Below are 288,358 nucleotides of genomic sequence, written 5' to 3'. Positions count from 1 at the left end.
CTAAAGAGATAAACTGCACCAAGAATAAATACTCTAGTAAGCCGGATGCCAAGACACCAACAAAAAATTACAGTCCACACCAAGAAACAGGAAGGTATGACCCAGTTAAAGGAACAAGATAAGCCTCCAGATGACATAAAGGAGTTGAGACAATCATACATATTCAAACAAATCTCCTTAATAAATTCAATGAGATGGCTAAAGAGATTAAGGATGTTAAGAAGACACTGGATGAGCACAAAGAAGAATTTGAAAGCATACATAGAAAAATAGCAGATCTTACGGGAATGAAAGATGTAATAAATGAAATTTAAAAAAACACTGGAATCATATAATAGCAGATTTGAGGAGGTAGAAGAAATGAAATGATTTGTGAGCTTAAAGAAATGGCCTCTGAAAGTGAACATACAAAAGAACAAGATGAAGAAAAGAATGGAAAAAATTGAACAAGGTCTCAGGGAACTAAATGGCTGCAAAAGGCATGCAAACATACGTATCATGGGTGTCCCAGAAGGAGAAGAGAAGGAAAAAGGGGCAAAAGGAATATTTGAAGAAATAGTGGTAGAAAACTTCCCAACCCTATTGAAGGACATAGATATCCATGTCCAAGAAGCACAACATACTCCCATCCCAAAAAATCTGAACAGACCGACTCTGATGTTGAAAACTGAGGCACAATGGCCTCACCAGGAGAGACGTGCAGTTTCCCTGGCTATGCTTGCACCCTAAGGAATGTGGTAATTAAGAGTTCCCGGCAAACAGGATGAAGCTGTTAAAGGCTGAAAGAAAAGATGAGCACATACCTTTTGTAGTAAATAGAACACTTAGACTTTGTACCTTGAGATAAGATTTTTTTGAGTTCCTTAGTAATGCTAATAGTTAACTTCTTGTTGCTGCTTGCTGTCAGGTAGACTGGGGTAAATAGAGAGCCCCTTGTAAACAATAAAGTTGTCTGATGAGTCTCTACTCGCAGACCCCCTGATCCCAGCTCTTTCTTTCACTTTTTTTCATTCTCTTTTTTTCTCTTTCTTTCATTCCCGATACCCTTCGGTCCAAATCTCCAACACTCTGAGACACATACTCATCAGAATGTCAAATGCCAAAGACAAAAGAGAGAATTCTGAGAACAGCAAGAGAAAAGTATTGCATAATATATAAGGGATATCCAATAAGATTAAGTGTTGATTTCTAAACAGAAACCATGGAGGCAAGAAGACAGTTGTCTGATACATTTAAGATACTACAAGAGAAAAACTTCCAGCCAAGAATCTTACATCCAGCAAGACTTGTCTTTCAAAAATGAGGGCAAGATTTAGAATATTCACAGATTAACAGAAACTGAGAGGATTTCTAAGCAAGAGACCAGATTTTCAGGAAATACTAAAGGGTGTGCTAGAGCCTGAAAAGAAAAGAAAGGAGAGAGACGCTTGGAAGAGAGTCTAGAAATGAAGATTATATCAATAAAAATAACAAAAAGTGTCAAAAAAGTTGGTGAAAATAAAATATGACAGATAAAACTCAAATAGTCAGGAATAAACTTAACCAAGGATGTAAAGCACTTGTATTCAGAAAACTGCAACTCAGTGTTAAAAGAAATCAAAAAAGGTCTAAATAACTGGAAGAATATTCCATGCTCATGGATTGGAAGACTAAATATCGTTAAGATGTCAATTCTACTCAAATTAATATACAGATTCAATGCAATCCCGATAAAAATTCCACCAGCATTAAAAAAAAAAATTGAAAACAAGACCATCAAATTTATTTGGAGGGGTAAGGGGTCCTGAATAGCCAGAAACATCATAAAAAGGAAAAGTGAAGACTAATCTCCAGACATTAAATCATATTATCTAGTTTTAGAGATAAAAACAGCATGGTACTGGGCTAAAGACAGACACATAGAACAATGGAACCAAATTTATGGTTCAGAAACAGACCCTCACATGTATGGTCAAGTGATTTTTGGCTAGCCTGTCAAACCCATACAGCTCAGGCAGAACAATCCATTCAAGAAATGGTGCTGAAAGAATTGGATATCCATAGCTGAAAGAAGGGAAGAAAACACCTATCTCATATCTTATACAAAAATTAACTCAAAATGGATCAAAAACCTAAAAATAAAAGCAAGAACTGCAAAACTTCCAGAAGAAATTGTAGGAAAATATCTTCAGGACATGGTGGTAGGTGGTGGATTCTTAAAGGAGGTAAGAGGAGGACTGAGTGGACTAGTGATGCTTAATGTATGTAGAAATTTTAATTAGCTTTACTATAATTGTGCGGAAATGTATAGAGTGAATGGTAACACATAGTGAGTAACAGCTAGTTTATAAATGGGGATATGACTGAAAATGGTAGTCTAGGGATGTAAATGCCAACTGACAGAATGCTAGAGAATAATCTAGGAACTGAATAGCGCAGTAAACCAAGAGGTAGATGAGAATTGTGGTTGATGGTACAGATGCAAGGGTGTCCTTTGTGAGCTAGAGCAAATGTACATCCCTACTGCAGGGTGTTGGAAATGTGAAGAAGCTTGGGAAAAATACAGCTGCAGTGACCTATGGACTGTGGTTAGTAGTAATAATATAATATTCTTGCATCTATGTGAACAGTGCAATGTGTTGATACAGTATGGAAAATGTAAGCCAAATGTACACTATGGACATGGTAACAATCAGATGATATTATCTTATCTGTAGTAAATGTTCCACCACAGTGTGGTGTGTTGATGGAGGGATGTTGTTCGGGAATTCTGCACATGTGCATGATTTTTTTATAAGTTTACAAATTCTGTCATAAAAAATATATTTAAAAAATAATAATAGTGTGGGTTAGGGGAAAAACACACCAAATGTAAGATAAGGACTATGATTAGTAGTAAGATCTTGACAATATTCTTTCAAATTTGTAACAAACGTCTCACAACAATGCAAGGTGTTGGTGGAGGGTTGATGTATGGAACCCCTGTATGATGTTATGCATGTTTGCTTTATAAGTTCACAACTTTAACTATACACTCAATTGTTTATGTATGTTCATATGAAAATGATATATAGATAATAATAATAGGGTTGGTTGGGGGAAAATACTTTGGTTAATTGTAATATTTTGACAATGCTCTTTAATCATTAGTTAAAACGGTTTAACAACAATGCAAGTTATTGGTGGTAGGGTGAGTTACGAGAATCCTGTATGATGTTATATATGTTTATTTATATATATACATGATGTTTGTTTATATATATATGATGTTATATATGTAAGTTCACAACTATTATTATACACTTATTGTTTATGTATGTTTCTGTATGACTGATATACTTCAATAAATTAATTTTTAAAAAATGCAACAACAACAAAGAAGCTGCAATTCAAGGTGGTAAATGAGACAAAAGTAAGTGAAAATTGCTCCGCTTGGAGCCCTGCAGTCTACTTCAAACACAACTGTGGAACTTGGAACATCAAGAACAAAGATAAGCTGCGCTTGACCAGAGATAAGGCCGGTCTCCACAGGAAGGGTGCGGGCTTTGGGGCCTGCTGGGCAATAAAGAAACCAGGTGACAACGCCTTCGAGTACAGGGGGTGTCCAAAGGCTCTCCAGAGCACAACTTACAGTAATCAAGACAGCATGCAAAGATAGAGAAATGGAAATATGCTTCGCAACTTCATTTCTTCTAATAGCTGCACAATATTCCATCGTGTGTATGCACCACAGTTTGCTTATCCATTCATCAATTGATGGACATGTGGGTTGTTTCCATCAAGTACAATTGTGAATAATGCTACAGAGTGCAGTTGTCTGTTTATGTCACTGCTCTCAGTTCTGGGTATGAACCTAGTGTATTAATCAGCCAAAGGGGTGCTGATGCAAAATACCAGGAACTGGTTGGTTTCCATAAAGGGTATTTATTTGGGGTAGGAGCTTACAGATACCAGGCCATAAAGCATAAGGTACTTCCCTCACCAAAGTATTTTCACGTGTTGGAGCAAGAAGGCTGCCAACATCTGCAAGCACTCAGGCTTCCTGGGTTCCTGCGTTCCAGGGTCTTGCTTCTTCCTGGGCTCAGGGTTCCTCTTTTCCTGGGGTTGGCTTCTCTTTCCTCTGTGAGCTTACTTCCTGGGGCTCCAGCTTAAGACTTCACCATCAAACTCCAACATCAAAAACCCTCAACTCTGTCCTCTGCCATGCCTTTTATCTGTAAGTCCCCACCCACCAAGGGGTGGGGACTCAATGCTCTAATGCCGTGGCCCAAACAAAGCCCTAATCATAACTCAATCACACCCAGGTACAGACCAGATAACAAACATAATCCAATATCTATTTTTGGAATTCATAACCATATCAAACTGCTACATCTAGTAATGGTATTGCCAGGTCACATGGAAAGTCTCTATTCAACTTCCTTAGGAACTGCCAAACAGTCCTCCTCAGTGGCTGTACCATTCTACATTCCCACCAGGAGTGGATTTTTCAGGATTTTCTAGATACAGGACCATATCATCAAAAATAGCAAAAGTTGTATTTCTTCCTTTCCTAAATGGGTGACTTTTATTTCTTTTTCTTGCCTAATTGCTCTAGTTAGAACTTCTAGCACAATATTGAATAACCATGGTGACAGCAGGCATCCTTGTCTTGTTCCTGATCTCAGTGGGAAAACTTTTAGTATTTTCCCATTGAGTACAATGCTTGCTGTAGGTTTTTCATATATGCACTTTACCATATTGCCATGCTTCCTTCTATTTCTATACTTCGGATTGTTTTTATGAAGAAAGAATGCAGTATTTTGTCAAACACCTTTTCTGCATCAATCAAGAGGATCATGTGATTTTTATTCTTTATTAATGTCTTTTATTACACTAATTGATTTTCCTGTGTTGAACCACCCTTGCATACCTGAGATAAAACCCAATTGATTGTGGTGTATAATTCTTTTAAAGTGCTTTTGGATTCAGTTTGTAAGTATTTTGTTGAGAATTCTTGCATCTGTACTCATTGGAGATATTGGTCTATAATTTTCTTTTTCTTTTTTTTTTTTGTAGTATCTTTCTCTGGTTTTGGTATGAGGGTGGTGTTAGCTTACTAGAACAAGTTTGGTAGCATTCTTTCCTGTTTAATTTTTGGAAGAGCTTGAATAAGATTGGTATTAGATCATCTTTGAATGGTTGGCAGAATTCACCTGTGAAGTCACCTGGTCCTGGACTTTTCATCTTTGGGAGGTTTTTGATGACTGTTTTAATCTCTTGTGATTGGTTTTTTGAGGTCTTTTATTTCTTCTAGGGTCAAAGTAGGTTGTTCATGTGTTTCTAGGCATTTGTCCATCTTGTCTACATTGTCTAGTTGTCATTTGTCCATCTTGTCTACATTGTCTAGTTTTTTGGCATACAGTTGTTCACTCTTATAATCTCTTTTATTTCTGCAGGATCAGTGATAATGTCCCCCCTCTCATTTCTGATTTTATTTATTTGCATCTTCTCTCTTTTGTTCTCTGTCAGTCTAGCAAAGGGTTTATCAATTTCGTTGACCTTCTCAAAGAATCAACTTTTGGTTTTGTCAACTCTATTCTTTTGTTTTGTTTTATTTTCAATTTCATTTGTTTTTGCTTGATCTTTTTTTTTTTTCTTTCTTTCTTTATCTTCTGTCCAGATTTTCTATCCAATACTGAGAATGGTGAAGTCTCCAACTATTATTGTAGAGACATCTATTTCTCCCTTCAGTTTTGCCAGTGTGTGCCTCATGTATCTTGTGACACCCAGACTAGGTGCATAAATATTTATTACTGTTATCTCTTCTTGGTAAATTTCCCTTTTTTAAAATTAAATTGTCTTTTTAAAAAAAGATATATAGATCACAAAAAATGTTACATTAAAAAAATATAAAAGGTTCCCACATACCCCACACCCCACACCCCCACTCCTCCCACATCAACAACCTCTTTCATCAGTGTGGCACATTCATTGCATTTGGTGAATACATTTTGGAGCACTGTGTACCACGTGTATTATAGTTTACATTGCAGTTTACACTCTCCCCCGGTCCATTCAGTGGGGTATGGCAGGATATATAATGTCCAGCATCTGTACCTGCAATATCATTTGGGACAGCTCCAAGTCTCAAAAATGCCCCCACATCTCATCTCTTCTTCCCTCTCCCTACCCTCAGCAACTACCGTGGTCACTTTCTCCAGATCAATGCTATAATTTCTTCCATTACTTGTCACAGTAGTTCTATAGTAGAATACCAGTAAGTTCGCACTAACCCACATTTTATTCCTTCATCCTGTGGACCCTGGGTTGGTGATGTCCACTCCACCTCTATATCAAGAGGGGGCTTAGATCCCACATGGTTTATGGATGCAATTCTTCTGCTTGGAGCTGTAGGAACTCTTGGTTCTCCATGGTGTGATGGGTGACCATCTTCACTTCCCTGTGAGCTGACCTGGGTAAGTCCAACAAACTGGAGAGTAGGAGCTGCAACTCTGCTGAGGCTCAGGGCCCAGCTGGCACATGGCCAGTCCAGAGATTCAAATCTCCTGGATATACACCAATATCAGCACCAACCCAGGTTCAGTAAAAGTGACAGAAGAGGCATGTGTAGAAAGGTCACATCTGAGTCCAACTCCGTCACTCAGGAACACAAATTTTCCCTTTTATTGATATATATGAGGAAGTGGATGTGGCTCAAGTGATTAGGCTCCTGCCTGCCACATGGGAGGTCTGTGGTTTGGTTCCCAGGGCCTCCTAAAGAAGACAGTGAACTGGCATGATGGGCAGGTGCTCATGCTGACACAACAAGATGACACCACAAGAAACACAAGGAAAAAAAACATAATGAAAGACACATCGAAGCAGGGAGCAGAGGTTCCCAATACCTACTGAAAAGGATGAGCAAGATGGCGAGCTGACACAACCGGCAGGTGTGGTGAGCTGATGCAACAAGATGATGCAACAAGAGACACAAGAGGAAAAACACACAACCTGAGACACAGTAAAGCAGGGAATGGCGGTGGCTTAAGCGTTTAGGTGCCTCCCTCCCACATTGGAGGCCCAGGTTCAGTTCCCAGTGCGTCCTAAAGAAACAAAGAAGATGAGCAGACACAGCAAGTGCAAAACAATGAGGGGGTGGGGAGAGATAAATAAATAAATAAAAACTTATATATATATATAATATGAACGTTTTTCATTCCTTATAACAGTTTTGCATTTAAAATCTATTTTATCCCATATTAGTATTACTACCTCAGTTTTTTGTTTTTTTTTTTGCATGGAATATCTTTTTCAAACCTTCCACTTTCAACCTGGTTGTGTTCTTATGTCTGAGGTGAGTTTCTTATAGACAGCATATAGATGGCTTTTATTTTTGTATCCATTCTGTCAGTCTATATCTTTTGATTGGAGAGTTCAATCATTAACATTCAATATTTTACTGTAAAATCCATTTTGTCCTTAGGTTTTCCATTGTCATATTCTACCATTGTCTGTCTTTTTACCCTTTAATTTACCCTCTCTAATAATCTTCATTTCTACATTCTTCTCCAAGTCTCTCGCCCTTGTTTTTTTTCCTTTCAGGCTGCAGCACTCCCTTTAGTATCTCTTGTAATTCTGGCCTTTTAGTAACATACTCTTTCAGTTTTTGTTTGTCTGTGAAAACTTTAATGTTATTGTGTGTTTTTTTAAGATTTATTTATTTAATTTATTTATTCCCCCCCCCTCAATTGTTTGTGGTCACATCTGCTCTCTGTCCATTTTGCTGTGTGCTCTATTTGTCTGCTCCTCTTCTCTTTAGGAGGCACTAGGAACCAAACCCAGGACCTCCCATGTGGAAGAGAGGTGCTCAATCACCTGAACCACCTTAGCTACCTGGTTTGTTGTGTCTCTCATTGTCTTTCCTCTTTGTGTCTCTTTTGTTGCATCATCTTGTTGCATCAGCTTGCTGCACCTGCTTGCTGTGCCAGCTTGCTTTGCCAGCTTACCCTCTCCAGGAGGAACTGGGAAATGAACGTGGGACCTCGTATGTGGTAAGTAGAAGCCCAATTGCTTGAGCCACATCTGCTTCCCCACCTTCATTGTTGAAGGACAGTTTTGCTGGATACAGAATTCTTGGCAGTTATTTTTTCTCTTTGAATACATTAAATCATCATACCACTTTCTTCTAGCCTCATGCTTTCTGAGGAGAGGTTGGTACTTCATCTTGTTGAAGTTCCCTTGTATGTGATGCTTTGTTTTTCTCTTGCTGCTTTCAGAATCCCCTCTTTATTTCTGATATTTATCATTCTGAATACAAGGTGTTTGGGGGTAGGCCTATTCAGATACATTCTGTTTGGGGTGTATTGTCCTTCTTCAATATATGTCTTTCATAATGGGTGGGAAGTTTTTGTCATTATTTCCTCAAATATTTCTTTTGCCCCTTTTCCACTCTCTTCTCATTCTAGGACACCCATAAAATATATGGTTGTGTGTGTCATATTGCCATTTAACTCCCTGGGATCCTATTCCATTTTTCCCATTCTTTTTCTTTCTCAGCTGTCTTTTCCAGGTCAGACATTCTGTCTTTGAAGTCACTAGTTCTGTCTTTGAGCAATTAAAATCTGCTTTTATGTGTCTCTAATGTAGTTTTAATCTCATCCATTGTGTCTTTCATTTCCATAAACTCTGTCACTTTTCTTTGCAGGCTTTCACATTTTTCTTTATGCTCACCTAGTGTCTTCTTTCTTTTAAAAAAAAAGATTTATTTATTTATTTATTTATTTAATTCCCCCCTCCCCCCCCCGTTGTCCGCTTTCTGTGTCCATTCGCTGTGTTCTTCTGTGTCTGCTTGTGTTCTCATTAGGTGGCTCCAGGAATGGATCCTGGGACCTTCCAGAGTGGGAGAGAGGTGATCATTCTCTTGCACCACTTTGGCTCCCTGATCTACTATGCTTCTTATTGTCTCTCCTTTGCATCTCGTTTTGTTGCACAGTCTTGTTGCTCCAGCTCTCTGCTTGGGCCAGCACTCCTGCATAGGGCAGCACTCTGCACAGGGCAGCACTCCACACGGCCCAGCTGCCTTCACCAGGAAGCCCTGGGCATCGAACCCTGGACCTCCTATATGGTGAACAGGAGCCCAGTTGCTTTAGCCACTTCCGCTTCCCATCCAGTGTCTTCTTAATATCTTTTATCTCGTTAGTCATATTTTCCTTCATTTGTTTGAATTTATTCAGGAGATTTGTATGATTATCATTGATTAGTCTTCTTAAATCCTGTACCCCTTAAGGATATTTGGTTTGTTATCTTTTCCTCTTTCTTAGTATGGCTTGTAATTTTTTGCAGATGTCTGTGCATCTGAATATGTTGTTGAATTTACTCCAAGGGTCAGTTTCTCTTTCTTGCCTAGTATGGTTTTTTTTTCCCCCCCCACATCTCTTCCTTGATTTTATTTAATTTAATTAATTTATTTATTTCTCTCTCCTCCCCTCCCCGTTGTCTATTCTCTGTGTCCATTCACTGTGTGTTCTTCTGTGACCGCTTCTATCCTTATCAGCAGCACCAGGAATTTGTGTTTCTTTTTGTTGTGTCATCCTGTTCTGTCAGCTCTCCATGTGTGCGGTGCCATTCTTGGGCAGGCTGCACTCTCATGCTGGGCAGCTCTCCTTACAGGGCGCTCTCCTTGTGCGTGGGGCTCCCCTACGCAGGGGAAACCCCTGTGTGGCACGGCACTCTTTGCGCACATCAGCACTGCACAAGGGCCAGCTCCACACGGGTCAGGAGGTCCGGGGTTTGAACTGCAGACCTCCCGTGTGGTAGGCGGACGCCCTATCCATTGGGCCAAGTCCGTTTCCCCTCTCTTCTTTGATTTTTGGTTCAACTTATTCTAAGTCTTTAACCTTGCCCAGCTTCAGTTATCAGAATCATGCCAGGGACTCACTAATGATTTTCATCCAGGGAGTTTAAGAGTGTCCTAAAAGCAGTTTTTCTCCATGCAGTCTCCAGACTGGCCAGCAGATGGCTCCCTTTCCAGGGAGGTCTTTCTTCAATCTCTGCTTTCTTGTGTTTCTGGTCTAGCCAGAGCTGAGATTCAAAACAGGCTCTGCTGGCTGAACTCATTGATGAGAAGCCCCTGACTCACCCTCCCACTTCCCTTGAAACAGCTGACAGGGAGGAAGATGTCCATTCCCCTCTCAGTTGGCTGCAGTCTTGAGGGTGGGGAAGGGGAGCCCTTCCTGGCTGCCACCGGGGTTAGTAACTCACCTTCCGCTGGCCCCCAAAACAGGTCCCTCTGACAGCTTTTGGCCCTTTCTCTGCTGTTTTTGTGAGAGCTGAGCCCTGCCTGCCTGCTCCAACGCCATCTTCCCAGAACTCCTGATACTATTAAAAATAATATTTCATTTGGATTGTGTTTTTTCTTAATCTCTTTATTGCTGGTATGTAGATTTGCACATGATTTCTATATCTTGCCTTTGTATCCAGCAACTTTGTTAAAGTGTCTTATTCATTCCAATAATTTGTCTGTGGGCATTTTTAAAATTTTCATTGAACACAATCATATCATCTGAAAATGAGAGGATTGCTTCTTTCTTTACAATCCTTAAGCCTTTTAGTTCTTTTCCTAGCCCACTGGCACTGGCGAATACTTCATTGCAACATTTAGTACAAGTGATGATGACGATGGGACATTTTTCAAAATGTTGCCAGTACCTATGCTATTTACCAGAGGTTTCTTGTAAGTATCTCAATCAGATTGAGCACAGTTCTTCCTATGCCTACTTCACTAACAGTCTCTTTCATCCTGATGAATGGTGAATTTTATCAGAAGTCTTTTTTACATTCACTGAGATGATCACATAGTTTTTCTTCTTACTCTATTTATATAATGCTTTCCATGGGTTTGTTTTTAAAATATGAAATTTATCTTGCATTTCTGGAATGAAATCAACTTGATCACAATGTACTATCCTTTCCAAATATCACTGAATTATTTTTGTTTAGGATTTTTACATCCATGATTGTGAGACTGGCCTGTATTTTTTCTTTAGATTTATTTCTCTCCCCTTCCCGCCCCCCCCCCCCCCCCCGTTGTCTGCTCTCTGTGTCCATTCACTGTGTGTTCTTCTGTGTCTGCTTGCATTCTTGTCAGCGGTGCCAAATTCTGCGTCTCTTTCTGTTGTGTCATCTTGCTGCGTCAGCTCTGTGTGCAGCGTCACTCCTGGGTGGGCTGTGGTTTTCACATGGGGCAGCTCTCCTTGAGAAGCACGCTCCTTCTGTGGGGGGCTCCCCTATGTGGGGGACACCCCTGCGTGGCACGGCACCCCTTGCGTGCATCAGCACTGCGCGTGGGCCAGCTCCACACGGGTCAGGAGTCCCTGGGATTGAACCGTGGACCTCCCATGTGGTAGGCGGACGCTCTATCATTTAGGCCACATCCACTTCCCTATTTTTCTTTCTCATGACCTTCTTGTCTATTTGACATCAAGTTCCCCTCCTCTCCTAAAACAAGTTCCCTATTTTTCCTAGTCTCTGGAAGAGTTTTTGCAAAATGGGTGTTATCTCGTCCTCAAATGTTTGTCAGAATTTGTCAGAGAAGTCATTAGAGCCTTTTACTTTCTTGTGGGAATTTTTTACTTATAAACAATTTATTTAACTGACATGGAATATATTTGATCTTTATTTCTATTAGTTTCAGTTTAATGAGTTGTATATTTTAGGACTTCCTTCGGGCTTTCTTTTCCTAAATTTTCAAATGTATTGCCCTAAAGTCGTTCATAATATCTTCATAATCTTTGTACGAGCAGATGTCTCTCTTTAATACCTAATATTGGTTATTTGTTCCTTTTACCCTCTTTTAAAAAAATAATCTCACCAGGAATTTATCAATCTTTTTCACCTTCTTCAAAGAACCCATCTTCAGCTTTGTTGATCCTCTGTTCTTTCTTTGTTTTCAACGACTGATGGCTTATTATTTACTTTCTTGTCCTTTCTTTGGATTTAATTTGCTTTTCTTTTTCTGACTTCTTGAGATGGATGCTTATCTCTTTGACTTGAAACTAAATTCACCCATAAATATGGCTTTAGCTGCTTCCCACGAAATTTGAGGCATGTATTTTTTTCATTATAAGTTGTTGGCAAATATTTTCTAATCTCCTTTGTGATTTCTTTTTTGACTCATGAATTATTTAGAAGTATATATCTTAATTACCAAATATATGAGGATTATCTAGTTATCTCTTATTTATTTCTAGTTCAAGTTTATTGTGGTCAGAAAACAAATTCTTTGTGATTCCCAAAATACACCAGTATATGCTCAATTTTTGCAAATGCTCATATGTGCTTGAAAAGATTGTGCCTTCTGCAGTTTGGGGTGCTGTCTTCTGTAAACAAGCATTTGGTCGATTTTGTTCATCGTATTGCCAAAGCTGTCACCTTGCCCATTTTTGTCTGCCTGCTCCATCAGTTATCGAGAGCGAGAGAGAAAAAACCCACTCCGCTGTTGAACGTGCTGTGTGGGTGGCATCTTTACGGGCAGAACCTGTTTCCACGCACGGAGGGGACCCAGGAGCTCACGGGTGCCCCTGGCCGGCCCACGCCCTGCTGGCCTCCCTCCTCGGGGGGCCGGAGACCTGGGGGGGCCGAGGCGAGGCTCAGACCGTGGCGCCGGGGGACCGTGAGCCCTCACCCTCGCCGTCCTCCCCCCAAACCAGGGCCCCCGGATGGTAGGCCTCGGCCAGCCTGGGCCTGCAGCGCTGCCCCGTTCCCCGGGGGCGGGCCCTGCTGCCCACCGTCCCCGCAGGGCCACCCCCTGACGCAGCACCCGCAGGCGCAGGCTGGGCACACAGGGTCCGCCGCCCCCACTGCCCCAGAGGGACCCCAGCCCCGACGCGGTGCCCCTTTCCCCTGCCCTGGAGAGCACTCGGGCGGCCTCAGGCCCACCGCCCCGTCCACCTGGAGGGGCTGGACCGAGGCCCCGCGGGCGGCCCGCGGGGTGCCAGGACCCAGGCCCCCCAGCCCTGGCGCCAGCCCCGCGCTGCCGGCGAGTGTCCATGGAGAGCAGCGCTGCGCTCAGGCAGGCAGGGCCGCGCCCGGCGTCGGGGCTCGGGGTCCACTGCGGCGGGACCCGGGGGGGGGGCGGCGGGGCCCTGGGGCGCCCCTGGAGGAGACCCTCAGGGCAGGGCCCCCTGCGCGGCTCCGGGAGCCCCGGGGCGGGGCCAGGCTGATGGGGGGGCTCCTCGGCCGCTCAGCTGCGGAGCCGCTCAGGACGCCCACCCCACAGGCGTCGCCTCCGGGCCCCGGACCCCAGGCTTGGGGGGGCCTGGCTTACTCCTGCCCCCAGAATAATCGCCAACCGCCCCCCCCCCCCAGAAGCCCTGGCTTGGGTAATGAACTGTACAAACTCCACTCAGCCAGGGGCAGGAAGCCCGAGTCACAGCCCCCGCCCCCCCCAGCTCTCCCACCCCCACCCCCAGGCCAGGCAGGGGCTCCCCCCCCCCCCCCCGCTGCCTCCTCCGGGGAGCCCCGGTCCCGGGGTGCGAGCGGTGGGAGGAGGGGGGGGCAGGAAGCTGAGCAACGCCCACCCCTTCACGCGCGGGGTGGGCACCCGCTGCCCGCTCGTCCTGCCGAGGCCCCCCCTCTTCCCCGACCAGTGAGAGGACCGCACGGTGGGGCGCCGGGGCCCCCGGGAAGCCGCTGCCTCTCTAAGGGGAGGGGGCGCCGAGCCGGCCTGCGGGGAGGTGGGGAAGGGGCGTGGGGGGTGACTCCATCCAGGCGCCGCGGGGCCACACAATTTAATTTGATGAGGTCAGGGGGCAGGAGGTCCCCAGGGTCCCATGAGGACGGCGGCAGGAGGGGCCCAGAGTGGGGGCAGGAGCCCCCAGACACAGAGCGGGCATGGGTGACGGGGCCCCTGGGTCTGCAGCCCCCTGGCAGCCCCCCCACCTTCCCGTGCCCGGGGGCCTGGGGTTCCCACTGCCCAGGGGCCCCCCTGGTGACCTTGAACGGGACGTGTTGTATTTCTGGCCACCAATCTGAAATGGGGGGGTGGGGGATCCCACCAGGAGGGGCCTGTCCTTGGAGGGAGCTATGGGGGGGTCTGTGGGCGAGGCCCCCAGGCAGAGGCTGCCCTTGGGAGGGGGGAGGTTGGGGAAGAGCAGGCTCCTGGGGTCCTCGGGCAGCCAGGCTGGCAGTCAGGTGCGTGGAAGGGCCACGGGCTGCTGGAGGGCAACAGGGGGCCCCTGCCCACGGCCCTGGGTTGGGGGCTGCAGGGCGGGAGGCCAGACCAGGCCACCCCCAGCCCTCCCCTGCCCTGTGCGGGACCCGTCCATCTCAGCCTCAGGTCCCTCAAGTCCAGGCAGCCAAACCTCTGAGAGTTTGCAGCCCCGGAACAGTTGGGGGGGGGGGGGCTGGCACAGAAGGGGGTGGGGCAGGAGCTCCTGTTCCTGGGTCCTGGGGAAGGGGCAGCAGGGGGCAGCACCCATGCCGGGGAGCCCCTGCCCCTCAAGACTCCTCTGGGAGCTGCTCCTGCATCCTGCGCCGTCCAGCCAGCAGCAGGGAGGGGCGGGGAGGCCCCCCGCCGAGGGCAGGAAAGGTGGGCCTGGAGGCCGGGGGCCCGGGTCTTGGCGCCCGCCCCAGCGCTTCTCCAGCCTCACCTGATCTGGAGCCCAGATCAGGGCTCTGGTGAGCCCCAGGCTGGGGTCGCCGCTGAGCGGGGAGGGGGCCCGGCCCGGGGTGGCGGTGGGGCCCCCAGCTCTGAAGGAGGGGCGCCTCGCTTTGGCCTGCAAGATGCCATTGCCTGAGGTTTTGTTTGTTTGTTTAATATGAAAAAGTTCTAAGTGACATTTATTCAAAGAAGATTTTTTAAAAGGCCAAAAGCTCATTTATTCATTCATTCATTCGTTCGTTCAATTCATTCATTCATTCATTCATTGCATTTGGTGAATACATTTTGGAGCACTGCTAGTTTACATTGTAGTTTATGCTCTCCCCCAGTCCATTCAGAGGGTTATGGCAGGATATATAATGTCCAGCATCTGTCCCTGCAGTATCATTTAGGACAATTCCAAGGCCTGAAAAAGCCCCATGTCTCTTCTTCCCTCTCCCTGCCTTCAGCAACTATCACTGATGTGGGGACAGCAGCCACAGTAGTTGCCTGAGCCACGGCAGTCAAAACTGTTCTGTATCGGTAGATTCTTTACAGCTTTCTAAGCGATACTGAGTAAAATGCTAGGACTAACTTTCAAGCTGTTTTAACTGATAGGATGATAAACGGAAACTTAGAGCTAGTGCCTACTTCTGTATTTGAACACACACCAGCAATTTATTCTGTTTACACAGGTTTTCTTCTCAAAACGGTGACTGAATGCCTTGAGCCAGAATGGGCAGAATTTGCCCTTATCTTCAAGAGCAGTTGATGATATGTTTTTTGGGTAATTGGCCTGTTCTGAGTGTTAATATCAATGATATTTGGAGCATTTAGCTGACGTTAGCTTCTCAGTCCCGGGAGGTTTGCATGTTTTAACCTCCTTTGGCCTTGAACTCTGGCAATCCCTTTTTCCTTTCTGTGTAGTTCTAAATATAGTTACAATCAACTTAGTGAAGCCTCGGAAAGGGCTGTCACGTCCCTGGTAACTTAATTTTGTACCTAAACACCCCGCTCTGGCTCACAATTTTGAACTTAATATCCAGTTGACCTCTGCACATGAAAATTGAACGGAAGTAAATTTAAACGTTCTCATTCTTATTTGTCTTTATGAATCATACTTAAAGCGGTATATGCCAAAGTTCCCAAATTGTTGTTGCCATTGCTTTATAGTTGTTTTCCAGGGAGCAGGTTTGGCATAAAGAAAACTGCAGTGAGAAGAGAAAAAGCACCGAGTTTTGGTGCCATTTTATCACTGCTTTCAAAAGCACTGTGCTGTTTGCCCAACTTCCCCGCATTTAAACAGGGACAGGATTTGGAAAACCTGTTAAGACTGGACTACCTTCTTGTTCACTTTTAACATAGTAAGCTTCCTCTAGCAAGTGTTTCAAAATGTATCAAGTTTTCTAACATTTCGGTCTGAGTGCTTCTTTTCTTTTGGTTGGGAAGCCTGAGTCACTACAGCTGATGGCTGCAGCTGGCTTGGAGCCCCAAGTCTCCCTACGGCCCAGACTTGGCATGCAGGGCAGGGGGCAGAGGGGCGCAGGTGCCATGGCCAGATCAGCGGTGAGTCAGCCTCCCTCTGCCCTGGCAGGAAAAACACCAGCTGTTCTCTGCTCAGCGTTAGGCTGTGGGGGAGCGTGGGGACAGCAAATGAAAATAAAAGGTGTCCTCTCCCCAGGCCTGACCCCTCTGGAGAGGAGGGGCTGGGGAAGGAGTCCTGGCCCATCTCCACAGAAGTCAGCACTAAATTAAGCTGACATTCCTCACAGCAAAGATGGTTATTTTTAATTAAGTGCTATGTATATAAACACTCACCAAGCAAAACCGCCCCTTCCTCCCTCCCTCTCCCCGGGGACCTCTGGTCTACTCTCTGTCTCAGTGAATTTGCAATTTCTACAGATCCTCTTGTAAGTGATGTTGTGTAATATTTGTCCAGGCAATATCTGTCCTTTTGTGTCTGGCTTACTTCATTCAGTATAATGTCCTCAAGATTATTCCATGTTATCATATGTGTCCCAATTTCATTTCTTTTTACTGCATTCCATCGTATGTATATATCACATGTTGTTTACCCATTCATCTGTTGATGGGCAGTTGTGTTGTTTCCACCTTGTGGAAATTGTGACCAATGCTACTGTGATCATTGATTAGCAGGTGTCTGTCCATGTCACAGTTTTTAAGTTCTTCGGGATATATTCTTAGTAGAGGAGTTGATGGATCAAATGGCAATTCTGTATTTAGCTTCCCCCCAGGAAGATTTCTGGGGTCCACCCAGCTAGGAATTGTTCTCTGTTCCTCTAGAAGTGCCCCAAGCACATATGGGTACAATCGTGCTGGGAATATAAAACTCCTCTGTTCATGGATAGCTCTAAGCGCTAATAAGTACATTTCTTAGCATTAAGGTTTATTCCTAGAATGCAAATTTAGTTTAAAATGAGAAAATCTAGTAATGTAATTTACCATAATAATTGATTAAAGGGGGAAAATGAGGTGATTTTATCAATAGACCAAAAGTTAATGTGATGGTGTTATCTTTTTTATACATTGTTGGATTTTTATTTGCTAAAATTTAGTTTAGGAAGTGTATTGCTATGTTCCTGAGTAAAACTGGCATGCAATTTTCCTTTATTACTCTCATCAGTTTTGGTATCATTGTAGTGCTAGACTCAGATGACTTGAGGAGAATTTCCCCTTTTTCTCTACACTGTAATGGTCTGTGTAAGATTGGAATTATTTCCTCCTTGAATATTTGGAATTAGCAAATCATTAAAATCATTGGAGTCAAGGATTTTTATTTGTGGGAAGTTTTTTAAACGTTTGTTAACATTAGAATGTATAGGACTAGTCAGGCTTTCTATTTCTCCTTGAGTTAGTTTTTGTTGATTACATTCTCCTAGAAATCTCATCTAAGTTTTTCTAGTTTACTGCCATAAAGTTATTTATAATATTCTCCTATGATGTTTAAGTTCTGCATCATCCATTGTTATCCTTTCTTTTTGTCTAATCATTTGCTTTTATTCACACTTAATAATGGAAAGTTATGTGTCATTCAACATTTTTTTTTAAATAATTTTTAATGATTGTGCTATTGTCTTGAATTTTAGGTACAATAATATGCATAACCAATTCCCTTGCTGCCGAGGGAAACCTCACCAGCTTTGGTAAGGAAGGTGCTGGGGCGCGGCTGCTGGGAGCTGTGCCCTTGCTCCCCGTGTGCGCTGCCACGAAGCTTCTCCATGGCCTTCGTGAGGGAGAGGGGCATTCCCTGCTCTTGGGAGGTGGTTTTGGGATGACCTGCTCTTGTCTCCAGACAAAGAGCCAGGCAGAATTCTGGGCCTATCTGTGTCCACATCAAATCCTGCTGTTTCTTTTTCCTTGGTTTTTGGTCTGATCCAGCAAGATAAAACAGTCCGCTTTTTCCTCTAAACTCTTCATGTTCTACAATGGCTGCTCTCAGTGTGGCAATTTGTTATCCTTCCTTTTTGATTCTGATATTCCTTATTTGTGCCAACTCACCTGATGTTGTCTTTTAAAAAACATTTCAGCTCTGTTGATCCTCTCTGTTTTTCACCTTCTTAAAGTTTTTACTGTTATCTTTATTATTTCCTTATGTTTACCAGCTTTTTTAAAAAGCATGTTTTTATTTTTAAAAGATACATAGATCACACAAAATGTTACACTAAAAATATGTAGGGGATTCCCATATACCCCACTCCCCATACCCCCCACTTTTCCCACATCAACAACTTCTTTCATTACCTGCTTTGAGATTAATACTTTAACCTCTTAAGATTTAACTTAAGATTTTAACTCATTATTAACTTTAAGACATTATGTTTGTTGTAATATAAGCAGTAAAGACTATAAATTTCTCTATACATATTGCTTTTGCTGCATTCATGTGTTTTGATATGTAGTTTTTGTGATTTTTAAGTTCTACATATTTTACCTCCATTGTAATTTCTTCTATGACCAATGACTTATATAGATGTGCGTTCCCTAATTTATAATCATATGAGTGTTTTCCTTATCATTTTATTATTTATAACTTAATACAATTATAGTCAGAGAATATGGATTATGTGATACCACTGACTGATATTTGTCAAGACTTGGTTTTTGGCAAAGTACATAGTCATTTTTTAGGATCCTGGGTGCACTTCAAAAGAATATATATTCTACAAATGTTGGGGGGCATTTATTTGATACTTAAAATAAGTATAGTTTCTTAATCATATTGCTCAAATCTTCCATATTCTCTTTTTTTCACATTTATAGTTCAATTTGCTGTATAGAAATCATCCAGGCTTTATACTTTCAATTAAATTCTGAATTGAGATTAAAATATTTTAAAAAAGATTATTATACTAATTCAGTACATTTTTAGTATACCAAATTGAAATGCATAGGTTCAAACTTCAGATATGGCACTCTTTAAATACAATACAGACATCTCCTAAAAGTTACAATAGCATTCGCACATGATGCGTGTAGCTCTGAGCCTGATCCCACGGAACAGCTTGCCTGCTGAAAGGCCGCACTGCCGGCCATGTAGCTCAAGGGTGTCCAGTCAACTGAGGACTCAAAGTTGCACCATCTTTAAAAAGGTTCGGCTCTTCTGGACCACAACAAAACACAACTTGAAAAGAAGGTAGGAAACAATTCCTCCTAATTACAGTTAAAACAAGTTGCATGGTAGTTTGGAACTTTGCATGAAACCCTACCTTACCTTGGAAAAATCCAAGGGGAATTAGATGACAGTGGGTTGGGGTCCTAAATTTTTTAAATTAGTAGAACCCACAAAATTCAAATGGGTACTAATCAAATAAAAAAATATTAAGCACCTTGTTTTAGTTTGCTAGGCTGCAGAAATGAAGATACCACGAAATGGGTAGGGTTTTAATAATGGGAATTTATTCGCTTACGGCTTACAGTTTTGAGGCTGAGAAAAAAATGTCCAAATAAAGGCATCATCAGGTGGTGCTTTTTTCCTGAAGACTGGCTGCCAGCCATCCTGGACTTCTCTGTCACATGGCAGGATACATGGCAGTGTCCACTGAGCTCTCCTCTTTGGTTGCTTCAGCTTCTTGCTTCCATGCCTTTCTTTCTCTCTCTCTCTCTCTCATCAATCCATTTACAAAGAACTTCAGTGAGAGGATTAAGATCGCCCTGGCCACACCTTAACTGAAGTAACCTAATCTAAACATCCAATTTACAATAGGTTCACACCATAGCAATGGATTGGCTTTGAGAACATGATTTTTCTGGAGTCCACACAGCTTCAAACTATCACATATCTACTGGTTCAAAAGACTGAAATGTATTTAGAGATTCATGATCAATTTCTTTCCACCTTGAAATCAAGGCATAAAAATCAACTATGAAGTGCATTCCAAACTTCTCCACTCTAGCACAGGTGGAATTTTCTGCCCATTGGCGCCAAAGCAAAGTCACATTTCCTCTTGGAAGACAACAAATTCCATATCTAAACATAGAATAAATTAAGAAAAAAATGACTCTTGTTTATTTTATTACTATTGTGATTCAGAGACCCAGGATCCCTAATATACAAGAGTGAGCTGAGCCGATTCCTGGCAACAGCTGTCAGGTTAATGATGCTGCTTCCCCTTCCACAATTTCCATAAAATTTTCGTGTCAAAAGAATTATAAGTAATCACTAATCTGAACAAATTGGAGAAAATTAACTAAGGGTATACATGGCTCCGCCAAATAAAGTTGAAATTAACGCAATTGAGAAATTGAAGACAAACAAATGCATTTCATGCCACCCCCCACAATTCTGAATTTAAATAATATTCCATGTAAAAGAGCATCCAGTTTCTGAATATAGGTGCAGCCCTTAAGTTTTAGTGCTCTGCAGAGTTTTCTGCAGTTTTATTTCCTTTCCCTCAAATTTATTGAAAGTATTTAATAGAATCTTCCATTTCAGCGAAAAGATTTGTAATTCAAAGCTTTACTAAGGTACTCTATGCTTTCTACCTAAGGAAACACCTATTAATTATTATAATTGGTTCATGCAGGATTGACATTTTTGGTGTTAAAATTGTCAAACATCATGCTTACTGCAAAACTGTCCATAATGAATCTGAACTTCACAATGATGTACCAAACAATTTGCTTAATTACTAACTAAATAATTGAAAACTGAATTGTGCCAAACTAAGCTTAAATAGGCTATAAAGAAAAATAACCTTCAAAATAGCTCCTATACACATCTATTTCAAAGCTACCTTTGCTAGCTAGCCCCTTGTACTGGTCAGCCAAAGGGGTGCTGATGCAAAATACCAGAAATCCGTTGGCTTTTATAAAGGGTATTTATTTGGGGTGGAAACCCACAGTTACCAGGCATAAAGCATAAGCTACTTCCCTCACCAAAGCCTGTTGCCACGTGTTGGGGCAGGATGGCTGCCGACGTCGGCCAGGGCTCAGGCTCCCAGGGTTCCTCTCTTCCCAGGTGTAGCAGTTTGAAATTATTGATGAATTCCAAAAAGAAATATTGGATTATGTTTGTAAACTGCTCTTTTCCTCTGGGCATGTTAGATTATATTGGATTCATACGTTTACTTGATTAAGTAATCATGTAATCCTCTTGTGCCAGTCGGGCGTTGAGTCCCCACCCTTTGATGGGTGAGGACTCACAGATAAAAGGCATGGCAAAGGACGGAGAGCTGAGGGTTTTTGATGTTGGAGTTTGATGCTGAAGCTTTAAGCTGGAGCCCCAGGAAGTAAGCTCACAGAGGAAAGAGAAGCCAGCCCCAAGAAGGGAGGAACCCAGGAAGCCTGAGCCCTCGCAGACATCAGCAGACATCTTGCTCCAACACGTGAAAATAGACTTTGGCGAGGTGAGGGAGGGAACTTGTGCTTTATGGCCTGGTATCTGTAAGCTCCTACCCCGAATAAATACCCGTTATAAAAACCAACGAGTTTCTGGTATTTTGCACCAGCGCCCCTCTGGCTGCCTCACACACTGGGGCTCAGTTCTCTCCAGGCTCAGCTGCTCTGCTTTCTCCTTGTGTTTACTTCCTGGGCTCCAGCTCTAAACTCCAACCTCGCTTCTCTGCCATGCAGTTTCTGTGAGTCCCAGCCCACCAGAGGGGTGGGGACCCAACGTCCTATTGACATGACCCAATCAAGGCCCCAGTCGTTATTCAACCAAGTAAAAGTGAAAACTGAATCCAGTATAATCTAATACACCCAGAGTTACAGACCAGTTTCCCAACAATCCCATATCTATTATTGGAATTCACAAATAATGCCAAACTGCTACATCCCTTCTTCCAAAGTTTTAGCCTGAATAAAAAACAACAGTAAAATCTAGGAAAAAAAGATTCATTGCAATCATCCAAAGTCAAATATAATGAACACTATAATGCAATTGCACATTTATTAAACTACAGTTCAGAGCACAAATTGACATATTCTAAACGTCTAAACATATCTAATAAAGCCACACGGGTCTTCCACTGACACTGATATATCTGGGTAAAAGACTTTCACTTTACAAGGCTTTTTAACAGGACTCCTTAGTTTAAAAACTGTGTACTTGTACGTAAAAATGTAATGGCTTCCATCTCCACTAAGCCGTCCATTTTGCTACATATTTTAATGTAAACACTTAGTAGTAGGGCAAACTGGTAAGTTAAATCCGGATACATTATTTAAATCTCCTTTTACCCCTCAATGAATTACAGTTGAAAGCTGATTGTATCTGATCCAAAATAGCTATTACTAATAGTTTTTGTTTCCAAGAAGATTAAGAGAGAAAGAGTGTTCAAATTGTTCCACACTGCAGTGTTGGCCGACAAGTTTGACCTGCAACAGCAGCTCTACAGAAGCTGTGGGCCTGCTGACGCTCCGGCGGGAAAGCTGTCTTCTCGGCGCAGCTGAACGCAAGAAGGCGCCGAGGAGCCCCTCACACGGCGTCTGACAGAACTCCAGCATCGTGCGTCTCCACCAAGCACTAAATGACATCGTGTAATAAATAGCTGGTCCCTGAGAATCACTGAATGCAGATGGTTCCTGGAAAGCTTCTGCTCCCATATTCTCAAAGATAAGCCAATCCCCCGCATTCAGCCCAGGAAGAAGACAGCTTTCCCCGAGGACGGACCCCAAAGGCTGCTTGTAAACAGAGGCTCATCGTCCTTGCAGTCCCTGCGACCTTCTGGAATGGTATTTAAGTCCTCAGACAGTTTACTTGCCAAAGAACGATAAACACCATCATTCAGATAATACAGAAAGGCTGGCTCCTCACTTTCATTTTCTTCTACTCCAGAGAACAGATAATTTTCAACAACTTTCTTTGCAACGCTATTAACTGCATGTGTAAATGCAGAAAGACATAGTAGCTCCCAGGTTCTGACATCATCTTAATGCCAGATCTTTCAGGAAAGTAGGTTTCCAACAAAGCATTGATGACATGACATGAATAACGTCTTCCAATTAAAGTCAGGTCCTGTGAAGCCCCCACCAAGGAATAGCATGTCCGTCTTGAAGCCAAACCCTCCAGCTGTGTTGAACACACACTGAGCCTCAGAGCATGTCCACGTGCTTGAGACACTTGAGATACGTAACATTTAATCGCAATCATTTGAGCATCAGTTTCCTTAGTACCTTCCAAGAGATGCCTCCAGTTCTTCAATGTACCATAGCGGCAGACGTTGTGTTACCCTCTTCACCTCCACCAGTAACTTCCGTTGCAAGAAGTAGGAAGACCGTGGCATTTGGATGATTGCATACTAGTTTCCTCAATTCAGTTTCATTGTCACATGCCATGATATTCACTCCAATTTTTGCAGCGCATTTTATCTAAGACACGTGCATGCATGAACTTTTATAAATAATGTTTTCTAGAGATACATCCACGTCTTGCACTAAAGCCATTTCATTTTTACCAGAGCAAGCAAATCCAAGAGCAGCCAAAATCTCAAGTACACCTGGAGTGGAGCTGCACTTCCCTGTGTCGAAGGGCTTTATCTGAGCCCCTGCCTTCTGCCACTGACTGTGTTTCTTTACAGTTTTTCCAAGATCACCCCACCACCACCAAAATGCTTATTTTCCTGGCAGGGAGTGTCATAAACATAGTTATCAATAACATTTCCAAGGTTTGTTCCTTCATCCACCAGGCCAATGGAGTAGTTTGCATTGCCATTAAATCCTTTCATCTCAACCGTATTCCACAAAGCCGAAAGTCATAAGCCAGGAAAAACAACACAGGCCACCCCGCCTGTGCCTGGGTCCTTAGAATATGCAACAAAACAGACAAGCTAGGACCCCCGTGCCCTGCGGCTCCCAAGGTGACACAGCATTGAAGTCCACCTGCTCTCTGCACAGGACTTCTCGGCCTCGGCATCACTGTGCACTTGGTCACAAAATCACAAGAAAACCGCCCAAAGAGCTGGGTAAAGTGTCTTCTCTTTCTCAGCAGAATTTTTAAAGAGGGATGTGGTTGCCGGGAGCAGGAATGCCCAGGGAGGCCAGGCGATGAACTGCAGGATTGACACGGGGGAAAGCAGGGCATGGACACCAGCTGGGCAGCAGCGACCACTGCAGAGGAGAGACTCAGAACCACGCGGCCGAAAGGAGAAAGGCCAGGGCTGGCAGGGGCGACGTCTCAGCCACAGAGCAGTAGAGCCAGAAGAGAAGAGCAAGGAGAGGCAATGCCCGGGAAAAAGAGGGGAACCCAGAGGCCCAGCCAAGAGCCAGCGAGCATCTCTTCTAGATTCTTGTTGGCATTTTGCCTCTCGGATGGATCAGTTTCCCAGAAAGGTGTGTTAAACTCTGGAGGCGGATATGTCTGTTAATCACTGTAATTTTGTCAGTATTTGCTTTTAAATATATTTTTCAATATTTTTATTGAAACATAACATCTATAGATATGAATACACAAACTATAAGTGTAAAGGGCAGTGGACACAACAAGATGATGCAACCAAAAGAAACACAGATTCCCGTGCCGCTGACAACAACGGAAGCGGCGGACAAAGAAGACGCAGCAAATAGACACAGAGGACAGAAAACCGGGGTGGGAGGGGGAGGAGAGAAATAAATAAATAAATCTTAAAAAAAAAAAAAAAAAACGTATAAAGGGCAGTGCATTATCTCAAAGTGAACATACCTATACAACCAAACTTAACACAGCTAATCAGAGAACCAGGCCCTGGCCAGCCCCTGGAAGCAGCCCTTCCACCTGCTGGCTGCCGGCCCTTCACTCCTCCCCAAAGCAGCTACTACCCTGGAATCGAATAGCACAGATTTGTTTGTATAAATGGAACCATCCTGCATGAATTCCTTTGTGTCTGGCTTATTTCACTTATGGCTTATTTCTCTATGTTTTTGAGATTCATACATGTTTTTGTATGTAATAGTATTTCATTTTTAAAAATAGCACTGAATTAAACATGTATTTTACATAGTTTTCAAAACTAATGAAGACAGTATTTTCAATTCACTGTTCTGTGTCTTAACGTTGATTGTAAGACAATATATGCACGTAGACCTGAATAAAGCATTATTTTACATAGTTTCCAAAACTAATCAACAGTGTTCACAGTTGACTAAGTGAGTTCAGTGTTTTAACATTGATTTTAAGTCAGTAAAAGTACATACGGGAAGCAGACTTTGCCCAATAGATAGGGTGTCCGCCTACCACATGGGAGGTCAAACCCCAGGCCTCCTTGACCCGTGTGGAGCTGGCCCATGCGCAGTGCTGATGCGCGCAAGGAGTGCCATGCCATGTAGGGGTGTCCCCGCATAGGGGAGCCCCACCCGCAAGGAGTGCACCCCGTAAGGAGAGCCGCCCAGCGCGAAAGAAAGTGCAGCCTGCCCAGGAATGGCGCCACACACACAGAGAGCTGACGCAACAAAAAGAAACACAGATTCCTGGTGCCGCTGATAAGGATAGAAGCGGTCACAGAAGAACACACAGCGAATGGACACAGAGAGCAGACAACTAGGGGGTGGAGTGGGGGGAGAAAAATAAATAAAAAATAAATCTTAAAAAAATATACATATATAAGTACATATCCTGAATACAGCATGTATTTTACAGTTTCATTGCACTGTAATATTCCTTTATATGAACATGCTACTGTTTAGTTATCCATTCCACAGTCGATGGATGTGTGGGTTTTTTTCTAGTTTAGGACTCTCATGAACAGGACTTCTATGAACATCCTTGGCTGTGTCTTTTATTCCATTTGGTGTATACCGAAGTGCTGTGGGAAAACAGTGAGGAACATGGTTTGAAGTTGAAACGTTTCCATAATGCAGACAAAACGTGTGGACTTGGGAACCCCGAGCCTTGACTAGGTGGAGCACCATCTGGTCAACACGAAAAAAATGTTTAGGTGAGGAGGCGTTTGAACTTCATATGACCTGTGCCTTATTTTTTTTTTTTAAGGATTTATTTATATATTTCTCTCCCCTGCCCCGGTTGTCTGTTCTCTGTGTCTATTTGCTGTGTCTTCTTCTTTGTCCGCTCTGTTGTTGTCAGCGGCACGGGAATCTGTGTTTCCCACCTTTATCTCCTCTCTTGTGTCTCACCTTTATCTCCTCTCTTGTGTCTCTTTCTGTCCTTTATTTCTTCAGTTCCACTCGCCTTCCCTTCATGCACACCCATTGCTGAGCTGGTCTCAGCACTGCAGGATGAGAAGCTGGCCTCCAGGGTATACACATGTTCAACTTCGATCGAGTCAGCCAGTTTCCCAGCATGCCTGTTGCCACTCTGCTCTCTGCAGCACTGCTCGAGCGTTCCAGGTACCATGTCCTCACCCGTGCTTGGAGGCAGCAGTCTTTCTCATTTGAATTATTCTGGTGGGTGTGTGATGGTATCACATTTTGATTTTTTTTTTTAAGGTAGAGGGGCCGGGGATTAAACGTGGGACCTTCTTTGTGGGAAGTCGGCGCTCAGCCACTGAGTCACGTTGGTCCCTGTGTTGGTTTTTCGTCTTTTTGCTTGTTTTTGTTTTTGTTTGGTTTGGTTTGTTTTTTTTTAGGAGGCACCAGGACCTCTACCCAGGACTTCCCATGTGGGAGGTGGGCACTCAAAGGCTTGAGCCACATCTGCTCCCACATTTTTATTTCAATTTTCATTTCCTTGAAGACTAATGAAGTTGAGCACATTATCATGTTTGTTGGACATTTGGAGATCCTTGGTTTTAGATGAGAGCAATCATATGCTAATTTTTCTATTGGGTTGTCTTCCTACTAATTTGTATAATATGTGTATATAAGTATCTGTATGTAGGGTATAGAAACAAACACATCTATGTGCCTATTGCTGTCAATATCTAATTCTTTGACTTGCCTGCTTTCTTTCTTTTTTAAAGCTTTTTTATTTTGAAATAATTTCAGATTTACAGGATAATGGCAAAAATACCACAAAACCCATACAGAGGGAGCGGATGTGGCTCCAGCCGTGGAGCACCCACCTCCCACACGGGAGGTCCTGAGTTTGGTTCCCTGTGCCTCCTAAAGAAAAAACAGACAATGAGCAGACAACAAGTGGACAATGACTGAAAACAAGCAGACAACAAGTGCAAAGAATAGCAAATACAACAAGCAAATGGATGGGGAGCAAGCTCGGAGATAAAAAACCCATACAGAGAGCTGAAACGTGACCCCACCCAGGTACCCAGACCTACCAGCTTTAAACATTCTGCCACATTTGTCAGATCATTCTGTCTACCCATCTATCTGTTCTTCTATCTATTGTCTATCTACCTAAATATCATCTATCTGGCTATCGATTTAAGACTGCTATAAAGCCAACAGTCTATATTTCAGTCTATTCACAAGTCCCAATAATATCCTTTCGGGTCTTTTCTCTCCATTCTTCGTTCCAGGCCAGCATCGTGGAGTGCACTGAATCATCGCTGTCTCTTAAGTCACTCTCTTCGTTTTTTCAGTTGTGGAAACATATACAACATAAACTCTTCCATCTCAGCCCCATCCAAGCACACTCTTATTTTCTCTGGCTGCTCAAACACCACGCAGTGGCTTGGCTTAAACAAGGGGGGATTTATTAGCTCACAGTCTTGAGGCTAGAAGTCTCTATCAAGGCCTCATCAAGGCGATGCTTTCTCCCCAAAGACTGGGGTTCTGGGTGGCTGCCCGGCTCCCTGCCAGGCTCCTGGGTCCCCGCTCCTCTGTCACGGGGCAGGGCACGTGGCCGCCCCTCCAGGCCCCTGCCTTCTCTCTGGAATCCCCTGACACCTCGGCAGCTCCCTCTGCCTCTCTCTTCCACCCAAATTTCCTTCTGCTTGTTCAGGGCCCTAGTGAGAGGACGGAGCCCGGTGTGGACTGAGGTCACCTCATCCAAAGGCCCCGCTTAGCCCGCCCAGGAGTGGCAGCACACACGGAGAGCTGGCGCAGCAAGATGACGCAATGAAAAGAGACACCGATTCCCGGGGCGGCTGACAAAGATACAAGTGGACACAAAAGAACACACAGCGAAGGGACACAGAGAACAGACACCTTGGGGGGGGGCGGTGGAGGGGAGAGAAATAAATTTTTTAAATCTTAAAAAAAAAAAAAAAAAGGCCCTGCTTATAACGGTGTGGCGGTTTGAAGCTGTGTGCACCCCAGAAAAGCAGGTCCCTGGATCTGAACCGTTCCTGGGTGTGACCCCACTGTAAGCAGGACCTTTGGATGAGCTGCTAAGGGGCTGACGGCAGCCGGCTCGCCACCCTCTGGGACACCAGGGTGGACAAAGGTGACCCCAGAGGTGACCAAGGGCCTGAAGGGGAGGCTATCCCGAACTGGCTGGCTGGGCCCTGGGGCCACTCCACGGTGTCCTCAGAAGAGAGAGGCAGGGACGATTGGACTAGGCCACATGACCGCAGAGGCGCCCCCCCACCCCCGCGGGGGACTGGGGGGCCAGTAGCCTGGCCGGGGAGGTGGGGCTGGAGGGGCGTGGTCTGGCCGCGGAGGCGGGGCTGGGGCGTGGACTGGCCGGGAGGTGGGCCTGGGGGGCCGTGGCCTGGCCGCGGAGGTGGGGCTGGAGGGGCGTGGTCTGGCCGCGGAGGCGGGGCTGGGGAGTGGACTGGCCGGGAGGTGGGGCTGGAGGGGCGTGGTCTGGCCGCAGAGGCGGGGCTGGGGCGTGGACTGGCCGGGAGGTGGGCCTGGGGGGCCGTGGCCTGGCCGCGGAGGTGGGGCTGGAGGGGCGTGGTCTGGCTGCAGAGGCGGGGCTGGGGCGTGGCCTGGCCGGGGAGGTGGGGCTGGAGGGGCGTGGTCTGGCTGCAGAGGAGGGGCTGGGGCGTGGCCTGACCGGGGAGGTGGGGCTGGAGGGGTGTGGCCGTGGGAATGCCCGCAGCCCCGGAAACCGGAAGAAGCCAGGATCCCGCCCTCCCCTGGGTCCCCAGGGGCCTGGCACCGAACTCCGCCTGGAGGCTGACTTTGGCCTCGGGCCTGCAGAGCTACTAGAGCCTAAATTTCTGTTGCTCTAAGCTATCCAGTGTGTCCCCGTTTATACAGCATCCATTGGAAACTGAGGCAGAGACCCCCACTCCCTGACCCCAAACCCCCCAGCACACACGCACATCCACACCTGCCCGACCCTCAAACCGTGGGCGCCCCGCCCCTCCCACGGGCATGGCAGGAGCTGGATGCCCTGCCCCCCCCCCAGAAGCCCACCTCCCTTGCAGGCCACACAGGCCCGTGGGGGGGGGGGCACGTGAAGCCGCGGCCGAGCCTCAGGGCCGCAATGCGGGCTGGGGTAACCCTGGAAGGGCCTCTGTGGGCCCAGCCCCCGCCCCGGGCCCCCCAGCTACAGGAGCCTCCTGGGGGGGGCCTCAGCAACCCCAGACCTCAAAAAGGCCCTTGGCGGTGGGGGCCTGGAGCTCCCCTGGAGCTCCCCTGGGGCTCAGGACACGGGGGTGCAGGCCCTCCCCCACCCAACACATGGGCGAAGCCCCTGCTCCGGGCTGGCCCGGGTCAGCTCTTGATTTGCGGGGAGCCCCGGCATGTTCCAGAGCCATTGATCCCTTACCACTGACAGAGTTCCCCGGTTCTCATACCTCTAATTCCTTCATCGGGTCCATCGACTACAGTCTTCCTTTTTATGTAACCGTATTTATAATTTTCTGGCCTTATGGATGATGCTTTTGAGTGTCTGTATAAGAAGCACTTCCCGGAATCACAAAGATTCCTCTCCATTTTTTTTTTAAGATTTATTTTTTATTTATTTCTCTCCCCTTCCCCCCGCAGTGGTCTGCTCTCTGCGTCCATTTGCTGTGTGTTCTTCTGTGTCCACTTGTATTCTTGTCAGCAGCACCAGGAATCTGTGTCTCGTTTTGCTGCATCATTTTGCTGCATCAGCTCTGTGTGTGCGGCGCCACTCCTGGGCAGGCTGCGCTTTTTTCACACAGGACAGCTCTCCGTGAGTGGTGCATTCCTTGCGTGTGGGCACCTCTGCCTGGCACAGCACTCCTTGCGTGCATCAGCACTGCGCGTGGGCCAGCTCACACACAGGTTTGAACCCTGGACTTCCCATGTGGTAGGCGGATGCTCTATCAGTTGAGCCAAATCCGCTTCCCTCCATTTTCTTCTAACTTCATATCTTAACCTTTTGCATTTAAGTCTTTTCTGTGTGGGGTTAAGTAAGGATGCATTTTTATTTTCCTCCATGTGGTGGGCCCGTCTCCCAGCACCACTTGTTAAACGCGTCACCATTGCCATCGTTCTCGGAACGCCCCGCCATGCCCGGTGTGCCTATCTTGTCCTGTGGTTGAACTGTTCTGGCACCAGCACGAAACAGTGACGCTGTAGTGTCGGCGCATCTGGTTTCTCCTGTTTGACTTAGTCCTTCTGTTTTCAGAGGCTGTTTACTGAGCTCCTCAAAAACTCTGAGTGGCCGTTTTGATTGAAATGATATTGGGTATGTTGATTACTTGGGTCATATTGTCATAAAATCATCATCAGACCAGTCAGGAGCAGGGCCTGGCCCTCCAGGTATGCAGATGACCTCGGTGGGGTGGGGGAGGGTGATTTACGCTCCCCAGGGGAAAGCGTGTTCTTACCGTTAACCCATTCCTGTGTGTAGGAGTCCACTGGAAACAGGACCTCTTGAAGATGTTACTTTTAGCTTATGTGTGGTTGAGCATTTTTAATTTTCTTTTTCCTTTTTTTTTTTTCCAGGTTGAGTTTTTAATCCAGATTGCCAGAGTCCTTTACCAAAGAAACGAAATTCAGACAGAGGGAGAAAGCCACAGGAGAGGTGAGAAGTCAGCGGAACCCAGAGGCGAAAGGAGATGATGTGCCACATGCAAAGTCATGGGATGGAAAAGCCCAGGACGAAGTGGCTGGCAGCTGTCCCCAGAGCATCTGTGGGGAGACAGCCTCGCCTGCTGACACCTCTGTTTTGGGCTTCTCTCAGCCTCAAAACCGTGAGCCATTAAATTCCTGTTGCTCAGCCCATTGCATGGAATTTGTTTTAGCAGATTAGAAACTAACACATGTGGGGTAAATCCCCACGAAGAAAATAAGATTTACAACATGGAGACAGATTTTTTTTCCCTCTAAAATGAACCACTTCTTCTTGACAAATGGCAGTTCCGAGCATTGAATATTTCATTCAGCCTTTTAGTGAATTAATACCCAAACATGTATGTCATCATAAATCGGTCTTTTGATTTCCCTTTATACCTCAGAGGATTACACTGATTTAAAAAAAAACAATTACATGTGTAACAAAGGATTTCATGAAGGACAGCGGAGGGGTGTTTCATTCAGGGCGGGGAGGGGGCGTTGGGTCTGAGAGGGGGTGCCCTGGGCTCTGGGTGCCATGGCGCCTCTGCCTCCGCCCCGGGCCCTCTGCAGGGTCCTGCTGCCAGCACCACAGGGGCCAGTTCCCCCTGAAGAGCCACCACTTTGGAGTGGGTCGTTTCCAAGGCACATGCACACCACAACACACGTCCACCGAGGGCCTTCTAGGTGCCCAGTGCTGGCCCCAGAGTCCCTGGAGGTGGGCAGGGCAGGTGTTGGGCACGGAAGCACGGCCCCTGAGCGCGAGCAGGGCTCACCCCCCCCCCCCGCCTGTGGGTGCCCACCCTTCCAAGACGCCCCTCTCCGCTAAGGAGCGTTTGTGAGTAGGATCTTCAGAGCTGCTATTCAGAGGACGCCACCTGGAGCCTGCCTGGCCTGAATCAGGTGCCCGGGGCCCTCCTAGGAAACTCAGGCACAGCCGGTCAGAAGCGAGGTGCCCCGGGAACCAGAGGGGCCGTGTCCACAGAGCCTTGCTGGGGAAAGCCAGCCCTGCCAGGGCCTCGGGGCAACACGTGCCCTGCGAGCAGCCTGGCGGGCACCCGGGCGCCCTGCAGGTGGGCACCGTGGCCGTCTGCGGGGGTTGGAAGCTTGTCGCACGACACACGGGCGGCGAGCCCTGATGGGTGGGGACACCTTGGGTGCTGGTGGCTGGCTGGGCGGTCCCGAACTGGCTCGTGCTGCGGGCCAGGGGAGTCCGGGCTCCAAGCCGCCCCTTCCCCACTCCCCAGATCCTCCCTTCACGGAGCAAGATGGCCAAGCGACCCCAAACAGCACCTCCTCCTGCAGCTGCATCCAACAGCAGGCAAGCCCAGGCCCTTCCTGAGACACTTTGAGTCGCCCCCAAACTTCCCCACCAGCCTGTCCCTCGTGACCTCAGACACGAACCCGGTTGGGGGGGGGCTGCTGGGCCTGACCTCCTGTCCCCATCCTGCTGTCCACTGTCCACCCAGTGTGGGCAGCAGCAGGCCCCTGCTCCATGGGGTCTCCCAGGCTAGGGCAGCAGCCCCTGAAGGCGCAGCTCCCCGGGGCTAGGGGCCTCCTGCCTCCAGGCCTGTGCTCCCCCCAGCCCGGCGGAACCCCCGGTGCAGACCAAGCGCAAGTCCAAGGCGAGGCTCTCCAGAAGCAAAGTGGCCGCGCTCCTGAGCCTTTCCAGGGCCCCGGGGAGTTTGCCAAATGTTAAGGGACAGTAAAGGGGCCCAGAGCCCCCATCACCCGCCTCAGGGGCTCACATCCTCCCTCCTTCTGCCCAGCCCCGCCCTCCCTGTTACCTGGGCCGAGGGGGCCCCCAGAGCCCCTGGAGCCTCAGGCCTGGACTGGGGCCGAGCTTGGGGGTGAGAGGGGCTGCATCTAGGAACCACGGTCAAAGGCGGGCTGCCCCTGGGGAGCCCATCAGCGCGGGAGGGGCTGCAACGGGGGCGCGCATAGACGGGGGAGGGGCTGCACCTGGAGAGCTCATAGACGGGGGAGGGGCTGCACCTGGGGGGCTCATAAACGGGGGAGGGGCTGCCCCTGGCGCGCATAGACGGGGGAGGGGCTGCACCTGGGGGGCTCATAAACGGGGGAGGGGCTGCACCGGGGGCGCTCATAGACGGGGGAGGGGCTGCCCCTGGGGAGCTCATAGACGGGGGAGGGGCTGCACCGGGGGCGCTCATAGACGGGGGAGGGGCTGCCCCTGGGGAGCTCATAGACGGGGGAGGGGCTGCCCCTGGGGCGCTCATCGAGGGGCTCCCGCTCCGCAAAGCCTGGAATTTGGCGCCCTCCGGTGGGCACTGCCGCACCCTACAGACAATTCTCAGTCCCAGCGACAAACCGCAGACCAACGCGGGGCCAGCGCGGCGCTGGTGCGGGACGTCCCGGGCGGGAGCCACAGCCTCGCTGCGGCCCTGGGTTTCCGGGGTGTGGAAAACGTGCGAGTGGCACAATGCTGGCCAGTCCCTCCTGGGGCTCCCGGATGCAGCGCGAGACCCAGGGGCTGCCGTGCCCCCCCCCCCCCAAGGGCCCTTCTCCCGCGGCCTCTACCCCCCTGCTCCAGCTGACCCTGCCGGGAAGGCCTCGTGTTCCCCACAAGCCCCTCTCCTTCCTCTGACCTGTGCTCCCCAAGCCGCGTCTCCCCACGGGACTGGGGTCCCTCTAGACCTTGGCTTCCCCAGGGGCAGGAGAAGCCTGGCAGATTCGGGGAGACAGTGTCGAGCCCATAGTCCAACCGAGGCGGCACGTCCTCAGGTGAGGGCTGCTTGGCAGCCCCTTCAGCTCCCCAGAGTACTCCTGCTTGGGGGGCAGTGTGCACCCCACTGATGGCCGAGGGCTGCTACCCGGGAGGCCAGGCCCAGGAGAGGTGCCGCGCAGAGCGGGCAGGAAAGGGCCAGCAGCCGAGGGCCACAGCTGCCCTCCCAGCCCTGTCCGTCCAGGTCCAGCTGGGCCAGGGCTTCCTGTTCCAAGCAAGCCAAGGCTCCTCTTTCCTAGAGCCGCTCCTGAGCTGCAGCTTGCAGGGCCTTCCTCCCATTGTTTCCTTTACAATGTCACTTATAGCAGAAAAACTGCTCGTTCCACACCCATCAGAATCCCAGCTGGTTTCCTGGTAGAGCCAGAAGGCCAATCCTAAAATTCCTATGGAAACTCAAGGAACCCAGAATAGCCCAAATACACCTGAAAAAGAACAAGGTAGGGGGAAGGGGATTTGGCTCAATGGATAGAACATCCGCCTACCACAGGGGAGGGCCAGGGTTCAACCCTCGGGCCTCCCGACCCGTGTGGGGCTGGCCCACACGCAGTGCTGCCGCACACAAGGAGTGCCATGCTATGCAGGGGTGTCCCCTGTGTAGGGGAGGCCCATGTGCAAGGAGTGCACCCATAAGGAGAGCCGCCCAGTGTGAAAAAAGTGCAGCCCACCCAGGGTTGGCGCCGCACACACAGAGACCTGACGCAGCAAGATGACACAACAAAAAGAGACAGATTCCTGGTGCCACTGACAAGAATACAAGTGGACACAGAACACACAGCAAATGGACACAGAGAGCAGACAACAAAGGGGGTGGGGAAGGGGAGAGAAACAAATAAAAAATAAATCTTTAAAAAAAAAAAAGAACAATGTAGAAAGGGTCACAGTTTCCAATTTCAAAACTTACCACAAGGCAATGATAAGATAACGTGGTACTGGCAAGAGCTTAGACACAAAGCTCAAAGGAATAGAATTAAGAGTCTAGAAATAAACCCTTACATTTATGGACAATTGTTTTTTTTTTAAGACTTATGTATTTATTTCTCTTCCCCCCACCCCCCGTTATCTGCTCTCTATGTCCATTCACTGTGTGTTCTTCTGTGTCCACTTGTATTCTCATCAGGCGGCACTGGGGACCTGTGTCTCTTTTTGTTGCGTCATCTTGCTTTCCATGTGTGTGGCACCACTCCTGGGTGGGCTGCGGTTTCATGCAGGCCGTCTCTCCTTTTGCAGGGGCCACTCCTTTTGCAGGGGGCACCCTTCCTCGGGGGCACCCCTGCGTGGCACGGCACTCCTTGCACGCATCAGCACTGCATGTGGGCCAGCTCACCACATGAGCCAGGAGGCCCTGGGTATTGAACCCTTGGACCTCCTATATGGTAAGAGGACACTCTATCTGTTGAGCCACACCCACTTCCCGACAATTGATTTTGACAAGGGTGGCAAGACAATTCAATGGGGAGAGAAGAGTCCCTCCAACAACTGGTGCAGACAGTCGGATGGCCATGTGCAAAAGAATGAAGTTGGTAAAAAAAAAAGGACGATGATGGACAATGCCCATGATAAAAAACAGTATCTACACTGCAAGCAAGACAGCCCCCACTCAATCAGAAACAGAGTGGGCATCACCATCCCAAAATCCTCAAGACTGGGGAATGAACAATGGACTAAAGTAGACTTACTATTCTTATAGGTTTGTTTTTATTTTAGCAAAGAACTTGTATCATTGATATAAAGGCAGTGGCCACCAGAGGTTCTAAGGGGAGGGAGAGGGAAGAATAGGTGTAACATGGGGGCATTTTGGGGATATTGGAATTGTCCTGCATGACGTTGCAATGACAGATACAGGTCATTTATACATTTTGACAAAACCTATAAAATTGTGAGGGACAAAGTGTAAACTATAATGTAAACTGTAGTCCATGGTTAGTAGCAATGCTTCAACATGTGTTCATCAACTGTAACAAATGTACCACGCTAATGAAAGACATTGTTAATGGGGGAAAGTGGGAGGGGGAGGGGGTATATGGGAATCCTCTATTTTTTTTTATGTAACATTTATGTAATCTAAGTCTTCTTTAAAAATAAAAATTAACATTTTTTTTTAAAATGAAATTGGGCCCCTAACTCACAAAATATGCAAAGTTAACTCAAAATGGATCAAGGTCATAAATTTAAGAGCTAAAACTATAAAACTCTTAGAAAAAACATAGGGGTAAATCTTTGCGACCTTGGATTTGGCAATGGTTTCTTAGTGACACCAAAAGCACAAGCAACACAATTTGTCTCCAGGTATTTACAGATTTACTGAATGTATATTCCACTGTTTAGGTGTGTAATGCTCTATGAATGTCCATTAGGTCTAGTGATAGCTGGAAAATGTGCTTACTAAAAATGTCTTCACTTAAGACAGTAACTAGACCTTCTCAGTTCTGCTGACAGAAGTAAAATAAAGTCTCAAAGCAAAACAAAACAGAACGCTGTAAATCTGTAACTTTCCTCAGGGGCAAAATAGCTAGATGCCCTGAGCTGAGGAGTCATGAGGATCTTGCTCATGGGCACCTGCACAACAATATCTAAACTGAGGTTTATTAGCTGCTGAAACCAAGAACAAGTTTGATGTGCTTAAGACAACACAGGACTGAGAAATTGCATGTACCCTCCTCAACCCATACCTCTCCTTTGCCTGTAAAATCCCTAGTTCCCCTGGCATTATATTGGGCTTCACTTTTCAGGAAGTTTTGGATCACAGAGTGGTTCAATAATGGCAGTGGAGGAATACTGGTATGGGATGTTATTGACAGGGACATATGGTTGACAGGGAGTTATACAGGGCATGTGTACAGGGTGCATGGGAATGTTTGGATATATTCATAGTGGAAAAAATTAAAAACAACAGCTGGGGGGGGTACTGGGTTCCTGGCCGGGGGGGGCTCTGTCATGATCCCTAGGGGAGCAGCAGCAGCCCCCCAGGTCCAATGGCAAGGACCAGGAAGGAATGAGGGTCCAACAGTGAGCCCCTGATACTAATGACTATGCTTGTGAGCCTATACACCTGGAATAAGAACAAGGCCTAGAGCAGCACTGTGCCTAAGAGTTCCCTCCTGACAGCCTCCGTGTTACTCAAATGTGGCCAGTCTCGAAGCCAATCTCACCATGTAAATGCATTGCCTTCCCCCAGCATGGGGCATGACACCCGGGGATGAGCCTCCCTGGCGCCGAGGGATCACTACCAAGTACCAGCTGATGACATAACTAGAAAATGACCTTGAATAAAAGGTTCAACTTGGACCAGCAGAATATCCCTGTCTACATATGATAACAGGAGTTAAAAAAGCATTTTGACCTAAATTAAGGGGGAAATGGAAAGGACAAATGAGTTTATATGCCTATGAGTCTCTAAGACTCATAGAGACTTGTTGTCAAAAGGATTGCCCTTATGCATACCTGAGCAGAGTCTCAGAGACAGATAAAGTAGATACAACCCCAGGTATTGGTTCTTTTGAGGGCTAAAGAGACCCATAGGTTTTATGGTCATGGCAGATGGAGTTCACTGCCATGTCAGTTGGCCCTTCTCTGGAGTTGGTGTTTCTGCATGGACTGGACTGAGCTGGACTCAGGTGTGATCTCTTTTCACAAGCCTTTCCTGCTACTTTACTGGAATTGTAGTTGGTGCTGGGGTTTAAGATATATCTAGGGGATCTGAATCTCTGGACTGACAATATGATAGCCAGGCCCTGAGCCTCAACAGACTTCAGCTCCTACACTCTGGTTTATTGGACTTACTCCACTCAGCTAACATGGAGTTGAAGAAGGTCAACCACCACACCATGGAGCCTAGAGTGCCTACAACTGAAAGCAGGAGGATTGCATCCAGTATCCATGTGGAATCTAAGCCCCCTCTTGACATAGATGTGGAATGGACACAACCAAGCCAAGGTCCACAGGAAGGAGAAATACAGTAAGGATTAGAGTGGACTTAATGATATTCTATTCATGAACTATTGTGGTTAGTAATCGAGAAAATGTGGCATTGGTGTGGAAAAAGTGGCCATGATGGCTGCTGGGTGTGGGGAATGGGAGGAGGAGATAAGATGTGGAGGCATTTTAGGGACTTAGAGTTATCCTGGGTGGTGCTGCAGGGACAATTACCAGACATTGTATGTCCTCCCATGGCCCACTGGATGGAACATGGGAGAGTGTGGGCTATGGTATGGACCATTGGCCATGGGGTGCAGCGATGCCCAGAGATGTACTCACCAAATGCAATGGATGTGTCATGATGATGGGGGAGAGTGTTGCTGTGGGGGGAGTGGTGGGGTGGGGGCGGTGGGGGTGAATGGGGACCTCATATTTTTTGAATGTAATATTTTTTTAAAAATGAATTTTTAAAAAGTCCCTAGTTCCCATTCTCACTTTGAGCTGGTTTGGGGATGATTTCCCCAGTTCCTTTCTTGTGCCCTCACAATAAATCACCTTCTCCCTGGGAGACGTGTTTCTCCTTTGTGGCCCTGGATCACACAGGACCTTCTATTGGAAATAGCGGTGCTTATGGTAACACATTTGGTGAGCCAGCCAGGAGCCATGCTGTTCTTGGATGCAGCCCCAGAGCAGCCCCCGTCCATACCTTGCTGACTGCTGGGCTTCCCCGGATCCCTCAGTTCCATGCCTAGCAGCTGCCTAGGAATTACCCTGGAGGAACAAGGGTGGAGGCTCTGGGTGAGGTTTCTGCTATGGACAGAAACTGTGCACTTCGTGTGAAGGCAATTCTGAAGTTGAAACTCTCCCTGTGGTAGGAAAGTGTGTGAAATTCTCTCTTTTGTTCTGATCTGTGTTTACTTTAACTTTGTCAGTCTGCTCATGCCTAGGAGCTCATAAATACAGACTGGTTTGAGTCCCATTATCCACCATCTCTAGATTTGGATTTCACCTGTTGATTTTGTAATTGCATTTTTGCTTTGAATTAGGGAACCTGTTCACTTTGAAGAGCTTCTGTTCTTGATGGTCTGTCTTTGTGACTTCTATTAGTGTTGCCTAGCCATGGGAAACCCTCAGAATATACTGGCTATGTCTCCTTTGGGTTGTATATTAGAAAATTTGTCTAAATTTGGAGGGGACCTCCTTAAGAAAAAGAAAATTATTTTCTATTGCAGCGTTGCCTGGCCACACTATAAATTGGATGATGGTGAAGAGTAACCTTGGGAGTGGATGTGGCTCAAGCAACTGGGCGCCTATCTCCCACATGGTAGGTCCCAGGTTCAGTTCCCAGTGCCTCCTAAAGAAGATGAGCAAGACAGTGAGTTGATGAGATAGGCTGTCATGGCAAGCTGACACAAAAAGATGATGCAATGAGGAGACACAACAAGAGACAACAAGCAGAGAGCAGATGTGGCTCAAGCAATTAGGTGCCTCCCTTCCACATGGAAATTCCCACATTTGGTTCCCAGTGCATCCTAAAAAAAGAGGGGGGGCAGACACAGAGAGCACACAATGAACAGACACAGAGAACAGACAGTGAGCACAAAGGGGGGGGGGTGGGAAATATATAAATAAAATCTTCAAAAAAAAGAAATCACAAATGGAATTAGTTTAGCTTCTGGAAAAGTAGAGAACCTTAGTAACATCAATGTTCTCTGTTCTGTTTCCATGTTAATTCTGATGGGATCTGGATAGCCATATTAATAAAATTTGTGCTGTTAAAATTTAGTTACTGGGAAGCAGATTTGGCTCAATGGATAGAGCATCCACCTACCACATGGGAGGTCCGAGTTTCAAATCCAGGGCCTTCTGACCCATGTGGTGAAGCTGGCCCATGCGCAGTGCTGATGCACACAAGGTGTGCCCTGCCATACAGGAGTGTCCCTGTGTAGGGGAGCCCCACGCACAAGGAGTGCGCCCCATAAGGAGAGCTGCCCCGTGCAAAAAAATTGCAACCTGCTCAAGGAGTGGAAGCATACACATGGAGAGCTGATGCAGCAAGATGATGCAACAAAAAGAGACACAGATTCCTAGTGCTGCTGACAAGTATGCAAGCAAAACACAGAGGAACACACCGTGAATGGACACAGAAAGCAGACAACTATTCAGGGGGGGTGGGGATGGGGAGAGAAATAAATAAAATAAAATAAATCTTAAAAAAAAAAAAAGTTTAGTTACTTTTGAGCTGTCTGCCCTGCCTGTAGTGTCTGGATCTCTCCAGAGCCCTCAGGAGCCCTGCTATTTGAGATAATGTTTATTTTGGCAGTTAATGAGTTACTGCTGAGACATGCATAAATGTCACCTCTGGAATGACTTCCTGACTCACTTTGAACTCTCTTAGCAGTATAAACTCATTTGTCTTTACCCTTTCCCCCATTTGGTCAAGGTCTTTTTCCAGTTGTATTGCTAGTTGGTTCTTAATAGTAGTCCCTCAGTGCCAGGGAGGCTCATCCCTGGGAGTCATGTCCCATGCTGGGGAGAAGATAATGCATTTATATGCTGAGTTTTATCTTAGAAAGAAGCCATATTTGAGCAACAAGGAAGCTCTCAGGAGGTAATACTTAGGTACCCTATAATACTAGCTAAGTTTCTATTTCAAAAGTAAAGGTTCATAAGTCACAGTCATCACAATCAAGAGCCCATCAATGGTCAATCCTCCTACTCCAGGGGATTCTTGCTGAACCTTTAGAGAATGTGGCAGAGCTCTCCAGGATGGGAATTCAATATTTCTTTGGTTATTGTGTGAATCTCTGCCCACTGTGACAATGCCCCATGAACACTTGAACACATTCATATACCTTATATGTATGTCCCAGGTGAACCTCCTACCATGAATCTCCCATCTCTGACACCCTGCACCAATGATCTTTCCCTGCCACAGTTGTAATCCTTCTGTGCTCCAAAACTTCTTCCAAATTGAAGCCAAAAAAAACACAAATATAATTAATAGGAAAATGATATAATAATGATGGTTTTAAAAACAATGAATAAAATACAAAGTTTTTTTAAAAGTTTGAACTAATATAAAAATATAAAATATTAAACTTAAAAATTTTTAACATACATCTTTCATCTCTGTAAGATCTATTGTCTTGTAAGTACAGTGAAATTTGCTTCAATTTATTCACCCAATGTCTTATTTTTTTTATCTTGTCTTCAAAGAAGCTTTAGGTTACAGGAAAGTCACATACAGAATATAGGTGATTCCCATATACCCAACATCCTCTCCCTTTACAACTCTTAAAAGAAAAATAGAAAAATGTTAGCTGCTTTTGTAAGCCTGCAATTAAATCATGACTTAGCTCTGATAGCAACCAGCCTCCTCTGCCAACTTGCCTCCAGAAAACTCTTTCAAAAATGTGTCCTTGTAAATATTTCAAATCTCTCTAAAATCTGATAAAATAGTAAATTAAAAATGCCTATGAACTATTAATGTTCTAGCAAGTGAAGAAATGTTATGCTTGCATATAACCAAACTGAATCATTATTCTGACAAGTTTGCTTAATTTTGATGGTAATTGTATATTGCAAGAGGTTTGCTTGGAGACAGTTTCTAAAATCATTTTGTTAACTTAAGTAACTAAGATATATACACTGTGTTCATTTAGTTAAGGAAAAAAGAAAGTAATTACACCTGAAGATAAAATGATTGGTTATTAAGAAAGAGGAAAATGTGGGACAAAATCTGGATGAATACAGAAAAAGCAGAAGGTTCATGGAAAAGGAATTTTTGTGGTCAAAGTTAGGTAAGATTTGATGGGTCTATCTATAAAGTTTTAAAAGCCTTAGCATCAAATAATATATTAATGCAAAACTAAAATCCCTAGCTATCAGGGAAATGCAAATCAAAACTACAATGAGATACCATCTTACTCCCATAAGATTGGCAGCCATGAAAAAAACAGTAGAATACAAATGCTGGAGAGGATGTGAAGAAAGGGGAACACTCATCCATTGCTGGTGGGAATGCAGAAGGATCCAACCATTCTGGAGGACAGTTTGGCAGTTTCTCAAAAAATTATCCATAGATTTGCCATATGACCCAGCAATACCACTGCTGGGTATATACCCATCAGATCTGAAAACAAGGACACAAACCGATATATGTACACCAATGTTCATAGCAGCATTGTTCACCATCGCCAAAAGTTGGAATCAATCCAAAAGTCCATCAACAGATGAGTGGATCAATAAAATGTGGTATATACACACAATGGAATACTACTCAGCTGTAAGAACCAATACACTACAATCGCACGTGATAACATGGATGAACCTTGAGAATCTTATGTTAAGTGAAGCAACCCAGGCATTGAAGGACCAATACTATATGACCTCAATGATATGAAATAAGTTAACTGCCTCAGAGAGCTAGAGTCTGGAAAAGTGGCTTACTGGAAATCGGGGGGTGGAGGAAGGATGTGAGTTAATGTCTGTAGGGGTGGAATCTGTGATGAGCTGGGGGTAAGTATGAGCACAAAGAAGGGACAAAATGGGGGCAAGGGGTTACCTTCGGGTGGGGTTTTCTGGGTTTGAGGGGGGCTGGGGATGGGAAGAGGGGTAATATGGTCCAAGAAATAGGTGGGAGGGAGGGGCAACATACAAACATGGGAGAGTGCCAGAAGTTCGTTGAGAACTAAATGTTGAGTAAAACGTATCAAAGTACAAATAGGAGGGTCACCTGGTTAGGATGCTCAGGGGGTATGGTCTGATGCGGGACGGACTCCGGAGGGAATAGCTGAAGGCTCATTTTGCCAAGGTGGGTTTTACCATTGGGTGGGGTGGACCCATATCCTGGGGAAGACTAATGCCGTCGAATAGAGAGAACTGTATCTCTCGTGAGAAAGGACGGCTCCCAGGGCATTAGATTGGCAGGCGTTGTGGGCCCTAAGGGGAGGGGAAAATGGACGTGCAATGGATAGAACAAAGGTAAATAAGGGGACAAAAGAGGAGTTATGTGAGAGTACACGAGGATGAATATAAAACAGCTAATATTACACCAAAAACATATAGGGGACGACAGACTAATAATGAAAACCATAAGACAAAACATAGGATAACTAAAAAATTTAGAAAACTGTACAACCTAAAGTATGGACCACATAGTAAGCACAAATGTTACCTTGTTTGAAAACTATAGTTTCGGAATCTGTACATCAGTTTCAGGAAATATGATATGAATAAGTTAAAAGATTATTGCTGTGGAAGGGAAAAGGTTTTATGGTGGATCTGGGGAAATACTGTATATTGTATATATGAATTTTGGTGATCTAAGACTCTTCTGAAGCTGACATTATGTTGGGATTCACTTTACGGGAAGTTTTGGATCACAGAGTGGTTCAACAATGGCAGCGGAGGAATACTGATATGGGATGTTATTGACAGGATATATATGGTTGACAGGGAGTTATACAGGGCATATGCCCAAGGGTATATGGTAATGTCTATATATACTCATAGTGGAAATAATTAAAAACAACAGCTGGGGGGGTACTGGGCTCCTGGCCAGGGGGTCACTGTTGTGGGCCCTGGGAGAGCAGCAGCAATCCTCCAGGTGCAACGGCAAGAACCAGGAAGGAAGGAGGGCCCAACAGTGGGCTCTTGATACTAATGGCTACACTTTTGAGCCTATGCACCTGCAATAAGAACAAGGCCTAGAGTAGCATTGTGCCTGGGGGTTTCCTCCTGACAGCCTTCATGTTACTCAAATGTGGCCACTCTCACAGCCAAACTCAGCGTGTAGATGTGATGCATTCCCCCCAGCATGGGACACGACACCCGGGGATGAGCCTCCCTGGCACCGAGGGATCACTACCACATACCAGCTGAAGAAGCAACTAGAAAATGACCTTGAATTAAAGATTCAATGCGGAACAGCAGAATATACCTGTCTACATATAATAACATGACTTCGGGAAGCGGTTTGACCTAATGTAAGGGGGAAATGGAAAGGAGAAATGAGATTATAAGGCTGTGAGTCTCTAAAAAAGAGTCTGGAGGTTGTCAGAAGGAATACCCCTATGTACAACTGAACAGAGTCTAAGAGACAGATAAGGTAGATACAACCCCAGGTATTGGTTCTTTTGAGGGATAAAGAGACCCACGGGTTCTATGGTCATGGCAGAAGGGGTTCACTGCCATGACAGATGGCCCTTCTTTGGAGCTGGTGTTTCTGCGTGATGGAAATGGACTCAGAGGGGATCTCTTTTCATAAGACTTGCATGCTACTTTATTGGAATTGTAGTTGGTGCTGAGTTTAAGATATATGTAGGGGATCTGAATCTCTGGACTGATAATATGACACCCAGGCCCAGAGCCTCAACAGACTTCAGCTCCTACACTTTGACTTATTGGACTTACTCCACTCAGCTAACATGGAGTTGAAGAAGGTCAACCACCACAACATGGAGCCTAGAGTGTCTACAACTAGAAGCGGGAAGAGTGCATCCAGTACCCATGTGGAATCTAAGCCCTCACTTGACATAGGTGTGCAATGGACACAACCAATCCAATGTCCACAGAGGAAATGTGAAATGGGTGTGGGAACGGTAGCCATGGGGGCTGCTGGGTGTGGGGAACGGGAGGAAGAGATGAGATGTGGAGGCGTTTTCGGGACGTGGAGTTGTCCTGGATAGTGCTTCACGGACAATTACGGGACACTGTAGATCCCCCCAGGGCCCACTGGATGGAACGTGAGAGAGTCTGGGCTATGATGTGGACCATTGACTATGGGGTGCAGTGATGCTCAGAGATGAACTTACCAGGTGCAATGGATGTATCACGATGATGGGAGAGAGTGTTGCTGTGGGGGGAGTGGGGGGCGGGGGCGGTGGGGTTGAATGGGACCTCATATTTTTTTTTAATGTAATTAAAAAATAATAATAATAAATAAATATTTTAAAAAAAGAATAAATGTATTCTGTCATTGTAAAAAAAAAGTGAACTACTAAAAATAGCTAAGTTCATTTGATATAAGCTGAATGAAAAGTTTTTGAAAGTGTATAAAAATTAAAAGAGATGGACTTCAGTGTTGTCAAACTCTTGTGCATTTAATCAGGGCCCCAGTGCCGTGCATGGTGTCTCTCCATTTGAGTTATTGGCCAGATCGGTCACTACGACCCCTAAAACTATAAAAGTACCTGCCACATCTCCTGTTCATGCTCCTGAAGGAGATGGAAATACATTGCTGCTTCAGACTCCTGCAGTTCTGCCAGCAGGAGATGGATGGACCCTGCCTCCAGACTAGCTCTGTTGCACAGTGCCAGAGAGTGCTATGCACCAAGCTTGTGGAACACTGGAGCCTCCTTGCCTGTTCTCTCAGGGACCAACAGTGCTGCAGCGTGCTGGCTGTGTTAAGGATATACCCGGTGGAGCAATAATCACCAGAGTAATGTGAGTAGACCTAAACAGACACAATTGGCATCATGGCCTGCTCCCATAAAGGGACATTATGGTATTGCAAACCTGGAGCTTAGATATATTACTTGTAGCTCAAAGAGGAACTTGTGCATTGATTAGTATTAAGTGTTGTACCCAATGAATATAACATATTGTCTTTACTGGATCATATGCAAAGTAATATTAAGATCTTAGTAGACTTAACTCATTTTCTAAGTAGTTCATGAACTTGTCTATGAGATTAAAAAAAAACAGCTCTCTTAAGTACTGCCTTTATTTTGCTTATCATTCGCTTGTCTTGTTATTGCCTATATGGTCTGAGTTTATGTCTAGGGCAACCCCCAAACTGATAGGAACGTTTGCTTTGCCCATGATCAGCAGGAAGTAACTACAGAAGATGAGACCTGCACCCATTTTCCCCGCATGAGGAATGCTCACGAAACGTATCTTCTCAAGAATGAGGAAAGTATAAACATAAGGGGGATTCGATAGCTGGAAAATGTGCTTATTAAAATTTCATTTAAGATATTAACTAGACCTTCTCAGTTTTGCTATAGAAGTAAGATAAAATCTCAAAGCAAAACAAAACAGAACGCTGTAAATCTGTAACTTTCCTCAGGGACAAAATAGCTAGATGCCCTTGCGCTGAGGAGTCATGAGGACCTTGCTCATGGGCACACACACAACAATATCTAAACTGAGGTTAATTAGCCACGAAGCCAAGGACAAGTCTGATGGGCTTAAGAAAACCAGGACCGAGAAACCGCATGTACCCTCCTCAACCCCGTCCCTCTCCCATGCCTATAAAATCCCTAGCTTGCATTCTCACTTTGAGCTGATTTGTGGATGATTTCCCCAATTCCTTTCTTGTGCCCTCATAATAAATCACCTTCTCCCTGAGAGACGTGTTTCTCCTTTGTGGCCCCGCATCAGGCGGGCCCTTCTATTGGAAATAGCTGTGCTTACGGTAACACTAGTTCATTTATCATATTACTCAAGCTCTCTGTTTCCTTATTTACTTCTGTCCAGATGTTCTATTCAGTGACAAGAGTGATGTGTTGAAGTATCTATTATTGTAGAGATGTCTATTTCCCCCTTCAGTTTTGCCAGTGTGTGTCTCATATATTTTGGGGCACCTAGGTTAGGTGCATAAATATTTAGTGAATTGGCCTTTTATTAATATAGAATGAGCTTCTTCAGCTCTTATAACAGTTTTGAATTTAAAATCTACTTTGTCCAATATTAGTATCACTACTCCAGATCTTTTTTGTTCACTGTCTGAGTGGAATATCTTTTTCCAACCTTCCAACCTGTTTGGGTCCTTGTATTTAATCTCTTGTAGACAGCACATAGATGACTCATTTTGTAAATGCAATATGTCAGTCTATGTCTTTCTTTTCATCAATTTTATTGATACATATTCATTAAGCATACAATCCATTCAAAGTGTCCAAGCAAAGGTATTTGGTATAATCACAGAGTTGTGCATTCATTACTTCCATCAATATCAGAGTGTTTTCATTACTCCAATAATAACAAACAAAACCAAACAAAAACCTTCATCCTTAATAATAACCTATCTTCCTCTGCTGTACATATCTGCTATTTTGTTTCCATCTAATTAATTTGTTTATATTTTGTATAGATGGAGTCAAATCATATCTAGTACCTTTCGCCTCATTCCTTTCACTTAGTATATTTCCTATTTTTAACCCTGAAGAGAAGATTGCTAATATATTACTATACACTACTGTCCATAGTCTACTTTGGTTATTTTTGCCTGATATTAACATTTTGCATCATTAATGTACAGTTGTTCTGTTTCAAAGAAAAACAGTCTTACATATGCAATATTACCCATGCTCATATTTCACATAAGGTTTCCCTATGCTATATATTCCCGTTATATTTTTTTAGTTTTTCTTCTAGTAACATACATGACCTTAGACTTTCTTTCAACCACTACCATACCCATATATTAGCACCACTAGTTACAAATACTATGATGTGCTTTTACCATTTCTATGCATTTCCAAAGACTTACAAACAACCTATTTTACCTATTCTGCACAGATTAAACCTATTTTCTGGTGACCCATATTCTAGTTGTTAACTCCATGAGTTTACACAATATATTTATTGCATAATAACACAGTCATACAGTATTTTTCCTTTTGTGCCTGGCTTACTGTACTCAGCATAATGTCCTCCAGGTTCATCCATGTTGTCATGCTTCACTACTTCATTTTTTCTTATAGCTGCATAATATTACATCATATGTATATCTCACAATTTATTTATCCATTCATCTGTTGATGGACATCTGGGTTGTTTCCATTTTTGGCAACTGTGAATAATGCTGCTATGAACATTGGTGTGCAGATGTATGTTCCTGTCACTGCTCTTAGTTCTTCTGGTATATATCCAGTAGTGGTATTCCCAGATCCCATGGCAAGTCTATGTTCAACTTCCTTAGGAACTGCCAAACAGTCCTCCACGGTGGCTGTACTGTTCTACATCCACACTTGCAGTGAATAAGTGTCCCTATCTCTCCAATACTTGTAGTTTTCTGGGTTTTCTTAAAATAATGGCCATTCTAACACATGTGAAATTATCTCATTATAGCTTTGATTTGCATTTCCCTAATCACTAGTGATGTTGAACATTTTTTCATGTGTTTTTTTTCACCTTTGTATTTCTTCTTTGGACAGATGTCTATTCAAGCCTTTTGCCCATTTTTAAAATTGAGTCCTTTGTCTTTTTATTGCTGAGTTGTAGAATCTCTTCATATATCATGGATATTAAACCCTTATTGGACCTGTGATTTCCAAATATTTTCTCCCATTGAGTTGGCTGCCTTTTCACCCTTTTTTTTTTTTTAAGATTTATTTATTTATTTAATTTCCCCCCCTCCCCTGGTTGTCTGTTCTTGGTGTCTATTTGCTGCGTCTTGTTTCTTTGTCCGCTTCTGTTGTCCTCAGTGGCACAGGAAGTGTGGGCGGCGCCATTCCTGGGCAGGCTGCTCTTTCTTTTCACGCTGGGCGGCTTTCCTCATGGGCGCACTCCTTGCGCGTGGGGCTCCCCCACGCGGGGGACACCCTTGCGTGGCACGGCACTCCTTGCGCGCATCAGTGCTGCACATGGCCAACTCCACACGGGTTTTTTGAACCCTTTTGAAAAGTCCTTTGAGGCGATAAAATGTTTAATTTTGAGAAGGTCCCATTTATCTATTTTTTCTTTTGTTGTTCAAGTTTTGGTTGTAAGATTTAAGAGCACCTCCAACCAACCACCAGATCTTGAAGGTATTTCCCTTTATTATCTTCTATCAGTCTGTGTCTTTAATTGGGGAGTTCAATCCATTAACTTCAATGTTATTACTGTAAAGGCATTACTTACTTCACCCATTTTATCTCTTGTCTTTTGATTGACATATCTTACTATTGTCTGTTTTTTAGCCATTTTAGTTACCCTTACTAGTAATGTTTATTTCTACACTCTTCTCCAAGCTTCTCGCCCTTGTCTTTTCCTTTCAAGCTGTAGCACTCTTTAGTATTACTTGTAATTCCTGTCTCTTGGTGATGAACTCAATTTTTGTTTGTCTCTGAAAACTTTGCCCTCACCCTCATTTTGGAAGGAGTTTTGCCAGATAAAGAATTTTTGGCTGGAATTTTTTTTCCCAGTACCTTAAATATGTCATAGCACTGCCTTCTCACCTCCATGGTTTCTGATGAGAGATTGGCACTTAGTCTTATTGAGGCTCCCTTGTATGTGATGCATGCTTTTCTCTTGCTGCTCTCAGAATCTTCTCTCTCTGGCATTTGACGTTCTGAATAATAGGTGTCCCAGAGTAGGTTTATTCGGATTCTTTCTTTTTGGGGTATATTGTCCTTCTTGAATATTTTTCTTCCCCTCCCTTTCCCCTGCCCTGCTGTTTTTGCTGTCTGTGTCCATTCACTGTGTGATCTTCTGTATTTGCTTCTCTTTTTGCCTTTTCTTCTTGTCTTTCTCCTCTAGGATTCACTGGGATTCAATCCTGGGGAACTCTGATGTGGAGAGTCATTCCCTGTCAATTGTGCCACCTCAGTTCCTGGTCTCTGCTGCACTTCACCTTGACTCTCCCCTTTGTCTCTCTTTTGTTGCATCATCATCTTGCTGTGTGACTCATTTGCATAGGCACTGGGTCACCACACGGGCACTCAGCTCAGCATGTGGCCACTTGGCTCACCACGCAGAAACTTGGCTCATCACGTGGGCACTTACACAAGCACTTGGTTCACTGCACAGGCACTGACTGGCTGTGAGGGCACTGGCTTGCCACACAGGCACTGGCTAACCATGGGCACGCACGTGGGCATTCGGCTTGCTATGTGGGCTCTTGTGCAGGCACTTGGCTCACCACGTGGGCACTCACACAGGCACTCGGCTCCCCACACAGGCATGCTTTCTCTTTTTCACCAGAAGGCCCCAGGGATCGAACCCGAGTCCTCCCATATGGTAGGCAGAGGCCTTATGACTTGAGCCACATCCACTTCCCTCTAATGTATTTTTTATCTCAACCCTTGTGTCTTTCCCAAAAACTATTAATTTTCTTTGCAGGCTTTCAAATTGTTCTTTATTTCCTTTATCTCTTCAGTCATATTTTCCTATTTTGCTTTTTTTAAAAAAAGAGAGTACTTCAGTAGCTGGGGTGTCATCCTACGTTAGACAAGGTCCCCTCTGGCCCATCAGACCCCAGGGCATCCCCCTCCCCACTGGCAACGGTGGGGGAGTCCAGGCGGCAGGTCTGACCAGGTCCTTCTGGTCTGAGACCCGCCTCACCCCAGGGTGCGTTTCAGAGGGAGAGGGGCCCTGGCCAAGGGAGTTACAGACACTGCTCAGCAAACCGGCTGTGGGAAGGTGGTTCTGGGCCGGAGCAGATGGAACCTGAGCCCTCCTGCTGGCCCAGGCACTGGCACCCTGCTGTGCCTTTGCCACAGCCCTCGAGATGGGCCACCCACTGCCCAGGGTTGCAGCCAGTGATGGGGGCTCCCGGGGCCCTTGGAGTTAAAGCTTCCCCAGCTGCACCATTCAGCCCCATTCACAGGGCACTTCCCCTGCCCAGGTGAAGGCAGCAGAGGAGGATGTGCAGGACCGAGGCTGGGAGTGACCAAGAACTGCCCGGAAGGCAGCTGGCCCTTGCTGGCTACAGGATGGACCAGCACAGGGAAGGCCCAGACGAGCTGAGCAGGCCACCCCTGAAGGCTGGGTGCTGGGTGGAGGGGTGGGGACAGCTCTGGGTCCTCAGCTGTGGCTGCCAGGTCAGGCACCTCCATGGTCAGGCCCGATGGCAGGACCTGACGTCCAGACTGGCAGACCCCACTGGTCAACCCTTATGCTCTCACACCCAGCTCTGGCCAGGGGCCTGGGGACCTGGCCGCTGAGTGGGGCCCAGCCTCCTTCATGAGCCAGAATCTCCCCAAGACGCCGGGCAGTTTCCAAGCCCAACGGGCTCCCGGACGGCAGGGTCCCGAGGCTCGCCGGGGACAGTCCTGGTCGGAGCAAAGTCCTGCGCCCTGGGGACTCCCTCAGGCCTGGGCCAGCCTGGGGCTGACTCAGCCTCCACTTCGGGACCAAGGTGGACTGACTCCAGGGTCCTGCCCAAGCCTGAAAGGTCAGCTTCCCAGGGCTCTCCTAACCTTCCCTCCACCGGGAGGCTGCTAGCAAGTTCTCTGCTTGAAGGGGGTGGGGGAGAGCTACACACCCAAGCAGTAGGAGGCAGAGGCCCCTCTGAAAGGCCCTCAAACCTGAGAACTGGACCCACAGTACGAAATACAGTTGACACGATTGCCCAGTGCATGCACACATGCACACACACACACCAAAGCACACGTGCACTCATGCACACACTCGCGCAGGCTCACACACTCACGCATGCACACCCACCCACGTGCGTGTGCCCTCTCTCATGCACACACTCCTATGAAAATACTGAGCATTTACAGGCGAGGACAGTAGGGTGGGGTTTGAGCCCACCAGCCCACCCCTCCACTGGCTGCCCCGCCCCGGCCTTGGCAGGGCACCCCAATGTTCTAGGGGGTTTGGGGAGCGGGGGGCACTCTGCGGGAGGAAGACCTGCGGATCTCCAAGAGCCGAGCAGACCCCTCCCCGCTCCCGGAAAGAAGCCGGAAGCAAGGCTGCAGGGGCGGGCCGCCCCCCCCCCCCCCGGGCCGCCCCCCCCCCCCCCGGAGCGGAGAGGGAAGCCCCGGGAAGAGGGAACCTGCTCCCCGGGCCCCTGGACGCCCACCGTGGGGAGGGGCTCGTCCCCCGGGGCCTCCCCTGCTGGGCGCACACCTTCGCCTCGCAGGTCCGCGTCGGCCAGCTGGTTCAGGATTTGGCGATTTTGGGAAAAACTGTTCCCTCGTCTACTAATTGCACAAGTGTTTATTAAAGCAACCTAAACCCGAGGCTGAGGCAGGCGCTGGCGAAGTCCCGGTGCCCGGCCGGGGGGTCTGAGGCGCCAGCCGGGCGCGAGCCGCCGGCGGGGGGACCCTGCCCGCGCAGAACAGCGGAGGACACCCCGGCCCTGGGCCCAGGGGCGCCCCCAGAGCCCCCGACGCCTGCTGCGCGCCCTTCCTGTGTGTCTGGGCCTCGGGCATGGGGGCGCGCGGCGGCCCGAGGGGAGCGCTGGCAGCTCGGTCACCTGTGGCCCCTGGTGGCAGGGAGGCCCCCCCGCGAGCCCGCGCTCTGCTGACCCTGCACTGGGTGGCACGTGGAGGACGAGGTGTTGGCGGTGAAAATAACAGCACAGCACAGAGCAGGAGTCCACAGTGAGAGCTCAGGGCAGAACCTCCTCCCTCTGCGCCCCTCGCGCCCCCTCCCCGGAAGCCCGGGCGTGCCTTCCTGCAGCAAACACCCTTCTTAGAAGCAGCTAGAAACAGCTGGCCCAGCTTCCCCGCTGGAAGCAGGACCGGGCAGCCGAGCCTGCGGAAGAGCAGGAGCGCTCGGGGGCCACGCCCGGCTCCCCGCCAGCCCCCAGGGCTGGAACAGGTGCCCAGGGCGCCCGGCTCCGCTCCTGCCGCAGCGGCGAAGGCCCTGGCGTCAGACTCCTGCCTGGCGCCCTGGGTGTCCACTCTCTCCGAACCCTTCCGCCCTTAACCCCCGTCACCCCGAGACAGGGGCTTGACCCCCAAAGCAAAACCCTGAGCACCAGGGGCGGGGGGAGCCCATGCAGACACCCTGGTTGGGTCCCATCACCCTTGACCTTTCCACTGTCATCGTGGGCGTGAGGGCCGCGGGGCAGCTACAAGGAGGGGCCTCCCAGGCGGCCACCTCCAGGGACCTCAGTGGCCCCGGGTCCCAGCCGCCCAGCTCTCAGACCAGGTGCGAGCCTGCCAGGGGCTGCCCCAGCCGGCCCCGAGCGTCGAGGACACCGAGGCCGGGCTCTCCGAGGCCGACTGGGCTCTGGCCCACCCTGACTCAGTTTCCTCCAGGTCCCCTCACTCATCCCCTGGGCCAGGCTGCTCCCTGCCCTGGAAAGCCCTGCCCGCCCCCAGTGCATGCAGGCAGCGAAGGCCTCCTCGCCCTCTTTCAGGCCTTCGTCTCCCCGGCTGGGGGGCCACCCTGACCACCGGGCTCCCTGGCCCTTCCCCCTGCCCTGTTCCTTTTTTCCCCATAGCAGTTGTCACCGTCTAGCGCATGGGAGGTGATGCGCCAACTCATTAGACTGCGTTCTTCATTGTCCCTCCCGCGAGAACGAGGGCAGGGATTCTTGCTGGTTCTGTTCACTGCTGTGCCCTGAGGACCCAGAAGGTGCCACATTCATGAGCTGGTCCAAAAGGGACGAAGAGATGGCACGTGTGGAGGAAAAGCTGTGACAGGCTGCATCTCCTAGGGACTTCAGGTGGAGAAAACGGAGGTGGGGGGCGCCAGGGAGAGAAATAAGAAAAATAAATTTTCCAGAACCAAAGAAAGATAAAGTCCTCACCCTAAAAGAGTACACCAAATCCTGAGAGGGATAAAGCAAAGCAAAGCTAAGCAAAATTTTACAGAGAATAAACAGAGAACTCTCAAAATTCAATAAGAAAGCAAACACCACAATTTTTTTAAATGGGCAAAAGATTTGAACAGGCATGTTACTAAAAATGTAACAATGGCAACTAAACACATAAAGAGATGTTGAGCATCATTTGGCATTAAAGAAATGCAAATTAAAATCACAATGGTATACCACTGCATGCCTTTTAGGATGGCTAAAATTAAAAAGACCGTGGATAAAAAATAAGACCATGGCAAGTACTGGCAAGGACATAGAGGAACTGTACCACTCATTCATTGCTGCCGGGAGTATAAATGGTACAGTCACTTTGGAATGGGGCTTGACCATCTAAAATTTTAAATTTAAATGTATGAGCCAGCCATTCCACTCCCAAGAGGAAAGGAAGTATATGTCCATACAAAGATTTGTACCCAAATATTCATAGTGGCTTTATTTGTAATACCCAAATCTGGAAACAATCCAAATGTCCATCAGCAGGTGAATGGATGAATAAATTGTGATCTCTTCCAAAAATGGAAGACCATTCAGCAGTAAAAAGCAAGGGATGGGAATAAGGCAGACCAGAAAGACACAGTACTCTTGCCTCTCCCAGAAAAACAGCTATAGAGGATCGGCAGAAATGGCCTGGAAAAGTAATGTTCCAAGGTTTAGGGCACCAGGGGAAGCTGGACACTGCCCAGAAGGGGGCAAAGGAAAAGAATCTCAACAGCAAAATTGTTAGTTAAAGCTGCAGCTGTTGGTGCCCCTCCCCCACCCTACAGACAATTCTGAATTCTCAGATTTGAGCAACTAACAGGAACAATCCTAAAGTCCCAGAACAGGTTAAACAAAACTCAAAGAGCAACACTAACATACAGCCTCCCACAACTAAATCCCTAAAACTGAGAGTGAAATTGAACATCAGAGTAAGCTCACCACCCTAATCAAATGCCTAGACCTCAGCAAATAAATCACAAGCCACACTGAGAAAATGGAAGAAATGGTCCAAGCAAAGGAATATATCAAAGCCCCAGGTGAGACACAGGCTTTGAGACAATTAATCAATGAGATTCATACAAATTTCCAAAATCATATTAGTGAGTTGAAAGATATGGCTAAAGAGATAAAGGACATCAAGAAGACATTGTCCCTGGTTTCTGGAGGGAAAAAAATGACACTGAGCAAGCACAAGGAAGAAATTGAAAACCTGAATAGAAAAATAATAGAGCTCATGGCAACGAAAGGCATGATAGGTGAGATTAAAAACACATTAGAGGGAAGCGGCTATGGCTCAGTCATTGGGTTCCCGTCTACCATATGGGAGGCCCTGGGTTTGCATCCCGGGGCCTCCTTGTGAAGGCAGGCTCGCCCACACATTGCCGAGAGCTGACAGCCCATGTGCCGAGGAGAGCCGACGCAGCAAGATGACACAACAAAGGGAGACAAGCAGACACAGAAAAAATGCGTAGCGAATGGACACAGAGAACAGACAGCAAAAAAAAAAGCTGTGGGGGGAGGGGAATAAATAAATAAATCTTAAAAAAAAACAGGCATATAAGAGCTGACTAGAAATAATAGAAGAAAGAATAAGTGATACAGAAGACAGAACAGCTGAAATTGAAGAGAGAGAAAAGAATGGGAAAAATTGAACAGGAGCTCAGGCAGTTGAATGATAACATGAAATGCAACAACATACATTTCATGGGAGTTCCAGAAGGAGAAAAGAAGGGAAAGGGGGCAGAAAGAGTATTTAAGAAAATACTGGTTAAAATTTTCCCAACTCTCATGAAAGAAATAATGTACCTCAATCAGAATAAATGTGAATAGACCTACTCCAAGACATATCCTACTCAGAATGTCAAACATCAAAGATAAAAGAGAAAATTCTAAAAGAAGCAAGGGAGAAGCAAACCATCACACACAAGGGATACCAAGTAAGACTTAGTCCTGATTTCTCATCAGAAACCATGGAGGCAAGAAGACAGTTATATGATACAATTAGGATACTGAAAGAAAAATTGCCAGCTGAGAATTCTTTATCCAGCGAAATTGTCATTCAAATAAGAAGATAAGTTTAAAATATTCACAAATAAACAGAAACTAAGAGAGTTTGCAAATGAGAATCCACCTTTGCAGGAAATAGTAAAGGGAACCTTATAGCTTGAAAGAAAAAGACAGGAGAGAGAGGCTTGGAGAAAAGTGTAGAAGGCAAGAATAACAGAAAGGATAACCAAAAGAGTAAAAACCCAGAAGAAAATAAGATATGATGTGTGAAAAATCAAAGAATAAAATGGTGGAAGTAAATAATGCATTTATAGTAATATCATTGAATATGAAAGGACTAAACTCCCCAATAAAAAATATAGACTGGTAGAATGGATTTAAAAACATGAGCCAGCCATGTGCTGCCTACAAGAGACTCACCTTAGACCCAGGGACACAAACTAACTGAAAGTGAAAGGTTGGAAAAAGATATTTCACACAAAAAGTAACCAAAGAAGGGCAGGGGTAGCTATATTAACATACAAAACAAAGTTCAAATGCAAAAAAAAAAAAAAGTTATGAGATACAGAAGGTCACTATATATTAATAAAAGAGACATCCATCAGTAAAAAATAAGTCATAAATATCTATGCATCTAACCTGGGTGCCCCAAAATACATGAGACAGAGTCTGGCAAAACTTGAGAAATAGACATCTCTACAATAACTGGGAACTTCAACACACCACTCATACCATTAAATAAAACAACTAGACAGAAGATCAACAAGGAAACAGAGAAATTGAACAATAAATAAACGAGCTAGACCTACAGACATATACAGAATGTTGCATCCCTGATAAATCAGTGGGTTATACATTCTTCCCAAGTGTTCAAGGATTTTTCTCCAGAAGAGACCACATGTTAGGTTACAAGGCAAGTCTCAATAAATATAAAAAGACTGAAATTATACAAAGCACCTTCTCAGATCATAATGGAATGAAACTGGAAATCAATAATAGATGGAACAGAGAAAATCGGCAAGTGCGTGCTGGTTGAACAACACACTCCTAAACAATCACTAGGCCGAAGAAAAAATTGTAAGGAAATTAGTAAATATATTGAGAATGAAAAACAAGACCATAACTTATCAAAACTTATGGGATACATTGGGAGCTGTGCTGAGAGAGAAATTTATAGCCCTACACTCCTATATTAAAAAAAGAAAGAGCTAAAGTCAAAGATCTAATTGAACAACTAAAGAAATTAGAAAAACAACAGCAAACCATCCCAAAAGCAAATAAAAGGAAAGAAATAATAAAGACTGGAGCAGAAATAAGTGTGAGAACAAAAAACAATAGAGAAAATCAACAATACAAAAACTGCTTCTTTGAGAAGACCAATAAAATTGACAAACCCTTAGCTAGACTAACAAAGAAAAAAAAAGAGACGATGCCAATAAATAAAATCAGAAATGAAAAGGGCAAGTTACAACTGACCCCACAGAAATCAAAAGGATCATAGGAGGATATTATGAGAAACTGTATGCTGACAAACTAGATAACCTAGATGAAATGGACAAATTCCTAGAAATGCACAAACAACATAAATGACACTACAAGAAATACAAGAACTTAACAAGCCAATCTCCATTAAAGAGATTGAATCCGTCATTAAAAATCAAAAAAACAAAGAAAAGCCCAGGACCAGATGGCTTCACAGGTGAATTTCTACCAAGCATTTTGAGAAGAATTAACACCAATCCTGTTTAAACACTTTTAAAAAATTGAAGAGGAGGGAAAATTACCCAACTCATTTTATGAAGCCAACTTCACCCTAATACCAAACCCAGATAAAGATACTACAAGAAAAGAAAATTACAGACCTCTCTAATGAACATAGATGCAAAAATTCTTAACAAAATACTTGCAAATAGAATCCAACAGCATATCAAAAGAATGAAACACCATGAGCAAGCAGGACTCACTCCTGGGATGCAAGGGTAATTCAGCATAAGAAAACCAATTAACATAAGACCCCACATTAACAAATTGCAGAGGGAAATCATCTCCATCAATGCAGACTAGGCATTCGACAAAATCCAGCATCCTTCCTTGATTAAAAACACTTAGAAAGATAGGAATAGAAGAAAATTCCTCAATATGATGAAGGGCATATATGAAAAAAACACAACCAACATTTTACTCAATGGGGAGAGGTTGAAAGCTTTCCCTCTAAAACAGGGAGTAAGACAAAGATGCCCACTGTCACCACTGTTATTCAACATGGTGCTAGAAGTTCTAGCTAGAGCAATTAGACAAGAAAAAATAAATAAATAAAAACCATCCAAATAAGAACAGAGGAAGTAAAACTCTCAATATTCACGGAAGACATGATACCATATTTAGAAAATTCTGAAATGTCTATGACAAAGCTACTTGAGCTAATAAATGAATTCATCAAAGTGGCAGGATACAAAATCAACATGCAAAAATCAGTAATGTTTCTGTACACACGTATTGAATGAACAGAGGAGGAAAGGAGAAAAAATTTCACTTACAATAGCGACAGACTCAAATGCCTAGGAATCCAATTTTTTTTAAGATTTATTTATTTTATTTATTTCTCTCCCCTTCCCCCCCACCCCGGTTGTCTGTTCTCTGTGTCTATTTGCTGTGTCTTCTTTGTCCGCTTCTGTTGTTGTCAGCGGCACAGGAATCTGTGTTTCTTTTTGTTGCGTCATCTGGTTGTGTCAGCTCTCCATGTGTACGGCACCATTCCTGGGCAGGCTGCACTTTCTTTTGTGCTGTGCGGCTCTCCTTAAGGGGTGCACTCCTTGCACGTGGGGCTCCCCTATGCGGGGGACACCCTGCATGGCAGGGCACTCCTTGCACACATCAGCACTGCTCATGGGCCAGCTCAACACGGATCAAGGAGGCCCGGGGTTTGAACTGTGAACCTCCCATGTGGTAGGTGGATGTCCTAACCACTGGGCCAAGTTTGCCACCTAGGAATCAATTTAACCAAAGACGTACAGGACCTGTATGCAGAAAACTACAAAACAAAGCTAAAAGAAATTTTAAAAGACCTAAACAAATGGAAAGACATTCCATGTTCATAGATTGGAAGAGTAAATATGAAGATGTCAATCCTACCTAAACTGATTTATAGATTAATGCAATACCAATCAAAATTTCAACAGCCTACTTTACAGAAATAGAAAAGGTAATTACCAAATTCATTTAGAAAGGAAAGTGCAGCCAAAAGCATTCTAAAAAAAGAAGGGCAATGTGGGAGGACTTTTGCTGCCTGACTTTGAAATACATTACAAAGATACAGTGGTCAAAACAGCATGGTATTAGCATAAAGACAGACACACCAATCAGTGGAATAGAATTGAGAGTCTAGAAATAAACTCTTACCTCTACTACCAATTGGTTTTTTGACAACTCTACCAAGTCCATGTTAATGGGACTAAACTGTCTCTTCTACAGGGCTAGGAGAACTGGATATCCATAATCACAAGAATGAAAGAGGACCCCTATCTCACTCCATATACAAGAATCAACTCAAAATGTATCAAAGACCTAAATATAAAAGCCAGGACCATAAAACTACTAGATGAAAACGTAGGGAAACATCTGAAAGATTTTGTGGTAGGTGGTGGTTTCTCAGACCTTATACCCAAAACATGAACAAAAGAAAAAATAGATAAATGGGACCTCCTCAAAATTTACCACTTTTTACACCTCACAGAACTTTGTCAAAAGCATGAAAAGGTAGTCAACTCAATGGGAGAAAATATTTGGAAATGAATATCCAATAAGGGTTTAATATCCATGATATATAAAGAGACATACAACTCAACAATAGAAAGACAACCCAATTAAAAAATGGGCAATAGACATGAACAGACATTTGTCCAAAGAAGAAATACAAATGGCAAAAATACACATGAAAAAAATGGTCAACATCACTAGCAGTTAGGGAAACGCAAATCAAAGCTACAAAGAGATATCATTTCACAACTATTAGAATGGGCACTATTAAAAAGTCGGAAAACTACAAGTGTTGGAGAGGATGTGGTAAGATAGGAACACTTATTCACTGTTGGTGGGAATGCAGACTGGTGCAGCCACTGTGGAGGACTTTTTGACAGTTCTTAAGAAGCTGAATATAGCCTTGCTATGTGATCCTGCAATACCACTACTGGGTATATACCCAGAAGAACTGACAGCAGTGACATGGACATCTGTACACTGATGTTCATAGTAGCATTATTCATGACTGCCAACAAAAGTTGGAAACAACACAGAGGTCCATTAACTGATGAATGGATGAATAACCTGTGGTGTATTCACACAATGGAATATTACACTGCTGCAAGAAGAAAGCAAGTCATAAAGCATATGACAACATGGGTGAAATCGGAGGACACTATGTTGAGTGAAGCAAGCCAAATAAAAAAAGACAAATACAGTATAATTGCACTACTATGTGCTAAATATATTGTGTAAACTCGTGGCGTTAGTAATTAGAATGTTGGTCACCAGAAAATAGAATGAGGTTAGAGAATGTAAATCTGTGCAGTATTGGTAAAAAGGATGTGTGTTAATCTTTAGAAATGAATAGAACAGATGAAAGCACATCATAATGTTTGTAACTAGTAGTGCTAATATATGGGTATAAAAGGGGTTTAAAGGGAAAATCTAAGGTCATATATATTACTAAAACCAAAGCTGAAAAATGTAACATGGGACTGAATAGCATAGTAAAACCTCATGTGAAATATGAATATGGGTAATATTGCATATATAGGACTGTTTTTCTATGAAACTGAACAAATGTATGTTAATGTTACAAGATGTTACTATCAGACCAAAAGTAAAAGCTAAGTAAAAAAAAAAAAAAGACACAAAGTACTATTTATTGTATGGCTCCATTTATATAAAATGTATTAAAAAATCAATTTATAAAGATGAAATTAGATTAGTTATGTAGGGCTGGGGGATGAGAGAGGGATTGAGAGGTTACTGCTAAGGGGTGTGGAGTTTTTCTTTTTTTAGAGTAATGAAATTGCCCTAAAATGTTTTGTGGTGAAGGATGCACAACATTGTGATTATACTAATACTAAAAGCCATTGAGTATATACTTTGGGTAGATAGTATGGTATATGAATACATCTCAATAAAACTGCTTTTAAAAAAACGCAATGGACTGTCAATACATGCAATAACATCATATTCTCAGTGAAGGAAGCCAGACAAAAAAAGAGTCCATGCTATATGGTTGATTTATGTAAAATCTAGAAAAGCTAGCAACTACAAACCAACCCATAGTGACAGTAAGCTCAAACAGCTCAGGAACACTCCTTAAAAAAAAAAAAAACTTCAAACTCTGACTCAGTAGATCCAAGGTGGTGGGGGCTGAAATTGTGGCATTCCCCAGAACTCCCAAGCCAGGCTGACACTGCTTTGGGCCACACTTTGGGGAGGGAATGCTGAACAGCAGACCAGATGCAACTGGAGCAGGATCCATGAGCCGTAGAATGTGCTGGAAGATGGAGGAGGAGAGGTCAGCCACAGTGCCTCAGGAAGCTCCCCTCCCTCTGCTCGTCTCCTGCCGGGCTGCAGGAGGAGGCTGCTGGCCACCTCCCCAAGTTCAACCCCGGAGGAGCTCTCAAGTGAAAATCTGCGGAAAAGGAGAATACCTGAGCGAGGAAAAGCCACCCAGGTGGTGGGGAGAGGCTGCTGTTTTGACCAGTTGTGGGGGGAAGGGGTCTGGCCTGCCACAGAAGGCAGCAGGGCTGTGGGAGAATAATACAGAAGGGGGCTGTGGCAATTGTGCTCCTGCTTTGCATGGCCACTGCCTCGAGACAAACAGGGCCTGCTGGCCTCCACACCTGCAGCTATTCCAGGGCCCTTGGAAGTGGGATCAGGGCTGAGCAGAAGTGGGTGGGAGGTGCTGAAAAAGACAACCGGAGACCAACAGGTTCCCAGCAAAGCCCCCGGGGCTGGGGAACCACCACCTAAGGCGTGGCTGCTCCAGGTGCTGCTTCTCCAGGGAGGGGGGTGGGCAAATGGCCACTCCCTGACCTGGACTGTAATTCCAGGTTTTCTGGTGTTGGGGTTCTTTCTGGGGTTCAGCCAAAGAGCCCCAAACCCTTTGGCCTCCCCCTTATTCACTGCCCTGAGTGGCATATACTGAAAGAACACAAGAACATGATACAAAGAGCAGACCAGATACAGCTGAAGAGCAAATCAGCAAGTGGAAGACCAGATTGAGGAAGTTTCTGAGAAGGAAGGAGGGCAGGACAGAGGGGAAAAAAGAAATGCTGAGAGAAATGGTAGGAAGGTGTAGAATTAAGAACATTAGAATAATAGGAGATCAGAAAGGAGAGAGAAATAGCTAAAAGAATAAGGGAGATCAATGTCCCAGATTTTAAAAAACCAATAAAAGACTCAAGATTGAAAGGCTCATAGTGTGCCAAAGAGAAGCCCCACACCCACAGACTAATATGAAAAGAAAATCTAGGGAAGCAGATGTGGCTCAAGCAATTGGGCTCCCGCCTACCACATAGGAGGTCCAGGGTTTGATGCCTGCGGCCTCCTGGTGAGAGCAGGCTTGCCCACACAGCAAGCTGACCATGCAGTGTGCCACCCCGCGCAGGACTGTTGGCCAATGCAGAGAGCTGACACAGCAAGATGATGCAACCAAAAGAAACACAGAGGAGAGACAATAGGAGACTTAGCAGACCAGGGAGCTGAGGTGGCACAAGAGAATGATCACCTCTCCGATTCCAGAAGGTCCTGGGATCAGTTCCTGGAGCTGCCTGATGAGAATACAAGCAGACACAGAGGAAAACACAGAGAGCAGAAAATGGAAGGGGGGAGGGGAGATAAATAAATAAGAAAACCTAAAGAGCCAGACCAAATGCAGGAAACTCTACCTGCAACAACACAGAGGTGCATGGCTAGACAACATGCACACAAGAGCAGCTGTCATGTCAAGGGAATCCAAGCATGTGAACATTTGTTAATGTCCTCATCAGTTCAGAGAATGAGACAGACACCAATTCAAAAAGCAAAAGGTGAGGATTGAAAAGAATTGAAAAAGTGGGGCAAACCAACATAACAGACTAAAATGGCAGAAACTGGTCCAAATATAGCAATAATTACAATAAAATAAAAGGGATCAAACCTACCAGTTAAGGCAGACACCAATGGACTGGATTTCTACCTGCCCCCCAAGATGGCTTCCTCGTCTATTTACTCGTTGCTGGTTTTGTTTTGTTTTTTTGCTCGTTGTCTGCTCATTGTTTTTTGCTCAATGTCTGTTTTGCTTAATCTTTAGGAAGTACTGGGAAGTGAATTGGGGACCTCCCATGTGGGCGGGGAGTGCTCAACTGTTTGAACCACATCTGCGCCCTTGGATTTTTAAAAAACCAACATATATGCTGTTTGCTAAAGATATACCTAAAGTTTAAGGACATATAAAGCTTGAAAATGAAAGATGCAAAAACATATCAGATGAATGCCAACTAAAAGGAAGGTATTAATATCAGCTGAAATAGACTTTAAGACAGAAAATTTTATTAGGGCTGGAGATGGCCACTAAATAAGGATAAAAGATTCAATTCGCCAAAAAAAATAAAGTGATTTTAAACTTGTACGCACCTAAGAGAGTACGTTCAAAATTTAAGAAGTAGGGAAGTGGACGTGGCTCAATTGATAGTGTCCATCTACCATATGGAGGGTCCAGGGTTCAAATCCAGGGCCTCCTGACCCATGTGGTGAGCTGGCCCACGTGCAGTGCTGCCGCGCGTAAGAAGTGCCAAGCTACGTAGGAGTGCCCCACCTGCAAGGAGTGTGCCCCACAAGGAGAGAAGCCCCACTTGAAAAAAATGTGCAGCCCACCCAGGAGTGGTACCACACACACAGAGAGCTGGCGCGGCAAGATGACGCAGTGACGAGGAGACGCGGTTTCCCAGTGCCGCCAGGTTAACGCAAGAGGATGCAGAGGAACACAGAGCAGATGGACACAGGGGGCGGATGGCAGGGGGAGAGAAGTAAACCTTTAAAAAAAGTTTAAGAAGTAAAAGTTGAGAGAATTACAGATAGAAAGTGATAAAGCCACCATCTTAGTGGGAGATTTCAATACAACCCTCAAATACATCATTCAAGCTGACAAAAAGCAAATTGGATTTAGAAGCTCTGAAAGCCCAGTGAGCAATGCGCATGGAGAATTCTGCAGCCAACAAATAAAGAACGCAAACAGGGCCAGTTAGGAAAATCCAGCAGCAGCAGCCACCTGTGGGGCGATGGAGAGAGGCTCAGCCTGCTTCACGGACGCCTCACTCAGACAGTGGGCTCCGACCACAGCACAAGGAGAGGAAGAGGTTCCCCAACAAAAAGCTAAGTGGAAGAGCCTTCACATGTTCGGAAGTTAGGAATGCCCCTGTGGTGGTCTGAAGCGGAACGTACCCCAGAAACTTGTTCTTAACCCTAATCCATTCCTGTGTGAGCCCACTGCAAGTGGGACCTTGTTTTAAAAGATTTATTTTACTTATTTATCTCCCCCCCTCGTTGTTTGTGCTCACTGTCTGCTTTCTGTGTCCATTCGCTGTGTGCTCGTCTTCTCTTTAGGAGGCACGGGGAACTGAACGTGGGACCTCCCAAGTGGAAGAGAGGCACTCAATCATTCGAGCCACCTCAGCTCCCTGCTTTGTTATGTCTCTCATTGTCTTTCCTCTTTGTATCGCCTTGTTGCGTCAGCTTGCTGCACCTGCCTATCACGCCAGCTCTGTTTTGCCCATCTTCCCAGGTGGCAGCGGGAACTGAAGCCTGGACCTCCCATGTGGTAGGTGGGTGCCTGATCAATTGAGCCACATCCGCCTAACTGGTACCTTTTAATGAGGTGGCTTCAGTTAAGGTGAGACCCACCTCCGTCAGGACAGCTCTTAATCCTGTTCGTGGAGCCCTTTTTAGAGGATGCAGTTCAGAGAGCGAGCCGTGGAAGAGCTGAAAGCAACAAAACCCAGAAGAGAAGGGAGAGAGCAGCAGATGCCGCCTTGTGCCTTACCGTGTGACAAGCTAAGGACCAACGATCACCAGCAGCCAGCCCCGGGACGCCACAGTCCTTGGGAAGAAAGCGTTACTGTGATACGCCTCGATATGGACTTTTTCCCAGCCTCAAACCCTGAGCAAATAAAATCTCGCAGTTTTCACTCAACCCATTTCATGGGATTTGCTTGAGCAGCCTAGGAAACAAGAACAACCCCCAAGTAACTCATGAGTTAACGTGCGAACCAGGATGGATGTACCTCCATCTCGGCTGGAGCTCCAGAGAGAGGTGGCATGGGCGGAGCTTTCCAGAATGGAGAAAAGACACCAACATCCAGATTCCGGAAGCCCAGCCCAGCCCTCCAGGGACTGTGGGACACGGGGCTCCAGATGCCCTGCCGCGCTCCCCCATAATCAGCACTGGAAACGGAACCCACCACGGGCACCCTGCACTCTCCAAGTAAGAGGATGAGGGTCGGTGGGGACCCCACAGCCAGCGGAGGGGTGGCCCCTCCTGCAGGCCCTGCTCTCTAGGCCGCTGTGCCCAGCTGCCAAGGTTTTCCCGTTTGCTGGAGAGGGTCAGTCGCCGTGTGCCAGACCCCCACCCATGGCGCAGGGCACTCCCAGCTCAAAGAGAGGTCCTCCTCCCGCCGGCCCACTTCAAAAGCCCCCCAGCAGCCCCAAGGAACCCGAGCGCACCACCTCTGAGCACAGCTCCTACTAAGCAGCAGCTGCCAGATTTTTATTTTTCATGTGCAAAACAGAACATTGCCCGGCTCCCGAGGGAAATCCCGCAGTTGCCACCAAGTCCCTTTCTGTCCTGACCCGGGGCTGGATCTGTCGGAAGGCTTCCTGGGGCCGCAAAAGGAGTCTTTGGTGCAAAGGCGGTTCACAAAGCGGCAGGATGCTGGCCAGCACCCAAGCGTTCCGCACGTGCTGGCGCGAATGGTGGCCGAGCTTTCCAGAAGCGCACCGAGGTCCAGGCCCCCGGCCTCTCCGCCCCATGAAGCAGGTCGCCACCAAGGGCTCCTTCCCTCCGCTCTCGCTGGGAGCTAATCCCACCTGGGCGGTGCAGGAGAGCTGGCCCCTGGGGGGAGGCTCTCTGCACACCGGAGCACCTCCAGGTCTCCTCCGCAAACCCTGGGCGCACGTCCTCGGCCGGCGCCGTGGAGGAAGGGGCTCTGGGCTTCCGGGGAGGGGAAGCGCGCCGAGCGCAGGCCGGGAAGGGCGTCTGTGTCACCCAGGTCCGCGTGGGGAGCTTCCGGACGCGGGCCCTGCGGAGGCCAGCCCGGGCTGGCCCGACCCCCGCCTGGGGGCTCCAGGCAGCCCCTGGGCACTGGGCGAGGCCTGGTCCCGGGATGAGCGCGCCGGGCGGAACCTGAGCGCAGCAGCGCGTCCTCCCTTCCCGAGCCTAGTCCCTGTGGCCGCCCAGCTGCCCCCTCTCCCCTCCCTGACCTGGGCCGAGGGTGGAGGGCGTGACCTTCCCGGGACCCTGCTCCAGGGCACCCTCTGCTCTAGGAGAGCTCTCTGTCACCACGGGCTCCGGAGTCCCTTGCCCGGGGCACACCGCGGTGGCCACACGGCCACGGGGCCTCCTCCCGGCCACCAGGCAGGGCAGTCCCAGCGCTTCCTGCTGCGCCACGTTCCCCCGGGCGGCCCGGCTGCTGGGTGCCACCCGCGTCCCCAGGGAGGCTTGGCTGCCCTGTCCACCTCACTGCCACGCCGCTCGCCCCTCCTCCACGGCAGTCCCCGCTGCGAAGCCACGAGCGCACGGGCCACGTGTGTCAGCTCAGCGCCGTGCCGCAGGACGCCCGTGGACCCGCCCGCCCTGCCGCCAGCGGCCCAGGGCCCCAGCCCGCCCGGCCGTGGAAACGCGTCCGGCCTGACGCCTCCACGTGCACGCGGGGCTCACGCCACCCACCGCCTCTGAAACAGACGCGGGGGCCCCTGGCGCTCGGCTGCCGGTGCTTTCTTCCCGCACCGCCAGGCCTTTGGCGCCCCGGGCTGCGGGGGCGGAGGGCACGCGGGGTGCTGCGGCTGTTCACCCGCCCACCTGGAGGGCGGCGCCAACGCGGGGCGCCCCTGCCCGCGGCCCCGCGCCCAGGCCGGCGCCAGGCTGACCCCAGTATCCGGGGCTGCGGCGCTAACGAGGGGCTGCGGGATCCGCGTCCACCGCGCAGGCCTGGAGCACCACGCGCGCGGGAAGGCTGCGGGGGGCTGGCGGGGCTGGCCTTGGGCTCCCTGGTGTGTGGGGGGGCAAAGGCGCAGAGCCCCGTGCTCACCTTGAGGACAGACGGGTGTCCCGGTCCCCAAAAGCAGCAAAGCCGCCAGGCGCTAGGGGTCCCCCAGACTAGGCCTGGCTCAGGGCAGGGGCGGGGCGCTTGGCAGGGGTACACGCTGGGCAGAGGGGGCGCTGGGCGGGAGGGGGGCGGCGCTGGGCAGGGGGGCAGAAGAGCCCGCGGCAGGGCACCGGTGCCCGAGTCCAGGGAGTCAGAGAAACGCCCGGCGAGGGCGCGGCTCCCGGGGCTTACCGGGGCCCTCCCGGGCCGGGGCGGGGGGGGGGGGGGGGGGGGGGGTTGGGGGAGGGGCCCCCCCGGGGACTGGGGCGGGGGCCCCCCGACTCCTGCATGCACCCCGGGCCTCCCAGCTGGGCTGAGCCGCAGCCTGGACTCCTGGGCCGAAAGGGCCACCTCGGGCCGTGTGTCGGGTCAGTGCAGGCGTCTCCCGGAGCCGCGGCGGGTCCCGGTCCCCTCTCAGCGTGGGTGAGCCAAGCCGCCCGGGACCACGCGGAGCCGCGGTGTCCTGACCCGGAGAAGCAAGTTGGAGCAGGGCGAACCCCACCGCCCGGTCGGCCTCCGCGGCGCCCCCCACTCCCGCAGCGTCCCCAGCTGGCTCCGGCTCCCACGGCCAGCTCTGCGTTCCTCGGTGTGTCTGCCCAGGGACGGCAGGGTCATGGGTGCCCATGCCGCCCCATGGTGCCCACGGCTGTCCTAGGTACACTCACCTGACGCTCAGACCAACCTGCTCAGGCAAGGGCCACCACTGTCCCCATTTCACCGCTGGGAAACTGAGGCACAGAGGGGTCAGGTGGTGTGTTGAGATTACATGTGTAGTAAGTGGTGGGGCAGGATCCTGACCCCACGTCTATCCTGGTGGCCTTCCGTGGCCCCACTCTGCCCACAGCTAAACCCCAGGTGTCAGCCGCCTTCCCAGAACCCCTGCCCCCTCCTGAGTTTGTTCCTAGATGTCCCAGGAATTCCACCCTCCCCCCGGGTGTCCCTCAGACCCCCCCCCACCTTCCAGGCCTACTCCAGGAAGCCCTCCCAGATTCTCTCTCACCACAACCCAGTTAAGATCTCGAGACCCTTAGGTGACAGCCGGCACACAGGAGCAACATCACTGCATCGGGTGCGTCCCAGAGCAGCACTTGCTGCCACCGCATGCAGATCACTCTGGTACAGGCTATCCAACTCATTCTTTTTTAAATGCATTTCTCTCCCCTTCCAACCCCCCCCCCCACTCCCCCGCCCAAGTTGTCTGCTCTCTATGTCCATTCACTGTGTGTTCTTTTGTGACTGCTTCTATCCTTATCAGCGACACTGGGAATCTGTGTTTCTTTTTCTTGCATCATCTTGCTGCGTCAGCTCTCCGTGTGTGTGGCGCCATTCCTGGGCAGGCTGCACTTTCTTTGGCGCTGGGCGGCGCTCCTTACGGGGCGCACTCTTGTGCGTGGGGCTCCCCTCCACGGGGGACACCCCTGGTGGCAGGGCACTCCTTGCGCGCATCAGCACTGCGCATGGGCCAGCCCCACACGGGTCAAGGAGGCCCGGGGTTTGAACCGCGGACCTCCCATGTGGTAGACGGACGCCCTATCCACTGGGCCAAGTCCACTTCCCCCAACTCATTCTTAACTCGCTCGTCCACTGAAGCCACTTTACCCCTTGGCCCCTTCTTGCAGGGTGAAAAACGTGTCCTGGGGAACTTGATCTTTATCATTCTTTCCAAGTTATTTGGGTAAAACCCTCCCCAGGGTGTCCGAGGGGCTTCCCGGGACACAGTTCTGAAACAGGGAACACCCTGGGTGCACGGGGCCGAGCTGGTCACCCCAGCTCACCCAGAGAGAAAACCGCCAGTGGCAAGATTCTGAAGTGGCAAGATTCTGACGTCTGAGAGGTGGAAAGAGCTTCAGAACCCGCTCCCTGGCGGGGGCTGAGCACGTGCAGCTCCTGTGCTGACCGCCTCAGGCCTGAGCCCACCCCCACCCCGGGCCTTGGCTGCCCGTGTTCTCCAAAACCTCTACAGGCTGCGCTGACCCACAGGCGCAGGGGCTCCCCAACCCCACTACTGGAGGGGCTCCTGCACGTGCCCAGGAGGCGGTGCATGCAGGGGGCCCACCTCTCCAGGTGGAGCAGCCAGGCAGGTCTGGACCCTGCTGGGTGAGCCGAGAACCCACACCCGCCTGGCGGGAGCAGCAGTCAGTTTACATGGAAGTTTCCAGCACCCACCCTCCACCTCTGAACACATGCCCTTGAGGGCCTCGCTTGGTGGTGGTGCACTGGGTAAGGCAGATCCACCTCAAAGGCCTTGGGTGGCTGGGAGGGGCTGCCTATGCACAACAGAGGAAGGTGTCACCTATGCGGGGCAGGACAGCAGGCAGGGCCTGAGGGGCCCGCAGCCTTACCTTCCAACAACAACAGACGTGTTTTAGCCAGACAGGACACGCCTGAAGAGGCCTTTTCCATTGCAGGTGGGCGAGTGCTAGCCCCTGGGCCGGAGCTGGACTGAAATCATCTAAACTCACACAGCAGATGGTCAGATTCTGAAAGCCAAAGAAAAATCTCTCTTTCTCAAGACAAGTTAAATCGCATAGAAGGTGAGTAGAATCAGAGATACAGTAGCGTTCACAAATAAATTCTGTTGGCATTTTAATCCAAATAACAACAAAAAAATTCATTTTAAAAAGGCTAGTATGCATGTCAGTTATATCAAAATTTCTGCTACTTTGTTTTTTTAGGGTTTTTTTAAAGATTTATTTTTTATTTTTCTCTCCCCTCCCCCCCCCCCCCAGTTGTCTGCTCTCTGTGTCCATTTGCTACATGTTCTGTGTCCACTTCTATTCTTGTCAGCGGCACCGGGAATCTGTGTCTCTTTTTGTTGCGTCATCTTGCTGCATCAGGTCTCTGTGTGTGCAGCACCACTCCTGGACAGGCTGAATTTTCTTTCATGCTGGGTGGCTCTCCTTATAGGGTGCACTCCTTGCGCATGGGGCTCCCCTATGCAGAGGACACCCCTGCTTGGCACAGCACCCCTTGCGCGCATCAGCATTGCACGTGGGCCAGCTCCACACAGGTCAAGGAGGCCTGGGGTTTGAACCGTGGACCTCCCATGTGGTAGGCAGACGCTCTAACCGTTGAGCCAAGTCTGCTTGCCTCTACTACTTTGAGTGTTGGATTTTGTTAGAAACTGGCAGCTATTATTAAAATGGAAAAGTACTAGGGCTGATTTGATCTGGGCAGTGAGAGGAAACTCACTTAACTATGTTTTTAAAAAACTTCTAATTCAAACTTGGGAGAAAGAAGAATTACAGGCATTACAATGTATGGCCAATAAGCACATGCAAAGACGTTCAACATCATTAGCCATGAGGGAAATGCAAATCAAAACCACAAAGAGATAACATTTCACACCCACTGGGAGGACTATTACTTAAAAAAAGAATAAAAAAAGTTTTGGAAAGGATGCAGATTAATCAGAACCCTGTACATAGCCATCGTGGCAAAGAGTTTGGCGGTTATTCAAAAAGTTAAACACATGACTGCGTGACCCGGCAATCCCACTTCTAGGTACATACCCCAGAGACCTGCAAACAGGGACCTCGGAGGACAGCTCTATACCCATGTCCACAGCAGCATCACTCGCAACCCCCAAGAGGTGGGAACAGCCCGAGTGGCCATCGACAGATGGATAAACAAAACGTGGCCTGTCCACCAGAGGGTGGGATTATTGGCAAGAGGAGAATTTTCTTGTTTTACTTTACACATTTGTTATTTTGCTTAGTCTTTTTTTTCATTAAGACTTTATTTCTCTCCCCTTCCCCCCATTGTCTGCTTTCTGTGTCCATTTGCTCTGTGTTCTTCTGCATCCGCTTGCATTATCCAGCGGCACTGGGAAACCGCATCTTTTTGTTGTTATTGCCTCATCTTGCTGCATCAGCTCTCCACGTGTGCGGCACCACTCCTGGGTGGGCTTTTTTCACACGGGACGGCTCTCCTTGCGGGTTGCACTCCTTGCACGTGGGGTTCCCCTTTGCAGGTGCGCCCATGTGGCACGGCACTCCTTGCACACAGCAGCACTGTGTGTGGGCCAGCTCACCATATGGGTCAGGAGGCCCTGGGTTTGGACCCTGGACTCTCCACGTGGTAGGCGGACGCTCTATCAGCTGAGCCACATCAGCTTCCCTGCTTACAGTCTTAAAGATACAGGCCTTGGCTTCAATGAATGTGAGGCAGATCGTGACTAGCTTTGAGAGTAATGACTCATTAATTTCTACGACTATTTTACCAAATAACTAAGTGAGGGGGTGGGCAACCTGCAGCCTGCAGGGTCATGAGCCTGCACTGCTCCCCTTCTTCCCACTGCCCTCCTCTCCCCGAATGCCTGGCGACTGCTGATCTTTTTACTGACTTTATGGTTTTACGTTTTCCAGAGGTCATATAGTTGGAATCATACAGTACATAGACTTTTCAGACTGGCTTCTTTCACACAGATGCATGCATTTAAGTTTCCTTACCATGGCTTCAAAGCTCTTTTAATCATTGGATAATGTTCCATTGTGTAGATGACCCACAGCTTGTGTGTCCACTCACCTGTTGAGGGACACCTTGGCTACTTCCTGGTTTGGGCAGTTATGAATAAAGCTGCTATAAACAAAACAACACAAAAAATGTGGTCCGTATAATGGAATATCACAGAGCAATAAAAAGGAATGAAGTTCTGATTCATGCTTTGACATGGATGAACCTTGAAATCATTATGCTGAGTGAAATAAGCCAGGCGCAAAGACAAATGTCATATTGCCTTGATAGGAAATATCTAGACTAAGCAAATAATAAGCAGAAAATAGACTGGAGGTTACCAGGGCTGGGGTGGGCGTGGAGAGCGGGGAGTTACCGCCTAGTGGGAAAGGGAGATGGAAAACTTTTGCTCACGGGTGGTGGTGATGGCAGCACAGCACTGTGAATGCCATTCATTTCATCGTACACTCAAATATTATTAAAGCGGGACACTTCATGTTATGTAACCACACACACAAAATTACATCTGCGGAAAAAGCGTTTTTGCCAACAGTGCAGTAGAGGGACGAGAGCCTTGACGGCGCCGGAGCCCCCGATTCCAGGCGAGCTGGGCCGAGAGCCCACATGTGGGGGCACGGTTTCCTCCTCTGAAATTAGGGGCCGGGCCCAAAAGGCCCCCCACATCCTAAGAGCCCCTCACGCTGAAGCACAGATCGCAAACGGCAGCACACCAGCGAGAGCAAACTCCTGAAAGCTGCGTGTGGCCTGCAGGGCGAGGTCTGCTCTGTGGCTGGGGGCGACGCCTTCGCGCTGGGGCGCCCGGGCTGGCCACCGTCTGCCTGTTTCTTCACTCGCTGCTGTCACGGGCCTGGCTCCCACGGGACCTGCGCAACGACTCTTGCTCTCTGGGGCCCAGGGACTTCCACCTCCAGTCTTGATTCCATTTGATCCACTGAAACCCCACTGAAGGGTGAGCTCAGCCTACTTGGGTTTCTACTCGTGCTGTTGGGCTTATTTTCGACAGGGATGTTATGGCAGCCAAGGTGTGTGTGTTGAAAATCGCCGTGACCTTTGTACACATCTAGCAGGAGAGGAGGGAACGAGAGTGTCCTGGCCTGACACGGCCTCTGCATGAGACACCCAAACACACAGGCAGCCTCTCGGACTTAACCTAAAAAAAAAGGAGCTCTGAGCACCGGGGGCCTGACACGGAACAGCTGAGCTTCCCTTCCCAAGTCTAACAGCACAAAGTGCCATGCCAGGAACACCAAAATAGCTCACACCTAATTTCAGAAAACTCGAAACGAACCCCTTCTCCTTTTGCTAACAATTCTGCGCTGCAGCAGTCCCAACTGACTGCTAGCCCCATTAGACAAGACAGTGCCACAGAAGAGGGGCTCGTTAGAGCACATCATTATGGTTTCTGTTCAGTTCTTTCATCGCCTAGAGACCACCACAGAGGTGCAGGGAACTGGCCCTGAACGTGCACTGAATCTCACCTAAATGGAAGTTTCAGAGTCAGGAAATCAGCAGACCTTTTACACACCCGGCTGAGCCCCCATGGTAGCCCTGTGACGGCGCCAGAGCGCGGGCCAGCGTCCCACCTCTCAGATGGTTCTAAACAAGTGAGCGCTTGGTTTCGTGAGGGCAGCTGAGGAAAGGCTGGTTTGAGTCTCTCCACATCACGGGAAGGAGGGTCTGAGGAGAACAGGCACGTGGCCTCCGTGAAAACACCAGCTCTGCCACTCATTTGCCCGAGACCTTGGCCAAGTGGGATGGCAGCCCTGTGCCTCAGTTTCCTCACCTGTAGAGTGGAGGAGCGGTGGTGCCAACCTCGTAGGGCTGCATGGGAATTCAGTGAATTGACACGCACGGCTCGCTTGAGTGAGCCATAAACGTGAGCTGCCCCGGACGCGGAGGTGGGTGCCTGCGGGCACTTGGGGGGTCTCGTCTTCCCAAGCAGATAGTGAGCAAGGACCATGTTGGTTTGGAGTATTTTTTAATGTCTTCAATTTCTGTAAAATATTGGCTGAATGTGGACAGTGGGGGCATGGTAGCACCTCCCGGGCACACTCATGCCCCTCCAGGCTTTCCACAGCTGACACTCGGCTAATGGGCTTATGTCCCACTGTACCAGGAACAAGAGAAATCGGAATTCTTACGTGAAATCTCCCCGTTTTGTTTTGAAAAGATTTATTTTTACTTATTCATTCCGCCCCCCGCCCCTTGTTGTTTGCACTCACTGTCTGCTCTGCATCTACTCATTTTCTCTTCTTGTCTTCTCTTTAGGAGGCACCGGGAACTGATCCTGGGAACTCCGATGTGGGAGAGAGGCGCTCAGGCACTTGCACCACCTCCACTCCCTGGTTTGTTGTGTCTCACTGTCTCTCCTCCTTGTCTCTTCTGGTACACCAGCTCGCCACACGGGCCAGCACACCTTCACCAGGAGGCCCCGGGAAACAAACCCAGGACCTCCCATTTGGCAGATGGGAGCCCAATTGCTTGAGCCACATCCGCTTCCCTCCCAGTTTTTAAATGTTGTCTCACAAACAAAAGCTTACAAGCCAGAGGCAGCCCCTCTGGCTGCCCAGAGGCCCTGCCAGGATCCAGCCCAGCCCCAGCGGGACGCACAGCGGCTGATTCATGAAATCAGAGACATGGAGGAAAACATGGCCTCAGAGGGGCTGGGACAGCACAGGCAGGGCGCCTGGATGCTCTTAGTCGCCGGGGCGAGCCCTTGGCCCTCCCACGCACCCACGGGACTCAAAACAAGCATCAGAGCCATCAAAATCCAACTTAAGGAAAAGAAGCAAACTTCTAGAAGTGGATATGCCAAGTAGCACAACTAGTCCCTTCACGGGAGGAAGAGCCCCCAAACTGGGTGTCAGGATGCCCGCCTCCCCAGCCGGAGAAAAAAGGTCTCCCTGGGCCTCAGTTTCCTCATCCAGGAAAACAAGGGGCATAGCATCCGCCCTTGCCACCTGCCCAAGGAGTGAGGATGCCCCTGGGAGGACGTCACCTGTGTCATCACCACATCCCTAAGTGAGCTCGAGCAGGGTACAGCGAGCTCTCCCAGCAGCCAGTCCCGTGACGGGAGCATTAGACCTGGTGGTGGCCCCTCGGTGGCAGGCTCTGTGTGGTTTGGACACACTTCCATGTCCAGACCGCCTGCCTGGGTCAGGGCACCTGGGGGGCCTCTAGAGAAGACTGTGGGACCCTGTTGCCGGGGCGGGCCCATGGATTGCAGAGGCGTGCGATGTGCAGCTCGAAGGCCAAGCGAGGTCCCGGGCCAGCAGCGCCGCGGCACCCGGGCCACTGTCAGAACTCCAAGGGAACCACTGCCAGTGCCCAGTGCAGCCAGCGGGACAGGCTTCCGGCCCAGGCCACTGCTGGAGACATCTGAACGCAAAACAAGGCCCAGATGACCGCGCTGCCATGGCGGCGGCAAGCGATTTGGCACTGAGAACCTAAGGCGCGGGTCCCTGGTGGCGGGTCGGTGCTGACCACCTCCCCTGGCCTCCCTGATCGACCTAACCGGGTGGCTTCTCAGCTAGAGAGGCCAGCGGATGGCAGAGGCTGGAACAAGTTAAGACTCTGGCAGAGGTTTGCAAATGGGGGCCGGAATGAGGGCAGGACTCCCGAGGTCTCCCACGGCGAGACTGGCCGCATGCCACGCCGCGACCGCTGCCAGCACCTTCTAGGGCACACCGTCTTCCCGCAGCAAGGCGCCGGGTGCGAGCAAATGCCCTTCCCGTGGGCCTGGAGTCCTGCTGGGGAGAGTTCGGCCCGGGAGCTGCAGTGCCAGCCCCTTGAAGACAGGCCCTGAGGAGAGCAAGACCGGCCGAGCGGGTGCTGGCGCGGCCGGGGGTCCCCGGTGCGGTGGCGGAGGGGAAACCGTGACTGTGCGGGACCCAGGCGAGGAGAAAGGGGCGCCGCTCTGCACTGTTTTCTCGCCTTCCAGGAAAGAACGCTACAAGGCGGCTTCTGGCCAGGAGCACAGCGCTTCAGGCTCTCCAGCCCTGCCTGGACGCCGGCTGCCTCCTCGGCAGCCCCTCTGCTTCCTGCCCCCACCCCCTTCGGAACCGGGGGGCACCCAGCCCTGGGGGCACTCATTCTTTTGCTCTCCAGGAGGAGTCCCCTGCGGTCAAGCCGCTTCACTTTAATTAGGCGGCCGGATAAGGACGAGAGAGTGAAATTGAGGTGGGGAGTAGTTTTGGGGTGTGGGAAGACATCCCGCCCCGAGGGTCAGAGATTTCCCCTGCTGGGTGCTGGCCGGGTGCTACAGGGCTTATTTACATGTGCCCGCTGCGGGCCTGTGTCCTTGCTGCCTGGCACTCGGAAATGTTTATCTCTGTGCACGCACCTGATTACCAGGGCTGAGGCCAAGAGCCCCAGGGCCAGCCGCGCCCTTGACCGTCTTGCACCCACCAGATAAGCTTCAGGTCCCTTCCAGAAGCTCTGAAGCCCTGCTCTATGCAGACCACTGGGACATGCTAGTGCAAGAAGAGGAGTGAGCCAGGTGCCCCGTAGCTCATCTGCCAGAAGGTGAGGGACCTTAACTACCAGCGTATGGCTTAGAGAACGCCCTCGGCTTAAAGCCCACGGAGACGGATGTCACAGAAGGCGGCCAGCGGGCCAACCAGACACCCCAAGGGCCCACCACTGTCTTCGGCGCGGAGGTGCAGAAACACAGGCTTCTCCATGGACACAGAATTCGTCTTGCTCAGTGGGACTGATTCACCTGAGATGAACTCCCAAGAACACTGGCAGCTCAAACACCAGGTCAATTTATGAATTTAATTTACCTCTCCAGCAGTTATTCACGACTGCCACCCAGGGCATGTGCTGAAAGACCTCGTTCCTGCACTCATTCAACAAGGATTTCCTAAGCACCAGGTGTCCATTCTTCAGCAGACTGTGAGCACCTGGCGGGGGGAGAGAGCGCAGCCGAGCGAGGCGAGCTCCCACACAGGAGCGAGATTGAGCAACGAGCTTGGCGTCAAACAAGCTGGAGTTCAAACACTGCTCCGCCAGCTATTAGACAGGTGGCTCTGGGTGAATTATTCACCCTTCCCGCGTCTCTTGCCTCACCTGTAAACAGCATAATAACACCCCCTCGCATAATTGTTAGAGAATTGAATGGGATTGCAAAGTAAAGTGTCCAGTTTTCTTTTCTTTCATTTATTTGGAGAGGTTGTGCCCACAATGGTTAAGTGAACAGGCTTTGGAATCAGGCAGATCTGGGTTGAAATCCTAGCTTGGCTACTTCCCAGGTATATGAGCTCAGATAAGTTGCAAGTTGCTTCGTTTTTTTCCACCGTGCCTTTTTGCTCATTTGTAAAATAGGAATAACAATTCCTTATAGGGTTTATGAAGTAAATAAGAATGGATTTAAAGGACTCAGCAAATTCCTAGGAAAGGATAAGCATTCAATGGCCTAAGAGTAATTTCCAAGATTATATACAAATAAGTGGTACCAATGCCAAAATTTCAAGTTAAAATTAGTACAAACTTCCCTAATTAAAAAAAAAAAAAATCAGGTCATCAGACACCTACTAAAAAAATTTATCACTCTATATTTTTAGTCACTAAAAACTTTTTCTGACGAGGCAGGCCTCTTACCTCAGAATAGTTTCATGCCGATTTTCCTACGAGTTTCTAAAATAATGTCATTTGTGTGCAGCCATGCAAAACTCAAATGTTTCTATACTGCTAAGTCATGCTCCACTGTGAAACAGAAACAGCATGCCTGAGACCCACATTTCTAGTGCCACCAACCGATGGAAAGCCTGGAAGCCATAAAGCTCGGCTGCATTTATTTGGTTTATGTAATTGTACACCCATCCATAACAAAAGCCCCGTGGTGAAGGACACAATTGCATTTCTCAATTCTGGATCATCCCTTTGATTAATTCTCCTCATTGAGGCTGTCAACCTTTAAATGATTGAAAAGCTTTTAAGTAATGGAAGAGTAATCTTGAACTTGATAAAAATCAACAAACTTTTCCAGTTCTTCTAACCCTTGTGCAAGTTCAACTTGCCTAACACCACGTGAAGCCTCTTATCTACGTCATCCTGCCCTCAACATCTAGCTTGTTCAGACCAGGAATAAAACTCACTTCGGCCCCTCAAGGATCTTTGTTAGACATCCTCTTTAGAGACTACAGCACAGCAGATCAGAACCAACTAACTACTCTTTTTCTGTGGCAGTCAAGCAGGTCTTCGCATTTCAGGGTGGGACACTGGTCCTGATTTTACATAGCAAAATCTCAGTGTAAACTTTTATGCAAAATCTGAAAAAAAAAATCTGAAAAAAAAAAGTTTCTGAAAGAATGGGAGAACTTCCACAATAACCTCTAAGTAAAATGTGAAAGGTTCCCTCTTAATAGTCACTTCCAACGGAATACACTATCTTCATTAGGAACACCTGCTTTGTGATCCGCTTTGCCCTGCAAGGAATTCATAGTTTATGACTGGAGAGGTGGCTCCAAAGAAAGGGAACCCCGTGCGATGCTTATTTTGAGCAAAGTGATAGCGTAGCACTAAGAAGCGGGTGCTTTTCAGCCTAGAGCAGAAAGGGCGTTTCGCCAGCCGTGCTTGCGGGACGCCTGAGCGCTCCCAGGCTTGACTGAGAGGGAAGGCGGAGAAGTAACGGCAGAGCCCCAGATAGAAGAGGCCGAAGCACCTCTGAGGCGCCGAGTTCCAAGCTAATTTGTTTTCTCTAGAAAGAGCGGAGCCACGAACGTGACCGTGAGAGCACGGCCGCGGAGGGCGGGGTCCCAAGTCACGGCCACGCCGCCACTGCTCCGGCCTAGGTTCCCTTCCCAAGACGAACCGGGAGGAAGAACGACGCCCGACATCGGGCGTCCACGGGGGAAGCAAAGGGCAAAAGCAAGCTGCCCCAAATTAGTGCGCGGGGAGAACCCGAGCGCCCCTCTTCCCGGGCCTCGGGACAGGCTCTGAAGGCTCTCAGCGCTACCCGCGACGGGGCCAAGCGACCAGGACCGGCGGGGGAGGGCGGCCAACCGCCATATTGTCCCTGGGCTGACCAAACCGACAAAGCGCGGCCCCGCGCCCCGCCTCGACTGCTATCGCGAGACCCGGGCCGCAAAGGTTTCTGGGAGAGGTAGGGGTCGGGTAAGGGAAGGAAGCCGGGACCCGGGACTGGAGGCGGGCTGAGGCCGCGACTGGAGCCTTGGGAAGCCGAGGGGGCGGGGCCAGGCGCGATTGACGCGGCACGCCGGCCAGTGACGGGCGAGCTCGGGCGGGCCTCGGGCCAATGGGCTGCGCGGCCTGGTGCGGGGGGCGGGCGCTGGGGCCGAGGGTAGCTTGAGCGCGGCCGCGGCGTTGTTCAGACAGAGCGAGAACATTCCAGAGGTGAGTCCGGTGGAGGGGCGGAGGCCCCGCGCCCCCTGCCCTCCCCGCCCTCCGCCGCCGCGGGCCGCTGGCTGGCGGGGAAGGCGACCCGAGAGCTCACGGCGCCGTGTCTCCCGCGTCCAGGTCGCCGGCTCCGGGCGCTGACGGGTGTGGACCGCGGACGTCGCTGGGACAGCCCCTCCCCGCTGCTCGGCGGCGGCACCTGGCCCGGCCGCTCCTCCGCGCGCCTCTGCCTGCTCCTCCGCCGCCTCCTCGGACTCGGGTTGATAACGCGCCTCACTTCATCCCAGTCCCGGGCGAGCAGCGTTGGGTTTATGTCTTTATTTGACGAAAACGGTGAGTCGCGGGGCCGGCGGCGGGGAGATGGCGGCCGCACAAGATGGCGGCGGCCGCCGCGTGACCCCGGCCCGGCGTGTGGCGCAGTTTCGGGCGGCCGGGCGGCGGGGGCGAGGCGGGGGCGGCGGCGGGGCCGGCTCGCGTCCCCTCCCCGCGTCCCCTCCCCGCCCGCGCCGCCGCCCCCGCCCCGCCCCCGCCTGCCCTCCCCCCGCCCCCGCCTGCCCTCCCCCGCGGGAGCGCGCCGCGCGGGCCCGCCGCCGGCGCTGACTCAGAGCCGGAGTGCTGCATTTGTGAGTCATCGCCGCCGGGGGTGGGGACGGGGCCCGGCGCCCCCGGCCCGGCCCCGTCCGCTTCCTTCCCGCGCCCTGGTGCCGCAGGGGCCGGCGCGAGCGGGGGCCGCCCCCCCCCCCCCCCCCCCCCGAGACCGCTGCGGGGCGGGGGAGAAGAACTCGGCGGCGGCTCGCCGGGTCGGCCTGGGACAGCGTTTCGGCCGCACGGCGGTAATTGGGGTAGCCTTGGGGGCCAGCGCGGAGGTTGCTCACCCGGACTGCTCGCCCGAGAGGAAGCAGCGGGGACGCTCGAGCCAGGCGGGGTCTGCGCGCTCCTCCACCCGCAGTGAATGCCTCCTCCAAGGAGAGAAATGGGTTATGTTGCCGAGTGGTTCTTGAAAGTAAGCAGTGGTTGCCGAAGTTAACATCTTCAAGCGTTGGTCGAGAACAATTCCACCATTTTCCGGTTTATGCAGGCTTGGTTCGGGGAAGGAAGGGACTGCTTCTTTAAGGAAGTTGTTAAAATAGTCACTCCACAGAAGGAAACCTTCACCCGCTGGTTAAGTTTTGATATAAACCCACAGCAGCTGCAACAAAGCATTTTGGTGATGAGTGGTGGTGGTTTAATCCGACCTTTTCTTACCCAGAGTCACTTTTTAACGAAAATGGAAGCTTTTTATGCTCCTACAGGTATGCTGTTGTGTGAGAATAATCGCTGTTCAGCACACAGGGTGCTTTTTTACATAGGGTTACACACAGGTAAACATGGTGCGAAGGGAGGTGTTTCTGTGCAGGAATCACGTCTAAACTTGGGAATTTTTGTGTTTTCCTTTTTTTCAGAGCTGTTGCGCAGCCATTGGTACCTGTATTGGGGAAACATAGCATACAAGCAAGACGCTTACAGCCTCAGTGGCGAAAATTTTTTCATGTCAGAGACCGAGAACTCTTGCAGTCGTTTATGTCATCCCTTCTTCTCCAGACAGAAGATACCAAAAAGTTGCAATCAAAGATCTCTTCATCTTATTGATAAAGCCACTAATAAGCCAAAATGTCTGTCAACGTCAACCGCAGCGTGTCAGACCAGTTCTATCGCTACAAGATGCCCCGTCTGATTGCCAAGGTAATTCTTGTGTCTGTATACTTTTTAAAAGAGTGCATCTCACGGGTTAGACAGTGCACAATTAAAACTCTTATTTCCTTTAGGTTGAGGGCAAAGGAAATGGAATCAAGACAGTTATAGTCAACATGGTTGACGTTGCAAAGGCACTTAATCGGCCTCCAACGTGTAAGTAGTACGTTTTGGAGAAGTCTAAAAAGGCATGTTATTAATCATAGTCTTAATGGTCTTTATTATGCAATTTTGCCTAAAAAGTATGTTTGTTAGCTTATGGATTAAGTGAAACTTTCCAAGACTGCATTTGTTGGTTTTCATTAGCATGCAAACCTACCCTGGCAGCACTTTTTTTTTTTTAACATAATAACTTAAAAACATCATGGTACTTGGGTAAATGTGGGGAGATAGCTAAAGCTTAATTTGGTTAATTGTAATGAAGTGAAACACCCCCCTCCCCCCATAGATCCCACCAAATATTTTGGTTGTGAGCTGGGCGCACAGACCCAGTTTGATGTTAAGAATGACCGTTACATTGTCAATGGATCTCATGAGGCGAATAAGCTGCAAGACATGTTGGATGGATTCATTAAAAAATTTGTTCTCTGTCCTGAGTGTGAGAATCCTGAAACAGATCTGGTGAGTATCTTTGAGAAGTTTTTGGTCAATTAATTTGAAAGGAAAAAAAAAGTCTTCTGTGATGCTTTTATAATCAGTCCTGTGATAATTCTGGAAATTGTTTTTTTGAGATGGTAGAGCAGTCTTAATTGGAAAAAAAAAACACAAAACCAAATATTGGCAATATTTCCATATTGGGTTTTTGTTCACTTTATGAGAATAACTTTTGTATAAAAGATTTTCTGAGGGTTAAATATTTTCATGCTTTGATCTTCAAAGTAGAAATTTTATAACACATTATGGATGACATACTTGTTTTTATTTTTTTGGCAGCATGTCAACCCAAAGAAGCAAACAATAGGTAATTCTTGTAAAGCCTGTGGCTATCGAGGCATGCTTGACACACATCATAAACTCTGCACGTTCATTCTCAAAAATCCACCTGGTAAGTCTTAACGATGAACTACGATAAAAACTAATTGGTGGAAACCAAATGGAAGTTTGTTTGTTGCTAGAGAATTTTTAAATTCTTGTATCTAAGACTAATGCTCTTCATTAAGTACCATTTTTAAGACCAGTTATTTTAGAATGGGTTAAATAAGGTATTGTAAAGTAGATAGTGATGGGGTCACAGCAAGCAAAGGATGCACCTCTGAATTGTGGAATACTGTCTTATATAGAGAGAGCTTAGCAACAGAGTGCAAGCAACACTCTGTGGCAGATGATGGAAACCGTCTGGCACAATTTCCGCTTGCTATAGCAAGAAAGTCTAACCTATTCTGGTGTTCTCTCTTCCGTGAGATAAACCATTATATAGACTTAAACAGCTTAAATTTGTTGGATAAAACCTAGTTGAGATTTGGCTTAAGTTCATGAGGGAGGGATGGAGGGGAGGGACAAAGGGTCAGTACTGCCTGCTCTTTGAGGCATCACCTCTTGAATTTTGCCCAGCAGTGGCATATTAGAAATACTTAGATGATTACATAATAAAGAGAAAAAACAGGAAATGCTTGAGTTTCTTATTGACAAAATATGGTAGATGAATTTGATCTATAAAGCCCCTTAGAATTTTGGGGTTTTCTGAAGGAAAGACTCCATAGCAGTCATTGGACTCTTTAAAAGCAGGGAAGGGAATATAGATAGGGTATTCCTTGTGAACAATGAGAAGGTAAGATATGGGATTAAATTTCTGTTTCTCTGTAGAGAATAGTGACAGTGGTACAGGAAAGAAAGAAAAGGAAAAGAAAAATAGGAAGGGCAAAGACAAGGAAAATGGCTCCGTATCCAGCAGTGAGACGCCACCACCACCACCACCAAATGAAATCAGTCCTCCTCCACATGCTGTGGTGAGTGCTCTGAGACTGTGTGAAATGTTATGACATTGAGTTGAGATGGGCAGAAATGATGAAACTAACCATCAGTGGAACATTAAACATAGTATTTTGGATTCCAGGTTTGTTGGTTGCATGAATTAAGGTGAACCCAATTTATTTTTTATTTTTTTTACTAGTGAATTTGTGGGTTTACCAAGCAGTCATGCATAAAATAAAGGATTCCGATACACCGCCCCACACACCTTGTATTGGTGTGGAACATTTGTTTCAATTGATAAAGTCCGTGATTTCACTCTTAGTGGTCCCTGTTTGTGTAATATCATTCCATAGATTTTTTTTAAAATTCTTGTTATCATATATACAACCTAACATTTTCCCTTTAATCATATTTAGATATATATTTCAGTGCTATTAATTACATTCACAGTGTGCTACCATTACCACTATCCATTACCAAAATATTCCCATCGTTCCAAATAAGAACACTGCATTTTAAGTTTTAAACTTCCCATTCCATATCTCTGCCCCACCCCTGGTGACCTGTTTTCTAATTGACTTTGTGTGGGTCTAAGTATTTTTGTTTTTGTAAATAGGAAGAGGAAGAAGATGATGACTGGGGGGAAGATACTACTGAGGAAGCTCAAAGGCGCAGAATGGATGAAATCAGTGACCATGCCAAAGTTTTGACGCTCAGTGATGATTTGGAAAGGACGGTTGAAGAACGGGTCAACATCCTGTTTGATTTTGTTAAGGTAAGAGTATTTAGGTATACATTTTCTTGGTCTGTAAATCATTTTAGGTCAACTTTGTTTTTTTATTAGATAGCTGTTACTCTAACTTGTTTGCTGATAAGTAACTCTTCTTTGTTCATTCAAGGAACATTTTTGAGCCAGGTGCTATGTTTGTAATTGAGAAGTTATAGAACTGTTAAGGATTTGGTAGGGAAAAAAATTCATGAAAGTAGGGCCTCCAAAGCCTAGCAAAGTGTGCCTCCATCTCACTAAATTGTTTCCTTTTATTTGCAGAAAAAGAAAGAAGAGGGTATTATTGATTCGTCTGACAAAGAAATTGTTGCTGAAGCAGAAAGACTGGATGTAAAAGCCATGGGCCCTCTGGTTTTGACTGAAGTTCTTTTTAATGAGAAAATAAGGGAGCAAATTAAGAAGTATAGGCGCCATTTCCTAAGAGTAAGCAAATTACTTATAAATGAGATTAGAGCTGTGTGGCCTTGGGTACAGGGCTCTAATCTCTTGCTCGTTCTCTCATCTTGATAATGGAGCTAATTGGTCTACCTTTCACCTTGGTCTCGAACATGTGGGAATCTGAAAAGTGCTGCCTTTGGGCCCTTAAAAAGTGATAGAGGATCTTTATGCATTTGACTTCTTGTAACTACGAATATGGGAGTAGTTAGCCTAAACATCTAGAAAAAGCTTGTTAATGCCAGGATGTTTATTTGCAGTTTTGTCATAACAACAAAAAGGCTCAGCGGTACCTTCTTCATGGTTTGGAGTGTGTGGTAGCCATGCATCAAGCTCAGCTCATCTCCAAGATTCCACACATCCTGAAGGAGATGTATGATGCAGACCTTTTAGAAGAAGAGGTCATCATCAGCTGGTCAGAAAAGGTAAGGAATACATAAATGGACTCTTCCATTTCAAGAGTATGAAGACCAAGAGCTGTTAACAGTTCTTTTGGTTATTAAAAGATGAATAGTTACTTATATCTAGTTCCTATTCTCTATATTAGTGTGCAGTTCCTGTGCTTGACTGGTATAACTTGTGAATGATTTCCACCATGTCAGCCTTCTAGACATTACCAAAAAAACTGCTTAGCTTAATATGTTTGCAGAAGTGTTCTCTGTTGAGTGTAGATTATTAGAATGTGACCCAGTCCCCTAAGAGAACTCAGTATAATAGATTATATAAATAACCTCAAGTAAAGTGTTCTGCAAATTTTTCAAACTAAGAAAATTTTACTGAACATTTTTTAGGCCTCTAAGAAGTATGTCTCAAAAGAACTTGCCAAAGAGATTCGTGTCAAAGCAGAACCATTTATAAAATGGTTGAAGGAAGCAGAGGAGGAATCTTCTGGGGGTGAAGAGGAAGATGAAGACGAGAACATTGAGGTAAATGCTGGGGAGAGTGCTAGCAATGGGTGTCCTGAAAACTAAAAGGTATGTGGTCTGTTATGTTATACAAAATGGCAGGTCTGGTAAAAGTTAGGAATGATTGTTGCAGCTGGGCAGTATTTTCTCCTTCTAGACCATTTGAAGTGTATTATTGTGTTTTGTTTTGTTTTAAGATTTATTTAATTAATTCCCCTCCCCCCCCAGTTGTCTGTTCTCTGTGTCTATTTGCTGCATCTTGTTTCTTTGTCTGCTTCTGTTGTTGTCAGCCATCAGCCGCATGGAAAGTGTGGGCGGCCCCATTCCTGGGCAGGCTGCACTTTCTTTCGCGCTGGGCAGCTCTCCTTACGGGGCGCACTTCCTTGTGCATGGGGCTCCCCTACGCGGGGGACACCCCTGCGTGGCACGGCACTCCTTGCGCGCATCAGCACCGCGCATGGGCCAGCTGCACACGGGTCAAGGAGGCCCGGGGTTTGAACCACGGACCTCCCATGTGGTAGACAGACGCCCTAACCACTGGGCCAAGTCCGTTTCCCTTGAAGTGTATTATTGTTTTATAAGCACATTTGTTGGGATAAAGGTCTACAACCAGTAAAAATTTTATTTTGTCAGGTGGTGTATTCGAAGACTGCCAGTGTACCTAAAGTTGAAACTGTGAAGTCGGACAACAAGGATGATGACATTGATATTGATGCCATTTAAAGTGATGGATGCAACCTAGCTTAACAGTGTAATACTGCAAATATTCTGCATTATCAGCTGGAAGTGCAACATGTATGTGCAAAAGCTAAAATGGTTTAACATCATGCTACACTTTATACTAAAAATGTTTTACTGTGAGTGGTCTGTAATTCAGCCCAATGAGACATCTAGGGAGTCCATACACATAGTGGGCAAATGTAGTTTGCTTATTCATAGCATGTTTCTTTTTGAAAAACTAGTCGTGGACACATGGATCACATTTATACAGTTATAAAAAAAAAATAAAGATTTGTTTTGGTCATTCTTCAGATTTTTGGCTCTGAATGACTTAGGCTGAAATAATTGGCTCCTTTTTATAATCTGTTGCACGATCACTTAACCTGATAAGATTCTTGGAGCCTATTAGATAATGATGCTGTTAGATGCTGACTGAGACTCCAAAATGGTCTTCAGCAGAATATAGACCTAAACTTATTGTAATTAATTACTTTATTCAGCCATTCACGGGTGTAGTTTGTTTTTAAGTTTTCTCTCTAGTCCCTTATATTGGCATATGGTAATGTACATTCTAATTATGCCAGGGTGGGTGGACTGATGATTAAATGGAAGTGCAAGATCTTTATCTTAACTGAGATGTAAAAATGATCTTGAGTGTCCTATTAATAATTTTAAGAGCAGGTTTTGAAACTTCAGTGTTTTTTGTTTCATTCTGATTTTCACTTTGTGTGTATTTGCCCCAAATTGTCTTGGAGGTCATGTGCATTGCACGTTGGAAGAGCCAGGGAAGTTATTACATTAACAAATGAGCATTTTCTGTGTATGTAGCTATAGTTTTGTACCAAGAGAAAACTCAGATTTGGGTGTATGATTACATAGCAAGCTCTGTGATTTTGTTTGGGGGAAGCAGGAAAAGGTGCACTTAATCCCTAGCAAAAACTGAGCATAATTTTTTCAGTTTATCCCTTTATGATTTAGATTATAATTTCAAGATGTTTAGACAGACTCCATCTTTTGTTTACTATGTTTTTTCTCTTGATATTATGGTTCTTTTAATGCCTCTTTACATTTGGACATAAAAATTTCTGCTTTTTAGATTTTGGTTGCTATCTTGCCAAAATAACTGTTACTATGTCTCAAACTTGATTTTTTTTTTTTTTAATGTCTTATTTGAAGCAAAAGAAAATTAGCTAAAAGCGTACTTCTAAGTCAGAGCCTATATTTCGGTGTAAGACTTGGGATATTTTTTACTTCACATTGAATATAGCCAGATACCCAAGAAATCTGTGTGATGGTCACTGGGTGCAGTTGACCAGAGTCTGACCTTGCTCATCCAGGGCTTTTGATTCGGACACTTTAATAACTACCTTGTAAATTCCTTGCCCCTGTTACCTAAAGTCACTTAATATGGGTTCTGACTATATCTTAATAATGATCTTTTTCAAGGTAAAAACTTCGTGCATTTGTCCCTTTCCATAAAGAGTGCATTGTGGGAATCAAGAATCCATAGAGCTCGTTTTGTTGTCTGGAGCACTGGTTTCTATCACTCACCTCTCTTGACTCTCAGTCCTTTGTGACCCATCTCACAGATTTTAATGAGACCTTAACAAATGTATGTAAACAATTTTCACATTGAAATTATACAAATGTTTGATAGAATAAAACCTTGTTAGTTTGATGTTTTAAGGAATTGAAACCTAGCAGTCTTAATGGAGAAATAGGAATTGATCTCTAGCTGCCTTTTGAGAGAATCTGGTGAGACAAGAGTGGGGGGCTGAACCCCGGAGGGAATGTGCATTGTCGCACCAAAGATAGTTTCCGCAAATTCACATCTCACCTAGGTTTCAAGTTCTTAGAAGGCAGTACCAGTTTACTTGAATTAACCGAAGTTACATAGGGGATAACCGGTAGCCTAGACTAAATTTTTCTCAAATTACCCAGGGTCAAGCTAATGAGATTCTGTTACAGAGCTTTTCTTTTAGTCTGAAGGAAAAAATGTTCAGGGCTTCTAAACGCTAAAGAAAAAATTATTGGCTTTGACCAGTGTTGGTTCAGTCTGGTGCCAAACTTCCCATGAAATTAAAATTGATAACCTGAATTTTATTCACAGAGGATTTCCTAATAGAGTAATCCTTCACTTTGCTCTATTCAGCTGTCTTAAAAATAACCTGTTTCTCAAACGAGTATGTTACTTGATTAAAACAATGTTAAAATTATATTTTGTCTTTGCTTTGATATTAAAATTTTAAAGTTTTAGATTTATAACATGAAGGTATTGGAATCTGCCCTGTTTTGTAGCTGCTGTCTTTGTTGGGTGTTTCCTTGTGTTCTACCCAAAGACCACGTTGCTTATGTCACTGGGTAACTTAACTGATTTTCCTTGAGTTTGGTGATCTTATGCTCTTGTTCTATAACTCAGCGTTGACTGCGGACTGATAATATTTACATGAATAGCTCTAGTTTGAAATCATGATCGTTGATCACTCAGAAATCCAGGCTGTAAGTGGAGAATATGTATGTAATTGCAGATATTATATATTTCTAGCTAAGAAAGAGGAAATGGGAAAAAGAGCTTTCTAAATGAGTTCATTCAGATGTTGGCTATAGTTCTAGTTTGGATCCTAAATTAGAGAGAGGCAAGGGGTGTTTTCTCTGTAATCCAGAACTTCCAGCTCTGAAGATTGAGCAGTTGGGTAGAGTTTGGGATGGCTAGAGCTCCCAAGTTGTTTATTTCAGTGTACTAAAAGTCAACATGCTATGATAGTTGAAAGGATTGAGGTGCTTTTATTCAGAAGGCAGGTAGGACCTTGACACCAAAACTTACACCTGGATAAATCTGTTTCCCAAGAGAGCAGAAGACCTAGATTAGTTGTTTAGAGTTCAGCCTGCTAGTGGAAATGTGAGTCTTTCATGTTTTGTGCCTCATTCTGTCCTCACAGTAATCAAATATGACTGGGCATCAATTTCCATTAATATAGTAATATAGTATAGTAATATAATATAGTAATATAGTAATATAGTTCTCCTTGCTATGTCACAGTATAATTCTGTCATTCTGCCATATTTCTTTTCTGAACATTTGAGAACAGGTGGTACTCTTGAACATGTGTTATACTGTGTACATTTTCTGACAACAGAGATATTCACCTTTATGTAACCACCTGAGGTGTAGTTATCAAGTTGAAATTTAACTTTGATGTAAAGCCTACATTTTTTAATTCCAATGTTTTTGTATCCCAGTGATGTTCTTTTGAGTCTCCTTTTGTTAAACCCCTTCCAATATCATGTATTGCATTTAATTATTCCAGTTTCTCTTTGTTGTGGAAACATGACAAACCTTCCCATCCCAACTCTTCCTGAGCTTGCTATTGAGTGGGATTAACCACATGCACAGTGTCGCGTGTCTTTCATTCCTAGAACTTTCCATTCACTCCAAATGCTACATGGCCGCTTTAACTTCCCATTGTCTCTAGTCTCATTCTAGTTACCATAGACCTTGAAATTAACCTTAAATTTCTAACAAGCAATGTTTCATATCACCTTAATTTCATTGTTGTAGGTTTTTTTCTCTCCCCCACCCGTTGTCTGCTCTCTGTCCATTCGCTGTGTGTCCTGTGACCGTGGCACCAGAATCTGTGTCTCCCTTTGTTGCGCCATCTTGCTGCATCGGCTCTCCATGTGTGTGGCACCATTCCTGGGCAGGCTGGACTTTATTTTGCGCTGGGTGGCTCTCCTGACAGGGCACACTCTTTGTGCGTGGGGCTCCCCTATGTGGGGGACACCCTTGCATGGCACTGCGCATGTGCCAGCTCCACTCAGGTCAAGGAGGTCCTGGGTTTGAACCTTGAACCTCCCGTGTGCTAGGCGGACGCCCTATCCACTGGGCCAAGTCTGCTTCCCTCATTGTAATTTTGATACACAATATATTCTTGCACCCTTTCCCTGCCCCCATCTTTATGTAGTTCTCACAAATTACTTGTTTATATCTTCAGTCTAGAGCTATTCATTTATCATAATTTTATGCATTTGCTTCTTATCATCCTGTAGGAAGTAAAAACTGGAATAACAACATAAAAATACAATAGCATTGTTACTTTTATCCATGGCATCTTCATCAAAGATGTTTATTTCTTTGACTTCATTTGTTTAGTGTCCAACCTGCAGAAGTCCTTTTAAGTATTTCTCTTAGGGGTGGTAAGTTTCTCCACTTTGGTTTATCTGAGAATGTCAGTCCTGCCCTCATTTTTGAGATAGTTTTGCTGCGTATAGAATTCTTGGTTGACAATTTTTTGCTTTCAGCACTTTAAGTGTCATCCACTGCCATCTTGCCTCAATGGTTTATAATGAGAAATCTTACTGAGGCTCCTTTTATGTGATGTGCTGCTTTTGAGCCTTTCAGAATTCTTGATTTTTTGCATTTGTCAGTTTGGTTACAGTGTGGCATGGTGTGGGTTTATTTGGGTTTATCTGGTTTGGAGTTTACTGAGCATCATGGAATGTGTATTAATATCTTTAAGTTTGGGAATTTTTCAGCCATTACTTATTTGAATATCCTCTTTATTGTCTCCTCTTTCTCGGACTCCCACAATGCGTACTCCTCAGACTCTTTATTCTTTCCCTTCAGACTGATTTCACTTCCCTTTTTAAGTTGACTTATTTTTTTTCTGCCAGCTCCAGTCTGCTTCCTGAACCCCTCCAGGGAATATTTACCTTCTGTTACTATGGTTTTGTGTTCTTAGGGGTTCTTTTTCATAATTTCCACCTCTGTTGATAGTCTGTCTCTTTTTTTTTTTTTTTATAATCTTTATTTCTGAAACCCCAGGATGTTTCTTATAGTCCATCTAGAACCTCATTCATGTCCCTGTTATTTTTATGGGTCTTCATATTCTGGCCTGTTGATTATTCAAAATTCCAAAGCATTCTCAGTCTCAGGAACAACACTGCATTAATATCTCTGCTCTCCCTAACTAATGTGCTGTGTGCTCTTATTTTCCCTGAAGTGCTATAGTCAGATTCTCCTCTCTCCCCACAACTTGGTATAGACCTCGACTAAGGGGACACTCCATAAATGGAGCGGTGCTGACAAATGACTTGCCAAAGAGCCGTCACTGGCTGAGTGATCCTCTAGGGATCACTCAGTGAGCTTTCGTTAATAGGGATTGGAGTCCTTACCTACCTGCAGTAGGACTCTGTGCCTTAGCCACTCGCCAGACAGGTTCTTTTCATGAGTCAGCTTTCCGTGATTTTTCACAGCCACAAGATTCCTGAGTGTTCAGACATGGGAGTTCTCATATATGTGAGGTATTGCTTCTGAGATGTTCTTTCCTCAAAACCTAGAGATGAAATGGGAAGTGGGAATGCGTATCTTGCGTTGGCCCAGTGTCTCCCATTTGTTAGGCAGTGGTTTTCAAAGGGGTGTGTTCCCAGGCCTTGGAATAAGACCTGGCTTCTGGCCAGGGCCCTCCTTTAGGATTTGGGGAGGCTATCTACAAGGGTCGATAACCCTCGTGGGCCTATGGAAATCACTAAGTAATGGTACAGTTCGATTGTCTGCATCAGGAACACTGAGAATCCTGACAAGCTTAATGCTTTGGTCAGGAGTAGTGCTTGGTTGGGCCAGTTAAGGAGAAGAGCTGTCAGGCTAGCCGTGGCCCTTCTCGATCGCAAGACAGCTGCTTGTAGCACCCGGCACCTAAGCCAGCCCAGCCTTTCCCAAGTTTGCCAAGGCCTTGGCCAGCAAGACCTGTATAACAGATTGTGCTAGCAGGGGAGTTCCCCCCACCACCGAGGGGCAGCCATGAGCCTGGTGCTGGAGACAACAGTTAGTCCCTACCTTTGCTGGGAAAATGGACCCACAATGTCAACATTGTGGTCCTGGAGATGAAAACCATGGGAGGAATGGTTCAGCCTGTCTATGTCCAGCTGAGGGGCTTCCCAGAAAGCCTCTGGCCAGGCCCAGAGGGGCAAGGGATCGCATCCCAAGCATCAGGAACTGCATAACAAGCTGAGAAGGATGGAAGTGTGGCCGGGCCATTGCTCCTAACACCTGGGGAAGGGTGGCTCTAAACTTCCCGCATGTGTTGAGTTATCTGTGCACTTGCAAGTGAGGAAACTCCCAGAGAAGGGGCGTTAGTGGCCCTCAGTGACACAAGCTCAGAGCCATTTGGAGGCTCGACCCCACAGCTGCCCACACGAGCACTTTTCCCCCATGCTGTCTTAAGGCCCCACACACAAAAAAGGATTAAAGTGGAAATGAAGAGCTTTCTGATTCTCCGGATGGGCAGACAATGAAAGGAAGAGGACTGTTGGGGTAGTAACTCAGGTCCTGGCTGAGCCTTCAGTTCACGCTGCAGCTGGCAGGGACCTGGAGCCATCTGAGGGGACCATCTGTACTCACAGTCCCAAAAGAGTGGCAGGGTCTGAGGCAGGACACCATATATTACCCCATCAGGTAGACCCTTGGAGCACCTGCTATGCACTGGGTCCTGGCAAGCCAGGTTTGACTCTGGCTTTCTCCCCATCCTACAGAGCTCCCCAGCCAAGGCAGACACTAGGCCTGTTAAGCAGAACTTAAGAAAGGAGATAACCAAGAACTTGGAGGACAGCAACGTGAAAGAGCCAATACTCGAACTGGTTTTTAGGATGCACAGGCATTTGCCCAAGAGAAAGAAGTGGGAAAGAACATTGTAGAAAGAGACTAGCTCATTGGAGGTGGTTCCTATGGTTGACTACAGCAGATAGGATGGTGGGGATGAGGCTGGAGAAAGCCACATGGCATTATTGGTAAACTGAGGCACTTGGACTACCTGCATCTTATAAACCACGGGAAAGGTGATTTGCATCTCCCTCCTGTCGGGACAAGCTGCTATCACGACCCAGGAGAAGGAGTGGAGGGGTGTCGTTTGGCTGGCACAGTGGAAAGTAGGCTGCAGGATCTGATGAACGCTTATCCTCTTAAGATCAGGATCCCCCATTTGGGGCTTGCCTAAAGTCCAGCACCCAAGAGGTGACCTCTGGGAGGCTTGAGGCCTGAGTGGCCATGGGGTTTTTCTGTTACTGTGTCAGGGGCAGCTGTCCTAGTTGAAGGATTTGAGTCTTCAGTGAAGAAGAGCTTCCACAAGTGTGACCACAGCCTCTGTGTTGTCAAGTTCTTCTGATGACAAAATGCAAAGTGACTCTTAAGTCATGCAGTAAACTTGCCTGGGGTAAGAGTGAGGAGTTGTATTAGCCAAAGGGGTGCTGATGCAAAATGCCAGAAATCAGTTGGTTTTTAAAAAGGTTATTTATTTGAAATAGAAGCTTACAGTTACCAGGTCATAAAGCATAATTTACTTCCCTCACCAAAGTCTTGCCATGTGTTGGAGCAAGATGGCTGCTGACATCTGCCAGGGTTTGGGCTTCCTGGGTTCCTCTCTTCCTGGGGCTCACTTCTCTGTGGGCTCAACTCCTCTTTTCTCCACAAGTCCAGATGTAAACTATCAGGTGAATGGCTTGTTTTGCTTCCCAGGGCCTTCTCTTTCCTCACAACCAAGTACCTCTGTATGCTTGCTTCCCAGGGCTCCAGCTTAAGACCCCAGCATAAAAACTCCAACTCTGTCCTTTGCTATGTCTCTTATCTGTGAGTCCCCACCACCACTGATGAGGCCCGATCAAAGCCCCAGTCATAATCACGCCTGGGTACAGATCAGTTGACAAACATAATCCAATATCTGTTTTTGGAATTCAGTGAACCATATCAAAGTGCTACAGGAGTGTTCAAGGATTCATTTGGTAATGGGGGTGGTCGAGGAAGACCTTGGCTGCATGTGCTGCCCTGCCAGGGCTCAAGGGGCCTGGGCAGAAAAGAGCCTCCCTTCTGGGTGCTGCCCTGGGTCCCTGCTCTCTTCACTACTCATGAACTTCCTGGTCCTTTAAAACCTCACTGCTTATCAAGGTTTTAATCTCATGACTTGCTCCTAGATCCCCCATGGCCCCTCAACTTCTGTTTCTGCTGCCTAATGTCTGGTTCTCCAAACTTCCCAATTCAAATTCCTGAGGTTTGTCTGGTAGGCTCATTTCATCCTCAATATTTCCATTAAGTTGATTTTTTTAACTTTCAGCTGCCTCAAGCACCATTGGAAGCTCCAGCTGTGGCAGAGAAAGGAGGAGTCTTAAGGGGTTCAGAACATGTTTGCCAAAAGGCTGTCCCACAATAGGGGTTTGGATTGAGGCAACAGAAGCCTCTGTAATTAGGACTGTTGTAGAACACATTGCTTTCACCGGTGCCTGTTTCCTCTGTAATTAGGCTTTGAGGTCACATGATCTGTCTGCGCATATATCCAGTCCACCAAACAGCAAGTGACAGCCTTTCTGCATGTGCCCAGAGCTGTGATCAGGTACCGTGAGGGAAGGGAGAGGAAGGGAACTTAGGCCCTGCCCTCAGGCATCTCATGGTCTTGTGTGTGGTGGAGGGGTGGGGGTGAGCTTGCCTCCAGGAAGTCATTAGAGGTTACCTGGTAGAGAGTGCACCTTGCACAGTTGCAATTAGAGTCAGTGTGAAGGGCCATCAGAGGTTTCCTGGGGGAGTTGGAGGAGTCACTGAATCAGACCTTGACCTCTGGGTCAGAGGTAGCCCCAGACAGTATTGGAGCAGGACGGAGACTTGAGCATTTTGTGTGAAGGAAAGTCTGGATTGGGTTGATCAAATTGGGTGTAACACAGGGTGTTCAAGGGAGGGATGAGTTGCATCAAGGGAGGAAGATACTTGATTAAGCTTGGAAAGAGGAGTTTGAGGTGCCTTTGGTATAAGTAGATGGAGGAGTCCAAGAAGCAGCTGGCGATGACTAGAACTGGAAGTGTAGATTTGGGAGCCATATCTGTCCAGGCAGAACAGAGAATCTATGGGCAAGTAGAGATGTATTTCTGCTTCTGTCCCATCCCCCATCCTTCCCCCCACATTGACCATCTTTTCCAAGGGCAGGGGCCAAACTGATCCTATGCATCCCAGCTACCCAGTGCTGGATGTGCACACAGAGAAAGGGACCTGGAATCGTCAAGTGGTTGGCTGGCTGGATGAACAGATGGACAAAGGAATAAATGAGTGAGTGAGTAGATGGAAGGAAAATAAGTACATACACTCAACCTTCCCCCACTGGTTTACACAATGCCGGAGCCAGAAAGCCTCTGGATAATATAAGGAACTGACATCAGGGATTCTTGAAGGAAATGTCCGAGGATCTCACCCTGCAGTGTGAAGTCTACAGTCAACAACCCCACCTATGCTAAAAAGGATTCCGAACCCTACAATGTGAACAGACAGTTGGGAGAGATGCAAATTGAATCCTCCTTGGCTGATGGTAAAGGGAGATCCTAGATGAAAAGCTATGCAACCAGTATAGAGATCAGTCAGACCTGATGGGACAGGTCGGTAAGCTCAAGTAAAGACTTCCTCAAAAGATGAAATTGATAGAGTAGCTGTTGAGTTTGGACATAGTTGGGGATGTTTTCATAACCAGAGGACTGTTGGAGTAAAAATTAGTAATAACATTAAAAATTAAAACTATCGATTCCAAGGACAACAAAGGTTTTTGGGAAAGAAAAAAACGTAGTATATTAAATTATTTAGCTGTTAACATTTACATAGATTACATTTTCACTAGATGTTAACCTAAAAAAATTACATGAGAAAAGGAAGACAAGTATGTGTGTGTAGTTATAGCAAGTGGTAAGCATGTGAAATGTACCCAAATTCTCATTTTCCATAGAAAGAGTTCCTGAAAATGAAAAATCAAGAAGTAGCCAAATGAGAGAGACATTTAGGAAAAAAGGAAGGAAGTGCCAAAAGAAGATATTAAAACAATTGAAAGTGATTGCATCTAGAATTGTGAAAACAGAAAGGGGAGGTGGAAAGGATGCTTCTTATTTTCATAGTGAGCTTTTTTTTCCCCCAATGTAATTTTTTTTGTCTTTATTTTTTTAATATTACATTCAAAAAATATGAAGTCCCCATATACCTCCCACCCTCCTCCCCCCACTCCTCCCCCCATAGTAACATTCTCCTCCATCATCATGAGACATTCATTGCATTTGGTGAATACATCTTTGAGCATCGTTGCACCTCATGATCAATGGTCCACATCATAGCCCACACACTCCCACGTTCCATCCAGTGGGCCATTGGGGGACATAACAATGTCCGGTAATTGTCCCTGCAGTGCCACCTGCAACTCCACATCTCATCTCTTCTTCCCATTCCCCACACCCAGCAGCCACCATGGCCACTTTATCCACACCAATGCCACATTTTCTTCAATTACTAATCACAATAGTCCATGAATAGAATATCAGTAAGTCCACTCTAATCCATATTCTATTCCTCCATCCTGTGGACCTTGGATTGGTTGTGTTCACTCCACATCTATATCAAGAGGGGGCTTAGATTCCACATGGATGCTGGATTCAATCCTGCTTTCAGTTATAGGCACTCTTGGCTCCATAGTGTGGTGGTTGACCTTCAACTCAATGTTAGCTGAGTGGGGTAAGTCCAATAAACCAGAGTGTAGGAGTTGTAAGTCTGTTGAGGCTCAGGGCCTGGCTATCATATGGTCAGTCCAGAGATTCAGATCCCCTGGGTATATATTAAACCCCAGCACCAACTACAATTCTGGTAAAGTAACAGGAAAGGCTTGTGAAAAAAGATCACACCTGAGTCCAGCTCCATCACACAGAAACACAAACTCCAAGGAAGGGCCAACTGACATAGCACTGAACTCCATCTGTCATGACCATAGAAACCTGTGGGTCTCTTTAGCCCTCAGAAGAACCAATACCTGGGGTTGTATATACCTTATTTGTCTCTGGGACTCTGCTGAGGTGTGCATAAGGGCGACCCCTCTGATAACCTCCCGACTCTTTTTCGGAGACTCATAGCCATATAAACTCATTTGTCCTTTCCATTTCCCCCTTGATTCAGGTCAAAAAGCATTTTTAACTCCTGTTATATATGTAGACTGAGATATTCTGCTGGTCCGAGTTGAACCTTTTATTCAAGGTCCTTTTCTAGTCACATCATCAGCTGGTACTTGGTAGTAATCCTTCGGTGCTAGGGAGGCTCATCCCCGGGAGTCATGTCCCACGCTGCGGGGAAGGCAACGCATTTAGATGCTGAGTTTGGCTTCAGGGCTTCAGGACTGACTGGCCACATTTGAGCAACACGGAGGCTGTCAGGAGATAACTCTTAGGTACCCTGCAACTCTAGGCCTTGTTCTTATTTCAGGTGCACAGGCTCACACGCATAGTCATTAGTATAAAGGGCTCATTGTTGGACCTTCCTTCTTTTTTGGTCTTTGCCGTTGCACTTGTGGGATTGTTGCTGTTCCCATAGTGAGCTTTAAAGACTGTTTAAAAATATAACCATATATAACTTAAAAACTTTTTCATACATTAATTTTAAAAAGTTAAATTCAAAAGAAAACGGCAAATAAGTTTATCTAATTGTAGAAACCAAAAATTAAATAAACAACAGAATAGACTGAAGATATAGTGAACTAGGAGATAGATGAGAAATCTCCCAGGAGACAGTTGAGAGAAAGAGAATGTATGTAAGAGACATGGAGGAGAGACCAAGAAGGCACAATGTATGTTTAAGTGGACCCTAGAAGGGAAGAGAGGGAATCGAGGGGAGGTGTTGAAAAATAAGGTCTTGAGAATTTCCCCAAACTTATCAAAGTCCTGAATCCACAAATTAAAAAAACACAATGTGTATTAAGTAGGATAAGTAAAAAGAATTGCATTCCTAGAAAAGTTATAGTGAAATTTCATAATACCAAAGACACAAGAGTTAGCAGCTTTAGAGGAAAGTCTATAGAGTGCTAAGAGAAAATAACTCAGTTTAGGATTATAAACACAGCCTCTCATTATCCTCCCCACACCCAAAATCTCAATAATAAGGGCAGCATAAATCTATTTCTCAATAGTTGACCATCTTCAGATTTTTATTAAAAGAACTTCTGAAGGATGTACTTTAGGAATAGGAAAATATCACTTTAAAAGTTAGCCTGAGAAGCAAGAAGAAATCATGAGGAAAGAAATTGGTAAATATGTAGAAAGATCTAAATAAATTTTGATGGTATGTGATCATAGTAATGTCTAACATGATGTTTAAAGGGACAGAATTAAAGGGTAATGATACATAAGTTGAAAGGAATCATTAACATCAAAGTGTCCTAAGGGCTTTGTATTGATAGGAAGTTTAAGATAATAACTTTGAACTTTAGGTAACTTTGTTATAAGACTACAAGAATAGCACTGAAGTATTATAAAGGGAGTGTTCACCCCTTAAAAAAATGAAGGGATAAGTGAAATTAGAAAAAAGCAAAACAAAAAATTTAGTCACTCCCAGGAAAGAGAAAAACCAAAGCATTTCTGAAGGAATATTTAATAGTAAGGAGTAAGATATAAAGAAATAATGGCTGAATGCTTCCAATATTTAACAAAAGACATGAATATGAACATCCAAGAAGCTCAATGAGCTCCAAACAGGATAAACTCAGATAGAACTACACTGAGACACAGAATGAAACCATCAAATGCCAAAGAAAATTCTGAAAGCCACAAGAGAAGCAAAGTGTCATGTACAAGGAAACCCTAAGTTTAAGCGCTGATTTTTCATCAGAAACCTAGGAGGTAAGAAGTCACTGAAACAACATATTGAAGTGATAGAGAGAAAAAAAGCCAGCCAAGAATTCTATATCTGGCTAAACTGTCTTTTAGAATGAAGTGAGAGATTAAGATATTTCCAGGTAAGCAAAAACAGAATCTGTCACCACTGTAGAATGGCACTACAAGGAATGCTAAAGAGCATTCTTTAGGCTGAAAGGAAAAGATACTAGACAGTAGACTGAAACCTCATGTAGTAAAGATCTTTGGTAACGGATCTAAAGGGCAAATGCACAAAAATAATGATAAATCTATGGTTTTAGACACACAGTGTTAAAATATTGATTTATGGTAAGGACATGGTAAAAGTGGAGAGACAGGCAGCCATAGGAAAGTTTGCATATCCTACTAAAGTTGGTGTCAAATCAAGCAAGATTCTTATAGATTTAGGGTGTTAACTTTAAGTGCAGGATAATAACAAAAATATCTGAAAAATAAGCACAGAAGGAAATGAGAAGGGATTCCAAATGGTTTACCACAAAAGACCAATTAAACATAGAAGCAGTAATGGGGAAGCAACTGTGACTCAAGCAACTGAGCTCCCGTTTACTGTATGGAGGACCTGGGTTCAATCCCCAGGACCTCCTGGTAAAAGAAGAAAAAAGGCTTCTCAGACCTGCATGGAGAGGTCCAGGCCCCCAGGTGGCAAAGTGACACATCAAAGACACACAACCAGATAGAAGAAAATAGTAATGGAAGAAAAGATGAACAAAACAGGTATAGGACTTAGGAAAACCAAGCAGCAAAATGGCAAAAGTAAGTCCTGCATTATCAGTACTTACTTTAAATGTAAATGGGTTAAAATCTCCATTGTCAGAAAGGTTTTTTTTTTTTTAAAGATTTATTTTTTTAAATTTCTCTCCCCTTCCCTCCCCACCCCACTTCCCCCTCCCCGCTCTCTGTGTCCATTCACTATGTGTTCTGTGTCTGCTTGCATTCTTGTCAGCAGCACCAGGAATCCGTGTCTCTCTTTGTTGCGTCATCTTGCTGTGTCAGCTCTCCGTGTGTGCGGCGCCACTCCTGGGCAGGCTGCGCTTTTTTTCACGTGGGGTGGCTCTCCTTACAGGGCACACTCCTTGCGCGTGGGGCTCTCCTACGTGGGGGACACCCCTCCGTGCCATGGCATTCCTTGCACACATCAACACTGCGTGTGGGCTAGCTCCACACAGGTCAAGGAGGCCCGGGGTTTGAGCCCTGGACCTCCAATGTGGTAGACGGACGCTCTATCAGTTGAGCCAAATCCACTTCCCAGAAAGGGGTTTTCAAAGTATATGCTGTATACAAAAGACTTGCCTTAAATTCAAAGACAAATAGATTGAAAGTAAAAGGATGGGGGAAAAAATATGCCAAGCAAATAGTAACCAAAGGAGAGTGGGGATAGGGATGGGGTTGGGAGACTATACTATCAGGCAAAATAAATTAACACTGTTACAAGGGACAAAGAAGGACACAATAACAGGACAATTCATCAAGGAGATTTAACAATTATAAACATGAACTTAACAACCAAGTCCCAAAATATATATAAAGATGCGAAAGGAGAGAGAGGACGCTTTCAATATAGAGCATACAGAGAGATGATCAACAAGGAAATCAAGGCCCTGAATAATACTGTAAGTCACCTAGATGTAATAGCCAGGTATCAGGCACTTCACCCAGCAAGAGCAGAATACACTTTCTTCTAAAGTACACATGGAGATGGTGAACTAGAAAGACACTGGACTCTCTTCTCCAGAAAAATAGCTCGAGGACAGGCTGAAACAGCTTAGAAAAAGATCTTCTATGGTTTAGGACACCAGGCAAAGTCTGGGCTCCCCCCAGAGACGAGAGGGCAAAGGAGGGAAATCGCAATGACAGAACCGTGAGTGGAAACCAGCGGCTGCTACTGCCGGCCCCCTCCCCACACTAAAGACACTTTAGAATTCTTGGGCCTCTGGGCCTGCGGCTACAGACAGTGGTGGCTCCAGGGATCCACCACCCCAGAAAGGGAAGAGAGAGGGACACAGCCTAAGGCTGACTCAGCTTCTGACTCTCACATCTGGTCTTCTGTTCCCCAGGAGCCCTTCCAGGCCAGGTGGGCTGGGCCAGTGTTTGCCTTGGCAGCCAGCAAGGAACTAAAGATGTACAACCCTTCCAATCTCTTCCTCTACTAACTGGGACTGATGAGGACTCAGAGGGGAGTGGAATTATTTCCTACCTAGGAAAAGGGAGGGGGCTGCCAGAGAAGTTTGGAGAACTAGCTCTGAGAAAGTTTGAAGTACAAGGCTCTTCTCTCCAGGCAGGAAGCTCTGTTACATTGATCCAGTCTGTGTTGCACCAAATACACTCTGACCAGGCATTGAACTGAGAGGACTGCCAAAGGGCGCCATCTGCTGGAAGACCAAAGAAGTGCAAGTGAGAAAATTAAAAATGAGAGGCTTTTTCCAGCCTCTATAGCCTCCATTTTGAAGGCCCTAGGAAGCAGCTCTACAACCAGTAACTCTGTCCAGAGCCCAGTTGTGAGCAACTAGCAGGACAATCCTAACAATCAGGTTGAGCAAAGAATCAAAGGGCAGTGGTAACACAGCCTCCTGCCAGTAAATCCCTACAAAAGAGAACAAAATTGAGCATCTGCATAAATTACATCCAAATCAGACGCCTAGATTCAGTAAAAAATTATCAGCCGTACTAAGAAAATGGAAGACATGGCCCAAGAAAAGGAATATATCAAAACCCCAGAAGAGACACAGAATTTGAGAGAACTAATTAGTGAGATGTACACAAATTTTCAAAATCAAATTAATGAGTTGAAAGACAACATGGCTAAAGAGGTAACTGATGTCAAGAAGACATTGAGGGAAGCAGACTTGGCCCAATGGATAGGGCGTCCGCCTACCACATGGGAGGTTTGTGGTTCAAACCCAAAGTCTCCTTAACCCATGTGGAGCTGGCCCATGTGCAGTGCTGATGCGCTCAAGGAATGCCCTGCCATGCAGGGCTGTCCCCTGCGTAGGGGAGCCCCACGTGCAAGGAGTGTGTAAGGAGAGCTGCCCAGCGTGAAAGAAAGTGCAGCCTGCCCAGGAATGGCGCCCCACACACAGAGAGCTGACACAACAAGATGACGCAGCAAAAAGAGACACAGATTCCCAGTGCCACTGATAAGGATAGAAGCAGTCACAGAAGAACACACAGCAAATGGACACAGAGAGCAGACAACTGGGTGAGGGGGGAGGGGAGAGAAATTAAATAAATTAAAAATAAATAAATAAAGACACTGAGCAAGTGCAAAGAAGAATTTGAAATTCTGAACAGAAAAGTAACAGCTCATGAGAATGAAAGACACAATGGGTGAGTTCAAAAACACAAGAGGCATACAACAGCAGATTCAAACTGATAGAAGAAAGAATAAGTGATATAGAAGAGAGAACAGCTGAAATTGAAGAGAGAAATGTACAGAAAAAATTGAGGAGGGCTCAGAGAGTAGAATGACAATGCAAAATGCAACAATGTATGTGTTATGGGAATTCCAGAAGGAGAAGAGAAGGGAAAAGGAGCAGACAGATTATTTGAGGAAATAATAGCTGGTAATTTCCCAACTCTCATGAAAGAAATGAACTTACATGTCCAAGAAGCACAGCACACCCCAGTCAGAATAAATCTGAATTGAACTACTCCAAGACACATATTACTCAGAAGGTCATGTCAAAAATAAATAGAAAATTTTCAGAGCAGCTAGGGGGAAGAAAACCATCACATACAAGGGACATCCAGTAAAATTTAGCACAGATTTCACTTCAGAAACCATGGAGGCGAGAAGACAGTGGTATGATACAATTGAGATGCTGAAAGAGAAAAACTGCCAGCCAAGAATTTTTTATCCAAATATGAAGGTGAATATAAAAATATTCACAAACAGAAACTAAGGAAGTTTGCAAAAAAGAATCCACCTTTGCAGGAAATGTTAAAGGAAGCCTTAGAACCTCAAATAAAAAGATAGGCCTGGTGGAGAGTATAGAAGAAAGAATAGGGAAACGGACTTTGGCCCAGTGGTTAGGGCGTCCGTCTACCACATGGGAGGTCCGCGGTTCAAGCCCCGGGCCTCCTTGACCTGTGTGGAGCTGGCCCACGCGCAGTGCTGATGCGCGCAAGGAGTGCCGTGCTACACAGGGGTGTCCCCCGCGTAGGGAGCCCCACGCGCAAGGAGTGCACCCATAAGGAGAGCCGCCCAGCACAAAGGAGGGAGCAGCCTGCTGAGGAATGGCGCCGCCCACACTTCCTGTGCCGCTGACGACAACAGAAGCGGACAAAGAAACAAGACGCAGCAAAAAGACAGAAAACAGACAACCGGGGGAGGGGAGGGGAATTAAATAAATAAAAAATAAAAAATAAAAAAAAATCTTAAAAGAAGAAAGAATAGCAGAAAGGATAACCAAAAAAGTAAAGAGACAAAAATTTATGACATATAAAAACCAAAGAACAAAATGGTGGAAGTAAATAATGCATTTACAGTAATATCATTGAATGGGAATGAATTAAACTCCCCAATCAAAAGATCCAGGCTGACAGCATGGGTTTAAAAAATCTGCCATCAATCTGCTGCTTACAAGAAACTCATCTTAGACCCAGGAATACAAATCAGCTGAAAGTGAAAGGTTGGAAAAAGACACTTCACACAAATAGTAACCAAAAAAGAGCAGGAGTGCCGTGCTGCACAGGGGTGTCCCCCGCGTAGGGAGCCCCACGCGCAAGGAGTGCACCCATAAGGAGAGCCGCCCAGCACAAAGGAGGGAGCAGCCTGCTGAGGAATGGCGCCGCCCACACTTCCTGTGCCGCTGACGACAACAGAAGCGGACAAAGAAACAAGACGCAGCAAAAAGACAGAAAACAGACAACCGGGGGAGGGGAGGGGAATTAAATAAATAAAAAATAAAAAATAAAAAAAAATCTTAAAAGAAGAAAGAATAGCAGAAAGGATAACCAAAAAAGTAAAGAGACAAAAATTTATGACATATAAAAACCAAAGAACAAAATGGTGGAAGTAAATAATGCATTTACAGTAATATCATTGAATGGGAATGAATTAAACTCCCCAATCAAAAGATCCAGGCTGACAGCATGGGTTTAAAAAATCTGCCATCAATCTGCTGCTTACAAGAAACTCATCTTAGACCCAGGAATACAAATCAGCTGAAAGTGAAAGGTTGGAAAAAGACACTTCACACAAATAGTAACCAAAAAAGAGCAGGGGTACCTAATCTAATATCAGTCAAAACAGACTTTAAATGCAAAAAAAAAAAAAAAAATTATAAGATATACAGAAGGCCATTATATATTAATAAAAGGGAAAATCCACCAGGAAGATATAACAGTCATAAACATCTATGCACCTAACCATGATGCCCCAAAACACATGAGACAAACTCTGGCAAAACTGATGGGAGAAACAGACACCTCTACAATAATCACTGGAGACTTCAACACTCACATCATTAGAATAATTAGAAGATCAACAAGGAAACAGAGAACTTGAACAATATGATAAACAAGCTAGACCTTGTCGGAGTCTTGTTCGGTGACCCGAGGTATCGGGAATGAAAGACAAAGAAAGATTGGGTTCAGGGGATCTGAGAGCATTGATTTCTCAAGCTCATCAGACAACTTTATTGAGTCGAGGGGCTAGTATATATACCCCTAACCTACGTGACATTCAGCACAAAATCAAGTTACCTATTACCCTTACCTCATTCTATATTAACTAGTGATTGATGAAAACCCAACAAACTTTACTGGAACTATTATTATAAAAATCAGTAACTATACTCATAAATCCTGTTACCCAGGTTGTTCTGTTCTATAGGTATTGTTCTGCCTGCAGGTGTGCTGACCCAGCCAAGATTGTGCTCCGCACCGATAATCATAAGGGACAGCTTGACTCAGTGGTCAAAGAAGTAACTTGCTTCCATGGAAACAACATGCCTTTGTTTCCCACAAGACCTAACAGACATATACAGAACACTACATCCAAACTCAGGGGTTTATACACTCTTCTCAAGTGCCCATGGATCTTTCTCCAGGATAGACCACATGTTAAGGCATGATGCAGCTCTCATAAATATGAAAATGTTGAAATTTTATCATGTGCACATGTATAATTCTTTAGGATAGACCATATATTTAGTCACAAAACAAGTCACAAATATGTGAAATAGATGAAAATTAAACAACATACTTCTAAAATAAAATTTTATTGAACTATATCATTCATACAAGAACATACATAAACAATAACTGTATATTAAAATGTGTGAATATACAAAACAAACATACGTATCATCATACAAGTCTCCCATACCTCTCCCCACCACCACCTTCCATGGTTGTGAAACATTTGTTACAAACTATGAAAGAGCATCCTCAAAATATTATTATTAACTATAGCCCATATCTTACATTTGGTGTATTTCTACTGCAACCCACCTGGGACAGTTTGAGATTATTTATGAATCCCAAAGAAAGAAGGTTTATGTTTTTGAACTAATCTGTTCCTCTGGGTGTGATATCCTTTGATTGTATTAGATTCAGTGAGGGACCTCTGATTAAATCAATTTAGGGCTTCTGATTTGACCAGGACAGTAAAGCATAACTCAGGTTGAGTCCCCGCCCCCTTGGTGGGCCAACATAAATGGACACTCACTCCAGAAGACACACAGAGGAGAGAACTTTGTAGTTTTGATCCTGCCATGTGACAGAAAGGGGAAGCTCAAACCTCAAGCGCTGGGGAGAGATGAGCCATTCACCTGATAGTTTGCAGCTGACCTTGGGAAGAGAGTTGAGACTGATTAAAAAATCCCAGAAAGACACAAGCCCATGCAAGGAGAGAGAGGAAGCCCTGAGAGACCAGCCCTGTCCCAGCCTGCAGCTGAGAGAGGAAGCCCAGGGGGAAGGCTGAGCCGTGCAGAGATCAGCGGCCATCTTGCTTCAACACGTGGCAACTGACTTTGGTGAGAAAGCAACCGTGAGTTGTGCTCTTTAGGCCCTTATAATTGTAAGGTTTTACCCAAAATAAATACTCTTCATAAAAGCCAACAGATTTCTGGTGCTTTGCATCAGCACCCCTTTGGCAGACTAATACACCACTGAATTAACACCTATATTAGAATTATATATTTATTATCATTCATGAGAAAACCATAGTCCATCACCCACCATGAATTTCCTCTGTTGTACAATCCTATGCTTTGTACAGTCCATTCAGAGTGTATACTCAGTGGCTCTCGTTTTCATCAGAGTTGTGCTGGCATCGCCTAGGTCAATTTTAGAGAGTTTTCATTGCCTCAAAAGGAAAAACTCCATTTCCCTATTGTTTCCCCTTAGTACTGAAATAGTATCTTGCCAGTGCTGCAAAATATTACAATATTACCATTAACTATCATCCATAAGTTACACTAGTTTTAAGTTTCCCATCTATCGCCATATTTTTAACACTTTGTAAAAGTGCTATATTTATACAATTAATCACAATCTTCATCCACCACCAAAATCATTGCACAGTCCCTAGTTTATCTTCTAGCTTCCTTTTAATTTCATTTACATACCTAGACTACCCCTTTGAGCCACAATCACATTTAAAACTCAGCAGTGTTAGTTATACTCATTATAATGTGTTACCATCAACTCTATTCAGTTCCACACTTTTACAATAAACCTTATCAAACATTCTGCATACATTAAGCATCAGCTCACATTCTATCTCCTAGTAACCTACACTCTAGACTTCACCTTCATGAGTATACTCATCATATTTATGTCCTATTAGTGAGAACTTACAATATTTATCATTTTGTGTCTGGCTTATTTCACTGAACATAACGTCCTCAAGTTTCATCCATTTGTAATATGCACCCCAACTTCATTTCTTCTTACAGCTGAATTGTATTTCATTGTATGTATATACCACATTTTATTTATCCATTCATCTGTTGATGGACAATTAGGTTGTTTCTGTATTTTAGCAATTGGGAATAATGCTGCTAGGAACATAGGTATGCAAATGTTAGTTCATGTCCTTGCTTTCCATTCTTCTGAATACATTTCCTTGTAACAGGATTGCTGGATCATACAGCAGTTCTATATTCAGCTTCTTGAGGTACTGCCAAACTGTCTTCCACAGAGTCTGCACCATTCTACATTCCCACCAACAGTGAGGGAGTGTTCCTGTTTCTCCACATCCTCTCCAGCACTGGTAGTTTTTTTGTTCATTTGTTTGTTTTTAATAATGGCCATTCTATAAGGTGTGAAATATCTCATTGTAGTTTTGATCTGCATTTGCCTAAAAAGTAGTGATGTTGAACATTTTTTTTTTTTTTTTTAAGATTTATTTATTTATTTATTTCCCCCCCCTCCCCTGGTTGTCTGTTCTTGGTGTCTATTTGCTGCGTCTTGTTTCTTTGTCCGCTTCTGTTGTCGTCAGCGGCTCAGCGGCACGGGAAGTGTGGGCGGCGCCATTCCTGGGCAGGCTGCTCTTTCTTTTCACGCTGGGCGGCTCTCCTTACGGGGCGCACTCCTTGCGCGTGGGGCTCCCTTACGCGGGGGACACCCTTGCGTGGCACGGCACTCCTTGCGCGCATCAGCGCTGCACATGGCCAGCTCCACACGGGTCAAGGAGGCCCGGGGTTTGAACCGCGGACCTCCCATATGGTAGACGGACGCCCTAACCACTGGGCCAAAGTCCATTTCCCTGAACATTTTTTCATGTGCTTTTTAGCCGTTTGTAATTCCTCTTTGGAAAAATATGCATTCAAGTGTTTTGCTCAATTTGTAATTAGGATGCTTGTCTTTTTATTGTTGAATTGTATGATCTCTTTATATAATATGGGTATCAAACCCTTAATGGATATGTAGTTTCCAAATATTTTATTCGATGGAGTAGGCTTCCTTTCTATTTTCTTGACAAAGTCTTTTGAAGAACAAAAATGTTTAATTTTGAAGAGGTCCCATTTATCTATTTTTTCTTTTGTTACTCATGGTTTGGGCGCAAGCTTTAAGAAACTCCTGTCAACCACGGCATCTTGGAGCTGTTTCCCTATGTCTATTCCAGGGGTTCCATGGTTGTAGGCTTTATATTTAGGTCCTTGATCCATGTTGATCTAATTTTTGTTGAAGGTATTAGATAGGGGTCCTTCAATATGGATACAGTCTTCCAGCACCATTTGTTGAATAGCCTCTTCTGGCTTAGCTGTGTGTGCTTGAAAGACGTGAGGGTCTATTTTTGAGTTCTCAGTTTGGTTCCATTGGTCACGCACAATGTCTATCTTTATGCCAGTACCATGGTGTTTTTACAACTGTAGTTAACTAATATGCTTTAAAGCCAGAAAGTTGGAGTCCTCCAACTTTGTTCTTTTTTTAAAGACATTTTTTGCTATTTGGGGCCCCTTACCCTTCCAAATAAATTTGATAATTGCTTTTTTCCATTTCTGTAAAAAGGGCAGTTGGAACTTTTATTTGGATTATGTTGAATCTGTAAATCAGTTTGGGTAGAATGGAAATCTTAATGATATTTAGTCTTCCAGTCCATGAACACAGACTGTCTTTCCATTGATTTAGGATTACTTTGGTTTCTTTTTTTTTTTTTTTTTTTTAAATATTTATTTATTATTATTATTTTTAATTACAATAAAAAAAAATATATGAGATCCCATTCAACCCCACCGCCCCCGCCCCCCACTCCCCCCACAGCAACACTCTCTCCCATCATCGTGATACATCCATTGCACCTGGTAAGTTCAACTCTGAGCATCACTGCACCCCATAGTCAATGGTCCACATCATAGCCCAGACTGTCTCACGTTCCATCCAGTGGGCCCTGGGGGGATCTACAGTGTCCTGTAATTGTCCGTGAAGCACTATCCAGGACAACTCCACGTCCCGAAAACGCCTCCACATCTCATCTCTTCCTCCCGTTCCCCACACCCAGCAGCCCCCATGGCCACCGTTCCCACACCCATTCCACATTTTCTCTGTGGACATTGGATTGGTTGTGTCCATTGCACACCTATGTCAAGTGAGGGCTTAGATTCCACATGGGTACTGGATGCACTCTTCCTGCTTCTAGTTGTAGACACTCTAGGCTCCATGTTGTGGTGGTTGACCTTCTTCAACTCCATGTTAGCTGAGTGGAGTAAGTCCAATAAGTCAAAGTGTAGGAGCTGAAGTCTGTTGAGGCTCTGGGCCTGGGTGTCATATTATCAGTCCAGAGATTCAAATCCCCTACATATATCTTAAACCCAGCACCAACTACAATTCCAATAAAGTAGCATGCAAGTCTTGTGAAAAGAGATCCCCTCTGAGTCCATTTCCATCACGCAGAAACACCAGCTCCAAAGAAGGGCCATCTGTCATGGCAGTGAACCCCTTCTGCCATGACCATAGAACCCGTGGGTCTCTTTATCCCTCAAAAGAACCAATACCTGGGGTTGTATCTACCTTATCTGTCTCTTAGACTCTGTTCAGTTGTACATAGGGGTATTCCTTCTGACAACCTCCAGACTCTTTTTTAGAGACTCACAGCCTTATAATCTCATTTCTCCTTTCCATTTCCCCCTTACATTAGGTCAAACCGCTTCCCGAAGTCATGTTATTATATGTAGACAGGTATATTCTGCTGTTCTGCATTGAATCTTTAATTCAAGGTCATTTTCTAGTTGCTTCTTCAGCTGGTATGTGGTAGTGATCCCTCGGTGCCAGGGAGGCTCATCCCCGGGTGTCGTGTCCCACGCTGGGGGGAATGCATCACATCTACACGCTGAGTTTGGCTGTGAGAGTGGCCACATTTGAGTAACATGAAGGCTGTCAGGAGGAAACCCCCAGGCACAATGCTACTCTAGGCCTTGTTCTTATTGCAGGTGCATAGGCTCAAAAGTGTAGCCATTAGTATCAAGAGCCCACTGTTGGGCCCTCCTTCCTTCCTGGTTCTTGCCGTTGCACCTGGAGAATTGCCGCTGCTCTCCCAGGGCCCACAACAGTGACCCCCCGGCCAGGAGCCCAGTACCCCCCTAGCTGTTGTTATTGTTTCCACTATGAGTATATATAGACATTACCATATACCCTGGGCATATGCCCTGTATAACTCCCTGTCAACCATATATATCCTGTCAATAACATCCCATATCAGTATTCCTCCGCTGCCATTGTTGAACCATTCTGTGATCCAAAACTTCCCGTAAAGTGAATCCCAACATAATGTCAGCTTCAGAAGAGTCTTAGATCACCAAAATTCATATATACAATATACAGTATTTCCCCAGATCCACCATAAAACCTTTTCCCTTCCACAGCAATAATCTTTTAACTTATTCATATCATATTTCCTGAAACTGATGTACAGATTCCGAAACTATAGTTTTCAAACAAGGTAACATTTGTGCTTACTATGTGGTCCATACTTTAGGTTGTACAGTTTTCTAAATTTTTTAGTTATCCTATGTTTTGTCTTATGGTTTTCATTATTAGTCTGTCATCCCCTATATGTTTTTGGTGTAATATTAGCTGTTTTATATTCATCCTCGTGTACTCTCACATAACTCCTCTTTTCCCCCTTATTTACCTTTGTTCCATCCATTGCACGTCCATTTTCCCCTCCCCTTAGGGCCCACAACGCCTGCCAATCTAATGCCCTGGGAGCCGTCCTTTCTCACGAGAGATACAGTTCTCTCTATTCGACGGCATTAGTCTTCCCCAGGATATGGGTCCACCCCACCCAATGGTAGAACCCACCTTGGCAAAATGAGCCTTCAGCTATTCCCTCCGGAGTCCGTCCCGCATCAGACCATACCCCCTGAGCGTCCTAACCAGGTAACCCTCCTACTTATACTTTGATACGTTTTACTCAACATTTAGTTCTCAATGAACTTCTGGCACTCTCCCATGTTTGTATGTTGCCCCTCCCTCCCACCTATTTCTTGGACCATATTACCCCTCTTCCCATCCCCAGCCCCCCTCAAACCCAGAAAACCCCACCCGAAGGTAACCCCTTGCCCCCATTTTGTCCCTTCTTTGTGCTCATACTTACCCCCAGCTCATCACAGATTCCACCCCTACAGACATTAACTCACAGCCTTCCTCCACCCCCCGATTTCCAGTAAGCCACTTTTCCAGACTCTAGCTCTCTGAGGCAGTTAACTTATTTCATATCATTGAGGTCATATAGTATTTGTCCTTCAATGCCTGGGTTGCTTCACTCAACATAAGATTCTCAAGGTTCATCCATGTTATCACGTGCGATTGTAGTGTATTGGTTCTTACAGCTGAGTAGTATTCCATTGTGTGTATATACCACATTTTATTGATCCACTCATCTGTTGATGGACTTTTGGATTGATTCCAACTTTTGGCGATGGTGAACAATGCTGCTATGAACATTGGTGTACATATATCGGTTTGTGTCCTTGTTTTCAGATCTGATGGGTATATACCCAGCAGTGGTATTGCTGGGTCATATGGCAAATCTATGGATAATTTTTTGAGAAACTGCCAAACTGTCCTCCAGAATGGTTGGATCCTTCTGCATTCCCACCAGCAATGGATGAGTGTTCCCCTTTCTTCACATCCTCTCCAGCATTTGTATTCTACTGTTTTTCTCATGGCTGCCAATCTTATGGGAGTAAGATGGTATCTCATTGTAGTTTTGATTTGCATTTCCCTGATAGCTAGGGATTTGGAGCATTTTTTCATGTGCTTTTTAGCCATTTGTATTTCTTCTTTGGAGAAGTGTCTGTTTAAATCTTTTTCCCATTTTTTAAATGGGTTGTTTATCTTTTTGTTTTCGAGATCTATGAGTTCTTTATATATGCAAGTTATAAGTCTCTTATCAGATATATGGTTGCCAAATATTTTCTCCCATTGTGTGGGTTCCCTTTTTACTTTCTTGACAAACTCCTTTGAGGTGCAGAAGGCTTTAATTTTGAGGTAGTCCCATTTATCTATTTGTTCTTTTGCTGCTCGTGCTTTTGGTGTGATATTCATGAAGCCATTTCCTATTACAAGGTCCTGTAGATGTTTCCCTACACTGCTTTCTAAGGTCTTTATGGTCTTGGCTCTTATATTTAGGTCTTTGATCCATCTTGAGTTGATCTTTGTATAAGGTGTGAGATGGTAATCCTCTTTCATTCTTCTACATATGGCTATCCATTTCTCCAGGCACCATTTGTTGAATAGGCCATTCTCTCCCAGTTGTGAGGGTTTGGTGGCTTTATCGAATATTATATGGCTATATACATGAGGTTCTATATCTGAACTTTCAATTCGATTCCATTGGTCTGTGTGTCTCTCCTTATGCCAGTACCATGCTGTTTTCACTACTGTAGCTTTGTAGTATGTTTTGAAGTCAGGAAGTGTGATTCCTCCTATTTCGTTTTTCTTTTTCAATATGTCTTTGGCTATTCGGGGCCTCTTTTTATTCCAAATAAATTTCATAGTTAGTTTTTCTAGTTCCTTAAAGAAGGCTGTGTTGATTTTTATTGGGATTGCATTGAATGTGTAGATCAGTTTTGGTAGGATAGACATCTTAATAATATTCAGTCTTCCTATCCATGAACAGGGAATATTCTTCCATTTATTCAGGTCTTCTTTGATTTCCTTGAACAATCTTGTATAGTTCTCGATGTATAAGTTTTTTACCTCTTTAGTTAAATTTATTCCTAAGTATTTGATTTTTTTATTTACTATTGTGAATGGTATTTGTTTCTTGATTTCCTCCTGATCTTGCTCATTATTGGTGTATAGAAATGCTACTGATTTTTGCGCATTGATCTTATAACCTGCGACTTTGCTAAACTCATTTATGAGTTCTAGGAGCTTTGTTGTAGATCTCTCAGGGTTTTCTATATATAGGATCATGTCATCTGCAAATAATGAAATTTTGACTTCTTCCCTTCCAATTTGAATGCCTTTTATATCTGGTTCTTGTCTCAGTGCTCGAGCCAGTACTTCCAAGACAATGTTAAATAGGAGCAGAGACAATGGGCATCCTTGTCTTGTTCCTGATTTTAGAGGGAAGGATTTCAGGATTTCGCCATTGTAAACAATGTTGGCTTTAGGTTTTTCATATATACTCTTTATCATGTTCAAAAAGTTTCCTTGTATTCCGGTCTTTTGGAGTGTTTTTATCAGGAAGGGGTGCTGTATTTTGTCAAATGCCTTTTCTGCATCTATAGATATAATCATGTGGTTTTTTTCTCTCAATCTGTTTATATGGTGTATTACATTGATTGATTTTCTTATGTTGAACCATCCTTGCATACCTGGAATAAATCCCACTTGGTCATGGTGTATAATTCGTTTAATGTGTTGTTGAATACGATTAGCAAGTATTTTGTTAAGTATTTTTGCGTCTAGGTTCATTAGAGAAATTGGTCTGTAATTTTCCTTTCTTGTGGTGTCTTTGTTTGGCTTTGGTACTAGGGTAATGTTGGCATCATAGAAGGAATTAGGCAGTGTTCCTTCTGTTTCAATTTTTTGGAATAGTTTCAACAGGATTGGTGTTAGTTCTTTCCGGAATGTTTTGTAGAATTCCCCTGTGAAGCCGTCCGGCCCTGGGCTCTTCTTAGTTGGGAGATTTTTAATGACTGATTCTATCTCTTTGCTTGTGATTCGTTTGTTAAGATCATCAATTTCTTCTTTCGTCAGTATGGGCTGCTTATGTATTTCTAGGAATTTGTCCATTTCCTCCAAATTGTCATTTTTGTTGGAATATAGTTTTTCAAAGTATCCTCTTATGATAGTCTTTATTTCTGTGGGGTCAGTGGTGATATCACCTTTCTCATTTCTTATTTTGTGTATTTGCATCTTTTCTCTTTTTTTCTTTGTTAGTCTCGCTAAAGGTTTGTCAATTTTGTTGATCTTCTCAAAAAACCAGCTCTTGGTCTTGTTTATTTTTTCAAGTGCTTTCTTATTTTCTATTTCATTTAGTTCTGCTCTTATCTTTGTTATTTCCTTCCTTCTTCTTCCTGTTGGGTTACTTTGTTGTTGTTTTTCTAATTCCTTCAAATGTGCAGTTAATTCTTCAATTTCTGCTCTTTCTTCTTTTTTGATATATGAATTTATGGCTATAAATTTCCCTCTCAGTACCGCTTTTGCTGCATCCCATAAATTTTGGTATGTTGTGTTATCATTATCATTTGTTTCAAGGTAGTCATTGATTTCTTTTGAGATTTCCTCTTTGACCCACTGTTTTTCTAAGAGTGTGCTGTTTAATTTCCAAATTGTCGTGTGAAGTCTGGGTCTCTGTCCCTTGCAAATTTCCAGCTTGACTCCACTGTGGTCAGAGATATTGTTTTGTATGATTTTGATCTTTCTGAATTCATTAAGCCTTTCTTTGTGGCCTAGCATATGGTCAATCTTGGAGAATGTTCCATGTGCACTTGAGAAAAATGTATATCCTGCTGTGTTTGGGTGTAATGATCTATATATGTCTATTAGATCCAGCTCTTCTAATATACTGTTCAAATGTTTTGTTTCTTTAGTGATTCTCTTTTGAGATGTTCTGTCCAGAGTTGATAGTGGTGTATTAAAATCCCCCACTATAATTGTAGATGCATCTATTCTTTCACTTAGTTTTTCCAGTGTTTGCCTCACATATTTAGAGGCGCCCTTGTTAGGAGCATAAATATTTACGATTGTTCGATCTTCTTGACAAATTGTCCCTTTCACTAAAATATAGTATCCTTCTTTGTCTCTCACAATTGTTTTGCATTTAAAGTCTATTTTGTCTGATATTAATATAGCTACTCCTGCCTTTTTTTGGTTGTTGTTTGCTTGTATGATTGTTTTCCAGCCATTCACTTTCAACCTCCATGAGTCTCTGGGTCTAAGATGTGTCTCTTGTAGGCAGCATATAGATGGGTCGTATTTCCTTATCCAGTGTCCCAGTCTGAATCTTTTGATAGGTGAGTTTAATCCGTTGACATTCAGTGTTATTACGTTTAGAGAGTTATTTATGGTAGCCATATTTTGGTTGGATTTGTGTTTGTTATATTTTGTTTGTATTATTTTATTTTCCCCTTCTATTTTTGTCTTTCTTGTTGCTTTTACACTCTCCTCCATCTCTGACTGTCCTGTTTTTTCCTTTCTTCCTGCAGAATTCCCTTAAGAATTTCTTGAAGGGGAGGTTTCTTGTTGATATACTCTTTCAGTTTCTGTTTATCTGTGAATATTTTGAACTCTCCATCATTTTTGAATGCTAGTTTAGCTGGATAGAGTATTCTTGGTTGGAAATTTTTTTCCTTTAGTACCTTGACTATATCATACCACTGCCTTCTTGCCTCCATCGTTTCAGATGAGAAATCAGCACTTAATCTTATGGAGTTTCCCTTGTATGTGATGGTTTTCTTTTCTCTTGCTGCTTTTAGAATTTTTTCTTTGTCTTGAGCATTGGATAATTTGACAAGTATATGTCTTGGGGTGGGCCTGTTGGGGTTTATGACCAGTGGAGTGCGCTGTGCTTCTTGGATATGTACATCTGTCTCTTTCAGTAGATTTGGGAAGTTTTCATTCATTATTTCCTGCAACACTCCTTCTGACCCCTTTCCCTTCTCTTCTCCTTCTGGAATGCCTATAATATGTATGTTTGAGCGTTTTGCGTTATCATTCAGGTCCCTAAGTCCTATCTGGATTTTTTCTACCTTTTTATTGACCACTTCTACTATCTGTTTGATTTCCAATGCACTGTCTTCCACATCACTAATTCTCTGCTCTGCCTCTTCTAGTCTGCTGATATTTGCTGCAAGTGTATTTTTGATTTCTTGAATTGTGGTGTTCATTTCATCATATCTGTTATTTTTTTGCGCATGTCTGCAATTTCCCCTCCAAGTGTTGTCTTCACGCTGTTAACCTCTTTCATTACTTCATCAAATTTGTCGGTGATAAATGTTCTGAGATCTTTCATTGCTTGTGCGAAGTCCTGCCCCCCTTCCTGATTTTCAGTTTGTTGATTGGATTCAGCCATGTTTTCCTGATTACTGGTTTGGTTTGTAGATTTTTGTTGCTGTCTTGTCAACATTTTTTCTTGACGGGTTTAATCAGTTCCTTAGCTTCTTTGTCTAGTCTTGGAGATTAATTAGCTGTTGTTTTTGCGTGAGTGTTATATCTTCTCTTTGTCACTTCGTTCTTCTTATTCCAATTTCTTATTGCTAGTTAAGCTCACTTTAAAGGAAAGTATTAGTGCTGGGGAAAGTCAATTGTGTAAGGAAGGAGAAAGTGTGAAGTAGTATTGGTGATATATGTTTACAAAGCAACAATATGAGTTCTGGGAGGATGGAGGTTAGATCATGTAAATTGTGTAGAGTTATAGTAGTAGGAAAGTACCTATAATGAGGTAGACGACTGAATATGGGAGGAATGTGGTACGTACTAAGAGGCTATTGTTTTCGTGAGAGAGGGAAAGAGAAAAGAAAGGTAATAGTTTCAGGGACAAATACCAGATGGAAAACTAAACAAAGGTATTAGAAATTAAGAGTTAGACACTTTGTGGATCAAAGAAAGGGAGATGGAATATAGGAGAGATAGCAGATGGTGGAGGATATCAAGTTGTAGGGGAAAGGGGATAGTGTAGATAGGCTAAATCTATTCACAGAGAAATGAGGCAGTGGAGGGTGAGGAAACCCAGCAAATGTGAGGTATTTCCTGTAGGACCTATTGTATTGTTAAGGTAAAATAGTATAAGAAGAATATTGGGGACAAGAAAGAGAGGATTGAAAAAAAAAAAAAAAAGAACAACAACAAAAAAAAAATTAAAAAATAAAAAATAAAAAAACAACAACAAAAAAAAACCAAAGAACAGAAACCCCGCCGCCAGGCTCGGCTGGGCTCAGCTGGGCTCCGGTCCCCCACCCGCCGCCCACCGTGGCTCGGCTGGGCTCGGCTGGGCTCGGCCGGGCTCGGCTTTCCCGCCCGCCGCCCGGCCTGGCGCAGCGCGGCTCGGCTCTCCCGCTCGCCACCCGGCGCGGCGCGGCTGGGCTCGGCCGAGCTCAGCTGGGCTCCACCCCTCCGCCCGCCGCGGCTCAGCCGGGCTCGGCTGGACTCGGCTACCCTGGCCGCCGCCCGCTGGGGCTCCGCGCGGTGCTAGCTGCCTCGGCTCCACCTACCCAAGGAGGGAATCCTCCACACGTAGCTGGGATCTCCGTGTATATTTCACAGATGGATCCTCTCTGTTACCTTCCCTCCAAATCGATGTCCAGACACCTCGGGACCAGGAAAAATCCCGAAACAGCCGGTCCCAAAGAGTCTCCGACGCCTCCCAGCCAATTCCCCCCAGGAGCTAGTAACCGGGAAGTTCACTCAGCCGCCATCTTGCCTCCCCCTCCTGAAAAGTCCCAATTTATATCTTATAGACCAGTCCTTTCCGTTACCTTCCCACCAAATTGATGTCCAGACACTTCCTGCCCTGAAAAAATCCTGAAAAAGCCTGGTCCCGGAGAACCTCCAGCGGTGCCCAGCTGCCTCTTCCCAGGAGAGACGGCAAGGCAAGCTCACTCAGCCACCATCTTGCCGGAAGTCTGTGTTTCTTTTTGTTGCTTCATCTTGCTGTGTCAGCTCTCCGTGTGTGCGGCACCATTCCTGGGCAGGCTGCACTTTCTTTCGCACTGGGCAGCTCTCCTTACGGGGTGCACTCCTTGCACGTGGGGCCCCCCTACACAGGGTCACCCCTGCGTGACACAGCACTCCTTGCATGCATCAGCACTGCTCATGGGCCAGCTGAACACAGGTCAAGGAGGCCCGGGGTTTAAACTGCGGACCTCCCATGTGGTAGACAGATGCCCTAACCACGGGGCCAAGTCCACTGCCTCAATGTCTTCTTAATATCCTTAATCTCTTTAGCCATCTCATTGAATTTATTAAGGAGATTTGTTTGAACATATATGATTAGTTGTCTCAACTCCTTTGTATCATCTGGAGGCTTATCTTGTTCCCTTAACTGGGTCTTATTTTCCTGTTTCTTGGTATGCATTGTAATTTTGTTGTTGGTGACTTGGCATCTGGCTTATTAGATGTATTTATCCTGAGTGCAGTTTTTCTCTCTTTAACATAGGGCTTTCTTTCCCTTTCTCTCTTGCTGGTTGTGTAGTATGAGCCAAGGTTGTGGTTGGTACTATAAGCTGTGGGGGCTCAAGCTGCCCTCATTGCACCAGGGACCAATGAGACTTCTCCCAACTTTCTCCTTTGCCAAGGGTAGGGACAGAGTCACAGCTGTGTGTAATAATCCAAGTCACGCAGGCCTAGACTGTAATTGCCCAGAAAGACTGATGAAGGTTCACGCCCCTTTCTCCCCTCTCTGGGGTGGGAACAGAGCTGCAGGTGTGGGCGGCAATCTGTGCCATGTGGGTCCAAAATGATGGCAGTTGCCCCAGGAGACTTTCAGCTTATTCAGTCTGTGTCAGTCGAATGTACCTGCAGTTACCATGGGAGAACATATGAAGATGGATCATATGTTCTCGACCAATCTGCCAATCTCTGCCTTTTAATAGGAGGCTTTATTCCTTTAACATTTAAGGTAATAACTGAGAAGAAATTTACCTTTGCCATTTAGCTGTTTGCTTTTTATATATCTTGTATGGTTTTTTGTTTCTCAGTTACTCCACTATGGCTTTGTAAAAATTTTGGTATTTAGTTGTTTTTTTGTAGTGTACCATTTTGATTCCTTTCTTCTGTATTTTTTTCTCTTTATTTTTTCATTATCTCTGTAGTGGTTACAATTGTAATTACAATGAATATCTTAAACAATTAACAGCCTACTTTTACTAGTACCAACCTAGTTTCACTAGTATGCAAACTCTCTACTCCCATATATCTCCAACCTTCCCCTTTATATTGTTATTCTGTCAGGCTATATCTTTATACACTGCATGTCTATTAACACAGATTTCTAATGTTACATTATATGATTTACGTGTTAAGTCATATAGGAGTAAAAAAGCAGTTACAAACCAAAAGTATAATAATACAGGATTTATGTTTACCTATGTAATCACCTTTGCCACTGTTCTTTTTTTTTTCTTATGGCTTCAAGTTACTGTCTAGTGTCTTTTTTTGTTTGTTTGTTTGTTTCAGCAAAATAATTTTATCTCTAACACATGGTACACATATACATATATACAGCCAGTATGTGCTTATCTTGCACATCTATTCACAAATGACTTCTGATTTACAACATCTCTCTTTATATTTAAGCATAGAATAAAGTTATCTTAGTTGAGATATGAAAAAGACTTTTAGACGACAACATTCTGAATATATGGGATAGGTCACAGCAGAATTTGCTTTAGCAAGATTAGCTCTATAAATTTAAAGCTTTAAAAAGCTACTATTGCAACTAATACTTTCAGATAAAAAGAATACAGCAGTATCAGCTTGTATTCCAGAGGAATTTCATTCATTTTTCTGGTGATAGAACCATTTATCCACATCTGTTGGTAGTGTACATGCAGATTCACAAGGTGGTGGTAAAGCATCCACAACCACTTTGAGAGCACTGGGCTCAGACATTGCTGTATTCATGCAATTGATTCCTTTCCCATCCATTTTCTTAGTCACTAATGCTCTCCAATGCCCGTGAGAGCCTTCAATGACAACAGTTGCAAAGTCCTTATCTTCAAAGTCTGCATTGAAAGCACATTCTCTGGTTTTCCTTCAGGAAATTTGTACATATTTATGGCAATGACTTTCCAGTTGGTTTCCTCCTTATCCATCATAGCCAAGATGCCCAAAACTTTCACCCCAATTATTTTCCCTCTTGCGCATGTCTTGCCTCCAATTTCACGTGCATCAATTGGGGCATTGTTGTTGCATCAGCCGGTGTGTTTGTCATTGTGTCCTGGGTCTTCCCAGGTCTGAGGGATGGCACCATAGTTCCAGATATATTTTTATAAGGGAACAAATTTGCAACATAACAGGGTTTTCATTTTTCACATCTTGTTTAATTGGGTTTAAAGGGTCCTTTGTAGCAATCTCCATTTTTGCACTAGACAATGGGGTATTTCATCTACCATGTGGAAAACATCCTTATCTGCTTAAATTGGAATATTGTAAAATGGAGATATATTGTCCTTTCTCATTTTTTATAAAAACTCAGTGCTCAAGGGTGAAGGGTGTGGTGCGTTCGTTACTGCTGCAGCTGCTCATGGTGCTGGGGAACTGCTGCACCTGCTCACTGCAAGGACTAGACCCTGTCTGGTGTCCTTTCCTTTCAGCCTGAAGGACTTCCTTTAGCATTTTTGGTAGATCAGGCCTTCTGGTAAAGAACTCTTTCAGCTTTTGTTTATCTGTAATTGTCTTAAGTTCTCCTTCATTTTTGAAAGATTATTTTGCCAGAAATAAAATTCTTGGAGACAATTTTTTTTTAGGACTTTTAAATATGATGTAGCACTCTTTTCTGGCCTCCATGGTTTCTGATGATAAATCTGCTGTTAATCTTCCTCTCTCTCTCTTTGGATTTTGACAATATCTTAGAGTCCATCCTGCATCGAGTTCTTTGAACTCTTGGATTTGTATATTCATGTCTTTTATTGGATTTGGGAACTTGTTGGGCCAATTTTCTTCAAATGCATTTTCTGCCACTTCCTCTGCCCTCCCCCCCAACCTTCTAGGACTCCAAGATATGTATATTGGTACACCTGATGTTGTCTCACAGGTCCCTCAGGCTTTTCATTTTTTTCATTTTTTCTTTCTGCCCCTCACACTGGATACTTTTGATTGTCTTATCCTCAAGTTCACTGATCCTTTCTTCTGGCTGTTCAAACCTGCTGTTGAATCATCTAATGAGTTTTTCATTTCAATTACTGTACTTTGCAACTCCAAAATTTCTGTTTGGTTCCTTTTTTTATCATTTCTTTTTCTTTATTTTGTTCAGACATTGTTTTCCTAATTTCCTTTTAGTTCTTTGTATGTGCATTCCTTTAGCTTGTATAATCTTTGACTAATAGTTCCAATGTATGAGATTCCTTAGGGATTGTTTTTGCAAATTCTCTTCTTCCAGTTAATGAGTCATTCATTCTTGTTTCTTGTGTGTTCTGTAATTTTTTGTTGAGAACCAGACATTCTGACTATTGTGTCATTTTAACTCTGGAAATCTAGTTTTACCACTTGTGGAAGTTTGAGATTATTTATGAATTCCAAAAAGAGATTATGTTTGTAAACTGGTCTGTTCCTCTGGGCATGATAACCCTTTGATTGTATTAGATTCCGCTGTGACATCTGATTAAATTGCGTTAAGATTTGGGCTTTGATTCAACCAAATCACTAGAGTGCAACTCAGCATTGAGTCCCAGCCCCCTTGGGCTGATAAAACAGACTGTTACACAGAAGTAGACACAGACAGGAGAAGAACACAGAGGAAGAGAGACAGCTCAATAGATATGGCAGAGGCCCCGGAAGACAGACGAGCCTGATAGCCTACAGCTGACCTTGTGAAGAAACCAGAGTAGCTGAGCAGAGAGAGAAATGAGCCCCAGGGAGAGAGACAAGCCTCATGCCAGCCTACAGCTGAGATCAGAAGAAGCTGGACCCATGGAGCCTTAAGGAGAAGAAGGAAGGCTGAACCCTCACAGACCTCACCCGCCATCTTGCTTCAACACGTGGCAGCAGAGTTTGGTAAGGGAGCAACCTTGAGTTGGATTCTTTATGGCCTTGTGACTGTAAGCTTCTACCCCAAATAAATACCTTTTATAAAAGCCAGCAGATTTCTGGTACTTTGCATCAACACCCCTTTGTCTGATCAATAACCACTCCTTTGTGGTTGCTAGGGAATTTTGTTATTGTTGAGGGCTCAAGCTATCTATTTGTGAATTTTCTGAGTGGGGAATGGAAAGTGACAAGAGGAAAGGAGGAAAAAAGCAGTTACTGACTCTTTAAGTCTTCTCTGCTGCTTTGGCTTAAGGAGGAGTGAATAATGACTACCCTCAGAGCTGGTTCCCAGTGTGTAGCAGTTTGATATGGTTATGAATTCCAAAAATAGATATTGAATTATGTTTGTAATCTGGTCTGTACCTGGGCATGTTTAAGTTATGATTGATTAGGGCTTTGATTGGGCCATGTCGTTAGGGCATTGAGTTCCCACCCCCTGGTGGTTGGGGACTCACAGATAAAGGACATGGCAAAGGACAGAGTTGAGGGCTTCCTGATGTTGGAGTTTGATGCTGAAGTCTTAAGCTGGAGCCCCAGGAACTAAGCATGCAGAGGAAAGAGAAGCAAGCCCCAGGAAGAGAGGATCAGAGCCAGGAATAGAGATGGCTCCTTAGACATGGCAGAAACTCCAGGGAGAGAGACAGAGCCATTCACCTGATAGTCTACAGCTGACCTTGTTGAGAAAACAGAGGCGCTGAGTCCAGAGGAACCCAGGAAGCCTGAACCTTGGCAGACGTTGGCAGCCATCTTGTTCCAACACGTGAAAATAGACTTTGGTGAGGGAAGTAACTTATGCTTTATGGCCTGGAATCTGTAAGCTCCTACCCCAAATAAACACCCTTTATAAAAACCAACCAATATCTGGTATTTTGCATCAGCACCCCTTCAGCTGACTAATACACAGTGTTATGGAAAAGCTCATCCCAAGCAGTGATCAATGATCAGACCACACTTCCCCAGATTTTGGAGGATTAGGTCCTCGTAGCCCACTCTGGCACCAGCAAGCTGCACCAGAAGCCTGGGCTACAGTTCCCTCTGCTGTCTATGGCTGGACATTTTCCTGGCCTCAAAACAATGGGAATAAATTCCCATTGTTCATCCTAACCCATTTCATGATATTTGCTTTGAGCAGCCTAGGAAACTAGAACAGAAGTGAGGAGGATTGTGGGAAGATGGTGGAGTAGGAAGCTCCAGGAATCAGTGCCTCCACCAAAACAGCTACTGAACTGGCAGAAACTGAACCAATTATTTTGAAACTCTGGAGTCTAGTGGAACACTACAGCATGCAGGGAAGACGGAGGAAGACGTTGGTAAATTGCAGTAGATATAAGTGAATTTCACCATCCCTACAGCAGCTAGCGAACCCCACCCTGCTTTAACACGATCGCATATGTAGATTGCTTTGGGTGAAGCTTTCAAATTTCTTAACTTAAGTTTTTTCATAGTATTCCCTTATTTTTTTAAATCATGGAAATATCAGTAGCTATATCTCCCTTTATGTTTTCTCATATTGTTTACTCATGTTTTCCTTATTTATTCTTACTTAGCCAGACTGGAGTTTTGCCTTTGAACTAGATTTTTCAAAGTTTTTTTTTTTTATTGCTTTGTTGACTTTATTTTTATCTTTTTTTTTTCCATTATTTTCTGCTTTTTATTATATCCTTTTTTAGATATACTATGTTCTTTTTTCTAACATATTAACAAAAGACTCAATAATTTATTGCTCTTCTTATTTAATTATAAAAGTCTATTATTTTCCCTCTAAATATGGCTTAGCTATATCCCACAAGTTTCTGTGTAACATATTCATTATAATTCAATTCTATCTTTTTCTTCTTCTTTTCTTCTTTGATCGTAGTTATATGTGTGTGTTTCTCAGCATACACGTATGTGTGTTTTCTAAATTTGGGGAAATGTTTTATATTTTTTTATTGACTTCTTAATTGCCTTGTGGTCAGCAAATGTGGTTTATATGATATTTGTTCTTAAAGTTGTCTAATACTTTCCTTATGGCTCTATACATGCCCAATTAAAAGAAAATGTTTCCTGTGTATTCAAGAAAAATGCTTAGTCCCTAATTGTTGGGTGAAGAATTCTAAATAACATACATTGCATTTAGCTTGTTAAGTGTATTGTTCAAATATTCTGTATCTTTAATGATTTCTCTAAGTCTGACTTCCCAACAATTGAAAGAGTTGCTAAAAATCTTTCAGGTTTATCAATATTTTCTCCAAAAAGTTCTGTTGACTTTTGCTTTATATATTTTGAGGCTATTTTATTAGATGCATACAAGTTTAAAACTGTTACATCATACTGAAAAAAATAAACATTTTTTTGTTATATAATCACACACTTTATTCCTAACAGTGCTTTTTTTCTTAAAGTCATTTTGTCTGATAGTAATGTTACAGAAGCTTTCTTTTTGTTAGTATTTGTTTGTTATATAATTTTCTATCCCTTAATTTTTCTGTGTCCTTAAGATTTTTGTTTATCTCTTAAAAGAATTTAGCTGGACTTAATTATTTTAATCCAATCTGACAATACCAGTCTTTTAACTGGTAAGTTTTATTTATTTATTGTAATTATTTAGTGCAAATTTTGAATATTTGAATTTATTTATTGCAATTATTGAATATTTGAATTTGTTTCTACTATCTTACTTTTTTATTTTTACTATTCTGAATTTTTCCCCCTTTACTCCTTTCCTGCCCTTTTTTGGGCAGGATTGATTGAAGGGAGTTTTGGTTTCATAGTATGTGTTTTTTCATTCTAATTTGTTCTCTTTTCTGTTTTGGAATATATACACTCTATTTGATTATTTTAGAGATTACCCTTGAATTATTACTGTGCATATTTAACTTAACTAAGTCTAAATTAAACAGCATCTTAACTTTCCAACAATACAAAGGCTTTCCTTAAACCTCTTATAAGAACAGAAGTTCCTAAAAAGGCATGTCCTACCCAAGGTCTAATAATTCTGAAGTCACTCAGAGTGCCAAGTAAGCTATCAGTGCAGAAAGCAGAAGCCGAGCTGTCTTTGCATTTTTGGTGTCTTGAAATTTCACACTGAATTTGATTCATTGTGTTGGGCACTGGGTGTGGTCTCTCATCTTTGGAAACCCCTCTTTTATTATTTCTTTGATCATTTTCTCCCTCTGTTTTCTCTCTTCTCTTTCTGGAATGCATATTAGTCATATGCCAGATTTTTTAAAAATTTATCCTTTCTACCTTTCATATCTTCTGACTTTTTTGTTCCACTTTCTGAGAGGTTCATTTGAACAAATCCTCTAGCCTTTCAATGGAAATTTTTATTAATGCACCTGTAACCTGTATATAAAAAATTAAAAAGTAGAGTCAGAGATAGGATGAGGTTGGAGTCAGATTATGCAAATATCATGAGGAAAATGTTGCTGACATAATTTGAGCAAAGGGTGATATGATCTGCTTTACTGTTTTAAGAAACCATTGGGGGGAAGCAGTTGTGACTCAACTGATAGAGCATCTGCCTACCATATGGAGGGTCCAGGGTTCAAACACAGGGCCTCCTGAACTGTGTGGTGAGCTGGTCCACACACAGTGCTGATGCACACAAGGAGTGCCATGCCACGCAGGGGTGGCCCCCGCATAGGAGTGTCCCACGCGCAAGGAGTGCACCCCTCAAGGAAAGCTGCCCCGCATGAAAAAAAAGCGCAGCCCACCCAGGAGTGGCGCCGCACACATGGAGAACTGACACAGCAAGATGATGCAATTAAAAAAAAGCGACGCAGTTTCTCGGTGCCGCGTGACAAGAATGCAAGTGGACACAGAAGAACACACAGTGAATGGATATAGAGAGCAGACAACGGGGGAAAGAGGAGAGAAATAAATAAAATAAATCTTTAAAAAAAAAAGAAACCATTGGCTACTGTGAATCACAGATTTTAGGAAGGCAGGTCTAGCACAGGAAGACAAGTTGGTTAGGCTGTTACAGTCACTCAGGTGGAAGATGAGGGTGGCTTAGATTTTGAAAAGTTGATTTTTATAGTTGATTTGAAATTTCTTTAGGAAGTGATAGCATCAAAAGTATCTGCAGGAAGTAGATGTGACTCAAGCATCTGGGCACCCACTTACCACATGGGAGATCCTAGGTTCAGTCCCCAGGGCCTCCTAAAGAAAACTAGCAAGGTGGCAAGCTGACACAAGATGACACAGTGAGATGATGCAACAAAAAGAGATATGGGGGGAAACAGTGAGAGACAACAAGCAGGGCGCAGAGGTGGCTCAGGGGACTGGGTGCTTCCCTCCCATATGGGAAGACCTGGGTTCAATTCCCAGAGCCTCCTAAAAAAAAAAAAAGAAGAGGAACAGATAGCACAAACAACAAGGGTGGTGGGTAAGAAATAAGTAAATAAAAATAAATCTTTAAAAATTTAAAAAATTTAAAAAGTATTTGCAGGTTGACTTTAAGTGGGAGCTGTTGGAAAAGAAGGCCCCCTCAGTCACTTGCTTTATTTACCTTGGGGGCTTTTTTTTTTTCTTTATTTTTAAAGAAGCTTTAGATTTCATAAATGTTCATTGAAAATATAGGGGGAAGAAGCTGTGGCTCAAGCAACCGAGCTCCTATTTACCATATGGGGGACCCAGGTTCAATCCCTGGGACCTCCTGGTAAAAAAAGAAAAAAGGCTTCCCAGACCTGTGCGGAGAGGCATGATACACCAAAAAGATGATGATGCAACCAGATAGAATAAAAAATAAGAAAGGATAGGAAAGTCCCATATACTCCACTCCCTTGCCTTCCCACCCTTTCCTCCATTAACAGCTTTTTTCATTATTGTGGTACATTTGTTACAATTGATGAACACTTATTGAAGCATTTCTACTAACCTTATGGTTTACACTTTGCACCATACAATTTTATAGGTTTTGAACAAATGTATAATGGCCTGTACCTGTCATTGCAGTATCATGCAGAACAATTCCAATGTCCCCAAAATGCCCCATGTTACACCTGTTCTTCCCTTTCCCTCCCCTTGGAACATCTGGTAACTACTGTCTTTATATAAGTGTTAAAAGTTCTTTAAGTACTAGAAAAATTATGTCTGCTTTAGTCCATAGTTGCATTTCCCCCTTATGTTTGTTCGTTCCTCAACCTTGAGGACTTTGGGACGGTGAGGCCCACTCTGCTTCTGATTGCGAGGAGGCTCTGACGCTTTCGAGGCTACCAGACCTCTGAGCCGGGCGCTTTCCTCTGCAGAGGCTGAGCCCTGAAATCTCTAGCTCCCTCCCTCCCAGACATCAGGGCTTGGGAACTGGCTTCTGAAGAATGAGCTAGATCATTCAAACTGGAAATAAAGAGAAGGTAACTCCCTTTGGGCTGAACTTTGACCGATGAGAGACAGAGGATGGGAAGGTGTGAGCAGACGGGTTTTGTTCTGTATTCTTCCCTCAGTTGTCATAGTTTACAACCACCACATCTCCTAAAAGATGAAGTCTTGGAATAACTTTTGGGTACCACTGTAACTTTGTCTTGGTAAACCCCCTTGAGGAAACTTTTAATTACTTCCTCATTCATTCATTTTGTTCAATGCTGTGAGGAAAAAAAAAAGCTGTGCAGAACAGTTGGTGACCCTCTCTTGGTACTCAAAAAATCTTGTTGAACTATCAGAATGACCCTCCGCCTGCCTGGGACAAGCCTAATCAATCATGATAAATTCATTTAATACTCTGTTGGATTCAGCTAGCTAACATATTATTTTCAAACACAGTTGTTGGGCAGCTTCCCGTATTTTCTACTTTTCTGTAACAGCTTACCTTGTTCCTGTTTGGACATGTTTTCCTAAAGGATACATGAGTCTGGGTAACAAGACTTCTGGGAAGATGGTGGACCAGAAAGACATGGGACTCTCTTCTCTCCCAGAAAAACAGCTAGAGTTAAGGAAGACAGAGCCTGGAAAAGAATCTTCTATGGCTTAGGACACCCAGGGAAGGCTGGGCACCTCCCAGAGGGGAGAGGGGCAAAGGAAAAGAATTGCAATGGCAAAACTGAGTTTGGCAACAGCTGACATCCCCCACCCCGTATACGCTTGAATTCTCAGGCCCCGGAGTCAGCAGCTACAGACAAAGGGGGCCCAAAGTATCCACCTCCCCTGGAAAAGGGAGCAAGAGGGACACAGCCTAAGGCTGACTCTGCTTTTGACCCACAGATTTGGTCTGCGGTGTCCCACGGCACTTCCCGGCCAGGCAGGGATGCACGTTGTTTGCCTTGGGAGCCACGAGAACTAAGGCGATCCGACTCTCCCAATCTCCCCCTCTACTGACCGGGACTGATTGTTGAAAATGCAGAGGGGAGCGGAATTAGTTCCTACCCAGGAAAGGGGAAGCGGCTGCCAACAAATAGCGGAGAACTGCCCCTAAGGAAGTGTGAATTACAAGGCTCTTAGCCTCCAGGCAGGAACCTTTGACACACTGCAGCAAACACACGCCAACGTGGCATTTAACTGAGAGGGGCGTCAGAGAGCACCATCTGCTGGTGAACCAAGGACATGCACATGAGGAAATTAAAAGTAAATAAGAAAGAAAGGCTGTTTCTGGTCTCTGCAACCCATTACAGGATGCAGGGCCCAGATTTGAGCAACTCACAAGGCAATCCTAAAGATCCAAAACATGTTGAACCAAGAATCAAAGAACAGCAATAACACACAGTATCCTGCCACTGAACCCCTACGAAAGAGAGAGAAATTGAGCATCTGAGTAAACTCACCATTCTAATCAGATGCCTAGACATCAGCAAAAAATTAAAAGCCACACTAAGAAAACAGAAGAAATGGCCCAAGAAAAGGAATATATCAAAACTCCAAAAGAGATACAAGATTTGAGACAACTAATCAAGGAGATGCACACAAACTTGTAAAATCAAATTAATGAGTTGAAAAACAATATGACTAAAGAGATAAAGGACATCAAGAAGACATTGAGCAAGAAAAAAGAAGAATTTGAAAACCTGAATAGAAAAGTAACAGAGTTCATAGGAATGAAAGACATGGTAGGTGAGATCAAAAGCACATCAGAGGGGGAAGCAGATTTGGCTCAATGGATAGAGCATCTGCCTATCATATGGGAGGTCCAAGGTTCAAACCCAGGACCTCCTGATCCATGTGGTGAGCTGGCCCTTGTGCAGTGCTGCCGCATGCAAGGAGTCCCCTGCCACACAGGGGTGTCCCTCACATAGGGGAGCCCCATGCACAAGGAGTATGCCCCATAAGGAGAGCTGCCCCACGTGAAGAAAGTGCAGCCTACCTGGAGTGGCACTGCACACACAGATAGCTGACACAGCAAGATGATGCAACAGAAAGAGACATAGATTCCCAGTGCTGCTAACAAGAATAGAAGCAGACACAGAAGAACATACAGCAAATGGACACAGAGAGCAGACAACTTGGCGGGGGGTAGGAAAGGGGAGAGACATAAATAAACCTTTAAGAAAAAAAAAAGCACATCAGAGGGAAGTGGATGTGGCTCAAGAGATTGGGCTCCTGTCTACCATATAGGAGGTCCAGGGTTCATTTCCTAGGGCCTCCTGGTGAAGGCAAGCTGACCTACACAGCGAGCTGGCTCAAGCAGAGAGATAGCCCATGCAGAGTGCTGCCCACATGGCAAGCTGGCCCAAGCGGAGAGCTGGTGCAGCAAGATGACGCAACAAAAAGAGACACAGAGGAGTGATAAAAGAGATGCAGCAGACCAGGGAGCTGAGGTGGCATAAGAGATTGAGCACCTCTCTCCCACTCCAGAAGGTCCCAGGATTGGTTCCCAGTGCCACCTAAAGAGAAGATAAGTAGACACAGAAGAAGGCACAGCGAATGGACACAGAGAGCAGACAATGGGGAGTGGACTAGAATAAATAAATAAAATCTTTTTTTAAAAATCAGGGGGAAGTGGATGTGGCTCAAGCAGATGGGCACCCTCCTACCATATGGGCAATCCCAGGTTTGGTTCCCGGTGCCTCCTAAAGAAGATGAGCAAGGCAGTGAGTTAACATGATGGGCTGGTGCAATGAGCTAATGCAACAAGATGATGCAATGAGATGACACAAAGAAGAGACACAACAAGGAAACACAATGAGAGACACAACAAGTGGGCGTGGAGGTGGTTCAAACCATTGGGCACCTCTCTCACACATGGGAGGTCCCAGTTTCATTTCTTGGAGTCACCAAAAAAAAAGAGAAGCACACAATGAGCAGACACAGAAAGCAGACAGCAAGCCCAAACAATGAGGAGGAGAGGGAGAAGTAAATTTAAAAAGCTTTAAAAAAAGAAAAACATTAGAGGGAGCAGATGTGGCTCAAGAAGTTGGGTACCTGCCTTCCACATGGGAGGTTCTTGGTTTGGTTCCTGGTGCCTCCCGAAGAAACAAAAACAAACAACAAACAAGACAAATGATAAAACCAATTCAGGGACGCTGGTGTGGGTCAGTGGTTGAGCACCAGCTTCCCATACACAAGGTCCTGAGTTCAATCACCAGCCCCCAGAACCTAAACAAACAAACAAAAATTAGAGGGGAGTGGATGTACCTCAATGGTTCAATGGTTGAGGGCCTGCTTCCTATATATGAAGACCCAGGTACAATGCCTGGTGCCTCTTAAAAATAAATGAATAGGGAAGCCACTGTGGCCCAATCAGCTGGGCTCCCATCTACCACATGGGAGGCCCTGGGTTCGTGTCCCGGGGCCTCCTAGTGAAGGCAGGCTCGCCCGCACGCTGTGGAGAGCCCCCAGCCTGCAAGCACCGTGGAGAGCCATCCAGCCCACAGGCACTGCAAAGTGCCTCCCAGCCTGCAAGCACCGCAGAGAGCCAGCTCAGCAAGGTGATGCAACAAAAAGGGAGACAAGCAGAAAATGCAGAAGAGAGCAGCGAAAGACACAGAGAGCAGACAGCAAGCAAGCCACGGGGGGGGGGGGGGGAGGGGAAATAAATAAAAATAAATACAGAACAGAAGAATGCACAGCAAATGGACATAAGACCAGACAGCACACAAAAAGTTGCAAGGGGGGGTTAAAAATAATAATAATAAATGGATGAATGAGTGATAAATAAATAAAAATGTAAAAATCACTTTAGAAGCATGTAACAGCAGACTTGAAATGATAGAAGAAAGAATAAGTGATACAGAAGACAGAACAGCTGAAATTGAAGAGAGAAAAGAATGGGAAAAATAGAGTAGGGACTCAGGGACTTGAATGATAACATGAAACACAACAACATATGTGTCATGGGAGTTCCAGGAGATGATGAGAATGGAAAAGGGGCAGAAAGAGGATTTGAGGGGGAAATAGCTGACATTTCCCAACCCTCACAAAAGAAAAGAACTTACATGTCTAGGAAACACTATGAACCCCAAATAAAATAAATGTGGATAGACCTACTGCAAGCCACATACTACTCAGAATGTCAAGCATCAAAGATAAAGACAAAATTCTGAGAGCACCAAGGGAGAAGCAAATAACCACATACAAGGGATATCCAGGAAGACATGGTGTGGATTCTCATCAGAAACCATGGAGACAAGAAGCCAGTGGTGTGATACAATTGGGATAATGAAAGAGAAAAAATTGCGAGCTGAGAATTCTTTATCCAGCAAAATTGTAATTCAAATATGAAGGTGAGTTTAATATATTCACAAACAAACAGAAACTAAGAGAGCATGTAAAAAAGAATCCACTTTTGCAGGAAATATTAAAGGAAGACTTACAACCTGAAAGAAAAAGACAGGAGAGAGAGGCTGGGAGGAGAGTATAGAAGAAAGAATAACAGAAAGGGTAACCAAAAGAATAAAGAGACAGACGAAAATAAGATATGACACATGAAAACTAAAGAATAAAATGGTGAAAGTAAATAACGCATTGGGAAAAGCCTCTCCTGCTTATTTTTAATTTTCTTACATGCACTTCCTTGGTCTGCCAGCAAATGGTACTCTTTGGCAGTTCTCAGTTCAGTGCCTGAGAGGAGTGTATTTGTTGCAACTCAGACCCAATCAACGTGACAGAGCTTCCTGTCTGGAGGCGAGGAGGCTCGTATTCAAACTTTCTCTGAGACAGTTCTCCAGCCTTCTCTGGCAGCCCCCTCACTCCCCTCTGTCTCCTTTAACAACCAGTCTTGGTTAGTAGAGGAGGAGAGTGAGAGTGTCCTGTAACTTTAGCCCCTTTTGGGCTCCCAAGACAGACCCTGGCCCAGCCCCACCCGGCCTGGAAGGGCTCCTGGGACCCAGCAGACCAGATGTGTGGGTCAGAAGCTGAGTCAGCCTCAGGCCGTGCCCCTCTCTCTCCCTTCCTGGGATGGTAGGACTGATTGTTGAGGACTCAGAGGGGAGTGGAAATATTTCCTACCTGGGAAAAGGGAGGGGCTGCCAGAGAAGGCTGGGGCACTATATCTGCGAAGGTTTGAATACAAGCCTCAGTCTCCAGGCAGGAAGCTCTGTCACACTGATCCAGTCTCTGTTGCAACAAACACACTCCCACCAGGCACTGAACCGAGGGGGCTGCCAATGGGCACTATCCGCTGGCGGGCCAAGGAAACGCACACGAGAAAATTAAAAATAGCAAGGAGGCTTTTTCCAGCCTTTATAGCCTCCTCCTCCAAGGCCCTAGGAAGCAGGTCTGCAACCCATTCCTGGGCCCAGAATGCACTTTTGAGCAACTAGCAGGGACAATCCTAACAATCCAGGTCCAGCTAAGAATCAAAGAGCAGTGGTCACACACAGCCTCCTGCCACTAAATCCCTACAAAAGAGAAAGAAACTGAGCATCAGATAAACTACATTCTAATCAGATGCCTAGACATCATTGAAAAATTATGAGCTATACTAAGAAAATAGAAGACATGGCCCAAGAAAAGGAATCTATCAAAGCCCAGAAGAGATGCAGAATTTGAGAAAACTAATCAGTGAGATGCACACAAATTTCCAAAATCAAATTAATGAGTTGAATGACAATATGATCAAAGAGATGAATGACATCAAGAAAACATTGAGCAAGTGCAAAGAAGACTCTGAAATCCTGAACAGAAAAGTAACAGAGCTCATGGGAATGAAAGACACAATAGGTGAAATCAAAACATATTTGAGGGAAGCAGACTTGGCCCAATGGATAGGGCATCTGCCTACCACATGGGAGGTCCAGGGTTCAAACCCCGGGCCTCCTTGACCCGTGTGGAGCTGGCCCACGCGCAGTCCTGATGCGCGCAAGGAGTGCCGTGCAACACAGGGGTGTCCCCTGTGTAGGGGAGCCCCACGCACAGAGGAGTGTGCTCTGTAAGGAGAGCCACCCAGCACAAAAGAAAGTGCAGCCTGTCCAAGAATGGTGCTGCACACACGGAAAGCTGACACAGCAAAATGACGCAACACAGATTCCCGGTGCCACTGATAGGATAGAAGCGGTCACAGAAGAACACACAGCAAATGGACACAGAGAGCAGACATCTGGTGGTGGGGGGAAGGGGAGAGAAATAAATAAAAAAAAAAACATATTTGAGGCATACAACAGCAGACTCGAAATGACAAAAGAAAGAATACGTGACACTGAAGACTGAACAGCTAAAAATTAAAGAGAGAAATTATACAAAGCACCTTTTCAAATCATAATGGAATGAAATTGGAAATCAATAATAACAGGAAAGAGGTATAATTGCAAATATGATAAAGCAGGCCAGTACAATCCTAAATAATCAATGGGCCAAAGAAGAAATTGAAAGTGAAATTAGTAAATATCTTGAGATGAATAAATATGAGTACACAACTTATCAAAACTTATAAGATACAGTGAAGGCAGTGCTGAGAGGAAATTTATAGCCTTAAATTCATATATTAAAAAAGAAGAGAGAGCAGAGGGGGCTCAAGCCATTGGGTGCCTCCCTCCCACATGGGAGGTCCTGGGTTCAGTTCCCAGTCCCTCCTGAGAAGACAAGCACATAATGAACAGACACAGAGAACAGACAGAGAGCACAAACAATGAGGGTGGTAGAAATAAATAAATACCTATTTTTATTTTAAAAGAAGAAAGAGCTAAAATCAAAGATTTAACTGTAAAACTAGAGAGACTAGAAAAAGAACAACAAACCATTCCCAAGAAAGCAGAAGGAAAGAAATAATAGAGATTAGAGCAGAAATAAATGAAATTGAGAACCAAAAAACACACACATACACACATAAAATGGAGAAAGTCTTAAAAACCGAAAGCTGGTTCTTTGAGAAGATCAATAAAATTGACACACCCTTAGTTAGACTAACAAAGAAAAAGAGAGAGAGAAGATGCAAATAAATACAATTGTAAATGAAAGGGGCAAACTTACGACCGACCCAGCAGCAATAAAAAAAGATTATAAGAGGATATTGTGAGAAACTGTATGCCAACAAACTAGACAACCTACATGAAGTGGACATACTCCTAGAAGTGCACAATAACCTACACTAACACTACAATAAATACAAGAACTGAACAAGCCAATCACATTTAAAGAGATAGAATCAGTCATCAAAAATCTCCCAGCAAAGAAAAGCCCAGGACCAGATGGCTTCACAGGTGAATTCTACCAAGAATTTCAAGAACTAACACCAATTCTGTTTAAACTCTTTCAAAAACTTGAAGAGGAGAGAAAATTACCCAACACATTTTATGAAGCCAAAATCACCCTAATACCAAAGCCAAATAAAGATAACACAAGAAAAGAAATTACAGACCAATTTCTCTAATGATCATAGATGCAAAAATTCTCAACAAAATACTTGCAGATAGAACCCAACAGCATATCAAAACGCTTATACAGCATGACTAAGTGGGATTTATTCCTGGTATGCAAGGCTGGTTCAACATAAGAAAATCAATTAGCACCTGCAATAAGAACAAGGCCTGGGAAACGGACTTTGGCCCAGTGGTTAGGGCGTCCGTCTACCATATGGGAGGTCCGCGGTTCAAACCCCGGGCCTCCTTGACCCGTGTGGAGCTGGCCATGCGCAGCGCTGATGCGCGCAAGGAGTGCCGTGCCACGCAAGGGTGTCCCCCGCGTGGGGGAGCCCCACGTGCAAGGAGTGCGCCCCGTGAGGAGAGCCGCCCAGCGTGAAAAGAAAGAGCAGCCTGCCCAGGAATGGCGCCGCCCACACTTCCCGTGCCGCTGACGACAACAGAAGCGGACAAAGAAACAAAAGCGGACAAAGAAACAAGACGCAGCAAATAGACACCAAGAACAGACAACCGGGGGGGGGGGGGAATTAAATAAATAAATAAATCTTTAAAAAAAAAAAAAAAAAAAAAAAGAACAAGGCCTAGAGTAGCATTGTGCCTGGGGGTTTCCTCCTGACAGCCTTCATGTTACTCAAATGTGGCCACTCTCACAGCCAAACTCAGCGTGTAGATGTGATGCATTCCCCCCAGCGTGGGACACGACACCCGGGGATGAGCCTCTCTGGCACCGAGGGATCACTACCACATACCAGCTGAAGAAGCGACTAGAAAATGACCTTGAATTAAAGATTCAATGCGGAACAGCAGAATATACCTGTCTACATATAATAACATGACTTCGGGAAGCAGTTTGACCTAATGTAAGGGGGAAATGGAAAGGAGAAATGAGATTATAAGGCTGTGAGTCTCTAAAAAAGAGTCTGGAGGTTGTCAGAAGGAATAGCCCTATGTACAACTGAACAGAGTCTAAGAGACAGATAAGGTAGATACAACCCCAGGTATTGGTTCTTTTGGGGGATAAAGAGACCCACGGGTTCTATGGTCATGGCAGAAGGGGTTCACTGCCATGACAGATGGCCCTTCTTTGGAGCTGGTGTCTCTGTGTGATGGAAATGGACTCAGAGGGGATCTCTTTTCACAAGACTTGCATGCTACTTTATTGGAATTGTAGTTGGTGCTGGGTTTAAGATATATGTAGGGGATTTGAATCTCTGGACTGATAATATGACACCCAGGCCCAAAGCCTCAACAGACTTCAGCTCCTACACTTTGACTTATTGGACTTACTCCACTCAGCTAACATGGAGTTGAAGAAGGTCAACCACCACAACATGGAGCCTAGAGTGTCTACAACTAGAAGCGGGAAGAGTGCATCCAGTACCCATGTGGAATCTAAGCCCTCACTTGACATAGGTGTGCAATGGACACAACCAATCCAATGTCCACAGACAAAATGTGGAATGGGTGTGGGAACGGTAGCCATGGGGGCTGCTGGGTGTGGGGAACGGGAGGAAGAGATGAGATGTGGAGGCATTTTCGGGACGTGGAGTTGTCCTGGATAGTGCTTCACTGACAATTACGGGACACTGTAGATCCCCCCAGGGCCCACTGGATGGAACGTGAGAGAGTCTGGGCTATGATGTGGACCATTGACTATGGGGTGCAGTGATGCTCAGAGATGAACTTACCAGGTGCAATGGATGTATCACGATGATGGGAGAGAGTGTTGCTGTGGGGGGAGTGGGGGGCGGGGGCGGTGGGGTTGAATGGGACCTCATATATATTTTTTTAATGTAATTAAAAATAATAATAATAAATAAATATTTAAAAAAAAAAGAAAATCAATTAATGTAATATACCACATCAACAAACTGAAGGGAAAAAAACACATGATCATCTTGATCAATGCAGCAAAGGGAAAGTGCTCCTGAATAGCCAAAACCTTTCTAAAAAAGAAGAGCGATGTGGGAGGAATTTCACTGCCTGGCCTTGACATATATTACAAAGCTACAGTGGGCAAAACAGCATGATAGGGAAGTTGATGTGGCTCAAGTGACCGAGCTCCCACCTACTACACAAGAGGTCCCTGGTTCAGTTCCTGGTGCCTCCTAAAGAAGACAGTGAGCTGGCATGAGGGCAGGCACGGCAAGCTGACACAACAAGAGGATGCAACAGGAGACACAAGAAGAAAAAAATATATGATGAGAGACACAACACAGCAGGAAGCAGAGGTTCCTGGTGCCTCCTAGAGAAGATAGGCAAGAGAGTGAGATGATGCAATGGGCAGGTGCGGCCAAGCCAATGCAACAACATGAGGCAAAAAGAGACACAGGAGGAAGAGCATAATGAGAGACACAACAAAACAGGGAATGGAGATGGCTTGAGCGATTAGGTGCCTCCCTCCCACATCAGGGGTCCTTGTGCCTCCAAAAGAAACAAAGAAAAGGAACAGACACAGCAAGTGCAAACAATGAGGAGGTGGGGAGAAATAAATAACATCTTTAAAACAAACAAACAATCAGAAACCCAGCATGGTACTGGCATAAATATAGACACTTCAATCAGTGGATAGTATTGACGGTCCAGAAATAAACTCTCACCTATGTGGTCAACTGGTTTTTGACAAACCTGCCAAGACCATGTCAATGGGACAAAACAGTATCTTCAACAAATGGTGCTGGGACAACTGGGTATCCCTTACCAAAAGAATGAAGGAGGACCCCTATTTCACTCCTTATACAAGAATCAACTCAAAATGCATCTAAGACTAAATACAAAAGCCAGGACCATAAAATACAGAGAAACATCTTCACAAACTTGTAGCAGGTGGTGGTTTCTTGGACCTTACACCCAAAACACAATCAACAAAAGAAAAAAATAGGCAAATGGGACCTCCTCAAAATTAAACACTTTTGCACCTCACAGGACTTTGTCAAATGGGTGAAAAGGCAGCCAGCTCAATGGGAGAAAATATATGGAAATGACATATCCAAGAAGGGTTTATTATCCAAGATATATAAAGAGATGCTACAACTCAACAATAAAAACAAATGACCCAATTTTAAAATGGGCAAAAGGCCTGAATAGACATTTGTCCAAAGAAGAAATACAAAGGGCAAAAAAAAAAAAAAACAAGAATAAAATATTCAACATCACTAGCTATTAGGGAAATGCAAATCAAAGCTACAATGAAATATTACACATGAAAAAATAGTGAACATCACTAGCTATTCGGAAAATGCAAATCAAAGCTACAAAAAAATAAAATCAAACCTATCAGCATAGCCACTATTAAAAAGACAGAGAACACAAGTGTTGGAGAGGATGTGGAGAGACAGGAACACTTGTTCTCTGTTGGTGGGAATGCAGAATGGGACAGCCACTGTGGAGGACTGTTTGGAAGTTCTGGAAGAAGTTAGATGCATCGTGCCATGTGGCCCGACAATACCAATACTAGGCATATACCAAGAAGAACTGAGAGCAGTGACAAGAACAGACATCTGCACTCTGATGTTCATAGTGGCCTTATTCACGATTGCCGAAAGTTGGAAACAACCCAGGTGTCCATCAACCAATGAATGGATCAACAAACTGCAGTGTATTGAAATGAAGTCATGAAGCAAATGGCAACATGGATGAACCGGGAGGACATTACGTTGCGTGCAGCAAGCGAGACACAAAAGGACAAATACTGTATGATTGTGTTATTATGAACTAAAAATATTGTGTAATCTCATGGAGTTAATAACTGGAATATGGGTCACCAAAAAATACAGTGAGGTTAGAGAATGGAAAGCTGAGGGTTAACTTATGCAGAACTGGTAAAAAGGATGTTTGTTAATCTTTGGAAATGAATAAAAAAGGTGAAAACCCAACATAATATTTGTGACCAGCAGTACATTATATGGGTATGAAAGTGGTTTCAAGGGAAAATCTAAGGTCATGTATATTACCAAAAGGAAAGCTAAAAAATGTAATGAGGGAAGCAAATGTGGCTCAAGCAGTTGGGTGCCCGCCTACCACATGGGAGGTCCTGGGTTTGGTTCCTTCTAAAGAAGACAAGGAAGACAGCAAGGTGACATGAAGGGCTGGTGCAACAGGCTGGAGTGGTGAGCTGATGCAACAAGATGACGCAACAAAATGATAAAACAAGTCGCAACAAGGAAACACAATGAGAGACACAAGAGGGAAGTGGAGGTGGCTCAAGCCAATGGGTGCCTCCCTCCCATCCCATATGGGAGGTCCCAGGCTTGGTTCCCAGTGCCTCCTAATAAGAAAATGAGCAGGCAATGAACGGACACAGAGAACAGACACCAAGAGCAAACAACGAGGTAGGAGGAGAAATAAATAAATAAATCTTTTTTTTAAATGTAACAAGGAACTATACAGTATAGTAACACCACATGTAAAATATGAATATGGGTAAAATTGCAACTATAAGACCATTTTTCTTTGAAACTTAACAAATGTATATTTAAGACTACAAGGTGTTACTATCAACAACAAAAACGTTATTATATTGGGAAGTGGATGTGGCTCAAGCGATTGGGCTCCTGCCTGCCACATGGGAAGTCCTGGGTTCAGTTTCTGGTGCCTCCTGGAGAAGACAAGCAAGATGTGAGCTGGTGCAATAGGCAGGTGCAGTGACCTCATGCAACAAGGAGACACAAAGAGGAAAGACAATGAGACACAATAAATTAGGGAGCTGAGGTGGCTTAAGTGATTGAATGCCTCTCTCCCACGTGAGAGGTCTCAGGTTTGGTTCCCAGTGCATCCTAAAGAAAAAACAAGAGAAGACGAGCAGACACAGAGAGCACACAGTGAATGGACACAGAAATCAAACTTCAAATGCAAAACAACAAGGGGGGAATAAATAAATAAAAATAAATCTTGGGAAACAGATGTGGCTCAACCAATTGGGCTCCCATCTACCATATAGGAGGTCCAGGGTTCAATGCCCAGAGCCTCCTAGTGAGGGCAAGCTGGCCCACGCAGTGAGCTGGCACAGAGTGCTGGTCCATGCAGGAATGCGGCCCCGTGCAGGAGCACTGCCCTGAGTGGGAATGCCATCCCATGCAGGAGTGCTGGCTGATGCAGCTGGTGCAGTGAGATGATGCAACAAGAGACACAGAGGAGAGAAAATAAGAAGATGTAGTGGAACAGGGAGCTGAGGTGGCGCAAGAGAGTAATTGCCTCTCTTCCACTCGGGAAGGTCCCGGGATTGGTTCCCGGAGCCACCTAGTGGGAATACAATTAAATAATTAAATAAATACATAAATAAAATCTTAAAAAAAAAACTTAAAAAAAACTCATTCTGCTTAGTGAAAGAAACCAAACACAAAGTACTACATATTTACATAAAATGGACATATAAATCAATTTATAAAGCTGAAATTAAATTTGTGGTTTTGAAGGGCTGGGGAAGGATAGCTAAGGGGTATAGAGGTTTTTTTTTTGAGTAATGAAATAGTTCTAACATTTTTTGTGATGATGAAGGCACAACATCGTGATTATACTAAAAGACATTGATTATACACTTTAGATAGATCATATGATAAGTGACTATATCTCAATAAAATTGCTTAATAAATAAAAAATAGGTAAGAATAGCCAGAAATAGCAGCTATGCACAGCAGGGGAAGCATAGAGAGATTGAGAGGGGAAGAATTTTCTTGTTTGGTTGGTTTGTTTTTTGTTTATTATTATTGAAGTAATGAAAATGCCTAATGATTGAAGTGATGAATGCACAACTATGTGATTATATCAAATACCACTGGATGAACTGTGTGGAAGACACACAGGGCTCATTGGATGAACTTTGGGTGGACTGTATGCTTTATTAATAGGTATCAATAAAATTGATTTGTTTAAAAAAATACAAAAAAAAACACAAAAAGATACATGAGTCTGAAGCTCTACTTAGGCAGCAGTCTTTAATTATCATTTCCATTCATTTAATGTTTCCTTTAAAAAAACATTCAAAGCTTACTGAGATATAATTCACATATCATACAAATCACCCATTTAAATTGTACAATTCAGTGAATTTTAGGATATTCACAGAGCTGTGCATCCATTGTCGCAATCAATTTTAGAACATTTTCAACCCACCTAAGAAAAAACAGTTTTTGGACTTTGATGATGTCCAGTTTATCTGTTTTATTTCTTTTGCTTATGCTTTTTGTGTTGTATCTAAGATAATTGACTAATTCAAGGTCATAAAGATTGACATGTATTTTTTTAAGAGTTAGAGTTTTAGCTCTTACTTTAGGTCTTTGATCCATTTTGAGTTAATTTTTGTTTATGATATAAGATAGAGGTCCAACCTCATTCTTTTGCATGTGTATATGCAGTTGTGGTAGCACCATTTTTTTGAAAAGTATATTATTTCTCCCTACTGAAACGGCCTTGCAGGGAGCAGATATGGTTCGAGCAGTTGAGTGACTGCCTCCCACAGGTTTGGTTCCTGGTGTCACCTAAGAGAAGACAAGCAAGACAATGAGTTGGCACGATGGGCTGGTGCTGTGAGGAGATGCAATGAGGAGACACAACGAGAGACACAACAAGCAGGGAGTGGATATGGCTCAAGCAATTGGGCACTTCCCTCCCCCATAGGAGGTCCGGAGCTCGGTTTCTGGTTCCTCCTAAAAGAAGACGAGCAGACAGCGAGTGCAAACAATGGGGAGGGGGAATAAATAAATAAATCTTTAAATTAAAAAGTGAAATGGCCTTGGTACTCCTTTGGAAAATCAATTGACCGTAAGTGTGAGAATTTATTTCTGGACTCACAATTCTATTCCACTGATCTTTGTCGATCCTTAACTCCATTAACCCCATACCACCCTGACTGGATTACCGTATTAGTCAGCCAAAGGCCTGCCAATGCAAAATGCCAGGAATCTGTTGGCTTTTATGGAGGGTATTTATTTGGGGTAGAAGCTTACAGTTACAAGGCCATGAAAAGTCCACCTCAAGGTTGCTCTCTCACCAAAGCTGCTGCCAAGTGTGGAAGCCCCGTGTTGCCGTCTCCGCTGGCCTCTCCTCCCCGCGGGCTCCCCTTCCTCCTGGGGCTCGGTGGCTCAGCCTTTGGAGGCTGCGGGCAGAAGTCCAGTCCTCTCTGCAGGCACAGGACTCCTTCTTGTTTCTCCCCAGGCCTCCCCTATCAGTCCCAGCTCTCTTCCCGAGGCCAGCGCTGAGCTAGCAGGCAAAATGGCTCATCTCTTCCCCGGAGCTTCAGCTGTTGGAGCCTTCTTCTTTCTGTCACCATGGCAGGATCAAAAAATGACAGAGCCCGCTCTTCCTGCCTCTTCTGGAGTGAGTGCGGGTTTCTATCAGACCGGGGCGGGGCGGGGACTCAGCCCGAGTCCCAGCCTCTGCTGTAGGCACGTCAAAGCCCTTATCTTATTAGGTAATCTAACCAGAGATGACTCAGCTGAATTTAATGCAATAACAGGGCATCCCACCCAGAGGAAGATTAGTTTACAAACATAATCTTTCTCTTTTTAGGATTCATAAGATAATCGTAAACTGCCACAACTACTGTTTCCCTGTGCTGAGTTTTTAAATCAAGTGGTGTGAGTCCTCCAACTTCGTTCTTTTTCAAGATTGTTTTGGTTATCCTTGGTCCCTTGAAGTTCTGTATGAATTTTAGGATCAGCTTGTCAATCTCTGCTAAGTCTGCTGGGATTTTGATAGGGATTGCTTTGAATCTATTCATCGTTTGGAGGTTACTGCCATCATAAAATAGTAGGTCTTCCACTCCTTGACCTTGAAATGTCTTTCCATTTATTTAGGTCATCTTTAAATTTTCAACAATATTTTGTAGTTTTGAGAATATAAGTTACACCTCTTTTTTTTGGATTTATATTTACATTTTATGTAAATGGAACCATACAATATGTTACACAATATATTTGGTTCAGAGTAATGCAATCACACAGTGTTTGTCCTTTTGTGTCTGGCTTGCTACACTCAGCATGATGTCCTCTAGGTTCATCCATGTTGTTATATGCTTTACAACTCCATTTCTTATTACAGCTGCATAATATTCCATCGCATGAATATACTGCATTTATTCATTCATTGGTTGATGGACAACTGGGTTGTTTCCAACTTTTGGCAATCGTGAATAATGTTGCTATGAACATAGATGTGCAGATATCTGTTCGAGTCACTGCTCTCAGTTCTTCTGGGTATATACACAGTAGTGGTATTGCAGGGTCCTGTGGAAAATCTATATTCAACTTCTTTAGGAACTGCCAAACAGTCCTCCACAGTGGCTGTGCCATTCTGCATTTCCACCAACAGTGAATAAGTGTTCCTATCTCACCACATTCTCTCCAACACTTGCAGTTATCCAACTTTATTTATTTATTTATTTAATTCCCCTCCCCTCCCCTGGTTGTCTGTTTTCTGTGTGTTTTTGCTGCGTCTTGTTTCTTTGTCCGCTTCTGTTGTCATCAGCGACACGGAACCAACTTTTTAATAGTGCCCATTCTAATAGGTGTGAAATGATATCTCATTGTAGTTTTGATTAGCATTTCCCTAATTGCTAGTGATGTTTACCATTTTTTCATGTGTTTTTCTGCCACCTGTATTTCTTCTTTGGACAAATGTCTATTAAGTCTATTGCAATTTTTTGATTAGGTCATTTGTCTTTTTGTTGTTGAGTTGTAGCATCTCTTTATGTATCATGGATAATAAACACTTATCAGATATGTCATTTCCAAATATTTTCTCCCATTGAGCTGGCTGCCTTTTTACCCTTTTGACAAAGTCCTGAGAGGTGCAAAAGTGTGTAATTTTGAGGAGGTCCCATTTACCTATTTTTTCTTTTAGGCACATGCTTAGGTTGTAAAGTCCAAGAAATAACCACCTACCATAGGTCTTTAAGATGTTTCCCTATATTTTCTTCTGGTATTTTTAAGGTCCTGGTTTTTATATTTAGGTCTTTGATCCATTTTGAGTTGATTCTTATACCAGGAGTGAGATAAGGGTCCTTTTTCATTCTTTTGGTTATAGATATCCAAGTCTCCCACCACCATTTGTTGAAGAGACTGTTTGGTCCCATTAACAGGGACTTGGTAGGTTTCTCAAAAACCAGTTGACCAGATAGGTGAGGGTTTATTTCTGGACTGTCAATTCTATCCACTGATTGAAGTACCTTTCTTTATGCCAGTACCATGCTGTTTTGACCACTGTAGCTTAGTGACATGTTTCAAGGTCAGGCAGTGAAATTCCTCCCATGTCATTTTTCTTTTTTAGAATGCTGTTCTAAAAAAAGGGTTCTCTAGGGAAACAGAATCAACAAGGGATATCTGTCGGTAGTAAGGGATTTATCAGAGTCTCTCACACAGCCGTGGGGATGTACAAGTCCAGGTTCCGCAGGCAGGCCAGGAGCTCCAGTGGAAGTCCAATGAAGATTCTTGGCGAGTTCTGGGAGATGTTGGCTGTCCAAAGACAAGCTGGGAAATTCTTTCTCAATGCTCGAATCACTTCCTCTTTTAAGGGATTCAACTGATCGGGTAAGCGTTACTCATTGCTGATGGCAATCTCCCTGATTGATGTAATTATAACCAGCTCTCTATGATTTGCATAAACACCCTTGTATTAGAGTTGGCCCAGTGCTTGCTTGACCAAACAACTGGGCACAATTACCTGGCTGAATTGACACAATAGTCTAAGCATCACAAATGCTTTTGGCTATTAAGGTACATTTTCCCTTCCAAATGAATTTGGTAATTGCCTTTTCTATTTCTGTAAAAAATTTTGATTGGTATTGCATTGAATCTATAAATCAGTTTGGGTAGGATTGACATCTTACGATATTTCATCTCCTAATCCATGATCATGGAATGTCTTTCTATTTGTTTAAGTCTTCATTGATTTCTTTTATCATTGTTTGTAGTTTTCTGCATATAGGTCCTGCACTTCTTTGGTTAAATTAATTCCTAGGTATTTGAGTCTTTTTGTTGCTATTGTAAATGGAATTTTCCCCCTGATTTCCTCCTCAGATTGTTCAGTACTAGTGTATAGAAACAGTTATGATTTTTGTTTGTTGATCTTGTATCCTGCCACTTTGCTGAACTTATTTATTAGCACAAGTAGCTTTGTGATAGACATTTCAGAATTTTCAAAATATAGAATCATGTCATCAGCAAATAGTGAGAGTTTTACTTCCTCTTTTCCTAATTGGAGGCCTTTTTTTTTCTTGTCTAATTGCCCTAGCTAGAACTTCAAGTACAATATTGAGTAACGATGGTGGCAGTGGGCATCCTTGTCTTGTTCCCAGTCTTAGAGGGAAAGCTTTTCAACTTTCCCCAGGGAGTACGATGCTGGCTGTGGGCTCTTCATATATGCCTTTTATCATATTAAGGAATTTTCCTATCTTTTGAAGTCTCTTTATCAAAAAAAGGATGTTAGATTTTGTTGAATGCCTTTCCTGCTTTGATTGAGATGATCATGTGTTTTTTTTCCATTCAGTTTGTTCATGTGGTGTATTATGTTGATTTTCTTTTTATTTATTTATTTATTTATTTTTCTACTCTTCCCGCCACCTCCCCACGCCCCCCGTTGTCTGCTCTTTGTGTCCATTCGCTGTGTGCTCTTCTGTGTCCGCTTTCATTTTGTCATGCGGGATTGGAAAACTCTGTCACTTTTTTTGTTGTGTCATCTTGCTGAGTCAGCTCTCCACATGAGAAAGTGCCACTCCTGGATGGGCTGCGCTTTTTTCACATGGGCAGCTCTCCTTGTGGGGCGCACTCCTTGCACATTTCTAGACTTTCTTCCAGGCCTCTCTCTCCTGCCTTTTCTTTTCAGGCTCTAGCACACCCTTTAGTATTTCCTGAAAATCTGGTGTCTTGCTTAGAAATTCTCTCCGTTTCTGTTTATCTGTGAATATTCTAATTTCGCCCTCATTTTTTAAAGACAGTCTTGCTGAATATAAGATTCTTTGCTGGAAGTTTTTCTCTCACAGTATCTTAAATATATCAGACCACTGTCTTCTTGCCTCCATAGTTTCTGTGAGAAATCAGCACTTAATCTTATTGGATATCCCTTATATGATATGCATTGCTTTTCTCTTGCTGTTCTTAGAATTCTCTTTGTCTTTGGCCTTTGACATTCTGATGAGTATGTGTCTTGGAGTTGGGTTTTTTCGGATGGAAGTACATTGTGCTTCTTGGACAGGGATATCTATGTCCTTCAATAGGGTTGAGGAATTTTCTACCATTTTTTTTAAAGATTTATTTATTTATTTATTTATTTCCCCTTCCCCCACCCCGGTTGTCTGTTCTCTGTGTCCATTTGCTGCGTCTTCTTTGTCCGCTTCTGTTGTTGTCAGTGGCACGGGAATCTGTGTTTCTTTTTGTTGTGTCATCTTGTGTCAGCTCTCTGTGCGCGTGGGGCTCCCCTACATGAGGGACACCCCTGTGTGGCACGGCACTCCTTGCACGCATCAGCACTGCGCATGGGCCAGCTCCACACGGGTCAAGGAGGCCCGGGGTTTGAACCACGGACCTCCCAAGTGGTAAATGGACGCCCTAACCACTGGGCCAAGTCTGCCACCCATAATTTCTTTAAATATTCCTTCTGCCCTTTTCCCTTCTCTTCTCCTTCTGAGACACCCACGACACATATGTTTGCACGCCTTTTGCTGTCATTGAGTTCCCTGAGACCTTGTTAAATTTTTTCCATTCTTTTCTTCATCTCTTCTTTTGTATACTCACTTTCAGAGGACATTTCTTCAAGCTCACCAATCCTTTCTTCTGCCTCCTCAAATCTGCTATTATTATGATTCCAATGTTTTTAAAATTTTATTGACTGCAACTTTCATTCCCATAAGATCTGCTATTTTTCTATGTAAGCTTTCAAATTCTTCTTTGTGTTCATCCAATGTCTTCTTTTTTTTTTAAGGTTTATTTTTTATTTATTTCTCTCCCTTTCCCCCTCCCCAGTTGTCTGCTCTCTGTGTCCATTCCCTGTGTGTTCTTCTGTGACCACTTCTATCCTTATCAGCGGCACCGGGAACCTGTGTTTCTTTTTGTTGCGTCATCTTGCTGTGTCAGCTCTCTGTGTGTGCAGCGCCATTCTTAGGCAGGCTGCACTTTCTTTCACGCTGGGCGGCTCTCCTTACGGGGTGCACTCCTTGCGCGTGGGGCTTCCCTACACGGGGGACACCCCTGCATGGCATGGCACTCCTTGCGTACATCAGCACTGCACATGGGCCAGCTCCACATGGGTCAAGGAGGCCCAGGGTTTGAACTGCAGACCTCCCATGTGGTAGACAGACACCCTATCCATTGGGCCAAGTCCACTTCCCCCAAGTTTTTTTAATATCCTTAATCTCTTTAGCCATCTCATTGAATTCATTAAGGAGATTGTTTGAATATCTATAATTAGTTGCCTCAACTCCTTTATGTCATCTGGAGGCTTATCTTATTCCTTTAACTGGGCCATATCTTCCTGTTTCTTGGTGTGGGTTGTAATTTTTTGTTGGTTTCTTTGCATCTGGGTTACTGGAGTGTTTTTTCTGGGTACAGTTTTTCTCTTTAGTTTAGGGCTTCCTGTCGTTTCTCCCTTGCTGGTTATGCTGTAGGAGCCAAGCATGTAGTTGGTGCTGTAAGCTGTGGAGGCTCAAGCTGCCCTCATTGCACCAGGGACCAATGAAGCTTCTTCCAACTTTCTCCTTTGCCAGGGGTAGGGACAGAGTCACAGCTGTGTGGAATAATCCAAGTTGTGGAACACTAGACTGTAGTTGCCCAGAGAGACTGATGAAGCTTCACATTCCTCTCTCCCCTGCCTGGGGCAGGGATGGAGCTGCAGGTGTGGGCAGCAGTCTATGCAGTGCTGGTCCTAAGATGACCACAGTTGCCCTGGTAGACTTCTGATTTTCAGTCTATGGCAGCCAGAGTTCCCTGCAGTTACCTGGATAGGCTGGTGCAGGGCTCCTCAGCCTCCTCCCTGCCAGAGGTGGGGCTGAAGCCTAGGCAGGCTGCAGGCTGATCTGTGTGAAAGGAACTGTCAGCCCAGCTTCCCCTCAGGCTGGGGCAGAGTCGGAATGGCAGCTACTGGCCTCTTTCTGACTTGGGCTGGTTCTCACCCCAGCTGTTCACAGGGTTATCTCTTAGCCAGCCCAGGCTACCAATTAGTAGCTGAAATCAGCAGCCAACCATCTCCTCCTCCCCTGTTTCTGGGAAATGGAGCTTCCACTTCCCATCACAGAACAGCTCCTGGGTGGCTCATGCCACCAGAGTAGGATGATCACCTGCCTCCGTGGCTTGGCCAGTAATTTCCCGGAAAGGCTGACGCAGGTCCCCCTAGCTTCCTCCCTGATGGAGGTGGCACTGGGTCTTAGGCTAGACCTGCAGTCTGACCTGGATGGAAAGAAGTCGGTCCCCACCAGCACTGGGATTCAGTCCACCCTGCTTCCCCTTGTGCCAGGTGTGGAGTTAAGGTAACGGTTCCTGGCCTCTTTCTGACCTGGACAATCTCAAACCTTAGCTGTTCTCAGGATTATACTTTAGCTGCTGAATTTACTCATCAGTAGGTGAAGTTGGTGCCCCACCATCTCTTCCTCCCCCATTTTTGGGAAGTGGAGCTTTCACTTACAGCTGCAGAACAGCTCCCGAGGAGGCTTGTGCCTCCAGTGGAGGATGGGCACCAGCCTCCGGGGCATGGAGCCTCTACTTATGAGTCTTCTCTGCAGACAGGCAGTCTTCTCCTTCCATTCCCCCAAGGACATTGCAGGATGCCCTTCTGGCCTCCTGGAGCCCCCAAACAGGTGCTTCAGCTAGCTCCAGAGAGCTGTCAGTGTTTACTAACTGCCCTGGAGCAGGAGCTGACTCTAGGTGCTCCTTATTCCGTCGCCATCTTGTTGGTTTCTGTATCCCATAAGTTTTGATAAGTTGTGTTCTCATTTTCATTTGTCTCAATATATTTACTGATTTCACTTGGAATTTTTTTTGGCCCATTGATTATGCATTGTTTAGCATCCACGATTTGCAAATTTATCTCTTTTCTGTCTATTACTGATTTCCAGTTTCATTCCATTATGATCTGAGAAGGTACTTTGCATAATTTCAATATTTTTATATTTATTGAGAGCTGCATTGTGCCCTAATGTGTGGTCTATCCAGGAGAAAGATCCAAGGGCATTTGAGAAGAATGTATAACCTGCTGAGTTTTGATGAAACATTCTGTTCATGTCTGGTAGGTCTAACTCATTTATCATATTGTTCAAGTTCTCTGTGTCCTTATTCATCTTCTGTCTAGTTGTTCTGTCCAGTGATGGGAGTGGGGTGCTGAAGTCTCCAATGATTATGGTAGAGATGTCTATTTCTCCCTTCAGTTTTGCCAGAGTTTGTCTCATGTATTTGGGGCACCCTGTTTAGATGCATATGTATTTATGACTGTTATTTCTTCCTGGTGGGTTATCTGTTTTATTAACATATAATGGCCTTCTGTAGCTCATAACATTTTTGCATTTAAAGTCTGTTTTGACCAATATTAGTATAGCTACACCTTGTCATTTTTGGTTACTATTTGCATGGTGTATCTTTTTCCAAACTTACACTATCAGCTGGTTTGTATCTCTGGGTCTATGGTGAGTCTCTTGTAAGCAGCATATGAATGGCACATTTTTTTTATCCATCTTGTCAGTCTGTATCTTTTTTTTTTTTTTAATTTTTCTCCTCTCTCCCCCCTCCAGTTGTCTGTTCTCTGTGTTTATTTGCTGCGTGTTCTTCTTTGTCCACTTCTGTTGTCAGCGGCATGGGAATCTGTGTTTCTTTTTTTGTTCTTGTGTCATCTTGTTGTGTCAGCTCTCTGTGCGTGCAGCACCATTCTTGGGCAGGCTGAACTTCCTTTTGGGCTGGGCGGCTCTCCTTATGGGGCACACTCCTTGCACATGGGGCTCCCCTACGCAGGGACACCCCTGTGTGGCAGGACACTCCTTGCATGCATCAGCACTGCATGTGGGCCAGCTCCACACGGGTCAAGGAGGCCTGAAGTTTGAACGATGGACCTCCCATGTGGTAGACAGATGCCCTAACCACTGGGCCAAGTCCGCTTCCCAGTCTGTATCTTTTGATTGGGAAGTTTAAGCCATTCACATTTAATGATAATTTATTGTAAATGCACTATTTACTTCCTCCATTTTATTCTTTGGTTTTCATATGTCCTATCTTATTTTTTGCCTGTCTTTTTACTCTTTTGGTTATCCTTTCTGCTATTCTTTCTTCTATACTCTCCTCCAAGCCTGTCTCTCCTGTCTTCTTCTTTCAGGTTCTAAGGCTTCCTTTAATATTTCCTACAAAGGTGGATTCTTCTTTGCAAACTCTCTTAGTTTATGTTTGTGAATATTTTATACTTACTTTCATATTTGAAGGACAATTTTGCTGCATAAAGAATTCTCAGCTGGCAGTTTTTCTCTCAGTATCCTAATTGTATCACACCTCTGTCTTCTCCTCTCTATGATTTCTGAAGAGAAATCTGCACTAAGTCTTACTGGATGCCCCTTGTATGTGATGGTTTGCTTCTCCCTTGCTGCCCTCAGAATTTTCTCTTTCTCTTTGACATTCTGAGTATGATGTATCTTGGAGTAGGTCTATGCATATTTATTCTGATTGGAGGAAGGTGCACTTCTTGGACAGAAATTTTCAGCTATTATTTCCTCACATGCTCTTTCTGCTCCTTTTCCCTTCTCTTCCCCTTCCATGACTCCATGATATGTATGTGGCGTTTCATGTTGTCATTCAATTCCCTGAGCCCCTGCTCAATTTTTTCCATTCTTTTCTCTCTTCAATTTTAGCTGCTCTGTCTTCAGTATGATCTATTCTTTCTTCTATCATTTAGAGTCTGTTGTTGTATGTCTCTAATGTGTTTTTTTTAAGATTTATTTTTTATTTCTCACCCCTTCCCCACCCCCGATCCCATTGTCTGATCTCTGTGTCCATTCACTGTGTGTCTAATGTGCTTTTTTTTTTTTTAAAGATTTATTTATTTATTTAATTTCCCCCCCTCCCCTGGTTGTCTGTTCTTGGTGTCTATTTGCTGCGTCTTGTTTCTTTGTCTGCTTTTGTTTCTTTGTCCGCTTCTGTTGTCGTCAGCGGCACAGGAAGTGTGGGCGGCGCCATTCCTGGGCAGGCTGCACTTTCTTTTCACGCTGGGCAGCTCTCCTTATGGGGGGCACTCCTTGCGCGTAGGGGCTCCCCCACGCGGGGGACACCCTTGCGTGGCACGGCACTCCTTGCGCGCATCAGCACTGCACATGGCCAGCTCCACACGGGTCAAGGAGGCCCGGGATTTGAACCGCGGACCTCCCATATGGTAGTCGGACGCCCTAACCACTGGGCCAAAGTCCGTTTCCCTCTAATGTGCTTTTTATCTCACCTATTGTGTGATATTTTTTTTTATCCCTGCCACAGAGAGGGGCTGAGCCTGAAAACAGCCAGGACAGGCAAGTGAGGGAAGGTCACTCAGTCAGAGAGCCAGATCCACACCCCTGCCCACCCCCACACCGGCCTAGCGGGCAGGGAAAGAGGCGAGGGGCCCACGGGCAGAGCGAGGGGAGTGGTCCTGTTTGCCATGAATGTCCGTCCCTCATCTGACACGGCTTAGGCCCGGCCCAGGGAGAGCACAACACCACATCGATCGAGTTCTGTTACTTTTCTATTCAGGATTTCAAATTCTCCTTTGTGTTCACTCAATGTCTTCTTGATGTCATTTATTTCTTTACCCATATTGCCTTTCAACTCAATAATTTGATTTTGGAAATTTGTGTGCATCTCGTTAATTAGTTCTCTCAAATCCTGTGTCTCTTCTGGGGTTTTGATATAGTCCTTTACTTGGGCCATTTCTTCCATTTTCTTAGTATGGCTCATAATTTTTTCTGCTGTCTAGGTTTCTGGTTAGGCTGGTAAGTTCATTCAGATGTTCAGTTCCAGTCTTGTAGGAATTTAGTGGCAGGAGGCTGTGTGTTAATGGATGTTTTTTGATTCTTGTTTCAACCTGTTCTGGGTTTTAGGACTGTTCCTCTTGTGCATGTCTGGGCCCTGGACCCAGGAATGGGTTGCAGACCTGCTTCCTAGGGCCTTGGAGGAGGAGGCTATAAAGGCTGGAAAAAGCCTCCCTGCTATTTTTAATTTTCTCATGTGCGTTTCCTTGGCCCGCCAGCGGATAGTGCCCATTGGCAGCCCCCTAGGTTCAGTGCCTGGTGGGAGTGTGTTTGTTGCAACAGAGACTGGATCAATGTGACAGAGCTTCCTGCCTGGAGACTGAGGCTTGTAATTCAAACCTTCGCAGATATAGTGCCCCAGCCTTCTCTGGCAGCCCCTCCCTTTTCCCAGGTAGGAAATATTTCCACTCCCCTCTGAGTCCTCAACAGTCAGTCCTGTAGTAGAGAAAGAGATTGGGAGGGTCGTATCCCTTTAGCCCCTTGCTGGCTCCCAATGCAAACAGTGGCCCAGCCCCACCTGGCCTGGAAGGGCTCCTGGACACAGCAGACCAAATTCGTGTCAAAAGCTGAGTCAGTCTTAGGTAGTGTTCTCTCTCTCCCCTTTCCTGGGGGGTGGATCCCTGGAGCCCCCTTTGTCTGTAGCCGCAGGCCCAGAGGCCCCAGTGTCTTTAGTGTGGGGAGGGGGCCGGCAGCAGCAGCCACTGGTTTCTACTCCCAGTTCTCCTGTCCTGATTCCCCTCCTTTGTCCCTCCCTCCTCTGGGTGGTGTCCAGCCTTTGCCTGGTGTCCCAAACCCTAGAAGATCTTTTTCCAGGCTGTTTCAACCTCTCCTCTAGCTATTTTTCTGGAGGAGAAGAGAGCCCCATGTCTTTCTAGTCCACCATCTTCCCGGAAGTCCTCTAAGTTACACTTCATTTGCTAAGTTTATTCCTTTAGGATGCTATTGTAAATGGAATTGTTGTCTTTATTTCATTTTTGATCTGCTCAGTGTTACTAAATATACAATTAATATCATATATGTTGATCTTATAACCAATAACTTCGTTGAACTTGTTTATTAATTTTATTAGATTTTTAGCAGATTCTTTGGGATTCTCTATTTGCAAGGTCATATCTGCAAATAGAGATAATTTTACTTTTACTTTCCCAATCTGGATACCATTTATTTTCTATTCTTGCCTAATCTCCCTGGCTAAAATCTCCATACAAAGTTGAATAGAAGTAATGAGAATGGGCATCTTTGCCTCAATTCTGATCTTGGAGGAAACCCATATAGTCTTTCATCATGAAGTGATGTTAGCTGTGAGTTGTTTTTATTTGTTTTTCAGTTTCTGCATATGCTTTTTATAAGGTTGAGAAAGTTCCCTTTTATTCCTAATTCATAGAACATTTTTACCATAGAGCAGTATTGTGTTATGTCAAATGTGTTATCTGCATCTATTGAGATGATTACATGGTTTTTTGTCTTTTATTCTGTTTATGTGGTATAATACATTACTTGTGAAGGAAACCCCACAGGGGTCCCTCTGGGTTCTTGGCCAGAACACATGAATTGGTGTCCATACTGGGACGGTCCTGAGAGAAAGTAGGTTTATTAACTGACAGAAGGACAGGAGGTAGTGGTTCTCAAATTGGCCTTCCCCAAACCAGAGGAGCAAGAATTTTTATGAATTCAGACAGGGCAAGGTGCAGTAATTCCCATCACAATGGCAAGTATACACAAGGTGAGTCTACTTTTGACATAACCATAAACGAGGGAACGGTCAGTCTAAGGAGTTTCAGTAATTTCAAGTATTAGCTTTTGGCTATTTTTAAAAAATTTTTCTTTATTTTTAAAGAAGTTTTAGATTACAGAAAAATTACCTTGAAAATATAGGAGATTCCCATATACCCCAACCCCTCCCTCTCCCACACTTTCCCCTATTAATAACATCTTACTTCAGTGTGGTACGTTTGCTACAATTGCTGAACAAATATTGAAGGATTGCTACTAACCATGGGCTATAATTTACATTACGGTTTACACTTTGCACCACACAACTTTACAGGTTTTGACAAAATGTATAATGGCTGTATCCGTCATTGCAATATTATGTAAAACAATCCAATGCCCTAAAAATGCCCTATGTTCCACCTACTCTTTTCCCCTAACCTCAGAACCTCTGGTAATCACTGTCTTATATCAATAGTACAAGTTCTTCTTTTTACTACAATAATAATATGTCCACTTTGGCCCATGGTTGCATCTCCATCCCCTTATGTTTGTTTATTCCTCAATCGTGAGGATTTTGGGATGGTGATGCCCACTCTGTTTCAGATTCAGAGGGGACTTAGATCTTATAAGGCAGATAGAAGGAACTGTTTTGCTTGAAGTTTTAGATACTCTTTGCTTTTGGGGATAGAGGTTGTCCATCATCATCATTTTATTTTTTGTCCTGGGTAAGTCCAGTTAAGATTCAAGACTCAACTGGCATATGAACAGATTGAAGCTTTAAGTCTCTGGGACATATATTTAATGGATACAGTGCTAACTATTGGTTCAAATAAAAGGAGTAGAAAAATCATGTGTGTGTAGGAAATTATAAATGAACCTAACTCTGTTACAGTGGGGAAATAGGTTATCATATATTCCAAGGTAAGGCCCACAGTTGGGATGCTGATTTCATGGAGTTATGTGCCTTGCCTATAGTGTCCGGATGTCTCTAGAGCCCTTGGGAACACCCATTTCAGGCTTTATTTACTGTGGCAGTCAGGAGATCCTTACGAGACATGCGTTAAGAGTAACTTCTTGAATGACCTCCCAACTCACTTTGAAATTTCTTAACCATAAAAACTCTTTTGTATTTAATTTTTCCCCCTTTACATCAAGGCCTTTCTCCAAATGCATTGCTGGTTGGTGCTTGTAATAATCCCTCAGTTCCAGGGAGGCTCGTTCCTGGAAGTCATGTCCCATGCCAGGGGCAGGGGGAAGGTAGTGAGTTTATTTGTTGAGTTTGGCATAGAAAAAGAGGCCTCCTAACAAGGAGGTTTACAGGAGGTAACTCTTAGGCAATTGTTATCATTAGGCTAAGATTCAATTTTACAAGAATATGGCTCATAAGTTCAAGCATTAATATTTGGCTATTCTTTAGTTTTGTTTTGGCTATTCTTAATATACTGGAAAAGTAAGAAAAAGTGTCTATATGGTATTTCAATAATCATATTCATTTGTTAATTCTTAACTCTCAGTTACAATTTCAGGCTTCATTTTCACTTCAAAACAAGCTGGACATTTTTGTTTTCAACTAAGCAACTGAAACTATGTTTAATGTTAGGTTATGGAGGACAGGACTGCCTCAGTCAAGACCCTGGTAATCACAGAAACCAAGGTGGGTCTGAATTTAAATAGCTGTGGTCCACCAGAGGTGGATGAGAACTGTGTTTAATGATACAAGTACAAAAATGTTCTTCTATGAACTAGCACAAATGTATGTCGCTATTACAAGGTGGTAAGAATACAGTGATGCATGGGAAAAATACAATCAATATAACTTATGGACTACAGTTAACAGCAATATTGTAATATTCTTGGATCAATGTTTAAAAAGGTACTATGTTGGGAAGCAGATGTGGCTCAACCAATTGGGCTCCTGTCTACCATATAGGAGGCCCTAGGTTCATGTCCCAGGCCCTCCTTGTGAAGGCAAGCTGGCCTGCGCCTGCTGAGAGCTGAAAACCCGCACCCGTGGAGAGATGGTGCAGCAAAATGACACCACAAAGGGAGACAAGCAGACACAGAAGAATGTGCAGCAAATGGACACAGAGAGCAGACAGCAAGCAAGCAGCGGGGGGGGGGAGGGGGGGGATGAATAAATAAATAATAAATCTTTAAAAATAAAGGTACTATGTCAATAAGAGGGGGGTATGGGATTTTTTTCTTTTGGACAAAGGAAAATGTTAAAAATGTTTACTGGGGCAATGATTGCACAACTCTGTGGAGAGAGCCAGTGAGTATACTCTTTAGGTAGAATGTACAAGGCATGGTACTAATAACATTGAACCATTTTGTGGAAGATGGACTGTGGTTATCAGTACAAATATGATTTTTCTCTAATGAAGTATAATAAATGTAACATACTAACACATAGTATTAATAATAGGGGGTGTGTGGAAAAAATATAACAAATGTATGCTATGGACCATAGTTAGTAGTAATAGTCTGATCAAATTCTTTCATAATCTGTAACAAATATTTCACAACAATGTAAGGTGTTAGTGAAGGGGTGATGTATGGGAATTCTGCACATTATGCATGATTGTTCTGTAAACATACAACCTAATTTAAAAAATTTAATTGCTTTGGTTCAATTGCTTTTCAGATGTTAAACCACCCTTGCATTCCTGGAATAAATCCCACTTGGTCCTATGTATAATCCATTTTTTATATTGCTAGATATGATTTTCTAGCATTTTGTTGAGGATATTTGAAATCTATATTCATAACAGATGTTGGTCTGTAGTTTTCTTTTCTTGTGGTATCTTTGCCTGGTTTTGGTATCAGGATAACATTGGCCTCAAAGAGTAAGTTGAAATGTTCCCTCCTCTTCTATGTTTTGGAAGAGTTTGTGCAGAATTGGGCTTAATTCTTCTTTAAATGTTTTTAGAATTCACCAGTGGAGCCATATAAACATGGGCTTTTCTTGGTGGGAAGTTTTTTATTTCATTATATTTTCAATAATTCAATCTTTTTTCGTTTCAGATTTTCTATTTTTCTCTTAAGTTTCAATAGCATGTGTCTTTCTAGACATGTATCCATTTCATCTAAGTTATCTAATTTGATTTTGGTTTCATTGATTTTTTCTATTTTTCTAACTATTATATTAATATTCACTCTTGCCCTCATTATTTCCTTCCTTATGCTTGGTTTGGGCTTAGTTTGCTCTTTGTATTGTTGATTTGAGATCTTTCATCTTTTTTATTGAAGGCTATTATAGCTAAAAAATTTCCCTGTCTTGCTTTAGCTACATCCCATAAGTTTTGGTATGTTATATCTTCCTTTTCATTCATTTCACAGTATTTTCCTATTTCTCCAGAAATTTCTTCTTTGACTTACTGGTTATATTGTTTAATTTCCAAATATTTGCCATTTTCCTTCTATTATGAATTTCCATGTTAACTCCATTGCAATCAGGGAACATACTTTGTACAGTTTCAAACTTTTGAATTTATTGAAGTTAGTTTTGTGACCTGGCACGTGGTCTACGCTGGAGAATATTTCATGTACACTTGAGAAGAATGTGTGTTCTGCTTGGGGTGGAGTGCTCTGTGTATTCATGTTAGGTCTAACTCCTTTACAATGTTAGTCACATCCTGTTTCTTCATTGATCTTTTGTCTGGTTGTTCTATGCATTATGAAAGTGGGATATTGAAGCCCGCACTGTTACTGTAGCACTGTATCTCTTCATGCCTGTCAACCTTATTTCATATATTCTGAGACTGTTGTTAGGTGTGTATGTTTATAATGGCTGTATCTTCTTGATGGATTGACCCTTTCATCAATATATAATGTCCTTCTTTGTCTTGTGCAATAATTTTTTTATCTTAGGTATTCATTGTTACAATTGTTATAATAAAAAAAGATATATTACTATACTACCTTCAAAAAATTTCAATTTTTACAAACTGTTCACTTTACATCCCATTTATGATATACTTATTGTGACTTTTAAATGAAAGGATCAATTTACATAACAAAAGAAAATATAACTTATTCAAGTTAATGGATAGGCCACATATTATTTCATTTATGTCTTTAAAAACTAGAAAATTCCCACCTCCTGAACAAATGTTTCAGATGGCATTTTCTCTGTTTGAGGATCACAAATTTTTAAATTTACATTAATACACAAATTGTATGGTGAATCAACTTTTCTCACGAAGAAAGACCAAAAGAAAATACAGATAAGAAAATGAAGACTCTATGTGGGAGATTTTTTTTCAGCTTTCACAATACTTCGGTTCTACACCCAATCCAAAAGGCTCTACCAGGTTGTTAGCCCTTATTTCTCGGACTCCTCTTAACTCTCAAGCACATACTGAGATCCGAGGAAGAGAGCCGCTGCAGGTGCTTCCACACTAACAGCAACTGTTCCTAAAATCTCCCTACTTACTGCTTTCTAAAATATTTGTAATGAATATACTTTTTTAAAACACAAAACCTGATACTTTAAAAGTAGATAGGAAAGCGGCTGCGGCTCATTCAGATGAGCTCCCTTCTACCACATGGGCGGCTGTCGGTTCACGTCCCAGGGCCTCTTTGTGACTGCAGGTTCAGCCTCACGCGGAGCACGACCCGGCCCACAGGTGCCACAGAGAGCCAACTCAGCAAGATGACGCAACAAAAAGGAGACGAGTGAGAACACAGAAGAGCCCGGAGCAAACGGACACAGAGAGCAGACAGCAAGCAAGCTGCAAGGGGGGAGGGGAAATAAAATAAACACAGACACAGAAAACAACACAAAACAAAAACTTATTTAAAAAATATACAGCACGAGCAACAAAAGGAAAAAATAGATCAACAACTGGACCTCATCAAAATAAAAAACTCCTGTGCGTCAAAGGACACCATCAAGCAAGTGAAAAGACAACCCACAGAACTGGAAAAAATAAAAATCACATACCCGACAAGGGCTTAACACCCAGAATTTATAAAGAACGCCTACAACTCAACAACAAAAAGACAAACAACCCAATCAAAAAATGGACAAAGGACTCAGACACCAAAGAAGCTATGCACGTAGCCAACAAGCATCTGAAAAGATGCCCAGTTTCGCCACCCGCAAAGGAAACGCAAATCAAAATCCCAGTGAGGGAAGCACCTGTGGCTCAAGCAATTGGGCCCCTGCCTCCCACACGGGAGGTCCTCGGTTTGGTTTCTGGTGCCTTCTAAAAAGAAGAGGCGCACACAACAAACAGGCACAGAGAACAGAACGCAAACACAAACAATGGGGGTGGGAGGGGGAGACATAAATAAAATAAATCTTTAAAAAAAAAAAACTCCAATAAGACACGCTCCCACACCCAATAGGATGGCAGTTATTCAAAAAGTGTAAAAATACCAAGTGCTGGGTGAGGATGTAGAGAAATTAGAACTCTTGTTCTCATGTGATCATTTTGTTTTTAGACAACGTTTTTTTAAAAGATTTATTGTATTTATTTCTTTCCCCTTCCCCCGCATTGTCTGCTCTCTGTGTCCATTCACCGTGTGTTCTTCTGTGTTCGCTTGCATTCTTGTCGGCAGCACCAGGAATCTGTGTCTCTTTTTGCTGCATCAGCTCTCCATGTGTATGGCACCACTCCTGGGTGGGCTGTGTTTTTTTCAAGAGGGGCGGCTCTCCTTGTGGGGCGCACTTCCTGCGCGTTGGGCACCTACGTGGGGGGCATCCCTGCATGGCATGGCTCTCCTTGCGCGGCAGCACTGCGCGTGCGCCAGCTCAGCACACAGGCCAGGGGGCCCTGGTATCGAACCCTGGACCTTCCATATGGTACGCAGATGCTCTATCAGTTAGGCCATATCCACGTCCTAAATAATTTTTTACTTAAAGTCTGTTTTGCAAATATTAGTGTAGCAACTCACTTTCTTATGGTTGCTATTTGCACAATACATTTTTTTCTATCCTTTTACTTTCAACCTATTTGCATCTTTGAATTTAAAATGCGCCTCCTCCAAGACAGCATATATTTATTTAGTCTTGTGTTTTTAATTCAGTCTGACACTCTCTGCATTTTTATTGGATTGCTTAATTCATTCACATTTGGTGTTATTATTGATATAATTGGATTTATATCTGCCATTTTACTTTTTGCTTTCTTTGTCTTTTTCGCTTTGCCTTTTTTTTTTCTCCTTTACTGCTTTCTTTTGCATTAAGTTAAAAATTTTTAGTCTTACATTTTAATTACTGTAATGATTTTTTTTTTCACCATAATTTTGAGTTATTTTCTGTGTGGTTGCTCTAGGACTTATAATGTTCCTTCCTGTACCAGCCTTGGCATTTTCTCTTTTTTCCAGAACTTTATTCATTTCATCTAAGATGTCAAAATCTTTGGTATATAATTTTCAGTATTCTTAAAAATATATTTTTTGGACTATAGATTATCTTCCCCCTTTTTTCAAAGTACATTTTATTTGCACACTCTCTTTGTCCTTCTTGACCACTTGACCTTGCCAGAGGTTTAGCTATTCATCAACTTCAAAAAATCAAGTTTGGGTTTGGTTTCTTTTTTCTTACTTTTCTCTCCTGTTTTAGTTTTTATCTTTACCTCTTTGATTTCTTCAGTCATCATAAATTACTTCTTTCTTGTTTCTTTGGGTTTACTGTTGTTCTTTTTCTAGTTTCTTTAGTTGAATTCCTGGTTAATTTGTTTTCATTCTTTCTTATCTTTTGTCTCATATGTAACTTAAAAAACCCTACATCTAAAAGTGGAAAAAGTATGCTACAAAATTCCACTTGGGTCAAAGAGGAACTCATAAGAGGGGTCATGAGTTAATTAAACATGGATAACACTCAAAGTGTTGCACATGAAAAATTATGGAACAGGGGATTGGATGTAGTTCAAGTGGTTGAGCACCTGCTTCCCACGTAGGAGGTCCTGGGCTCAATGCCCCGTACCTCCTAAAAACAAATAAAAAATTTATGGAACAGCCAAAATACAGATAAAGGAGGTTTAAAGCTGCCCTCGTGTTCTTGTTTTTAGGCTTATGGCATTATGCCACCAGGGACAAAATACTGAGCAACGTCACAGTGGCTCTCGCCCTAGCGGGGTTCCCGCACTGACCGGAAGCGGGTGGTATCAGGCACAGATGTGGCACTGATGAGAAAGCGCGGAGCAGGGCTTCCGAAGCTGGAGTGCGCCAGGAGGGTGGCTGTGCTCGAGCACCGCAGTCCCAGGAGGTCCCGGGTGATGGATGCTGGTGGCCTGAGGGTCACAGGTAGAGCCACTGTTCCTGGGAGGACAGCGAGAGACTTCTGGAACCGTTGGATTCGGGGAGGCTCCCCTGAGGGAGTGCCCGGAATTTTACTGAAGCAGCTGGGAGAGGCCTGCGGGCGGGGAGGGCGGGGAGGGAGAGGAGCGGATGGGGCAGGAGGGGCCGCAGCGGCCAAGGGCAAGTGTGCCCCCCAGCTGCAGGCCTGAGGCCTGCGGTAACCATGGCACCAACACGCGCGTGCAACACACACGCAGCCCTTTTTCCACTTCAACCCGAAAATGGATGGAAGTTGAGAGCATGCTGGTAAAAGCAGGAGCCCTTCCCAGGCCGTGTGCTTTTCGGCGAGGTTGAGGGGTTTGGAGCTTTGGGTATCTCGCTGCTCACCTGTCCGTCTGGGTTCGAGGGTCCCCGTTTAGCTGAATCTCTTTGGGGCCAAGTGGCTGCAAAAGCCAGCTGGCGCCGGGTAGTGCTCAGCAGTCTCCCCTCGTGGCGCTGGGGCCCCCTGCACGGCCACGCCCCTGCCCTCCCGCTGAAAGGAAGCTTCGAGCAGGGCCCACGGGGAGGGCGTGGAGGCGGCCCTCCGGGGGACGCAGAAGGCCGCCGGAGGCCCCCGGCCGAGGGACAGCCCCAGAGGCCGCCGAGGCGCCTCCACCGCGGGCCCTGCGCGCCCCGGGAGCCCGGGACTGCCCCGCGCGAACGCCCGGACCGCGGCGGGCTTGGCTCCTGCAGCTGCGCGGCTGCTTTCCCAGCCGGGCGCCCGGGACGCTGTGGTCGGCAGGCGGGAGCCCGCGCCGAAGGGGCCCTGAGCCGAGGCCGCGCGCCTGCCCCCGGCGGCTCCCGCGCTGGGCACAGCCTGGTGGCCGCTCTGCCGCGGGCTAGGCCCCGGGGCACGGGCTTGAGCGCAGAAGTAAATTCACCAGCGACCAGGAAGCGTCCTCTCTTTAAAAGCCCCCAGGGAGCCCGTGCGAGCTGGGACCTGGGCTCGCAGCACTCCCTGGTCACCTTGCCCCCTTCCAGTCGGTGACCTTGGGCAGGTTAGCCCCACGAAGCCCGAAAGCGGTGGGCTGACAAACGGCCCGAAGACACCAGGCCGCGCGCCCCGCGCCCGTCAACGCCCCTGGCTGGCCGCGCCGTCGGAAGGGGTTACATCACGGCCCCGGCCGCGGGGCTTTGCCGCTGCGCCCCCCGTGCCCGGGCGAGGGCTCTCCTAGGACAGGGGCGCACAGGGGCGGGGCCGCGGGGCCACAGGCCGAGGAAGGCCGGCGGCCACCGAGGTTGGCAGAGGCCAAGCCCAGGTTCTTCCGGAGCCCCCGGCGGCACGAGGCTCCGCGGACCCCCCAGCTCCCCCAGCGGTGCTGGCTGGGGCTCCAAATGCAGAACCGTGTTCCGGCCCCGGCCTCTGGTGGTTCGCGACAGCAGCCGCGGGACCCTCGTGCCCGGAGGTCCCGCGCCGGCCCCGGGCAGGGCGCGCAGAGGCGGCGGGCAGGGTGCCCAGGGCGCCGTGGGGGCCGGGCCCGCGCCCCGGGGCGCTCCCCTGCGGCCAGCGCGAGCCTGGCGGGGCCGCGGCGCTTCCCCACTCGAGCGCCCGGCGCCCCACGCGCCTCCGCGGCTGTCGCCCTCCCTGCCCGGCCTTCGCCGGGTCCCCAGGGCTGCTGCTGCGGGCGCCGGCGCCTCACTTCTCCGGGGGCTCCGACCCTCTCCACCGCCGCGGCGCAGATCCCAGCGCACCCTCCGCCGGGCGCAGGGGACGGAGCCCCGGGCCGCGGCGGGCCGAGGGTCGGTTCTTCTCTGTGCAGCGGGAGCCCACCCGTTCCAGAGGGCCCAAGGGTCCAGACGCCGCAGCAGCCGCGGGGGCACGGGACAGGGCGCGCCCGCGGGACGGTGATCGGGAGGCCCTGGGGCTCTGGCAGGGGCTGGGGCAGCAGAGACAGGGCTCCCCGGGCAGGCGGCCGCCAAGGCAGGCGCGGCGCGCGCAGCTGGGGCCTCCCTCCTCCTGCATTTTATTCTCTCAATATTACCTTCCTGAGTTTCCTTCACATTGCTGCGTTTAGTTGTAATAAAGTTCTCTCTGCTGTCTACTGTTTCTTTGTGGGAATATCCGTGTTAGTCATTGACAGAGGTAACGCCCACTTAGGTGGATCTCCGGTTTTTTTCTATAACACACAGAAATGCTGTTATTTTTGTAGCGTCCCTCTGCTGCAGGAGGCCGAGGGCTGAGCGCTGCCCCGCTGCGCCGGCGGCCCTGGGGCTTCACCTCACTGAATCCCACGGCGCCTGTGAGCCGCAGGCGTTAGCGTTTCCATTTTAGTGATTGAGAAACTCGGCCTCAAAACCTGGAAGTGATTTTTGTTGTGGGAAACGGGCTTACCTGTTCCTTGTTGTAAATGTTGCACCTGTTCTATTGCAGATGTTGCAGTTGTTCCCATTGATTGCAGATGATGTTGCAGTTCTAACAGCAGACAGCTGCCCGGTAGTTTCCAAAAAACACGAGGTGGAGACTAGGGTCGGGTCGAGGCTCTCGGTTCCAGAAGCCGTGAGTCCCCTGGTCCCACCTTTATCTCCTCTCTTGTGTCTTTCTCTCGGTCCTTTATTTCTGTAAGTTCTGCATCGCCAACCTATCGCTGAGGTGGTTCACAGCAGATTTTCCCAGGGTTACCCAGACTTCAGGGCCACAGCCAGGGTTTAAATTCGGCGTTCAAATTCTAAAACCCTTGCTTCTCTACCATAGACCTTTGGACATGGCTCAAACAATGGGTTTTCTCAGCCCAAAGCAGAGCGGACGGTGGAAGGAGGGATGGTACAGAGCCACACTGTCAGAGTCTCGGAGGGACACTTCACAGAAGGTCACACACGTACCCATGGACCATCCACATACGGTCTCTGGCAGAATGGAGAACGAGAACTCCTCAACAGCCGGGGCCGGGGTGCAGGACAGGGGGCCCTGCAGCTCCACAGCGCCCAAGCGCATTCCAGTAGTGCAGGGTTCGCGGGAACTGGTAAGAAGATGGCTCTGATGACATCAGGGATGAAAGCTAAAGGTATTTTCATCAGTGTGTTTAGGAAGGCAAGGACACCTACCACCCAGCTAAGAAGGTCTCCACCTGCAATCACCTGGGAAGGCTGCAGGGCTGTCAAAGGCAGAAGCGTAAAAATCCCTTCAACGGAAGTTATGCCGATGGCCAGTAAGCCCTCGGGGATGAGCCCACTCCTGGCCCTCGCGTTGCTGGCCGGTGACACTGGACAAGCCAGAGTGCCCCTCCGAGCCTCCGCCTCTTGTCCCTAACGTGCCACTGACATCTCCTTCCCAGGGAAGTGGGGAGCTACTGGTCTCAGCACAGGTGACTGGGTGCAGTGTCAGGTACACAGCTGGAGCTCAATAAATGACCAGGTCCACACAACTGGAGCTCAATACTAAGGCCAGTGAAGGCCCTTGGGCAGCAAAACTCCCTTGGCTGAGGCAGGTGGGGGTGAGGAGCTCACTGGGGGCTGGACGGGCGGAAGTGAGAGGGCACCCTACTTAGGGGGATTCAGGAGACAGGGGTGGACAGGGAGAAGCATCCTAGGCAGGCTGGAAGGTGGGAGGCCCTCGGGTGCCCCCAGGAAGCAGAGTTCCCAGAGTCCCACAGCGGCCTGGCCCGGTGAGGAACGGGGCCAGGGCAGTGAACTGAGAGGGCGGCAGACTCTGGAGTGGACTTCCCATTCCCCAAAGCCGCCAAGCCTCCGTGGCCTACCTGGGGTGTCCCAGGGACTGCACCCTGCAGCCTCTTTCCCCTGCTCCAAGCCCGGAGGCCCCTGGTGTCCCCTAACCATCAGCCTCCTCTGCTCGGCTGCTGGCGCTCAGTCGCTGGTCCACGTGCCACCAGCTACACGACAGCAGCGTGGCTTTGTGGGCGCTGAAGCAGGCTTCCCGCCTTCACCCGGCCCGCGGCATTCCTGGTACCTAGGGAGAGGCCTGGAGGAGCTGGGGCCCCAGGCCAGGGCAGCTGCTCAAAGACGTCTTCGGGGACCCGGACTCTTTCTACATTCCTGGTGCTCGGGTGTGGTGGGGTGCTGGTGCCGATCTCCTCGGGCACATGTCCAGCTGAGCTGTTGAACAAAGACACAGGCTTGGGGGGACGTGGGAGATCTGCCTCCTGCCCCTGCCCCCCTTGTTCTGGCTCTGCTGCTAACTAGCTACTCAGTCAATCCACCACTTTGAGGCTCATCTGACCCTGAGGGGCAAAGGTAGGACCAGATTATCTTCTAAGGTCTCGCAATGGCTGTCCTTTTTTTTTTTGAGGTACCAGGGCCTGGGACCTCGTATGTGGGAAGCTGGCGCCCAACCATTGAGCCACATTGGGTTCCTTGAGTTGTTTTTTTTGTTTGTTTTGCTTGTTGTTTATGTTTTTTCAGGAGGCACCGGGAACTGAACCCAGGACCTCCCATGTGGGAGACAGGTGCTCAACCACTCGAGCCACATCCACTCCCTGGCCGTCCTTCTATATGTGAAAGCAAGCAGTGTCTGTGCAGATACACAGCGTGGTGTATTGTTACACCTTTTTAGTTTAGGAAGCTTGCGGTGGAACCTATTCGTTATGAAGAAGGAATTCAAGGAATGTGAATAGAGATAAGAGAAGGCATTCCAAGAAGGACTTCGAGGTTTTGACCTTCCCTTCCAGATCACAGATGCTCACGATTCAGGGCCACAGAGGGCCTTTCTGACAGATGCAAAACAATGCTTTCTTTTTTGCGCAGCACACCGCCTTGCCTCCCATTTCCAGCTCTTTATGCTGCAGTGATGTCATTTGACATAAAAGCAATGAAAATTCATAGTGCTTCTTTAATTCCAGCCTTCATGAAAACCAGCAGCAGCATGACTTAAGTAGTGTCAGCTTCATTTCCTAATGTCTGGCATTCACTGATTCATACCTGGGTGGAAACCAAATCCTTCTCCTACTTCTCTGGCCAAGATGGAATGTTCTGAATTGTCCCTGTGCTTTTTCTCAGCTCCTACCTGAACTTCTTTTGTGGGTCCTCAGGGTGTTTTTCCAGCTGGCCCAGGTGACATTCCTGTCATTGGGACTGGATGTGGAACCCAGGTCACGCTATGTCCCAGCCTGGCCTGGCTCCAGCCTGTCCCTCCTGTCTTACCTCCCGATAGCCGTTCTCTTGGCAACACCAGCGCCCGCCACGGTGTGCCTCCCTCTGGGCCTCTGCTCAGGCGTCCTTCTGCTTGGAATGCCTGTGACCTTTGCACTAATCCCCCCCAGCCCAGGAGGGAGGTGCCAGTGGCATGTTAGAGATGGGAGGTGAGGCCGGGAGGGGAGGCCGGGAGGGGAGGCCGGGAGGGGAGGCCGGGAGGGGCCCACCCTCCTCTCCAGTTAGCCTTCTCTGACCCAGCACCCCAAGGCGGGCTCCATGCCCCTGCAGGAGGTTCCCACAGCACCTGTGCTGCTCACCTCCATCTTATCAGCCACATTTTAGTTAACTAATGGGAATTCAACCATCCCTGTTTGGCCAAAGGGTGAGAAAGAGAAGAGCAATTTAAACAGGGCCGGGAGAGCGCCTCCATCCCAGTCATCGCATGCTTTACAGTGTGAGCGGCTGGCCTCGCGGGGAGCGGTTCTGCTGTTTAAGGTCACAGACGTCTCACCGAGCAGGGCACGACCTAGACGAGTAAGGCGGTTCGGGTGCTGGTGAGACCCCCCCCTCCACAGCTAGACATAGCCACTCTAAGGCCTTACCTGTTACCAAAGCTTGGGAAAGGGTCCAAAGCCCAGCTGTGCCACTTGCCAACCTTGGCGTGTTGGGCAAGTCATTGGAACCTCTGGTTCCAACCGCCTGGTGTGTCTGCCTATCTTATAGGGTAGCCCTGCGGCTTAAACGAAGCGACAAACGTAATGCTCCCACAAGGAAGCCTCTCAGTAGCAGTTTATGTGACCCCAGCCCACACCGTTCTCCTCCCTGCACCAGAGGGTTCCAGCTTCTGCTGCCCAGAGGCCCAGAAACCTGCAGAAGGGAGCGGGCCAAGGAACGCTTCCCGGGGAGGTGGCTTTTTAACGGAGCGCGGCCGCAGGCTGCGACCCAGGAATGCGTCCCAGTCCTCCAGCAGGACCAGGCTCGCGTGCTGCGGCCTGGCTGTAAACCCCCTACGGGCAGGAACTGGACGTCCCGGAGACCACGACAGCTTTGCCGCCCCTGCTACTGCACTCTCCCGTCCCGCGGGGCACGGGGCTGCGGCGGGGTCCGTCTCCCTCCGGCCCGGGGCTCCCCCAGCGCGGGGCGGGCCCCGCCGGCCCCGCGCCACGCCCCCCCGCCGCCCAAAGTCGGTGGCGGGAAGGTTTGCTGACCGGGCCCGGGCCGACCGGACGCCTCGCCGGACACGCGGCTCCCCGCAGCACCGGCGCCACCGCTGCCGCCGGGGCTCGGCTCCGTGCCGCGCGGCCCTAGGGGCGTGACCTCGGCTGCTGCACGCAGTAGGCGCTCGAGCAGGGCCGTCAACGCCAACGCAGCGGCCGGGCTCAGGTGGCCGCCCTGCGCCGTCTCCCGGCTCGCTCGTCCCCGGCTGCCCGCGGTGGGCGCCCGCCGCCCCCCGCTGCCCGCGCCGACCCGGCCAGCCCTCCCCGGCCCTCGGCGCCGCCCCCTCGCGCCCGGCCAGGGCCGAGTCACCCCTAGCAACAGCGGCCTGGCCGGCTTCCTCAGGCCGCGCTGATTGGTCCAATTCCGGGAGGCGGCGCGTCGTCACTTCCGGCGTCCGGAGGCTGCAGAGGAAGCCGAGGGGCGGCCATCTTGGGTCTGTGAGGCTCGGGGGTGCCGGGGGTGGCGGCAGCGGCGGCCGCTCGGGCGAAGGCTGAGGCGGAAAGCGAGCCGGAGGAAGGAGAGCAGCCGGCTGCGGGCCCCTCCTCCGCAGGCCCTCTCCATGGTTGGCTCCCGCGGCTCGCGGCGGCCTGTCGTGCGCGCCCCTTCCTCCACGTCCTCCTCCTCCTCCTCTTGAGGGGCCGCCGGCGTCGCTGTGTGGAGGCCCCGGCGCTGAAGCCCGCGGCGCGACGGGCGGGAGCGGAGGAGGGGAGGGGACCCGGGCCCGCGGGGCGACCTGAGGCGGGGGTCGCCGGCGGGCCGACCCGCAGCCTGCCGCTCCGGCGCGCCGCGTCCCAGCCACCCGCGAGCCGGGCCCCGCCGCCGCCGCCGCCGCCGTCCGCGGGGGCTCCTCGCCGCGGTCGGGGGACGGGGAGAGAATGAGCCCCGGGACCCGTCGGGGGACGGCCCGGGTCGCGGCGCTGCTCCCGAACCGCGGGTGACTCGCGGGCGCTCGTCGCCGACTTCCGAGGGCCGTGCTGTTTTGTCTTCACCCTTGCATCGTGCACAATTGGAGCGAAGTAAAATGTCCACTCGGACCCCACTGCCCACGGTGAATGAGCGAGACACTGAGAACGTGAGTAGCGCGGGCGCGCTCGTGTGCGGGCCGTCGGGGCGGCGTGTCTGCGCGTCGGGTCCTTCCTGAGACTCCAGGGCCGCCCGCTCCCCTCGCCGCCTCCGGGCGCGGGACGGGGCAGTCCTGGCAGCCGGGTGTTCCCGCTGGAAAGCCTGGGCCGGCGGGGGTCACCCAGGAGGCCGGCGGGTGGGACCGTGCGCGCGAGGACGCAGCCTTCCCCCGGCCCGGGTTCCTGATCCCTCCCGGCGCCCTGTGGCTCAGGACTCGAGCCTGTCGGCGGCAGCCTTCCCGGTGGGCGTCTGGGGAGCTGGGTGGCCGCGGGGTGCGTTGTCCAGGTGTGTGTCAGGCCACTGGCAGGATTTGCCTGTGAGGGGCGGTCAGGTTAAAGGCACCTGCTCCTGGTGCTGGTTAAAGGTCATCGATTGGGGAGTGGGGGTAGCTCATTGGTTCAGTCCCAGGTACCTCCTTAGGAAAAAAGTAATCGATTGGGTCCAGTGGCCTGCCCTTCTACCTCTTTCTTTAAAATTGTCTGTGACTCAGATTAAGGACAGTCGCTGAAACTAAGTAACCACCGAGGAATCTTTGCGGCCCATTTGGAAAGAACTGCAAAAACACTGCTGCGAAGATCTTCCAGAACGTGCAGGCTTTGTTAAGGAATCGTTTCATTTCCACACAAATCTATGTGAGCAGTTGGTTGAGCGTTCTGGGAGGGAAGGTGGGTTATAAAGAGTGCTGCCTTGAAGTATGAAAGCTCTGGGTCCTAGTTCTGCCCGGCCACTCCCTGCTGGGGGGACCCTGCTCTGGGCTTGCGTTTCCTCCTCCTCAGGAAGATACTGGTTTAGGTGGACTCTTCTGTCCCTTCCAGCGCCCGCGTGTTAGGATTCTATAATGGAACCTTTGATTTTGTTTTTGTTTTTTACCTTGACTCTGTTTATTCAAACCTTTAAAAAATGCCAGGGACAGCATTTTTAGGGAGTGACAACTTGTGGTAGAAATTTCAGTGAAGAAATGTTGAATCTATTCAAGTGTTTCTAGAACTCTTGCCTAGCGCTGGGTTCAGACTGTTCCAGTTTAGTCTTTTATTTTCCTTAAAACATCTAGCAAGTAACTTGTAAAGAAACTTCATTATGAGTGTTATGAAGTAATTGCTGGCAAGAAAATGCCATTTCCTAGGAAAGTGTCCTTGCTCTGCCTGTTTTCTTGATTTCAGAAATGTCCTGAGACATTGCAACCTAGTGGTATCAAATGGCTTCATTTTAATCTTCAAAATGCTACTTGTTTGCTGGATAGCTGTCAGGCTATTTAATCTGTTTATGTAAATCTTGTTCTAAAACATCCCTGCAGTGTATTTATGTATAGTAGTTAATGCTTTTTAACCCAGTAGGAAAGTAGTACAATGGTATATGTTGCATCACCTGAGATGGATTAGAAGACTACATAAAGAGTGAGTAATAGGAAATCCTGTATTAGGTGGGTCAGAGAACTCATTTTCTTACAGCTTTTCTTTTGAAGAACCTGTTTCTCACTTGATCTTTTTCCTGTTCTTTGACTACTCTGAAGAGTGAGTGGAGCAAGCAAAAATGTGAGTTGATTAGCTTTGATCATTGACCTTCACTGAGAGAAAAAAACCTTACATTGAACCAGAGCAGAAGACAGAAACAAGATTTGTGATCATGAAAGATTTTCACCAAATGGATTTTTCTTTCAAATATAAACATATGTATTTCAATGTAGCATATTAGGAGAAGAGTGTTTCTTTTCACTCTGGAATGCATAGTTCATGTCATGATTATCTGTGGTTGACGTATTTTGACCATTTACTTTGTTCTCTGGTGAATTAGCTGAAACATTTTCTAGTTTTTTTGTGTGTGTTATTAGAAATGACTGACTTTACTCTTTTAAAACAACCTAGGGTGTGGATTGTGCTTTTTCTTTATTCTCATGTTATCTTTTTAAGACTGTGTTTTTTGACTGTTAAAATCAGGTTTGTAGCGTATCATCACAGTAATTCACCATAACCTATTTCATTTCTAACTCTTGAATTGGCCCATTCTGGAAGAAGCTATATATCTTTCCTAGTGCAGTGTGCATGTGTTAGTGTTACACCTCAAGTTTCCCTATTGGCGTATACTATACTATTTGCCTATCATTACTGAACTGAGCATTAAATCGTGCCAGCTAAGTGGTGAAGCACAAGAATGAATAATGGGAGACTCAGTCTGTCAGGCAGCTTTTTTGTTTAGGCTTATTGAGGTAAAACATTCTTTTTAAGCATACAGTTTGAGTTATGAAAAATGTACAGTCATGTAACCATCATCACACTTAAGATATAGAACATTTTTATCACTCCCCCAAATTCCCTTGTGCCTCTTCACAGTTGTTCTCCCCCACCCCACAGTCCCTGGCAACCACTGATCTGTTTTCTGTCCCTTTAAGTTTTGTCTTTTACAAAATGTCCTGTAAATGTCATCTCTGAGAATTATTCTTGTTTTTGTGGGTATTGGTAATTCATTCTTTTTTTTTTTTTTTTCATTTAAAAAATGACTGAAGTGTATCGTTTATATATGAGCATACATAAACAATAAGTGTATAGTGAAAGTTGTGAACTTACAAAATGAACATGCATAACCTCATACAGGGCTCCCATGCATCACCCTACCACCAGTACCCTGCGTCGTTGCAAAACATTTGTAACAAATTAAGAAAGAGCATCCTCAGAGTATTACTGGTAACTATAGTCCATATTGTACATTAGGTATATTTCTCCCCAACTTACCCTATTATTTTGTTGTTGTTGTTCATAAACCATACATTTTATCTAAAGTGTACTATCATTTGGTATAATCAAAGAGTTGTGCATTCGTCACTTAAATCAATTTTAGAGCATTTTTATCACTTCAAAAAAAAGGAAAAAAAACAACAAACCACTGTCATACCCATATGTTAGCACTACTAATTACAAATCCTATAATATCCTTTCACCATTTCTATTCCTTTCCAAACATTTACAAACAATTCTACACAGATTAAACCTCAGCTTTCCATTCTCTAACCACATTTTATTCTCTGTTTACTTACATTGTAGCTATTAACTCCATTAGTTTGCTCAGTGTATTTGGTTTGTAATAGCGAAATCGTACAATAATTGTCCTTTTGTGCCTGGCTTTCTTCACACAACATAATGTCTTCTAGGTTCATCTACATTGTCATATACTTCACAACTTCATTTCTCTCTCTCTTTTTTAAGATTTTTATTTATCCCCCCCCCCATTGTCTTGGGCTCACAGTCTGCTTTCTGTGTCCATTTGCTTTGTGTTCTTCTTTGTCTGCTTGTCTTCTCTTTATGTGGCACCAGAAACTGATCCCAGAGTGAGAGAGAGGGGCCCAATGTCTCTCACCATCTCAGCTCCCTGATCTGCTGAGTCTCTTGTTTTTTCTCCCCTGTGTCTCTTTTTGTTATATCATCTTGCTGCACCAGCATGCCTGTGTGGGTCAGCACACATCCACTTCCCTTCATTTCTTCTAAAAGCTTAATAATATTTCATTTTGGTATATACCAGTTTGTTTATCCATTTGTCAGTTGATGGACACCTGGGTTGTTTCCATTTTTGGCAGTTGTGAATAACACCGCGATGAACATTGGTGTGCATTGTTTATGTCACTGCTCTCAGTTCTCCCCGGTATATACCTGGTAATGGTATTGCTGGGTCACACGGGAGGTGTATATCTAACTTCTGTAGGAACCAGCAAGCAACCTTCCACAATGGCTGGACTGTTCTACATTCCCAGCAATAGTAAGTGATCCTATCTCTCCACATCCTTTCTAACCCTTGTAGTTGTTTGTGGGTTTTTTTTTTTTTTTAATTTTTTTAATTTTTTTTAAAGATACATGGATCACACAAAATGTTGCATTTAAAAATATAAGGGGGGAAGTGGACTTGGCCCACTGGTTAGGGCATCCGTCTACCACATGGGAGGTCCGCAGATCAAACCCCGGCCCTCCTTGACCCGTGTGGAGCTGGCCCATGTGCAGTGCTGATGTGCGCAAGGAGTGCCCTGCCACACAGGGGTGTCCCCGCGGAGGGAAGCCCCACGCGCAAGGAGTGCATCCCGTAAGGAGGGCCACCCAGCGCGAAAGAAAGTGCAGCCTGCCCAGGAATGGCGCCGCCCACACGGAGAGCTGACGCAACAAGATGACACAACAAAAAGAAACACAGATTCCTGTGCCGCTGACAACAACAGAAGCAGACAAAGAAGAACACACAGCAAAATAGACACAGAGAACAGACAAGGCAGGGTGGGAGAGAAATAAATAAATCTATCTTTAAAAAAATATAAAAATATAAGGGGTTCCCTTATGCCCCACTTCCCACACCCCCACTCCTCCCACATCAACAACTTCTTTCATGCGTGTGGTACGTTCATTGTATTTGATGAGTACTGTAGTGGCCATCGTAGTAGGTGTGAAATGATATCTCATTGTAGCTTTGATTGGCATTTCCCTGATAGCCAGTGATATTGAACATTTTTTCATGTGTTTTTCCACCATTTGTATTTCTTCTTTAGAAAAATGTCTTTTCAGGTCTTTTGCCCATTAATCGGGTCATTTGTGTTTTTATTGTTGAGTTGTGGAATCTCTTTATATATCATGGATGTTAGGCCTTTGTCGGATGAGTGATTTCCATATATTTTCTCCCATTTAATAGCTTCTTTTTTATCCTCTTCAAAAAGTCCTTTCAGGTACAGAATTGTTTAATTTTGAGGAGGTCCCGTTTATTTTTCTCATGCGCGTGCTTTGGGTATAAGGTTTAAGAGACCCCCACCTACTACAGGGTCTTATAGATGTTTCCCTACATTATCTTCTGGGAGTTTTATGGTCCTGGCTTCTATGTTTAGGTTTTTGATCCATTTTGAGTTGATTCTTTTATAAGGAATGAGATAGAGGTCTTTCTTTCATTCTTTCGGTTATGGATATCCAGTTCTCCCAGCATCATTTGCAGAAGAGACTGTTCTGTCCCAAAAAAGTGGACTTGTTAGGCTTATCAAAAGTCAGTTGACCCTAGAGATGTGGATCTATTTCTGAACCCTCAATTCGATTCCATGATCAATGTGTCTATCTTTATGCCAATATCATGCCAGTTCTTGAGCCACTTCCACTCTTCTTTGTTGTGCCTTTCATTATGTTTTCCTTGTGTCTCTTGTTGTGTCATCTTGTTGCATCAGCTCCCTCTCTTGCTTGTCTTCTTTAGGAGGCATTGGTAACCCAACCTGGAACCTCTCATGTGGTAGGTGGGAGCTCAGGTGCTTAAGCCACATCTTCTTCCTACCATGCTGGGTTTTTTTTTTTTCATTTATTTCCCCTTCCCCCCATTGTTTGTGCTCACTATCTGCTCTCTATGTCCACTTGCTTTGCGTTCCTCTATGTCTGCTTGTCTTTTGTTTTAGGCACTGGGAACCGATTCCAGGACCTTCCAGAGTGGTAGAGAAGTGCTGAATTGCTTGTGCCACCTCATCTCCCTGGCCTACTGCATCTCTTACTGTCTTTCCTCTGTGTCTCTTTTTTTTTGTTGCGTCATCTTGCTGAGCCAGCTCTCTGTGTGGGCCAGCACTACTGCACAGGACAGCACTCTGCATGGGCCAGCATGCCACATGGGCCTGCTTGCCCTTACCAGGAGGCCCTGGGTATCAAACCCTGGACCTCCCATATGGTAGATGGGAGCCCAATTGCCTGGCCACATCTGCTTCCCAATATTTTGGAATTTTTAAAATACAGGATTGTGTCACCTGTGAATAGTGAGTTTTACTTTCTCTTTTCCCACTTGTATGCTTTTTATTTCTTTTTCTTGCCTAATTGCCCTAGCTAGCAGAATGTTGAGTAACAGTGGACAGTGGGCATCCTTGTCTTATTCCTCATCTCAGAGGGAAAGTTTTCGATCTCTCCACATTGAGTATGATGTTGGCTGTGGGATTTTCTTATATGCCTTTTATTATGTTGAGGAACTTCCCTTCTATACCTGTCTTTTTAAGTGTTTTTATCAGGAAAGAATGCTGAATTTTGTCAGATGCCTTTTCTGCACCAATCAAGATGATCATGTCGTTTTTCCTTTGATTTAATGTCATGTATTACCGTAATCTTACATTGAACTACCCTTGCATACCAGGAATAAATCCCATTTGTTCATGGTATAGAATACTTTTAATATGCTTTTGGATTCAATTTGCAAGTATTTTTTGAGAATTTTTGCATCTATGTTCATTAGAGAGATTGGTTTGTAATTTTCTTGTAGTATCTTGTATTAGCCAAAGGGATGCTGTGATGGAAAATACCAGAAATCTGCTGACCTTTATAAAGGGTGCTTATTTGGAGTAAATACAGTTACGAGGCCATAAAACATAAGTTAGTTCCCTCATCATAGTCTACTTCCACGTGTTGGAGCAAGATGGCTGCTGACGTCAGCGAGGGTTCAGGCTTTCTGGGTTCCTCTCTTCCTGGGGCTGACTTCTCTCCAGGCTCAGTTGCTCTGCACTCTTTACAAGGCCAGCTATAGACTGTCAGGTGAATGGGCTTGTCTCTGTTCCATGAGGCCTCTGCCATATCTGCTTCTCTGTGTGTTTACTTTCTGCTCTCCTGAAAACTCTCAGCTCTGTCCTTTGCCATGTCTTTTATCTGTGAGTCCCATCCACCCGGGGGCAGGGGCTCAACACCCTACTGTCCTGGCCCAGTCAAAACCCTGATCATAATTTAATCAAGTAAAAGTTGAACTTCAGACCAGTTTACAAACATAATCCAATATCTGTTTTTGGAATTCATAAACAGTTTCAAACTGCTACATATCTTTATCTGACTTTGGTATTGGGATGTTGTTGGCTACATAAAATGGATAATTTTCTGTTCTCTTCAATTTTTTGGAAGAGATTAAATGGGATTGGTGTTAATTCTTCTTGAAATGTTTGGTAGAATTCTGTGAAGCCATCTGGTCCTGGAATTTTCTTTTTTGGAAGATTTTTGATAACTTAGTCTCTTTAAATGGGATTAGTTTATTGAGTTCCTGTATTTCTTATAGAGTTAATATAGGTTGTTTGTGCATTTCTAGGAATTTGACCATTTCATCTAGGTTGTCTAATTTGTTCACATACAGTTTTTCATAATATCCTCTTATGATTCTTTTTATTTCTGTGGAGTCATCTTAATGTCCCCCCTTTAATTCCTGACTTTATTTGCATCATTTCTCTTTTTTTTCTTTGTTGTCTAGCTAAGGGATTGTTGATTTTATTGATCTTCTCAAAGAACCAGCTTTTGGTTTTTTTGAGTTATTCTTTTTCTAATTTCTCCAGGTGTTCAGTTAGATCTTTGATTTTAGCTCTTTCTTCTTTTTTAATTTAGGCATTCAGGGCTATAAATTTCCCTATCAGCACTGCTGCCTCCATTGTATCCCATATATATGTATTTTTTAAGGTACTGGGACCAGGGATTGAACCCAGGACCTCCTGTGTGGAAAGTCGGCACTCAACCACTGAGCCACATTGGCTCCTCTGAGTTGGTTTATTCATTTGTTTGTTTCTTTTTTTTTTTGTTTTTAGGACGCACCAGGGACTGAACCTGGAACCTCCCATATGAAAAACAGGTGCTCAGCTGCTTGAACCACATCTGTTCTCTTATCCCATAGGTTTTTTTTTAATCCCCCCCCTTGTAGCTTTTTGTGTGCTGTCTGCTTTCTGTGTCCATTTGTTGGGCGCTCTTCTGTGTTTTTGCTGGTCTCCCTTTTTTGTTGAGTCACCTTCCTGAGTCGGCTCTCTGTGGTGCCTGCAGGCCAGTTGGTGGTCCGTGGCATCCGGGCAAGCCTGCCTTCACAAGGAGGCTCCAGGACGGGAACCCAGGGCCTCCAATATGGTAAACAGGAGCCCAACTGATTTAGCCACAGCCACTTCCCATCACATAAGGTTTGATAAGTTCTGTTCTCATTTTCATTAGTCTCAAGAGATCTTCTAATTTCTCTTGCAGTTTCTTCTTCAACCCACTGCGTGTGTTCTTTAGTTTCCATATATTTGTGAAATTTCCCCTTTCCTACCTATTGATTTCCAACTGCATTCCATTATGATCAGAGAAGGTGTTTTGTATAATTTCAGTCATTTTAAATTTATTAAGACCTCTCATGTGACCCAGCATATGGTCTAACCTGGAGAATGTTTCATGAGCACTTGAATAGAATGAATATCCTGCTGTTCTAGGGTGTAATGCTCTAAAAATGTCTCTTGGGTCTAGTTCATTTATCATATTATTTAAGCGCTTTGTTTCTTTATTTATCCTCTCTCCAGTCCGAATGTTCTATCCAATACTGAGAGTGGTGAATTGAAGTCTCTCCCCAACTATTATTGTAGGACACCTGTTTCTCTCCACAGTTTTGCCAGTGTGGGCCTCATGTATCTTGGGGCACCCAGGTTAGATGCATTAATATTTATTATAGTTATTTCTTCTTAATTAATTTGCTCTTTTACTAATATATAATGACCTTTTTCATATCTTATAACAGTTTTGCATTTAAAATCTATTTAGCCTTATATTGGTATTGCCACGCCACACATTTTTTGTTTACCATCAGTGTGGAATATCTTTTTCCATCTCTTCACTTTCATTCTGGTTGTGTCCTTATATCTAAGGGGGAGCCTCTTATAGATAGCATATAGATAGCTCATATTGTTTTTAATCCTTTCTGCCAGTCTGTCTTTTCATTATGGAGTTCAAGCCATTAACATTCAAGGTTATTACTGTAAAGGCATTGCTTGCTTTGTTCATTTTGTCTTTTGGCTTTCCATTATCTTACTATTGTCTATCTTTTCATCCTTTAATTTACCCTTCCTAATCATTTCTACACTCTTCTCCAAGTCTGTCACCCTTGTTTTTTTATCTTCACGCTGCAGCACTCCCTTTAATGTCTCTTATAAATCTGGTCTTTTGGTAACATGCTCTCAGTTTTGGTTTGTCTGTAAACTCACCCTCATATTTGAAGGACAGTTTTACAGGATGCAGAATTCTTGGCTGGCAGTTTTTCTTTTTCAGTGCCTTAGATAGATCCATACCGCTTTATTCTCACCTCCATGGTTTCTTTTTTTTTTTTTAGATTTATTATATTTATTTTTCTCCCCTTTCCCCCTGTTGTCTGCTCTCTGTATTCATACACTGTGTGTTCTTCTGTGTATGCTTGCATTCTTGTCAGGCGGCACCAGGAATCCGTGTCTCTTTTTTGTTGTTGTTCTGTCATCATTCTGCGTCAGCTCTCTGTGTGTGTGGTACCACTCCTGGGCAGACTGCGTTTTTTTCATATGGGGCGTACTCCTTGCACGTGGGGCACCGCTATGCGGGGGACACCTGCGTGGCATGGCCCTCCTTGTGTGTGGCAGCACTGCATGTGGGCCAGCTCACCACAGGGGTCAGGAGGCCCTGGGTATTGAACCCTGGACCTTCCATCTGGTAGGTGGATGCTCTATCAGTTGAGCCACATCTGCTTTCCTCCATGGTTTCTGGTAAGAGGTCGGCACTTATTCTTATGGAGAAGCTTTGCTTTTCTCTCTCTTTTTTTTTTTAATAAAGATTATTTTTTATTTATTTCCTCTCCCCCTCACCCCCATCCTGGTGTCTGCTCTCTGTGTCCATTTACAGTGTGTTCTGTGTCCGCTTGCATTCTTGTCAGCGGCACTGGGAATCTGTGTCTCTTTCTGTTGTATCATCATGCTGAACCCTGGACCTCCCATGGTAGATGGATGCTTTGTCAGTTGAGCCAAATCTGCTTCCCTGCTTTTCCCTTGATACTTCCAGAATCCTGTCTTTATCTCTGATATTTGTTCCTCTGAATAGTAGGTGTCTCAGAATAGTTCTTTTCAGATTTATTCTGTTTGTGGTGCATTGTCCTTGGATATTGATATATGTCTTTCATAAGGATTGGGAAGCTTTTGGCCAATATTTCCTCAAATATTCTTTCTGCCCCTTTTCCATTTTCTTCTCCTTCTGAGGTACTAGTAACATGTATATGTGTGTCGTGTTGTCATTCAGTTCCCCGAGACCCTTTCCATTTTTTCCATTCTTTTCTCTTTGTGTTTTCCTGTCTTTTCCAGTTTGGATGTTCTGTTCAGAATACTAATTCTGTCTTTGAGCAGTTCATATTTGCTGATATGTGCCTGTAAGTTATATTTAATCTCATTCATCTTGTCTTTCATTCCCATAAGTTCTCTTTCTCTTCTTCGCAGGCTTTAAATGTTCATTATGCTCACCCAGTGTCATCTTAATGTCCTTTATCTCTTTAGCCATATTTTCCTTCAACTTTCTGAATTGATTTGAGATATTTGTGTGATTATCATTAATTAGGTGTCTTACACCCTTTTTATTGTCAGGATATTTGGTTTGTTGTTTTGGCTGGGCCATCTCGTCCTGTTTCCTACAGTATGGCTTGTAATTTTTTGCTTAAGTCTAGGCATCTGAATATGGTAGTGAATTTACTCTGGTGTAAATTTTTCTTTCTTTCTTAGTGGTTTTTTTTGCTCACAGCTCCTCTTTGATTTTTGGTTCAACTATTCTAAGTCTTTAACATTGCCTAGCTTAAGTTATCAAAATTGGGCAAAGACTCACCAATGGGGTACAGATTTTCTCCCAGAGGTAGGGTTAAAAGAAACCTAAAAGCAGTTTTTCTCCTTGTAGTTTCCTGGCTGTCCAGCAGATGTGGTCATGGGCAAACCTTGCCACAGAGGTGTTTCTTAAAACCTCCGCTTTCCTGTGTTTCTGGTCTGGTCAGAGCCAAGATTGAAAGCGGCTCTGCTGGCTGACTTCACTGAAGAGTAGCCCTCTGACACTCTCCCTCTTTCCTTGTAAGAGCTGACAGGGAGGAAGATGCTTGTTCCCCTCTCAGTCTCACGCTGCAGAGAGCCAGCAGTTTATTCCAGGCTTAATATCTTGAGGGTGGAGGATGGGAGCCCTTCCTGGCTGCTGCAGGGGTTGAGTAACTCACATATGTTATGTCTTCTGTTTTCCTTTCTTTGTTCCTCACCCTCTTGGGGGTTGTGCAGCACTGTTCTGGTCTGCTGGCCCCCAAAGCAGGCCCTTTAGACAGGTTTTGGCCCTTTCTCCGTTGTTTTTGTGAGAGAGTTGAGCCCTGCCTGCCTACTTGGGCGTCATTTTCCTGGAACTCTTACCCAGTATCTTCTTGATGTGTTTATTTCTTTAGCCTTGCTCCATGACTTGATTGAGGAGATTTGTTTGAACCTCATTGATTAGTTATTTCAAGTCCCGTGTCTCGTCTGGAGCTTTGATTTGTTCCTTTGCCTGAGTCGTGTCTTCCTTTTTCTTAGTAGGACTTGTCCTTTTTTGCCGATGTCTAGGCATCTGATTATGATGCTGGGTTTACTCTGATGTTCACTTTCTGCCTCTTGCCTAGGGATTTCCTGTTAAATCGCTGTGTTCTAGCGTGGTTCTTGGATTCTTGGCTCAACTTGTTGTAGGTATTTAGGATTGCCCTGAGTATCAGAACAAGTTGCTCAACTGCTTACACCAGAGCTAAGGACCCAATAATGGGGTGCAGGCCAATTTCCAAGGACTTTGGAGAGGGGGACAGTAAAGGCACCTAATTGCCTTGTTTGTTTATTTTACTTATATTTTTCTCTTTTCATCTACTTTTCTGGTCGCCAGAAGATGTACTGTTTGGAAGACCTTTCAGTTTAGACCCCAAATGCAGGGGGCGGGGCGGGGGGTGGTTGTGCATTCACTGCTATCCAGCAGAAGCAATGCGTTCTGGGTGGGCCAAGCCTTGCTAAGACTTTCCCTGGAGTTGTTTTTCTCCCTTGACTGGCTATACCCTCTCTCCCTCTGCCTCCCCAGCAACCAGCCCAGGGCACTGGAGAGCTTGTTTTATCTTTAGCTCCCTGCTCTCAGGGCAGTGTCAGAACCCCACCCAGACTGGAAGAAGACTGAGTTTGCTGGCTGAAATCTGAATTTGCTGTAGGCCATACCCTTCCCTCTCCCCTGCACCCCCCTCAGCTGCTGTCTTCCAGACTGCTGTTTGTTCCCAGGGTGGGGGCATAGGCACCAGCAGCCTCTGCTGCAGCTTTGCTCAAGGGATTCTTCCAGTTGAGACTGCTTTCCTTTGCCCCTCTGTCTTCTGGGTGGTGTCTGTCCTTCCCTTGGTGTCCTAAGCTCAGAACAGCCTCCAGACTGCCTCTGCCTGTCCTCTAGGTGTTTTTCTTGGAAAGTAGTGATCCCTCTCCCTCTCTAATCAATACCCCGTCTTCCTGGAGGTCCCTTGTTACTTGAAATCTCTTTTACCTTGTTTGTGTAGTCACCTAGCTCTATTTGGTTGGAATTTTTCCCCATCCTTTCCCTCAACCTACTTGTATATTTGTATTTAAACTTGGTAATTTATTCTTTTTTTGTTACCAAGTAGTAGTTCCTTGTTTGGATATACCACAATTTTTTATCCATTTACCATTAATGGGCATTTTGGGCTATTATGACTAAAACAGCTTTGTTTTTTTAGTTGTTAAAGAAACTTATCCTCAGAATCATATCTGTGTTTCAAGTAATTTTATAATTGTGAAAAAAATGTTTCTTATGAGAGCAAGAATTATAAAAGGCAGATAATTGACAACAAGAATATTATCTTGGGAAGCGGATGTGGCTCGAGTAATGAGCGCTTCTGCCTACCATATGGGAGGATCTAGGTTCGATCCCTGGGGCTTCCTGGTGAAAAAGAAGTGAAAGTGTGCCCACTTGGCAAGCCAGTGCCTGTGCAAGTGCCCTTGTGGTTAGCCAGTGCCCTGCGCATGTGAGTCATGCAGCAAGATGATGATGCATCCAAAAAAAAGAGACAAGGGGAGAGTCAAGGTGAAGCACAGCAGAGACCAGAAACTGAGGTAGTGCAATTGACAGGGAACCTCCCCATCAGAGGTCTCCAGGATCGAATCCCAGTGAATCCAAGAGAAGCGAAATAAGAAGAGAAGACAACACAGACAGCCGAAGCAGGAGGGGAAGGGGGGGGGGGGATATAAATAAACCTTTTTTAAAAATATTATCTTTTTGTTTTTTAAATATTTATTTATTTCTCTCCCCTTCCCCCCACACCCTGGTTGTCTGTTCTCTGTGTCCATTTGCTGTGTTTTCTTTGTCCGCTTCTGTTGTCGTCAGTGGCACGGAAATCTGTGTTTCTTTTTGTTGCGTCATCTTGCTGTGTCAGCTCTCCGTGTGTGTGGCGCCGTTCCTGGGCAGGCTGCACTTTCTTTAGCGCTGGGCGGCTCTCCTTACGGGGCGCACTTCTTGCGCGTGGGGCTCCCCTATGCGGGGACACCCCTGCGTGGCACGGCACTCCTTGCGCGCATCAGCACTGCACACGGGCCAGCTCCATACGGGTCAAGGAGGCCCGGGGTTTGAACCGTGGACCTCCTATGTGGTAGGCGGACGCCCTAACCACTTTCCTAAAAAAATATTATCTTTATCCTAGTACAGTACTGTTTTCTTTTGATTTCCTAATATGAATATCCACCTTTAATTGATGCATATATAAAAGTTCATTATTATCAAATCATTTTTTGACTCAAAGGAACTAGTCAAACAATGTGATCTCAGGAGGAAGCTGAGACTAGCTGCTTAGGACCATTGACTATTTACTTGTAGAGCCTCTCTTAGGCCCCAGCTCTCCTCTACCAGGCTATTTCTCCAAAACTTATTTACTAATTATTCAAATAGGGAGATGTAGCTGTACTGATAACACAGTATAACGAAAATAAGATTTTTTGAAAACTGCAATCTTTTATTATGGAAAATTTGAAACAAATAGAATAGTATTTATCAGTGGCTTACAACTTGGGGTGGGGGGCTGGCTAGGAATGCTGATCAGTATCGTGTTCTGCAATACACAGAATTATTTGGCCCAAAATATCATTTGCCCTGGGGTTGAAAAACCCTGATATATAGTGAGCCCCCATCAATACTTAGTGTCTTATTTCATTTATTTCCTCTCCCAAGATTATTTTGAAGCAAATTCAATGCATTGTATCATTTCATCTATAACGCTTTTGGAAGGGATAAAACCTTTAAAAAACAAACAAACCTATAATCATAATACCTTCTTCCTGCCTTAAAAAATCTCCATTATTTCTTAGTAGCAAATCTCCACTCTATTCAAATTTCCTCACTTGTCTTATTTTGTTTAACACTGTTCAAATGAGAATCCACATCTGGTCCATACATAATCGTTGATTAATATGTAAAATAAGATGCTTTTTAAAAGGCAAAAAGTGTTTTTGTTTTATTACATGTTCTACAACTGCTTTTTATAGCACTGTGGATGAATTCCATGTTCCTATACTGGCAAACTTAGAAGCATATTTTTTTGCTTAAATTTCAAGGCATATGACACTTTGTCAGCTTGAGGTATTTGCCAAAGAACCAAAGGCCTCAGAGCTTTACCAATTATTTAACAGCTCCTGATGTGTATGGAAAAACACCATGAACTCATTTTTAGTTAATGCAAAGAGTCATCAAAATTTCTTGTCTCTGTGAAATAGAAAAACTGATGTCTAGCCACATCTTGGTTATGTGAGATTGAATTAACTTGTTCAGCAGCATTTTTGAATACCCACTATGTATATGAAACTGTGGTAGGTGTTGTTGAGGATATACCTGGGAACCGTATTTTTCCTGCTTTTAAGGACTTCCCAGTCCCTGCAGGACAAAACATGTTACAGTTTTGTGAAATTAAGCCTGTAAACTCTCAAACTTAAGCAGACATCAGAATCACCCAGAGTGCCTCATCCTCACACTTTGGTTCTATAATTGGGACCCCTTGCATTTCTAACAAGTTTGTAGGTAATGATGGCGCTACCTTAGAGACTGCCCAATGAATGCTTGCTAATACACTGTATTCCTTTTAGACTGTATTGTGACAGAAGATTTCTAATTGGTTTAATGAATTCAGTTTTTGTTCCATAAATTGTTTTGTTTTTAGAGAAGTTGTAGGTTTACAAAAAAATCATGCAGAAATATGTTCCCGTATACCACCCCCCACTGTTTACCTATTTTGAATACTTTGCATTAGTGTGGTCCCTTTGTTACAGTTGATAAAAATTATTGTAGTTATTGTATAGTCTGTGGTTTATACTAGGGTTTCCTATGTTGTACAATCCTATGGTTTTAAAATTTTATTTTAGTTACATATATACACGGCCTAAAATTTCCCCTTTTAATCACACTCTACTATATAATTCTTTGGTGTTAATTATAGTCACAATGCTGTGCTACCATCACCACCGTCCATTACAAAACTTTTCTATCATTCTAACTCCCCATTTCCTACCCCCAACCTGGCCCCTAGTAACCTGTATTCTAGTATGAATTTACTTATTCTGATTATTGCATATCAGCGAGCATACAATACTTGTCCTTTTGCGTGTGGTTTATTTTACTCAACTTAATGTAAATAGGGATCATCCATATTGTTGGATGTGTCAGAACTTCATTTTTATAGCTGAATAATATTCCATTATATGGATATACCACATTTTCTTTATCATTTCATCTCTTAATGTACACTTGGGTTGCTTCCACCTTTTGGCTGTTGTGAGTAATACCACTCTGAACATGGGTCTGCAAACTACCTTTCCATGTCCCTGCTTTCAATTCTTTAGGGAATATACCTAAAAATGAGATTTCCAAGTCGTATGGTAATTCTGTATACTTAACTTTCTGAGGAGCTACCAGCTGTTTTCCACAGCAGCTGCATCATTTTACATTCCCACCAACAATGAAGAGAGTATTTCTATTTTTCCACATCCTCTTCAACACTTGTTTTTTTTTTTTTTAATTCTCTTTTCTTCTCCCCTCTTCTTTTCCGTTCTAGTGGGTGTGACATTTTCATTGTGGTTTTGATTTGCGTTTCCCTGGTGCTGCATTGAGCATCTTTTAATGTGCTTTATTGGCCATTTGTTTATCTTCTTTGGAGAAATGTCTGTTCTGGTCTTTTGCCCATTTTTTAATTAGGTTGTCTTTTTATTGAGTTGTAAGGTTTCTTTATTCTGGATATTATGCTCTTATTGGATATGTGATTTCCAAATATTTTTCTCCTGCATAGGTTGTCTTTTTACTTTCATGATAATCCTTTGATGCACAAAAAAATTTTAAATTTTGCTGAAGAGTCCCATATTTTCTTTTGTTGCTTGTGCTTTTGGTGTGAAGAAATCGTTGCCTTAGACCAGGTCCTGAAAATGTGTGCTGCTGTTTTCTTGTAGGAATTTTATCTTATTACTTTTTATAGTAGCTTTATAGTGGGCAGAGGAGCTTGTGTTTTCTTCTTTCCAATCATCAAAAGAAGGTTGTTGTCTAGACTTATTATCCTATTCTTAAAGATCTTCAGTGATAAAGAACACTGCGCATACCATGGTAATGTATTCCAATTTCGTTCTCCATTTCTGTCACCTTAGTTGAGGTTCTTAACTTTCATTTCCTGCTTATTGCATAGTTCTGGTTATTTTTGATGTGGAACAAACCATTCCACAACTTAGTAGTGTAAAATAACTACCATTGTGTTGTGTTCATAGTTCATGTGTCAGGAATCCAGACAGGGATGTCTTGTCTCTGCTGCTCTATGTCTGGGACCTCAGTTCTAGGGGATGGAGAGTTTAGGGGATTTGAACAGCTGGGCTGGAGGATCTGTTTCCTAGACTGTTTATTTGCTCACGTATCTTGCACCTTGGCAGGTATGGTTAGGAGGTTGGGTTCAGCTGGACCTGTTGGCCAGAGTGCTTACTTGGGCCTCTCCATGGAGCCTTCGGTGTAGTGAGACTTCTTCCATGCTGGCTCAGTGTTTCAGCAAAGAGGGCAGACAGACCCTGCCTCAGAAGTCATCTACCGTTGCTTCTGCCATTCTCTCTTGGTTAAAGCATTCGCAGGCCTAGCTAGATTCAAAGAGAAGGGCTATGTACCCTGTATCTTAATGGAAGTGTGTTGAAGACTTTGGGGTCATGTTTTTAAGCCACCAACAATAGTAACCCTTAGGGTTTATAATCTGACATAGCATTTTGTTGTGTGACCTTGGGCAACTTATTTAATTTATGTCTCAGATAACTCATTTATAAATAAGATTGGTAATAGTAATTACCTCATAGAGTTGTTACAGGATAAGGCCTTCCATGACTGGCTTCCCTTTATCTTTTTGTCCTCATCTCCGAACTTTCTCCTCCCTACATTCTATGCCCAGGTGTTTCCTTGCTGCTGTTTGAAAACACAGGCATACTCCATTCTCAGAATATATATATATTTTTTTAAAGATTTATTTATTAATTTATTATCCCCCCCCCCCCCCCCGTTGTCTGCTCTCTGTGTCCTTTTGCTATGTGTTCTTCTGTGCCTGCTTGTACTCTCATTAGGTGGCTCTGGGAACCGATCCTGGGACCTTCCACAGTGGGAGAGAGATGTTCATTATCTTGTGCTACCTCAGCTCCCTGGTCTGCTGAGTCTCGTTGTTTCTCCTCTGTCTCATTTTGTTGCGTCAATCTTGCTGCGCCAGCTTTCCATGCAGGCCAGCACTCCATGTGGGCCAGCTTGCCTCATGGGTCAGCTTGCCTTTGCCAGGAGGCCCTGGAAATTGAACCCTGGACCTCCTGTATGGTACATGGGAGCCCAATCTCTTGAGCCCACATCTGCTTCCCCATTCTCAGAATTTTTGCACTAGTTTTCTTTGCCTCAGACTCTTTTCCCTCAGAAAAACACATGGCTAACTCTCACCTCCTTAAATCTTGCTCATATGTTACTTTTTTTCTTCTATTATATTTATTGTTTTCTAACATACTATATAATTTATATATGTCTTATGTTTATTGTGTTTTGTCAATTTTCCTTGGTCTTCAGAAAGCTCCATGAGAGCAGGAATCTTTGTTTTGTTCATCTGTAGTTCATTCCAGTGAGATTGTCTTCTAACCTCTTTTTTTAAAAACCCCAGGGAGATGTAGAGGAAAGAGTCTAGATTTTGAAATGAGAGGTAAAGATGGGACCCTGACTAAGACTGTGGTAGAGGAAGAAACTCTGAGACACATCTGAGAGAGTGGACAAGATGTCGCGCTTAATAGAAGGAACAATACCAACAACAAAAACAAAAATGTAAAAGGAGAAGTTGGGATTTGGAATTACAGACTTGGATTTGAAACCTGTCTTCAGATCTAAATAACTTAACCATAGGCAAGTTAATTTACTTGTCTGTGTCCTTTCTTTTTTTTTTTTTTTTAAGGTAGTCCTGCAGTAGTGCTTACGGCCTACCTTTTTTTTTTTTTTAAAGATTTATTTTTATTTATTTAATTCCCCTCCCCTCCCCCGGTTGTCTTTTTTCTGTGTCTTTTTGCTGCGTCTTGTTTCTTTGTCCGCTTCGGTTGTCGTCAGCGGCACAGGAAGTGTGGGCTGCGCCATTCGTCGGCAGGCTGCTCCCTCCTTCGCACTGGGCGGCTCTCCTTGCCGGGTGCACTCTTTGCGCGTGGGGCTTCCCTACGCAGGGGACACCCCTGTGTGGCACGGCACTCCTTGCGCGCATCAGCACTGCGCATGGGCCAGCTGCACACGGGTCAAGGAGGCCCGGGGGATTGAACCCTGGACCCTCCACATGGTAGGCGATGCTCTATCAGTTGAGCCACATCTGCTTCCTCAGGTTTTACATTCTCTTTTTCTTCTTTTTTCTTTTTTTTCTTTTTTTTTTCTTTCAGGTTTTACATCCTTGAGACCATGTAGAAGTTGTTCACAGCTGAGTTGTGTAGTATGCCATGATTACTTTTCCTTCTTTGCACAACTTTGAGTTCCTTCTGGGTTTAATAAATGTCTTGATTTTTTTTATCGTCTTTTTTTTTTTAAGATATATAAATCACAAAAAATGTTACATTAAAAAAATATTAGAGGTTCCTACATACCCTACCCTCACCCCCCACTCTTCCCATATCAACAACCTCTTTCATCATTTTGGCACATTCATTGCATTTGGTGAATACATTTTGGAGCACTGCTACACCGCATGGATTATAGTTTACATTGCAGTTTACACTCTTCCCCAGTCCATTCAATGGGTTATGACAGGATCTATAATGTCCAGCATCTGTCCCTGCAGTATCATTTAGGACAACTCCAAGTCCTGAAAATGCCCCCACATCTCATCTCTTCTTCCCTCTCCCTGCCCTCAGCAGCTACCATGACCACTGTCTCCAGATCAGTGCTACAGTTGTCTTGATCTTTTGTTTGCTTAGATGTTTATGACTTGCCACTAATTTATCCTTAAATTCTTCTATTTTCTAAATTTCTCTTTGTTCAGATTGGGCATTTGTTCTGTTCTCTTACTTTTCATCTTTTTTGGAGCCATCTCTCCCATCTTGGACTTGGGTACCAAGCTTGTTAGGTCAAAGTCACCATGTCACCCTTCACCCTCTTCCCGGGGATTCCCTTTGCCTCTTGTGTTGGGTTCTCTCCTTAATCTCATGTCTTCTACTTTTTGGTTCATTCTTAATTCCTTTCATGTCAAAAAACATCTTTGTTCTATCCTCACACTTGATTGATAGTTGGCTGTGAATAGAATTCTGGACTAAAAATCCTCTTCCCTCAGAATTTTGTTTCGTGGTCTTATATAGCACTTAGTATTGAGGTTTTGAGAAATATGTTGCCATTTTGAGTCTTGCTTATTTGTCTGCCCACATTTAAGAATGAGACATTAAAAGGCTGATAGGATTTTTGTTTAGGTGAGTCTTGAAAACAACTTCATTGGCAGGTTTTTTTGGGAACTCCTGATGTACATATATTTTGTGGGTCTATTGGGCTGGCCAGATTCCAGTATAGGTTTAAGCCTGGATATCCATGTTCTAAGAGCTGAGTCAGGGAAGCAGAGAGGAGGGAAAGGTCTGTGGCTTTCTGTTTGCTTTGCCTGTTTCCAGTGTTTTCCTCTCACTTGTGCCTTGTAACTCCAAGGACAGAGACCTTCCATCTTACCATTTGTAGGTAACTTCCAGGTTTTATTTATTTTTACTGGTCATCTTTTATTGGACATTCGTTCTCAATTAGCGTATGAAAGGATTCTCCAAGGATTGTGTTTATGAAGGAGGGGCCAGGGCAGAGGTGGCCACAGTCAAGAATGCAGAATGTGGGAAACGGACTTTGGCCCAGTGGTTAGGGCGTCCGTCTACCATATGGGAGGTCCGCGGTTCAAACCCCGGGCCTCCTTGACCCGTGTGGAGCTGGCCATGCGTAGCGCTGATGCGCGCAAGGAGTGCCCTGCTACACAAGGGTGTCCCCCGCGTGGGGAAGCCCCACGCGCAAGGAGTGCGCCCGTGAGGAAAGCCGCCCAGCGTGAAAGGAAAGAGCAGCCTGCCCAGGAATGGCGCCGCCCACACTTCCCATGCCGCTGACGACAACAGAAGCGGACAAAGAAACAAGACGCAGCAAAATAGACACCAAGAACAGACAACCAGGGGAGGGGGGGGGAATTAAATAAAATAAATAAATCTTTAAAAAAAAAAAAAAAAGAATGCGGAATGTGTCCACACTGGTTCCTCGGTGGGACTTGTGCAACCAGTCATGTGTGAGTTCCTTGTATGAAAGGCAGAAGCTGAAAACCATGTACGCTGTCAGCACCATAGAAAGCCCAGCAATGCTGCCTTTCTTCACATCAGCGTACTTGCTGTAATATCAGTAGCTTCTTTGAAAGGCTCCAGCAATGCCTCTGAGGGTGAAATTGCACATCAGTATCTACCCTGGCAGTCCCCCTAATTTGACATCAATCAGTTTCTTCTCCTTCACTGATACAGCAGATGCCATCTTGAGTCCTGGGTGTCTGCTCCCAGGTTTTTGGGTGTTTTGCCAGAGTAGGGGATCTATATGTGTTACGACTTTCCTTCTTTAAAAGTATGTTTCAGTCATCTGTTCTCTGTCTTGTGGGGTTTTAAGGTGTAAGCCTTAAAATTCTTGAACTGTCATTATAGTGGAGTTTGGAGAGGGAGAGGAGATAAATACAGCCATCATCTTTAACCAGAATGGTTTAGATATTCATTCATTCATTCATACATACATACATACATACATACATACATACATACATACATACATACGTTCTGGGGCTTAAACCTGGGACCACATATGTCAGAAGGCAGCATTCAACCATTGAGCCCTATCAGCCCCCCCACGCTGGATTTTCTCATTTGTTTTACTTGTTGTTTGCTTTTATTTTTTCTAGGAGATACTGGGAACGAACCCGATGTGGGAAGCAGGTGCTCAACTGCTCGAGCCATGTCTGCTCCTGAATTAGATATTTATATATTCTAGTTCATCTGTTTGAAATTTTGCTACTGGTTATTGTAAATAACAAATTAAGATGGATTAACTTCTTGAGAAATTGGTGGTAAATTCAGCTAATGGGGGAGAGGGGTTCCAGGGAGGTCTGTCACTACCCCCAGCTTTCAACTTTTCTTGTACAAGTGCCTTGCCTAAAATGATCTTGATCTCCCATTAGAACTCTACTAGTTCTTCAAAGACTCCATCCCTTCACCTTTGTAATAACCTTTTCTTTAGCTCAGTCAAATGTGATCATGTCCTCTGAGCTGCATTAGCCAATATACTGAACATTTAAAATGTGGTTAGTTCAAATTAAGTTTTGCCATAAGTGTAAAACATACACTAGATTTCAAAGAGAAAAAAGAAAAAAAAAAGAATATTAAAATCTTAATCTTTTTCTATTATATAAAAAAATATTTGGGGGATATATTGGCTTAAGTGTTATTAAAATTAATTTAACCTGATTCTTTTTACATTTGTTTAATGTGGCTACTAGAAAATTTAAAATAGCTTGCATTATAGTTTTATTGGCCAACACTTAGAGTATTTGCTCTCTGAGTCCCTCATGGGGCAGGGATCATGCGTTGCTTTCAGTTGTAGCTCCTCTTCTTCACGCTGGCTCCCTGGCTGGACGGCGAGCATGTTGGAGCTGGGCTCTGTGTTTTCCCATTTCTTGTGCTCCTTACAGTGCCTAGCACTTAATAGGTACCTCGCGTGTTGTTAGCTGGCCCAGAGTTACCAAGCGAAAGTGCTCTTCAGCACAATTTATTTGTGTCTTGTATTTCTTTCTTCTGAAGTTTAGAAAGTTAAAATTATTGAGGGGGTATATATACCTGCTACACCAATAACAAATATTTTATTAAGAGTAATGTATCTCTAATGAGAGATAAAGGTCATTTTAGACAAGAAACTAATATATATATTTAAAGATTTATTTTATTTCTACCCACTTTCTTGTTGGTTGCATTTGCTGTGTCTCTTTGTTGTGTGCTGGTCTTTCCTTTTTTTTTTTTTTTTTTTAAGTGGCTTAGGGAGCTGAACCTGGAAACTGAACCTGGGACCTCTGCTCTCTGCTTTGTTGAGTCTCTCCTTATGTTTTCCTCCACGTGTCTCTTGTTGCATCATCTTGTTGAGTCAGCTCACTGTGCCATTGCGTCAGCTTGCCGTCTTGCTCACCTTCTTTAGGAGGCACTGGAAACTGAACCCAGAGCTCCCATATGGTAGGCGGGAGCTCAGTTGCTTGAGCCACATCTGCTTCCCCAAGAGTGAAGTATATTTGACTGAATTTGTGGATACGAACAGTAAAAGTTCCCCGTCATATACTTAGATTTTTTTTTTTTTTTAGTGAAATCAGGTACAAAAGGACATTATCTGCATTATCATAAGTCCATGTGAGGCCATTTAGTTATTCCTTTTAGTCTCTATATAGTCATTCCCCTTGCCCCTAGGATGTTACTGTCTGTGGTGTTAGTATGTTGTTATATGTGTCCTTACAGAGTGTATTTTGGTACATTTGGTACTTGATGTACATATTGCATATGTTTCATTCTCTGTTTACTAATCACTACATTTTTAAGAATCATCCATGTTTCTGTATGCGTATGTGGTGTGCATCTACCACATTTTAGCTGTCCACTCACTAGAGGTGGATATCTAGGTTGCCTCCAACGCCCTGCCGCCACAAAAAAATGCTGTAGACAGCATCTTCACGCATGTCGCCTTATGGAGCTGTTAAAGAATTTATTTGGCATGTGTGCTTAGGAGTGGAATTGCTGGATCACAGGAAATACCAGTTAGTGCCACATTGCTCTTCTGGATGGCTGCATTAGCCTGTACTTGAACTAGTAGTATACAAGGGTTTTTGTGTCCTCCCTATCCCTCCTAATATTTAGCATTACCCAGCTTTCTAATTTTTTCCAGCATAATGTGTATAATGTGATACCTCATTTTTTAAACTTGTATATGATTTTTAGCATTTCTTTGTATATTCCTTGGCTTTTGGGGTATTCTCTTCTGTAAATTATTTATTTTTCCTTTGCCCATTTTTCTATAGGGTTGCTGTCTTTTTCTTTTTGATTTTTAGGTGTTCCTTTTCTAGATATTATTCTATGGTACGTATTAGACATTGCATATATATTCTCCTGTTCTGTCATCTTTCCATCATGCCCTTCATTGAACAGAAATCCTTAATTCTGATATACTTTTTTTTTTGCCTTAGTTTGTGTTTTTGAAGTTTTGCTCAAATAGTTGTTCCTCACCTAGTTCACGAGGGTATTCTTTTACATTACTTATGTTAATCTCTTACAGTTTTACCTTTCACAAGTAGGTTTTTAACTCCTTTAGACTGTGCCCATCTTTGCATATGGTTGTAGGTAGGAATTCAGGGTTTTTTTGGTTTCTGTTTTTGTTTTCCTCCACAGGCTGATGTAGTGAACCAGTTTTCCCACTGCTAGCTACTCAGCGGTCCATCCTTTTTCCTCTGGTTTATAGGGCCCCATCATTGTATCTTATGTTCCCATATAGTCATATCTTTTAGGTCTGTGTTCTATTACACTGGTCTGTTTTTTTCTGTTCTTGTGCCAATACCACAGTTTTCTTGTTGATTACTATGGCTTTGTAGTATATCTTAATACTTGGTAAGATAAACCCCACACCTTTTTTTAAAAACAAAACATTTTATTTTGGAATAATTTTAGACTTCACAGAAAAATTGCAAAATTAGTACAGAATTCATATTTACCTTTCACTCACCTTCCCCTAATATTAACAACTTATGTAAGCATGGTACATATAAAAACCAGGAAATTAACATTGATGTGATCCTGTTAATAACAGTTACAGACCTTATTTGAATTTTACCAGTTTTTCTCCAGCATTCTTTTTCTGTTCTAGGATCAATTGAGAATTTTTTTTTTTTTTTTTTAAGATTTATTTATCTATTTAATTTTCCCCCCTCCCCTGGTTGTCTGTTCTTGGTGTCTGTTTGCTGCGTCTTGTTTCTTTGTCCGCTTCTGTTGTCGTCAGCGGCACGGGAAGTGTGGGCGGCGCCATTCCTGGGCAGGCTGCTCTTTCTTTTCACGCTGGGCGGCTTTCCTCACGGGCGCAGTCCTTGCGCGTGGGGCTCCCCCACGCGGGGGACACCCTTGCGTGGCACGGCACTCCTTGCGCGCATCAGCGCTGCGCATGGCCAGCTCCGCACGGGTCAAGGAGGCCCGGGGTTTGAACCGCGGACCTCCCATATGGTAGACGGACGCCCTAACCACTGGGCCAAAGTCCGTTTCCCAAGGATCAATTGAGAATTGGGTGTTGCATCCAGTTATTGTGTATCTTTTAGCCTTCTCCAGTCTGGGGTAGTACCTCAGTCTTTCCTTGTCTTTCATGACTTTGACAGTTTTGATGATTACTGGTCAATTATTTTGTAGAATATCTCATTTTAAGTTTGTCTGATGCTTTCTCTCATGATTAGATTGAGGTTATGGAATTTTGGGAAGAATACCACAGAAAAAATGTTGTGTCCTTTTCAGCACGTGATATCAGAGGTCACATGATTTGTCTGAGATAAGATGTTCTTCTTATTAGAGGCTCTGACCTGAGTCTGTTTATTTTATTTTTTATAAGATTTTATTTTGTGGGCCAGCACTCTGTGTGGGCCAGCACTCTGCTTGGGCCAGCTTGCCTTCTCCAGGAGGCACTGGGAATCAAATCCTGGACCTCTTGTATGGTAGACTGGAGCCCAATCACCTGAGCCACATCTGCCTCCTCTGAGTGTGTTTGAAAGTTATTCAAAAAGCTTCTTACTGGGATTTTCTTTGAGATTGTATTGAATTTGTAGATTAGTTGGAATAGAATTTACAATTTTTTTCAAGTTTCTTTATTTAAGTGTAATATTGGCTGAAGGTTTTTTTTTTGTTTTTTTTTTTTAAAGATTTATTTATTTATTTAATTTCCCCCCCTCCCCTGGTTGTCTGTTCTTGGTGTCTATTTGCTGCGTCTTGTTTCTTTGTCCACTTCTGTTGTCGTCAGTGGCACGGGAAGTGTGGGCGGCGCCATTCCTGGGCAGGCTGCTCTTTCTTTTCACGCTGGGCGGCTTTCCTCACGGGCGCAGTCCTTGCGCGTGGGGCTCCCCCACGCGGGGGACACCCTTGCGTGGCACGGCACTCCTTGCGCGCATCAGCACTGCGCATGGCCAGCTCCACACGGGTCAAGGAGGCCCGGGGTTTGAACCGCGGACCTCCCATATGGTAGACGGACGCCCTAACCACTGGGCCAAAGTCCGTTTCCCTGGCTGAAGGTTTTTGATAGGCAATTTTCATCATGTCATGGAAGTTCCGTTCTTTTGCTAAGAGTTTTTAAAATCATAAATTGCTTAATTTTATAAAATCTTTGTTCTACAGTGAATAATTGCCAAGATGCTTTCTAAAGTGAATTTGATTTTGCAGCCATCTCTAAAGTAGAAAATACTTAGGTGACAGCCCTTTATTGTCACAAGTTGGCTTTGTAGATTTTTTTTTTTGTACATTTGAAAAACCTGCCCATATATTGAGGGGGTGGCTTTATTTTAAAAATTAGATGTGTGGGCTCATGTGTTTGCTTTACACAAGGGACCAAGCTCTGTTCATGAAGAATTGTAACATAATGTGAAGTAATTGTTGTTTAAACATGATTTCTACTCATGGAGGTCCTATTTAAGTAGGCCTCTCAAATTTCACCTTGGTGCTGTGCCAAATAGATAATAAGGGCAAACCTGGAACCATGTTTATTATGTTTAAAAAGTCAGTTTGATTGTGGGGAAGGAAGAAGTAGTAATCAACTGGATGCTTGTACATGTAGAATTGTACACATTAGATGTTTGTAACTCTAGTGCCTTTGTATTTAATAGGGTTAGAGGAGTAAATGGTTTGTTTTACCTTTGAGTTCTTCATTCATTCAACTAATACTTACCAAGGGCCAAACAGTCTAGTGTTTCTTTAAACACATGCTTTTGAGTTATTATTAGCAGCATGCTGTAGAAGGAAATTGGGGATTCAAACTCTCCTCTGATTTTCTCACTAAATGCTGATGTGGCTTTGAATAAATCACAACAGTATCCTTACCTGGTAGATGAAATTATTAGTTGTCCTGCCTGCTTTTCACAGTGTGGTGAGGATCATATGTGATGGCACATGGAATACATTACGGAAAGGTTAAGTTCTTCATAATTATGAGGCAGTGCTGTTAACGCCTCTTTTTATATGACACTCACATATACAGAATATCTGATTTCTTTCTGAACACCCAGTTGAATTTCAGACTTGATATTTTTCTTGTCAACATTTCTTTAGTTTTCCTCAAATTTATATCATGTGGGAAAATTCCTTTAAAGTGCAGATGCTTTAGGATTAAAATTAAAGCAGTAATGTTTTGTTTCTTCAACTAGAGGCTCTTCAAACAGGACCAGTTCTGTGTGTTCTCTAATTTCCTTATCTTTTGTATATTGTATTTTAGCACACGTCACATGGAGATGGGCGTCAGGAAGTGACCTCTAGAACTGGGCGCCCTGGAGCTCGGTGTAGAAACTCTCTGGCTTCTTGTGCAGATGAACAACCTCACATTGGAAACTACCGACTTTTGAAAACAATTGGCAAGGGGAATTTTGCAAAAGTAAAATTGGCAAGACATATTCTTACAGGCAGAGAGGTAAATATAAATCATGCTTATTTATGTTATGATGCTTGATCTGCTTAGTTCTGTGGGAGGAGTGGGGAAATGTATACATTTGAGCTTATTTCTACGATGATTAAACTTTTTTTTCCCCCCAAGAACAAGAAACTTATCTCTTGATTATCTGGGAGTTCTTTCACTCTCCAATTACTTGAAGTGTTGAAAATATTCTATTGTTTACATAATCCTTCACCTTTAAAAATGGGGATTGTTTTGTTCTCCAGAAATCTACTACCACAGTAAAAATTGTTTTAAACTTCTCATTTGCACTTAGTTATATTAGCTCCTGGTACTTACCTTGTTTATGCCTGCAGATTTATCCTCAAGAGATTTTTCTTCTTTTCTCTCAATACTTTTCTGGCAGCTTATGTTTGATGAGTTACTGTGGAGGAAGGTACATACTTTACTAACTTTTGTAATGTCTCTCTGCTTAAACTCATTCCTTATTCATAAAAAATATATCTGTTAAAACCACTAAACTTAACTCCCTCTTCACGTTCTATTTGTGCAGTGCAGAACCTGTTTTGGTTCTTTGACTGTATTGTAGTTTCTTGCCTTTAGGTATTTATACCTGCTGTTCTCTCTGCCTGAAATATTCTTCACCCTTCCAGTAGGTGTCACTTCTGGGAAGTAGTCCCTGACAGAGCCCTTCCTTTTAGGGCGCATTTTATATGGTATGGTGATTGCTTATTTGCCTCACCAATTTGTAATCTTCCAGTAGTCTGTAGGGCCAGATGTCCGTACTTAGTACAGTGCTTGTTTGGTGTGTATTAGTATTTAATCAATTTATGTTGAATGAATGTAAAATACTTTTGGAGGAAGCTTTTCTTTAAAAAGTTCTGGACCGGAGTTTCCTGGTAGATTTGCTATGTCCTTGTTAGAAAAATGCTGTGATAGTGATGTCCACAGCCCATTAAGCCTGGGGTTTCTGAGTGGTAGTGCTGGGCCATTAATTCTGCTAGCAAACAGTCCCTGTTTGCTGCAATGTGCCATGCAGATATTCTCATTTTCTGTGTGTGCTGGGGCCTGTAAACGATTGGGAAGCACTGGTCTAAATGAACAATAGTCTTAAGTAAAGACTATAACTAAAAATATTCCTCTGAACAATTCGTCTCAATTTTAGTTGCAAAATTCTGAAGATTTTTGGTTGTGACTGGACTGCTTTTGGAATCAGTAAATAGCATTAGTGGGTGGAACTGTCTTTGCTGTCATTCATCAAAGCTTTCCTTATGCAAGGAACAAAGCTTCTGAGTTTAGCTCCCGCCAGTCCGAGGTGGTTCCTCTGCGAGTTTACTTCTGCAGGCAGAGACTGTGGGTTAGGAGAGGAATGGCCCAGGTGGACTCTTCCCCTTTTACTTTAACTTATATGACTGGAGTTTAACCTACCATGTTTACATATAGTAGGTTCTTTCTCTAAAAATGCTGGACTGTGACTAGCATAGGACTTAATTTTAAAGTTTTCTAAGTTTTTAAAAACTCTGAACAGAACCATTTTACTTTTTTCCCAGAATTTTATGAAGTGTAAAAATTTGAGAAATTTGTTACGTAGAAAGTAAAAGTTCCTCGAAATTTCTCTCTTCAGAGAATACCTTTCAACAGTTTGCTGTATGTTCTCACAGTATTTTATATAGACAACACATTTTGTTTATTTTAACAAAAAAAAATTATGGGGCATAATCTGTAATTTCTTTTACTTAGCAGTGCATCTTGACCATCTCTGGATGTTAGTACTCACAGATACAATACACTGATTAATGGCAACGTAATCTTCCAGGCTATGGCTCTACCATATTTTATTCCCTATCGGTGGACATTGGGGTCATTTTTAATTTTCTTGCTGTTAAAAACACATCTGCAGTGAACATTTTTTAGCATACTCTCAGCTTTTGTTAAGTGTGTTTCTCTAGGATAAATTACAAGAAGTGAAAGTCCTGGGTCAAAGGGGATAACTATTTTAAATTGTAATGAAATTGTTAAATCAGTTTTGAAAAAATATGGTACTAATTTATCTTACCAAAATGAATGAGATGGGTCATTTTTCTATGTCCTTGCTAATATTGTGTTGATAATTTTGTCTAATTGACCAAAAATGGTATTTAAAAAAAAAATCAAACTTGATTTCCCCAAACTACTTATATTGATGCTTTTTTCATGTTTTTGACATTCATATTTTATTTTTTTATGTTTCCTCTTCATATCCTTTTGCCTTTGCTTTTGTTTTTTTTCTATACTTTAGTGATTTAAGGGAGTTCTTTTTTAAATTTCTTTTTTTAAAAGAGGCTTTAGATTATATAAATGTCAAATAAAAATTAAATATAAGGGATTCCCATGTGTCCCACTCCCTCCTCCTCCTACACTTTCCCACAATAACAACATTTTTCATTAGTGTGGTACATTCATTGCAATTGATGAATCCATATTGAAGCATTGCTACTAACCACAGACTATAGTTTACATTATAATATTGCACTCTGTTCCACACAATTTTGTAAGTTATAACAAAATATACAATACTCTGTATCCATCACTGCAATGTCATGCAGGACAAATCCAGTGTCCCCAAAATGCCCCCATATTACACCCATTCTTCCCTAGCCCATCCCTCAGAACCTCTGGTGACCACTGCCTTTACATCAATGATAAGAGTTCTTCCATTGGTAGAATAATAATAAGTCTATAGTAAAATAATAATAAATCTACTTTAGTCCATTGTTCATTCCCTGGTCTTGAGGATTTGGGGTTGATGATGCCCACTCTGCTTCTAATTGAGGGGGATCTTAGATCCCATGGGGCAGATGGATGGAGCTTTCTTTTTTTTTTTTTTTTTTTTAATTTTTTATTGATTTTGTAAAAATATTACATTAAAAAGAAAAAAAATTATATGAGGTCCCATTCAACCCCACCACCCCCACCCCACCATTCCCCCCCAGCAACACTCACTCCCTTCATCATGACACATCCATTGCATTTGGTAAGTACATCTCTGGGCATCTCTGCACCTCATGGTCAGTGGTCCACATCATGGCCCACACTCTCCCACATTCCATCCAGTGGTCCCTGGGAGGATTTACAATGTCCGGTGATTGCCCCTGAAGCACCATCTAGGGCAACTCCAAGTGGATGGAGCTTTCTTGCTTGCAGCTGCAGACTCTCTTCCTTTGAATGGGCATTGTCCACCATCATCTCCTTGTTAGTTGTCATGAGTGAGTCCAGTGAACTGGAGAGTGGGTGTTGCAGCTCTGCTGAAATTCAGGGCTCAACTGTCACACGGATGGACCAAAGATTTAAGTCTCTGGGGCATTTATTTATCATGTATAGTGCTAATGATAGGTTCAAATAAAAGGGGCAAAAGAGCCATGTGTAGAGAACCTGTAAATGAGTCTAACTCTGTTATACTGGGGAACAAAAGTTCCAAAGTAAGGTCCACTGACAGGGTGCCAAATTCTTGAGCTTTCTGCCCTACTTATAGTTTCTGACTATCTCCTATTTGAGGCACTGTTTACTGTGACAGTCAATGAGATCCTGCTGAGACTTGAGTAAGCGTAACCTCTGGAATGACCTCCCAACTCACTTTGAAATCTCTTAGCCCTAAAATCTCATTGGTATTTACAGTTTACCCTTTTGGTCAAGGTCTTTTTCCAGATGCACTGCTAGTTGGAGCTTGGTTATAATCCCTCCCTCATGGGGAAGCTCATCCCCAGGAGTCATGTCCCACACTAGGGGGAAGGTAGTGCATTTATATGCTGAGTTTGTCTTAGAGAGAGGCCACATTTGAACAACAAAGAGGATTTTAGGAGGTAACTTACTTAGGCTGTAATACTAGACTAAGTTTCAGTTTCACAAGAAAAGATTCATTCATAGATACAGTCATCAATATCAAGGGCCTGCCTTAATGGTCTGTCTTCCTTCACTAGACATTGTCCTTGCACTCTGGGGATTCTTGCTGTCCTGTTAGAGAATGTAGCAGAATTTCCCAGGATGGAATTCAATATTCTTTTGGTTGTGGTGTGGCTCTCCACCCACTAAGACAATGTTCCATGAACACTTGAGCATATTCGTGTGTCTTAGAGACATGCCCCAGCGAATCCCTTCCTATGCATCCCCACATCATTGACACCCTGCACCAGTGATCCACCCCCACAATTGCTGAGACCCCTATGTGAGCAAAACCTCTCCAAAGGGAAGCAGATGTGGCTCAAGTGATAAGGCCTCCGCCTACCATATGGGAGGACCTGGGTCCAATCCCTAGGGCCTCCTGGTGAAAAAGAAGAGAAAGCGTGCCTGCGCGGCGAGCCAGTGCCTGTGTGGCGAGCTGAGTGCCTGTGCAGTGAGCCAAGTGCCCATGTGGGTGCCCACGCGGCGAGTTAAGTGCCCACATGGTGAGCCAGTGCCCACGTGTTGCCTGCATGGCAAGCCGAGTGCCTGCACGGTGAATCAGTGACCATGTGGCGAACCAGTGCCCGCACAAGTGAGTCACGCAGCAAGATGATGACACAACAAAAGAGAGACGAAGGGGAGAGTCACAGTGAAATGCAGCAGAGACCCGGAACTGAGGTGGCACAATTGACAGGGAACCTCTCTCCACATCAGAGATCCCCAGGATCAACTCCCTCCGATTCCTAGGGGAGAAAGATGAGAAGAAAAGAAAAAAAAGAGAAATAGATGTAGAAGATCACACAGTGAATGGACACAGACAGTAAAGTCAGCAGGGCAGAGGAGGGGAAGATTGATAGACAGAGTACATTTCTTAAAAAAAAAAAAAAACTCTCCAAAAATGAAGCTAGCAAAATAAGCAAATAAAATTAATAAGAAAATGAAATAATAATTTAAAAAATTACCAATAAAATACCAAAAAAACTTAAAGCAATTTGAAATAATAAAAAAAATTTTTTCAAGCATTTGGTCTTTCATCACTGGAAGATCAGTTGTCTTGTATGTACAGTGACATTTTCTTCCATATAGTCCCCCATTGTGTTATTTTTTGCATTTTACCTTCAGAGAAGCTTTAGGATACAGAAAAGTCACATAGAGGATGCAGATGATTTCCATATACCCAGTGCCCTCCCCTTTTCCCCTCTTATTAATAACATTTTACGTGTGGGTGGTACATTTGTTAAAATTGATGCACAAGTATTGAAGCATTGGTACTAACCCTGGTCAGTGGTTTACATTTTGGATTGTACACTTTTGTAGGTTTTGACACAATTTGAAGTGGCCTGTGTCCATTATTGCAAGATCATGCTGAATAATTCTAATGCCCTAAAAATGCCCTCCTTTCCATCTTTTCTATTTTTCCCTCTCTCCCCTCAACGTATGGTAATCACTGAGTTTCAATTTTTGAAGAATAAGATTCATAGTTACTTGCAGTAATATTGAGGGCTTGTCATTGGTCCGTATTCTTTTATTAGGCACTGCCTATGTTCTCAAGGAATTCTTGTCCCTCTAATTGAGAACATAGCAGGACTTCCCAGGATGGGAGTTTATTTCCTTGAATATTGTGTGGCTCTCCACCCACTGATATAACACACTATGACAAAATGAACACTTACTTATTTCATAGGCACCTGCTCCAGGTGTAACCTGTTTTAAGGGAATCCTTTATGTTTTTTGGGTAATCTCTCTATACCATGGACTTAATATTTTTTCCTAGCTTCTTTTCATTGTTTATAATATCTTTTTTGTTTTAAAGTTTTAAATTTTTATGTAGGTAAAATCTTTTTCTTTATGAAATCTGGGTTTTATCTGACTTTTGTACAATTTTTGTTAAGTTTGTACCAAGGCATTTTGTAATTTTTGTTACTATTGTGAATGGAATTTCCCCCCCATTTGTGCATTATGAATATATGGGAAAGCTTTTATAACATTTGTATATTTATGTTGTACCTGGACACCTTTTAAACTTAACTCTCATTTTGGATGTCAAAATTAAGCAAATTTGTTACTTTATTTTTTTAATTATACAGTATTTTTTTTCTCTTTTGGCGTACAGTTCTGTGAATTAAACACATGGACTTATAGCTACCACCATATTCAATACAGGACAGTCCCATCACTTCAGAAGACTCCACTGTGCTGTCCCTTTATAGTCAGTCCTCTCCCACCCATAATTCCTGGCAGCCATTTGTCTGTACATTACCCCTATAGTTTTGTCTTTTCAAGAGTGTCAAATAAATGAGCATCCTTTTGAATTATCTACCTTTTGTTCAGTGTAATACCTTTCAGGTTCATACAAGTTGTTGTATATATTGATAGTAGGTTTCTTTTCATTGCTGCATCCATTCCTTTCTATGGTTGGACCACATTTTTATCCATTCTCCTACTGAAGGACAGTTGTTGTTTCCATTGGCAATTGTGGTTCTTTCGTAAACGTTCATGTACAGATTTTTGTGTGAACATAACTTAGTTTTTCTAGGGTAGTTACACATTAGTGAGATTGCTGGGTCATATGGAAAAAAATTAAGTGAAATTTGACTAGAAAGTTGGTTTTATTACAGATGTATTACAGTAGGTAAAATTCCTAGTAGGTAAAAAGAAACTTAGAACCTCTAAATCTATTTGTCATTGTATTTTTATCACTCAGTACTATTCGCAGCCTCCTAAAAGCTGTTCTTTCTGTCATCACTTCTCTTGTCCTTTGATAAGAATGTGATTTAAAAGAAAACCCAGTGGGTTGCAGACAGTAGTCTTGGTGATTCAGGGACTTTAATTCATTCTGAGTCAGTGTAAAATCATGGATATATGTATTATGTTAACATATAAGATATTATGTGTAGAATATGTTAATATGTATTATACTATCCTTAGGTAAGAGCAGAGACATAGTAGATTACGTAGTAGAAAGAATATACATCCTGAAGGGAGTGGAAATAATCTCTATCATGTGTGTAAGTCATAGGATGTCATAAACAAAAAAGATATTCAAGAAAAGCTGTGCATTTATTGGAAGAAAGGCATTCTTACTTAGCAGGTAAATTAAAATAATGAATTTTAACAAAGGTATATACTATGTATATTGAGAGAACAGGTTCTAATCAGGTCTTTTTATAGAATGCTTGTGAGATAAGTCTAATTTAGATAAGACTTTCTCTTTGAATGATTTTTACTTTTTAGACCATGAACCAATCAGAAATAGTTATCAAAATCCTTGTTTTATATATATATAAATAAACATAAGCACAAGTTCTGTAATTCATCTGATTTAGCTCTGGGATGAAAATGCTAATTATTATCCTTATTGACATGAAACCATCTTTTCCATTCTTGCTATATGATTTGGGTTTGTCAGTTCCATCTGCTGTATTATTTTTGGCTAGCTTTTCACTAAAATCCACTAAAGATTTGGTTTCTGAAATAATTGTCTGTTTCTGTATTGTTTTTATCATGTTCTTTTAAGTTCTTCTCCCCCCCCCCCCAGTTTATTTTCATCACCTCTTAGGGTTCTTTTCCCTCACCTGAACTATAGGAGAATTCACTTGTATCACTCATTTGTTACTTAATTAAGGCTGTCATTATTGTTATCTTAGAAAAAAGAAAAATTTCCCCAAAGTAATGTGTGCATATAGCTTAAAACGGCAAATAGGGGGTTGAACTCCTGCCTACCAAATGAGAGGTCCTGGGTTTGGTTCCCGGTGCCTCCTAAAGAAGATGAGCAAGACAACTGATGCAGCAAGATGACACAACAGAGAGACACAAGAAGGAAAACACAATGAGAGAACAAAAAAGCAGGGAGTGGTGGTGGCTCAAGCCATCAGGTGCCTCCCTCCCACTTGGAAGGTCCCAAGTTTGTTCTGGTCCCTCCAAAAAGAAGATGAGCACACAGCAAACAGACACAGCAAGTGCAAACAATGGAGTGGAAGGGGAGCGGGGAGTAATGGGGGAAAGTAGTTAAATAGTACTAAAAGACTTCTACCCAAAATTAGAAGATTCTTTTCCCACCCCATTTTATCCTTTAGAGCCATTATTCAAAGGGTCTCACTTTGAATTCTTTCTGATACCCTCTCAACTATCTCCAAATTTCTAACTTTAGACATCACTGACTTCTTCTTTATAGAAGATGAGAATATAACTCTTTTATACAACTTACTTCCACGTCTGCTTTCCTTTCCTTCAGTATAATTCCATTGAAAAATTTGGTTAAACCTTGACTGTTTAATTGGATCCTGTAAATATTGTTCAATGTTGTACTAAGATCTGTTATTTTTTTATATAATTTTAAAAATTTTGTCTGGAATGAATGCAATGAGAGACATGGGGAGGAAAACAGAATGAGAGAGACAACAAGTCAGGGAGCGGAGGTGGCTCAAGTGATCAGGCACCTCCCTCCCACATCAGAGGTCCCAGGTTTGGCTCCTGGTACCTCTTAAAGAAACAAGGAAGATGAACAGACATAGCAAGTGAGAAACAGCAAGGGGGTGGGGAGAAATAAATTAATAAAATAAATCTTTAAAAAAAGAGAGAGAGAATGGGTGGTAGAAATTAAAGATAGTAAGAAATGGTACGGTAGTAAGAGGGGGATGTCAAGCCAAGGTATTTTTTAAAAGATGGGTAAATTATCAGTATGTTTATCTGCTAATGGAAATTATCTAATAGGCAAAAAGTGATACTGTGGGAAAGATACTGGAGTGAGGAGATGGGTTCAGAATAGTGGAGGCATTGACCTTAGATAGTATGGGCAAATTCTTTCATAGAAACTGAAGGAAATGAGAGTATTGGCATAGGCACAGGTGAATGGCACCACTTTATGGTGGGAACTTAGGAAAGTTCTCTTCTGATTGTGCTGGGTTTTTTTTTTTTTGTTGTTGTTGTTGTTTTGTTCCCCTACCCGCAGTAAAATGGAAAGCAAAATCATCAAGTAAGAGTGTAAGTATCAAGGAAATATGAGGTATTAGCGATCTGAGAAGGTTAAAATAACTATTCTGGTGAGCAGGAGCATGAATGGCTTAGAAAATTGTAGAATTGCCAGGCAGCCTTAAGGTCAGTGATCACTTCAAATGAGATTTGAACAGCAAGGTGTTGGTACTCTCCAGCCACATTCAGTTGCCCAGGTACAGGCACGGAGATTGCAGGGTTGACTTTAAAAACTAGTATTGGGAAACGGACTTTGGCCCAGTGGTTAGGGCGTCCGTCTACCACATGGGAGGTCCGCGGTTCAAGCCCCGGGCCTCCTTGACCCGTGTGGAGCTGGCCCATACGCAGTGCTGATGCGCTCAAGGAGTGCCGTGCCACACAGGGGTGTCCCCCGCGTAGGGGAGCCCCACGCGCAAGGAGTGCACCCATAAGGAGAGCCTCCCAGCGCGAAGGAGGGAGCAGCCTGCCGAGGAATGGCGCCGCCCACACTTCCCGTGCCACTGACGACAACAGAAGCGGACAAAGAAACAAGACGCAGCAAAAAGACACAGAAAAACAGACAACCAGGGGAGGGGAGGGGAATTAAAATAAATAAAAATAAATCTTTAAAAAAAAAACAAAAAAAAAACTAGTATTGAGGTTTTGTTACATTAGCATAGTGAAATGAGAAAGGAGCAAGAACATTGGTTTGGAATATCCAAGGGAGTGGTTATATCGATGGACTACGTTTGAAGTAGAAATTGAAGTAGAAGAGACCTTAAGGGAGAAAGACCATGAGAAGGTGGTAGGATCAAAGCATCCCAGTGAGGTCAAACAATTATTGGTTCAAATTCTTCCAAAATCAAGAAGAGAAGGGGTTACTTCCTAACTCATCCTATGAGACCATCCTTAACCTGATACCAGAGCCAGATAAAGAGAGTTCAAGAACAGAAAATTCCGAAGGAAATTACAAATCATTATCCCTTAGGAACACAGATGCACAAATCCTCAACAATGGAAAGCCGAATCCAATGGTATATTAAGATGGTTATACATCATGACCAGGTGGGCTTTATTTCAGGAACACAAGAAAGGCTCACCATAATATCAATCAATGTAATACACCACATTAATAAACCGAAGAAAAAAAACTATATGATCATTTTAGTTGGTACAGAAAAGGCATTTGACAAAATCTAATACCATTTCATGATGAAAACAGTCACAAAACCAAGAATAGAAGGGAACTTTTCATTATGATAGAGTATTTATGAAAAACCCACAGCAGATATACTCAATGGTGAAACATTGAAAGCTTTCCCACTAAGATGAGGAACAAGACAGGGATGTCTGCTATCCCGTTATTCAACCTTGTACTTGAAGTTTTAGCCAGAGCAAGCAGGCAAGAGAAAGAAAGAAAAGCCATACAAATTGGAAAGGCAGAAGACAAATTATCCCTACTTGCAGATATTAAAAGACCCAAGAATTCACAAGAAAGTTACTAGAACTAATAAACGAGTTCAGCAAAGTTGCAGGATGAAAGGAAAACACTCAGATCAGCTGGGTTCCTGTACACCAGTGATGAACAATCTAAAAAGGAAATCAAGGGAACGGACTTTGGCCCAGTGGTTAGGGTGTCCGTCTACCATATGAGAGGTCCGCGGTTCAAACCCCGGGCCTCCTTGACCCGTGTGGAGCTGGCCATGCGCAGTGCTGATGCGCGCAAGGAGTGCCGTGCCACGCAAGGGTGTCCCCCGCGTGGGGTAGCCCCACGCGCAAGGAGTGCGCACGTGAGGAAAGCCGCCCAGCGTGAAAAGAAAGAGCAGCCTGCCCAGGAATGGCGCCGCCCACACTTCCTGTGCCGCTGAGGACAACAGAAGCGGACAAAGAAACAAGACGCAGCAAATAGACACCAAGAACAGACAACCAGGGGAGGGGGGGAAATTAAATAAATAAATAAATAAATCTTTGAAAAGAAAAAATAAATAAATAAATAAAAAGGAAATCAAGGAAACAATTCCACTTACAATAGTATCTGAAAGAATAAAATTCATAAGGATAAATTTAAACGAGAGAGTAAAAGACTTGTACTCTGAAAATTACAAAACATTGCTGAAAGAAATAAAAGACCTTAATAAATAGAAAGACTTTCCATATTCATGGACTGGAAAACTTAATATTGGTAAGATGTCAATACTGCCTTAAAGCAATCTGCAAATCCAGTGCAACCCCTATAGAAATTCCAGCATTCATCTTTGCAGAAATGGAAAAGTTGATCTGCAAACTCATATGAAATTTTAAAGGGCCTGGAATAGTCAAAACAATCTTGAAAAAGAACATAGTTGGAGGACTTACACTTCCTGACTTCAAAACTTAATACAGGGAAACGGACTTTGGCCCAGTGGTTAGGGTGTCCGTCTACCATATGGGAGGTCTGCGGTTCAAACCCCGGGCCTCCTTGACCCATGTGGAGCTGGCCATGCGCAGTGCTGATGCGCGCAAGGAGTGCCGTGCCACGCAAGGGTGTCCCCCGCGTTGGGGAGCCCCATGCGCAAGGAGTGCGCCCGTGAGGAAAGCCGCCCAGCGTGAAAAGAAGGAGCAGCCTGCCGAGGAATGGCGCCGCCCACATTTCCCGAGCCGCTAACGACAACAGAAGCGGACAAAGAAACAAGACGCAGCAAATAGACACCAAGAACAGACAACCAGGGGAGGGGGGAAAATTAAATAAATAAATCTTTAAAAAACAAAAAACAAAAAAACTTAATACAGATGTGATATAGGCCTATGACCAATGGAATAGAATTGAGTGTCCAGAGGTAAATCCATACATCTTTGGCCAGTTGATTTTTGACAAAGGGTGCCAGGTCCATTCATTGGGGAAAGAATAGTCTCTTCATCAAATGGTTCTGGGACAACTGCAAAAAAAAAAAAAAAAAAAAAAAAAAGACCTCCTACTTGTCAAAATATATGAAAGTTAATTCAAAATGGGCTAACAGCCTGACTATAAGAGCTGATACCATAAAATTCTTACAGGGAAACATAGGGAAATATTTTCAGGATCTTGTAGTAGGCAGTGGATTTTTAGGTTGCATGCTCAAAGCACAAAGTACAAAAGAAAAAATAGACAAAATGGACTTCATCAAAATTAAAAGCTTTTGGGAAGCAGATTTAGCTCAACAGATAGAGCGTCCGCCTACCACATGGGAGGTCCAGGGTTCAAACCCAAGGCTCCTGACCCGTGTGGTGAGTTGGCCCATGCATAGTGCTGATGTGCGCAAGGAGTGTCGTGCCATGCAGGGGTGTTCCCTGCGTGGGGGAGCCCCATGTGCAAGGAGTGCATCCCATAAGAGCCGCCCAGCATGAAAAAAAGTGCAGCCTGCCCAGGAGTGATGCAGCAAGATGACAGAAAGAGACACAGATTCCTGGTGCCACTGACAAGAATGAAGGCAGGCACAGAAGAACACACAGTGCATGGATACAGAGAACAGACAATGTGGGGTGGGGAAGGGGAGAGATTAAAAATTTTTTTAAAAAATTTAAAAACTTTTGTTCATCAAAGGATTATATCATGGAGGTGAAAAAGACAACCTACAGAAAAGGGAGAAAATATTTGGAAACCACATATCTATGAGGGTTTATTACCCAGAATATATAAATAAGTCCAACAAAAAGGCAAACAACCCAATTAAAATATGGGCAAAAGATTTGAATAGACATTTCTCCAAAGGTATACAAACGGCTAGTAATCACATGACATGCTCAACATTAGCTGTTAAGGAAATGCAAATCAAAACCACATTTCAAGGGGAGTAGATGTGACCCAAGAACTTGAGCACCTGCCTCCTACATGGAGGGTCCTGGATTCAGTTCCTGGTGCCTCCTAAAGAAGAACAAAATAGTGGGCTGACGTGAAGGATTGTTGTGTCGAACTGTTGTGACAAGGAGACAATACGAGAGAGACAACAAGCAGAGAGTGGATGTGGCTCAAGTGACTGGGTGTCTCCCTCCCACATGGGAGGTCCCGAGTTGGGTTCCCAGTGCCTCTTAAAAAGAGGAGCAGACAGTGAGTGCAAACAATGGGGTGGGGGTGGGGTAAATAAATCTTAAAAGAAAAAAAACACCACATTTCACACTCCCTAAAATGACTTCTATTCTTTAAAAAAAGGAAAATAACAGTTGGAAAGGATGTGGAGAAATAGGAACACTTGTTCATTATTGGTGGGAGTGTAAATGGTGCAGCTGCTGTGGAAAACAGTTCGGTGATTTCTCAGAAAGTTAAATGGAATTACTGTGTGTCCTGGAAGTTCCACTCCTAGGTGTATACCCCAAAGAACAGATTACACACCAGTGCTCATTGCAGCATTATTCACAGTAGCCAAAGGAGGAAGCAACCCAAGTGTCCATCAGCAGGTAAATGGATGAACACCCAATCACTTGAGCCACATCCTCTTCCTGCTTGTTGATAAACAAAATGTGATGTATCCATACAACTGAATATTATTCAGCCATTAAAAATAAGTGCTACCTTGAAGACATCGTATTGAATGAAATAAGCTAGGCACAAAAGGACAAGTATTGTATGATTTCCCGTACACGAAATACTTAGGATAAGCAAATTAATAGAGACAGAAAACAGAATAGTGGTTACTGAGGGTGGGGGAGGGGGGAAGGGGGAAATGGGAAGTAATTACTAAATGAGTATGGGTTTTGGTTTGGGATGATGCATGTAGTCTATAAGTAGTGGCGAAAGTTACACAGTATTGTCAGTGTACTTAATGTGCTCCGTCAGCACTCAGTCTTTCAAAAAATTACTGAATTATCTTTCCTAGCCTTGTACTTTCAACTTATTGTTATGCCTTTATACCTTTTTTCCTTTACTCATCCTTCATATTTAACTGGAAATATACTGTTCTCTTTACATTTCTATATCCTGTCTCCTACATTATAGGAGGCGCTGCAGTGGGATGCAAGGATTAGGTCTTAAGCCTCATTTACCTTCAGCCGCTAACTTAAGTACTCAATAAATTTTTAAAATTTTTAAAAAGATTTATTTATTCCTGTCCCCCCCCCCATTGTTTGCACTAGCTCTCTGTTCTCTGTGTCTGTTCATTGTGTGCTCCCTGTATCTGCTTGTTGTCTTTTTTTTTTTTTTTAAGAAGTCACCGAGAACCTAACCCATAACCTCCCATGTGGGAGGGAGGTGCCCAGTCACTTAAGCCACCTCCACTCCCTGCTTGTTGCGTGTTTCATTTTGTTTCCTCATTGTGTCTCCTCATTGCGTCATCTTGTTGCATCAGTTTGTTGCACCATCCCGTCGTGTCAGGTCGCTGTCTTACTTGTGTTCTTTAGGAGGCACCTGAAACCGAACCTGGGACTTCCCATTTGTAGGCGGGTGCCCAACTGCTTGAGCCACATCCAGTTCCCTTCAGTAAGTATTTGTGGTTGATTGTGAGAATAATAAAACCATGATTCTTTATCCTAGGTATGCTAAACTTCTTGAGACTTTAGACAAATGATTATATATTTTAGCTACATTTTTTATTGTGAAATACTATGTTAAGAATTTTATAGAAAGTTTCAAGAACCTGGAGGGAAAACATCCCACAGTCATATATTATTCTGAATACTGTTTTAATTTTTGTATATTCTTCATATTCATAAGTTTGTTTCCCTATATACTTGTCATAATCTTGTATCCTGTTTTTTCCCTCAGAATTTTATCATAAGCAGTTTTCTATGTGGCCATATAATGGTTACAATTATCCATTTGTTGTTGTGTGCCATTCCATTAATTAGAATAACAGATCTCAAACTTTCTTGACTAAATTCCTCTAAGCTTTTTAAAATTGAGACCTCCCCAAAAGCCTTTGTTTATATGGGTTATGTCTGTTAATATTTACTGTATTAGAAATTTTTCTAAAAGATTTATTTATTTCTCTCCCCTCCCCTCCCCCCCCACCCCGGTTGTCTGTTCTCTCTGTCTGTTTGCTGCATCTTCTTTCTCCACTTCTGCTGTTGTCAGCGGCACGGGAATCTGTGTTTCTTTTTGCTTGTGTGATCACTTCTCCATGTGTGTGGCGCCATTCTTAGGCAGGCTGCACTTCCTTTCGTGCTGGGCGGCTCTCCTTAGGGGCACACTCCTTGCACGTGGGGCTCCCCTATTGGGGGACACCCCTGCGTGGCACGGCACTCCTTGCACGCATCAGTGCTGTGCATGGGCCAGCTCCACACGGGTCAAGGAGGCCCAGGGTTTGAACTGCGGACCTCCCATGTGGTAGACAGACGCCCTAACTGCTGGGCCAAGTTCGCTGCCCCTGTATTAGAAATTAAAACTAAGAAATTTAAAAGATATATTAATTCATTTTAAATTATGATAAACCTATTATATGTTGATACAAGAATTAATATTTTTATGGGAAAAAAAACTTTTCCCAAAAAATTGTTCAGAAGAGTGACATGGTTTTAATTTTTTTATAAATCTGGCTCAATAGAAGTTAACTGGATTCTCACAAACCATCCAGATTGATTTGTTGTACTGTTTTAATTGAAGTATATTAAGAAATTCTGGGAAGCAGATGTGGCTCAAGTGATTGGGCTCCCGTTTACGGTATGGGAGGTTCAGGGTTCATTTTCTGGGGCCTCCTGGTGAAGGCAAGGTGGCTGAGCAGAAAGCTGGCCCACGTGGCAAGCTGATGCAGCAAGATGATGCAACAAAAAGAGACACAGAGGAGAGACGGTAAGAGACACAGCAGGCAGCGGACTTGGCCAAGTGGTTAGGGCTTCCGTCTACCACATGGGAGGTCTGTGGTTCAAACCCCAGGCCTCCTTGACCCGTGTGGAGCTGGCCCATGCACAGTGCTGATGCGTGCAAGATGTGCCGTGCCACGCAGGGGTGCCTCCGCGTAGGGGAGCCCCACGTGCAAGGAGTGCACCCCGTAAGGAGAGCCACCCAGCGCGAAAGAAAGTGCAGCCTGCCCAGGAATGGTTCTACACACATGGAGAGCTCACACAGCAAGATGATGCAACAAAAAGAAACACAGATTCCCGTGCCACTGACAACAACAGAAGCGGACAAAGAAGACGCAGCAAATAGACACAGAGAAAAGACAACAAGGGTGGGGAGGGGGAAGGGGAGAGAAATAAATAAAATAAATAAATCTTTAAACCTTTAAAAAAAAAATTTCAGGGCAGTGGACTTGGCCCAGTGGTTAGGGCGTCTGTCTACCACATAGGAGGTCCGTGATTCAAACCCCGGGCCTCCTTGATCCGTGTGGAGCTGGCCCATGTGCAATGCTGATGCATGCAGGGAGTGCTGTGCCATGCAGGGGTGTGCCCCGCATAGGGGAACCCCACGCTCAAGGAGTGCGCCCCATAAGGAGAGCCACCCAGCGCGAAAGAAAGTGCAGCCTGCCTAAGAATGGCACCGCACACACGGAGAAGTGACACAACAAGATGACACAACAAAAAGAAACACAGATTCCCGTGCCACTGACAACAGCAGAAGCGGACAAAGAAGACGCAGCAAATAGACACAGAGAACAGACTACTGGGGTGGGGGGGGAGGGGAGAGAATAAATAAATAAATCTTTGAAAATAAATAAAACTCAAAGGGCAGAGAATAAAAATGCCTCACTATGACCTATATTTAGAAAAAAAAAAAAACAGAAACGGCAGACCAGGGAGCTGAGGTGGTACAAGAAACTGAGCACCTCTCTCCCACTCTGAAAGGTCCCAGGATTCGTTCCTGGTGCTTCCTAAAGAGAAGACAAGCAGACACAGAAGAACACACAGCAAATGGACACAGGAGCAGACGGGTGGAGAGGGGAATACATAAATGGATAAGTCTAAAAAAAAATCTGACCTCACACTGTTATATAGCTAGAAAAGGGAGGAGTATTTTAATACCAGTTGATTGGAGGTATTCTTTGATACTATACCAAATCTTGATGAATAGTGTTTTTTTTTAATTGAGGGGAAAGGGTTGGTTGATTGAATTTTTCTTTAAAACCAATTACAATGGCTGACAGAAAGCAAGTTAGTTGCCAAAACTACTTGCTTCAATTGGAATAACAGATACAGCTAAAAATCATAAAAATGATAAGCATGCTATTATTACAATCTTAGAGATGGAGTATTTATGGTTAATGTGCAGAAAGGGGGGGAAAAACACATAAACCTAATTCCTATGGATTAAAATTCATGTAATTACAGTTGTGAACACTTTGTCATTCCTGTTTATTTGGGGTTTTTTGGTACCATAAAATTTGCCACTTGAGCCATGTGTATGTGTACAATTCAGTGGCGTTAATTACATCTAAATTTTATACATCACCACCATCCATTACCAGAAAGTTTTTCCTCACTCCAAACAGAAGCTTTCTACCCTGTTGCCTCTCCCCCAGCCCCTGGTAATGTGTAATCTACTTTATCTACGAATTGCCTTATTCTAGATATTTCATATAAGTGGAATCATACACTATTTTTCCTTCCATGTTTGGCTTATTTTTTTTAATGTTTCAAGGTTCTTCCATGTGGTAGCATGTCTCATAACTCTGTTGTTTCTTATGGCCAAATAATATGTCATTGTGTACGTGTACCACGTTTTGTTCATCCGTTCATCTTTTGGTAGACAGATGGTTTCTACCTTTTGGCTATTGTGAGTAAATGCTGCAGTGAACATTGGTGTACAAGGAGCTGGTTGATTCCCTGCTTTCACTTCTTTTGGGCATATACCTAGAATTGCCAGGTCATGCGGTAAATCCATGGTTAACTTTCGGAGGAACTGCCAAAGTGTTTTCCACAGTGGCTGCACCATTTTACATGCGCAGCCATAATGCACAAAGATTTGGATATCTTCACCTCATCAACACTTATTTTCCCCTTCTCTTCCCTCTCCTTACCCCTCCCCCCTCCCCCCACCCCCTTCACCCCCCTTCCCTTCCCACATCCCTTCCCTTCTTGTTGGTTTTCAGGACAATAATGCATCAAATACAGGATTCCTATATATCACTCTATTGTTTACAAATTAGCATTGGTGTGGAACATTTGTTACACTTGATGATAGCACATTTTTAAAAAAAGATTTATTTATTCCCCCTCCTTGGTTGTGCTCAGTGTTTGCTCTCTGTGTCCATTCGCTCTGTGCTCTCTGTGTCTGCTTGTCTTCTCTTTAGGAGGCACCGGGAACCAAACCTGGGACCTCCCATGTGGGAGAGAGGCGCTCAATCTCTTGAGCCACCTCTGCTCCCTGCTTTGTTGTCTCTCTCATTGTGTTTCTTCTTTTGTCATCTTGTTGCATCAGCTCACTGTCTTACTCATCTTCTCCAGGTGGCAAGGGAATTGAACCCAGGACCTCCCATGTAGTAGGCGGGAGCTCAATTGCTTGAGCCACATCCACTTGCCAATAGGACATTTTAAAGTTAAGTCCATGGTTTAATCATTATCAAAACATTACCATCTTTCTGAATAGTAACCCTGTTTATTTTAAGCCTTAACTTGCCGTTTCCTATCCACATGCCAGCCTCTGATAATGTATATTCTAGATTCTGACTCTTTGAATTTGCTTATTCTCATTATTTCAAGTCAGCGAGCTTATACAACATTTGTCTTTTGTGTCTGACTGATTTCACTCAACACGTTATCTTCAAGATTCATGCATGTTGTTGCATATATCAGGACATCAGTCATTTTTATGGTTGAATAATAGTCCATTTTATGTATATCCCACCTTTTGTTTATCCATTCGTCAGTTGATGGACACTTGGGTTGCTTTTATCGATATTTTGCAATTGTGAATAATGCTGTGAACATTGGTGTGCAAATGTCTGTTTGAGTCCCTGCTTTCCATTCTTTCGAGTGTGTGCCTTCTGTAGAGGTTGCTGGGTCATATGGTAATTCAATACTTAACTTTCTGAGGAATTGTCAAACTATCTTCCACAGCAGCTGCACCATTTTACATTACTACCAGCCATGAATGAATGTTCCTATTTCTCCACGTCCTCTTCAACACTTATTTTTCATGTTTTTTTTTTCTCTTTGAAGCCATTCTAATGGGTATGAAAAGGTGTCTCATTATGGTCTAATTGTGGCATTTTTCTGATGACTAAGGATGATTGAGCATCTTTTCATGTGCTTTTTTTTTCTTGAATAGTTTATTCTTAGAAAATAGCTAGATGCCTAGTAACATTTAACTTTTTTTTTAACATTACCTGGAGATTTTTTTTTTTAAAGATTTATTTTATTTATTTCTCTCTTCTCCCCCCGCCCCAGTTGTCTGCTCTCCGTGTCCATTTGCTGCATATTCTTTGTCCGCTTCTGTTGTTGTCAGCAGCATGGGAATCTGTGTTTCTTTTGTTGCCTCATCTTGTTGTGTCAGCTCTCCATGTGTGTGGCACCATTCTTGGGCAGGCTGCACTTTCTTTCGCGCGGGGCAGCTCTCCTTACAGGGCGCACTCCTTGCACGTGGGGCTCCCCTACACAGAGGGCACCCCTGTGTGGCAGGGCACTCCTTGTGCGCATCAGCACTGCTCATGGGCCAGATCCACATGGGTCAAGGAGGTCCGGGATTTGAATTGCGGACCTCCCATTTGGTAGGTGGACGCCCTAACCACTGGGCCAAGTCCACTTCCCAACCTGGAGATGTTTTAAAGCTAAGAAATACCATTCAATTTAGAAATCCTAATTAAGATAAGAGGGGAGAGGTAGGCAAGGAAAATGGGAAGCTGGTTTCTCATCATACACATCAAAATAAAATTGATTAAAGAGCTAAACAAAATATAAGAGCAAAAGCTAGAAGAAAATGTAGGTGAATGTTAACTGATGTAGAGTTTTCTAAGCTTAAACACAGTAGAAGGAACCATGTAGAAAAAGATTGGACTACTTAAGATTAAGTTCTTACATATTAAAACAGCATAAAATCTAAAGGCAAACCACAGACTGGGAAAATATTTTCAGCCTAGGCTACAGATGCAGTTAATTTTTTAAAAATTAATTTATATCACTCATACATAAACAATAAGTGTATAATAATAGTTGTGAACTTACAAAACAAACATATATGACATCATACAGGACTCTCATAATTCGCCCTACCACCAATAACTTGCATTGTTAAACCTTTTTATCTAATGAATAAAGAGCATTGTCAAAATATTAAGTGTATAGTATAAGTTGTGAACTTATCAAAGCAAACATGCATAACATCATACAGGGGTCCCATACATCAAACTTCCACCAACACCTTGCATTGTGGTGAGACATTTGTTACAAATTATGAAAGAATATTGTCAAATGTTTACTACTAATCATAGTCCTTACCTTACATTTGGTGTATTTTTCCCCCAACCCACCTTATTATTATTTTTTAAATATACTTTTTATGACAGAAGATGTAAACTTATAAAACAATCATGCACATGTGCAGAATTCCCAAACAACGTCCATCTATCAACACACCACACTGTGGTGGAACATTTATTACAGATAAAATAATAGCATCTGATTGTTACCATGTCCATACGGTATATTTGGCACATGCTCTCCATACTGTCCCATTATCAACACAGTACATCTTTGGAATAGATGCAATCATATTACATTATTACTGCTAACCATAGCCCATAGGTCACTCCAATTGTATTTTTCCCATGCTTCTCCACATTCCCATCACCCTGCAGTAGTGATATACATTTGTTCTAGCTCCCAAAGGACACTTTTGCATCTGTACCATCAGCCACAATTCTCATCGACCTCTTGGTTTACTGTGCTATTCATTTCCTAGATTATTCTCTAGCATTCTGTCAGTTGGCATTTACATCCCTAGACTACCATTTTCAGCCACATCCCCATTTATAAACTAGCTGTTACTCGTTATTTGTTACCATCTTCTCTATACATTTCCACATTTTTACAGTAAAGCTAATTAAAAGTTCTACGTACATTAAACATCAGTAGTCCATCTTAGTCCTCCTCTTATCTCCTTTAAAAATCCACCTCATACCACCAGGTCTTGAAGATAATTTCCTACAATTTCTTCCGGAAGTTTTATGGTTCTTTTATTTTTAGGTTTTTGACCCATTTTGAGTTAATTTTTGGATAAGGTATGGGATAGGGGTCCTCTTTCCTTCTTTTGGCTTTGGCTATCCAGTACTTTTCAGCACCATTTGTTGAATGGACTATTCTGCCTGAGCTATGTGGGTTTGACTGGCTAGTCAAAATCACTTGACTGTACACGTGAGGATCTGTCTCTGAACCATAAATTTGGTCCCATTGGTCTAAGTGTCTGTCTTTATGCCATTACCATGCTGTTTTTACCACTATAGCTAGGTAATATGATGTTAAGTCTGGAAATGAGGGTTCGCTCTTCCTTTTTACAATGTTTCTGGCTATTCAAGACCCTTACTCTTTCAAATAAAAATTTTTTTAAAGATTTATTTATTTATTTATTTCTCTCCCCTTCTCCCCCCAACCCAGTTGTCTGTTTTCTGTGTCTATTTGCTGCGTTGTCTTTGTCGGCTTCTGTTGTTGTCAGCGGCACGGGAATCTGTGTTTCTTTTTGTTGCGTCATCTTGCTGTGTCAGCTCTCCGTGTGTGCGGCGCCATTCTTAGGCAGGCTGCACTTTCTTTTGTGCTGGGCGGCTCTCCTTACGGGGCGCAGTCCTTGCGCGTGGGGCTCCCCTATGCAGGGGACACTCCTGTGTGGCACGGTACTCCTTGAGCGCATCAGCACTGCGCATGGGCCAGCTCCACACTGGTCAGGGTGCCCCAGGGTTTGAACCGCCGACCTCCGATGTGTTAGACGGATGCCCTAACCACTGGGCCAAGTCTGCCACCTCAAATAAATTTGATGATCATGTTTTTAATTTTTTTTTTTTAATGCTGGTGGAATTTTTATCAAGATTGTATTTAATCTCTATTATCAATTTGAATAGAATTGACATCTTAATGATATTTAGTCTTCCAATCCATGAGCATGGAATGTTTTTCCAGTTATTTAGGCCTTTATGACTTCCTTTAACATTGAGTTGCAATTTTCTGAATACAAGTGCTGTACATTGTTGGTTAAGTTTATTCCTGACTATTTGTGTTTTATCTGTCATATTTTATTTTTACCACTCTTTTGACACTTTTAGTTACTTTCATTGATATAATCTTCATTTCTAGATTCTCTTCCAGGCCTTTCTCTCTTGTCTTTTCTTTTCAGCTCTAGCATACCCTTTAGTATTTCCTGAAAATCTGGTCTCTTGCTTAGAAATTTTCTCAGTTTCTGTTTATCTGTGAATATTCTAATTTCGCCCTCATTTTTGAAAGACTGTCTTGCTGGATGTAAGATTCCTGGTTGGAAGTTTTTCTCTTATAGTATCTTAAATATAATCAGACCACTGTCTTCTTGCCTCCATGGTTTCTCGTGAGAAATCAGCACTTAATCCTATTGGGTATCCCTTATATGTTCTGCATTGCTTTTCTCTTGCTGTCCTCAGAACTCTCTCTTTGTCTTTGGCATTTGACATTCTGATGAGCATGTGTCTCACAGTTGGTCTATTCTGATTTTTTTGGATGGGAGTACGTTGTGCTTCTTGGACATGGATATCTATGTCCTTCAATAAGGTTAGGAAATTTTCTACCATAAATTCTTCAAGGGGAGTGTACTTGGCCCAGTGGTTAGGGCATCTACCTACCACATGTGAGGTCCGCGGTTCAAACCCCAGGCCTCCTTGACCCGTGTGGAGCTGGCCCATGCGCAGTGCTGATGTGTGCAAGGAGAGTGCCGTGCCACGCAGGAGTGTCCCCCGTGTAGGGGAGCCCCACACACAAGGAGTGCGCCCCGTAAGGAGAGCCGCTCAGTGCGAAAGAAAGTGCAGCCTGCCCAGGAATGATGCCGCACACACGGAGAGCTGACGCAACAAGATGACGCAACAAAAAGAAACACAGATTCCCATGCCACTGACAACAACAGAAGCGGACAAAGAAGACGCAGCAAATAGACACAGAGAACAGACATCTGGGGGGGCAGGAAAAAATAAAAATAAATCTTAAAAAAAAAAATCTGTGGGAGATTGAGGATTTTTAGAGGACATTTTTTGTAAGCATTATAATGAAACGGAGAGCTGTCTCTTTTTTAAAAGAAGCAGTTTAATTATTGCTGATGTTTTTCCTTAATGGATACATGAAAAAGGGTATTAGAAAAAACATGGGCTTTCCTCATATGTCTGATGATTTTTTATTCTCTATCTACTTAAGAGTGGAGCACTAAAAAGAAAGTTGAGAGCTTCCTGTACATGAGGGTGGATGGAGGGTGGCGGCTGTGCCCATCTTGGCTCATGGTGCTTGGGAGAGGTGGCTGTCCTGCTGGGGCCTTCCAATGCAGGGCAGCGTTACTTCTTTCCCTGGTCACTTAGGTTTTTCCTGAACTGTGCCCTGCTGTGTGTGCCACTAGGTCTTCCTCAGACTTTCCTCTCCCAGAAATGGCTTGAAGTCATTGTCCACTAAGGTACTCTCCCATTCTCTTTGCCATTGTTTGTCATTCTTTATTTTTAAATTGGCTGTCAGGTGGGAGAGGAGATAAATACAGGCAATCAGTCTGCCATCTTTCACCAAATTATAAAAACTTCTTTTTATTCAAGTTATATATTACACAGATTAAAGAGTTAAGGCTTGTTACAAAAAACAGCAATTCCCTGGACCCACCCATTTCCTAATCTCCCAATTCTTTCAGTTGTTTACTTTCATATCTTTAATAACATGCTTATATTCTTACTTACTTTTCAGTTTTAGGCATCATGTATTGACCTTTTCAAGTTCTCATTACTGAATCACAACATACATGCAGAAAATATGTCCAAATTGTAAGTGTAGAGCTTGAGCTTGGTGAATTAACCACAACCAGAGCAAAAAACACACTATGACCAGCACCCTAGAAGGTCTCTTATGCCCCTTCCTTACCACTTCACCATCCCTTTTCCCCAAGGCGACCACAGTCCTGCCTTCAGCACCATACATTTTAGTTTTGCCTGTTTTTATTGTGAAGACCCTAATAGTGGACTCCTATATGTTATTTTGTGTCTGTCTTTTATTCTCTTTCATGCTTGTGACATTCTTTCATGCTGTAAGTTTTATTTTGTAGCCAACTGTTTTAATTCTTCAGCTTGGTCTCCCTTCTTCAAGGCTGCTGTGTCCCCTTAAGGGACTTGGGGTCTTTTTTTTACCTTCTCTTTTAGTGGTTGTGGGTGCTTTACCACCTGTGAGGTGCAGGATGTTAGAATCTTTCGTCCAGTAATGAATCAACAGGAAGAGGAAGATAAGAATTTTTCTCCACTGGTTGGTTGTTAAGAGTTGGTTGGGACCTTTCTGTTGAAGCATGATGGGAGCAATCCTTCTTGGGTATGGGTTGTCTTTATCCCAATTCTGTAATTTGCTGGCATCAGGTGAATAGATAGAATTTCCCAGAACTGTGCATAGCAAAATAAGTGGCAAGGACACTCCTCTTTCCTAGCGAACCCTCTTAGCTTTTGCTGTGTGTTGTTCCTCCACCCACCCACCTTCAACTCTGCAACCATAGAAAAGAGTGAGTGGTCTTCCCTCCAGTCTCCACCTTTCCAAGGTTTTAAATAGTTAATGCTCTGCAACTTCCTCCTCTCTTGGTAACCTCAAGGTCTGAGCTATATCTGAACTCTCCTCCCTGCTCCACTCTGAGCCAGGGTTATTTTGGTTGTTGAGTGATCCCAGAAAGGAGCTGGGAGGAAGAGAGGATTAGGATCTTCCCCCTCAGGCTTTATTGCCCACACACAGTCACATTAAATGATGTTTCACTCTGGGACTCTGGGGACACTGGCTTTTGATGGAATGACTGTTTTCTACAGTTAAACTAAATGCTGTACATTTTGAGCTCCTACTTAGGCTTCAGAAAATTAATTTTTTTTGGCTTTGGAATAATTATTTTAACCACATTGGTGTCTTAAAACACCAGAAACCCTGTCTCTTCAGGGTCCTAGCCCCATCTCTAGTACTGTATGTGCTTGGGTACTGATTATTAGTGTTCAAGGCTACAGTTCAACTCAGTAAACATTAGTTTGAGCATTTGTGATGGGCCAGGTAGTGTGCTAGGGTTATGAAAAAATGAGTAAGATGTCTTCTCCCCAACTAAGAGATGGAGTGGGTAGGCAGACTTTGGCATATTCCAGCAGCCAGTATTTTCTCTAGTTTTGTTTACTCTAGCTTCTGTTGAGACTTAGGTTTTCCAAATAGAGAGTTCAAATTCTGACTCTGCTTTTTCATCCACTCTTTTCTCCTCCTCCCCCCATTCTGTTTTGCTTCCTTCCCCTCAACAAGAGGTGTGTTTGCTTCCACTCCAGAATCACTTATTTGCTGCAGTCAATGGAAGTTAATAGATTCTTAGGAAATAGTTATCTTTATTGGGGAGAGGCAGGTTTTACACCAAGTTAAGCAGGTGGTGGTTGGTTTTTTTAAAATAGTGTTAATATGCTTAGTGTAGTAGTTTTCGGGGTATGGTACTAGAACCCCTGGACACACCTGTTCAGGATAATCTGCAAAGTCAAACTGTTTTTGTGATATTATTAAGACACAATTAGCTTTTTTCACTCACTTTCACAAGTGTAGAGTTTTCTAGTATCTCAGTGTCTGTCTGACATGTGATAGCACAATAGATTGAATGCAGAAGCACATAAGAAATTTCATAAAAATATGTTAACTTACAATGGGCTAATTGTTATTTTGAAATGGACTTTTAAATGCATACTTTATAATTTCTCAGTTTTTGTTTCTAATATAGTAGCCATCTATATATATAACCCACATAACCAAAAGTTCTTTGGGGTCTTCAGTGATTTTTAAGAATATAAATGGGACCAAATAAATTGAGAGCCCTTGGCATAGAGAATATGAGAGTTTTCCCCAGGCTTTGGTAGAGAACCTTCCTCCAGTGGCACATCTTACTGGGTTTGTGTTGTGCAAGATGCACAGTAGGAGACATTACCTGACCAGTCTCACTGGGTGGGTTCATTGTGGTATTGGACCTCAGGTGCAAAGTTGAGTTAATTTATATTCCTCAGTTCATGGCAAAGCATCGCTCTTAATTTTTGTTCCCTTTCATCCCTGATCTTCACTCGCAATCCTTACCGCATTCTGGACACTAATAGTTCCTAGAAATACCTGTATACCTTATGTGACAGTAGCAAACCAATCAGGTGAGGATGCCAGTACAAGGCTAACTGACTTTTTCTTTCTTTTTTAAAAAATAAGAAATGCATATAAATAGAAGCTATAACTTTGTCTTCCTACGTCCTCGTGTATTATATACTGCCTGGAGGGACACTCATACCTTTCTGAACAACTACTGCACTAGGTGCCTATTTGTTGGTCCATGCAATATTTCACTTGGTTAGTCCACAGATTGGTCTCGTACTAGTCCCTTTTCCTTCTTCAACCTTGTAAAGGGCTTCACTAGTTTCTTAAAACAGAATGTTTTTAAAGTTTTCAGATTCAGTATCAAATTATTTGCTCAATTATCAAGTTTCCTACTCTGTGTAAGACACTCTAGGAGGCATTCTGGGCTGGATAAGCATATAACAGGTATCGTTCCTGTCTTCACACACTGGAGTCAGCTAAGATTAAAATGTTCTTGGCCCAGTGATTAGGGCATCCGTCTACCACATGGGAGGTCCGCGGTTCAAACCCCGGGCCTCCTTGACCCGTGTGGAGCTGGCCTACGCGCAGTGCTGATGCGCGCAAGGAGTGCTGTGCCACGCAGGGGTGTCCCCATGTATGGGAGCCCCACGCGCAAGGAGTGCGCCCTGTAAGGAGAGCCGCCCAGCGCGAAAGGAAGTTCAGCCTGCCCAGGAATGGCCCTGCACACTTGGAGAGCTGACACAACAAGATGACGCAACAAAAAGAAATAGATTCCCACTCCACTGACAACAACAAAAGCAGACAAAGAAGAACACGCAGCGAGCAGACAATGGGGGAGGGGGAGAAATTTTTTTAAAAAGTAAATAGAGAAGGAGAAATTTGCCACATTGAACGTTTTTAGAAGTGTTTTCATTGTGTAATCCATCTCTTATTTCTTTATTGTTTTGGGGGAGATTTTTTCCCCTTGTTTATAAGTAGTTTAAATATATGATGCTATAAAAACATCCTTATTTGCATGAAGCCCTGTTTTTGTGTATAAAATATGGTTTCTTTTAACTAACTGATTTTTGGGATTTTTGGTTTACTAGCTTTTTAAGAATGCCACATCTGGGCATTTACAAAAATATTATCACTTAGTCTGTAATTACTAAGTTCTTAAAATCCATAAATATTTATTTTTTTCTAGGTCGCAATAAAAATAATTGACAAAACTCAGTTGAATCCAACAAGTCTGCAAAAGGTAAGATTGGTCCAGTATACAGTATTTTAAAATTGCCATCTAATTTATTCTTTAAATATCTCAATGGTTGTTTTTTTTTTAATTACATTTAGTGCAATAAAGCTCCCTATTCCTAAAAGGAATGCAACTTAATATGGTATTGTATGAAAAATAGTTGGGTTTTTCCCTTCAATTGAAGATAATAACTTTTTTTTTGTCTTTATTTTTTTAATGTTAACATTCAAAAAATATGAGGTCCCCATATACCCCCCACCCCCCGATAATGACTTTTAAATATGTGCTATAGCTGAAGGCTGAACTTTTAAATGTAATATTCTAGGTATTGACTAGAATGATGGTTTTCTTAAAGAATGAAGGGAAAAAAGAAAAAAAAATACATATATATATAAAAGTGTATGTGTGTGTGTGTATATATATATTTTTTTCTTCAGAAGAAGAGATACCGGCGATTGAACGTGGAGCCTTGTACATAGCAAGCAGATGCTTAACCATTGAGCTACACCTACTCCCCAAGAAAAACTATTTTTAATAATTAGAATTGTGCAAATTTGTACATCTTCCTCATAAGGTAACACCGAGATCTTTATTAAAGTCAGCACTTTGTATTCACTGAACAAGAATTTAACACAGGCCATGTCCCATGAAGGAGTGATGATTAATTAATATAAAAGGAAAATGAAAAAAATAAAACTGAGTTGGAAAGACTGTTGCTGTTTGTGCCATTTAACTTAACCCTGGTGCGTGTTAGGATCACCTGGGCAGCTCTGGAAATTCCTGGTGGCTGGACAGTAGATTTCATTGCTAGAGATAAGGCCTGGGCATGGTGGGTATTTCAGTGGCACAGCAGCAAATGAGTAATGATCTTCATAAAACCTTTATAAAATACACAGCCTTTTTATGTATTTCATTTGGTTCCTAGATTTGGCCTGTAATAGTTGGAGAGTTACAGATACTGAATTAGTAGAGAGGAGGTCCTGATTTTAAGTCCTGACTCTGCCACTTAGCCAAATATTTAACTTGACTTTGAGCAAGTCGCTTAACTTTTCTGGATCTCAGATTTTCCCATTTGTAAAATGGAGTCCATTTCATCTTTTAAGGATGGATGTAGTATTAATGAAATAATGCATATAAAAGAACTTTATAAACTGCAAAGCACTGAACAGTTAAGGTATTATAAGTATAATGCCCTATGTACATTTCTAAAGGGGGCTGGTTATTTTCCATTTAATCATGATAATGTTGAAGTCCTGCCCCATTGTGCATTGTGAGGGTGTGAAGAGAGATAGACTTTATTTTGCACTAAAAATTATATTTAAGCAAGTGGATCTTTATGACCTGTAGCCTGTAGTGTCCATAGGACTTCAAGGATTCTCAAGATGGCCACAGAACAAATCCAAAAAATAAGAATAAATTGTACCCATTTCCTTATACTTTTATTTAAATATACTTTTTATTTTTTTAAAAGATAGATTACACAAAATGTTACAAAAAAAAAGGGATTCCCATATGCCCCACTCCGTACACCTCCCACCCTTCCCCACATTAACAACTTCTTTCATTAATATGGTACAGTCATTGCAATTGATAAACACATTTGGAACATTGCCACTAAGCATGGATTATAGTTTACATTGTAGCTTACGCACTCTCCCACTCAATTTTGTGGGTTATGGCAGGATCTATAATGGCCTGTATCTGTCATTGTAATGTCATTCAGGACAATTAAAAGTCCTGAAAATGCCCCCATGTTACACCTCTTTTTCCCTCTCCCTGCCTTCAGCACCTCCAGTGGGCACTGTCCCCACATCAATGATATCATTTCTGCCATTGCTAGAATCCCAATAAGTCTATAGTAGAATACCAGTAAGTCTTCTCTAGTCCATATTTTATTCCCCAATCATGACGATTCTGGAATGGTGATGCCCACTCCACCTCTAATTGAGAGAGGGCTTCAATTCCATATGGTTGATAGATGGCCTCTCTTGCTTGGAGTTGTAAACCATCTTGGTTCCTTGGTATGGTGGTTGTCCATTCTCACCTCCTTGTTGTCCTGGGTGAGTCAAATGAACTGGAGAGTAGGTGTTGCAACTCTGCTGAAGCTCAGCGCCCAGCTGGCACATGGACAGCCCAAAGATTCAAGTCTCTTGGACATACACTTTCCAACTCCAGCATCAACTATAGGTTTAAATAGAAGGGACAGAAGAGGCATGTGTAAAGAAGTCACAACTGAGTCCAACTCTGTCACACTTGAGACCACAAATTCAAAAGTGAAGCCCACTGGTAAGGCACCAAACACCAGAGCTATCTGCAATGACTGTAGGACCTGGGTGTCTCCAGAGCCCTCAGGAGCCCCCACTATTTGAGATAGTATCTACTTTGGCAGTTAGTGAGATCCTGCTAAGATGTGCATAAGCGTTACCTCTGGGACAACCTCTTGACTCACTTTGAAGTCTCTTAGCCATATAAAGTCATCGGTCTTTACCTTTTCCCCCTTTTATTCAAGGTCTTTTCCGAGTTGCATTGCTTGTTGGTGTTTGGTAGTAATCCTTGGTGCCAGAGAGTCTCATCCCTGGGAGTCATGTCCCACGCTGGGGGGAAGGTAATGCATTTATATACTGAATTTGGCTTAGAGAGAGGCCATATTTGAGCAACATGGAGGCTGTCAGGAGGTAACTCTTAAGCACCCTATAGCTCTAGGCTAAGTTGCAGTTTCAAGAGCAGAGGCTCATAAGCATAATTGTCAATATAAAGGACCCATCAATGGACCATCCTTCTTCACTAGTCATTGCCCTGCACTTGAGGGATTTTTGCTGTTCCATTAGAGAATGTGGCAGAGCTCCCTAGAATGGGAATATCAATATTCTTTGAGTTATTATATGAATCTCCATGCCCCATGAACATTTGAACACATTTATGTACCTTATATGCATGCCCAGGTGAACTTACTACCATGTATTCCCCATCACTGACACTCCACACAAATGATCCTTCCTTACCACAGTTGTAACCCTTCTGTGATCCACAACTTCTTAAAAAATGAAGCCAAGAATATCAGCAAATACAGTTAATAGGAAAATGAAATAATAATAATGGGTTTAAACATAAGAAATAAAATACATAATGATTTAGAAAAACTAAAACCTTAAAAATTGGGATATTAAAAAATAATGAAAAATATTTAAAAAATTTTTTTGACGTTTTGCTTTTCATCACTGTAATATCTGTTATCCTGTATGTAGTGACATTTTCCATTTCTTCCCCAGTGTCTTTTTTGTTTTTCATTTTGTCTTCAAAGTTTTTTGTTGCTTTGTATGTCTAAGTAAGGACTTGGTACTATTAAGTAAGTTGGAGGTTATTAAAATTTGGTGTTCATAAACCAAAATTATCTTATAAATAAGTTTATTGGACTCTAATTCAGTATCCTGTGTGTTACAAATTTTCCACTATTAATGTGTACCTGCCCATAGTTGGAAATCTAGCTGTTTTCCAGGAAGTTCATCATGTCTTAATTTGATTGTAGGTTTTTTTCCTCCCTCCCTTATTATTTTTGTCATAATTTTAAATTACTGCTATTCTTTATTACTACTACTGTTGTAGAGAAATCGGGTGTGCGCGGTATCGAAGGCCAGGACACGAGAGTACCGAGAAGGAAGTTGGTTTATTTCGACCGGCCGGGCTCGGCGGACTCTTGTCTTAATAAAGAACTGAGCCCCGAATAGCTTTTTCTAGACCCTTTCATACAGAGGATATAGGATTAGGGAGACTAACAGTGATGGTATGCAAACAGACCTCTGGTTAGGTTCTTCAGTGTTTGATCTTAGTATCAGATAGGTTATTTCCTCCAGGCAAGTTACATATTTTCCACATCCAAGCCAGCTTGGATTAGCATATCTTCCACATCTCGTCTGGAGGCAACCCTAAATACACATTCAGTCTCACATCCTATCTGATCATTCAAAGACTGTAGGGCCTATATTACTTATTTGGCTATTTTGGGGACTGGGTACACTGGGAAACAATTTTGAATTTATGCACAGGCTATATCATTACAAATTAGTTTGTTGCCTTATTTTATTTTATAGTGGGTTGTCTGATTAGCATGATAGTGTGATTATGTGTATTTGCATCAGCATTAATTAAACTTGAAGATTTATTTGTGGTATAATTCAAGTATGAACCATCCACAAAAGATTTATTCTAAAGTCCTATCTATCCACATTAAATAACTTGATATGTAAAATATTTTCAGTTTACAGGACACTGCTTAAAGTTATATTTAAGTTCTTTTAAAGGAAATAAGCATTCTATTATAGATAAATCTTTCTCAAATCCTTTTTCAAAACAGAGTACCTTTTCCAAGGACGGGGCAGAGTGTGCTTGAAGTTTTGTGGCACTCCTTTGGAACAGTAATTTTCACAATCTTCTCTTTCTCAGTGCCATTCTCAGTTGTATCATACTTGCATCAGGAACAGTTCTCATTAACAGAGTGATTTAAATGCATGCGGAACAGTTCTCATTAACAGAGTGATTTAAATTCTGGAGCATGGGTACTACAAGGACAATAAAACTGATATGCTAAACTGATACGCTAGAAAAAATACGCAACAATAAACATTTGTTAAAAAAGACTGATAGGGGAAGTGGACGTGGCCCAGTGGTTAGGGCGTCCGTCTAGCACATGGGAGGTCCAAGGTTCAAACCCAGGGCCTCCTTGACTCGTGTGCAGCTGGCCCATGTGCAGTGCTGATGTGCGCAAGGAGTGCCCTGCCATGCAGGGGTGTCCCCCACGTAGGGGAGCCCCACGCGCAAGGAGTGCTCCCCGTAAGGAGAGCCGCCCAGCGCGAAAGAAAGTGCAGCCTGACCGGGAATGGCGCCACAAACACGGAGAGCTGACACAACAAGATGACACAACAAAAAGAAACACAGATTCCTGGTGCCGCTGATAAGGATAGAAGCGGTCACAGAAGAACACACAGCAAAATGGACACAGAGAGCAGACAACTGGGGGGGTGGGGAGGGAAGGGAGAGAAATAAATAAAATAAATCTTAAAAAAAAAAAGACTGATAGAATAAATTAATACTACAAAAACAAGTCTGTAAATACCTTCTGAAACCCCAACACATCTTGGAATACAAAAATGTCCTCCTTCTATTTCACAGGAAGCTGTGTAGTCTATGTGCTTAATATTATCCTGAGATTACCTTCTAAATTATTAATAACTGGTTATAGCTTGGTTGTAGTCCGTAATTAAAATCAGTAAGTGAATAGAACCATTAAGTGAGCAAGTCACTTTATCTCCCTGTGTCTTAGTTTCCGTACCTGTAAAATGGGGATAATAACGATCTTATAGGGTTATAGTGAGAATTTAAAGTTAACATTTAAAAGCACTTAGAATAGTCTAGAGTAGTGCTAGACTCAAGGGTGTTTGCCGTAATTATGTGCTCTACTCAATAGTTGTTTTTGGGTTGGCTTGTTTTTTAGGAGTGGGAGGTGTTTTTGTTTTTTGGGGTTTTTTTGTTTAACCTTTTCCCCCATAGGAAATAAGCTTAAAATTTGAGTGGCAGGATCTGGCCAGGTCTCTTCTGTAGGACTTAATTGTGATAGACTACTTCTGATAATAACTGCTAATATTTGAGCATTTAACTGTATGCTAGGCACAGTTTTAAAGTGTTTTTACCTGTATTTATTCATCTAATCTTTACAACTTCCTGAGCTACATTCGGTTAATCAGGGAGATTAACCTGAGTCCCCTGACTGAGAAGTGATAGTCATCATGTGGTAGGTATAGTCAGCATTGATTCAAGCATCAATGAGCTTCAAGTGAAAACATGGTTGTCCCAGTTCTGATGATGGAGAACTTGTGGTAAGTCACATGCTAGGATCACTATTTTATATTAGTTACATAGGAAGTCATTGTCATTAGATACCAGAGTATGTGTCTTCCTTGTTCTTACAGACTGCTAGGTGTTCATAGGCTTTTTCATAAGGATTGCACCGATTTCAAAGGAAAACGAGGGGTGTCCACTTGGTGATTCAGTTAAGAATTGTCCTTGTCCTCCTGTGAACTAAGCTCTGTGATGTGCTTTGATGAGTCAGATAAGTATGCATGCCTGACTCTGGGTAGACCAGCATGGTGTACAGTACATTTTACCTCCAAGGATCAAAAGAGTTTTCACCAAGTGCAGAAGAGTGGAAAGACCCTTAGAGGACTCATCGCAGAACTTGCAGTGTGGGCACTAGGTGAATATTTGTGGTTGGATTGCACACCTCGACCAAAGGAGCATCACCAACAGCCTGTGGGGGCCTGCAAGTGCCTGTGAGTGCATAGGGCAGGGCAGGGTACCTGCTCGAGGAAGATAAGCTGGGAGTTACGTTGAGCCACATTGGAGGGCTCTTGTATATAATGAGCTTTTCAGTGATCCCCTAACTTTCCCCTGGGTTCTTTTGACTATGATTTTATCTTAGAGATATTCATTCTTGTTGGTGACAAAAACTTAATTGTCGCATATATCAATTTAAGCAGTAATATTTTTTTAAAAACTGGAAGTGCTTAATTAAAGAGATGTGTAACATAGAATGATATAATTGAGGTTTTTTTTTGCGTTTACAATAAGCTGGTTTGCTAGCCAGCCTAAAACACACTTGGGGGTGGAGGTACACTCCTTCCCTCAACATTTTATCCCAGTGTTGGGCAGCTCTAGTTATTAGGTTGTTTTTTGCTTATTTTGCATTTGCATCTGCCTTCTAGAAACTTATACCACTGTTCTCTGTTGCCATATGAAACTATAAAGGTTAAATCTACCACTCTGAACCTAGCTAGCCCTTGTAGGTTGCTATTTTGGGTCTTTTTTATCTTCCTTCTCTCAGAGTAAGTACTCTCTGACTATCCATAGGAATTGCCCTCAAGATAGGCCTAGTTTACTTCATAGTTCAATTGACTTTTTTCCCCCTTTACTTGAATTTGATTCCAGTTAAACTTCATTTAATTGGTTTTCTGCCATAAATTCAGTCTTTTGGGGTACTTTTAAATAATTCTTTTGTATTTGTTATCACTTATAGTTTGGTGCTGTCTAAATTGCATAAAGATGCCTTCATCCAATTAAAATTGCAGTATTTACCAAATCAAGGACAGAGGCTTTCTCAATAGTGAACTCCATCCTTCCAAGTTGATACTGCTGACCCAGTAGTAAGCATTTTTTTGAGTAAGATTCAACCATCAATTCTTTTTTTTTTTATTCCCCCCCCCCTCACCAGTTGTCTGCTTTCTGTGTCCATTTGCTGTGTGTTCTTCTGTTTCTGCTTGTATTGTCAGTGGCACCGGGAATCTGTGTCTCTTTTTGTTGTGTCATCTTGGTGCATCAGCTCTCCGTGTGTGTGCTGCCACTCCTGGGCAGGCTGCACTTTTTTCACACAGGGCCGCTCTCCTTACGGGGCACATTCCTTTTGCGTGGGGCTCCCCTACATGGGGGACACCCCTGCGTGGATCAGCACTGCGTGTGGGCCAACTCCACAAGGGTCAGGAGGCCCTGGGTTTGAACCCTGGACCTCCCATGTGGTAGGCAGACATTCTACCTGTTGAGCCAAATCTGCTTCCCCAACCATCATTCTTGAATTCAGACTCTTCAATAAGAGAGAAAGGGAAATTTTTTTTTGAAAATTTAATCAAATTTACTGAAACAGTAAAAAAACAAAAAAGAACTTTAAATTCAGGTGTTTGCATAATACACAGTAGGTCCCAGATGTTTATTGAAGTATTGAGTATATATAGATTTGTTTTATCAGGTCTTTTGTGGGAAAATTCTACTTATAGCCACTTCAGTCTTTTTTCTTTTTAAAGCCAGTGTTTATTTTGGAGCCACCATTAATGCTTTGAGCTTTGTAGCAGAAGAGGCCTTTTTAGGCATCCCAGAGAATTTTGGTTCTGGGACAAATCGGGGAACTGTATAATTTGAAGGCGGAGGAAACCAGTTCATGCTTTTCATGTGGATTACAATATAATTACTTTTCCTGCTATCACCTCCAGATTATTTAAGGCCCTATTGCTTCAGCCTTCTTAACCGGTATTTTTCAACTCTGGCTAAGCTTCACAATCATCTGTGGGGTTATTAAAAAAAAAATGCACATGCTTCTTTCAAAATAGTTTCCTCCCTGGAGAGCCTGGTTTAGTGGGTCTCTGAGATGCATAGTGATGAGTGCTCAGCCCAGGTGAGAATGGCTCCTGGACTGTTTTCGGTTCCCTTCAGAGTCCTTCATTTTTTTTTTCCTCTTCCAAAAGGTAACATATTCTTGAAAGAGGTCCTCTTCTCCAATTGCTGTGTCTTATAGATTGCATCCACTGCCATTGCTGAATGCTCCCTCCTTTTCTGTTCTCATTCTCTGGAACTCTTTTTCCTGGAAATGCTTCCATACCCAGTCCATGGTCTCCTTTCTTACCCCTTCCAGTGAAGTGCAGTCATTTTGGGAATCTTTTTCATTGAACAACGCTTTCATCTTTTTTTTTAATTACCTTCCTCTCTTCTCTCCTTGTTTTATATGAATTTTTGTGTGTGTGTTTATTAGGCATCTTTTTTCCCCACTACTTCTAAATTGTGTTTATCCATGTTTGTTTCCATCCTTGCCTTAGTTAAAAATCATAATTTTTGTATTCTAAATGTTTAACATTCAAAGTTATTTTCTGTGTTTAGAATTGCATAAAAACAAGACTATAACATGGCCAATACATTAGATTTTCAGAAAAATACTTGTTCCTTACAGATATGCAGTTACACATCATTCCTTTTTTGTTGTTTTTTTTAGAAGGTACCGGGGATTGAACCCGGGACCTCATACCATGGGAAGTAGGCGCTTAACCACTTGAGCTACATCCGCTCCCCTTATATGAACTTTTAGCAGGCTAACAAATCAGGCATCAACAAAAATAGTTACAGTCCTATTGTTTACAGTCCAGTGCCTGCATTCAGGTAACTATAAGGATCTGGTGAAGTAATACAAACAGGAGGTAGCAAATGAAATGTCAGCCAACCTTTCTTGATTATATATATTTAGAATATTGAAGAAAGAAATTATATTTTAATATTTTTGGATTTCAAAAGGTAGAATTAGAAGAAAATAAAGCTTCACTGTTACTGCTTCGATTTTTTGTCATTTTCTGGCAGAAAATAATCTAGGTTGCTATTTAGAGATATTTTGATTTGAGGATTTTAGAGTTTATTTTAATACCAGTGATTCATTATGCTATTTTAGAGAAGTCACTAAAGAACCAAATATTTTAAATGAGTTAAACTTTGAGCACAGCATGGACCCACTTGTAGAAAATCGAGACTTGGGCACACTTTAGACCATTGGGAGAAAATCTTTTTTTTTTTTTTTTTTTAATTTATTTTTATTTATTTAATTCCCCTCCCCTCCCCCGATTGTCTGTTTTCTGTGTCTATTTGCTGCGTCTTGTTTCTTTGTCCGCTTCTGTTGTCGTCAGCGGCACGGGAAGTGTGGGCGGCGCCATTCCTCGGCAGGCTGCTCCCTCCTTCGCGCTGGGCGGCTCTCCTTACGGGTGCACTCCTTGCATGTGGGGCTCCCCTACGCAGGGGACACTCCTGTGTGGCACGGCACTCCTTGCGCGCATCAGCAATGCGCATGGGCCAGCTCCACATGGGTCAAGGAGGCCCGGGGTTTGAACCGCGGACCTCCCATGTGGTAGGCGGACGCCCTAACCACTGGGCCAAAGTCCGTTTCCCGGGAGAAAACCTTAATGACAGCAGCAGGCAGAATCACAGTTACATATTGAGTGATTATCATGCCCTAGGGACTGTTCCAAGCACTATACATCTGTACATGTCAGGTCTTGTTTAATTGTCACAGCTTCTCTTTCAGACAGGAGCTCTTGTCTCATTGTCAGTTAGTAAATGGTAGAACCAGCTGGCACCAGGTAGTATGGCTCCAGAGGTCCAGTTCTGAATAACTATACACCCTTCCTTACCTATATCATTGCCTGTAGTTTTCACAACAGCCCTGTGAAATAGCTATTTTTATCTGTAACTTATAAGAAAAAAGCTCTCGATATATTTATATTCCCCCCCCACCTCCCTTAACAGAAATTTATTGCCTCACAGTTCTGGGGGCTGGAAGTCTAAAATCAAGGTGTCAGCAGGGCTGTGGTCCATCAACCTGTAGGGGAGAATCCTTCCTAGACTCTTGGCTTCTTAGGTTTGCCAGCAATCCTTGGTGTTCTTGGCTTGTAGATACACCGCCACCAATCTCTGCCGCCTCCATCTTCACAGGGCCTTCTCCCCAGTGTCTGTCTCTTTGTCCAAATTTCTTCTTCATATAAGACACGAGCCGTATTGGGTTGAGCCCTTATTTCCAAATAAGGACACATCCAAGGAACTAGGGGCTGGGACTGGAACGTGTCTTTCAGAGGTTCACAGTTCAGCTCATCCCAGGCAGTAACTCCAGACAAAGGGAGTGATAATGATCAGAACTACATGCCAGAAAAACAATTCTGGTTTCTCATTGAAGGATTAACTGGCAAGGTATTGGGGGAGACATGCTCTGCTTTGCTTATAATCAAGAAAGACCTGCTGAAACTGCAAAGGAAACATAAAACAAACTAAAATTCATTTGGATATGTCTTTATCCAACACTGAAGTGAAGATCTTTTATTTTCTCTTCTCACTTTAGCTCAGTTTATTTCAAAAATGACATAAGGCAGGTAAATAATAAGTATTAGAGAAATTGAGAGCAGGCCCTCTTCAGAGCAGGAAGTGGCAGGTCTTCCTAGATTTGATTCTGGCCTTTAAAAGATAAAGACTTCACCAGAAAAAAAGTCTTCACCAGGACAAACGCTGCCATTTGTAGTTACTGGTATCATGAAGGACTTTGCAGAAGAGTAGTATATTTTGGCAGATTAGATGAAATGGCTGAAGAAGTCAGCAGGGTTGCTTCTGGGAAGTTGGCAAAGAGGAAAGAGGTGGAGGTGGATTTGGATAAGTAACCAGCATTGCTGTGGCACAGGCATTATTTCTTTAAATATATAAAAAGTCATGAAAGTCAGTTAGAAATGGGAGTATATAGCCTAATAGAAAAATAACAAAAGGTATACTTAGGCAATTAATAGAAAGACAGGTGATAAATATTCAGATTTTAAATGTTCATCATCCTGAAACATATCATTTTTTACCAATCAGATCTGCAATGTGAAAAAATTGGTAATACGTAGTGTTGACGAGAGTGTGGAAAAACAGGAAATCTTTGTTGTATACAATAGTGTAGATTAATATCTTTTTAGAGAACCATATGGCAGTAGTACAATTTTAAATACATTATATGTACTTGACATTCTTCCCCATCCTAATGCTAGGGATGTACCTGCCCTTATATTTGTGTAAGTGTGCAAAGATGTATACAAGGATGTTCACTGTGATGTTTTGTGTTTTTTTATTTAAGATTATTTATTTTTTAATATTTATTTTTCTCCCCTTATCCCACCCCCACTCCCCACCCCAGTTGTCTCACCCCCCACCCCCCACCCCCTACCCCAGTTGTCTGTTCTCTGTGTCCATTTGCTGCATGTTCTTCTTTTTGTCCGCTTCTGTTGTCAGCGGCACGGGAATCTGTGTTTCTTTTTGTTGCGTCATCTTGTTGTGTCAGCTCTCTGTGTGTGCGGTGCCATTCCTGGGCAGGCTGCACTTTCTTTCGCGCTGGGCAGCTCTCCTTACTACGGGATGCACTCCTTGCACGTGGGGCTCCCCTATGCGGGGGACACCCCTGCGTGGCATGGCACTCCCTTGTGTGCATCAGCACTGCGCGTGGGCCAGCTCCACACGGATCAAGGGAGGCCTGGGGTTTGAACCACGGACCTCCCATGTGGTAGATGGACACCCTATCCACTGGGCCAAGTCTGCTTCCCTACTGTGATGTTTATAAGAGGAGAAGTCTAACAATAACCTACATGATAGCAAAGTCCTGATTTTAAAAATTGCAGTGCAACCTTTGTATCATATCTCCCCACACCTGCAGACTACTCCTTCTGGGTAGGAGAGGTCAGTGCTTTGGCTAGCAGTAGACAAATGTATTTAATATGCAATTAATTATTTTATTTCTATATCATTTGTTATCTTTATTATTCCACTCTTTTTGAAAAAAATTTCTCTCCTCTTCCACACCTTTGTCTGCTCTCTCTGTGTGTTTGCTGTGTGTTCTTCTGTGTCCACTTGCATTCTTGTCACACAGCACCAGAAAACCGCCGCTTTTTTTGTTGTTGTTGTATCATCTTGCTGCATCAACTCTCCATGTGTGCAGTGCCATTCCTGGGTAGGCAGCGCTTTTTTCATGTGGGGTGGCTCTCCTTGCGGAGTGCACTTCTTGTGTGTAGGACACCCCTACGCGGGTGACACCCCTGTGTGGCACGGCACTCCTTGCGCGACAGCACTGCGTGTGGACCAGTTCACCACATGGGTCAGGAGACCCTGGGTACCAAACCCTGGACCTCCCATATGGTAGGAGGTCTATCTATCAGTTGAGCCACAACCACTTCCCTCCACTCTTTATTTTAATGTCAGAATGAGAGAGTAATTTGAATTTCTATCTGCCTTCTTAAATTTTGCCTTATTGTACTGGCCTTTGTATTTGTTCAACTTGAAAGATAATTCCCTGGAATACTTACTTGCCTTTCCCCTACTCGCAACTTCAGCCTGTGTGATGAGAAGGAAGAGTGGGTGGCGGACTTGACCCAGTGGTTAGGGCGTCCGTCTACCACATGGGAGGTCCGAGGTTCAAACCCCGGGCCTCCTTGACCTGTGTGGAGCTGGCCCACGCACAGTGCTGATGCGTGCAAGGAGTGCCGTGCCACGCAGGGGTGTCCCCCGCGTAGGGGAGCCCCACACACAAGGAGTGCGCCCCACAAGGAGAGCCGCCCAGCGTGAAAGAAAGTGCAGCCTGCCTAAGAATGGCGCCGCCCACACAGAGAACTGACACAACAAGATGATGCAGCAAAAAGAAACACAGATTCCTGTGCTGCTGACAACAACAGAAGCAGACAAAGAAGCAGCAGCAAATAGACACAGAGAACAGACAACCGGGATGGGGGGGAAGGGGAGAGAAATAAATGAATAAATAAAATCTTAAAAAAAAAGAGAGAGAGAGAAGGAATAGTGGACTCTTGTTAGGAGGGAGATGGAAATGCATCAGTTTTCAGCTACCTTTTTATTCCCCCCAGGAATTCCTGTTTTAGCCAAAATCAAAAGTTTCTTTGTTCATCCTCAACCTTTTTCTTCAAATTAATTTGGGGAAGGGAGATAGGTAATACTGTACTGTGATTCAGAGTTCAAAAGGTAGAAAAAAAGTACAGAAGGGAAAGTCTTCATCCAGGCTTATTTCTAGCCACCCAGTTCCCTGGCTCGGTGACAACCTAGGTCTTCAGTTTCTGTGCATCCTTCCAGAGATGTTCTGTGTATAGAGAAGCAAATACTTTTTTTCCCCTTTTTTTACACAAATGTATCTATTTCTTTAAAATTCCTGCAGTATGAACTGTGTGGAGTTGTGTTGTTTTCTGTTTTTGGGTTTTGTCTGAGAGGGTCACTTATTTGTCCTTCCCTTCAGTTGAGGTTCTGTCATAGTGTGATAAATGAGACAAAGAAACCTTCACAGACTTTCCAGTACAGTGATGAGGAAAAGATCAACCACTCCTCCTCATGAAGCATTACAGAGTAGCAGTTTATAGTAGAGATTTCCGGACCCTCTGGCAGGTCTTTGGTGGGCCTGAGCCTGTAGGGTTGTGAGGATGCCGCTCCTCAGTGTACAGAGCTGCCTGGTCTACCCACATTCCCCCAGCCCAAGGGGGCCACGTTTGGGGAAAGGAAGAAGGGTCTGTTAGGGGTGTGGGGGCAAGTTTCAGGCAAGGATTGGACTTGGATTTCAGGTCACTAAAAATTCCTTTCTCTGAATTTTTTCTCTCTGATTGCCTTTTCTGAGTTTGCTTTGTGAACCCAAACTCTTTTTTCTATTTGAAATATTTTTTCCGTGGTGGTGATGTTTCCTCAGTCTACACACTAAGCCGTGTCATTTACTTGCAAGGATGCCATCTGTAAGCTGATAATTCTCCAGAGTGTATCTTTAACCCAGGTTTCTTTCCTGTGCTCCAGACACAAATATCCAGCTGTTCTTTCAGTAGCCTCACTTACACTTACCAAACTCTTCCCTGCTTTGCTGTTCCTCTCTGCAGCCCCTCATAGTTCCTCGTTCTGTCTTATCTGTCTCAGAGAGTGGCACCAGCATTTCATGCATTTGCTTAAGCCAGAAACATGGGTGCCATCTCTGACCCTGCATCTCTCTCCCTTACCTCCTGAATATTTCTTGACTGTCTCTACTTCATTTTGGTGCTCCTATGCTAGTTCAGATCATTGTTTTCTCTCTGAAATTACTGCAGGACCCCCAAATTGGTTTTTCCCACTCGAAAACCACCTTCTCCCCTCCCCCGTCCCCTACTTTCTCCATGATGCAGTCTTTTCCATCTAAAGTGACCTTTGCCATCTATAAGTGACTGCATAAAATTTTTCCTTAAAGCTTTTCAATGGTTCCCCACTGGCTACAAACCCAAACTCCTTCAAATGAATCCTTAACCTCATCTCAGTGCTGCTCCCTCTCCATCTTGCTCCAACTCTGGAGTTCTTTCCTTTCTTCCCATGGGTCAGGGTCTGTCTCCCCTTTGGCCTTGACCCATTTTGTTCCCTCGGTGTGAACGGTGTAAACGTCTTCCCCTTTCAACTCGTTCACTCCATCCTTATTCCTCAGGTCTTGACTTAGATGTCAGTGTCTTCAGACTGTCTCCCTAAATCCTCAGTACTGAAATAGTTGGCTCCTCTGTGTTCCCATGGCTCCTAGACCTTCCCTTAATATATCCCTTACCACACTGTACCCTGAAGGCCTGCTGGCTGGCTGTGGCCCCCACTGGACCCTGAGCCTGCGCGTCAACTCCCCTGAAACTTGGCACCTTCCTGCATTTCATGGGTGCTCAGTAGACATTTGCTGTATGAATTAAAAATGAATAAACTACTCAGAACGGGAACGGCAGTTTTTATTTAAGGGCACTCTGGCACGGGAGGAAAGGGAGAGAGATTAAGCAAATCTGAAAATTCCATCCTATAATCTTGCTTTTGATGGGACAGATAATCCTGTTGGTTATTGAAAAGTACTTAAAAAAAAAAAAAGTCAAATGACTTTACAAAATATAAAAATAATGCTGGTCAACATTTATGCCCTACCAAGTAATTACTTACCTAAAAGTATTTATGTTTTAGATTATGTAGACATAGGTACCTTGAAAAGGCCAAACTCTTTTACCCCCTCTGTTATAATCGTGTCCAGTTGTGTTTCCTTTATTAAATGAAAATGATTAATATCATTAGATTCAGATTACTGAATGGTAAACTATATTCATCTAGTACATTTATGACCTAAAACTAAAGAATAGAATTTGGCACAGGATTCTTACTTAGAGTCTCAGGAAATTTACATCAATATAAAGTTTTAAGGCAATGGAAAGCACTATTAAATATTTGAATGTCTACACATTATGTGCCTATAATATTCTTGCGTTTCACTTAAACTTTAAAATATGGGCACCCTAATTTAAGGTGGAATGGTTCATATTTTAGGCTAATATAACAACATGAGTATCCACATATGCTAAAACCACATCAGTTCAACTTTCAAAATTTCATTCATTGAAGACCTATTTCTTGAGTACTTACTGTGCCTGTAATTTATCAGGGTTTCAGTTAAGTTTATCTTTACCATGTGTTTTAAAATGTTTCAAAGTCTCGAGAGGGCTGAGCCTGGAATGTGAAGGGTGAGGAGTGACGCCCTCTGGATCAGGACATCTGGGCCCTCAGTGTGGCTGTAGATCTCTGGGAGTTGTTGCAATGCAGACTGATACAGCAGGGTTGAGGAGTGCCTGGGATCTGCAGTCCTGACAAGCTGCCCCCTTTCAGCCCTTAACCAGGAGTAGTAAGGCAAGCATCTCATTTAAAAGAAGGCATCTTCTACTAAGCTCCATTTGGCAGCTTAATTTATGCATGTGCTCCATTTGGACCCAAGATTGCTAATATCTTCTTTTCCAGAAATGGTAAAAATCTGTTATTTTTAGGTATACTCGTCACAGTTTAATGTCAGCAACTAATTCACATTGCTAAAGAAACATTGGTGGACCAAAAAAAATGGGCCAGCAAACTGAATATGGCTTATGGCTGCCGATTTGGAACCTCTTCCTAGGGCTCTCAGTTACCCGTCGGGGGGTGTACTGAGCAAGCAGGGCTCCAGTAGCTGCCCCTGCTTTCCATCAGAGTACCTCTATTTTATGGTTCATATATTTAAAGCCTCTGTAAGATTTCTTTTCAAGGAAGGCTTTTGAATCTAAAAACCTTTGAGAACACTAAGGGAATGTTGTGAGAACAAATTTTTTTAATCAGCTATTTTCATTACTAAGGATATAGATATTTCAAGCTTACTATGTATGGTTTTATTTTCATATACAAACTAATAATAGCAACCATCATTTTGGGGGTACTTGCTATGAGCCAGATGGTGAGCATTATCTCATTTATTTCTTAAAACAGCTCTGTGAGAGATTATTAATAGCCCCAGATCCTATAGCTCCTAAGTGGCAGAGCTCTCTTAATAGAGACAGACTTACTTCCTGTGGGTGGCAAGATGACAAAAAACAGTTTCACAAATAAGAATGTACCATCACAATCTGAAAGATAATAGGAAAGAAGTGAACAGATAAGACTATGATGTAAAAACAAAGGAGACTTACTTAGATGAGTTTTCAGAGAATCTGCCTGACACTTGAAGGATGAAAAAGGAGAGAGGCCACTAAGGAAGGAAAGAGCTTAGTGTATTCTAGTAATTGAAAAGAGGCGGGTAGCTGAAGAGGAGTGGCTGGAGCTGAGGTTGGAAGCTTAAGCTGGGGCTGGATGATGCAGGGCTTTCATTCTCAGTGCAGGAATCTTAAGTTATATTGATATTGCATCCCACTTGGAGCTTTTCTAATTTTGCAATTGTGGAAATAATTGAGAGTTAAATTATAGTTAAAGATTCAACTATAATAGTTTATTCATCAGATACCATTTTTTAGGCCCTGAGCTCAAATTGTTTTTCAAGTCTTGCCCAGGTCCACCTCTCCATGGTCTCAACTGTTAGATGCTGATTTAAGTCTATCTTAGACACAGGGGCCAAGGACAAGTGCAGTGAGAGCCCTGTGGTTTCTCGCCAGCTTCCTTTCAACGTAGCCAGCGTCTCACCTTCCAAGGCTCTCCCTAGCCCTTCCCTCCTGTAGTGTCTGGGGTGCCAGGAGGCCTGGTTCTGGCCAGATTCATCTCAGAAAGATAGGAAAATCCTTAACATTTTGTGATTTTTCTGAAGTCTTCTCATAATAGCCCAGACCCTAATTATCTGATCCTCCTCTGAATTCATGGCACTTGTTTATACCTCAACGATTTATTATTTTCCCTTATTCTTTGGAGTGGCTGGGCAGTCCTTCTTAAGGTTGCACATGAGCCTGTTCACTCATGTGGCCGCATTCGTCTGGCTGGTTGGTGGGGTCTGAACTCAGTTGAGATGACAGAGTCTCACTTTCTACATGTGGTCTTCCATTCTTAAAGAAGCTAGACCAAGTTCTTGACAGAGTGGTGACCATCCTTCCAAGAGCCCACCAATTTTATCCAGCCTTTGCTTGCTTCACATTTGCTCATGTCCCGTTGGCCAGCGCAAGGCTCACGGCAAAGCTACCGTCTTTACAAAGGGGTGCCCCACAAAAGCATGCGCATGTGAGTTGGGTCCTTTAGATCACTGGTAGAACCACTCACCACAACCTCTGTGTTAAGCTGCCTGCGTTCTCTAATAAGAATTTCCTGAGGGTGGTATTTTCCCCAAAATCTTTTCTTAGCATTATTTGAATTATCAATCTAATGTGCTCATGGTGTAGTTCTTTGGGATCATGTAAGTTTTGATTAATTTGATTAGAACCCCAGGTAGAAACTTTACTGAATCAGAAAAAGTTTAATCACAAACTGTCTTGCCTAAGTCTGATCATATGTTTTTCAAGGTAGCAAAATAAAATTCAGATTGTGTATTACCTCCCTTTATGGGAGGACCTCTGGTATTACTCATAATATAAAATTGAAACTTTTGGTAATATATGCTTTTTGGTAATAGGTTCCCCAAGACTTTCATATTAGAATTAAATATGGAAAACTAAACATATGTTTTAGTTTCCCTTGTCTGTGATCCAAGGGAAATTTTAATTTTATATTGCAACAGTGGAATATAATGTTTAATAACCGTGTTGGGGGATTGTGTGTGTTTTTCTTTTAGCTCTTCAGAGAAGTGAGAATAATGAAGATTTTAAACCATCCAAACATAGGTACTTTCTGCTTTCTTATATATTTCTGGGTCTAAATGCATTCTTGAAAGTATGTCATAAAGCTAATCACATAGTCCAAGAGTGATAGGAGATTTCAGCTCTACCCCCAGCCCAGGTGCATGTTTAATATTTTAAAAATATGTATACAAGTTGTTGGACATATTGAAGTTAAGATATAAAAGGAGTTAAGTACTTGAACTTAATAACTTTAATGCAGTGGAAACTCTGGCTACTAAATTTTCAGAGTTAAGTTGTATTAGTAGTAGAGAGAAGAGAATTCTAGTAAGTCAGAGTTAAGATTTTCAGAGGTATAACACATTTTGCAGTGGTTGTGTTCCTAAGAAAATACTTATACACTGACTCATATTTTAAGAAATCTGGTTTTTTTTTTTCCTCAGAGAAGTGCCAGGTTTATTAGCATGAGAGAGCATACCCTCACGTTGCCACCAATAGACGTAGATCTGCAGAGATACGTACTGTACGCACAACAACAATTATGGAGAATCTCTAGGGTTGAAAGATATCTTAGAGGTCACCACTGTGACCTTCCTGTCTGATGTGTTAATCCCCTTAAACATCTCCCTCTGAGGGACTGAGGTCTGATTCCGTTTACCATATGGCCATGACTGAAACCTGACCTGCTCTGAATCTGCATTGTGGCAGCAGAGAATATTTAAGCACTGTAGAGTAGTTGAAGTTAATGTTCCTTGGCTGAGGCCACACCGATTCCCTTTCCTATGAGGAAGAGTTTCCAGAGTCCAGTGCACAGTCCCTCAAAATCCCCCCAACAGAGCTCAGAAAAGAAGGCTTGGGACTAACGACTGGTTAGCTGGATTTCATTCTTGGGCTTTCAGAAGGCCTAGTTCTTCTTAACTTGCTATCTCATGGGATCTTGGTCTGAATTGTTTTAAAAAGCAGAGTTGTTTCATATATCCTCTGCACACAGCTGTGTGCTAGGTGTTATATGAGGTCGATTTAAAGATGAGGAAGGGTGTGGTTCTGCCCTCCTGTAATTGAATAAACAAGATGAAAGTAAGCAAATTACCTAATACTGACCTCCCACTGTTTATACCTCCCAGGGGAAACTTTTGTTCCCACATAGATCATAATAGAGGTGTTTTTAAATAATATAACTTTTTTATATACAGTTATAATTCCTCCAGTCTAAAAGCATTATTTCAAGAGTTGAAATAGCTCCTGAGATGGCCAAGTACATAGGGTTACTATCAGAGTCGATTGTGGGAAGTGGTGGGGTGATGTCCAGATTTAAGGACATCATGGCAAGAATCCTTGAGACACAAGAATAGAAGCTGGTGCTAACTCTGGAACCAGGAGAGAACAAGGCTTTTATACAGGCCTTCCTATTTTGATTGCTTATTTATACAAAAGGCTTATTTCCTCAAACCTGAGTCACACTGTATCATTGTTAAAAGTGTTACTTTATGTACCACTAAGGAAGGAAAAATTTTATGCTACCAGTTACTATAAGAAGCCATCATTCTGATATCAGGGATGTTAGTAAAAATGTGAAAAAATGTACTAATTCAAATAAAATGTGGAACATTTAAAGAAAAGAAAAATCGCAAGGAATATACCCTTCTTAGAGCTAAAGAAAACCTTCTTAGTGGGAGGAAAGCCTCCTTTCTTTGCTTATCATTTTAACCCTTTGGAGTTAACCATCCAACTTTGGATTTCAGGTTCCTACTTTCTACCAAAAAAGCACTATCGTGCTCGCTTCGGCAGCACATATACTAAAATTGGAACGATACAGAGAAGATTAGCATGGCCCCTGCGCAAGGATGACACGCAAATTCGTGAAGCGTTCCATATTTTTTTACAAAGTCAATAAAAAAATAAAAAAAAACTCCAAAAAAAAAAAAAAGCAGTATCATTACAGCCTAGAATTAGTTTATAAATACTTACTTTGTCTTTTAATTGCTTAAATTGTGCCCTGCTTCTTTTCACAGTTTTCTCATTACTAACTGACCTATTTTGATAATAGATTTAATTTTTTAAAAGTTTCTCTTAAACATTAGATTTTCTAGAAGAGGCAATATTTGCATCAAATTTTAGAAGGGATTTATTTCTGTGTTGATTGATATGCCTTAATTTTCTTTAAATGTTTTTTCTTGACAATATGGATGTATCAGAGCCTAAAGAATGGTATGATAATTTTATTCATCATTTCAACATGTGATTAACTATTATTTGTTAGGTGCTGTATTGGTCTAATTCTATATTAAAGCATCAGAAAATAGCCTACAACATAGATTGGCATTTGCCCCAATTTTTATGTTGGGTAAATCTAAGTTTAAAGTAGGTATTATTCACAAAATAAAGTTAGATATGCAAAATGTTACTTAATAGATTCGAAGATTTCAGTTTCATTAAAAATGTATTTCTAAATTGATGTTTTACAGTTTTATGAGCTGCTGGGAGGGAAGCTAGCTGGTACAGATAGAAGAAAGACTGATGATGGAGGAGGAGGAGAACAGATATATTTTGCTAGACTCCTGAGTGCATAGTGAAGTTTCGCTGTTTGAGCACTCAGAAATAATCTTTATTTTTATGGAATTCCATGCTTTCATAAAATCTTTTCTGTTGTAATATATGATAAAAGTCCTTTAAAGCACTTCTATAGAGGGCTAGCTATTAAAATCTTTAACAGGAAAAAAACTGCTTTTCATAGGTGCAGTTTCTATGTGTGTGGTGTGTACATACAGCCATTTATTTATTTTTTTCTCCTCATATCCTCTCTGCCCACCCCTCCCTCAGTGAAGTTATTTGAAGTCATTGAAACTGAAAAAACACTCTACCTAATCATGGAGTATGCAAGTGGAGGTGAGAACATTTTTATATATTGTTTGTTTTGTTTCTTTCTTTTTTCTTTTTTCTTTTTTCTTTTCAAGGGAGTATACAACCACACTGTCTATATGGATAATAAGGTTTCATTTAACATCCAAAGTCTTAATACACTAGCTTAAGAGTCAGTTAAAAGGAACCCTTAGCAGTTCTCTATCGAGAATTTCACTGTTAGTATTATTAGTTGATAATATGCAAGGACTTAAAATTTTTAAATATGTTAATGCATTAGCCTGTTGGATGCTTCTTTTTCTCAGATTTTAATATGTCGTTGGTATCCATCTTTCCCAAGGCCAAAAAATAATTATTACAGTGCCTATAATTAGAGTTTCCTTAAAATAAAGATTAAAGATTTGTAGTTATTTGTCTACAATGTTATATAAATTTAGGCATTTTTCTGAAATGCATGTATATAGCTGCTATCATTATAAAGACTTGGGGTGAAGTTGGACTTAGCTTGTAGTTTTGGGACCACGTGAGAGTTTCGTTGTCTTCCCCACTCTAGTGTCAGTTTTTTGAGGGCAGAAACTTTCTCATTCATCTTTGTGTGTTCCCTGCATCCAGCACGGTACCTGGCACATAGCAGATACTTAACAAATAAGGATTGAACTGAGTTTGAGATGTGTTAAATGAGTGGATACACATTTTGTTGAACTTCACATTGTAACTAGTAGTTTGGATTACAGTAGAGTTTCATTTATCCTTATCCAGGTTTTAAAACGTGGAGCTAGAAAGTTGAATCAGCCTTGTAGGAGTTAACCCCTTAACTAAAGAGATTCTAAGCCTATTGTGGAAAAGAATGAGTTACAGTAGGCATTCCTCTGATACCCCTTTTTTATACTCCTAACTCACTGGTTCTGTGTTTTATATTTTAAATTTCTGATTTGGAAATTTAGTTGGCATTTTCAAACTTGAGGAGTAGTAGGAAGAACTAAAGGTTAATTGTAGAACCAAAGGTCTATAATGGAGTTCAAATAGCACAGAGTAATGTTCATAACCTTGTCTGTGTTGCCTCTGCAGTGTAGAGGGGCCACTCTCTTACCTTATCTCCCTTGACCTTCACAGTGTCCCTGTGAGGTGGCCAGGAGGGAGTGCTAGGATTTACCCTTGAGAAAGGGGAGGCTGGGAAGTCTTAACACAGTCACATTGCCAGGCCTGGAACCCCAGCCTTCTGATACCCTGTGGCCCCTTCTCATTGGTCAGCAGTTTTCAGCTTCTGTTCTCCATCTGTTTTAGGTACCCAAATCATAGGCAATAGGAGACAAAACATCTAAGAATCTGAATTTAGTAGAAGATAGGCTCTGGAAAGCAAAGATATAGGGTCAGTCCAGCCAGTGCCCCTTATTGGTCACGTGACCCACAGGTTACATAGCTGTCTCTCTGTGCTTCATAGTGGGGGTGCTGCCATAGCCCTTTCTCAAGGAAGGAAACGCCACACGTTTCCCACACTGTGCAGCACCACAACAACATGTAAAAGCACTGATGGCGATTGCTTGTCGTCTTGGTCTATCTTATTGTTGGTGCTTTTGCCATGTGAACAATAAATAAGTTGACTGTCCACCCCCAATCCCTCACTGGCCCAGTACAGTACCTTTTGATTTGGTATAATCATAGAATTTTAGAATTGGAAGCAATCTTCCAAGAATCATCCAGGGCAGCTGTCTAATTTAACTCAAACCAAGGCTTTTGGAGCTGTCTGGTCCAGTGTCCTTTCCATTAAACCATTCTCCCTGAGCTGGGGTGTGAAAAGTCACTTTTTGAGTTTATTTTCTCTAATAGCCTTTAGAGGTTTTCAGTTCAGCTGCTTAATCTAAGTTAAAGTAAAAACAAAAGGGGGGAAGGGGCCTGGGTTGACTTCCTGATTTATAACTTAGGGATTGATTTGACTTTAGGGTTCTAAAACCTCTCCTTCAAAATTTACTCTCTTAAAAGGTTTATATACATTTGAATTTATGAAAAATAATTTTTAAAACTTAAAATTACACTGATAGACATGGGTTTTCTCTTTGTCACTTTATAATAGCTAGTGGGTTTGATCCATTAATTTTTTTAAAATCAAAACTTTTTTCTGTGGTATGCAAATGATATGTTCTTTAGTTGTTTTCACTTATTAACCACTCATTTTGACCTGCAAATAGAAAGGTCATTCACTTAGAAGATGCCGACATCTTACTGAGCTAACATTCATAATTCTTCATCATAGTTAAATGAATTGTGTAATGTAAATTAACAGTATGTAATGCCTTTTTAAAAGATAATTATGGAAGTAAGTGATAATGTGAAAATATTTATGCCTATCCATTATTTAAAATTAATTTGTTCAGAGTTAGGGTAAAGAACTTAAAGTCAAAGATATTAGTGTTCAATTCAGAATGACTTTTTCTTCAAGAGTATCCATTTAAGTTGTGTTCTGGTTTAAATTTCAGAATATTTTACTTGAATGTCGTCACTGTGCTAATGAAAGTATGCTTTACTCGAAGTAATGTTCCTTTCCTAATAAACATTTTATATATCAAAATTTTCTAAACTAACACTCACTACTTTCAGAGGTATTGGTTCCTTATTTCTAAATTATAAGCAATTGGCAGTGCTAGTACATTCTCCGTGTCACCTCTCACCTCCAAGAAATTTCTGTCATGTATATTACTACCTTGCTGTTCGTAAGTGAAATTCTTTTGGCTTTCCCTTAAAGCTGTACCCTGGGACCAAGCACTTCTCAACACTACTGCTAGGCTTGCCACTCCAGTCCAAGCCACGGCCATTCTTGTCTTAATTATTGCAATAGTCTTCCATTTGGTCTCCCTTGCCCTAATCCCAACCCCCTTCTCCCTACAGCAACTAGAGTGATCCTTTTATATTTTCATATTCTCCTCTTCTTCTTTTCTCAGAGTAAAAGCCATAGTCCTTTCCTACAGGCCTCTTCAAGATCTCACCCCTCCCACTCTCTCCTCCTCCGTTGGCCATGCTGCCTGCCTTGCTACACTTCTCCATCCACATGGCCACCTTGCTCTTCCTCTGCCTGGAGTCTTGTTCACTCCATCATGGTTGTCAGCGAAATGCTTTTATGTCTTGCTCTCGTGTTTTCTCTCTCTCAGACATACCCACACTCCCTATTTCTTTTCCTGCTTTTTCTCCATAGCACTTATCACCTGGCATCCTGTATGTTCATTTGTTTTTTGTCTCTTCCTTCTAGAATGTAAGCTCCATGAGGAGAAGGGACTTAATTTGCTGCTGTATTTCCCCAGAGCCTAGGACAGTGCCTGGCAGTTAGTAGGCACTCAATAAATATTTGTCGAATGAATATATTCAGGAAACCTTCTTTGTAATAATCCTAAAATGAAGGCATCCTCTTTTAACACTAATAATATTCATTTTTAACTTCGAATTTTCATTACTCAGTTTTTATTAAAAAGCAGAATGAAAGCAGAATGAAACCCTTTAAGTAAAAGTTGTATAATTTAAACATTTGAGAATTTAATTTTATGGCTTTTCTCCAGCCTAAAGATTTTATCAGTGAACATAAATGTGTATAAATAAACTGAAGTCTAGGTCAATTCAATTTCCACTTTCTTTTTTTTTTACTATCTTCATATCTACATTTAAAGATAAAAATGAAAGCTTTGCTAAAAGTGAAACGTCAACAGTTATTGGGAAATTCTCAGAAGTAGGACTTCTCAATTATATTTCAATTTTATTTCTCTCAATTATAGGTGAAGTGTTTGACTATTTGGTTGCACATGGAAGAATGAAGGAAAAAGAAGCAAGATCTAAATTTAGACAGGTATGAATAACACTCCATTAGTTTATTAATTTAATAAAGTTACGTTTTCTTACTTGAACTCAGAACAAAGCAAACAAGTGTTTGCCTCCATAGATGCTTATGAGACCTATTGGATGAAACCTATTGTTGGCCATTCAGTTCAACAAAAATTTATTAAGTACCTTTCATGTCTGAAGCACTGTGCTGGGGGCAGCCATGGCTCTATTCTTCGACTTGTAATTGGGACATTAATCTTGATACTTTAAACTCAGTTGGTGACATTTGAGTCTTAGAAAACTAGAGCCTTTCAAAATACCTATGATTATATTAATTAAAACCATTTCACAATTTTTAACGAGTCAAAATCTAAAAATTCATTATTAGTTTTATCTTACAAAAGCAAGACCAGATATAACTTTCTTAGTGAGTGGCTTACCTTCTTGCTTTGTCTTCCACCCTGCTCTTAAAAGAAACACTCTTTTTTTTTAAAGGCAGGTTTTTAAACATGAAGCTGACTTAACTGTCCTGTCTTTATTATTTATTGATTGTCCAGACACTGGGATAAGTGCTTTACCTGCATTAATGTAGATATTGCAGCAGTATTGTGCTTGTGAGTTAAGGACTATTATGCCGATTTTATAGATAAGGAAACTGCGACAGAGATCCTGATCCTCTGACTCCAGAACTCAGTTTCTTATTCCCTATATTGTACTGTTTCTTTAGGTTAAGAATTGGCAAACTTTTTCTGTAAAGGGCCAGATTGTCAATCTTCTATGCTTCGTGGGCCATATGGTCTCTGTTGCAACTTCTTAACTCTGCTGCTATGACATGAAAGTGGCCGTAGACATGTCCATGTGGGGAAATAAATGACGTGTGCTGGTAAAACTTTATTGACAAAAGTAGGCAGTGGACCGTGTTTGTCTTATAGGCCATAGTTTGCTGAACCCTGATCTAGAGGAAGGGAAGGAACAAGTACTGTATTATTTTTAAATGAACCTTATTTCCTCAGTTTTAAACTCTGCCTTTTAAAGGCATTATAGCCTCATTTTTCTCAGAACTCTGAAATTTTTGTTTTAATCACATATGAGGATGTCAGCGTAGAAGCATTGGCTTTTAAAATTGCCGTATTTGGAAAGGCAGCTTTTAGCTGATTTTCAGATTTCTCTTAACACTGCCTCCTTTGATTTTCTCATTGGTTTGTTGTGTTTCTTAAATTTTGCTGTTGCTTAAATTTAATTTAAAAGCTTAAATACGAACGGGACTTTGAATTTAAACTTATTGAATATCAAAGTTAAAAGTAACTTTAGTTGGTCATTTAACTTCATGATCTTCAGTCAGGATGATCAGGGAAGAAGGGAAAATGGTTTAATGGCCCATGAGGACATATGACCAGTCCTCATGCCAACCAGTAACAACAGCTGTGCCTGGACCTGCCAAGGAAGCACTTTAGCATTTCCTCTTCCACTCCTTTCCTCTTCCACTCCTTTCCTCTTCCAACTTCGCTATCTCCTTGATGAAATCGAACTTGTCAGAGGGACTTGAGTGTTTAGTTACACCAGATTTTGAGGAAATTCCTCAAACCTTAGTTTAAATTTCCCACAAAAATTCAAAAACCTTTATTTGAAGAACCTGTTGGTTGAACAGTAGAGATGGTTTATGTGTTTGTGCTTTTACAGTTAATGACTTATTTTCAGTGAAGCATTGCTTACCCTTAATGTCATCCTTTTTTCTTGCCATGGTATTTCCCTGAGACAGCTCGTGTAGACCAGGAAGGATCAAGCATGATATTGGTATTTCTACTTTTCTTCATTTCTAACTGCCATGTTTTCCAGGAGCTTATTATTCATCATTACTTTAGCTAAATAAACAAAGGTTCCCTGCTTGTGTCAAAGAGGAAGATATGCCACACACAAAGTGCACTATGCATGATCTGTGTTCTACCAAGAATAGTTCCTTTCTTCTACATTCTTTACCAGGTGGTTTTTACTCTTCCTTCTTCCTTTACCATTCCCATTCAAGTTGCTGCTTTTGCAGTTTTAATACTTTGGTTTTCCTCTTGTTCTTTTCAAAGAAAAAGAATAGAGTCCTGACTATCTTCTTTACTTATATCTTTCTTGATGTGTTGATAATATCACTGCCTTGGTTTTTTTGTGGGTGAATGAAAGTAAATTAGGTTAGCCTTCAGAGTATAACCTGGAAAATGTCCATGTTCTCAGCCTTTATCAATAACTGCTTTTAGTTGAAAAGCAGAATGCAATAAAGAAATAGCTTAAAGTTGATTCTTTTCAGGTTATTGTGGTATCAGATTAGCTTTGAGCTGTTTGGAGCTGAAGGAAGAAAAAAATCTTAGATTTGTCTGAGAAAGACATTGTCAAATATGATTCAAAAGCAGAAATCTCAATAGAGGAAGTGGGGAGAAACATGGGAAAAACTAATAGAAATACTGAATGGGAAAAGGGGAAAAATTGCATCAGGCAGTCATAAGATGAAATTAACCAATAACCTGGCTAGCAAACCTAATACTTTGTTTTGGGGAGACAAAGCTATTTCACTTCCCCAGTTTTCATGGATACAGAATAGACCTTCAATTATGAATATTCCAACGTGACAGATGCTCTCAAAACTGCTTTTGTTGTTGGGATATTTGTAGCTCTAGTTAATTATGAGTGGATCTGCTGTTCTGAATATTCATTTTAAATAAAGTAATAAGGTTGTTTAGTGCATCCCTGATTTTAGCATCATCCCATCCTAACCTCCACCTGTTTCTATTTGCTGCTTATACCAAGCCAGGGGAACCTACAGAACCGCTTTCTCTGAGGTTTGTGTCCACCACAAGTGGGTACAGGCAGGTTAGAATTGAGTTGATGCCCAACAGAGCATCTGCAGGTGAATGCACCACAAGATGCAGGAACAACTTGGTGACTGGGACTATGTCTCTTTAATGAGCAATTGATGCCAACCTGCGCCTCAGTTTGGACAAGCATCAGAAGCAAGAGGAGATGCTGCAGTGAATCTTAGAATGGACTGTGCATTCTGGTTACTCTTGGAAGAGTCTTCTGGGAAGAAGGGAAGGAGGCAGAAGCACACTTGAGGCTTGTAGCTTCCTAGATATTGACTTCTAGGAAGGAGAGTGAGGATTGAAGAGTCATCAGATTCTACTTTTCTTAGCTCCTGGAGAAACAGGAATTTCTGAAGGCAGTATCCTCGGATAGAAATCCGCATCTCACAATGGCCTTTTCAGCCTCCCTTGCTGACCTCTAAGCAGAGGCGAGCTGCCCCATCTGCCTGGATTTCCTAAGGGACCCAGTAACCCTTAATTGCAGCCACAACTTCTGTTGCTCCTACATTGCCCAGTGTGGGGAAGATCTACATGATATCCTCCCCTGTCCTGTCTGCCTCCACCACTGCCTTTACAGGGACTTTAAGAAAAGCAGTCAGGGAAGTAGATAAGGCTCAGGCAGCTGGGCTCCTGCGTACCACATGGGAGGTCGATGGTTTGGATCCTGGTGCTGCCTAAAGAAGAGCGCAAGTTGGCCCAACAGACAGGTGTGGCAAGCTGACACAAGAAGAAAACCCATAATGAGAGACTCAACAAAGCAGGGAGCAGAGGTTCCCAGTGCCTCCTAAAGAAGACAGTGAGCTGATGCAACAAGATGACACAACAAGAGACATGGGGAAGAAAAACATAATGAGAGACTCAACAAAAGGAAGGAACGGCGGTGGCTCAAGCAGTTAGACACCTCCCTCCTACATCAGAGGTCTGGGGTTTGACTCCCAGTGCCTCCTGAAGAAAGGAAGATGAACAGGCACAGCAAGTGAAAAACAAGGGGGTGGGGAGAAATAAATAAATCTTTTTTTTTTTTTAAAGAACAGTCAGTTATGTCACATGGCTGATAATGTGAAGCGACTTCCCACCAGGAAGAACAAATGGAAACTACAGGAAGAGAAACCCCTGTGTGAGAAACACAATCAGATCCTAGCCCAGTTCTGCAATGAAGACCTTGAGTTATTGTGTCCTCAGTGAAGGGTCTCCTCTGACCACTGGGATCATCACCTGATCCCCATTGAGCAAATTGTAGGTAGACTCAAAAGCTGTATTGAGCTCCTGAAGAAGCATGTTTAATATGCTGAAAAGCAGTTAAAAATCCAAGTAACAAAATAATTTGACAAATCAGAGGGAGGAATTCTCATTTTGAACAACTTAAGAGTTTTTTGGGAAAAGAGCAAAAAGATATAATTATTTCGAAATTACAGATTGAAGAAAAGGATGCTGAAAAAAACCTAAGGGAAAACAAAATAAAATTCTTAGAGCATATTTGCACACTAAAAAAATCTACTGAGTGAAATAGCAGAAAAGAGTGTGCAGTCAGAACTCGACTTACAGGTATTGAAAGTATCTACACCAAGTATGAAAACCTGTACACTCCAGCAGTCTTTTCATATGGATTACAGAAAAAGTATCAATCTCTTGTAGAGTATTTTGACCTATTTAAGGTAAATTTGATGCTAGATAACTGAAACTGCTCACCCCAAACTCATTATTTCAAGACAAAAAAAGAGTGACGTTAGCAAAGACGAACCTAAATTCGCTTTACAATTTTGAGAATTTTTTTCCCCTCTATTCTGAGTTCTCAGGAGTTTGTGGCAGGCATTATTAGCAGGTAGAAGTAAGAGGCAAGCATCCATAAAGACTTTTTCCACAGAAATGCTGTTACATCACCATCCCCAAAAGACGGGTGCTGGTGGGTCCGGCTTTGATCTTAGACCTATGTTGCTATAACCATGATAATATCCAGACAGACAGACAGTTTTTCTGGACCATGAGTTAGGAAAGGTTTCATTTTATAATTGGGATAATAGGTCTCTCATTTATACTTTCAATGACAGATTTAGAGAAAAACTTAGGCCTTATTTCTCTATTGTATTGGATCTACTTCATCTTACCTTACAATCCATATAGTAACCATCGATTAAAGAAATACTTGGAAGAATTTTGTTTATAGATATTTTTCTTCCCATTGTTCATTCTTGATACTTAAAAAATTGCATATTTACTAATTGTTGGTAGGATATGATCTCAATAAATATGGTATTTTGTGATCTGATTGTTTTTTAACTTTTTATTTTAAAATATAGAGTCACAGGAAGTTGTGAAAAGAGTCCATTACGGTTTCTTTAAAAAACAAAACAAAAAAAACAGCACTAGAAGATAGTTCTTTTCTGTCCCTCTGTTTCTGAACCTAACTATAGCATAACTGATCATGCCTACTTCACAGAAATGTTACAAGAAATATTTACCAAATGGTTTTACAATTCCAAAATAAAATACGTTAAAATTAAATGGAGGGAGGGAGGGAATTGAGTTGATGAAGATCTGGAGAAACAAATGGTACTTTCCTTATAATTGCATTTTTGTATATTTGTAATTTTATATATATAAATACACATGGCTAGCTAGTACCAAGGAAAAGACTAGAAGCAAACTAACAAACGATGTTATTTCTCATTGGTGGGAATACAGGTATATACTTGTATATTTTTCTTTATTTCCAAAAGGGTCTATAATGAACATGTAAAACTTTTACAATTAGAAAAGGCAGAATTTTTAAAAGAGTTACTAGTAAATGTGAATTTTCAGTAAAAGTTTATAATATTATGATGTTAATCACAGGAATAGTTAAAAGTTGACTAATTTAAAAGGATGTTATTTGCTGGGATTGAGAGGAATTCGTATCAGTATAGCACTTAATAGTTTTTAGAGTATATGGTTCACGTATATTGTAGTACTGATGCTTTCATTTTAAAGAAGTAGGAAATGATTCCTCTGGAAAGTTAAGTAAGTTTTGCTCTCCTTGAACCCACATCTGCTAAAAGCAAGAAAGTGTTGAAGGCAGCAGAGTGACTGGGAGAAGTAATCAGAGGAAAACCTACCTGAATTAAAACCTGGCCAGAGAGGAAAGTGGACGTGGCTCAACTGATAGAGCGTCTGTCTACCATATGGAGGGTCCAGGGTTTGATCCCCAGGGCCTCCTGACCCATTTGGTGAGCAGGCCCACGCACAGTGCTGCCATGTGCAAGGAGTGCTGTGCCACATAGGGGCACCCCTACACAGGGGTGTGCCCCTTAAGGAAAGCCACCTTGTGTGAAAAAAGTGCAGCCTACCCAGGAGTGGCACCGCACACACGAAGAGCTGACGTGTCAAGATGACACAACAAGAAAGAGATGCAGTTTCCCAGTGCCACTGGATAATGCAAGCAGACACAGACAAACACATAGCAAATGGACGCAGAGAACAGACAGTGGGGGCGGGGGGAGAGAAATAAATAAATTTTAAAAAAACCTGGCCAGAGAGAAGCTTCACTGCCTATTGGGTTTTGAGTTGACTCTGTGAGCATGGAAAGACTTCACATGCACCGTGTGGTGCTCGGCCTGGAGACAGCCGGCATCCTTCAGATCCTGGTGATTTTTTGTGCCCTCTACCACATACAAGAACAATAACTCGAATGTCAAGGGGTTGGGTCTGAGAAGAGACTACGCCTTAAAACCAAAGAGAACAGGAAGAACATCTTGACCTCACCCCAGCATTGAATCAAATCTAAAATTTGAAACTTGAGACAATTGTTTTTAGAGTTCCACGGAGATACAGTCAGTGCTTACTGAGCATGAAATATTTTATCTTAATTATGTTTTTGCACCCAGCAGTAACTTTATTACCCCTGCGCCCTCCCTTTCAGATAGTGTCTGCGGTGCAGTACTGTCACCAGAAGCGCATTGTCCACAGAGATCTCAAGGTGAGTGAAGATGCTTTGACTGGGTAGCTGACAGATTTGTATATGCTTCCTTCTCTCTATGGACATTATACAAACGAGGCCTCATCTTGGTGCCACCCCATGCTCCCAAACATAACTGTCATCAGTGTTCTTGGTCCTCTTTGCATCCTCCCTCAGTACATGCCCCTCTGCGCTGGTAGCTTCAGTGGCCTCCTAGAGCTCATGACCCCAGATGTATTCCCGCAGCCTCAGCTCCCTTCTAGGACCCAGTATCCCAGCTGTGAGAAGGGCAGCTTTGCTCAGGTGACCCTCAGTCCCCTCGGATTCAGCAGGTTCTTCTTCCAAACCTGAGCATATATTCTCCTGGTGTCTGATGCCCTGGAGGGACCTTTCTCCTGTACTCCACTGCCCCCACTGCCCTGTCAGGAGCCACTTCTGTTACTGCTTCTTGAATGGTCTATTCCATTCCCATTACCACTCTTCCAGACCACATCACCATCATCTCCTACTTAACACTCCAGTGGCTTCTTACCTGGGCTTACCTGCTTCCAGTTTTTCCTCTTCCTTCCATGTCTACGTTCTACATTGTAGCCAGAAAAGTCTTTTAAAAAGACAGACTTTGGATAGATTTTATAGTATGTGAATATATCTCAATAAAACTACTTTTAAAAAAACAAACAAACACAAATAAGATGGTCACTTCCCACTTACACAACCCTTCAGTGGCTTCCATTGCCCTTAGGATGAAAATCCAAACTTCCCAACTGCAGCTCACTCAGCTGACACTTTGTGGTTCAGTCTTGGCCATCTCTCCAGCTTTTGCATTTCTCTCCTGCATACATTCAGATTCTTGAATGAAACATACTCTTTCTCAGGTTTTCAGACTGCTTATTCTGCTTGAAGTGGTTCTTATCCAACACCCTACTGCTGTCTACTAACTTATCCTTTAGGCTTTGATTTCACTTCTAGGAAGCCTTCTTGAACCTTCCAGTGCTGGGTGCACAGCTCCCTAATGCAGCACTTATATTAGAGCATAATGTAAGTCATTATGCTGTCTCTCCCCCTTATAAACTGTGAGGTCCTTGAGGGCAGGGCCAAGTCCATCTTGTTCATCATTATATGTCCCAACTAACTTGGAGTATAATAACCACATAGTAAAGGTTTGTTGAAATAAATTAAAATTACTGTGATTTGTTGAGGTTTGTGATTGCTTCCCTCTCTCCCTAATAGCTGTTTTATAGTTATTTAGCAGTTTTGATGAAATGTAGCTATCCACTTAAGTACCCGTTTTTTAAAATGACCCTATTCTTAATTGAAAAGATCATCAAAGGTTTTCTTGGTTGTGGGATATTTGATAATTAAGTTAGACTGTTACTGATTGTTAATGTTATAAAATTAGGAATTCTAAGTTATCTTCTGGGTTTTTCCCCCTAAAAAAAATGTTTCCTTGTTTTACTCGTTAGGATATATTAACTTTTTATGAAATGCCTAATTCTATCTATAGTTCCAACTATATTTTGGTTAAATTTCATTTTGTCTTGATGTTTTCCCTCTAGGCTGAAAATCTATTGTTAGATGCTGATATGAACATTAAAATAGCAGACTTTGGTTTTAGCAATGAATTTACTGTTGGCAGTAAACTGGATACGTTTTGTGGCAGTCCTCCATATGCAGCCCCAGAGCTCTTCCAGGGCAAGAAATATGACGGACCAGAGGTCGACGTGTGGAGTCTCGGTGTCATTCTTTACACTCTAGTCAGTGGGTCGCTTCCTTTCGACGGGCAGAATCTGAAGGTATAAAAAGCACTTGCATCCATGGTCTTCAGAAATCTAAAGGGGTTTCATAAAATGATATGCTTAGTACTTCTAATGTTGTATCAGTCAGAATGGGGGTTGCAGTGGTTTGTTGTTTGCTTTTTTGTTTTTTAACCTGAAAGTTGATTCACTAGTTTTGTTTCCTCTCTACCTCCACAAAGGAACTGAGAGAGAGAGTGTTACGAGGGAAATACAGAATCCCTTTCTACATGTCCACAGACTGTGAAAACCTTCTCAAACGTTTCCTGGTGCTAAATCCAATTAAAAGAGGGACTCTAGAGGTAATCACATAAGTAGAAATAATTAACATCACTGGAGAGTGTTTCAAATAGATTTAGAACTTTGCTTGGTTTGTGTGACATACTGAATACTTTTTTTGGGTCTTTTTTTTTTTTTTTTTAGTTTAACTGTGGTAAAATATACATAAAAATCACTTTAATTATGTTACGTGGACAATTCTTTGACATTAAGTACATTGACAGTGCTTTGTAACTTCCACCACTATCTATTTCCTGCCTACATTCATCATCCCAAACCGAAACTCATACTTACTTGGCAGTAACTCACCATACCCCTGTCCCCCATGTCTTATAACTACTATTCTGCTTTCTATCTCTATGAATTTTCTTAGTATAAGTATTTCATTTAAGAGAAATCATACAATATTTGTACTTTTGTACCTGGCTTATTTCACTCAACATGATGTTGCAGGGTTCATCCATGTTGTAGCATGTACCAGCTCTTCACTTTTTATGGTTGAATAATATTCCATTGCATGGATAGACCGTACTTAGTTTATCCATCTGTTGATGGACACTTGGGTTGCTTCTACCTTTGGCTATTGTGACTTATGCTGCAGTGAACATTGATATACAAATACCTGAGTTCCTGCTTTCAGTCATTTTGGATAAATACCTAGGAGTGGAATTGCCAGGTCTTAATGGTAATTATATGTTTAAGTTTCTGAGGACTTGCCAAAACGTTTTTCACAGTGTCTTCACCATTTTACCTTCCCACCAGCAATGTACAATGGTTCCTATTTCTTTGCTTCCTTGTCAATACTTGTTCTCATATTCAGTTTTTGTTTGGTTGTTGGGTTGTTTATGGGTTTTTTATTTGTTTTTTTCCAAATGATAGCCATCCTATTGGGTGCCTGGGCTTTTTGATTATAGTTCCTTAGACAGGAATTGAGACCTGAAAAAAAAAGTTTTCCTTTGAGCTATAATCAATGAAGTGTTGAAAGTAAACTTTCCTAAATATTATGATTATCCATATATTGTATTTTATACCACTAATAAACAGTTCACTTTTCCAGCAAATCATGAAGGATAGGTGGATCAATGCAGGGCATGAGGAAGATGAGCTTAAACCATTTGTGGAACCAGAACTAGACATCTCAGACCAGAAAAGAATAGGTAATTGCTCCATGCCCTCATGTTTGTGTGTGTTTGTAAAAGTGACATATTTCTTTTTCTGTTTTGATCCATGTGTAGATGCCTCAAATGCTATAGTAATTGTAAATAATGGAAAGTTAAGCACAAGTTATATAAATCAGCTTATCTGTTCTCTCATATTGAAACTTAACTGCAGTTTCTTACAATAGTACTATAATAACTCAGAAACAAGTCAGCTGCTCATTTATGTTAGAATATGTGTAATCTTTTAGGTCAACTAAGGGAAATTATTTTACCCTGAAACAAAATTTCTTAACCAAACAAAACACACAAACTCTCTTCTACCCTTCTTTTAGATATTATGGTGGGAATGGGATATTCACAAGAAGAAATTCAAGAATCTCTTAGTAAAATGAAATATGATGAAATAACAGCTACATATTTGTTGCTGGGGAGAAAATCTTCAGAGGTAAGAGTAATCAGAGGAAAAGCTAAAATAATCTTTTTGTAAATTATCATTTTATAGAACTCTCTTCTTAGTTGTTTTTTTAATATGTATAACATTTGGTATATCTTTTTTTTTTTAAACTTACCTGTAAATAACAAATACAACCCTTGTGACTATTATGAACTATTCTAACTTCAAGATGATATGCCTTAATGGTGGGTATTGCCACCAACTTCGCGCTCATAAGTTGCCTGTATCATTAACAGTTTAAGTTATTTGAAAAAAGCCTTGAAAGAAGGTTATAAGTACATACCTTTTGTGACTTTTTCCAGCAGTCACTAAAATACTTTCACCTGAGCTTAGGGCTGTCACTTTCATGCATTTTGATTTTTCTTTATAAATGAACTGTGCTATGAGCGATTTCAAGTGTAGTTTTCTAATCAACCATTTGGGTTCGTGCTATGGTTTGCTCTTTGTTTTCATTTTCTCTTAGCTGGATGCTAGTGATTCCAGTTCTAGCAGCAATCTTTCACTTGCTAAGGTTAGGCCAAGCAGTGACCTCAATAACAGTACTGGCCAGTCTCCTCACCACAAAGTGCAGAGAAGTGTTTCTTCAAGCCAGAAGCAGAGACGGTACAGTGACCACGGTAAGTTTGAGACCGTCCCGTTGTGTCCTCCAAGCATTGGGAGGCTTCCTCTTGCTCAGGGCCTGCTTGGGTTAGGGATTGGCTTGATTTTTCTTGGCATTTCTTGCCTAGCATTCTTACAGACACTGGCATGACTATCTCAAGACTCTGATGTCCTTGGTAAAAGCAGTGAGCTTTCACTAGGTAAGGCTTAGCCACGTAGAACCCTTACCGTTTGCCTCTCTGGAACCCCTGCTTCAGTCTGCAGTTCTCTGCTCATTCTCTTCCCTATCTCTGCATTGGATTTACTTTTTAGAGCAGTAGTGTCCAGGAGGACTTTGTGCAGTGATGAAAATGTTCCATATCTCTGCTGTCCAATGGAGTAGCCACTGGCCATAGCCACTTACAGCTGTTGAGAACTCGAACTGAGGAAATGGTTTTTAATTTCTTTTCATTTTATAATTAAGCTACATTTAAGTAGCCACATGCGGTAGTGGCTTCATATTGGTCAGTTATTCCACCTTCAAGACAGCTCTGGTGCCATTCTTTTAAGATTACCACTGAACAGCACGTATAATGAATATACTAGTTAATCTAGCTCCCAAAATTGCTTGAGCTCCAGATCTGCTGTGCTACTGTAGGAGTCTTCATGAGGATTGTTAGAGGACATCAGTTCATGATCCACCTCCTGGACAAGGGTGTGGCCAGGAACCCGTCTGCTTCCTCTGCCTCTTTGCGTGCAGACATGCTTTCCTTTGCCTCTCCCATCTTCTCTAGTAGTCTCAAATTTCTGTTTATCTAGATGTTCTCAATTGAATTCCTCCCCAGCCTAATGCCCTGAAGCAGTCAGAATAAGAGATCCATAAACTTACTTTTAAGTGCTTTAAAACAATCCAAGATAAAACTTCAAAAGAAATGCTCCGCAAACTCTAGTACTGTTCTGTTCCAAAAGGTGATGGCATCTCTTGTACAAAAAGATGTATCATTGAGATAGACAAAGTGAACCAGTTGGCTCTGCATGATTGATGTGCATCTAGTTAGTTTGATTATCTATACAGTTAACACACGTTTGAAAGTTCCCAGAGGACAATGTAGAAGCTTATTAATAGAACAAAAATTTTTAATGTAGAAAGTTAGAAACTAATAAGTGAAATTGCAAAATTGAATTCATTGTATTTAATGAATACTTTATATTTATTAAATATAAACGGAAAACATCTTAGAGGATTTTTACTATTTTAACTTTTTTTTTTTAGATGAATAGCAGTCTTTGGTCACCTTATAAAATATGTTTATTTTCACCAAATAAAATGTGGAAACTATCCTGGCTTTTTAAAAAGTGGACTCTTTTATTTTAGCTGGCCCAGCTATTCCTTCAATGGTGACATATCCAAAAAGAAGTCAGACCAGCACTGCAGATAGTGACCTCAAAGAAGATGGAATTCCCTCCCGGAAATCCAGCGGCAGCAGTGCTGTTGGAGGAAAGGGAATCGCTCCAGCCAGTCCTATGCTTGGGAATGCAAGTAATCCCAATAAGGCAGATATTCCTGAACGCAAGAAAAGCTCCACCGTCCCTAGTGTAAGTATTTTGGACTGTAGACTTTTCCTAGGTTTTGTACGGTTGAAACAGTGTAGACACTGTTCTTCTGAACCTGTCCATTTGGCTCCTATGTTCTCCTCTGCCTGGAATCCTTCCCTCTAGGCTGCTTTGTCCAATCTCAACCTGTACAGGTCCTGTCCCTGCATCCTCCTCTTTCCCTCTAAACTCCAGTGGTTCTCATCAAGGCAGTCATCACCTGCTGTGTTGTTGCTGTTTCTTACTGAACTGGCCGTGTCCCACTAGATACGTTATTAGGTCCATTCTGTCAAGGACTGATTCTGATTATCCTAGGTGCTGAAAAGGCTCACAGTCTGTAAGACAAAGTAAATAAAAACAAATAATTATTGCGGACAGATGTCTAACGGCAGTCTGTACGTAGTACCAGATGGTCTTGTTGCCCATGTTTGAACAGAATCTTCAAAGGACTCTCTAATGATAATTGACTTTGAATGCTTCGCTTGCTCCAGGCACTGTGCTAAGTGCTTTTCCATGTCACTCATATGTCTTCATTATTCAAGTGATAAAAAAGAAGAAAAATTTGATTAAATGTCTAAGGTAACATTCTTGACCTGAATCCAGCTCTTAATCCCTACCCTTAACTAAATCTCTGTACATAGGTAATCAGTAAATATTTGTTAAATTAAGTTGAATTTATTCAGCTTCAGAAACTTTTCCTATGAATTGAAGTGCATTCTTTCTGACCTAACATAGTAATTCTTATTGTTAGCACTTCCAGAAGTAATTTTAGAAAGAAATTGCAGAAAAATGAATACCTTAAGGGTGTTCCACGTTTTTCCCCACAAGCATGACGATAGCACAGCCCTGCCTTAACACCCCTCTCAGCTCACCCCCACCTCAAAAAAAAAAAAAGCCTAGTATGAGAAACCCTCTCTTTGGGAGTCTTTCATCTTTGGTCTGGAGATTCTGGAGGATTGGGATACATAAAGATGCCCAAGAGTTTTGTCTACTCTGTAACTTTCCTTCCCTGTCGTCTTGAAAGTATATCCCTAGCTTTATCAGTCACCCATATTTGATTATTTATAAAGAGTAAAAAGTACATAGGGGAAACGAATGTGGCTCAAGTGATTGAACTCCCACCTACCACATGGGGGGGTCTGTGGTTTGGTTCCTGGTGCCTCCTAAAGAAGACAGCGAGCTAGCACTTTGGGCTTGTGCGACAGGCAGGCACGGCAAACTGACAGAACAAGATGATGCAACAAGAGACACAAGGGGGAAAACATAATGAGATATACAACAAAGCAGGGATTCCCAGTGCCTCCTGAAGAAGATAAGCAAGACAGTGAGCTGTTACAATGGGCAGGCGTGGCAAGATGATGCAACAAGAGACACAAGAAAAAAAAACCTAATGAGAGACACCACAATATAGGGAACTGAGGCAGCTTAAGTGATTAGGTGCCTCCCTCCTACATTGGAGGTCCCAGGTTCAGTTCCCAGTACCTCCTAAAGAAACAGAAGAAGACGAATAGACATAGCAAGTATAGACAATGAAAGGGTGGGGTGAAATAAATAAAACAAGTCTTCAAAAAACAAAACAAAATTCCAATGGTACATTAAAAAAAAGCAGCATAATGATTTTCTCCCATTAGTCTTCAGAGTTTCTCTGTACATGTTCTGCTCATGATTTATTTTTGTTTGAAAATTGTTTTTATCTGATAAAATACCTTAAATTCCTTATTTTTCTTCTTTGCTTTTTAATATTTTTGTTTTTTTTTAATTTTAAATATACTAGCTTTTAGAAAAAGTAGATCACTCTCTCTTCCTGCTTTGCTTTAGTTCATAAATTACTAGTTTATGTGATTATTATAGCTCACCTTTTCAAAGTCACTTAAATATGGCCATATTTCATTTTTTCTGCAAGGAAAAAGGGTAATAGTTGCTAACTCCCTCTCCCTTTTCTGATCTCTTTGGCCATTACTGTTGATAATTTAGTGTGGTTTTATTTAAAGACTGGTATTTGTGTCTATGCAGATGAGTTACTTGTCATAGTACTGTACTCACTAAATAGTTTTAGACCCTCATTTTAACAAAAACGAAAAGTGTTAATCTTCAGGGATTACTGTTAGCACAGATTTTACAAACTAGTAGGGTTCAGAATGTGTACAATTCTAAGACAAAAATACCCTTTTTTAATAGAGTAATACAGCATCTGGTGGAATGACACGGCGAAATACTTATGTTTGTAGTGAAAGAACCACAGCGGACAGACACTCAGTCATTCAGAATGGCAAAGACAACAGGTAGGAAATTTTTATCTGTTGGCAAGAAAATTTGTTTTCCCTAAACAAAATGGAAACACATTATTTACATCTCATTTTTTAGAATCAAAATTGAAATAATAACAGTAAGTATTCTCTAACGGTAAGTTAACTGTGAATGCTAATATTTAGCAAGATGCCGGGATCCCATTTCTCATTCTCCAGAGCTTCATCTTTGTGGCCCATTATGATTGAAAGGGTTGACTTGAACCAGAAAGCTGTCCTAGAGGAAACAGATGTTGTGAAGCGATGATTAAATTATAGAACACTGAATTAGGGAAATGGTGATTATATACCTTTATAACTTTTTAAGGAAGACTGAAAGATTGGAAAGATAGGACTTGAGGCAGAGAGCCCCCTACCCCTGAAAGATGTGGCACACACAGTGGGGGTGGAGTGGGAAAGGGTGAGCATTAGGTCAAGGCCAGAAATTAGCTGAAAGACCAAAAAAAGTAGTCTGTTCTCTGGTAGATTTTCTCTTATGACACTTCTATTCTCAAATCTATCAAATTTCTTCTGGTTCAAACATTATTTAATAGAAGATATTGGTAGAAGGCTTAGAAGTTTCTAGTGTGTTTTGGATCTCAGTCTGTATGACTGGAAAAATGCTGTTTCTGTGACCTTTTCGGAATTCTTCTAAGGTATCAAGGAAGTATTTTATCAGGTTTCTTTTGAACTTTAGAATATATGATTCTCTAAGATACAGAGTCAGATATTTTAATGGTTTTAGTCAGAGATCTGTTGTTCACTTTCCACCTTTTTGTGTATGAGAACAGATGCATGGGTGCATGTGTTCTTCTAATTCTCCTTTCCTAAAAGTATTTAGTTCACTCTTTGGAAATAAAGAATCCTTTAATTTCTTTAGAATCATTACCTTTCTGTGTTCTACCTGCAGATAACTTTCTCATTGGGGTAGATTCCTCCATCTCTTGACCTGGGGCCCTTATTGTGTCCAGTAGCATCAATCATTTACTTTGCTTTGAAAGTGTCTTCTTTTATCATTAACAAAAAACAGCCTCAGCACCAAGCCCCTTACAAGAAGGCCCATGAATTTTAATAATATCTGGATTTTTTTTTTTTTCTTATCTTAAAAGGTGAACTGAAAAACTGTGGGAAATTTTGGAGGATTTGAGTGCCAAACTGGTGGTCATGCATTTTACTTTCAGTTAAGGCACTAAATGTCAAAGCCACTTTCTCTCCTTTAGAAATGGATGCACATGGGAGCAGATGTAGATCAAGTGCTTGAGTACCAACTTCCCCTATACAAGGCCCCGGGTTCAATCCCCAGCCCCTGTATTTCAAAAAAAAAAAAAAAAAGAAAAAGACAACTACTTTGATTGCTACAATGAACTAAATAAATGTGAAACATATTTTTCTAAAAATGGATGCAAAGAAGCCAGACACAAAGGACAAAGAATGTATGGTCTCACAAATATGAACTAAATACAAAGAATAAACACATAGAGTTAAAACCTGGAGTATGGGTTACTAGGAGATAGGATGAGGGCTGAGAAGGAGTACTGGTGCTTCATGTTTTTAGAATTTTTAATTAGCTTGATTATAAAATGTGGAAGTGGATAGAGTTGTGATGGTAGCACATTATAGTGGGTGTAATTATTAGGTTGGTGCAAAAGGAATTGCCGTTTTGGACCATGAATTTTAAATCATTATAACTTGCCTCAAACACATCTTTATTAATCAAAATAGGAACCATTATAGTCAACACATGTTTGCCAATGAGAAATAAGTTTGCTTATTCCTATAGCCTAAAAATCCGTGCTTTGGATTTGACTAACTCTTGGAAAGCATTTTCTGCATCCTGCTGGTTGTGGAAGTGTTTTCCCTGCAAAAAGTTGTCGAGATGTTTGAAGAAGTGTTAGTCGGTTGGAGAAAGGTCAGGTGAATATGGCAGATGAGGCCATATTGGACAGCTTTGTAGCCAATTCATTCAACTTTTGAAGTGTTGGTTGTACGACTTGCGGTTGGGCATTGTCGTGGAGAAGAATCTGGCCCTTTCTGTTCGCTAGTGTCAGCTGCAGGCATTGCAGTTTTTGGTGCATCTCATCGACTCACTGAGCACAATTCTCAGATATAGTAGTTTCACCGGGATTCAGAAAACTAGTGGATCAGACCGGCAGAAGACCACCAAACAGTGACCATGACCTTTTTTTGGTGCAAGTTTGGCTTTGGTAAGTGCTTTGGAGCTTCTCCTCGGTCCAGCCACTGAGCCGGTTGTTGCCACTTGTCATACAAAATACACTTGTCGTTGCACGTTACAGTCTGATTGAGAAGTGGTTCGTTGTTGCAATAGAGTAAGAGAAGACGGTACTTCAAAATGACGGTTTTTAAATTTTCGGTCAGCTTACGAGACACCCACTTGCTGAGCTTTTTCACCTTTCCAGTTTGCTTTAAATGCCAAATGACTGTAGAATGGTCAATGTTGAGTTCTTCTTGTGTAGTTTAAGAGTATCAGCTTTGATGATTGCTCTCACTTGGTCGTTGTCAATTTCAGATGGCCAGCCACTGTACTTATTGTCAAGGCTCTTGCCTCCTTTGCAAAACTTCTTGAACCACCACTGCATTGTATGTTGGTTAGCAGTTCCTGGGCCAAATGCCTTGTTGATGTTATGAGTTGTCTCTGCTGCTTTATGACCCATTTTGAACTTAAATAAGAAAATCAAGGTGCAATGGATGTATCACGATGATGGGAGAGAGTGTTGCTGTGGGGGGAGTGGGGGGCAGGGGCAGTGGGGTTGAATGGGACCTCATATTTTTTTTTTAATGTAATTAAAAATAATAATAAATAAATATTAAAAAAAAAAAAAGAAAATCGCTTGAATTTGCTTTTTGTGTAACATTTCCATAGTCTAAAATAAACAAGTAATAAGCCATTAGCAAAAAAAACATAACCACATTTATTTAAGAATGTAGTCCAGTGTCAAATGGCAAATTTCAGCAGTGCAAAACTGTAATTACTTTTGCACCAACCTCATAACAGCTGGTTTATAAATGAATTGTGGCTGAAGGGGGTAATCTGTGGACATAAATGTCAATTGCAAGGAATCTAGAAAATAATCTAGGGACTGAATAACAGTGAACCTGGAAATGGATGGGGTTTGTGGTTAATAGTACAAATACAAATATGTTCTATGAACTAGAACACACATTCGTCACTATTACAAGGTGCTAAGAATGCAGTGATGCATGGGAAAAATACAGTTTGACTTAGGGATTATACTTATCAGCAAATTGTAATGTTCTTGCATCAGTGCAAAGGTATTATATTAATGCTAAGGATCAATAATTGATGAGTATGGGGGTTTTTCTTTTGGACTCAGGAAAACACAGGAGCTCCTGAACTATCACTAATACATGGTGTTAATAATAGGGGGTTTGGGAAATATACCAAATGTAAGGTAAGGTTAGTGGTAATAGTTTGATGATGTTCTATGTAATCTGTAACAAATGTTCCACAACAATGTGAGGTGTTGGTGAGGGGAGGTAATACATGGGAATTCTGCACATTATGCTTCATTGTTTTGTAAGCTCACAACTTCTCTAATAAAAAATATATGTATTTTTTAAAAAGGTGATGCAACATAATTACTGTGTTTCAGTCTTAAATTAGATGCCATAAGTCTTCTGTATGCACAGATGGCTTCAGAGGCCAAAAGTTATTTTTAACTCTCTTCTCTCATCTATGAATCCTTTTTTTCTTTTTTTACTGTTCTGTTTTTGTTTGTTTTTTTTGGGGGGGTGGAGGGCTACATTTTATTCTGGTAACATATATGTAACCTAAAATTTCCTTTTGTAACTGCACTCAAATGTATAATTCATTGCTATTAATTACATTCACAATGCTGTGCTACCATAAGTACCATATATGTATCTAGAATAATTAAAAATATTGGTTACAAGATGCTTGGATTTGTGTTAACTTTTGAAAAGAAGCACATTAAGTTCCATTTACAGTCATGAATATGAGACTTTTTTCTTCTACGTCTGTTTATGCAGAATTATTAATCCATTTTCTCTATACATGAGCATAGGTCATATATATCGTGTTTTTCTTGAACCCTTATTATTGCCATGTATATTTCATAAGAACAAGCATATTCACTTACTTAACCACCGTAAGTGGAATTATCAAGGTCAAGATATTTAACAATGAAATCAAGTTTACAGTCTCTATTCCAGTTTTTTCAGATGGCCCAATAATTTAGCCTTTCCTCTTCCCTTGCTGCATCCTACCCAGGATCGTGGGTTACATGTGTCATATCTTCCCCAACAGAAACCTGTACCCATTGGACATTAATTCCTCATTCCCCATTCTACTTGCCCCTGGCAATCTGTACTCTAATATCTGTCTCTATGACCTTGCATAGTCTCCCATGTTTTTCTTTGTAGTTATCATATGACTTAAATTTAACATCCTAAATAGCAGTCTCCTTTGCTTAGATACCAACGTAACTTCAGTAGTATGCACAGTGTTCTTCTACATCCCACCACCTTTGTGTAATCATCACAAATTACACGTTTTATACATTTTAAGCAGTTTTACTGAGATATATTCATATATCATAAAATCTATCCAAAGTATAAAATCAGTGACTTTTTAGTATAATCACAGTGCTTATACTGTGTTCATCACCACAAAAAATTTTAGGACAATTTCATTACTCCAAAAAGAAAAACTTCACACCCCTTAGCAGTCACTTCTTAATCCCTCTATCCTTTCTCAGCCCTAGACAACCACTAATCTAATTCCATCTTTATAAATTGATTTATATTTACATTTTATATAAATGGAATCATATAGTATGTAGTACTTTGTGTATGATTTCTTTCACTTAGCATAATATGTTTTGGGTTTGTTTTTTTTTTTTAATTAATATCTTATTAGCATACATTTGTTCAGTTTCAAGGAAAAACGGTCTTAAATATGCAATAATATCCATATTCATATTTCACATGAGGTTTTACAATGCTATACACTCCCATGTTACATTTCATTTTTTAGCTTTCCTTTTAGTAGTTTACATGACCTTAGACTTTCCCTTTCAGTCATACCCATATAATAGCACTGTTAGTTACAAACATTATGTTGTGCTTTCACCTTTTCTATTAAATTCCAAAAATGCCTGACACCAAAGCCAAATTAACACACAGCCTTTTTATCAATTCTGCACAAGTTAAACCCTCAGCTTTCCATTCTCTAGCCTCATTTCTATAGTTTTAATTTGTAGTTTCTTTAGTGGCTAATGGTGTTGAGCATCTTTTCGTATGCTTGTTGGCCATTTGAATATCTTCTTTGGAGAAAGGTCTATGCAAACCTTTGACTTGTTTTTTAATTGGGTTGCTTGTCTTTTTGTTGTAGAGTTGTAGAAGTGCTTTATATATTCTGGGTATTTATCAGTTCTATTCTGTTGGTCTGTTTGCCTATCCTTATTTCAGTACCCCACTGTTTTAATTACTGTAGCTTTGTAGTAAGTTTGGAAGTCAGGAAATGTGAGTCCTTCAGCTTTGTTCTTTTTCAAAATTGTTTTTGCTATTCAGGGCCCCTTGCAATTCCCTACAGATTTTCACATCAGCTTTTCTACTTCTGAAAAATAAAAAAATAGTAGCTGGAATTTTAATAGGGATTTATTTGAATTTGTAGATTGATTTAGGCAATATTGACATCTTAACGTTATTAAGTCTTACAGTCCATAAACACAGAAGAATGTCCTTCCATTTATTTATGTTTCCTTTCATTTCTCTCAGCAATAGTTTGTAGTTTAATGTACAAGTCTTTTACCTCCTTGGTTATGTTCCTAGGTATTTTATACTTTTGCATGCTGTTGTAAATAGAATTGTTTTGTTTCCTTTTCAGATTGTTCATTAGTTGTGTATATAAACCCAACTGGTTTCTGGGTGTTTATCTTGTGTCCAGCAACTTTTCTGAATTGATGTCTTAGTTTTAGTACCTTTCTTGTTTGGTTGGGGTTTTTTATACATAGCACAATGTCTTCTGTGAATAGGGATAATTTGCCTTTTCCTTTCCTATCTATACCATTTATTTCTCTTGTCTGATTGCTCTGTCTAGAACTTCAGTATGGTTTTGAATCACTGGTGACAGTAGCATCCTTCTCTGGCTTCTTATCTTAGGGGGAAAGTGTTCATTCAGTCTTTCACCATTGAGAATGCTATTTGCTGTGAGCTTTTCATAAATGCCCTTTTCATGTTGAAAAAGTTCCCTTCTGTTCTGTTTTTCTGAGTATTTTTCTCATGAAAGGATGTTGGATTTTGTCAAATGCCTTTTCTGCATCAATTGAGGTGATGAGATATTTTTTGCCCTTCTCTCTGTTAATGTGTATTGCATTGATTGAATTTTTTTCCCCCACTTGGTCATGGTCTATAATTTGTTTGGTATCCTGTTAGATTTGGGTTGCCATGCATGTCCTCATACAGGGCTCCCATACATTACCCACCACCAACACCTTGCATTGTTGTGAGACAGTTGTTTCAAACTATGAAAGAGCATCATCAAAATGGTACTTCTAATTATAGCCATTATCTTACATTTGGTGTATTTTTCCCCAACCCATCTGGTTTTTAACACCCTGTATTAGTATTATATAGTTGTTATAATTCATAAGAGAATGTTCTCATATTTATCCAGTTAACCAGTCAGTCTTCGACCACAGGATTCATCGTGTTATACTTCAGTTCTGTCTTTTGCTTCCTAAATTTTAGAGCTTTGTTGTTAGGTGCATATATGTTTATAATTATTTCTTTCTGCAGGCTTGAACCTTTTATCAATATAATATAAAACCCTTTGTCTCTTATCATTTTTTACTTAAAGTCTATTTGTCTGCCAATAATATAGCCACTCTGGGTGTCTTTGTTTACCATTTATATAGTATATCTTTTTCCACCCTTTTACTTACGTACTTTTTACTGTCTTTATGTTAATTGAGTCTCTTTAGGCAGAATGTAGATTAAGTGGGCTTTTTCTTCCTCTCTCTCTTACTGGGGGAGTTAAATGTTAACTTACTGACATTTAAGGTAATAACTGAGAAGGAAGGATTTATGTCTGCCATTTAACTGTTTCTTTTCTGTATGTCATTTGTATATTTTTTGTTCCTCAATTTCTCCATTACTGCCTTTTTTGGTATTAATTGCTTTTTTGTAATGTACTATTTTGATTCTGTTCTTTCTTTCTCTGTTTTTTAGTTATTTTTGTAATGTCACCTTTGTCATTACAGTTAATACCTTAAACTTACAACAATCTAGTTCAACTAGTTACCAACGTAGTTTCAGTAACATAGAAACTTGCTACTTCTATATATCTTCCTCCTTCCCCCTTTATATTGTCATCTCAAATTACATCTTTATACATTATATGCCTATTAACACAGATTTAAAATATTATTTTACACATTTGCCTAAATCATTTGGGGGGGGAAAGCAGTTACAAATTAAAAGTACAATAATATAGGATTTCATATTTGCATGTATAGTTATCTTTACCTGGGATCTTTATTCTTATTATGACTTTTGAGTTACTGTTGATTTCATTTCATTTCAGCCTGAAGGACTCCCTTTAGCATTTCTTGTAGAGAAGGTCTTCTGATAATGAACTATTTCAGCTTTTATCTGTAAATGTCTTATAATTTCTCCTTCATTTCTGAAAGATAATTTTGACAATAACAGAATTTTTGGTTGACAATTTCTTTAAGGACGTTAAATGTGCCATCCCAGTGTCTTCTGGCCTCCATGGTTTCTGATGATAATTCCACTTTTAATCTTACTGGGAATCCCTTGTATGTGACAGGGTGTGTCTCCTTTGCAGATTTTAAAAGCCTCTCTTTGTCTTTGGATTTTAACAATTTTGCTATAATGTGTATTGGTGTAGCTCTGTTATTGTCTATCCTGCTTGGAGTTCATTGAAATTCCTGTATGTGCTATTCATCTTATTCATCAGATGGGGAAGTTTTCAGTTATTATTTCTTCAGATACTTATTCTGCCCCCTTATCTGTCTCTCTTCTTTCTCTGACTCCTGTTATGTGCATATTGGTACACTTGATGGTGTCCCATAGGTCCCTCAGGCTCTGTTCATTTTTATTCATTTTTCATTCCTCTTGTTCTTCAAATTTAATAACTTCAATTTTTTGTCTTTAAATTCACAGATCCTTTCTTTGTCCTCTTCAAGTGAGGTTTTCATTTCACTTGCTGTACTTTGCAGCTCCAGAAAATTTTTCTGCCTCTTTAAGACTCCTCTACCTCTTCCCTAAGAGAGTGTTAGAAAAATGACCCTCAGAATCAGTCCCCCAGCCATTCGAAGTATCTGATCCAAAGTGATCAGCAGTCAGACCACCCACCCATGGATTTTGGAGGACTAGGTCCTTATAGCCCATCCTGGCACCAGTAAGCTGCACCAGGAGCCTGGGCTGCAGGCCACAGTGTTGCCTCCCACGAGACTGGGTAATAGGGGATGATAGCTGCTGCCCAGAAGGTGAACTTCACCATTATTTCAGGTAGTTTACTAGCGTCTTCTTCCAGATATTCCCTGAATGCTGCACTTGTTCCACCACACTCTAGTCTTTCAAAATAGTTGATTCATACAGTTTCTGCCCGATCAGTAGTTGTTTTGGTGGAGAGACTGATTTCCTGGAGCTTCCTCCCCTGGCATCTTCCCACATGCCTCTCCAAAAATGTCATTTTGATAGCAGACATGCTGAAGTTCAGCCTAATTTCTACTATAATTTTCCTGATGTAATTATTCTGCCGTCTTCTGGTGTTGATCTATGAAAATTACCCAATACCAACATTGACTACTAGTCGGTATAAATTAAGCAAGAGATAGTTTTGATTATGTCTTCAGTTATATCGCTGTCAAGGTCATGTAAGCTTATAGTGAGTCTTAAACCACTTAGTACAGCTCCTTACACAATAGATAATCAAAATTAGTTTTTTATCATTAATAATACACTGTTAAGATATAAATGTGATGAATTTTCTTGGTTTACACTTGATCCCTCAAGTTAATAATGTTAAAAAACCCACAAAAACATGTACACTCTGCCCCTGCTTTGTCATATGCTTTTATATCTGTTTATGGAAGTATTTCAGGTGTATTTGATTACCCCAAAGAAGTGGCATGATGTCATTATAATAGAACAGAACAGAAGAGAATCTTTTCATAGATGTTTTAGGTATTTAATATAGTAGGTGAAATTTCAAAATTGTGACGTGGCTTTATTACTTTATCCACTTCTCTGCTTGTTCTGCATGAAGCCACAGGTATGGAGGGGAGGAGGTTTGATTATAGTTAACACATTTGTCTTTTGGGTTATATTTTTAATTCTGCCTTTGCCCAATCCCTGATTATGCCTTTAATCAGCAATCAAAATTTCCTAGTATAGGATAGATTTTATACGAAAGTACCAGTTCTTTTAGGACGTTTAACTGGATTAAAAAATAAATTTTAAAAAATTAAAAAATAATTAAAGGGAAGTGGCTGTGGCTCAATCAGATGAGCATCCATCTCCCATATGGGAGGCCCTCGGTTCACATGCCGGGGCCTCCTTGTGAAGGCAGGCTTGCCCACACGCTGCAGAGCACCACCTGGCCCGCAGGCACTGCGGAGAGCCGACTCAGCAAGGAGACTCAACAAAAAAAGAAGAGAGACAAGTGAGAACACAGAAGAACCCACAGTGAATGGACACAGATAGCAGACAGCAAGCAAGCCGCAAAGGGGAGGGGAGATAAAATAAAGATAAGTACAGACACAGAAAGAATGGACAGCTAATGGACACAGAAAGCAGACAGCACGCAAAAAGCCGTAAAGGGGGAGGGGATAATAAAATAATAATTAAAAGTGATCAGACATGAATACGAAACAATTGGAAAGATAATAGGAACTTAACTTCATGCAACTTGTTTCTTAAAAACATTACTGTTTCTGTATTTTAACACTTTTCTAGGGTGGCAGGAATATTGACCAATTTTTCACAAAAAACAATTTGATGAACTTTGAGAATTTTTGTGAGTACAGAGTTGAAATTTAGTAGCCATATACTGAGTTGTTTACTGTCTTCCTAAATCAAGTTTTTAGGCCTGCTTTAGAAGTTAGAAAGCAAATATATTTTGTTATTATTTGTTTCATGGAATTTGATTTGATAAGAATTAAATTTCTAAAGTAATAGTCCATAATTTTAATTGCCTTTAGAACTACTACATAAGAGCTCTTCATTAAATTGTATGTGTCTGTCTCTGTGTCTTTGTGTCCAGGACTCTCTGTTTTGCAGGTGACAGGAAACCAGTCCAAACTGGCTTAAATAAGAAAGGGTGTCCATTCATTCATACAAGGAGAGAGGCAGGGTCCATTCTCACTGTATTGTAATTCCACTCCTGGGCTCCAGGCAGCGTTAGGCTTAATATTGCCCTACACTCAGCTCTGCTCCGCCAGAAAGTCTAGAATTGTCTCACTGGCTTTTCATGGTCTGGCTCTGGCACATGCCTATCTCTGAGCCTCGTTCTGGCCAAGACAGCTAGACAAAGTCTGGGGCAGAGGTAGCATCATCTGAAGCCGAGAGATACAGAGTTGGGGGATGGTTCCCTTAAAGCATAATTCACATGCTGTTTCTGTGGGAAAAGAATGATTGCCAAATGGCAAAAACAGTGAGACTGAATGTTTTATATGTTCAAGGCATTTGTTTCCAGTTCTTTTGTGACTGTATTAGAGCCATTCTCCCAAGGCTGCCTCCTCATTTGGAGCTCTAAGAATTCTAGGGGCTAATATCATTAACTTTTTCAGATAAGGAAGTATTTGTTGAGTACGTGCTCTACCCAAGACTTGTGCTAACACTGGGGAAACACTGATGAGAGGATCATAGATAGGCTAAGCCTTCAGGACCTCAGGTTGGGAAGAGTCTCTGGAGTACAGTGGTAGATGCCTGAACCAAATATACAGGAAGAAGTGAGTGTAGGAGGGTACCCCAAGGAAGGCTTCATGGAAGGGATGACCTCTGAGGAGAGTTCTAAAGAGTGGATAGAAAGACACCAAGTCTTCTGGCAGGGAGGCTAGCACCTGTGTCCTGGTACATGACCAAGGGCCTATACATTATCAGAAGAGGCAGAAAGTTGAGTTCCAGGAGGGGAAGAACAGAAGGTAAAAGCTGGGGAGAGGGCTGGGACCAGACTGGATGCTTGAGGATAGGTGCTGTGAATGCAGAGGTGGGAAGTTTGAACTTCATCCTGAAGACCCCATGAGCTTCTGAAAAGCTCTAAGCCCACAAGTGACAAGGTCAGATTTGTAGTTGAAGATGTTTTCTTCCCTCTACTAGGTAGATTAGAATGTGTAAGCGTAAAGAAGGATGCTGATGAGTGGGCCTGTGCGAGTTGGGATTCTGCACCAAGTCTGTGGGCTGGAAGTGGAGAGGGTGGGCAGCCTGGGCCTCTTCCGGCACTTGGCACCAAGAAGATGGCACAATTGGCTGGATATGGGGAAGAGGGAAAGAAAGAACTTGCCAGTTGCCAGGTTTCTGCTTTGGAAGAATTTCTGCAGAATAACTGAAAGACTGATCAGAATCCTAAATCCTTGAGTCTCCTTAGTTTAATTCCTTAAGGGAAAGAGACTGCCCCTTTTGTAATTTCCAGTAGATGGTAAACAAGCTTGAATTAAGGAAAATGTGTGGCTGTTCTGAAAGTCACAAAGTTTTGCCTGTAGCTCTCTGGGTCAGGTGGAACTACACACTTCTAGCCATTTCTGTCACTCACTTTGTTTCTCTGTGAAAGTTATTTTGCTTTTTATTAACTTTCCCATCTTGAAAAAGGGGGCTCTCTTGCCTGCTTTAGGAATTTTGACTGAAGTATATTGCCAGTAACAACTTGGAATGTTTTGATGCATAACAGCTGCCATTAATATACCCATAATTTTATTAATTCTTTTTAAAATCTCTTACTGTGGGGAGCAGGTTGAGAGGACAGTATACTCATATTGTAGATTTACTTTACCACGTAGATGGGAATGGAGACATCAGTTTTTAGGATGGGCTTTGTTTTATGCCTGGCTTGAAAGACAGTCCTCTCACATAAGCAAATACTCAAACATGTGAAGTGTTATTTTCTTTTAATATAATAAAGTTTAAAAATTACTGTTGAACAGTTACAGGTTAGCAGTGCTCCAGAATCTCCAAGGCAAGTTTTAAGAGATTTTTATTCTGCGATAAAAATGAGAAGGCTTTGGGAGGAAGGAGTGTGCTTTAAGTTGCAGGTTGCTCTTCTTGTCACTGGTCCATCATACTGTTGTTTCTGCCTCTGCCTGAACCCAAACCCCCTCCCAGCCTGACAGAAATGTTCGCTTATGCAGCTAGCCCTGCCTCAGTTTGTACTACATCTGCTACCTGTATTCGGCTGAGACATCAGAAGTCGATGTCCATGTCAGCCTCTGGGCACCCCAAGATGATGTTACCTCCAATAGACAGTGAAGGAGATAACTTCAAGGCTATGTAAGAAAAATACACATTCCTTGTGAAACTAATATGTACCCACTGCTGCTTAATTTGTGCTGTGGATTTTATAGTCAAAAATTCTGTTACAGTTGTCTGCAAGGTGTCCTTCATGTGATTTTATTTTAGTATATTCTGTTTCATGGTGTCCTTGGTTGTCTTTGTGTGTGTACATGCTTTTGCATAGTACAAAGAGTATAAGAAATACCCTCTCCCCTCCAAGTTGCTTTCAGCATGTGGAATTTTACAATATTTAAACCTTTTGTGCTTCCAAGACTTTTTAGTTGCCATTTCTTCAGTTATACCTGCATATGCTTCATTTCTTTTATATTGGCAAGGTTCTCTGCATGTAAGCAATTTGAGAGGGAAGCAAAGGGAAAAGGCTTGAGTTAGCCCTTCTTTGTCCTAGAATTTCCCTGCATTAATTTTGTCCCTGAAAATAGTTGTGGATTATTTGCTTAAACTCTATGAGACTTTCATTATGTACTTATTATTTCTTTGGTATCCTTTCTCATTTAATTTGCCTTTTACTTCTAAGGCTTGTAAAGTACCCCTTGGATCTGGATTTATTCTAACTGATCTTTTCCCTGCAATAAAAGGTGTATTGTGATTGTAAATTTTTGTGTGCCATGTTTGCCACAAACTGGGATTTTTTTGAACAAAGTGTAAATGTCTCTTATTTTCCGATCTTGTAGCACTATTCCTGATCAGAGAACTCCAGTTGCTTCAACACACAGTATTAGCAGTGCAGCCACCCCTGATCGAATCCGCTTCCCACGAGGAACTGCCAGTCGTAGCACTTTCCACGGCCAGCCCCGTGAGCGGCGAACTGCAACATACAACGGTCCGCCTGCCTCACCCAGCCTGTCCCATGAAGCGACACCATTGTCCCAAACGCGAAGCCGTGGCTCCACTAATCTTTTTAGTAAATTAACTTCAAAACTAACAAGGAGGTAAGTATCAGGTGGTACAAGTTGTTTCAGAGTGAGAGCCCATAGCAGCAGAATTGTCTTCTGTTTTATAAAGCCACTGCACAGATGCTTTAAGCTTGTTTGATCTTTAGCTCATGTTTTTATAGTTAATATGCCTTGAAGAGTTGTTCCTATAATTTCTTTATACCTTAAAACCTTTTAGAATAGAAATTACAGGTCTCAGAATCTTTTTCACAATGCTAGGAAGTTTTTTGTTGTTTTTTAATTACCATTCCTTTTGATCATCATTTATCCTCATGGCATGTTCACTGAAGTTTAGCAAAACCCCCAATATGGTGAGGGCAGCAAGGCTTTCTCAGTAAGAAATCATTGAGGAAGACAGCGTATGCAGTGTAATCCTCCCTCCAGACAGAGCATTATACATTTCCTCTTGGACTGCATTGTCTGTAAACCTTGACATTGTTCTGTCCATCTCATTGCATTATATTGAGAGCAAGATTTTGGAGAGCCAGTTTTGCAGATAAAAATCCGGGTTTATTCTCAGAAAGAATCTCATTTTGGATGAAATGCTTCAGGTGTCCAGTAAGCTGTCATTTGTACTGTATGCTAAATACCGCTTTTCAATCTCCTCAGTTCCTCAAGAAATTATTTTATATTAGGTCATTCATCTAAAACGTAGGCAAGTTACATTCCCCAGATGATCTAATTGTTGTTAGAATATTGAACACTGGGTTAGGGCAGATTTCTGATACCTAGAAGCAGTGAGTAGAGCTCAGAAGAGTCAGAAGGTTTCCGGCCATCGTCTTCTTTTCTAGCCCTTTTACTAAGACACCCCATTCCAGTCTGGGCAGAACTGCAGAATGGTCTGAAGGGCCTTGGCAGTTTTGGAGTACCCATTTGTGGCTAGCTAGAGACAGTTCAGTCCAAGAGGAGGCTGGGGAATAATTCATTCCTTCTTTTCAAGGCCATTCCATGGCCTCTTGGCAGGCCTCCCTGTCCCCAGCTTCCTTCCTCAGGGACTGGGTCAAAATGGAACCTGCCTCTGAAACTTGGATGGTAGAAGATGGAGCCGGTGTCAGTCACCTGGCTGTTCACCCACTGGTCTTGCTTACCATCCATGGGTATTTCCCCTGGAATTCCCCATGCAACAGAGTTGGCCTCTTGCCTATGCACTGGGCTCTTTAAATAAAACCTTGCACATAATTAAAATCCTTGAATTTATTATCCCTTTTGTGCTCTTTTTTGGTTATTTTAATGCTGTCATTGATTGTATAGCAGCTACCATTATTGAATGCTTATTACTATGTGTGTGTATACACAGACATATACAGTCTATTCTCACAAATTCTGTATTTGCAAATTTATCGCTAGAATGTATAACCCCAGAATCAGTAGCTGTGGCACTTTTGCAGTCATTCGTAGACACGCATAGAGGGGTAAAAAATTTGAGTTGCCCAATACACATTATCCCATCTGAGGCGGAACAAGGCAGTATTCTGCCTTCTTGTTTCATCTCTCCTACTGGAAATCTGTCCTTTTCGTGTTATATTCATTGCCATGTTTTTTTACATTTTTGTGCTTTTTGTTGGTGATTTTGCTGTTTAAAATAGCCTCCCAGCATGGAAGTGTTGACCAATATTTTCTCTTCCCTGTCAGAAAATTAGGAAATGAAAATATATTTTAAAGACCTTTTAAATCAGTTTTCAACTAAGACAATCTTTTGAATAATGCCACTCTGTATTACATAGTGTTTAATTATTTACAACATATTTATACATGCATGATCTTACTTAATGCATGTTACCTTGCTTTGTACCACTTTTATCTAATTTTCAAGTGGCTGGCAGTTATTTGCAGTAGTTGACACATTTTTTAAATTGGTCAATTAATATCTGGAGCAGTGTCATCAGGCTGAGTTTTTTTTTTAAATCCATGGAATTCATTAATTCAGTCTGTCATTCAGCAAGTATATACATTGAGTGCCTACTATGTCCAGTTAGAGAAGTAGGCTTGAGAAATATAGAGGTAAGAAATACAGAGGTCAGAAAGCCTGGCCTGTACTTGCCCAAGGTAGCTGACAGCATGAACATAAAAACCTAATCCATATTTTGAAATTTCTTTTGTCTAATTCTATTCACAACCTAATCATACCCTTATTTTTTTTTTTAAATAGCAAATTCTTTCCATTTGTTACATATAACAAAAATAATACCCACAGTTTTCTTGTCATTTAATTTTCATTCATTTAAGGTCAAAAACACTGAGAAGTTTGAAGTATTGAAACTCCAGTAACTTACTTTTTCTTAAAAAGTGACATATAATACTACTATAACAACATGCTATTAATGTTTAAATCATCTTCCTGAAATAAACAATGAGCATTTAATGGTTAAACATTTTATAATGAAACTTCTAATGTTTATGTATAAGAAGGTGAAATTTTTGTCCATAAGATATTCTGAAGAAATTTAAGAAATTTTTTTTTCTTATTACATTACAAATGAGAGGAGAGTTAAGGTTTTTTTTTTTTTAAAGATATTTAGATTACATAAATGATACATAAGGCATTTCTTTTAACACAAGACATTGAATTTTATTATCTTAGAGTATATCCATCTTTAGTTCCAAAGAACCTTAAGTAAAGGTCAGTACTTGCTGCTAATTTTTTTCATACAGGTACAGATTTTTTTACATTTCTAATAAAAAGATCACATACTCAATTATCTATAATAAATTTACTTTTCCAAGAAATGTCACCATTCTGTTGTTGACCCTGTTTTATTTGTTGATTTTCTGTTAAATTTGTGCAAGTCATTTTTGTTAATTTTTTTTTTTTTTGGCTTAATTTCTTTTAGAAACATGTCATTCAGGTTTATCAAAAGGTAGGATTTATAAATACACTTTTTTGTTGTTGTTGCGATCCTTACCCCCCAAATGGCTCCTGCAATTAACATCAGGTTTGGCTTTATAGCCCTATTGTTTTCTTAAAAACTAAACTTTCTGCTGAGAACTAAATTCTTACTTCTTTTAAAAGAAACTGAAAAGAAATACATTAACTCTGTCAGGCATTTATAGGGACTGTGGCACCCATATAACGAGGTCTACGCATGCTCTGTGCATTTTCTTTCTTTGGTGGAATTATTTAGCATCCAGATAATTCTTTCTTGGTACTAATAACACTTAGCATGCACCTGTTTGAAGAATGAGATGTTCAGTAACACTAATGTACAATGAATGATTGGCCACAAGCATGCAAGGTAAGGAGGTGGTACTTGGTGTTAGTCGTCATTTTCATTTCTCTGAGGATTGCGTTAACAAAAGACCTTAAAAATGATAGGAAAGGGGAGAGGATGTGGCTCAAGCAGCTGGGCATCCGTCTCCCTCATGGGAGGTCCAGGGCTCAGTTCCTGAGGCCTCCTGAATAACCAACAACAGCCCAACTTAGGGAAGCCAGCGTGGCTTAGTGGTCGAGTGCTGGCTTCCCACGTACGAGGTCCCAAGTTCAATCCCTGACCCCCCGGTACTCCAAAAAAAAAAAGGATATACTGGAAACAGGCATACAGTTCAAATCTACAGCCTTATTTGGTGTGATATTTTTCAGAAATTTGGATGTGAGCAGCTGTATAGCAGAAATGTTTCAATATTCTAGGGAGTTGAAGAAAAAAATATTGAGTATTCCATCTCAAAGTCATTTTTCCATCAGACACTGAAGAAAGGATGTCCCATTGCTTTTACTTACACTACTGTAAAGTAAACTTTATTTGTAATGTATATTTTTTATTATAACAGTCAGAGAACGGAAAATGCTGCTCACTGTCTTGGAATTTACACTTCTGAGGCAGGAAGCCTGCCTCCAAGGGCCGTGCTGTGCCCTCAGAGGGCTGCCCTCTGGATGTTTGTGAAACCAGGGGTCACTGAGGGCTTTTAACATCAGCTTGTTATAAGAAGCTGTTGGAAATTCTACTGCGTGATTTTTTTTTTAAGTTGATTTTTCTTTGCACAGACAATTTTGTAATTGAAGGTAGAATTTAATTGATCCTTGTTTCCTTTTAATTAGAAACCCTTTAAACTGTGAGGAGTGATTACAAAGTCCAAGGGCCTAAAGACATGAGTGTGTTCGCTCGGGCTAGAAGCCCGTGTGCAGCCTGCCTTCCTGCAGGGCAGTCTGTACTGTGCGTCAGTCAAACACAGTCGCCAGCTCCAGCCAGACAGTGAGAAGACGTTTAATCAGTTCAGCGGGTGACCAGAAGGCTATTTAAATGTGTTCACTGTATGATAATGTTTGTGTGTTTATATGTAGGCTGTCATGTACTGGTGTGTAAGATTTCTTTTCTTTTTCCCACTCTCTTTGCTTCTACCTTCTTTTCATTGAGGCTTCCAACTGAATATGAGAGGAACGGGAGATATGAGGGCTCAAGGTGAGGGAAATGATTTTTATTTTAAATATTTTTAAGTATTTGCCTTGTTTTGTGGCAGAGGCAACACCGTTTCCTGAATGTTCTACATCATTACTACTCACTGTAGGGTTGCTAGTGAAGCCGGCCCCACTGTATGAGGGTAGCAGGGGAAAAGCCTAAGTGCATTGGCTGCTGCCGCCTCCTGGTGGGCCTGGGCCCACAAGCCTGCGCCACTCCCTGCTCGGCCGCGTGAGGGCGCCCGTGGGCCATGGCCGTCCCCTTGCAGACTCCCGTGGCCTCAAGACTGGCCACACCTTGTGGGTCTGCAGTGTCTTCCATCCCTCCTGCCTCGGGCCGTGGCCCAAACAGAGCCTTGGCTGGAAGAAGTCTCCACCCATTGTTGACTCCTGGCATGGTTCTGTCCTCAAAGAATAAAAGCAGAATATTTAATAGGATTTTTATATTTCCAGTTAGCTTTGTTTTTTAAGAATGGTGAAGTAAAATGTTCTAAGTAGCAGTCATTGCAAGGGTTTGAGGTTCTCCAGGGGGCTTAGGACTCTATGTTCTAGTTCTCTCCCCCAGGGGCCCCTTTTCACACCAGTAGCCACCGTGCTATTTCAGATCCTTGTTATCCCATCTACTCTCTTTATTAGTCTTTCTAAAACACAGCCCTAATCACATTACTTTCGGAATGAAAGTAATCCTTGTTCAGCACCCATTGCCTGACAAATCACATCTATTCGAGGGCCTGTGTGCTGTGCTGCAGACGTCCCCAGCAACTCCAGCTTCCACTGCCCCATCAGTCTATGTGGGGTAAGCGCGCACATCCCAATCGTACTGCATCCAAGCCTGAGCAGGTGCTCTGTAACTATCCTAAGTCTGTTTTCCTGTCCATAATATGAGTGTTGTAATAGGATCCCTGGTGTTATGGGGATCAAGTAGAATGGTACAAGTAAGTGCCAGCTGCTGTCATGGTGATGATATTGCTGCCCAATTCCAGCTCTTCTGCACTTCAGTGTGTTCCTAAACTCATCCCATGCCTACCTGCCTCACCTTTGGTTACAATATTCCATCTCTTCAAAATAAAAACTCTCCCCCACACACACACCTGCATTGTATTTTGTTGAAATCCTATGAGCTCTTCATAGCTCTTACTAGATGCCACCCTCCCCTGGAAGCTGTTTTTTCATTGCCCTGACCACTAGGTGGGCTCGACTTCTTTCTCCTGGGACCCTCTACTTATACTGCTCAGACCTTTCCTGTGCTACTGCTATTTCCTTTCAACCCCACCTTAGTTCTGAGAGCCTGTGCTCATTTTTATAGTCTACTCCGTATCTCACAGAGCATTTTATACTTAGGAAGCTTCTAAACACTTGATGGATGTGAACCAAAATGAACATTCTACTAGCAGGTTGGCAACAGGGAGAGCTGTATGCACAGGGGAGCCCTGTGGTCCACCCTCAGCTCTGGATGGATTTGCCATAGGGTTAAATGTATGTGTGTGTTTTTTTAATGCACAAGAGTGTTAGGTACTCAGTCTCCATTGAAGCATCCAGATACACACAACATGGGAATGCAAGAAATCAAGAAATGGTTTGTGGCAATACTGCTTAAATACCAAGAAATGAGAGGAGAGTAGATGCTGTGCTCTGAGAGCTCCCAAGAGACACATGACTGACCCGGCCTTGTGAGGGGTGGGACTGCTGCTAAGCACCTTGGAAACCCATTCACACAGCAGTCAGACTCTGCCATTGCAATCCTCAGAGTACAAGGAAGCTGTATACTTCATTTTTCTGTGTATTTCAATAGTAAGCTAAGGTCATGTAAAAATGGTCTTTAAAGCAAAATTGGAAGTTCAAATTAGAAAAATGGAGAGAAAGAAAAGCAATTAGGATAGAGTGGAGGTGTGTGAAAGAATAACCTGTCCCCATGCTTAGCTGTGTAGTCTCTGGGGTCCTCCCCTGTATAACTCCACCCTAGCCATTTGCAGGGAAAGTGTTTTTATACCGTGAATATGGAATCACCTGAAAAACATTTACAGTACAGCTTATAATGAATTGAATTTTTTAAAAATTGTAATAGAAGAAAATTGAAAAATTGTGGGCAACCAGCGGAGTCTGATCTGTTGACATTCCTCCTTCCTGAGCTGACATGTGGTTTATGAGTTTAGGTGTTGGGAGGTGGAATGGGGTAGGTAAATTTTCTTCTTAGTGAAGGAACAGGTTTCTAAACCTGAGTCTGCAGGAGAAATGTGGAGTTCAGTTATTTGGTGTGTTCTATTGAAGATGTTGGTTGTCGAATTGGCTAAAGTAGAAAAGGTTGTTTTTCTTGCACAATTAAAAAGTAAACCTGCTACTGTGCATTTCAGTCGCAATGTGTCTGCCGAGCAAAAGGATGAAAACAAAGAAGCAAAACCTCGTTCCCTACGCTTTACCTGGAGCATGAAAACCACTAGTTCCATGGATCCCAGTGACATGATGCGGGAAATTCGCAAAGTCCTCGATGCCAATAACTGTGACTACGAACAGAGAGAGCGTTTCTTACTCTTCTGTGTCCATGGCGACGGGCATGCAGAGAACCTCGTGCAGTGGGAGATGGAGGTGTGCAAACTGCCAAGACTGTCTCTGAATGGGGTCCGGTTTAAGCGGATATCAGGGACGTCCATAGCTTTCAAAAATATTGCTTCCAAAATTGCCAATGAGCTAAAGCTGTAACCCAGTAATTATGGTGTAAATTAAGTAGCAATTTAAAGTGTTTTCCAGAACACCAATGGAAATGTATAGAATAATATTTAGGCAGTAACGTCTGCATCTTCTAAATCATGATATTAAAGTATGAGAATGAGAGCACACCTGGAAGCGAAAGCTGGCCTTTTTTATATAAATGCACTACATTTCAGCTGTGTGACATGTGTGCCCTCTGTCTTCTTTCCCCTGCCCTGAAAGTCAGCACGTGGCCCCCTCCCAGTGAGCTGCCTCCTGTCTGTCTGAGGTGGGCCGTGTGTGTGTGACGCGGTGTTCACAGGAGCCGCTGCTTACACTGGCAGGCAGTTGTTAGGAGTACCTCTGTGGGAGATCATTTGGTGCTAAAACAGTAAAATTGCCAAGAGGAAAAATACTGAATTACTACTAAGAATTAACCTTAAGACTAGCTAATAATATAGGTTTACAGTTCATGCCTGTGGTTTTGTGTTCGTTTTGTTTTGTGGGGTTTTTTTTTGTTTTGGTTTGGTTTTTTAGTGCAAAAGGTTTAAATTTATAGTTGTGAATATTGCCTGTGTGTGTTTTTCTAAGTAGATGCACAAGATAATTAAAAATTCACTTTTTCTCAGTAAAATCTTGCATTGTCTCCTAATACTATATTTAAGACTCAGATAAGGCAGTCACTAAAACTGTGTGTTTTTCTCTATCACCAAATTGAACAAAAGCAAATGGAAAGTGTATGAAGGCTTGGGGCCACTTTGTTCTTAGCACAGATCCCAGCATTTTGTAATTACTAGCATCTTTTTTCCCTGAAGGCAATAAAATGAGAAGACGGCCCTCCTGTTGACTTGCGAAGGCAGGGAATCAGGAGCGGTTGGTAGCTGAAGCCTCTGGAGCTCCGGCGTGCCCTCTGTGTGGAGACACACCAGGTCTTGACGTTCTGGGTTTGTTCTCCATCAAGTATGTAATTTTCCTCTCTTGTTTTTTGTGATTCAGTACATGAATCAGACCTACAGCTTTTTCCCATAAGATCGTGAATTCATCAAACAATTTGATGCTTTAATCGCATGGGGAAATTGTCATATTGGTTGGTATGCTGTTTTGGGTAATGGGTTTTTTTTTTTGTTCACAATATGGCAGTCTGGACAGATAGTCACTCGTTCATTCAACCGAGATCCCTGCTGGCTCTTGAAGCTTACATTCTAACAGGATGGCAGTCAATGAGCAGGAATAAGTAAGTAATTTATCTAGTATGGAAAAAGACGGCCACTGCCATGACAGACATCACAGAACGGGGAAGGGGTGCTAGGGGGCTTGGGTACTGTCAGGTTGCCACGTTCAGTAGGGCAGCTGGAGGAGTGGGGGCACTGGAGCAGGCGCTGGCCTGCAGGAGCTGGCCGTGCAGACGTCTTAGAAGGAGCATCTGCAGAGGCCCAGGGCCTGGTGGGCCATTACAAGGTTTCCCGTTTACTCAGCATGCAGAGATGTGGAGCCGAGGTTTCCAGCAGAGAAGGAACAGCACGACCTCACTTGGCTGTTAAGGTGATGACTGTCGCAGATGGGTTGAGAATTGATTGTAGGGCAGCAAAAGCAGTCGGGAAAGCCATTTGGAGGTTGTTGGCAGTAACGTAGGCAAGAGAAATGCTGGCTGCAACAAGGGTAGGGATGGCGTGACATATCTGGACATGCCTTGAAATAAGAGTCAATTGCATTTGCACTTGGAGTGGATGTGTGGTGAGCAGAAAAGAGAGCCAGGCACAACTGACAAATTTTGGCCTGAGAGCAGAATGGATGGAATTGCTGTCAGCTGAAATGGGGAAGGTTGCTGATGAAGTCTGGGTGGGGGGAAGTAGATGAGGAGTTTGGGTTTGGGCCTGTTCAGTTTGTGGTGCCTTTAGACACCAGATGGAGACAACCCATGAGCAGTTTTGGTTGGAAAATTCCGGGAGGTGGGAGAGGCCAGGGCTGGGGAGAGAGGGGCGTCCAGCAGTGAACAGTTCGTATTTAAAGCTGTGCGATGATGGGCTCACCAGAGAATGAAGACCAGGACTGAGCCCTGGAAACACACATCAAGAGGCCAGGGCGGAGAGCTGGAGCTGCAGAGGAGCTGTGAGGCGGGAGGGGCACCGGCTGGCGCGGCTTCCTGAAGCGCAGCACGACCAGCTGTGTTGAGTGCGGGTAGACGCTTTGCCCTCGGATCATCATTTTCACCTTACTGTATTGTTCAAACCTACCGTATTAAAGTAGGAAGCCCCCCTGCCCACCTCCCACCCCACCCGCTTTAACTGGAGGCATTCACTTCCTTCTCCAGATCCACTTCCTTTCCTTCAGAGCTCTGTAACAAGCTCGGTTTTCAAAGCTGCTTGCAAAGATGATAACGCTGTGGCATTTTGCCTGGTGTGAGCTGTTCGTCCACCCCATTAAAACGTTGCAAAGCCGAGCAGACCAGGAGAAGCTGATATCCTTCCCCCTGTGTTCACTTGGGCCTCTTCTCCCCTTGGCATTTGCTGCCACTGCCCCTTCTCCTGGGCTCGGGCTCTGTAGGGAACCAGAGGGGAGGAGCTGCTGTAAATTGCTTCCTCCACAAGGCAGATGCTTCAGAGCTGTGTGGTGAAATTCATGACTGAGGCCTAGCTTCATTAACATTCCCACCCCAGAAAGTCGCTCCTGTCGGGTTCCTGTGCATAATTACCCTGCAGAAGTAGGCAGAGATGAATCAGAGCCCTGCAAAGCAAAGATTTGGCAGCACACTATTTCCTTCTTTTTATCTTTATGCCTGGGACACATTTTTAACTTCTTATATATTTATGTTCTAAAGGACAAATTGAATACTAGAAGCTCCTTTAAGAGAAATTAGTTTACCACATACCTGATTAAATGGACACACATTTTAATATTGCTCATCATGTGAGAGAAAGAGGTAAGACTAGTATTCATCCCAGAAGTGTTCTGAGTTATTTATATTTAAAAGGCTGTTACCAGTTGATGTCGATTTGACTTGAGTGGCAACACAGTTCTTGTTACCTTTATTGAGGTTAAAACAGGAACACCCATCCATTACTAAGGGCCCAAACCCACCCTTTAAGTGACTTTCTCAGAATATGGCTTTTTTATTCTGCATACAGTGAAATTTGGAAACGGAATATTCAAGAGTTCTTAAGGGTACTCATTGGTTGAGCACAGGCTTAACAGGGTCAATCCCCGTACCTAAAAAAAAAAAGACTACTTGAAAATCATTTAAGACACAAAGACGGTGCCATGTTTACCCCTGGAATAGATGTGAGGGGTGTGGTAAGATACCTGGCAGTGTTGAGCCAGCTGCTTGTCTCATTTATGCAACAGCCAGAACACTGTCCCAATCCTGAAAATAATGTCACTATTCTAGTTAGTGCTGACTTCTCGCCCAGCCCGGGAACCAAACAGCATTCCTACAAATGTTCTCAGAGCATCCTCTGATTTCTAAAAGTGAAGACCCATGCAGAACCTGTTACAGAAGCAGGACTTTTAGAAGCACAAGTGTGATCATTTGCACAGCATATGCTTCCCCAAAAGCTTAGAGAATGATGGTGGTTAAAAGAAATAGCTCAATGCGTGTACCTTGTGAACAAGTTGCTGTTGCTATGGAAACAATAACTTTGAGTATCCTGTTCCAGGCAGTTCCGTGTAGTGGGTGGTCTTGCTTCATTATCTTTGGGATCTGCAGTGTAGTTTGCCACTGCCCTGAATGCAGCATCAAAGTCTGCCGGGATGTCTCAGAAATGTAGAATGAGGAAGCCTTGGATTGGAACTTTTTTAATTGCCTAGTGGCCCACCTTTTAATGAAAGGGGGGAGGAGTGTTGCTTTTAAAGGGAGAGGAGTGATGTATCTGCCAGTGCACAGGTGAGCCCTGATGTGACATGTCGTGACTCCCCGTGAGCAGAGCTCAGGTGCCCTCAGTGGAGAAGCAGGAGGAAGACCAAGGCTGAGTTTTTAAATAGTTCTTTGGTTTTTCAAAGAAAAACCCACGCAGAACTGACGTTTCCTGGGGGGTGAGAAAGCATTCTGACCACACAGTGAGCTTGAGGGCTGAAAAATGGCACTTCATGTCGTCAGTGGAAGTATTGACGCATCTAGGCAGGGCCTGTGCAGTGTCTTGGGAAGAAAAGGAGATCAGGAGGATGAGACCACTGTCCCAGAGGAGCACTCAGAAGTGATGGGGGGAGGTTGGGTAAGTAGAGAAATGGGGGAGGGGGCGGGGAGCGGGGCGGGAGGGTTGTTGCAAATGCCTGAGATCTTATCTTTCTTGATGTCCCTGTCACTCTCTGAAGGAGGAACCCAGCTTCGCTGGGGTGGCCCTAGAAAGCAGAACTGATAGCCAAGTGGACATTGCAAGGAAGTGCTTTCAACTCAAGAAAGCGTTGTGCTGGGAAGTGAAGCCCTGGCTAAACTTGAGGTGCTGAGCTCCCCACTAGTTACTGCCACAGGCTCTTGGTGGCATTGGAGGCCAGTGTGGGGTGGGTTTCACGTCAAAACAGGGCCTGCTGTGATTAATTTCTCCCAGATGACAGTGAAGCAGTGTTTAAAAGTGAATTGCGCTCTTCCCGCCACTTTGGGGCCTGTGGAGGCCTGCTGGGAGCAGGAGTTCTGACACAGCAAATATGTCTGGAAGGCTGGGTGCACAGCCGCTTTTGCTGGCTGTAAATGGGGGCTCCGGAACCAGAGGGAGCACACAGCTCTTCTCAGAATTGAAGGCGTTTATGCCAGAGATGGCACTGAGTTCTCTTTGGGCAAGAGATGCGCTTCTGTGAACAAAGCAAAGAACAGCACAGCGGCGCCCGGCAGCAAGCCTAACAAGACCAGGACGACACGGGGAGAGGTGACTCGTGCCTGTACAAACAGCGGCATGGTTCGTGGTAAATCCCGAAGCACCCTTCCTACTGAGGCCACTAGACACCAAATCCACGCGATGCTGCACCCCTCAAGGATTGAAACTTACTGAAAAGTAAATAAATAAAATTGTGAATTTTTCTTGTTAAAAAAAAAAAAAACGAATTGCAGAGCTAGCTTGGTGACCTCAGGAAGCTACTTAAATCTACTCAGCCTTTCTTTCCTCTGCTGTAAAGTCAGGATAATAATAGCACCTACTTCGGGCTTGTTCAGTGCAAAGCCACGTGCAAAGCAGAACCCGTGGCAGGAGAGGTTTGCTAACATGGAAGCTGGTGCTCACAGGCAGAGATTTTTTTTAAACAGTAACAAAAGCTAACCCCCTTCCCCTCCCAGCATAACCAGGGCACTGAGGTCCTTGGTTTTCAGGAGAGGGTACTGCTCACTGAGCTGAGGCTTGAGAAGGAAAGTTTCTGTTTCTGAGGTGGAGATGCCTCGCAGAACCTTGCAGAACCTGCTGTTAGAAAGCTCACGTGCCTGTGCTGCCTCCTTTCCGGCCCGGAGGTCTTGTAAATATTCCCAGGTAACCAGTAAAAACAGTGAGCCTGGTACAAGGAAATAGACCCCTTACCTCCATCAAGCTTTCATTTGTGTCTCCTTCTCAAAGAGGTAACCCTGGCAGTTCTATTTAAAATTGCGGCCAAGGGAAGTGGACTTGGCCCAGTGGTTAGGGCGTCTGTCTACCACATGGGAGGTCCACGGTTCAAGCCCCGGGCCTCCTTGACCCGTGTGGAGCTGGCCATGCGCAGTGCTGATGCGCGCAAGGAGTGCCGTGCCACGCAAGGGTGTCCCCCGCGTGGGGAAGCCCCACGCGCAAGGAGTGCGCCCCGTAAGGAGAGCTGCCCAGCATGAAAGAAAGTGCAGCCTGCCGAGGAATGGCGCCACACATACAGAGAGCTGACACAGCAAGATGATGCAGCAAAAAGAGACACAGATTCCCGGTGCCGCCAACAAGAACACAAGCGGACACAGAAGAACACACAGCAAATGACACAGCAGAAAACTGGGGAGGGGGAAGGGGAAAGAAATAAAATTAAAAAAAAAATAAAATTGCAGCCAGTGCTCCCAGGCTCCTCACCCAAGTCCCTCTCCTCGTTCTGTGACACCGGGCACGCCAGTGGTCAGTATCATTTACGGACCTGTCTGCTGTCTCCATGGGGCAGGAATCTCGGTACCTTGTCTCCTATACTGCAGGACTTAGCAAGTGCCTGGCACATAGCGCAAAGCTAGTATTTGTACAGAAAAACGAAGCAGGCAAGAGGAAGGGCAAGGCAGAAGCAGGCAAGAGGAAGAGCAAGGCAGCTTTACTGCCCTGTGGTCGAAACTTCCCGAGGACCCCACCGCTGCCCCTGCCCAAGAGAGGACAGGCCACACTGTGGCAGGTCACGTTTTGGTTTGTGGCACAATCCCCTTCGGTCTCCACAGCCCTTGGAGCCCTTCCTGTGGCTCAGAGGCTGGGCCCGAGTGGCCTGCACTGCCCCGTGCTGCCTCTGGGGCTGGCGCCCGTGTCCCATCCCCCCGGCTGGGGTTTGGGTGCAGACCAGGCAAGTCCTCACAGCAAGTGCTGCGGGTTTACACAGGGGGGCCCTGCCTCAGGTTGGCACCTGCTTGCCCTCAGATTCGAAACCCTCCTTGGCCTGACACCTTCGTCTTTGCCCCACCCCTGCAGAGAGACACGCGGGCTGTGGAGTGCTCAGATTTCGGCCCTTTAGAAGAGCAGCCTGAGATTTGGTAGCAGCAGGAAAACTCTTCCTTCTGAGGCTGGTACAGTGTTTTGTTTACCAAGTAGTTGATACACAGAGGGCTTGGCGGGATGTCCCTGGGGAGAGGTGGTGAATCACACTGCTCCACCAGGGCCTTCTGCAGTTTCCTGCTCTCTCTACATCCTACCACTCGTGCCGTCTCTTAAGAGTTCCTTCCAACCAGCATTCTAGAATCCACCTCTCCAACTCTTGGAGCCCCTCCTTGCCAGGCTGCTCGCTCTGCTAAGGGGTCGGGGGAGGGTGTCAGTGTTGGTTGTTTTGGGTAGGGATCTGCTGCCGCACCATCCACGTGATCTCCTGCTCTGGAGAGTTGATGAGTCAAGGCTCAGCTATGCGAAAGTTAAAATTATGTTGCCTCCCTGAATTTGCCTTCTCCAGGTCACATTGCCCCAGGTCTTTTCAGAGGTTTCAGGACTAGACTTCCCGGCATTGTTTCTTTCTTCCCGTCTTCACGCATTGACAGGCCAGTGTGCGGAGGTGTGGGATGGGGCAGCCGTTCTGTGCCAGGCCCTGTGGTGGGTAGGCCTGAGGGATGCCGATACAGGCAAGACAGAGCTCCCGTCCTCGAGCCCCTCACAGGCCCCTGGAGAGGAGAGGCACCCACACACGGTCACAGAACCGAGTGTGGCAGCTTGGCATGAAGGACCGCCAGCACTCAGGGCTGAAGGGGTGAATCCAGTCCAGGTGGGGGGCGGGCAGCAGGTGTGAGGTGTGGAGAGATAGCAGGTGCGGCTTTGAGGTGTACACCGGAGCTGCACCATGGAGGAAGGGGCAGCAGGAGCAAAGGCAGTTGTAGAGAGGGCCTGTCTTGTTACAGACAGATGGACGTGTGGGGGCAGCTGCTGCGCCGGCACATCCCTGGA

At 43.4% G+C, this 288,358-nt stretch overlaps 2 protein-coding genes, 2 non-coding genes and 2 pseudogenes across 13 annotated transcripts; 4 read left to right on the top strand and 2 right to left on the bottom strand.

Moving 5' to 3' along the window:
• Nucleotides 1-22,691: 22,691 nt before the first annotated feature.
• On the bottom strand, nucleotides 22,692-23,784 carry LOC101413941 (antizyme inhibitor 1 pseudogene; annotated as a pseudogene).
• A 54,164-nt stretch (nucleotides 23,785-77,948) lies between these two features.
• EIF5 (eukaryotic translation initiation factor 5) lies at nucleotides 77,949-86,914 on the top strand. Of its 2 annotated transcripts, XM_058291209.2 has the most exons (12): nucleotides 77,949-78,206; nucleotides 78,330-78,542; nucleotides 79,652-79,931; nucleotides 80,015-80,096; nucleotides 80,389-80,561; nucleotides 80,874-80,985; nucleotides 81,744-81,886; nucleotides 82,468-82,626; nucleotides 82,900-83,061; nucleotides 83,334-83,498; nucleotides 83,865-83,999; nucleotides 84,612-86,914. In XM_058291209.2, exons 3-12 carry the CDS (start codon nucleotides 79,860-79,862, stop codon nucleotides 84,699-84,701), a joined length of 1,293 nt encoding a protein of 430 aa, XP_058147192.1. In that variant the 5' UTR covers nucleotides 77,949-78,206; nucleotides 78,330-78,542; nucleotides 79,652-79,859; the 3' UTR covers nucleotides 84,702-86,914. The 2 variants fall into 2 exon arrangements, with proteins under 2 accessions (XP_058147192.1, XP_058147198.1); XM_058291215.2 differs by lacking the exons at nucleotides 77,949-78,206; nucleotides 78,330-78,542 and adding an exon at nucleotides 78,969-79,212.
• LOC111764508 (small nucleolar RNA SNORA28) lies at nucleotides 81,243-81,368 on the top strand. Its single transcript, XR_002797101.1, has one exon. It is a non-coding gene; the product is annotated as a small nucleolar RNA SNORA28 (small nucleolar RNA).
• Nucleotides 86,915-117,791: 30,877 nt separating the features above from the next.
• LOC101414822 (inorganic pyrophosphatase-like) lies at nucleotides 117,792-118,544 on the bottom strand (annotated as a pseudogene).
• A 46,882-nt stretch (nucleotides 118,545-165,426) lies between these two features.
• MARK3 (microtubule affinity regulating kinase 3) lies at nucleotides 165,427-281,442 on the top strand. Of its 9 annotated transcripts, none has more exons than XM_071213598.1 (18): nucleotides 165,427-166,080; nucleotides 192,890-193,081; nucleotides 220,260-220,313; nucleotides 238,684-238,732; nucleotides 241,508-241,573; nucleotides 245,305-245,375; nucleotides 252,089-252,145; nucleotides 253,681-253,917; nucleotides 254,100-254,219; nucleotides 255,254-255,353; nucleotides 255,689-255,801; nucleotides 256,322-256,427; nucleotides 257,765-257,985; nucleotides 260,161-260,264; nucleotides 273,473-273,730; nucleotides 276,565-276,591; nucleotides 278,083-278,127; nucleotides 280,475-281,442. In XM_071213598.1, the coding sequence occupies exons 1-18, from the start codon at nucleotides 166,030-166,032 to the stop codon at nucleotides 280,818-280,820; spliced, it is 2,217 nt and encodes a 738-aa protein (XP_071069699.1). In that variant the 5' UTR covers nucleotides 165,427-166,029; the 3' UTR covers nucleotides 280,821-281,442. The 9 variants fall into 9 exon arrangements, with proteins under 9 accessions (XP_071069699.1, XP_004460036.1, XP_004460037.1 ...); XM_004459979.4 differs by having other exon boundaries at nucleotides 165,428-166,080; nucleotides 256,274-256,427; XM_071213604.1 differs by lacking the exon at nucleotides 165,427-166,080 and adding an exon at nucleotides 220,745-220,881 and having other exon boundaries at nucleotides 193,006-193,081; nucleotides 256,274-256,427.
• LOC111764506 (U6 spliceosomal RNA) lies at nucleotides 240,460-240,566 on the top strand. The gene has a single exon (XR_002797099.1). It is a non-coding gene; the product is annotated as a U6 spliceosomal RNA (small nuclear RNA).
• Nucleotides 281,443-288,358: the final 6,916 nt, after the last annotated feature.

Source organism: Dasypus novemcinctus, chromosome 3 (assembly GCF_030445035.2).
Source record: "Dasypus novemcinctus isolate mDasNov1 chromosome 3, mDasNov1.1.hap2, whole genome shotgun sequence".
In the NCBI taxonomy this organism is placed as follows: Eukaryota; Metazoa; Chordata; class Mammalia; order Cingulata; family Dasypodidae; genus Dasypus; species Dasypus novemcinctus.
This window is presented reverse-complemented; position numbering and strand designations above follow the sequence as displayed.

Bases quoted from the DNA above. Each gene is read 5' to 3' on its own strand.
- EIF5 (XM_058291209.2), top strand. From the start codon at position 79,860: ATGTCTGTCAACGTCAACCGCAGCGTGTCAGACCAGTTCTATCGCTAC. The intron at 80,097-80,388 runs GTAAGTAGTACG...CTCCCCCCATAG, and splicing joins ACTTAATCGGCCTCCAACGT to ATCCCACCAAATATTTTGGT. The intron at 84,000-84,611 runs GTAAATGCTGGG...TTATTTTGTCAG, and splicing joins ATGAAGACGAGAACATTGAG to GTGGTGTATTCGAAGACTGC.
- MARK3 (XM_004459979.4), top strand. From the start codon at position 166,030: ATGTCCACTCGGACCCCACTGCCCACGGTGAATGAGCGAGACACTGAG. The intron at 253,918-254,099 runs GTATAAAAAGCA...ACCTCCACAAAG, and splicing joins TCGACGGGCAGAATCTGAAG to GAACTGAGAGAGAGAGTGTT. The intron at 255,802-256,273 runs GTAAGAGTAATC...ATTTTCTCTTAG, and splicing joins TGGGGAGAAAATCTTCAGAG to CTGGATGCTAGTGATTCCAG.